The following is a 243,793-nucleotide window of genomic DNA, read 5'->3' on the forward strand; positions in this document are numbered from 1 at the left end:
ACAGCACGAATGTGACATTTGTTAAGCACTTAGGGACCTGATCCACAAAGGTACTGGGGGAAACCTGCCCAGAATACCTGTGTGGATCTGCCTGTGAGCCTTACAGGAACAGTCTGTGGCGATGTTTGTCTTATGAAACCAGAGAGGAGAGGTTTAGCTCTTTCCTCGTAATGCAGAGTGCCATGCAATTTTAATGTGTGTAGGGTTGTACTGAAGACCGTGTATTATTGCTGATAAGAGGGCACACTGTACAATTGTACAGTGAGATATGTAGCAGTAAATAGAGAGAGAGAGATGTACAGGCTCTATATGGACTATAGTAGCTGTGTATCCAGTAAGAGGAGTTTTGTGGCGGAGGAGAACAGATAAAATATGCTGGAAGCTTCTAATAAAGATCTATCTCATTTAATACTTTTGTGTAAATTCCTGTGTCTACCTTCTTTGTGTGTGAAACTGTTGAATGAGTACTGAGTTTTAAAGAATGAGAAATCAATCCATTATGTGTCTGTTGATACAAAAAGGTAGGCGTTGATGTGCTGGTTGAGGAGCCCTGGAGGACAGAGTATGCAGGGAGGTGGGCTGCTTCTCCTCTTCTTTGGCTCAGTCCCCATGCTTACCCCTCTGAGACACATCCTGGCTGTCGCATGTCGTTACAGCCTGACCCAGAGAACCCTGTCCTCGCTCCTGTCTCAGAAGCACTCGGGACTCGAGCAGACCCCGCTCTTGCCAGCCCTCCAGCCAGCTCCTCCCGGGGTCCCTGAACAGATCAGTGAGCACAAGCCAATACACAGCAGCAGCTCCCGGGTTCGGTCCATCGATCCTCATCACCTCTGCTCTCCCCAGTCCTGCTCAACGCAGCCAGGCTCTCCAGTCTGAGCTGCATCCAGGAACGCCTGGCACTGCAGGCCCTGGAAGATTTGCCCAGCAGACCTCGCTCCCTCCAACGAGCAGGAGCACGGCAGGCACAGGGGAGGCTGAAGTGTTCGCATATGCTCAGTTTTACTGTTTATCCAGCCATAATCCATTAAGCTTTCTCCGCGTTCTCGGTGGCGGGTGGAAATACAGCAGCCTTGGCATGGCAGGCGGGTAATGGGGGAACAGCTGGAGGAACCAGGCAATTTCATTATGCGGGGCTTTCCTGGGAGACTGTCACACGGAGCTGAGCAGAAGAAGGTCAGAGGAGGGCAGCAGACAGGTTTGCTGAAAGGAAGGGGTCTCTGGGACTGCCAGCTCCTGTCTCAGGGGGCTCTGGCTCTTCCTGCCTAATTCCTCATGCAGACTGAAGTCCCCAGGGTAAGGGACGTGGTTAAATCCCGAATGGTCACTGCTGACTTCTGGCTTGGTTTGAATTTTTCAGATTTTGTGTTTTCTAGCCTTGTCACACAAATCTGGAGGAAATAATGTTTTCCCCTCCCTTTGCAGGTGCAGGAACAGTTCATTTCCCTCCCAGCCATGTACAGTACTCCCAGGTGCAGTGCTGGCCCTTAATGAATGATTGTGCCAAAAGTCACTGAATTTAATATTGGGCAAAATGGTTGGGAAAGCTGTTCTGGTTTGCCTCAATGTCTCAGGGATTGCAAAGTTGGCCTGAAGATCTCACTGGAACTGGGAGGGTTTCTGGCCAGAAAACATAACGTTGAAGACACCTTTGATGACATTAACCCCTCCAGGGAGGTTCGGATGGGGCAAGGCTCTGTGCTGGGATGTGGGGAGTCTGCATGTACCCATGTCAGCCAGATCTTTTCTAAGCAATGCCCTTGCTTTGGGGACCTCGTCTTCCCTGGGGAAGTGGTTTTGTTCTCAGCCGCTCCCCCCAAGCCAGAGCTGCAAACGTTTGCTGCAATGAGGGTGCTGCTCACTGCTTGGGTGCCTTGAGAGGAATGAGGAAGCTCAGTCAGTTGAGGCTGGGCTGGAGAACTTCACCGTGAACTTATAGCTGCTAAATCGCTGCTGGGAAGAGACTTGTGTGTCCTCTTCTGCTACTGTTGCTTGAAGGCTCTGTGCATGGTTTTTGCAGGAAGCCGACTTGTTCTGCTGCTTGTGGACTGTTAGGCTACAGTCGGGGACTACCGTCAGTTTTCCTGAACTGCAGAAGGGCAGGCATGGCACTGATGGGAGGCTGCAGGAAAGGTGCTGGGCAGACAACTAGGTTAGGAGTGTTTTGGGTGCAAGCAGTAATACCAGATATGATCCAGAAAGGAATCAGACCTAGATGTTGCAAGAAGCGGGAATGGTAGGTAATGCTCTGCACTCCCAGTGTCCCAGTCCGTAAGTCAGCCATGTGCAGCTAAAACCCTGGTGGGACAAGTAGCCTCCTGGCTGTCCCTGACCCGCTTGAGCTGGGAAAGGCACGGTGGCACCGAGCGCCTGTTTTCCCACTCCGAGGGACGCAGGGTATATCTCAATGCCTCTATCCTAGTGTTCAAAAAGTCGTGCCTTCCCAGGAGAGTTAGGCACTCATGCTGTAGGTAACACGAGGTGCCTGTCTCCGCTACCAGCGAGTGCCCTTTGCCTATTATCTGTGACAATTGGTGTCTGATCCTTTAGAGCTTGGGCTTGGAGATGGAAATGGGATTTGGCACCTCCCCCTGCTAAAAGTCACCGAAGGTGCCAGATGAGCACCAGGTTATAGGTGCATTTCACACTCCTTTTGATCTCTACTGGAAGAAGTGGGTGAGAGAAATATTTCAGAAGATAGATAGCCCACTGCAGAAGCGAAGGGAAATATTGAAAGATTTTGTTGGTATCAGGAGATCAGCTCTGGGAGTGTCTTCTGTGCTCAGTCAAGCAGCAGTGTCTCTAGTGTCCTTCAAGAAACCAGCCTGGACTTGCCTGCAATTTTAATGCTTGGTTTATTCTCCGACCTTTTAAGCTCCCTCCTCTCCCTCCATGGCGAGGTCATCTTGCCTGTATCTCAGGCCGGAGGGAGGAGCCAGGGGCTCACCATCTTTTGCAATAGCAGCAGCCACCACAATAGAAACGACCTTTTCAGTGCATCCTCGCTGCCGTGAGACTGTTTTCCCTTCACCAAAGAGAACGTCAGTGCTGGAGGTGGGAGCTCTGCCATCCCACCCCACTTCCTTGCCTTGCACGTAGCTCCCATATCTGACACCTTGTCTTGCCAAGCAGATGAAAAAGTCAGGCAGGTGCACCCTCAAGAACTGCCTCCCTGTTTCATCTGGCCTCGACACGCCATGTGCCACCCGGCTGCCGGAGTCCCCGCCTGGAAGAGGGCTGCGTCTCTCCCCCCTCTTCTGCAGCAATCAGTTTTGCCAGAGCAGCTCCTTCGCTCTTATTTTCGCTTAAAACCAGAGCGAAGCTTCCCGTCGACATTTCTGCTAGGACATTTCTGAGTCGTGACTGTCTTCTCCCTGCACTTCAGAGGGGTTGCTGAGGGCTGGTGGTGCTGTGCCAGACCCGGGAGCGCCAGCACGGGGAGGCAGCGGGCAGAGCAGAGGGAGCAGTGACCTCCCGCTTATCTAGGACTGACAAACGCCAGTTGCTTCGGTCGGCGGTGAAAGCATGCCATATTTTGGTGGATTCCCCCACCCACAGGGCAGTGCGGGAGTTGCTCATCACAGATTAGAGCGAATCCTGCACATCCTCAACTCTTCAGGGGACTGAGGGCTCTGCAAGGGAGGTGCTGGGTTTTCCCAGCAGGAACAGGGAGCAGGTTTGCCCAGCAGGTCCTTCCCTGACCTCAGCCGTGGTTTCGGGCAGCCGCTGACAGGCAGCCGACAGGAAAAGACACGTTCATACAAAGTGCTCACCAAGGAATTCCCAAACCTCAAGTGTCTTTGTAAATACAATAAAAAGATCGGCAAGTCCACGCACAGCGAAGGAGCGGGGAGCGGGCCAGGTGGGCTGCTCGGCTGCAGCTACACCGTGCCTTCAGTTACGGGGGCTTTTTCTGCAGACTCCTGAAGCCAAACGAGCAGGTCACAGGCTCCACGTTCTTTTTTAAAAACGTATCTCTGCTGTTTATTCTTTGAGCAAAAGAAGTTCGGAATTGTGGCTTGGAAATCAGAAAGCAGAGAGAAATACAGCAGCCCATGGTGTTTTAATAACTGCTCTGGTTTTAAAGCTATGGTTTCAGAAGGGGGGGACCCGATTCAGGACTTTTAGCACTTGGAGGGAGCGTGGGGGGTGGAGAGATCATTTGTCAGAGAGTGAATTGTTGGCAGCTAGTATCATCTCATGCCTTTCATCTGCCTCTGTGAATAAAGACGCAGCTATCCTGTGACCAAGCTGAGCGGCGGGATGTGTGCAGGCATGCTGGCAGCTCCTGAGCACCGGACCTGCAGTTTGTGGGTGACCTGGTTCAGACCTATTTCTGCTGCAGCCAGGCTGTGAAGGAGGAATATATTTTTCAGGAAATGAGAGGTATTTTGTGTGTTTACAGGTACTACAGTTTCCATTTTAATGCAACCCGCACTGAGACGTCTAGTGCCACTTTAAGTAAACCCTCTATTTTTAAATCCTGAATCTGCTGAGAATGTGTTAGAGGAAAAGCAAGAGAGTGTGGGTTTTCACGGTCACAAGGCAGGTGTCCGTGAACAGAGCTCACAAACACAGCCCTGTTCCCACCTGCTACGGAGCCGCCCGGGTCAGCATCTGGATAGGAAACCATCAGGGGAAAACCAGTGCCCAGCAAAACCGATGACCCAGCAGGGAAACCAGGCTGTGCTGAGGAGCTTGGGTGCGGGTCTTGACCAATCTGATGCTTACGGGGGCTGGTTTGGAGACATTTTAGGGCTTGTACACACACATAAATTGCTCTGCATTAATTATACCAGCCTAGCAAAGCTGTACAACCTTCTAAAGTAGGGACAGATAGAGGGAGAGCGGGAAGAAGTGCTTCTTCAAGGGGAGCTAAACCCAGCTGGGAAAGGGTATAAGTAAAACTCCTTTAGCTGCTTGTATGGCAGGGGCTGTGCAACCATTTCAGTGGCGGTTTGTTATCACAATCCTTAATTGCTGCAGGGTAGCAGTGAAGAAACAGCAGGGTCAACCGGACAGCAGCATTCAGGGATGGGATACTCAGGTCCTGTGTACAGCCACAACCCCGCTCGTTCTCGGTGCAAGCCCTGACGGTGCCCGTTTGCTAAGGGCACGCTCACATTTCATCCCGAAACACTATGTTCTGCGCCAGGCAGCAGCTGGAAGTAGCTACACTCTGCCCCAGAAGTACGGCAGGAACAAGGCAATAACTCAGGCACAGACGCACGAACACAGAGATAGAGTTCAGGACCAGAAATAAGAGCCAAACAGACCGCGGCAGCTGCGCACAAAGGCGTGCTGGAAGTGTGAGAAATGAGCAGCCTGCATGTTGAAAGGGCAGCGTTTGAAAGAGTGACAAATTTAGCCTAGATGTAGCCGGGGAGGAAAGTTGCCACTCTGGGAGCAAAAATTGCTTTAGAAGCTATGTCATGTCTCCGCAGCGTTTTGAAACCAGCATCTCGCACCTTGCTACTGGTGGCCCCGTGCACGTTGTGGGTCACTGTCACCGATCAACGTGATCACACATCGCAGCTTGGGAGAGCTGCTCACCGGGGGACAGATATTCTGGGCTTCTGCGGCCAACACACCTACCTCTTGCCTGGTTATTCAGCTTCTCGAGCACCTCTGGCTGCAGCACAAACACATCCTTCCAGGTGTTAGCACCTTCCAGCAGCCACCGCTGTGGGTTGCTGGCTTGCAGTCTTGCACAGAGCAGTGTGCTTAGGAGGGCAAGCCCTCTGCCTGCCCTGCTGCTCCCAGCCCTGAGAGATTACTGAGCTGAGGGCCATATCCAGTTCCTCAGTGGTCTTCTCTGCAGAACAGAGGCAGCCAGGACACCTGGTTTTCTGCCCAGAGCAGATGCAGGGACAGAAGTGGCCTACAGGCATCTGGATGCAGTCCTCAGGACGATATTTCCTTGCCAAGCAAGCCCCGGCTGTGGCCAGCTCCCCTTCCCAACTGGTTTTTTAGAAAGCGGCTGCCACGAAGTGAGGTCAGACTGACAAAGGCAGAGCCAGACCCTGCACCTTCTGGCAGCCTGCGGAGGGCTCAGCTCCATATCTGACCCTAGTGCCGGGGCTGGCCAGCGCGTCCCACTCAGTTCACCCGGGTTTTTCCCCAGGCTAGAAAGCAGACAGCGCAGACCATCCCGAGTCACAGCATGGCACCGGCATTCCCCGCTGCACGAGTGCAAGGAGCCGTTCGGAGCCACCGACCGCTTTTCACAGAGCACCTTTCCAAGACCCCCAGAACACAGGGCTGAAGCGACGTCTGATTAGCTTTGGCATCAAACCTCTAGGCAGGTCTCGCTGCCTGACAAACGCAGGGGGGACTTTGCTCTAGGATTAGGTGTTTGCAAGTGCCTGGCCTGAACAAGAGACAGTCAGCACTCTGGAAACCCTCCTGGACCCAGCGACCCAAAGTCCTTAAGGGAGGAAGGGCATTGGAAAGGACAGCAGCAACGGACAAAAATTCACCTCCATTAAACCAGATGATGGCAAAGAAAGAGTGAAGAGAAGTATTCCAGAAGGACGTGTATTGCAATTGTCCAGTCTCACAGAAATCCACCAGGGAACTTTTACAGCAACAGGGAGGGGCTTTTCCTTTTTGATACATTGAAGATATCGCTGTTGAAACCCAATTAAAAAGATCATGGTGACCATCTTCAAAGTCAACATGTTCATAGGAGCTCATGTGCACGGCTGCCTCCCAGCATACTATGTGCTTCTGATGTTCCCTAGTGCAATTTTGTTCTGAATAAATAGATCCTTTTGGGGTTAAGTTATTAGATACAAATCTTCCCAAAATGAAAGTAAACCTGAAACAAAACAATAACAGCTAGAAGACCCAAACCAACACACACACGAATGTGCAGACAGCTGCCCATTCTACAGTACTGCACGTCATCCACAGCTAGAAAATTAAATAGATCTTCAACTCTGCCACATTTACACGTTAAATACATATAACCCACTCAAACCTTGCATGTAAACTTTGTTGGATACCTTCGGGAAAAAAAAAAAGTACAATGTAATACGTAGATATTCAAGTACAAAGAGCTCCTGGATTGTTTTGTGAAAGAACGAAAATAGAGATTTTGTTAATATGTTTGGTTTGCAGCCTCTTTAGGGAACAAAGGTTAAGAATTTAGAGCCTCAGGTAAAAACATTTGGATTTGCTGCTGACCTTTTATGTGCTAAAGGATCTGGCCTAAGAGGCTGGAAAACGATAGCATTGAGACTCTGTCCCCTGTTGTTTGTGTCCTGGTCTTGCTGCTGCTCTGCAGGGGGGAAGAGAGAGGTTGCAGCCCACACTGGCATTGCTCTGATCACTGGAGTGTTATGGCTGTACTGGAGTTTGGCTTGTTGTAAATTTTCTTACTTCCCTCCCTGCCGAGATATTCATAGGCAGCATTTAGTGCAAGTCCAGTAATGTGCAGAGGGGTGGGAGCAAAGGACGCAGTCCCGTAAGAGGAATTTAGGGCATCCTTTCCAGGGAAGACCTTGGTAAACACAAGCCACTTGGCATATGTGCTGGCAGCACATTTCTTGATTCCATCCGTCACAGTGTCAGGCTCATAATATTGCAGGTCACCACCACGGTTTGGAGCCAGCACTGGCAGGAAAGAATTTTTTGCATAAAGTGGAAAGAACATCCCATTCTGCCCAGATCTGAATTTTTTTTCTCCACCTCTGTCAGATAACTCTGATCTTGCAGGAAGACAATCCTATGAGCACAGCTATTGCTACCAACCTTATATACCACGATGGGGCATCCCTCATGCATCTTTGCAGACCTCAGAGCTCAATGGGGGAAGGTTTGGCTTAACAGCTATTCTCAGGGATCAGCGGATCCTCAAAGTGACCAGCCTGAGGGCTCTGGGAAAAAGGAAAATGATCAAACTAACCCAGCCAACAGCCAGCCCTCTTCTTTGGCCTTTGAGTGACTGCCCCATCTGAACACCCAGTCCCTTTTATCTGAGGGAGCCTTTTGTTCTTCCTTTTATTTTCAGGGGGGCAATGCTGTTCCCTAGCCGGGGCTCCCTGAGCCGGGGCAGCCGCAGAGCGCGCTCCTCCAGCTCCGCAGAGGCTGTGGCTTTTGTGCTTTACCCCCATCCTCAGATTTAGGGGAGAAGTTTGAACTCTGGACCTGCCAGGACACGGGAACCAGCTTTTCGCAGAGCAGGGCCTTTCCCTTTGCTTTGTACGCCCCAGGCTCCTCACCCTGGAGGGAAGCCCAGTGAGAAAAGAGCCCGGGGGCTTTTCTGTGCCTGGCTGTGGAGGTCTTCCCTCAAGCCTGGTAAAACTGCTGGCCGGGAGCTGGGGAGGCGTGCGGGGTGCCCGGCTCCTTCGCCTCGGCTTCCCACAGGTTGTCGTAGCTGAAGTCGCTCTGGAAGCTCTGGAGCTCGGCATAGTCATGGTAGGCTGCGGAGTCGCGGTGCGGGCAGCTGGCCTCTGGCAGGTCGTAAGTGCCGAAATTCCCATCTGCAGAAAACCAGACCAAAGCTCTGAGAGCTCAGGAGCAACCCGATGGCTGCCTCCTCCTTCGCCAGCAAGAGAGAACACCCGAGGGTCAGCAAAATCGCAGCCCAGAGGCAACTAGACCTGGGCAAAGCGGTGGAAGCTGCAAGTGTGCCATAGAACAAACCACAAGCCCCCACGTCTGGCCTCCACCAGACAGACGCAGGCAAGGGGCAGGGTGACAGACTGGGTCCCACCACGGGGAAGCAGGAGGAAGGAAGGGCACGCATGAGTCCCCAGGCTCCCTCTCAGCCCTGCTTTGAAAGGCGCTTATGGAGACAGACACCGGCGAGGCGGGTGGGCTGCAGCACCCACGCAGCCTCCCAAGAGTCTCACCTGGTGGCTGCAATGAAGAGCCCAGACGTTCCTCTCGCAGAGAAGAGACCTGAACAGAAAAAAACGCACTGATGACGATGACTTAGCACTGCGGTCCCGGGATACCACACACCAAGGTGGTTCCCCCATCCCTGCTCCCCAAGATGCACCCCGTCACAGAGCAAAGGGCTCAGAGCCCTGCCATGACTGACCACTCTTCCAGCCCGGAGAAAGGCAAGTTGGGACCCCTGCACCCCCGTGTATTCCCCTGCAGCCCGCACAGTGTGGGGCACTAGCACTGCCCTTACAAACTCACATCTTCAAGATAAGAAGCATTATCAGGAGGCCGCAGCTGGAGACGGAATGAGGTGCCAGGGGTGCTGTAACTCAGAGCCGCAGGCACCTCTCTGCAGTTCCTCTTCTGCAGAGAGAGATGCTGGGGTACCGGGAGGGCTGGGCACCCGTTCGCCTGGGCTGAACCCGTCTGTCCGTGACACTGCAGGAACTTAACCAAAACAAACTCTAGATTTGATACCTGCAGTGGAGCGTTGGGGAACACTGACTGGCTGCTTCCCACCTGTAAGCCAGCCCTGCTATGAACAGACTTAGGCAAACCAAGGTTTTCTGCCTGCCTTGCAAATTCTACTCCATTCCAATCCTGAAGGCCTTGGATGGGAAAGGAAGAATGGCTGCGAGTGCCTCGCAATGACCCACAGAGGCAGTGGAAGTTGGCCAGATGTGAAGGTAGGAGGATGAAACCTACTGGCAGCTCAGGGGACGAGGAAGGACAGAGCAGTCGGGAAGAACCTCCGAGGGAAGGGAGGACTTCAGCAGTATGGGGGATGCCAGCCACAGACTCAGAAATAGTCTTTTCCCAAGAGATGCGCAAAACTAGAAATGTAGCCTTTAACAGGCACTCAGTTATCGCAGCTGGAATTTTTGGGGATGGATAAAGTGGTCTCTGTGTCTGACTCATCTCTAGTTTCTGTAGACTGGATCACATCTCAGTCTCTGCCTTTGTTTTGCGGTTTTTGGCTCTTCCTGGGATTGTTGTGACGCTGGCACCCAGTGATAAGACAGGGGAAACCTGTTCCCCTCTGACTCTGTCCTGGCTTGAAAAAACAGAGAACTATGCTGTGCCCTGCCCCACCCCGAAATGCCGGCCTCGCGTTTCCACATCCCGCTCAGGCTGGGGCAGACAGCAGGAAAAGAAATAGCCCGAGGCACGATTTCTGGAGCCAAAAGCCTGTGTGCTGAGTCAGGGCCGTAACCAGCAGCAAACGCGCAGGGTACCTCTTCCAGGAAGCTGGAGCCTGCCACGCTGCGAGCGCTGGGGGAGCTGGGCGTATAGGGGTCCGCGTACAAGGGGGAGCGGGGCATGGCTGGCTTCTCCAGGGAGCTGGAAGCTGTCGAGGGCTGACTTCCCACCAAGCTCCGTCTGTTCAGCTAAAAGGCAGAATTGAAACAGGAACGTGATTCCTGTTCCCTACTTGCAATTCATCTCCAGGAGGGACGGGAGTGGGGAATCTCCCTGCAATTCAAGTCCCAAATGCTGAGGGATGGTGGGGCTGACTCCCGGCTGTGCTAACGAGGGGACTTCCCTGGGTGTAAGGCAGATGCACACTCATTGAGGCTGAGGGGAGGGAAACGTGGCATCACACACTAGACCAGTGATGGACACGTGCTGGAAAGCCCTCAGAAGAAGAGGCTGTGTCCTATGAAGCAGTAACACTCCTACTTGCAGAGCACTGGTGCTCGTGTTGCCTCAGGAATTAATGCCCAGCATCTCAGGGGCTCCAAGAGACGTTGCTCCGTTTGCTGTGTTTAACCTCACCTCCCACGGACCATTTTCAAATGGAAATGGGTTTCACGCCTGCCCTAGAGCACCCGCCAGGACAGCTATTCCTGCAAGTAGCACCGTAAGGAAAATGTGAACCGTGCACCAGTTCCTCTGCTGCTCGACCCTTCCCAGGCAGAGGGGCAGCCCCACCGCGTCCCAGCCCCCTTACGTTGCTCAGGTCCAGGTGTGGCGGAGGAGCCGCAGGGTGATGCTGCGATCTGTGTGCGGAGTACGGCTCGTTGTACACCGAGGACAGGAGCTCGCTGTTGGGGTTTTCGGGAATGAGGCTGCAGATAGTCCTCTCCGTCTCCTGGCCACAAGGCCCACATTTGCCCTTGGACTTTCTGGCGCTGCCCCCCCTCCGCAGGTCCTGCGCGGGCAGCCCCGTGCTTGGCCAGTTGGCCTGTGCCAGGCACTGAAACAAGACGACAGACCCCGGAGCTGGCTCTCCTCAGGCCAGCCCCAGGCACACAGACCCACCCGCAGCCAACGCAAGGCACTCCCCTGCTAGGGCTGCTGCAGCGGGCATCACGCTGCGCTCGTGCATTGGCACGGTCCTGCCGCCGGGCACGTGCCCCACGCGCTCCCCCCACACACACGCACACCCCCCTGGATGTACGAGTGCTGCACAGGGTCAGAGCAAAGCCCACCACCTCCACCCACCCGCGGGCTTTTATTTTGGGATTTCCTGACCTTTGAACAGTCCCATTTGCCCTTTTGCGACCTGTACAAACAACCCTTATGCAGAGCAGAGTATTGGGATGGGACCCTTCAGCAGACTTTTCCTTTATCAGCAATGACAAAGCTGAGCCAGGACAAATCCAGGCTCCAGGCACGGATTTGCTGTGCCGCAGAGCAAACACCGACCACCCGACCTCAGCCCATCCGAGCACCTGGGTAGACCGCTCTGCTCAAAGGCAGTGTCTGTCCCCACATGCGTCCCCGGCTTTTGGGGGGTTCACTTACATGGAGAGGCTGGGAATAGCCAGGGGAGAGGGGGTCTTCGAGCACCCTGCTCTCAGGCATCAGCACGAAGGACTGTCCGTCAGGGAGAGAGCCGCTGTTCTGGGAGAGGTGTGTTAAGGTGGCCACTCTCCCTCCCGACGCCCAGGAGTTTGTACGGCCATCAGAAGTGAGCGACCCTCTCCCGCTGCCAGCAAACTAGATGGGGGAGAAGAACAGCACATAGGAACAGCCCTTTGCACGGCTGCAGGCACATCCCTCCCCAGCCCCATCTCCCACCCGAGCGTCGCTGGGCCAGCCCAGCCCAGCCCTCCGTGCCCACACGCTGGGGCCGGGGCTGTGCCCGCGTGGCGAGCAGCCACCCGGGGCACCGTGCCCGGTGCGGCGGGGTGTGCTGCCCTCTAGGGCTGAGAGGCCGGCTGAGCCCGGCTTGCAGGGGCGACAGGGGCGAAGGACAAGGGCTCGCAGCGGGGTGAAGGGTGCTCAGGCACCCTGAGCCCGTGCCCACTGCAGGGCTAGCAGGGTGAGTCTCCCCTTCCTTGCAAAACCCTGTGAATGTCCTCGTGCTAATGCCTCACCGCACAACACTGTCACAGTCTATGGCCAGGGGTCTGCTTTTGAAGGAATTTAACATAATATATGCCTATATAATGTAACATAGGGCTTCAAAATAATTTTCAGGGATCAGCAACTTCATGAGAGCCTTCGAGCAGGGGACTTGAAGCAAAGTCTGTTGTGTCACAAGAGTACTCGTACGTGGCCAGAGATAGGACAGACAGGAGTCCTGGGAGACATCTACTGATGACCATGCAAACCCACATCATCTGTTACCTGGCCAGGGTGGGGCAGCTTTGATCCCGAGAAACTCTCTGATCCAGAGAGGGAGGAGTCGGCGTTTCGAAACTGGGCTGTTTTGAGACAGTAGAGCCACTCCTGGTAATCATCATAGCTGCGGCAGATCACCCGGATCGAATTGATTAGGCGGCCTGTAAAAACATCACTCACTGCTGTTACCAGGTTTGATCCACAGTCCGTGTTGCTTCCTTCAGAAACCCGTGGGAATCGCCTTGCTCCGTCCCTCCCCACGTTCTCCTGGGCTCTGGAGACCCTGACACCGCTGCAGGGACAACGGGAATGCTCTGCCTTCGGTGCTGCCCATTTGCACCTGGCTGAAGGTAGGACAGGGGCAAACACAGCCCAGATCTAAATGAGGGGGAACCTGTGCAGCCATGCTGTGACAAGCGCATCCCCGGTGCAAGCGCTGCCGCTGGTTCACAGCCTCTCCCTGCCAGCAAAGCCAGGCCCTGCAGCGCAGCCAGGGCACAGACGGTCCGAGATTTCCAAGCAGTTCAGTTCACAGAGCTTGGGTGCCGACATGAGCGAGCACAGCCAGGAAGATGGCCACAGCAGCTTAGCGAAACCAGCCCGACCCCAGAGACCTCCGTGGCTGCTGCCAGCACGCCCCTCGGCATGCCGGACACGCACCTTCTATTAAAAAGGAGGTTTTCTCGTTCTCTTCAAAAAGCACTTGGATGGCGTTGAGTGGCAGCTCGCCCTGTCGGAGAGAGAAGCAGGCTTAGGACCGCACAGCTGAGCGCAGCTCGCGGTCCCTGCGCAGGGCAGACAGGCGGAGCGGGGAGGACAACCTGGCTGCTCCTGCCCGCTTGAGGGCTGGAGCCTCTGCAGGGACCTGGCTGGCAAAACTCTGCTTCTACAAGGGCTTTCCCATCAGGGAAGTGAAGAGGCTTTAGGAGCCTACTGCAAAGTTTTGCCAGCTGAGCTGGGAGCACGAGGAGGGGAGCCCCGAGCGCAGGGCCGGCGGTGAGGACGGGGCGAGGCTGGCAGGAGCCTGGCTGCTCTTCCCGCGGTGTGGGGAGAAGGTGCAGCTCGGCCCCGCTGGCAATCCCCTCGGGGTCCTCTGCGGGGAAGGGGGGGAGGAAGGGGAAGCTCAGTGCCTAAATCCCCTAGGCTAGGTCTGCAGGAGAGGAGAGGCACCTCTATACTCTCATAGTACTCTCATGTTGGAGAACTCCGTCCCCAGCAGATTGACTCAGCCTCGTCCCAGTAAACCCACCCTCCCCGCTCACAGCTCTCCCTCCCACCACCAGCCTTATTGCAGGAACAAAGCCTCTGAAGCCAGCGTGACTGCACGAGCCACTTCTGTAAGCGTTTTTCTTACAAAGTCCCTCCTGAGACCTGAGCTCGGAAAAACACTCCTTCCCTTCTAGCTCTGTTTTCAACAGTTTCCCATAGTTTAATGGCTAACTTCTCCAGAAAATTCTGCAAACGTGATCCTGAACAAGGTTTTAGTTACTGGATTGGCACTTCCAGCCTTGCAAACGGCAATCCCCACAATCCCTACCCTGCAAAGTCTTACAAAGACAGGGTTGAGCCCTGTAAATGCCAGCTGGTGAAACGTGAGCCCTTGTGCTGTACAGCACAGTTGTGAACGCCACTCCTGCGATCGGAGTGGGCTTTGCCCCTGGCAGGCACTGCGTGTATGTTCCTATTAGCAGGGAGCTGAGGCAGAGAAGCTAAAGCAGCCTGTCCCCAGCCCCTGGAAAAACTGCAGTTAGAAGACACCACGTGCCACTGTCCCTCAGTGCAATACTGCCTGTGCATGCACATCCACCGCCGTCCTCTCTGCCGCAACCCGGTGTCCCTTGGCCATCCCCGCATCTGCCACAGGCGTTGGTCTGTGCCAGGCCCAGCTCTCCCAGGAGCTCTGTGGGACGGGCAGGAACAGGCAGGATCCAGACCTCTTCTGCTCCTGCAGCTGCGCCCCATCCTCAGCCCAGCATCAGAGCCCCGCTCTGCTGCCTGCTGCCAGATGTCCTTTGTCATCGCTGCCAGTTTAATTCTCTGTGATGGGCAACCTGGCAGAAGGGCCAAGGGTTTGTCAACACTGAATTAGGATCTAGGTCTCCTCTTTCTTTCCCCAAGCTGAATCTTCCTTACATAAATGGCACAAGAACAGTGCTGGGAGAGCAGCTGAAGCAGATTTTGCATTAGAACCATCTCACAAATGAGCTCATTGCTTTATTTCTCATCTCTTTCACTGGGCAGGGAGAAACTAAGTGACACATAGCTTCTTTGTTCCTTAAGCCCCTGTTCCCCTCACCTGGATGTCACCCTAGCCCTGTCTGTGGGCACGGAGCACTAGGCAAGGGCAATGGCCCTGGGAGCAGCTCCTAGCTGGGATAGCAAACGCAGGGTCTGGGGAGCGCTCAGGAATCGAAATTCCCACCTCCTGCCGCTCCCCCGGCATGTGGAGGAAGCACAGAATGCAGGAGCAAAGCCCTGTCATTTAGCCGAAGGTCCTCTCAAAAGGTGCAATCGGTTAGGATTCATTTGCCTAGGTTTATGGGCTGCAAAATAAGGTGTCTAGCAGAAACCCCTCATCACGTCCTCGCTGCAAAGCTGTCCCAGCTGCATAGGCTCTGGGGAATGTGGCCGACGTGACAGCTTTGCCACAAGGGAAACGTGGAGCTCAGCCGGGCGTCTGTGGTTTGTGCTGGCCAGCTGCCTCTCTGCAATAGCCTGTGGGCACACGCAGGCTTCTGTGGTATTTCTCCTGCGCCAAAAGTGATTTATGGGCTGAGCAGTACAGGAAGGCTGACCTTGGGAGGGAAAGCTCATGGGATGCTCCGTGACTCGTTTTCTCCTGCTGCTGTAAGAAATGGACTTGGACGCTTCAGCTGGCGCAGGTGCTGCAAGGCTGCGTGCGGAAGGGGCCGGTGCCGCCTGCTCCTGCTGCTCCTCAGCTCTCCGGCACATTCGAGCAAGCCCTCCTGCCACCGAGGATGGCTCAGAGGGCTTCCCCCCGGCGCCCGCGCTCCGTCCTCCCTAAGGCAACAGCCCCCTGTCCATGGGACGGGGCTGAAACACCCGGAGGCTCGAGTCCCACCTAGGGAAGCGCAGCAGCATCCCGCAAATAACATGCACAGAGCCCCTCCGTCCTCCCCCAGACACGGCGTGAACCTGCCCCCCATGCCAGCAGCTCCCCCCTCGCCGATTTACGCCTCGCCCAGGGCCTTTTCCCACCAGTGGTGAGCCAGAGCCTGCTGCTTTGGGTGAGCCCCGTCCCGGCAGGCTCAGCCCCTGCCTTCCTCTTCCCTGTCCCACACGCAAATTTGGCAGCGGCAGCTCCTGTGGTTTATATGAAACTAAAGAACAAAAGGGCCAGGCTATTCCTTCACACACAAATTGTAGGGCTCAGCATCTGCTCGCAGGGAAGGGAAGTTAATTTGCAGAAGCCCTGGGAGAAGGCTCCTGTGCCCTGACATGCCCGTGGAAAATCAGGTTCCCACTGCAGTGTCACAGGCTGGTGAATCACCCCCTGCCTGCCCTTGGCTGCACAGAGCCCTGCCATCACCCCAGCGAGCGAGACGCCCGGGGACCAACGCTCATGCACCGTGGGAAGGGAACATTGCACGGACAGGGCAGACAAATCTGGTTTAAGGTTTCAAAAGAGATGAGTTAATCTGAGAGCCCAGCCCAAGGCCCCCTTACGTGGTGCCCTATTCCCAGGAGCTGCAAACAACATGTTCCCGAAAACAAGCTCTGTCTGAGGTGTGTCACACAAGCCACCAGCTGCTGGAAAACACCCTCCGCTGTTGCACTGGGGATGGAGGAGAGCTCCCGCTGGCCTATGTCCCTCCTCCCACCCCTTCCCGGTGCAGGCACAGCCATCGCCTCTGGCCAGGGAGATGTTCTACGTGGTTTTTCCCAGGGGTAGCCCTTGAATTAAAAGCAGCCTGCATGGCTCGGGGCCTGAGGCGGACACGGTGAAATCACGTGAAGAAGGACCCCAGTGAGTTCACGCTGAATTTCACAAGCCCTCAACCTCTGCAGGGTTTCCTTGTCCCTGGCTCCTCTCTCAGTGACTAAGGAGGATGCGGCTTCTCCGGAGCAGCTCCGCTCCGCCGTGTGCCGCTGGTGCTGCACCTGCAGGTGCAGAGACAGCTCAGCGCTCTTTTTGGCACGTTTGTTCTTGCATGGGAAAACAGGGCCAGAAAGCACAGGGCTGTTCAATAGCTGTTGCAATGATGTCTAAGATGGATGTTGGCAATCAAGTTTAAGGGCCATTCAGCCCGCGAGCAATGCGAATGCAGCTCCCAGGGCCCACACTGCCACTGCCCGGCTGTGCTGAGGCTCCCAGCACTGCTCCTACAAGCAAAGACACACCAGTGGCCTAGAGAAACTCTTCTCACATCCCTTGGGGCATTCAGGCCTTCTTGGCCCTTCTGCTGGCATGGCCAGACATTGCTCAGGGCTCTTGCTCCACAGAGGGAAAGAGCAGCAAACGCAGCGCACCTCTCCTCTCGCCAACCAACTGCCTTTGCCCTTCCCCACGAGCGTCAGAGGTGCTGCCTGGATGCTACCTGCTTTCAAGTGGTCCCACAGAGCGGGGCCTGGGAAGCCAAGCCCCCGCGGGGGGCACCCTCTGGGGCTGTTCCAGCTCCTGTCTCAAGCAAGCGAGCCAGGCTCTCCGCCAGCATAACCACACAGAAACATGCCAGCCTCCCTCCTCCCAGAGACTCGGATTCCTTGGCAGCCAGCTCCTTTCCGCCCCGGGGGCTTTTGTAGGAGGGCAAGGTGTTTCTCATGGGAAGATAGCTTGCAACATCCTTCTGCCGGCTCACCTGCCAGCTGGCAAGGGAGCAGCACGGAGGGAAAGCCCTTGCCAACATGAGGAGAACAAGGGAACGCAGGTGGAGGGGAGCAACAAGCCAAAGAAGTGCTGAAATAGCCGCTGTGGATGGGTGAGAAAGCTGCTGCAAAATGAACTTACCTTAAAGCAGAGGCTGTTGCGCTCTTCAGATACTATCACCAGTGTGGACGGGTAAAGCACCAACAGCCGGTCGTGCTGCTCCTTGGAAAGTAAAGAGGAAGAGGGTTCCCTGTGAACAGCCGGACAGGGCTCAGATCTGGAGAGCCCTTTCCTTTGTCTCTCTGACAGCAGCCTGGGGCGAGGGCTCTGGGAACAGCTGAGCGGCTTCCCTGCAGCCGGGCTCCCCAGGCGATTCCTGCCAGCTCCAGCTGCCGGCCCTGTCCTGCAAACCCTTCTGCACGTGCTGTCCCCAAGCACCGCTGCTGGGCCGCAGGAGCGGTAACAAACCTTCTTCCATTTCCCGGGATGGGGGTAAAAGGAGCCCTCAGGGCCCCGTTGGATTAGTGGCAGCAGGTAGGCAGGAGTCTGCGCTAATCACTCCATCCATTGCCTTTTCTGCGCCCTGCTGACAGGAGGTTGCTCCCCAGAGATGTGTCCTACCTGGAAAGGCAGATGCTGAAGCTTCACTTTGGAAACACAGAGGACATCGCCTAGGGATTCCCGCTGGGTCCCTCTCCACTCCTGGACAGGCATGTTCTGCACGGACCACCGCAGCTCCTCCTTCCCCACGGAGCTCTGCTTCCAGTCGTTCTAGGGACAGGAGCAGAACTGAGAAGCAGGGTAGCCGTGTCCTCCCCTAAGTGCATGGCCCATCTCAGGACACTTTTCAAGTGTGGCAGAAGCAGGAAAGAGTAAATAAATCTGTGCAGGAGCCAGTTTTCCATCTGGGACTGAATAATCGTACTTGGCACCTAGCATCATCTGTACATTGCCATTGCCTTTCAAAGGGGAATACCTCTGTTTTACAAGTGGGGAGATGGAGACAGGGAGGGAAGGAAAACACCCCGCAGAGATCGGAAGAGAAGACAGGTCTCTTGAATCTGGTCCTGTTTTCTAGGCCCCGGTCCCAGTCTCCTCCTTCAAATGTTTTGTAAACTCTGGATAATTGCACAAGCAGCCAACTGTGTGGGAATTTCTCTGAAGCAGACCCAAACGTCTGACTCTTCTGCTGGCCCCTCTGGGTAGCTGGTCCCCCTTCCAGCACACATGCCCTGCCAGGCCCTCTTGCAAAGCCTTTATTTTTGCACCCTTCCTTCACAGGAGATTGCACAAAAGGCAAGCTCCAAAATTAGAAGCTGTATGCGCACACACACGCAGCAGAAATGCAGCAAGCTGTTGTCAGGTCTCCGCAGCCCAGAGCGCCCTTGGGGCTGCCATTCAGACTGAAATCCCCCCGTGCTGGTTGCACAGAAGCCCCTAAGGACATCTGGGCACAACTATACGGTTCCTCCATGGGCGGAGGAGTTCCCAAGCAAGAGTATGTCTGTCAACTGTGGGTAATTAGCATGTCTATCCACGGTTATTTCAGGGGTGGTGGAATAACTAAAGGAAGGGAGAGCTGTGAGGCTTATTGCCCAGGGCCAGCTCGAGGCACTGGCAAACAGACAAGTGCCTCGGGCAGCCGGGGCCACACACGGGCCAGGGGCAAGGCTGCTAGGTGCTGCTGGCGGAGAGGGGTCAACTGCCACGCGTCAGAAGGGCTGAGTTACAGCCCGTGCACAGCCCCGGCAGCTGCTGGCAGTGGTACGAGTGGCACCAACACCCCTGTGCACCATCCCTGGCTGATGTAGCGAAGCACTCAAGCAGCTGGCCTGGAAAAGGGGGATTAGGCCAGGAGTTAACCCCACACCTCCTTCCAACACATCCAAGCACAGCAAGGAGCATTTGGAAGTGGACCCAGAGCCCCTCTCCCTTTCCATCCCCAGCCCTCTGCTCAAGCTCTCCAGCTCGGAGGAGGCACCCAGAGCCCCATGGGGCACTCGGGATTCTGGAAGAGGAAGGTGTTAGGTTAGCACCTAGAAGTGGGGCGAAAATGGCTGCGAGAGGCTGGCTGCAGAGATTATCCGTCCCACTGAACGCAGCAGGAGCGGTGCAGCATCCCCCCGGCTGGCGCAGCTTCCCCGGTCATTCAGCTCTGAGCCCTCAGCATGGGAAACGGCTGCGCACCTCATCGTCCCAAGACACAAACCTGAGAGAGGAAGGGCAAGCCAAGGCTTCCTCCGTTTAGCTGGATCTGTTTCTCCAGGTGATAAAGCCACTGCTTCAGCTCTGACTCAGTAGGGCAGAAGACGATAAGGGGATTCAGCAGAGGACCTAGGTATGCGAGACGCAAGATGAGCTGAGCAGATAAGGGCACCAATTGCAGCATCAACAAGGAATCAGCTGGCCAGAGCTGTTATGCTCGGCACATCACACCATGGGTAGTCTGCGAGTTCATTGCTCTGTTGACATCGTGCTCCAGTCCCTCCCGCCACCACCTTGAGCACGTTGCCTCACACCAGGCTGCTGGGGAGCTCCCCGGCAGGGATTGCTCCAGCACCTCCTCACCGCCTGCTCATGCAGCCACATCTAGCTCTGACCAGCAGTCGCTTTTCAGTCCAAAACCAGGCCAAGAACAGAAATCAAAGACAAAAGTCAAGCTTGAAATCAACAGACAGGTTTCAGCTTTAAAAGTCCCCAACGGTTTGTGAAAAGCATCTCTGTGGCAGAGACTATCACAACGTGCTGCTGCAGACAGCCTAACTCAAGGCAAAAAAGTTTCATGCTATTTCTTAGTTTCACTTTGGCACTCAATATTTCTTGCTTCACCAAATATAATCTGTGCCAGACAAACCGAAGCTGCTCCCAGACGTACTCCCGAAGGGAGGAACAGCCCTATATCTTGTTGGTTTTAATGTTTCCAGCTATCATTTGCTTAGTAGCACGAGCAAAAAAATCTCACACACCCTCTGCTACTCACTACAGACATAACCTAATGACGTTAATAATCATTTCTGGCAGGCTGCAGAATGTATGTTATGATTAATAATTTACCAGTGATCTCATATTAAACCATACTTGGTGCATGCTCAGTAAGATCTGGCTTTGCGGGACTTGGAAATACTCAGATAAGCGAGTGCACTGGATAAGAATGATACTTTGCCCTTCTGTGAAGTCTTTCATCCCATAATTCCTGCATTATTTATGAGCAACAGTTAATTAAGACTTTGAAACACATCTGTCTATCAGGAAATGCACTGATACAGACAAAGCAGAAGTAGGGAAACTGAGGCAGAGAATCCCTGAGTGACTTCCCATAAGTCACTCCATTCAGACCCATTACAATAATTAGGTGTCAAGCACTGCTGGGCGTCCAACGCCTATGCACCATTGTGGCTCTGGAGCTCTCTTGTCTCCTCTTGCCTCAGTTTCCCTGTCTTTGCAATGGAGATAAAGTGATTCCCTACTTTATAGAGTTGCTAGGAGGGTATAAAGATGCTAACGCTCTCTAGATATCCTGGCAGCTCTGAATACTTCTCTGGGCTTCCAGGCCCTTATACAAACAGCAGGAATCTTTCCGGTAGGGCATGACCCTTAACATGGCACTGCTTGCTCTGCCACCTTCTCCAAGGCCACCTTTCAGACGTATCCTGAGGGCTGTTCACGTTGCCACGTCTAAACAGGGCCCCAAAGGAAGAGAAAATGAGAAGAGAAACTCCTGCCTAAGCCTGAAGCCTGAGAGATGCCTGAAGCTCGTGCAAGGAGCTGCTGGGGAGGCTGTGAAGAGAGCCTGAAAGGCTGCTGCTAATTCAGTTGCTGCCATTTCCCTCAGCCCCAAGGGCACGTTTGCCGCAGGGCCATGACACAGCCATGCTGAGCAACCTGTGCCGGCCCTCGTGCTCTTTTCTTCTGCCCTGTCCTTCCTCTTTCCTTGCAAACGCTTCCAGAGGAACATCGGAAGCAAGAAAGCCCCTTCCCGGAGCAGCAGCAGTTTATTCCCACTCAAATCTCTCTGTCTGGAGACACTAAAAAGCTGCGACGTTTGCAGGTGAGGCAGAGGTCACTCAAAGTGCTCAACAGCATCAGAGGCTGTGCAGGAGATGGACCACAAAGCCAAGGTTATGGACCACAAAGCCAAGGTTATGGACCACAAAGCCAAGGGGATGGCCACTGCCGTCCCCTTCTCCGTGCCAGTGCACCGAGGGACGGCTCTGCACGCGGCCGGGCTTCGTTCTCGTGCTCCACCTCCACACTTCCAATGATTGTGCCAGCATCTTCTGATGTACTGAACCACCCTAGAAAGTGCAGCTCATCGGGAACTACTGATGCCACAGGATTTCACAAGAGAATGGATGCCTGTCTGTTGTGTCTCACAGTCATGAGATGAAAGACTTCCACCCCGACCCTGTGTGTGGCCACAGACAGGGCTCTTATTTCCTCCATGCCTTGATTTCTCCCCCTCTAGCAGAAAAATAAAACTGCTCCACTGATCTCCCGGCAATCCTAAATATTGCTACCTCCCTGGTCTCTTCGTGTCACTGCTTCCTGATATTTACAGGACTCTCTGCCAGAAAGGCTTTGGTTGGTTCTTTCCCTAAGCAGGACACAAACCCAACAAAGCTTGAGGCAATTTTCCACCCAGCCACACTCCTGCGTGTTTTCATACAAGCAGAACAAGTCCACCCACCCCAGTGCAGACGCTCCTGACAGGTTACGCCTGGGAGAAGCTTTCCTTCATTTTACAGACTCCCAAAAAGGGTTGGAGAGCCCTGCCTAGCACAGCGCAACAAGACCACAACTCGGCAGTCCTTAAAATGAATGGGTTGTTTGTACCAGCTCCTCTTTGTAATTTATGTAATTTTTTTGTTGGAGTGGCCATTGCATAACTTTCTCTCTAACAGAGGACACCAGAGTACATAGACAGTGGGCCTAGGACACAAATGAGCTTTCTTGGCTTTGTATTGTTACCTGGTTATTTACCTATTTCTGCATACTTCATGCTTTAACTACTACTCTTGGGGACTTGCGACTGCTGTAATTCAGCAATGACTAAGCCCAGAGAAGCCTCCAGCCAAGCTGCAGACAGGATGTTATCCCAGGAAAACTTTTATAAAGCAAAATCACTCAGAGAAAAGTTTAAAAAGCTTGTGGAGGCAGGAGTGCTGGGGAGGAAAGAGTTGGTGAAGTGACACGGGGTGCTGATAGCACCAGCCTGGCATTATTGGTAGAGGCAACTCACCTCTCGGCACCGTTGCCCATCCTCTGTACTTGAGCAGTGCCACACATCAGCCCGCACCGCGCGGTACGCGTGCCTGCTCGGAGTCACTCCCCGGCCTCGGGGTTTGTATGGCGATGAGAGGTGGGAGAAGGAGTTTTATTCCATTCCTTCGTTCAAATGTGGTGCGCAAAGAGCAGATGACTGAGCAAAGGTGGGAACTGTCCCCATGTGTCCTGAGTGCTAACCAGGCAGAGCACAGGACCATCCTTCCTCTGCGCTCCCTACCCAGTCCCCTCCCTGCCTGCAGCCCTGGGCATCACAGTCCAGGTGGTTAGGAGCAGGGAAGCCTTGGAGGGAAAGATGCAAATGCTGGGAGGAAGAGCTTCAGCTCCCTGCAACCTCTTTCCATAATGTGGTTCTTCTCTGGGACTAGGTCAGAGCGGGACAAAGAGCAGAGACAGTCGTGATTCATACAGCCTCTGTTCTCTGTTCAAAGCAAACGAAGAGGCACCAACCTGCAATGCGGAAAGCATGATCCTCCTGCCCAGTGCTCTTCCCGTTCTCAATTTCACACACGTTCAGCTCTTTCAAAGGCAGCAGTCCCTGCGTAAGAAGAACACACCATTATTTTGGGGAGCAGCTCGCAGGCAGGCTCTGCAATTAATGCTCCTTTGCCGTAGGAGACTGGAAGTCCAGACTCGGCACCAGCAGGTTGCTGTGGCTCACAATATTAGACGGCAAAACATTGCTCTGAGGGGAAACATTTGGGACTTCGATCCAGCACACTCCCCCCAGGAAGCAGGTTCAGCAGCTCCCTGGGCTTCGTGGGGCCAGTACTGCAGTAATCAGCTGCCATGCTGGCAAGAACACTTTCTTTATACTCCGAGTCTTTCAGTTTTAAGAGAAACCTCAAAAAAACGTTGCTGGTTTAACACAAGAAAGCCAGAAGATGGAAATGACCATAAAGCAAAATTGAGCTGTTGGTTTCTATACTCCAGTTCTTCGGAGTCCCACTATAACAAAGCACAGGAACAGATGACAAGTTTGTGCTCCCTGTCTCGGGCTTTCTAAACAAGGACTGTAAAAGATGCTAATTGCTGTAATGTCTAGGGGCCAGTACTGGCACATTAATGCCTTTTTAATTCCTCTAGAATTAATAATCTAAGAAACTGTTTGTAAAGTAGATGGGAGATTTTGTAATATTGTTTGCATTCTGACATGTGTCTTTCCAGTCGAAGGCTGGCTTGCTGGATGACTCGAGATTGTATTGGCATATTGCATTAATCTCAAGTCACCTAGAAGAAAATAAATCATTTTTAAAAGGAACAAGTTTTATGAACACTTACAAAACAGCCATGCTGAGTTTTAGTTACGCAGTCATGTAGAGGGAGAGCACATTCAGGGCTTCCTACTTGTTCGGCTGTGATTTTTTGGCTGCATGTGCAAAACAGCCTATAGTTTGTAATTCACAGCACCATCAGGTTACGAGATTGATGAATGGTTTGCCAGGATAGCTCCCCAAGGCTACCCTCAGGTTTTTCCTTCCACCCTCTCCCACATGCCTCTTTCCCTGCCCTGCAGATGAAGAACTCCCCCTTGGTTCAGAAGCCCGGGCCAAGCCCACCACGGGCACCGAGGCCAGTGGCATTTTGAGCTATGGGAGCTCCGAGCCTTACCAAGGCACAGCTCTGTGTGCTCCGTGCTCTACACAAAGATAAGTCCAGGTTGCCTAAACACCTCTCATCCCTGGTCCTGCCTGCCAGCCCTGCACAAGCCCCTATCCCACCTCTGTGGGGGCCTTTGGCTCTCCTCACAGACGAGGCCAAGGACCCAGGTGAAACTGAGGTTGTCTGGGTCCTTAGGAAGAAATGCTCTCTTCCCCCAGGAGCTTGGCATCCATGGGAAGGGACTTGCTGAGATCACCCAGGGGGGACCAGTGGCAGCCCCAGGGGCAGAGCCCCCTGCCCTGTCCCGTCCCGTCCCGTCCGCCCAGTGCCCCCAGCCTGGCCGCACTGCCCGACTCCCCAGTGCTTGCCCCAGCGTGTCCAGGAGATGCCCTACCTGGTAGGTGAGTCCATTGGAGCCCATAGACTGGAAGTAGAGGTAAGACTGGAACAGCTCCAAGAAGCAGTCATTCACCTCCTGCGGAAAAGACACGTTTTGGGGTTTATCTCAGGACACCTTCGTTCTCCCGGCTTCCCTCTGCACCTCAGACTGATCTGTGCACAGAAAAGCCAGCGGTTGCTTATCCAAGGCCACCACTGCATCTCTGCTGGTGGATCTGCTGCCAGCCCGGCAGCTGAGAACGGTCCCCGATGGGATGGGAGCCGGTGGGTGCCAGCCGGTACCCATGCACCGCGCGGCAGCAGAACTCCCTGCGCCACGCAGCAGCCCGAGGAAGTCTCCGAGAGTCACATTTCCCAGAATTACACTTTACTTCCCAGTCCTGCAGGGTCATTCCGCGTCTGGGAAGAGAAATCCCCACAAAGAGGTGCTGCAGCTTACCTGGCAGTGCTGAAACTTAAACTTGACCTTGGAGTAATAGATCATTTTCCCCAGATTCCTGACAACAGTTTTCCTTCGTCCCTTCTTGAACAAGCTGGGGAACCTCTGGTCCAAGTTTTCTTTCTGGTTTTCCTGGTTCTGAATATTCTGTACCAAGGATTCAGGAAAAACAAATCAGAGGCAGTGGGAGGTGGAGGTCTGATGTCTGGAAGAGATGTTCCCAGAACATCTTCCCAGAAGGGCTTCCTCGGAAAGGCTCCCTGGGCAGGCGCCCGGGCCGGGCTGTTTGTTGTTGGGTCTCCATGCCAGCGTGGAGCTGGGGTTCGGTTACTGCTGGGAGGCTGTCCTCCCCAGGCAGGGGGAGATACTGACCTAAAGGGAGGTTTTCTGGGTTGGGAAAGAGGGGCTGCAGAAGCACATCCAACATTCAGGGTCTTCCAACTCCACGGACAACCTCCTGCCATCCTAATCATATTCATTGGAACAAGAACCGATCAAGGCTAAACAAACACAGCTTGCCTTCCACTGGGGCTAATGGAAAGGTTTTCTTTGCTCTAGTTCCACCTGGATTCCTCAGCTCTCCCATCTGCTCACATCCCTCGGTTTCTCTAGGTGGAGTCTGTTGTTTCAGGTGCCCAGACACTCTTGAGGCAGAGTCCCACAGCCATAAAAGCAGATGCAAGGCACCGAGTCGTGAAGCTGCTCATTGTCGGCGCAATAAGCTAAGGGAAGCCAGCAAGCACTGGGGGAGAGCAGGGGCTGACGTGAGAGGGAGACAGCACTCGGGGCTGGGGGTTCCCTTATTTCCTGCATTCTGGTTATATGGAAATTCCTCCTTCTGTGTAATGGCACAAACCCCCACGCCTGCGGCACTCCACTGCGTAAATCCCAGGGGTGAAAAGCTCTCCCTGCAGTTTCTCTGGGAAGAACGTTTTTATTTCTGGGGCTTGGTTGACTTCCTTGAGGAGCAGGGAAAGGGCTGTATCCCAGCGAGGCCACGGGCACCACTGATTCCCCCCAGGTCTACACCCCACTTGCACATCTGAGTCTTAAATGTCAGCTTTGTTAGGCACGTCAGAGACTCTGGGATATTCATTCCCAAGCAAAAGAGAAAGGCAGGTGGGAGACGCGAGGTTTGCCCTGCTGCTCGGTCACCAGGCTGTGAGGCCACCTTGGTGGGACCCCACTCCGAGCACGGGCGGCCGCGTTCCCTGGGGATTCTTCCAGCGAGGGCATGGCCGTGCTGGAGCCGGGAGGCAGGGTGTAGTGGTGGCACGCGGCTCCGCGGGGCTCATACGCTTCTGCCCAAACAGCATTTCCAGGAATGAGCAGGGAGAGGGCTGCTGGGGCTCAGCAGGGATCGAGTGGCAGCCCGTCACCCCGCAGAGCCGGGGGCTTCCAGCAGCCAGTGCTTCCCCGCCGCCCAACCTGTCTGGCCGGCGTGTGCCCGCTCCCAGAGCGCCGTGCCAAGGAGACAGCTGCGTAAGCCCGTGATGAATGAAGAGCCAGCAGAGCTAACCAGATCTGTCTTGCTGGGGCCTCCATGACTCACCCCCCCGGCATGAGATTAACCCCTCTCCTAACGATGCCAGGGACGTCGGCAGCGCTCAGGCCGGAGGGGAGCTGGTGAACCGGTAACAGGAACCTAACGCTGTCGGGACCCTTTCGCCTGCAAAGCTTGGGGTTCCTTCCCGGGCCTCACTGAATTTAGATAACTCTTTTTAGGACACGAGTTAACCCCTTCTCTGCTCAAAGTCTCCCTCCAGCTTTTCCAGCCGGCTCCACGCAGTACCCATGAACGCGTACCCAGGTCCTCCCCTGGAGGTGGGAACTTGCTGGCTGCCAATTAATGGTCTCGCTGAGAGGCAATTAAGCATAGGAAAAGATTACATTTGTGCTACAAGCCGCTGTCAGAACAAAGAGCAACCGATCACCTGACAGCTGTGGCAGCAAAACCAAAACACTGCTTGGATAAGAGCAGCAACCAGCAACAGGGAGGGGGGAGAGGAGAAAGTAATGAAATTACGGAGACAGCTACCAGCTGCCTGGGCGATGCTGCTGCTGGAACGCGGCAGCCAAATTCCCCAGTACTAAGTAAGGCCCCAAGAAGCAAAAGCAACCTGAGAGCTGGGAATCCAGCAGCAGTTTTGGCAAAGAGCTCAGCCAAGCCGCCAGCTTCCACAGGGATCCTCCTGGGGTCAGGAGGGAAAGGGAGAGCTTCCCCTGCCACCGTTCGTGCGGCAAGAAACAAATTAAAGGGAATACCTCCCGCTCCCAAACGAGCATCTAGCAACGCCAGCTTGCAAGGGTTTGCAGCAAGACTGAGAAGACAGCTGGATTTAGTGGCTAAGCATGGGGCCATCTCCAAGACCATGGACAAAACGGGATCAGGTCCCTGAAATCTCCTGCCGCCCTTTCAGCTGCAGGCTCCCACGCAGCTCCCTGTCCGCCCGCGCCGCACCGCTCCTTCAAGCCCCAGCAGTCTTATCACTCACGATCGGGTATTGTGGTTTCGCAGGAAGAAATGGGACTGTTCAGGTCCTTTTTTTTTTTTACTAGGCAGGTCTCTCCTGTCTTTTTCTAGCAATTTTATGTCCTTCACTGGGGTGCCATTGTTAAACCCCAAATGAATACATTTGCGTATGTGCAAGAGCTGCTCTCACAGCTTTCCACAGGTTCCTGCCCGCATCTCAGGAGAGTGGCAGCAGGGAGCTGGACATCATTAAATCCAACAGCTAGCACAAATCCTCGGTAAAAGCAAGCACAGCCTGTTTGTGCTGCACCAGGGGCAGCAATGACGCCCACCTCCTACCTGCTGCTTTTCATTCTAACGCTGTCCAAGACGGTCACAACCACAATCCCCGTTTTTCCTGCTGCAGAGCTGAAGCCCAGGGAAGAGCTGTGACTTGGCCTGTCCCCAGGCCACGGTCAGACCTCGGACCCCAGGCAGGGCGCAGGCGATGGCACGGCCGAGGCAGGTGGCATGGGCAGACAAAGCGGCCACAGCTGCCACCTCCAATTCCATGGTTTTCTCTGCGAGGCCACTTACACTGGGTGGCACAGAGGTGGCATCAGACACCATCCTGCCCCGGCCACAGAGGGAGCCTGGGGGACTGGGCATGAGCTCATCTGTTTTGTCCATCTCCAATTTCTATGGTTTCTTTGTCCCCCACTCGGAGAAGTAGTGCTGGCTCAGACTTTCTCACTCGGAACAAAAACCCTCTGTAAGGTTGACGGTGCTTCCCATAAACTCCTGATCATCTGCTTAGGTACAACAGCAATTTCCCAGGATGCAGAGGACATCCCTAAACCCAAGCTCTGGAGAAAACAGCTCCTGCTGAATCTCAGACGTCTCTGGGCTCAGACCCACAAGTGCATCCCTGTCCTCTCTGAGACAGGTTTATAGCCACCGGCATGGCCTGCATCTGGCCATCTCCCGAAAAGCAGCACTGGGAACCCCACGGTGTCCTGTGAGGGTTGGGGACCGGAGCTGTCACAGCTCCTCCACGAGCATCACTTACCTCCCTGGCCCATGCACCCCCCGAAACCGTGGGGATGGCTCAAATGAAAGGGAGCTGGCATTTATCATTCCTCTGCAACCCTCCCCAGCCAGCTCTTTGCCCCCCTGGCTGGGTTGTGCTGGTGGCAAGCACCCCCCTCCCCCAGCCCCATCCTGATTAGCACCGTTTCCGTTAGCTCAGCTATCCCGCTGGGTTTGAGGCAGTGCAGATCATCGGAAATCTGGTTTTTCTCAGGGTTTGGCGAAGCAGCGGGTCTCTGGCAGTGCAAGTGCCCTGACATGTTCTCTCGCTCTCTCCCTCTGTCTCGGATGCCTCATCCTACAGGTAGAGCAAGTTAATAATTAACCTGCCTCAGCCCCTGCAGACCCCAGTGACTCCCAGCTGAATCACTAACCCTGGCAGCAGGAAGAGCTCAGCCTTGCGAGGCTGGTGCCCTGGGGCTCCGAAAGCTGCTTGTTTAATGATAAAAGAAGCAAATGAGAAGCACCGCTCTTCTGGCACATCCTCCCCCCTCACTTTTGCTTAGGCTTCGCAGAAGCCGTAACTGGGAAGGGTGGGAAACAGGGCAGAAGGCTGGTGGGAGCAAAAGGCGCTGGCTTTGTGTGCCAGCTGCCCGTGGCAGGGTCCAGAGGGGGTCTGGTTTTCAGGGCTGTCACTTGCCCCAGTCCCAAACTGCCTGCCACGGCCAGAGGTTTGGCAACCCCATCTCCTCTGAGATTGCATCGGAAGAGTCCCGTGCTGATGGCTCGTCTCTAACCTGGCCCGCAGCAGCTTGTCACCTCCCGCTCTCGGAGTGTTTCTCCTGAAAAGACGGGAGTGGGAAAGGGACTAAGCCAAGGCTTCCTCCAGGCCACACAAGAAGCTTGTGGCTGAGCAGGGAGTTCACATCCCATCTGCCCCAGGCGAGGGTAACATCTAAACAACTGCTCCACCCTCCTTCCTTCCCTGAAGAGATCCCACACTCTCTTGTGCTCCCAAATGAATAATCTCTCGGTGACCTTTGTCCTGTCAGCTTACAGGATTCGTTTTCCAGGATCCGCTAACATGACAGCTCTCCCTGCTTCCCCAGGGGAAGTATCCAGGATCCGTCTGTGACCTGGTCCTGTCAAGTGCTGCCCTTTGGATGCCAGCTCAGTGCCGCAGGGAACCATGCCCGCGCCACATGCCCATTACTCTCATTCACAAATAACGGGCAGGACTGTGAAACAGCCCCGGTTCTGCTGTGCTTCCCACCTGCACAGTTCAGGACACGTGCCCCAAGAGAGGACGGCACTCACCCATGGCCACCTCACAAGCCAGGAGTAAGATCCCAGTCCTGCTCCTTTCTCAGGCTTACATGAGGAAAAGCAAAGGTCCCTTGGGTTGGAAAGGGCCAGCCTGGGAGCAGCTGAACAGAAAGGGACTGCAGGGTCCCTGCTTGTGGGGAGCAGACGTTTGAATCTCTGCAGCAACCCAAAGTACATGAGCAGGGCTGCTCACAACTGGGTCCTGCAATACACCAAGCCCTTGACAAGCACCTCATCACCAGTGAAACACACCTAGCCAGCAGCTTGAAACCCAAGACATAATGTCCTGCTGCTGACCTCCTCTGAAATTACCTCTGTCTAGCTGTGAGTCTCTGCCTCAGTTTCCCCTTCCCCCATATCCACATAGCCGATTTGCCATGCAGGGGGGGAGACGCATGCACAGTACAACCCAGCAGGCCCCAAAGCTCAGTCCACATCCCTGGCCCACCCAAAGGCACCGAGCAAACGTACTGGGGTTCATCATTTCACCTCTGCTTTCCCTGAGCAGTGCTGGGAAATGGGCCATATGGCCACAAGGCTGGTACGTGCCTGGGACAGACCTGCCCTTTCTGATTACCTTCCCAAGGCTTATTGCTAATACACTGCCTGCTCCGTCTCATTCCAGCGTGGGAATGAATCATCCTACCTTTGAATGCTCGCTCTAATTTTCCCTTCCTTCACAGGCTACCCAGAAACAAAAGAACCAAGAGCAAAGGGGTGTGTGAGATATTCCCACCGTGCCGCCTGCTTTGCTCTCAGCACGACCCTCCCACCCCGTCACACGTTTTGGCTGATGGCATGGGGACCCTGGAGCAGCAAGTTCTGCTGCTGTGAAGGGCTCATCCCTTCCTGGGCTGCAGATGCGACCTCCATCTCCTTGAGATAGACCTGCTGCCACCCCCAGATCCAGACCCATTATGCACAGCGCTGTCCTTGCGGTGGGTGGGAATAATCTCTGGGAGCAGTGGGGAGGGGGTTGGATGTGTTTGTACTTGCCTTTCCTGGAATATACTGCAGGATTTTGTCTGTGGTCGTATCTCTCTCCTGCCCTCCTTCTATACCAAAAAAGCTGGGCAGTTTTTTCTTGCCATTTTGTCTACAGAGGGGAGAAAAAAACCAAAACACACATGCAAACACAGATCTAGGCTGATGCATAGTGAGTTCTGCCCAGAAATAAGGAAGCCAGAAAGCTAAGCAAGCAATTTGTCACGGGCTTTCTAATCATCCCAACCCAGCAAAGGGCTAATAAACAGCCTGGGAGAATTGTAATGGGGTTTGTGCTGCACTTGTTGGTGTTTCTTTGCTTTTTTACATGTCTTTGCATAACCAAACGATCAGCTAGGCTCATCTGTGTCTCCAAATCAGCAGAGGGACCAGATGTTCCATTGCAAAATACAAAGCCCAAATCCAGTCCTGACAACTATTCCAAAGCCCCTGGAGTGCATATGTACGCATCACCAACATATATTCACAAACAGGTTTTATTTCTATCTTTGTGGTTTTCCTCTCTCTTTCCTTCCACTCCCAGCAAGACCCCCAGCTTCTCCTTGCATGCAGACCATTAACGAGCAGTTACCGATGCCATTTAAGAAGCACTGGGACTGCTTTGTCGGGGCTTCTCAGCAGTTGCTCTCTCTTTCAACGAGATTGCAGCGTTTAGTTCAGCAGAAACCAGGCTGATCTCCACGGAGAGCCATGAGCGTGGGAAGCCGGGAGTCAGTGGGAACAGGAGGTGCGCTGGCACTTGGCTGCTCCACTGCAGCTACCTGATGTCAGCCTTCCAGGGTCCAAATTCCCCAACTTTTCCCCTCTCTTTTCCCCCACAGTAGCTCCACACACTCCTACAGGTTTGTTCCCAATTTATGGTAGCACAGGACACCAAGGGGACAGTTTCAGCGTCTCCTTTTGATTAGAAACCCCTCAGCCTAGCAGAGTTTATAGGTTTTGTCTCAAAGCCCAGCACGCATGCTGAACCCAACGTAGACGGGGCCGGCAGGTTTATTGGGAATCCGACAGAGTTCCTTTCCAGCCCAGAGCGCCCAGGATGGGGAGGGCTCTGCTTCGTATGTGCTTAGGTACCGGCAGCAGCGCTGGCTCTGCGCTGATGGGAGCACGGGCAGTGGGAAAGGCAGCGCGCAGGGAAGCTTGCTCTGTGCTCCCTGCTAGGCTCTATTTTGGGAGAGCCGTCCATCGCTGTGGTACCTGAACGCTGCCCTGGCCAGCCCAGCACCAAAGTCCCCAGAGGATTTCGCAGACATTTTCTGTCGTGTTTTCCTTCAGGGTTACAAACGCAGATCAAATCCTATGGGCAGAATGTTGGGATTTGGGGCTTTCTCTCTAAAGTAAGAGGAGTGTGAGTGTTGTTGGTTTTTCACAACAGAGCACCGCAACTCTGGGTGTCGTGAATAAAAAAAAAAGGGCAAGTGAAAACAAGGAGTGTCAGGCATTCTGCACCTTGCCCTGCCTGTCCCATAGAGGGGAGTTTTAATTTTCAAAGTGAAATGGAATAAATCGCGTCTCTCCTGGGGGCAGTGTCGCTGGGATACTCCGCCGGCAGAGCCCTAGAATTCCTTCCCAGGCACTTGTGGCGAGCTGATCGCGTTTGGCACTGCCCAGCACCCTGCGAAACCATGCAAAAGCCCGATTCCGCTGAGCACGTAAATAACTCCTGGGTTTCCCGAGCGGGACTCAGCTGCTAGCCCTGTTCTGCGTGGTGCATCGCGTGGGAGAAAGTCAGCAGGGAAGCCAGCACCACTCGAAAAGCAGTCCAAAGGAAAAGCAAGATGTACTTACTCTTTCTTCAGCGAAGGCTTCCTTCGGAAAGAGCCTCTGAGCCTCCCAGGTGCCTGAGGAACACAAGTTATGTTCCCCATGCCGGCAGCGACTGGAAGCGCCCAGGAGCAGCGGGGAGCCAGGGAGGTTTGTCTGTGCGTCTGTCTGTGTGTCACGCAGACGCTCCCCTTCCGCCCGCGGTGACTCGTGTGGGTGTGGGCTCTGCCGGGCTTTCGGCCGAGGTTCCCCGCTCCTGCCCCGCTCCCCCGCCCCGCTCGGGGCTGGCAGCGCCGGCGCTGGGAGGGGCGAGCCAGGTGAGCCCCCGGCGGGCCGCCGAGGGGGGCAGGCAGCGAGGCGGGCAGGCAGGGCAGGCAGGGAAGGGAGGCAGGCAGGCAGGGAGGGAGGCAGCGCAGGCAGGGAGGCAGCCTTGCCCGCGGGGCGCGGTGGCATCCCCCCCCTCCCCGACAGGCGGGAGGGCTCCCCGGCTGCGGGGTCCCTGCCACCCCCCCGAGAGCCTCTGCCTGTACCCGGACCCCTCTCTTCTTCTTAGAAGTGTTTCAAAAAGTTTCCAGAACATTCAAGAAAGGTTTTGGGGATTTCTCGATTAACAAAACGGTGCCTTCAAGGTGGGCGAATCCCATCTTAGACCTCATTTTCCCAACAAAGAGGAATTAACCACAGAATTAAAAACCCAGCGGTGCTTAGATGCAGCGAGCGACCGCAGCACGCTAACGTTTCTTACCAGCCAACAGGACAGAGCTGGAGCCCCTAATCGATGCATCTGGAGCGTTTTTCCCAAAAGGAAATCGATCACTGTTCAGTTCAGCTGGAAGAAAAAAGGATGCAGAAAGATAATATTGGTGATTATTGTTTAAGCATTCTCCGAGGTGTTCAAAAGGCTGCACTCAGAACAGTGGTATTAGTTAAAAAGAACCAGCCTGGATTAGAGGTGAAGTGAAACAAACAATATAAAAATATAACAAATAAACAGGGGAAAGCTAGTATATATTGAAATCTAGGAATTATGGAAAATTGATAAAGGAAGCAAAGAACAAAAGGAGATGTGTATGACCAGCAAAACTGAAGGGATATTTATAGAAGAAATGCTTTAAAAGCAGGCAAACCAAAGATTCCTGTGCATGGTATGAGTCCCTTACTGTGTGGAAATAGAAATAGTAATTGTGAGTAGTTAATGACAATACAAAAGGTAGATGCAGAATAAATATTTCTGTTCTATGGATTGAAAAAACCAGGCAGTATAGTCATAGGAAATGACAAAACCCTTCTTATTCCATGGTACTACAGGTGGCTGTTAAAAAGCAAACACAAAACTTAGATGCTCTGGATTGGAAGGTCCAGAAAATTCATATCCAAGAGTTTTACAAGACCTGAACAACAAAGGTCTTGGATCGCTGCTGTTCATTTGCAGTAAGTCTTGCAGGACCATAGAATTTGCAAAGAAATTGCATAAGTTAGTAGGGATACCAATATTTCAATGGGTAAAGAAGACTATCCTGGTAATTACGGGATTGTCAGCTGACACTGATTCCTAGGAAAATGACATAACAGCTGTTAGGGAGTTTGATTAACTTTAAGAATTAAAGGAGGAGAATATAATTGATACAAATCAACTCAGGGTTATAGCAATTAGATCTTGTCAAACTAATTTAATTGCTACCACATTTGAAAAAAAAAAATCAGATTTAGTTAATATAAATAATAGTGCTGATCTAAGAAATTACTATAAAGCACGTGATGTGACAGATGTATGCAACTTTCTACTAAGACTCTGAAACACTACAAAGACTGTAAGACCCACACATCTATTATAGACCGGCCAGCCAGGGAGAGTCAATAGCAACTGTGAACAGGGACTGTCCTCTGGGAAGAGCTTTTCTGCCGGCTGCTCCAGGGAGCAGGTTTTATCTCCAGACTCTTTCGAGTGACAGTCCAGCAGCTCCATCTTGCTACGGTAGCAGAGAGGCCGCAGGGATGCAGTGAGGCTGGAAGCGCCTGCGTGGGGAACAGACCTGCGACAACCAGCTGGCAAAGAGATAACAAGAAGAGGTGGAGAGAAAGTGAAGCTGGACAAGTTGAACCTAGGGACAAGGCAGGCATTTTTAACAGGAAAGGTTATTTCTTACCAGAACAACTCCCAGAGGACTGTGGTGGCTTCTTCAACAAGGGATTTTTAAAACCAGGAGAGGAGGTATTCCTAGAAAATCTGTTTGAATCAAACTGGGATTTGCTATGTGAGGTCTTACGGACATGCTGGATGTGTTAGACTCTCTCTGTTTGCATCCGCCTTGTCTTGGAGCTGAAGTCACCCTGCAGTAACAAAATCAACATATTCCCAAAGAGGTAGTTGTACAGTCAGGCCACACTTGCCCAGAGAGAGCTGCTGATAATGGACATGCCATAAAATTTCTCAAAGGCCTCCACATCTTTGACCTTTAAAAAAAGCCTCTTTATCCCCCTCCCCTTTCTGTCATATAATCCGTTAACCCTTCCCGGCCGAGCAAAGCAACAGGACACCCCTCCAGAGGGCCCCTATCAGAAACGCCATAATTTTTATGGCAGGGTGCTTCTGCAAGCTCTGTTCCCTCTGCACAGCTGTGAAACAACTATCCAACAGCAAAGCCACGTCCCAGCACCTCCTGGTAGAGTCCAAAAATTACAGCGAACAGCAACAACTATGTTTTATTCAGGAAAAGTATGATTCCTCTTAAGATCCATGGCTAACGCGGTCAGCGCTGTGACCAGAAATGTGCTGTTCCTCCAACACGTTTGTTCTAAATAAAACCTTCCAGCTCAAAATAGTGATATAACTGCCTCTCTCCTGCTGTTATTGCACATCCTGCAAATATGCATCATCTCGCTCGCTGGGACACCAGTGACACCACCACGCTGGCAGGGCTGGGTGTGACCGGTGGCTGAGGACAGCTCCCTCTCTTTGCACGCCGGGCACATGGGCTTGCAGGACAAACCGCTCCCCCGGACCCCCGTTGTTCTGCTTCCAGGGGGGGCTGAACTGGGTGGGGAAGCAGTCAGGCTCCAGACTTTGGAAAGACTTTTACAGCATGGTAGTTATTTATGGAAGCCTGAAACAGAAGCAAGAGCCTAGAGAGCAGAAAGAAAGAGGACACGGCAGGGCTACAGCCAGGTCTGGCATGCCTGCTGTACAGCATCGTGGCTTAACTGCAGGGCTTGCAGCACACACGCATGGGAAAGTTCCCTTTCAGGCCCCATGCGATGTTGCCACGCAGCTTCTCATTGCTCTTTTCACCCCCTGCACCCCACCACCGTGAAATGGGCTTAGTATTTCCCCGACAGGCAGCGGTGACTGGCAGCAGCTAGTGAAGGCGGATCTGACCCGCTGCAGAGCCTCCCCGCTGCTGAATGGGGCAACACCTGCCCCCAGGCAAGACGCATGTGGCAGCTGGAGGTAAAGGAGAATGTTTCTCATCTGGTTTTCATTTCCACTGCAGGGGAAAGCTGTCAACAGCACTGGAGATTGGGAGTCCTAGGGAGACCAAACTAGAATTTAACGGCAGGGAAAGGTGTAAATCAGTCCGGTTCTAAAGCCCCTACGCCTTGGGCTGGGCTTTTCCCAGCCGTCTCCAACGCCATCAGCATCTTTGCCCTGCTCTTTCTCTGGGATAGGGTGAAGGTGCATGGAGCAGCGGACCCAGCACAGCACCCTTTCTGGGAATACGAAGCACCTTGTCCGCAGGACAGCAACCTCCCCGGCCAGGCACCCAGCACCAGCCAGCTGAGCGCGGGGCCGGGACCTGGGCCAGGAGCCACCCCTTTTAGCTCACCTGTGGTACAGCGCTTCCTCCAAAGCTGGCTTTGGCTCCGCTGGCCTCCTCTACTGACGTCCGCAATGGCAGGGCTGGTCCGAAGTGGCCTCCAGTGCCTGTCCCTGCTCTGGGCAAACACCTCGAAGGTGGAGGGGCCGCACCCAGGCAGACGAGGTCTCACCGGTGGCTGCTCGGGCACAGATGCACAGCAGCCTGCGCACCCTCTGCCTGGGTGCAATACAGAGAGCAGCTCCCTGCCTCCACAGGAGTGGGGCCAGAGAAATGAAAACGAAGGATGCAAGAGGCAGGATCCAGTATTCAAGAAAACGTTTTTATTGTACATGTTGGCTTCTATTGCTTGTATCCCCTCCCCAACCCCATGTAGTGCAAAAAATTCAGAGAAACAGAGTTCCACATAAATAAGTCAGATAACTTACAGAGAAATCAAAGTACGACGGTTTGACATGGAGTAGACCGGGTCTGCCTACCAGTAAGGCCAAGCAAACCTCTGCCCTCACATCAGGGCGAGGGCTCCTGCCTAGCCTTGCCGTCTCACTGCAGGCTGACACCGGGGTCCCTGGGCAAAACACATCAACACACACAGTCCGGAGCCACCCACTCAGGGATGCTCCTCCGCTGGGAAAAGCTCACATGGGAAATCACACGAATAACATTTTGGGTGAGACACCACTAACTAAAACTGGCAGAAAAGCCACACGGAGTTGACAGTTCTCCTCCCCTCAGATAGGGTACTACGCACAGACAGACAGACAGAGACGCACATCCCCCCCGAGGCCTCCAGCTCAGCAAGGGATGCGCAGCACCAGAAGCAATTCCACCCCGGGGCATCTCCCAGGGCAGATGCTGACACCTCGTGTCCACACAGTGCGGGTCGGGGTGCTCCGGACCCCCGCAAGCTGCTGGGGAACTATTTTGCCCTTTCCTTCCTTCTTTCTCCTTTCCAGGAAAGCAGTGAGCACCTGCATAGTTAGTACATCAGAGACACAAACGGCTCCCTCCTCCCCAGGATTCTGCAGAACAGGCTCAGTGGTGATATTGCTCAGGACCCAACCGGCGGGTGACAGGAGTCACGCTGCCCGTTTCCCTGATCCTCAAGAGGCAGGACAGCAGCGCACGCCATTTGTGGTGTAAATTGTTAAAGATTACAACTGGGACCAAGGGCAGATGGCACAAAAATTCTCCTCAGCCTGCTACGCTGCTCACTTCCCCGCTGGTTTTGCCTGCCTGCCGCCCCCCAAAGCAGCAGCCCCCCTTCGTGCTACAGCAGCCACAGCCGGACCAGAAGCCGAGCCACTGCTGTAACGACTCATTCCTCGTTTGAAATCAGCCGTTCCTCCCTTCAGCAGTTCCTCTCCGGCCCTGCGCTGCCCTTCCTCGTGGTACAGGATTCCCTTCAGCAGGCTGGCTGGGCTCACTGTCCTTACGCCATTCCTCACACCGAGGCCTCGGCACGGCGGGCCAAGGCCCGGCACCACCACCTTTCACTTCTGACATGGCCGCGGGGCTTTTAGGCTGATCCTCCTTCAAAGAGGACCCTAGAGCCAGGGGCACCTTGAATGTGCTGGTCGATAGGAGTCCAGCAGAAGACTAAAATCCTGAAGTTGCTTATAGGAATGGGAAGGAAAGGATTGAGACCTCGCTCACGCGTAGGCACACGCGCGCACACAACAGAGCAGACTTCACCGATTTCATCGTTATTTCGAACAAAGCAGATTCACGTGACCTACTTAGGGCAGCCCTACTGCCACGTTGACCAGGAGGCAACCTGCACGAGCAGAGCCTGGACAGTTGCAGGGTCCTCTGCAATACAGAGGAATGGGAGAGCTGCCGAGCTGTGACAGGCTGGGGCAGAGGCTTGGCAAGCGAGAGGGGAATGAAAAGCAAATTTAGAGTCTGTACTAAAAGCCAAAAAGGCCTCCTCGGCCTGAGAAGCCCAGACTGTCCTTGGGGAGAAGCTGGGGGGAGAAGCAGTCCAGATTTTCAGAAGCTACTGGTAATTTCAGGCGTCCAACGTTAGGCACTGTAAGTGGGCTTGTAAAACATGCAGGCACCTCTCCAGGAGAAACCAGATCACTAAAAATTGTCTTAAGTTGGGGAGTCCCTGTCTCATCTCAAACTCTCCTTTCACCCCAAAGAAAAGAGAAAAGAAGAAATCCCTAGCCACTTGAAAATTTAGGCCAACAAATACCATCACAAGTGAAATCTGAACTCTGTAAATGAGAAATGAGAAGGAGCGGGGGGAAAAGGATAAGGGAATTAGTTCAAAACAAACAGTTAGACCATATTTCCAATGCTACATTTGAACACTATTGAGGTACCAGTGGTTGAGTCATTCCTCTCTAATGTGGAGAACACCTGATAATACGTCTCAGTTCAAGGCGCATACACACACCCTACAGCATACGCATTGAAAACACCACCCAAGAGGTTCCATGGCACAAGTGGGTCTAGGACAGGCCTGTGACTTACAGTACTAATTTATTCAACCTTTAGTTAATTAAAGTGGTTGCTTAATTGCCAGGGAGTCACTAATTGCAAATGGTCCCTTCCATGCTGTTTTCACTGTACATATGGTATCTCACACATGCACACACACCCACACATCTATAGAGAACGTCTTCCAGGACACAGTCATCATCTCATCAACAAACGAGAAAAGTAATTGCATCCCTTCTGCTGCCTTAAAAGCAGATGGGATGGGGAATACCAGGATAGTGTAAAAAATAAAGGGATATGAAGTCATTAAAAAATAAAATATTAGCATTCAAATAAAAAAAGGCAAAAAATTAACACCCAAAAAAGTAACGCCAGGCAATCCTCCTCACTTAGAAGGCTGGACTGTTCTTGTTTAAGAACCGATACCTTTCCATAAAACCATGGAATCTGTTTTGCAGAGAGGGAAACAGCAAACAGGCCGATCCGTTCCCAGCCAAACTGTGAACCAGGACCAGGTGCAGAGAGCAGGCAGCCGCACAGTCACTTGAACCTGGGACAGCAACGGCATGGATGCAAACAAGGTCATCCAACCCACCTGCCTGGCTGGGGACTCCCCAGAGCAACGGTCAGCTGGGATCTTAGTGAATGAGGGGGGGCCAGCTGAGTATGGAAACACTGGAGGGTTCAGGATGCTGCATCCAGTTTTGTCTCCAACCTCACCTCCTCCAGGCCCTGTCCCTTAGCTGGGCTTCTTTTGTTTGTGTATTTTAAGGCATCAGTTAGACACCATTGAGAACCATACAGTGGCCTCAGAGTCTTTAACAGTGCACAATAGGCTTGGTAAAGAGTTTGGCTACAGTGACATTCAGAAGAATGGTTGCACATTCAGCCGGGTCCTTGGGAGGAGTGCTGTCCACCTCTGCCACCCCACAGGACTCCTGGAGGCCTCCAAGGCTGGCTCTGCTCGTATGCGTGGCACCGGCTGGATCACGTGAATCCAAGAAGCAGCAATGGTTTAAAGTTTCCCCTCCCCAAAGAAAATATAGACCCTTCGGGGGAGTGGTGAGATGAGTCTGAACGGAGCAGAGAGCACCCCCTCTCCTCGCCCTCTAGAAGGAGGGTGCTCATCCAAGAAAGCACATTTCTAACTGCTGTGGTCGTGCTGATCCGATGTGTGCACCAAGAGTGGGGATGGCTCCGGGGGTTCACAGGAGTGCTGGGGCTGGAGGCAGCAGCCGGTACCTTCCTTCTCCTCCTACAGCGACCGGCTGCCCCGCGGGGCGGGCCACGCTGGCCTAGCGTTCCGCCAGGCACCCCTGTCCCCTTGAGGTAAGGTAGGTCCTGATTCTTTGTCAAAGGCTCGTCGAAGACACCGACAGGGTGGGCGAGGAGGGGGGTGGGAAGTTGAGGAGTTCCAGCACGGCCACCCCCACGCTGCTTCGGCGTGTGAACATGCACGAGGCTGCTACCCACTTGTTGGTACGGGGGTTGTACTTCTCGATGGAGTTTAGGCTGGAGCTCCCATCGTTGCCACCCACTGCGTACAGCCACCCATCCATGGCCACCAGGTCGTGGGTGCTCCTGGAACGACCATGCAAAGACCACAGGGGTGTGAGGCTCGAACACGGCGTATGTGGGGTGTAGGGGAACTCAGCACCTCAGATGAACTGGCCAGAGCTCTGTCACCCCACAAAAAGGAGTGCCCAGCCTCACAAATACCCAGTGAAAATGAACTACTGGGGCTCAAAGTCAGTCAGTGGCAGAGTGCAGTACAGAGCCTCACATCTTCCCCTTCACTCTGATACCCTCTTCCCACTGGAGAAGTGCCACCTCTAAATAACAGGCCCTAGGAGCCTGAAATCCTTGGACTTCCAAGCCTTAAATCCTCCTGCAGCCCAGCAACACCTCCTAGGTGGCCTCAGCCAGCTATACCACCTGGTTCTTTACGGCCACACAGACTGCTGAGAATAAATCCCTCCGCAGAAACGCCTGCTGCAGAACATCCCTGCTCTGCCCTCCTGGCACACGGTGCAGCGGGGAGCGTGGGGTGCCTTTACGCAAGCAGCACAGAGCCAGCCAACTGCAGCGTAAGCCATGCCCTGGGGCATGGTCTGCATTTTACGGTTTGCAGTGCCAAGCAAGGCAAGGCTCTCTGTGAGATGGGATCCCCGTTCCTGACTGCAGCAGCTGAGGCTCCTCTGCAGCTCGGGAGCGTGGCAGGGGCAGAGCTCCTTACCTACGGATGTTCATGGGCGCCACGCTCTCCCATGTGTTGGTTTTGGGGTTGTAGCGCTCAACAGAGTTAAGGCAGCTGGTCCCATCGTTGCCGCCAGCCACATAGAGCATCCCCTCCAGCACGGCCACTCCTGCGCTGCTCCGGCGGCTTAGCATATTGGCAATGGGCGTCCAGGTGTTGATCTGGGAAGAGGCAATGTTTGTTTGTGAGCCAGATGTGCAAGTCGTCTTCAATGTACCCCTGCCAGCCCAGTCCTGTGACATTAGTCCTGCTCTGAGCACACAGCTCCTGACATAAGGGTCCTCCCCAAAAAAGACTTGGGGGGGACCCCAGTTCTTTCCTTCGACTCTCCCGCAGGAAGAGCTGCAGGCCCCAGGACAGACCTCTGCCGACTGGCTCAGGAAAGCCCAGCCACAGCTGGCAGGAGTCCTGCCACCCCAGGGGCCTGAGCACAGAGATCTCTGTGCCAGGCCACCAGTCACGTCACAGCTGAATCCCAGCCCAGTCATGGGGGTTGAGCTGTATCTATTTTAAATCTGTACAAGTCACAACTGTGGCTTTACAGCTCATGAAAAACCTCCAGGACCTTCTCTTTGATCTTTTTGCAGTGATCTAGCTCTAACAGAGCGATGAGACCCCAAGCCCAACACACGTCCCCAGCTTGCCGCAATCCCCGCTAACCACTCTGGATGTGCATGCAGCAAGGACCTCAGCTGGAAGCTGGAAATAGCTCAGGGCATGAACAAGAACTGTTCTTCCTAGAGAACTTGAGCTGGCCTACAGGTAATGGGGATAGAGAGTGTTCTGGTGGTTGAAAATCTCCTTGGAGCCTGCATGGATGAGCTTTGGCTCATTTTGCTCTGGATTGCACCCCGGATACCCTGCCCCTGCAGAAGAGCTGGGGAAGGGGCTGATACCCACTCCATCTCATAGTCACGCACGGTGGCTTAAGTCTCCCAGGAGGCAGGCAGGTCTGTGCTGCACAGGCTCACGTGGGTACGCCTTCTGCTCCACTGCTGCTGCAACGCTTTGCTAGGAAGTGGTCACATCTTAAGCTATGGCAGCGGTTTGCTAAGAGACCACGCATAGCTGATCTCTGTCTGCTAAGTTCTCCAGCAACTTGTGTGGCCCTCAGCTTTCTGCAGGGGCCCTTTCAGGAGGGGAGAAGGAAAAGGGTTACCAGCCATGCTCTCTCTTGTATATTTACCTGGGGCTCATACTTTTCTACTGTGGCTAAGTGGGATGAGCTGTCATATCCCCCAACGGCATAGAGGTTGCCTTCTGCAAAGACAGTCAGACACAGACAGGAGTTAGCTAAAGAGCACGGCCCCAGTCCCAGCACAGCCTCCCACAGCTCCTGCACAGGGGGCCCATAAAGGTATCAGCTGAGCCGCAGTGCCTCCCGCTCCCCAGGCAGCCAAGCTCCTCTCAGCAGGGCTCTCCCAGCTCCCCCTCCCCTTGCAGCATGGAGCATTGTGAAATATTCATCAGGCAATTTCTCTGCCACACTGCAAGCTTCCCAAAGACCTCGTTCGCCTGCCGCTTCTTGACCTCCTCATTATGGGAGCTGCAAGTGCTCCCCGCCAGAGCAATGGGTTATTTTTAGCAGCGGAGGCTGGAGCAGGGGAACACCAATAAAGGCCGTGGCAGGCAGACAGCATGAGCTGGTGATGGAGGGGATGGAACCTCTGAGTCAGCACTGAGAGCTGAAACCAGAGAACAGGGCAGGGGAGAGGCACCACAGGGACACCGCACGGCAGTTCCTGGGACGACGGGGAGCAGCATGCTACCCTGGCATCCTCGGGGAGGTCCAGCACCTGCTAGGGTGGGGAGTGGTACTTGCATTAACCCCATAGCTGCACTAAACAACAAAGTGGCCGGTTCTCACACTGCATCCTCCTTAACGACAGAACTCATTCAATACAGTCAGGAGACATCACAGCATTGCACCTAATGTTGTGACACCCCTGGGAGAGACAGTTTTGACCCCACGCTACTACTTGGATCATCAGTAAAAGGACAGTCCTGCTTTCATAATGAAGAAGTAATAAGGTTGTCTCTTCCTTTCCAGGGATAGGTGATCACCCGCAGCCAGCCCTCTTGCTCCAAAGTAGAAGGGGCACAAAGGAGCTGAGGAACAAGTTGAGAGTTCTCTCAGGAGTTGCCTCCAGAATGTGATGAAACCCAACTACTAAGGAGACTGAGGAGGAGGGCAGAGGCAGGGAGCATGTCAGGACATGGCAGAGGAATGGCTGGGCTACCTGGACTCATAGCTAGGGAATCTAGGAAGAAGGGGCAGGAACTAGAACAGAAGAACATCAAAAGGAACCACCAGAAATGCAAGAGGCAGTCTGCACAGAAGTCAGTCAGATCCCATGCCATCACCCACCTAGCGTTGCCACCCGGACGTAGCGTCTCCTGGTGCTCATGGCAGCGATGGATGTCCAGGTGCCTGTCAGAGGGTCGTACCGCTCTGCGCTGCAGCAGGCAGGGACACAGGAACATAAGGTGTGACACTGGCAAAGCCCAGGTCAAAGCTCTTTGACACAGGCCCTCAGGGGCAGCTCCCAATGAAGCTTGGGAATAGACAGGGAAAATGAAGGGAAGAACTGACAAAGGCTATGTTCTGTTGTGGCACGGGCTACAAAATGGTTTTTCCCCTGAAGAAACTTTGCCTGTGCCAAAGACACTGGAAGACAGAGCTGGATTGCAAGACATCTACTCTGGGGCCAGTCCATCTGTCAGGAGCAGGCCTTGTGGGCTCCCCAGGCACCCAACGCCAAGGACAGTGCATGCAGGAGCAGTGGAGGAGCCTGTAGCAAGGCAATCCCCTACCTGTTCAGGCATGAGGCCCCATCGTACCCCCCAGCAGCATACAGAAGCCCGTGAAGTGCTGCTACACCCAGGCAGCTCCTCCTGGTGCCCATGGACACCTCAGGTTGCCAGGAATTGGTGACAGGATCATAAGACTCCACTGTGGCCAAATCAGAGGTCCCATCGTAGCTGTAGGGAGAAAAAGGGAGAACATGTAAGAGCTGGGAAGCCTGGATTGCAGGTGAGGCTGTGGGCTGCTCCTACATTCCAGAGTTGACCAAGAGCCTTGGGTCCCTGTCACCACCCCTCCCCTCTCCCCCCTGCCCAGCTTCCTCAAGGCAGAGTGCACTAAAGCCCCTGCCGAAAGTGCAGAGCCCTTAGCTGAGCTCTCCTGGCGGTCTGCAAAGAAGGCAGGTCTCGGAGGGCCCCCACACACTGAGCCAGAGGTGGGCTAGGGCGTTAGCAGGCTCTTAACAGCCTGCAGCGTAGGGCAAATGGGAGGAAACAGCGCAAGTCCAGGACGTAGCCACCACCAAACAGAGAGCTAGCAAACTCGCTGCTTGGAACGGCAGTTTTCAGCTGCTACTCCTGCAGTTAGTAACCCAGAGTACCGGATTGCTTCATCCGGAGGCTGGCCCTGGGAGGCTCAGCTGGCCATCTCCGCTCCCCGAGCGGCTCTGTGCCGCTCTCACCATCGGCTCTGTTCCGAGGCTGCTGAAGACATCCCTGCCAGCTCCCTGCGCACGGCTCCCGAGCCCTCCTTACCCGCCCACAGCATACAGCTTGTTCCCAATGGCAGCAACGCCCACTCTGGCCCTGCGAGTCGACATGGAGGCCACCATGTGCCACCGATCCGTCCGCGTGTCATAGGCCTCGCAGTCCCCATGGATGGCGAACAGGCTCCCCCCACCTGCGCACGGGATGGCAAACAGAGCAAACAACAGTCCGAGGCCTGGGAGGGGGTTCGCGTGTACGTGAGCGCGTGGCAGGGCCTTACCCACAGCAAAGAGCACAGTGCTGGCCCCCTCGCAGCGCCGCGGCCTCGTCCTGCTGTTGCTAAGGACCCCTCTCTGCTCCGGCATGAGGTGGTACTTGAGGGCTTCGATCAGCAGGTCCTTGCATTCCGAGTGATGCCGCACCAGCAGCTCCGTGTCCACGTTGCTCATGAGGAAGTCCCGGCTCAGCAGGGGCAGCCGCACGCACTTCATAAGCTGAGGGGAGAGGAGTCGCACCCCATCGGCAGGGCGGGAAGGGTTCGTCCCAGTGCTGCCCCCACATCTCCCCTACAAACCCTGGGGACCCTGGCAAGGCTGACTTCAGCTGGAGATGTCATCCTGCTCGCTTGGCAGGACAGGCACCCGGTGACAAAGGGCACCAAGCACGTGCAGCAATTCAGCCTTAGTGTCTCTGCAGAGCCAGGAGCCCTCAGCCGGGCCGTGACATGTCCCACAGCCACCCCAGGTCCCCACCCTGCCCTCTGCCCATACCCACATCCTCTTCCAGCGCTCACCCTACAAGTAACAATCCTCACTGCGGGGCTGCCGAGCCCAGACACCACCTCCCTCTGCCCAGCATGTCCCACGTTGCCTGCGTTGCCCACAGGAGGGATGTTTGAGTGCACACAACCAGCAAAGGTGGAGACAGAACAAGCCCTGGGGTAGGTGGAAACCCAAGGGAAACCCCCAGAGTATTCCTCATCCTGCCCCATCTCAGTCCCAGCCTTCGGGAGAACACCTAGGGATGCTTCCTCCCACTGCCTGCCTAGAAGCATGACAGCAGCAAGATGAGAGGAAGCCAGGGCTGCTGGAGGCACCGACAGCCACCACTGCAGTGCGAGGCTGCACCCGTGAGAGGGTGCCCACGCTGTGCCACGCACTGGCAGCCCCGCAGGAAAGGGCTTAACCATGTCTTCTCCAGTTGCACCTTTGGCAGGCAGGAGGCTAGCAGATCCATGCTCCAAGATGCAGAGAGACAAAAGCATGAGTTAAAAGAAGTCCCTGCTCAAATTCGCTGGAGCTTTTTGTCTGAGGATGCACGTGAAAGGCTGCAGGCAGGGCTGACCTCTCCTGCTGCTCACACCCTCCCCAGAGTTCCGCGTGCCCAAGCTGCCAGGGGTCAGACAGGGCATCCCCCTTGGATTTGTCTATAGTTTGGACTTCACTCTGGAAGACTGAACTTTCTCAGCAACACCCTCATCTATGGCTGGACCTATGCCTCTGGCCACCCTGCAGCTTCCTTCCTTCCATGTATCCACCCAGACCAGGCACTCAGAGCTGCTGGGTAGAACCAGGCCGCCTTCCCCAGCAAACTCACCCTGGGGACATGCTGTCTTCTGCTGTCCACGTCATGTTTGACCCAGCTGAGCACAGCCCGATACACCTCCTCCTCTGATGGCACATTGAGGCTGTCACTAGAAATGAGGTCCAGCACCTGCAGCGCGGGGTGGAAAGGGCAAGTGTCGGTTGGTATGGTTTGGGAAGAAAGGACACACTCACACACCCAGGTAACTGGTCCAGAGGTAGAGCCGCTGCCTCCTGTAGATGCCGGTGGTTGAGGGTGTACAGCTACTCTCTCTCACTGGACGTAGAAGGATCCAAAGAGCAAGCGGGTCCCCACTGGTGTGGAGACAGTTCTGCCCTCGATCATCCTCCTTGGCTCATTATCCCCCTTCTGTGTCTGAGGCTGCTGCAATGCCTGACACTTCCAATCAACATTAGTGAGAGCAGGCAGACGACTCTGCTTGCATGCATCCCTTCAACATTTCATGGGATAGAGCCAGGTGCCCTGGCTGTTCCCAGCACACTCGCTTCACCTGCCAAGGACGACGGAGCTGGAGCAAGTGGAGACACGTACCCTCCTCTTGCTGCCACGCACCCCACTGCTCTGAGAATGGGTGAAGGGAAGCATCTATATCCTGCTGAGGGACCATATAGGGTCGGGTGATGCAGAGCAAGGACTGGGAACGCCTCTGGCCAGCGCACAGCACAGCACCCTGCAGGCAGTGATGAGCCAGGGGCCATACTGGCACCACATGAAAAGCAGCAGGGAACATTAGCTGAGCTCTGAATTAAACATCACAGCTCTGTGACCAGGGCAGCCAGGACTTATTCCTTGGCCTGTGCTCCCAGAGAGAAGGCGGCGTTCTCAGAGCTCAAGCACCAGCAACAGCAATTACCCTCCGTGCTACCCTCCCATCCCTATTTCACATGGGATTAAGCTCGCTCTCTGACAGCACTCTTCTCATCTATTCTCTCTCCATTGAACAGAGAGGACCAAAGCACAGAATCTGGGTACATCCCCTCCAAACCCTGTCCCCCCAGGGCAGGTTCCTTGGGCTCTTGTGTGCACACTGTGCCTTCCAGGCCAGAGCACGAAAAGCCTTACCAAACCCACACCTTCACACTCCCATCAGGACCTCACCTGTTTAAGAGGCAGCAACATGAACTCCTCTGTCTTGGACACCTCCACGAAGTGTTGGAGGACATACTTGTGCGCAGACTTGAGGAGGTCGCTGCAGGAGTGCGTGTCAGCAAAACCCCGGATCCCTAGGCAGTTGGATGGGTCGAGCTGGCTGAGTAGGAACTTGCAGCAAGCGTCCCGCACACCATTGAGCTGAAGCAGGCTGGCAGCAGGAAGAAGTGTCTGGCCGTGGAAAAGAGTGGGGGAAAAGAGAGTTTCCAGGGCAAGGAAACCATTTTCACCCTTGTCTCACTGCAAGTCAGTAACAGAGCAGGCTGGCTGAGCACCTTCAGGCACACAAGCACAGAGAGGACAAAGCATTCTTTGCTTCCAACAGGACTACGCTAAAGAAGAGCTGAGAAGGACACCCATAACTCCCCACAGGGCCAGGAAATGGCAGGAGAATGGCAGATGCTCAGGACTAGACCTGGCTACTGCATACTACTTTTAGGAGCCACTCCCAGCCACAGCAGTCGCAGGAGCCACACCTCTGGGCGCAGGGGAGCAGATGCACTCCCTGACCACTGCTAGATGCGGGTGCCATCACAGAACAACAGCTGAAACTGCTGAGCAGAGGCAGAGAGGAGCCCCCAGGAGGTCAGTCTCATACAGAACAGTTCTGAGGAGAAGAGAGATTTGGGGGGAAGCTCCTACCTGCACATTCCCCTCGCCCACCACAATCTCAGCCGTGTAAGCATATTGCACCAGCTGCTCCAGGGCCTGTGGGTCAATGTCGTGCAGCGTCACGTGGGTCTGGCGGCTCTCACTCATCTCATCTGGGGCAACACAGATACTAGACATGAATAAAGTCCCACAGCAGGATTGTTTCCCCTCAGGAAGACTTGACCATACATGGAACAAGCTGCATCCACCTCCACAGCCCAGCATCACAGCCCAGAAAGGTCTCCTGCCCACCTCTTAGCAAGAAGAAGCAGCAGTATACCCTAGGTAATGGGGTCCATGTCTGCAGGATGGTCATCAAGATACCTGTGCAGGGGGTTATGGGCAAAGGGCTTCACGGAAGGAAGCCAAATCATAGAATAGTTTGGACTGGAAGGGACCTTTAAAGATCATCTGGTCCAACCCCCCTGCCGTGGGCAGAGACATCTTCAACTAGATCAGGTTGCCCAAAGCCCCGTCCAACCTGACTTTGAATCCCCTTTTCTAGGGATGGGACATCTACCACCTCTCTGGGCAACCTGTGCCAGTATTTCACCATCCTCATTGTAAAAAATTTGGAAAATGAGGAACATTATGCACTTGCTCACAGAGATGATATACAGGCATCGTATTTCCATAGGGTAGGGCAGTGAGAATAGGGAGCAGGACAGAAAGGGGAGGGGGTTGCAGGGAAGAGATGGTCTGAAGAGCAGGGAGACCCTGGCCATGGGGAAGAGAGGACACTACTTGCTTGTGAACATGGCGTGGAAGTACGGGCTGCAGGACGCCAGCACCACCTTGTGGGCCTTGATCTCCTTGGTGCCCACATGGAGCACAATGTCGCAGAGCAGCCCACGCTGACGCATGCGGTTCATGCACACGAAGGCATCGTGATAGTGCCGCTTGGAGTTGTGGGAGATGCTGTGGCCATCGCGGTTGAGGAGCTGCACACCCCCTTCCATGGCTGCAGGTGGTAGATGGCGGGCTTTCTCTTCTCAGCAGCACTGGCATGGGGGAAAACCAAACCATTACTCAGGCAAGAATAGCTCTAGCCCCAGACAATTCCCGTAGCCCCCAAGTATGCCCACCACTGCTCAAAGACCCTGCACAAGAACAGCTCCTGTCCAACCAGCCCCTGCCAGGGAAACATCATCCTGCTCATAAACCAGCGATGGGAAGAAGACAGTCCCTGGAAGAACACAAGAAATGCAAAGCAATGCCAAGACTCTGTTCTGTGACACTGCTTCCCAGCTGTGTTCATCTCTGGATCTATATCCTCCTCATCTGCCTTCAGAAGGATACCGCTCTACAACATACCTGCTCACATTGGTTTTCCTTGAGGTTGCACCATCTCCAAATCCGCCTAACAAGGTGCATTTCCATGCAATATCAGCAGAAGCATTGATCTTAGAAGTCTCACCATGGCATGCCAGCCCTGCATTGATCAAACGCAGCTAAATAGACCACTAGAGACAGCGAACATGACAACCCTGATTAGCCTAAACAGAAAATAACCGGTGAATCCCATATCCTAAAAGGCAAGAGTGATGTTATGGACCACAGCTCTTCGAGTGGTGGCTGTTCCCTTCCAGCCTCCAGAAGACGCTAGGAGATTTGTAATGCACGCACCTGCCTTCAGAAGTTAAGCTCAGAGAGCTGCTGCCTTTCCCGTGCCCACACAATTCAGGAGGATAAGGCAGAGGGCAAAGGCAATTGCAGCACAGAGCTCTACAGCCCCAGTACAGAATCCTGCAGACCTGGGATTCGACTCTTCCTGCCCTTTTATATTTCAGGCCTCTTTTCGGACGGACGCTGGGGATTCCCAGGTGGTCAGTTAGGGAACAGGATCCTGATCTTCACTTTCCTCCAGCATCCTTTACCCAGGCATGTCCGACCTCACCACAGCCTCAAGGCTGCACCAAGCGGTCCTGCTCCAGCACCGCAGACTCCTGTTCTTCGCTAGCCTAGCAGGCAGTTTGGGCAAAGCAGAGCTGCTAGATCTCCCTTGAAGCAGCCCCGGCTGAGACCCTGGCTGTCCTTCCAAGAGGTAACTTTGAACTTTTTGTTTGACAAGGCTGACAGGAGGGACAGACAGCAAAGAACAGAGATGCTGATCGGGCGGCTGGGACCCGATGCAGAACTCGGTCTGCACGTACACGTACACGCCACTGAGCCCTTCCACACACTCTGGGACAGCCCAGGCAGGGAGCAGGAGTATAAACTTGATCAGTTTGCAGAAAACAAAAATTGCCTAATCAAGGAACAAGGGCATTTATTTGTGCAAAGATGTTTTCTCTTTCCATGCTGCCTGCACCTAGGCTGCTCATGGTGTTTCGAAAGGCGTTTGACTGTCTCCCTGCTGGCAGGACCTGAAGGAAAGGTGGGGGAGTGAAAAGAGAATGACTGAGCAGCAGGAGGAAGAAGGAGGAGGGAGCAGGGAAAAAGGCATTTTGAAGAAAAAAAGCCTGTGTGCTGCACTCGTGCGCCTGCCCCCGCATCCCTGCGGCGAGAGAATCCCCTCAGCCTCTCTGCTCCTCACGACACCTACACGTCGCCAGCCGTGCTGAGCCTAAAAATAGAAACCCACCATGCTGTGCCTGCTCAGCCACGAATGCAGCCATCTATTCGTTTTTAAATAGCAATTGTATCGTGTACTAGAGTCTGGGGGAGGAAAAAAGATGAATAAACATCTTTCCTGAGCAGGAGAGAAGCCTGCAATGCCCTCTTCTATTTGCATCATCCTGTGTGATATGAGATTCCTCATCTCTCTGTCAGCGGGGAAGACTCACGAGCACACAACAAAGGCAACGCCTGTTGATGCTTTCCAGCAATGAGAGTAGGATGCCATTGTGCCCTTGACAGGAAAGAAGAGCCCATGAGTTAACTGGCCTTCTCCTCCCACACCCTTCAGCTGAGCTTTTCAGAAAGCTGCAACATCCCTAGAACACCCTCAGTGCGTTAATTCACATGCGTGGACACTGCTGGATGAGAGGCGCCCGAACGAAGGCGGTTTATAATTATTAGCATCTCTACCGGGGCTCAAGAGCTCCTTTCCCAGACCTGGTGTAGTGGCAGACAGCAGACGGTGCTTTCTCGGCTTTATTCCCCTTCCCAGCTGCAAGCCTGAGGGTTTTCCTGATATGCTCGAGCTGGTTTATCTTTTTAATACACTGCTGAGCATACCTCTCCCCATCAGTATTTAAGTCATGCCCCAGATCTAATTGAGAGCACTTGCCTCACCCCTCCTGGGTGCTGGTAGCAAAGGATGGGAGCTCCCAGCTCCACCACAGTGGGAGGACCGGGGGGACAACGCAGGACAGGAGAGAGGAGCAGGGAGAAGATGGGACTGCTTCTCATTGTGCTCTTGGAGACCGCGAGGAAAGGTTTGCTGCCCCGGCCTGGCGGGGGGTAGCACACAACTCAGCTCCAGCGGTCAGGGGAGACAGAGGGGGCACAACAGACCGAAGGTTGCTGTAGCCGATGCATTGGCATCAAAGTAATCAAACGCATTTCCAAAGAGGGTCAGAAGTGCTGGGCTCTCTTCCCAGCCCTGCCACTGAGTCATTGCACAATTCTGGGCAAGTATAAATGCAGAGAGTGACAAGGGTGACATTACCTTTCCTTGCAATGATTCCCATGGCCAAGAGGTAGAGACCAGCTATCGCCCACTGCCCTCTCCACCCACACCCCCTTCTGTCACCGGCGAGGGCTGGCATGCACCTCCCGGAGCTCTGAAGAGCTCGACTGAAACACCAGCGGTGCCTCCCTCGCCCAGGCCGCTGTGCAGCACCCTGAGCTACACCACCACAGTGTCACTCGGTCTCTGACGTGACGGAGCAGGGCCAGAGGGAGACGCCACCCCAGCCACCACACTGCCACTGGGCTCCCAGAGCATCCCCGCACCAGGGGACAGTCCCCAGCTGACCTGACCCCCAGGCAGCCTGAACCAATTCTGCTTGATGTTTTTTTGCTACAGCCTCAGCATTCCCCCCCTGGAGAGCAGCTCACCCACCCACCGGCCACCCTGGGAAAAGGCCACCATCCTGAAGCGCAGGGCACGGTGGCATGGGTCTGGCCTAAGGCTTGCAGTGGGTACAGCCCCTTCAGTCCCACTTCCCAGTGTCCCCTCTGCTCTGCAATAACTTGTTCCCATCCGAGCTCTTTAACGGGTCAGAACATTATCAGTGGGGAAAAAGGACCCCCCACTGCTGCTTGTGCTGCTCCCTGTGCCTGAACTCTCAGCCTCACTGGCAGCGCTAAATATTCCTTATTTCCTTGTAAAACTTCATTCCCAGGAAATGAAGGTCTATGAGCACCGCTAAGATATAATTAATGGGGAACAGTGCCTGGACCACAAGAGACAGTAAAGCAGTGTCCAGAGCTCCAGCGGGGGGAAGTAAATACAAGCCCAGTTTTGTGGAGCATGCAGCAGCATGAATGCACGTGTTATGCATCAGCTATAATGGATGCGGTGGCTGACTTGTAATAACTCTTGGGTTATGACAAAAAAAAGAAGGCGTTTGTTTGGCTCCTATGCGACAGAGCATGGCCATGCATAACAGCTCTGTTAATTAATGCAAATGATCCCTGCCCAAAGGGAGGTCTGTTCTCTTTGCACAAAAAACCATATTTTGCCGAGAGTGAAAAGAAGCGTGCTGAGCAATAAACAGGGAACAGAGTATCCTCCAGGGAAAAGTTCAGAGCCTGCCCTTTCCCCAGGAAGGCCCTGGAGAATGGTTTTTTGTTGACAGCCTGGATGGAGATTTTGTGTCCGCCAGGCTAGCTAGGAGACTGCAAAAAACACATCCTGTACAGCTGGTCAGATACCGGGGACGGGTCTTTGCTGTGGATAAGATGACATCCCCTACTCTAAGGCATGACATGCCCTAAGGCCTGACATACAACCATGCTTAAATCCATCACTTCCACGTGTGCCCTATCCCTATGTATCCCAGTACCCCTTTGCTGGTAAATCAGCTACAAAGCCCCGTTTCGTGCGCAAGCGCTGCATCTCCCACAGAAGTGCTGCCATTAGACCTTCAGGATAAGGCATTAAGTCCTCGCTGGCACTCACCTCTACCGCAGCGCGTCACAGCACGAACAGAGCAGAGGGCAGCACAAACCAGGTCAATAAGGTGGCACCACGTTGCCAGTTTCCCCTTCAGAGGAGTGGTTTCCCCCCTTCCTTGGCGTTGGGGTCCATCTCCCAGGCACAAAGTCCTGTTTTTTGCCTACACACCTCCTCTGGCTCTGTCCCCAGGCAGGAGGGGGCTGCTGGCAGCGCTACTCTGATGTGCCCAGCAGCTTCAGATCTCCATTCCGGGCAATGGAGCCAAACAGTGCCCTCCACAACAGCACAGCAAAACTCATCCTGGGGCAGAGCAATAGCATGGACCCCTGGGGAAGAAGGAGCTTGACACTGGAGTCACAGGCTGGAATTGCTGCTTCCAAGTGCATCTCCATCTCCCCTACACCAGAAATCAGAATTCTTATTTTTAAGCCCTCTGAGAGCAGTCACAGCCCATTTGCCAATAAGCAGCCTCCTGCAATTCAGCATTCCCCCGAAGAACCAAAATGTGCAATGCACATTAAAGCTCAGGGCAGGACTGGACCGGGGCAGCCTACGGGGGCACAGGCAAGCCCCTGCCCAGCTGTCTGGGTGTGCACACAAACGCAAGTAGCTTCTTTCCTCCTGGGAGCAGGGTTGGGAAGAAGATGTGCTCCTGTGTTCTCTTCCTTCCCTTCAACAGTCAAGGGACACAAACAGCTGAGCCGGCAGTAACAATAGCTGCTGTTGTGCTGTTGCAAAGTAAGACCGCTAATACAGCTCGTACCAGCATCCAGAGATGCAGCTGAGTACGCTGCAGGCCTGCAAATTTTCACCTTCCTTATTGCTTTGTGGAGGCCCCGTTAATTTGGCTGAGCTATCTCTTTTATTGAACCCTGTCCACAGCTCTGAAGCCTGCGTCTAAAGAGAAGCTTTAAACTACCAGATGACTAGCAGTATTTTTGCATCACTAATCCTCTTGCAGTAGGCACGTCTAAGACACCAGGGCTGTTTGCACAAGCTACAGCAGATATATACCACCTGCCCTTACACCTCAAACTTGGATATCCCAAATTTTTGCTTCTTTCAGAGGGCCTGGCACTGCCCGTTACAAAATATATTGCATTCCTACCTTTCCTGCTCCCTTCCCCACGGTAAACACAATCAAAGAGGGTTGGAAATCATGCAGCTGTATATGCCCAGGACTCAGATGCAAAGCAGGCACTAAATCTAGGCAATTGTCCCCACCAGGACCTGTCACATTAGCGTCACTGATACAGACAGAAAACTCTATCCCCCTCAATGCAACACTTTGATGTTCAATCCCTTCTCAGCCCCTGTAACACTTTCCGTGCATCCAGGGAATTCAGACACCGACAGTGTGCAGCAGCTCACATTCAGTCTTTTTAATATAAGGTTAATTGTGTGTTCAGCCTAGAAGAGCCAGCGATTGTGAGGAAGCAGAGGAACCTAATAGTCCAGGACCAGCAAGTGAACTAGATGCTCTGAACTGCAGGTCCCGTCATCGCTGCTGTGATGGCTGATTTACAGCTGCACCTATACAGGAGTCAGGACGGCAAATATTGATGGAAATGTGACTTCACGTGGCAAGGGGAGCTGTCACTCCTGGCACCAGCTCTGCCTTCAGAGGTGGCAGGAGGGACTGTAGAATTAGGAAGCCGACAGTTTCAGACAGCCAGATTGCGGACTCGGACACCTCGCACCCCTCTGCCAGCTCCCGACGGACACGGCGGAAGACATGAGCACGCCAAGAACACACAACTGGGGTGAGCTGCAAGGAGAGGTTAGGAGCATGCACCTCAGCCCCAAACACTTCTCTCCACCTCCTCTTCTCTCTCTTCTGCTCCGGCTGCCAGCGCTGCCCCTGACGACACGTCTGCCTTCTATTCCCCAAGCCCCCCTGCTACAGATGGGAGGGCGAGGCGCGCGCTGCTCCTGTCGATCGGTGGAATTAATCTGCTCTGAGCTAGCCTCAAGGCAGCACAGGGCACCGCAAACAGCGCTGAGTCTGCAGGACTGAGAATCCCCAGCTCTCAGTAGGGTTTGGGCTTTTTTAATGAATTAGGCATAACTGACACGCACTGAATCCTCCTGTCTAGACATCTGCAGAGAAGTGACAAGCTGCCAGAGAGGATGTAGAGCCTCGGCAAGGGGGTGGGGAGGACGGGGGAAAACTGCACACAGTTGCCAGCTCTACAGCACAGAGACAGTGCTGGCTTCAGGCAAGAAGGGCATTCAGCACATTGACCTAGCCAGTGCCTTTCAGCAACTCAGTGGGTTGTAATCAATCGGCTCTGGTGCACACAGAAGGCTGGAGGTCTTTTCTAATTAAAGCCTCTCCCCCCATTACTCCTGGGGAGTTTTGTTTGGAAACTCAGCTCAAAGTTGCTCTCGGTTACCCCAGCTCACGCTCAGAAGTGCTTTAGCTGGGAGAGGAGGGAGCGCAAGGCAGAGCCTGAATGCCTGCTCTGGGACATTCCCACACCTGAAAGAGATAAAGGGTATCCAGCCTGCTTAGTGCCTACCTGGGTACACAATCTTCTCCCTCTCTCATGCACACTTCATGCGGGTGGCAACTCTTCCTGCAGACATCTTCAAATTCAGCTTTCGCTTTTAGTATTTTGCACACAGGGGATCACAGCAGCTCCAAGCAGGACTCCATGGTTGAGGGATTTAGAGGCATCTGTGCTAACACTTGGGTCACTTTGAGTAATTGGTTGTAAGGGTCAGGACCCAAATAGGTTTGGGACTGCTGAATTCCCAGGTTAGGAAGAAACAAGAAATGGAAACTAATTCATGCCTTGAGATGCTCAGCAAAATGTGCAGGTCTCCAGCTGCACTGGGATTAGACAGCAGTTCCTACAGTCCAGCACAAAGCACACCAAAATCTAAGTCAAAAGGAGCCCTTTGCCTCTGCCAAGGACTAGAAATGTGGGTCATGTCCTAATTCCCCCCTCCCACTGTCCCCCAGCAGACACAGGAGAGAAGCTACTGTCACATCTAGTGCTATTTTATGGTATAAGCAGTGCCAAACCTCTACACATAGGCATCAAGCAAGTCTCCTCTCCAGGCAGCAGAGCGATAGTTAACAGCTTCAGCTGCACTATCCATCACTGTGGTATTCCTGATCCCCCTCCAGCCTCCCCCGTGGCAGACATCTCTGTCCCCAACTCATTTTTCAGGCAAGCAAACAGACAAGACGAGAGCGCTCAGGTCACCGGAGGCAGCCCGTATCAAAGGATCTCAATATTCCTGGCTCCTAGACTTGCCCAGGAGCTCCCTGCCTGCAACATCCTTGGCCAGCAGCTATTCAAAGAGGGATTGTGCCCTTTACCTGTCCGCGGTGCAAGGTGATGGTGTATCGAGTAGGTGGCAGTGGGCCAGTTCAGAACGGGTCGTTACCGCTCAGCAATGCCCTGACGTCAGACGAGAGCGATGAATCTGGTGAGACTCAGCACGAGTTACCACTTGACTTCTAAAGGGAAAGTTGACTCCATGACGCGAGGCAGCGTGATCTAGTGGCTCCAGCAGTAGACTAGGAGAGAAGGAAAAAGCACTCGGGTCTGCTGGCTGCGAACGGGAGAGCAGATCTTTTACAGACAGATAAGCCAGGGAACAATGCCGCTGCCGATGTGAAGCGCTGCTCATGAGTGACTCTCCGAACCAGGAGGTCATCAGCTGCACCCTGGCCTCATCCCTTTCACAGAGACTGCATGGCCCACGCCACAGTTACGGGCAGCTTAACAAAGCCTCCTACCAGCCTCAGTCGTAGTGTGGGTTGGCAATGTAGATGTACCGGACCACGTAAGCAGCTCTGCATTTCCTCTTCTGAACAAGCTCAGTGCTTCACACTGTGGAGCAGCGGGAGCCTGTTTTCAAGCCAGAAAACAATTAAGAGAATTCCCTCACATCTTCTTGCAGGCAGCAGCACAGGCCACATACATGAAAACTGAGCTATGAGGAGCATGTGACATAACGGCCTTGAGTTTGCTGGTACACTGGGCGCCTGCCAAGGCCAGCGGGTCCCAGACCCTGGGAATTTCAGCTGAAGGAGCTTGAATTCCTGTCCTTGCGGAGTCACATCCTTTAGAGAAGGCAGAGTAGTTTGCAGCCAGTCCAAGCAGGCCAGGCAGAAAGGGTGAAGCCTCTCTTGCTACCAAGTCCAGCTTGCCTAAGGCTCCAGCACCTGAGAAAATACAGAAGCCAGCACTGAGACTTCAGCACGGCTGTTTGATTTTTGAGCTGCTGAGCCTGAAATGCAGCAAAGCAAGACCAGAACTCAGAACAGTCTCCCCAGCAGATCGCCAGTCTTCAGAACATGCCTGCCTTGATTTTTACGTCCCACTCCATCCAGACTGATGCTGAGGAGAGCAAGGGCAGATGGCCACCAGACGGGCTGGCAGAGCAAACAGGTTCCATTGCCACCCTCACCAAGCTGACCTTAGCTGACAGAAAGCATAAGGGACCATCCTAGCTACCCAAGATACTAAGGAGCAACTCCATTTGGATCCTAGACTGTCAAGCCAAGAGAGCAGGTGACTACTATGCCTGCCAGCTCCTGGTCCGCTCCGAATTAGATGCTATTTGCTGGGATTCATAAATCAGTCAGTTCTCAGGAAGGAAACTCGGATCTTTATGCCCAAGATCCCCAAGAGTCTTATTCACTGCTGTGCTGAATAAAGTATTTCCAGCAGATGCTCATGGGTCAGGAGAGAAACTTGGGGTGCAGAGGGGAGAGATTCCACAGAGGTGATTGCTTGGCTGTAGCGATCATAACCAAAAGGCTATTGCACACTGAAGTATTAGCGAGCTACGTAACAGTGGACTTGTAACAAACCAGCACCTCCTGGTGCAAAACGCTAGCACAGAGATATCTCAAATCTGTTGCGGAGGCCCCATCTCTCCTCCCATCCTTAAATGCAGCTCATGCCTTTGGACCATCCATCCTGAAAAGGGGCAGCAGCTCTCTGAGGCTCACTTCAGCTGTGCCCTGTCCTAGGGACAACAAGTTACCTGCATCAGCCTAGTGCACCCGGAGACTGTCAGGATCAAAAGCACCTGAATATCCACGTGTTGCTGAATCACTCCAGAACTAACCTCCCTCCTTGTGGTCTCCACCAACGGAGAGTGCCCCAAGATAGCGCTCATCGGACAGCGGCCATTGAAGTCAAAGGAGAGCAGGCTTCCTTTGCAGAGAGACCCCATAAAAGCAAGGCCACTGTTTCTGCAGTTTTCTAGTTTGGCACAAAAGTCCGGTCAGTCGGTGGCTGTGAACTGACGCACAGAGAGCAGGGGCAGCCACCCGACCGCTGCATTTCTTCCTTGCTGTAGAGAAGCCGAGGTCCCAGGGCCGGCACTCCTCAGAGAGGGAGGTATTTGCTCAGCCAGCAGAACCAAACCAGCTGCCTGCCCTGGCCTGCTGCTCCCTAGGACCACCTCCACAAACGGAGATGCTGTAGCTCGAGGAGGGCCCTCTGCCCTAATGGTCACTGCAGAGGCCAGAAAAAAGCTGCCTTCTGCTTCCCTCCCGCCAACTTACCAGAAAACCTGAGGCAACGTTTCTCCCTGTGCCCTTCAGCTCCCCCACAGCCAACGCTACCAAACAGCCCCTGTGCTTCCACCGAGGGTAAGCAAAAACGCAACCGTCAGAACCTCTCTGCAGCTCTTCCCTGGGCCCCAGCATCTCGCCAGGCTCTAAAACTGCAGCTTTTTCCTTTACCAAAGGGATCGCTCCACGACTTGGCAGAGGACAGGGAAGGAGACCACGCTTAGCGCAGAAATGCCGCCGGCCTCAGCTCCAGAGAGATGCCGAGCTGCAGAGCGCAAGCAGCGCGGGCAGCCGGTCAGAAACGGCACCGGTTGTTCCTCCAGACGCGTTGTACCCCGACGGGCAAACTTGCTCTCCGAGGAGGGACGCGCCACCGGCAGCGCAAGAGCAGCGGCGGGGAGCGATGGAGAGCTCCTCCGGGGGGTCCTCCTGCCGCCGCCCCCCCTCCCCAAGTAACCCCCCCCGCTCGCCCTCCTCCCGCCGCCGCGCCCGGGGCGCTCCCGCGGGCTCCGAGTACCCGGCCCGGCAAGGGGAGCGGGAGCGGCGGCGGCAGGGCCGTGCCCCGGCGGTACTCACGGCTCCGGCGCAGCGACGGCCCAGACCAGCCCGACCCGGCCCGCGGGATGCTGCGGAGCACCGCTACACCCGCACCGCTGCCGCCGGCCCCGCGGCGGGGAGACGGGGCGGGCCGGGGGCGGGCAGGTGCGCGGCTCCTCCTCGGGCCGCGGCGGGACGGGGACGGGGCCAGGGCGGCCCCGCGGCTGCGGCTTCCTCCCTCACCCGGAATAACCCCGCCGCGGAGCCGTGCGAGAGCTGGGCACGGCACGGCACGGCACGGCACGGCACGGCACGGCACGGCACGGCACGGCTCGCTGCTGCGCTGCCCTCCCCCCCGCAGTTAAATCCCGCCGCGCACGTGTCACCGGGCTGCGGGGGAAGGGGACCTCGCCCCGCCCCGCCCCGCGCGGCGCCGCTCACTTACCGGGCGCGGGGGCCCGTCCTGCGGGGGGTGGGGACACGCGTGGCACCGGCCCCGCTGAGGCAGCCCGCGGCCCGGCCGCCGGAGCCGGGGGGGCCGGGCGGGGGCGGGGCCGGGGCTGGGTAGGGGCGGGGCCGCCCCGCCCCGCGGGGCCGCGCGGCACGCTGGGAGCGGAAGCGGCGGCCGCGTTGGAGCGAGGCGGGCAGCATGGCGGCTGCCGGCAAGAGGTGAGCGGCGGCGGCAGCGCTCTGCTGGGCGGCGGAGGGTGGATGGGTCGGACCGACCGCGGGCTGGGGCACCGCCGGGCCGGGCCGGGCCGGGCCGGGCCGGGGCACCGCCGGGCGGTGGCGGGGAGGGTCGTCAGCCCTAAGGCCGCCGTGAGGGACAGGCCCGGCGCTTGCCGGCCCGGCTCCCCGCTGAGCTCCCCCCCTGTCCTCACCAGGAGCCTGGCGGAGCTGAGTCTGGACGAGTTCCTCGCCGCCGGCTCCGAGTCGGAGCCTGACGGCGGCTCGGAGGAGGAGGAGGCCGCCGGGCCCGCCAAGGGGGCTGCGGCGCAGCGGCGGCAGAGCGGGAAGGCGAGGCAGCCGCTCCAGGCCCGACCGGCTGGGAGGTAAGGGCGCGCCGCTGGTCGTGCTCGGCCGGGCGGCCCCTCCGGGCAGCCTGCCGTGGGTGCTCCCCGCCCGCCCCTCGCCCGCTTTGGGCGAGGCTGAGCACATCCCAGCCTTCCCTGGTTGCTTGGTTGGTAGTTTTTTTTTACTTTGGCCTGCTTTTGTAAGTAACCGCGGGACTTCGTTGTAGCATCTGTCATAGTTCTGGGACAAGCTGGGCCAGAGGTGCCTGAAAGGGCTGCGTTCAAGACTGCGGTGTGGTTACGGGGTACAGGACAGCCAGGTTTTTGGTCGTACCTATGTCAATTCAGTAATTGCTGTGGAGAAAAGCTTTGTGTATGCTTTTAATCTTTTACAGGGTATATTAGCAAACTTTGTTTTTCCTCATGTTTTGTGTATTTGCTTTTACTGAAAGACATTGGAATATCTGCGAATAGGAAATGATGAAGTAGTTCTTAGGCACTGCTAATCATTATTAGAAGCCAAAACAATTCTTTAGTACCAGATAAGATTTTACTGAGCTTTCATTGTCAGATTTGTCTGGCAGTATAGCTTTCAGTATTCTTTATAAAAAGCTTGTGAGAGTAATACTGAGAAACAGATTTTTTTGGTTTTGCAAGATGGTTTCATGACCTCTGGTCAGTATCCCAATACAAGCTGATAGTTTGCTATCAAGATTTCTTAGTGCTGAATGAAAATAACCTTTTGTAAGTCCTCTAGAGCAGGTGTTAAATGGGTTACAGAACTGTGGCCACAGCCCTGATAAATCTATCACCATTCAAATTAGCCCCAGCTGTGCTTTAGTGCCCAGAAGTTGCTTGCTTTTCTTACAGCATCAGCAGAAGCTTGAGCAATGAATAAACACATGTTAATTCTTATCTACCAGGAAGAAGGGAAAGGCATCTGAACATAAAGATCAGCTCTCCCGGTTGAAGGACAAAGATCCTGAATTTTATAAGTTTTTGGAGGAAAATGATCGCACATTGCTGAATTTTGATGCTTCAGACAGTTCTGACGAGGAGGAGGGGTTGCACATACCCCCTGATACGCTGGAGGTACTAGGCCCTGTTTTGGAGTGCTGAAATCAATTATTTCAATTACTTACATGTTAAGTATTTGAGTTTCAGTGCAAGGCCTAAATATATTTGGGCTTATAGTGGCACAGATGGCTGGGGAGGAGCTTACCCAAAGATCATCTGCAGGTGTACAGGCTTGTAATCCAGAAGTCAGCTGTGGATTTGAACTGAGCATGGGGAGTTTGTTAAAGATTGTGAAAGCAGAGCCTTAGAGTGTATTTTCTCTGTGGCTTTGGTTTTGTGTCTCCTTTCCCGATGAGAGTTTGTTTTGCCTCAAGTGATATCCTTTCTCCTTGATATCTTATGTTATCGCACGTTATATTTATGTAGCAAAGCTGCAGGGCTTAAGTAGCTTTTTTGGTATTTGTGATACCCATGATTTCATTACTGCTTTACACCAAGTGCTGATAACAGCATTAATAAAATTCACTGCTGCCTGCCTGCCTTCCTCTTCAGTAGTTACTCAGCAAAAGAAATGGGGCCAGAAAAGAAGTGTGTAAGTTTTTTCTCAGTCTTGGTACTGACTTCTCTAGGAAGCAAGTGATGAAGATGAAGAAGAACATGAAACAGTCAAACGGAAGAGAGTTTGTTTCATCCCCGTGAGCTTGAAAATGGTTGAAGAATGGAAAAAAGCTGCAGAGGTGAGCAGGGAGTTGGAATACAACTTGAGTGTTCTCCTTTAAACATTCTTCCACATGTGTTGCTGCCTCTAAAAGACCAACTTTTGATTTGTTCATCTTTCACAAAAATCTACAGAGATGATATATGTCCTACATACAAGGTCATACTCCTAAAGCTCTTGTTACTTCAGAGTGATTTGTCTTTGCAGTTTTTCTTGGGATGCAATATTAGAGTACTTGCACTCCATCTGAGGGAGAAGCTAGAGAAACTTGTGTGGCTCAGAAGAGGTCAGAACGGTTAACTTCTGATTTTTCATCCTCTTGCTAAGCATTGTGCCTTTGGCAGCTCCAAGAACTTTTTTAGTCACATTTTGAGTAGTGATGAAATGGCTTGCTGCTTCTGACTAAGAGGGGGAGGGAAAGGTCAAATTGGATAGTTGCTTGCAGCTGATTCATTGCTTTTCAACCCCCAACCAATTAAAAGCCCTAGAACCCGTTTTAGAGCAAGTGAAGGCCACTAGCATTTGTTAACACTCTCTTGACATTTTTCCTTTGTGTTATAGGATGGAGCTATTTTTGCAATCAAACTTACAATAAATTCCAATACTCCTGTCCCAGTAAAGTGCTTCAGAGTTTCAGAATATTGCTTGCTTTTTCTCCTCAACAATCCTTTTTCTTCTTTCCCCAGAGAAGACTAACACCAAAACTTTTCCATGAAATCACTCAAGCCTTTAAAGCATCTGTAGCAACCACCAAAGGAGATAATGGTGGGGCTGATCCCAGCAAGTTTCAAGTCACTGATGCTGCAGGTGAGTTGGTCACAATACTTCTTCTGTGAGAGAAGGGAAGTTATTGGTAGGGAAGGTTTAGCTATTGGAAGAGAGTGGGGATAAGTACTGGCAGGAGTTAACTTACCCTTTCATAGGCTTCATTTCACTTAAGTAGCTTATCTTCTTCCTGATGGTGAGTCTGTGCAGTGGTATCTCTTCTGGTGTCTAAGCGTACCTCTCAGTGTGCATGTCTGGAGCAGCTGGGCTTGCGGTCTGCTGTGGAAAGTACCACGCTTCATTCACCAGACTTCTTAGAGTGAAGTTGAAGCTAGGTACTGTTTATATGCTTATAGTGCAGGTTTTTTGGACAACTTTTGCTGCAGCTTCTTGCTGATCCCTCTTAGAACTAATCTTAAGTCTTCTTACCAAATAGCGTTCTATAACCTCACAACAGGTCAGAGTTCAGTTGCACTATCAAGTTGACTGGCACTAGCCAGGACCTCTCAAAATACTGCCTGTCTAGATCTTCTTTATAGGATTATCATGCCTGTAGAACAAATGAGATGCAACCTCTCTCTCCAGCCTAGCCCCCCTTTGCATATGCTCCAGGTTTTGCAGACAGTCCTGTTTTAGACTTGCAACAGCATGGCTGAGCAGGAAACATCTTTGTTAGTGTCTCAGCGGATGTGACCTGCAGCCCGCCTACTTGTACTTTCTCACTGTGTTTTATCAGCTTGTTATTGTGTGCCATCTGGAACTGGCACTGTGGGGTGGGACTACTTAAACCCACATGTTCTCCTTAATCCTTTCTTGCCCGGCATAGGGCTTTTTTATCTCTCTTTCATTGCTTTTGGTAAAATCTCATTCTTTAATGTAAGATGTTACATAGAATTCGCATGTCCATTTCTGTGACCCTTTTTTTATTAAAAAGTGCCTTTAATTCTCATTATGGTTTGAGGGAGGTTGATGGTAGTATAGACTCCTAGTCATGGGTCAGGCTGCTTTTTGTGCTTGCTCAGAGAGCAAAGAAATGGCCCCTGTGCCAGAAAGCTGTCAGTTATAATCTTGCTGTTTAGAGAGAAAGTTCTAGGGTAAGACAAACTGATGTTCTTCTGGAAGCTTGTGGAAACGCAATAGTTCTGCCATGGGAGTTACTGGCTTCAATTCCTTGGGGAGCTCTTTTCAGATTAGCTGAGAGAAACCAGGAATATGTGGAAAATCATTTACAAATGCTTTACTGACTTTTTTTAACCAGTGTTCAATGCCCTTGTGTCCTTCTGTGTCCGGGACCTCTTCCGCTGCCTGCAGAAGCTGCTTCTTCTGAAACCCCCAAAGAACAAATTAAAGTAAGTCTGAGTAGATTTGAGAACTGCAGGTCAGAGAAAGCTGGTTGGGGTTTTCCAGAACTGCAGCCTGGCTGTGAAGCTGGAAAAAGGTGGCAGGTCTTGCCAAACACTAGCAAAGTTGCCTGATTGTATTCACAGTCATCTTAGCCAGGTTATTCCTTTCTTCCCCAGAAGCGTGTCCTCCGTAATGTTAGACTCCAGCCATTTGCAGAGGACATGCGACTTCAACAGAAGGAGATCTGGAATTGCATGTGCTTGCACTCAGGAGCACCATTAAGGCATTGTGAGCTGGTTTTCAGAGAAAGGGACCAAGCCTTCTGCCTATATGTAGGGAGAATGTCGCAAGTATGCGACTTTAGTTAATCCAGGGCTTTAGCAGCTGTATTATGCCCTAGAGTCTGGTGATCTGAGTGCTGGATCATCTGAGTTTGAGCTGTTCACTGTTAAAGCATAGATGGAATGGAAACAAGCATGCAACTGGGCAAAGAATGGTGCAGTTCGTTTTTTTCCAGAATGGCAGCATTGGTCCAGTACCTCTGTGTTGCATTCGCTGATGCAATTTGATTTGACTAGAGAGGAGGAATGACAATTTTGAAATCTCAGCTGCTGCCTGGGAGCTGGGAATTCTCTGGCTATTGCATGGGTTGGTGCTCAAAGAGTTTCAGAGTAGGCTGGGCCCATAATTGAATAGGTATCAGCATGGCTTACCCAGCAGCAACTGGAAAAGGTGCTGGAAACTCAGTAACTCTCGTTGGATGAACCAATACCATAGCTGGGGACTATGAGCCCAGTTCCATAAAACAAGCTGTGAAGTTCCCAGTATGTTTTGAAGCTGGAGCAGCCTTATTTAGCCCCTGTGCCTGTTTCCTACTAGATGTTTACAAGAAGCTTTTTACCTCAGTGCTCTCTGGAGTTTCACCTGGACACAGTTTTATTACTTGCCTCACAGTCTGAGCTCTTCTATTTTTCCCATTGTTGGGTAAAGTGAGAACTGAATGCCTTTCAGAAGTAATTTTTGTGGCAGTTATTTTTAATTTCCGTGTCACAGATGAAGGGAGGGGCGAGCTAAACTGTAGATTCCTTGTTGACAGTGGTGCCTAGTCTGAGAAGTAAATTCCAGTTCTTTGTGTAAATACCAGCCTCTTTTCTCCCCAGGCCTGACTTGTACAGACCGTGTCTGAATTTTGGGATGGCCTGGGGGTACTACTGCGAGTGCAGTGTCAAAAGTTTAGAAGAGACTGAGCAAATGTCTCACAACTAGTTTGATCCCCAAAAGACTTTCTTGCTACAATCCAGCCTGCTCTCAGGCAGTGGTTGCAGAATGCCGGACTAGAAGATAACATCAGTGTGAGAGATTCAGGTCTCCACCAGGCTTTTTGGCTGTCACAGCTTCCTGTATCACACTTCCAGAGATCTGGGTACTCTGCTGGGAAGCTCTTTGAATTGAATTTTCTAATACTGTTCTTCAGGCAGTTTTTACAGAGTAGAGGTACTTCTTTTCACCCATGACAAAATTGTTACTTCTTTTACTTCTTGCTTTGCTAACAGTTGTCTTTACTCACTGGCAATATCAAGGAAGTGAACTCACTGTTCTTTGTGCTGCTGAAATCTAATTTATTTGGTGGGGTTTTTTTAAAGCTAAACCCAACTCTTGCTCATTTCCAGAATCGTCCTCCCTTCCACCAGCCCACTTTGGAGCAAGCTGCGACTGGACGTAAAAGTGTACCTCAGCTGTACTATACAAGTAAGAAATTTCAGCGTGTTTGTGTTACTGGGGTCAGTCTGCGCATTACTGCGCTTTTGTTCAGGGTATTTTGGAATGGGCTTTTGCATCTGTAAACAGCACTGCTAAAAGGTGAGCAAACAATCAAGATGATAATTAATAAAGCAGGTAACTGTAGCCTCAGGTGCTTTTCCTTTTGAAAAGACAGTTATTCCAGTTTGAGGGTGACTTTCTAGCCATCGTAATACTGGGAACCTTGGGTATTGGTTTCTATGCCTTCTTCTGTAGTGGAGAATAAATAAGACTTACTGGCTGAGGTTGCTTCATCATGCATCCCCAAATTTGAAATATTAAAAACAAAAGAACAACACTGAAATATTCGTTCTTCAGAAGCTGAGGGAAGGGGATATAAGGAAAGAAAAAGAAAGTGCTGATGTCTCTTAGCTTAAGCTGGCAGAATGACTTAGCAGAAAGAGCATTTTGATCAGTAGAGCTTTTTTTCTTAATCGTGGTGCCTCTCGCCGGCAGCAGAACTAAAGACTGCAGTAGAAAAGGAAAAGCTGGCAATGCAGTCCCATTGAAGTAATCCCTCGTCCTGTACTGAGTGCCCTCAGTCCCAGGCTTCACTACAGTGTTTTTCTGAACAATATCTTCCCCTTTCCTTTTGGGGTATGAGGGATTTTGCAAAGGAGATCTGCTCCATCCAGTATCTTTGCAGTGCAAGGAGGAGAATGAGGAGGAAAGTTAAAAGTAGAAAAAAATGCCTCTGCTTCCAGCAACTGGGATCGCAGGCAAGAGGGGGTGCTGCATCAGGCAGAACCTCTCTCAAATTGAAGTGACTTTGAGCTTACCGTTGTCTTCAAATTAGAAACTGCAAACGTCTCTAGGTTTGGCTCCAGGTGAACTGAGCTGAACAACCTGGAAATACCAAGTTGTTTCTTAAATAGTTTGTCTAATCTTTTCCTTGAGCTAGAGTTAACCTCTTGATACCCAATACTATTCCAGCTTCCCATTAAAGAAGTCCCAGTGAAATCCAGTAAGTCATCAGATAGCTCAGATGGTCTGTTTCCAAGCCTTGTGTAGACTGAGGGTGCCTTCATTGCGCTTTGACCATTTGTAGCGAGACGACAGAGGCATTGGTGTCATGCCGTCTGTAAGATGTCTTAAACTGTATATAGACATAGCCTTTGCAGTATACACAAATGAGGTTTTATGTGATGAGCTCAGGTGCCATTAGCCATCCAAGTCCAGTAGCCTGGGCTCACATTTGCCAGGATGGTGTACTTTCAGGGGAGTTATTTAACCCGCCGTGTGTCTGCTCCTTTCCTGATACAGCTTTTGGGGCTTTGTTTGAGCTTCTTCCTAGGGAATGCTGCTCTTGCGGTCCTTTGGTAACACAGAAATACTTGGAAACAGCAAAATACAGATGCTTAATGGTAAAGGAAGAGGTGATGAGGACTACACACTAAATGGGATCGTGTTTTGTTTTTCCCCCCATAGCTCCTGTCTTGTTTAACAGAAGCCTCAGTCGGTGTAGCAGTCCTTCAGCATGTCAGTTCCATAGTGCCTTATTATTTGTCCTTTCCAAAGCAGTGCCGTGCACTTCTCAAGGTAAGGTGATGTGCTATGATATGTCATTTGGATCTGAAGTACTTTCTTTACCCCTTCAGATGAGGTATTTGGGCTGGATCCCACGACAGTTCAGTCTCTTGTACTCCTCTTCCCTTTTCTTTCGGTCCTGGAAAGGACTCCTGCTTCTCTTACAGGCCCTCTAGGTGCCATGAAGCGTGCTCATGCTGAGGTGAGTGGGCATGTGGCTCTGCGTGTAGCTACTGCTAATCCCCATGCAAAGTGACACGGAGGTGTTCCGGGGAAGCTGTCTGCTTCCTCATCGCAGATGGAGTAATTGCTGCCTGTGTGCTGAGTCTGTGTGTGGCTGTGATAGTATTTCACTCTCAAGAACTGGGGGTGGAATATTTTTGCAGAAACTTAGTCACAACTGCTGAGCACTAAAGAACAACAAAGGAGGCGTGGAAGAGCGGAAGAGGGCAACAGGGTGACATTTAAATGAAAAGCTGCAACACAACATTTAAATGAGGCTGAGAACCCTTTGATGGTAAAGATGACTGGTATGCAGTGATGGGAGGCTGTTACACCTCATATCTGAAGGTGTAGCAGTCTGCTCGCTGCTACAGTAGGGATTTTTGAGTAGGGTTTTTCAGCCCTGCAGCTGGAATCTTTCTGATTTCCTCTAGAGTTCATTACTGGAGATAAGTAACTAGTTTTTGGAGACATCAGCCATGATTGTGGTCCTGCTGTAGCAGATGCTTCCTGACAGGGCCAGCCATGTAAATCTATACTCTGAACAGGCAGGCAGGCCTGGGAAGAACAAAATCTATTCATTTGCTTCTCAAGAAGTTGAGGGGAGAGACCAGTATATGATTGCTTTATGCAATGCAGAGATGGGTAAAATTCAGATAAATGAGTTTACCTGTCAATGATGGGCTGTCTGCACAGACTAACCTGCCCCTCTCCAGCTGGTGTAGGTATTTTTATGATGCACTGTGTGCTCATCATCATGTCTGTACCAGAGTGACTAAGGATATGTCTCAGCAGAAGTGCTGCCTTACACGGGTCCTGTCTCTGGCTCCAAAGCTTGCTGCTGCTCTATCGTTTGAATTAATACAGTGAATGTCCAGAGAACTGGAATTAAGTCAGAACTACCACGAGGAGATGTACCTCGGGAGTTGCAACCTATTTGCCAAGAGAGGGAAAAACATTGATAAATTCAGAAGTCAAACCCTGGTGTCCCCTCTCCAGAGACAAATGCATCTTTAATAGCATTCTTTGAGAAACTAGAATTTGGTGTTTGTGGCGAGAACTGGAGTGTAATTGCAGTGGAGTTGTATTCTGCAGAATTCAGTGTAAGTCATAAAAATTACTTTTTTTATTGGGCTGGAAGATGTATCGGCCAAATGTGTAATCTAGTGTGGTGTTGCTGTCTAGGGGATGGTGAGGAAGCTGTGCAAAGCCTAGGAGATTGAGTCACATGCACAAGCTGGTGCCTATGCTCAGAAGCTCAAATGTGTATTTAGGTACATAAATAAAAGTGCATATATTTTTCAGAGATGCTAGTTTTGGACAGTTTCCTTTATTGATCGTGGAAACATCAACCTTGCCTTTTGTGTGGTCTCGCAGCTAGAGTATGAGGACAGAATGGCTGCCAGTGCTGTTGTGACTGATCTTGTGACAATACAGCCTGCCATCTTTCTGTCATCTTCCTCCTCGCTTGCTTTTTTGGTGTGAAACAGGGAAGCTCAGGCCTTTTGTAACCAGGACGGGGCTCTTTGTCCCTTCACTTATCTGTATCTTTTTACTTTCCATTCCAGCAAGCAATTAATTTGTGGAGCACAGGTGAGGAAACAGTGAGAGTACTGGCCTTCCTTGTGCTGAACAAAATCTGCCGCTACAAGAAAGAGGTGTACCTAAGTCCCTTGCTCAAGGTAAGGCTGGTACTTGCTGTACTCTGCAGCTTTTCTTTCTCACGTTATATGCGAAGACCTAGGAGTGTGAGCTGCAGCCTATTAGGTAGGGCAGGTGCTGGAGGTGATGCTGGCTATCTCCAGAAAATTAAACAGGGAAGAAATTCTATGTTAGGTCAGAGTCATATCCTGCTTCCTACTACTGCCCTTCCTGCTGGAGGCACACAGGGTCTTAACAGGGAAGGCCTCAGGTACTCATCTGTCTACTGGATGAATACTCATCTTCCAAATTCTTGAGGGCTTTCCTGAAGTGCTGACACACTATTCGGTGCTACTGAGCTGCTCTGATCTTTCAGCTTAATAGCTGAGGTTCCCAAGTGTAGTTTGCTTAGGTACCACCATTACAGAAAGAGAGCTGTGACCAACCATAAGCATGTATGGCTCAAAGCCATCCCACAGTTCTCTCTTCTTGCAGAGGAGCAATGGCAGGGGCATCTCCAAGCTCTGTGCTAAACACTTTTTCCCATCTCCCATGAAGAAGGAGCAGGCTGGATTATTATTTTTGCATATTCCTTTGAAGTGACTTGTCTTATAAAAGGAACACTTCACCCCTGGTTTGGACATACCTGGGTGGGGAAGGTTAGTTAAAAAATGTTTTTATTCTGTTTTATGTGGTTGTGTCTTGTCCTCTTTCCTGCACAGCAAATGTACATTGCATTTGTGAAGAATTCCAGGTTCACCTCTCCCAATGTCCTGCCCATGATCAACTTCATGCAGCGCACACTGACAGAGATGTATGCGCTGGACACACATACCTCTTACCAGCATGCCTTCATCTATATCCGTCAGCTTGCCATTCACTTGCGCAGTGCGATGACGATAAAGAAGAAGGTAGGTACCCGTCAGTGTGGAAGGAGTGTACCCTCCTATGGGCCATGTGTGGAGAGGGGAAAATTACAGTAGCCACTTCAGGCTTTTGGTAGCGTCTGTGTAACAGACTGTAAAGTGTCAGTACTTGTGTCTGAACATTTCATAACGTGCCAGGGAATTTTTTGCCAGGGGCTGGGAGCTTCAGAGATCACCTCTTAGTTGCCTGTATTTAGAATTTCAGCAAAGAAGGAGAGGAAAGACAACTGCAGGGTTGAAGTCACTTTTCTCTCCCCAGCTTGCAAGAGTTTGTGATGCACTTTCCATCTTCTGCCTTGGCCACCCTTTTTCCATTCTGTGAAGCTGCTGTTTGCAGCCTTTGTTGCAAAACCTCAAGGTAAAGAAGATTAGGAACCACCCGGGTGTGTGCATCTCTCCAGTGAAGTCCATACTATTTAAAGGACTTAATTGAACAAAGCAGCTCAGACCTTTTGGGAGCAGCCCTGATTTCAGCCACCTCCAGTCTGACCTGGAAATCTGAGTCAGATTGCTAATCCTGGCTTTATTCGTGTTTAGCAAAACAGACCCCGATAGATTAATTGCTCCCAAACATTGCAGGATTGGTGACCAGTTAAATCTCCTGGCTGTTCAGACATGGAGATAAATGAGCAGAGATAAATGAAGTCTGGGCTGCATATGCCATAATTGGATTGCATTGGCTTCTTACACCCTCAGTCCTGGCCCAGACAAGACCTAAATCTACTTGATTTCACAGCTGGGGAGGGTTGTAGGAACTTTAAATGACAACAGCACAACCAAAATATACAAATCCAAGTAATAAGCCAATTAATTTCAATTGAGCAGAGGGTGGTTGTGAAAGGTGATTACAAGAGCAGATTGCTTGTCTGTTCTGTGTAAGAGAAGCTGAGAACAGAGCTGCTTGGTACATCTCAGTGACCTGGTGAGAGCTGGGAGAGCTCTACCATTTCCAGCGGCAGCTTAAGTCCCTACTGCAAGGTTTGGTCCAGTGGCTGCAATTAAGGGCTTCTGCTGTTGTTTTAGGACTTAATGCATCTTGCTTCATCCATGCAAAGGAGGATGTGACCTGGGCCTTGAAAGTCTGAAGCTTGGAGCTGAGGCACCTTGTTAAGTGCAATCTCATAAGTTCTTGGCGCAATCTGGGGAATACATGGGCCTGCAGAACCCTTTGGAAAGGGTGTCCTTAAGGAGGACTCCTGCACTCTTCCAGGCTTTTATTTAATCTGGCACTATGGGCTGCTTAAGCACAGGGCAGGGAGAGAGTGGGGGCTTGCCCAAACTTTCTCGAAAACAATGTCTCTTGGATTGGTGCAAGACTTGACCCTCACCTACTCATACTGCTGAGCCAGCCTGAAATGCTGCTTCAGTGTGTCATTGCATGTCAGGCACACTGCTGGCCTGTTGCATTGTTTTTGCTGGTAACCATAAAGACTGGCTGAGGAACAGAGCTGAAAGGTTGTTCTCCCCTCTTCTGTCTGTCATTTTTACTCTGCAATTGAAAAAAATGAAACTGTCCTGGGTAGTGTCTTTTCCAAAAGCAGGGAGGAGTGCTGGGTTGATCATTTGGTCCTTGCTTTGACAGTGAATGTTTGTAGGAACATCTCTAAAATGAACACTGATATTGCCTTTCAGAGTTAGTGGGGTGGTGGTTAGGGGGTTTTGATTAATACAGCTGAAGGAAGGGAAGCCTCGGGGGGGAAGGACAAGCTGCTACATAACAACCAAAGGAGTTTGAGTGCAGAGAGGGGAAATCCAGATCAATTCAGATGAATTTCTTGCTAGCTTGAATCTGTAGTGTAGGTTTACACACCCTTTTTCCCCTGCTCTGGTCTGCAGAGGCCAGAAGGCAATTTATAAGGGTGTCTGAGAAGGGGTACTACTTTCCAGCCTTCCTGCCTGTGGGAGACCAGGGACTGTCCCAGGGACTGTGGATAAATGTGACAGTTAAAGGTTTCCTAATGCTTGGGCACATCCCACCATCTGCTGTGAGCTGGATCATTAAATCATCCTTCTCAAATGAGCCATACTTGTGAAGAAAAGCAGTCTGTGTTGTTCATTATTTCCTTCAAGGCACTAACTAGTACCAAATCATAATGTTGCCAATGCAGCATCTGAACTTGCTGGATGGTGGGTCAGCCACCAGCATCAAAGCGACAGCTAGAATGTTACTCATTCCTCTCTAAACAGTACACAATGTCCTCTTAGAATGCTGGATAAAGTGAGTGCTGTAGAGAAACTAGAGTGAACTCCTCTCAAATGCCACATTTTCAAGTTTGTGCCTGTGGTTTTTCCCCTTTTCTGCAGGAGAACTTCCAGTCTGTTTATAACTGGCAGTATATCCACTGCCTGTATTTCTGGTGTCGAGTTCTCAGCACAATCTACCCCAGTGAGGTCATGGAGCCGTTGATCTATCCTTTGACGCAGGTCATCATTGGCTGTATAAAGTAAGTAGGATTTTTTTTTCTTTTGGCTTAATGTGGCAGAGCATATACTAAGGGGTGTTACTGTTACGTAATTTGAATTTAACCTTGCATTGTAAGGAATTGTCTGAGAGCTGCTTTTAACTGAAGTATTCTAGCCGAAGATGTATTGTGAGCACCCATATGTTTAGGTGGTGAGAAAACTGTCGTGCAGGTTATTCTCTCCTAGGCTAACTTCTCTGTGTAAGAGAAGTAGCAATCTGAATAGCCTGGACAGATTATCCTCCCAATTGTACAAAGCGGCAAGGAAAAATGTACTGACTTGCCTCAGGACCTAACAGTGCCAAAGTACAGAATCAAGTCTTCATCTCTAGCTTGGTAAATACAGGCAGAAGATGCATTTTCTGTGCATATTTGTTAGAATTTGAAGAGCTAGGACACATTTATTGTTTTTAGTATGTCTCTGCTGAGAATTTTTTTCTCTTTTCCCATCTGTTTATATATGAAATTTTTGTGTTTTGAAATGGCTGTTAATAACGAGCATTGAGGGAATTTCTGAATCTCTGGTGATCTCTGAAATCCTGTTAGCTCTGTTAACCAGATTCTCAGCTTTAAAACACCACCCGCCTGGTCTTGAAAAACTCCCAAGTGGTGATGAAGATAAGCAGATTTAAACGATCGTTAGAGTATGCATACATCCCTCTTCCCATCCCCCTTGTGCACAGGCTGCTTCCCACTGCTGTTGTAGAGCTTTAGTTGTCCTGTGGACTAATCTAGGCACTTCTCTGCCTGTCCAGGCAGATAAATCAGCTATCTGGGGCCAAGGAAAGGTGAATCGGGTAAGTCTCAGCAAGAGAAGCAAATAGAATTTGTTAGTGTCTGTGATGGACAGGGCTGGGAACCTGATAGATGGATTTTAGGGTGGGGAAAATAGAAATAAATCACACCCTGGCTTCCTTACTGAGCCAAGCCAGCATCCAGGATATAAAAAGGTGGTAGGTAGGTTAGCAGATGTGGGAATGATGTGGCTCCACGGGCTTCAATCTATACCCAGGGTCCCTAGTGGCTCCTTCCTGAGCGTAGACAGCCTCTTCTCAGTGTTGGTGGCTGTGTTGTCCAAACTCTCCAAAAGAGAGTCAAGTCTCTGTGCCACGTCCCCTGGTGTAGATACGTCTGTAGCAACTGAGCGTAACAGGTTGTTTCTATTTGAGGTGAGAGGACAAAATGATGTAGCCTGCTGGTCAAGGGGATTTTTTGCTTCATGTTCCACTTAATGCATTTCTGGAAGGCCCATTTAGGGGTATGCATCTGCTTGGGTGCTGCTTAGTATCTGACTGCTGCGAACAGACTTTCTTGTGGAGGTGGTGTGGATGAGCTGGACCTCTCTCTCTGTTTCTCTGGGCTGCTCAGCTTTGAGAGGTGTGTGTGTGCGACCGGGTGATGGGGAAGGATGCTAGGTAACATCTGGAATACCTTCTTTCATTTCTGCTCCTGATGTGGTGCATCCGAAGGGTGATAGTGCTGAAAGGAGACTCCCCTTCCCCACTGCCTTTTGTACCGGGAGGTGGCGCCGGGCTCCAGCAGAAGGGCAGCGAGCGGGGTGTCTGTCCGTCTGATCGGCTCCCCATGCCACCCTGGCCTCTTACGCGAGGGGAATGGGGAGAAACCACCATCCATCACAGGCTTTTTGCTCTAGGCAGGGACCAGGGCAGAACTTGAAAAGTGATTAAATAAGATAACTAGTAGAAGAGGGCTGCCTGCTAAAATCAAAATTAGCTCCCTCATTTTCTTGCTCCCTCTTCTTGCTTTCCAGAATATAAAATGCATTGAAACTATTTTTAATAATACATATTTCAGAAATGCACCCCATGCGTGTCTGGTAGTTACCTGTGCTCAGGATGTGGTCCAGGGAAGTTAGACTACTGAATAGGGGAGTGCTGGAATTGATAGTTTCTGATTTTTGTGATGCTGGGAAGAGCCTCATTGCTGAGTTTGCTCATGGAATTGCCACGTAATAATAAGTGATGCAGTTCTGACAAACAGCTGAAAGGGTGCAGTTAGTTTGACCAATGGGGCAGTGTGGTAGGTATTGCAGAGATAGTAGAACACGGAGGAGATGATTTCCCCCTTCCTTTCTGTGCTCTGTGCTTTTCTCTGCCTCCACAGTCCGTAAGTTCCTCCTTTTGATCTGTGTGCTTGCATTTGTCTGAGTTCATGGGTTTTGGTTTGTTTTTTGTTTTCTGTTTGGGGTTGGTTTTTTTTTTTGCAGAAGCTCCTGTTCTGTTATCCCTTTTCCCCTCATCCCATAAAGTGTTTTTCTGACCACGTCTGCTTGGATTTCTACCTTGCTCCCTGTCTAAGCTATAAAAATGAAGTTCCTCCTTGGCTTATAGTTAAATGAGGATTTTTGGTGCCCATTAAGTTTTGGTTTCTGGCCTCCCAGTATGCGTAGGGGAGAAAGCAGGTACAGCCTCCTCCACGGAGAAGCAAGCGCAGCCTTGGTGCCCCTGAGCAACTTCCCTTGGTGACCTGTCCTGGTGGGGTTGGAGGCTGGTGTTGAAAGAAGCTTTCCCTGTCCTCTCTAGCCAGAGGAAGATTGTGGTCACCCAGGAGTATAGCAGAAGGAGCTGTAGTGAGTAAAAATAAGCCTTGAGAAGCCTTTAGGCTGTTCTCTACACCACAGCCTGTGCCCTGGCTGCATGGGAGAAGTACAGCAGGCATTCCAAGAGAGAGTGGTGGTAAGACATTAGAGAGCACTCTCTGCTGAGATGAAATGTGAGTCAGTTTGAACCCCCCAGCTGTGCCCTGGAGTGAGTAGGCAGTTGGACCTTCCTCAGCAGAGCTGGGACCCAGCTGTGTTTTGTATTCCCTGTGCATCCAGCCATAGGGAAGTTGAGCAGATTGTTGCATCGCTGCGCACTCTAAAATTAATGGTCTTGGTTTACAGTAAATCTATACACTTAACAGGTTTATTCCTCGATCAATTAATTCCTGAGAATGGCTTTCGTCATCTCCAGTGGTGCCAGATCAGGGGTGCAAAGTAGATTTATTTCTATAATGGATCCAATGATAATTATTTCACTATTTGGAAGGGGGGAGATGCAGGTGATTTATGGTGCCTGGTCAAGCATTATTTTTTTTTTTGCTCTCCTGGATTGCTCAGCAAGCTCTTTGGGGAGGGGAGGGGTTCATTTATCAGACTTGAGCCTGTTGTCTGGGAACTGCGTGGTTTTTTTTTTTTTTTTAAAAATCCTTGTTAATGCTGGAGACATCCATGTCTTCACATACAGGTCATTCAGAGTGAGAGGTTTCTAGAGTGGTACAGTAACGAGGCCTGGTGTCTTTTAGGGATAGCTCTGCATTCTCCTCTCTGATGCTGGGAGACCTGATCCTTCTCAGTTCCAACCTTACAAAGGGAGTTGGCTCTAATTCTTTCTTAATACCTGAGTGCATAATGGCTTGAAGTGTGGGTCGAAGAAAGTCTGGCCTCTTCCCCTCCATGCTGATTACTGGCTGTTCAAATGTACATGTTGCCTCTCTGAAGGAGATAGGAGTAGCTCAGGTGCTCCTCTGGATTGGAGAGAGCTGAACAGATTTGGCTGAGAGAGCTCATTCTCATTCCCACTCTGTCCTTTCTGATATGCTGGCCACTTGTAGTCCAGGTCCTTCTGCCTCAGTGATATTCCTGCACTAAGAGGGTCACTGTTCAGGTGACAGCATGAACTCTGTGGGTACACAGAGAGTATGTAGCCTGAAATGAGAAACATCTTCCTCCTTGTGGTCCTTCTGGTATGCTGGAGGAGCCCTTTTTTTGGTCAAACTTGCTGCTTTAGATGGGCATTTTACTGCTGGTTCCTGCCACTTTTTCTTGCATACCTACCTGTGCTGGGAGCATGAGAGCCAAAAGTGTTGAACATGACTAAACAGCATCAGTGATAAACTTCATCTGCAAAGCTCTTGTCTTGTAGCACTTTCTCCCAGCAGAAGCTGGAAACCTAGTGCTTTGGTAGCAGGAATTTGTTTTAGTGTTTTAGCTTTAACGTGTGAATTTTATTTCCAACTATGGGATAGCTTCAGCAGTTCAGTTTGCTGTGCCATACTAAAGCTGTCTTCCTTTTGTAGAGTAGGAAAGGCTCTCAAGTGTCACTGAAGGCTGCAGGTGCAGTTCCTGTATAAACTTGACCTAATATCCTTCCTTCTTTTTTCTTCTCTAGGCTGGTACCAACGGCTCGTTTCTACCCTCTGCGCATGCACTGCATCCGTGCACTTACACTGTTGTCTGAGAACACCAGGACCTTCATCCCAGTGTTGCCATTTATTCTGGAGGTTAGTTGGTTCCTGCTGACCTAGCAACGGCTGATGCCTGCTACTTAATAGGCACACTCACTTACTGTACCCACCAACAGCTCCCAAGATTGCCCAGTTTGCTTACTCCCTAAAATCCCTGGCAAACAGCATCAGACAGAATGTATTGTTTGATTGGCAAATTGGATTAAGCTTTTATTGGCCTGTGAGCGGAGGGTATCTGAAATCAGCTGGGTGCAAAAATACATTCCTAGGTGGTTTAACTAATGCAGTGGAGTAGGCAAAGGGTTTGCCAAAGAAGAGATTCAGAGGCTCAACTGGTCGCAGTAACTCCTCAAGCTGTTGTTACTTGATCCTGCTGAGGTGTTCATATCTTAGCAAAAGGAAGAGTTTCTCCTAACTGCAGACAAAGGGAAATGGAAGGAAAAAGCCTTTCAAGAATTCAGAATTTATTTAGGAAAAGGATCTCCATGAATGCAGCCTGGCAAAATGCAGTATGTTTGGTGAAATACTGGTGCTAAGAGACCATCCAGCTTTCCTATGTATCAGATGCCTGACATCTCTCCACATAGGTCTTCCTAGCTTTGCTGCTGTGAGAAGGTAGTACAGGAATAGTGCAGCCAAATTTCACTGAAGAAGCGTGAGCGAGGCAGGGTGAGGAATGCAGAAGCCCCAGTAGGTCAGCATGAGGCTGGACACTGAAGAGGAGGAGGGAGGGAGACTTCTATAGTAAATGACCTGAGTCAGCCGGGCTCATTCCTAATCAAGTTCTGTTGAAGCAAAGGCTTTTGTGGTTTTGTGTTGTTGTAAACGTCCTTTGCAAACCACATCCTCTGAGCCTGTGGAAGGCAGCGATGTTTATAAATCTCCTCCTGCTCTCCCACCTCCTCCACCGCTCCTTGGCCCTGGCCTGTGTGGCTTTGCCATCCCCCTGCTTCCTTCCTCTTGTTCATGCATATTTGAAATTCTGCCAACCAGATTTAGTGATAGAGGCATCTCCACTCTGGGGTAGTAGAGCTTGGGGCGAGGATGGTTTCTTTGCTTTTTACTTTTTAGTGCTTTGAGACATAAAGCCTTTTTCCCCTCGGGACCTTCCCCCCCTCTTTGCATTCTGGCCCCAACACCTCGGCTGTAATCTTTGTGTCGGGCCCCAGCCAGACGTTACCACACTGCACGCTGAGCTTCCTCCCAGCTTCCACAAGCCCCCGACCACATCCGATCCTGCTGTGTTTGTTTGTGAGGCACTGCTCGGCTTAGCTTGTCCAGGTGTTGGTGACAAGGGAGAGATGGGGGCAGGGTCAATGTGTGCATGTGTGTTGCTTGCATACTCTTTCACATTAACAATTATTTTGCTTTAACTTCTGTAACCCAAGGTGACCCATGATGTTAAACTCCCATATCTCCCTGCAGCTGGCAGCCTTTCCCTTCTTCTTGCCTGTCTCCTGCAAGGGATCGCTCAAATATTCTGTGGAGTTCCCAAGAGCATTCAGGGCTATTCCCATTATACTTCCATCTCATCCCAACTCCCTCCTCCTCTCTGTTAGAGGTATTTGAACACTCTTACAACCTTTAGTGTGTCTCCACAAGCTATCTTCAGGCAGGAGATGTATTCCAGCTGTGCGGATGAGATGGTAGGAAACTTCAGCACACAGAGGGGAAGTGACCTGCCCAAAGTCCCAAAGTGGCTGTGGTGATGCTGGGAGGAGAATTCTGATGCCCAGCCTAGTGCTTTAACTATGAGCCTGTTTCTACCAGCTCACAAATTCAGCAGTGACTTCGTCAATAGACATTAGTCCCATGCCACACCATGTCATGAAACAAAATCCATTTTAAGCCCGTTATCCAAACCGTCTCGGGATTGAGGGATCTGATCAGTGTGTTGGTAGTAAGCAGGAGTAGACTTGAGGGGTCTGACTGGGGTGGAGGGAGCGGAATGAAGCCTTCCTAGCATAAGGTATGCTCCGTTTGATAGGAAGGAGGAAAGACTGTCACTGTTGCAACTGAATCCAAGCGCAGTAAAAGAATGGCTGTGGAGTTTGTGACCCTATGTTTTGTGCACTGTGGAGAGGGCTTTGCATAGCCTTAGAGTGTAGATTCTGTGAAGTTTTTTGTGTACGAAGTGACTGTGTAACTGTTTCCCTTCCCCTTTTCCATCAAGGAAACCCAAACCTTGCTACCTCTTGTCTCAGCACAGCCCTGTTGCTGCTGTGCTTTCCAGAGATGGCAAATTGAATGTTTGTGCAATTCCTGTAGGCACAGAATTCCCCAAGCTCCTGCCAATAGAAATGAGAGCTGGCTGCTTGATGCATCTTGACAAGGGCTGGTGCTCCCCAGCGTGGGCATCCAGTGCTGTCTCCTCTCTGACTCTGCTTTCCAGGATGGAGCAAAAGCAGCAGCTTGCTAAATTACATCTTAGATAAGAGGAGGTGGCTTGGGAGAGAGTGTAAAGCAGGCAGGCTTTTATTTTTGTATTGTAACTCCCCTTGATGGGCCTGTGAGATCACAGGCTTTTTTTTTTTTATCACTTCAATTACTGTGTGACAGGCACTAGTTTCTGCAGCAGGAAAATTGGTGGCTCATCTGCTGGAAGGCAGGCTCATCTGCTGGAAGGCAGGTGTGGATAAACAAGGTGGAAATCTCCCCACAGGCAGACTTCGCATGCCAATTTAAAATTGGCTTCCCCTGTGGAGGGATGGGAGAGGAGGTTAACCCTGACATGCTTAGGAAGGCACAAGTTTTTCACTTTGACACTTAAATGTCTTGAGTCTTGTTTTGGATGTGCAGCTTGCTTCAGAGAAAGTCCCCGGGGGCTTGGAGTGCAACATATATGGAAGTGGGCAGCAGATTGTGTCGGAGGAAATCTGCTGATGCGAAGGTTGTAGTTGGAGAATTGATAATGCTGGACATTGTCATACATTTAAGCACAGATCTGAAATTAGTTTTCTACAAGACTTGGGCTCTTTGCCTCCTTTACACAGAGAGGAAAAACTGGAACTTTAGACAGACTAAGCTGAACCACTGCACAAACCGAAGACGTATCTTTCCTTTTGCTCATTCTCCTCCCTCCACCACTACATTGCAGTTCTTAAGTTCTTGATCACAGCCCTGCAGCTACCAGGAGTTGTTTGAGTGAAATCATGCCTGACCAATCTAATAGGCTTCTACGATGAGATGGTTGTCTCAGTGGATGAGAGGAAGGCAGTGGATGTTGCTTGTCTTCTCTTTATCAAGGTTTTGGATACCATCTCCCGTAACTTCCTCACAGACAAGCTGATGAATTGCAGACTAGATAAGCAGACTGTGAGGTGCATTGACAGCTGGCTGAACTTCCAGGCTCATGCTGTGATCAGTGGCATGAAATCTAGCTAGAGGCCAGCTCCTAGTGATGTACCCCGGGGATCAATACTGGGGCTGAATCTGGTTATCATACTCATTAATGGTTTGAATGGTGGGGCAGAGTGGCACCATCAGCAATCTTGCAGATAATATGAAGTTGGGAGGAGTTGTTGATACACCAGTCTTGCAATTCAGAGGGATCTTGACAGGTTGGAGAAATGGGCAGGCAGGAACCTCATGTAGCTCAACAGAGAAATGCAATGTCTGGCACCTGGGGAAGAGTAACCCCATAATAACAACATCCTGGGGGCTGACTGTCTGGAAAGCAGCTTTGCAGAAAAGGACATGGACAACAAGTTGACCAAGAGCCAGCGATGCACCCTTGCAGTGAAGAAGGCCAATGGCATGCTGGCCTGCATTAGGCAGAGCTTTGCCAGTAGTTTGGCTGTGGTCTTTCCCCTCTGCTGAGCATTAGTGAGACCACAGCTGGAGTGCTGTGTCTAGTTCAGGGCTCTCCAGGGCAAGAGAGACATGGACATACTGAAATTAGTCTAGTGGAGAGCCACAGAGATGAAGGGATTGGAACATCTATCATGTGAGGAGAGGCTGCGAGAGCTGGGACTGCTTAGTCTCAAGAAGAGAAGGCTCAGGGAAGATCTTATTAATGTGTATAAAATACCTGAAGAGAGGGTGCATAGAAGATGGAGCCAGGCTCTCTTAAGTGGTGTTCGGTGACAGGACAGGATGCAATGGGCACAAACTGAAACACAGAAGGGTCTGTCTGAACATCAGCAAACACTTTTTTTTTTTTTACTGTAAGGGTCACTGAGCACTGGCATGCGTTGCCCAGGAGGGTTGTGGAGTCTCCATCCTTGGATATACTCAAAAGCAATCTGGACGTGGTCCTGGGCAGCTGGCTCTAGGTGGCCCTGCTTGAGCAGGGCGGGTTGGACAAGATGACCTCCAGAGTCCTCAACCATTCTGTGAATAAAGAGATTGAAGCTGGATTTTTCTCAGTGGCACTTAGTGACAAGATGAGAGGCAATATGCAGAAAATGAAACACAGGAGGTCCCACTTAAGGATTGGAGGGAAAAAAAACAAAACTAAACAAAACAACAGTTTTATATGGTGAGGCTAGAACAGGTTGCCTGGATAAATAGTGGAGTGTCTGTCCTTGGAGATACTCAAAATCTGACTGGAGGTGGCCCTGAGATGACCCTGCTAGATGACTTCCAGAGATCCCTTGCAGCCTTAACTGTTTTGTTAAGCTTCAAGCCAGCTTCTGCAGAAAGTTGGGCAGCTTGTCTGAGCTCGACAATAATCGGACTCTGCCGAAGCGGCTTAACTGGGCTCTCTCGGCCCTTCCCTCAGTGAAGTGGGAGAGTGACTGACAGACCTGAGGAAAAGCCGCAGGCAGGCCCAGCAAAGCACTGTATCCCTGCTGTGAGCTGGCCTGGGGCAGCCGGCTTTGGGGTGGTCAAAGTAGATGCCAGGAGGCTTTTGCTAGGGCCTGAGAGAAAGAAACTTGGGGGGGTGGATGGGACAATACAGCGGGAGTGCTGTGGGTGCAGGGTTGGTTCTCTGGTTTACACTCTGGCAGTGTAAACTGTATATCTGAGCACCCCTCCGACTGGCCACGTGGAAATCGACTGTGAGCTTGAGATTGCCAAAAACTCTTCTCCTTCCTGCCTGCGTTGCCCTGTCCTTTCCTCTGTCTGCTAGTGGTTATCACTTAAGCCAAATTGTTGGCTTTTGACATTTTCTGGCCCTCTAGTCCCTCATTATCGCCTTTCCACCCTGCCACAGGATTCCTAGACATCAGTCATCCTGTCCTTCAGTCTGGCTGTTAGCTGATCCATTCTACACAGTCTTGAGATGGGAACCACATTTTCCCCCCTTCCCACACATCCTGACCGGCTCCCTAGCACCTCCTGGGAGAGTTTCAAAACTTCTGGTTGCATTTCCCCGCTTGCCTTGCGGCATGTTAGGATCCCGCAGAGCCTGACGCCTTTTGCTTTAATGCATCTGACCTCAGGGATCAATACTACTGTTTTGGCCAAAGAAATAACGGTGCATAACGAGGTTTATAGCATCGATTCCCTAGGCTAGGGCTCTTTGTTTTCACAAGCCACCAAGCTTGTCCCTCCCTTCCAAATAACCTGGATTGACAAATAAAATGTAAAAAATCAATAGTCGTCTCCATGCTTTTCTGGCCTGGGGGCATCCATGTGACCTGAACACCCTCCCTTTCCTCCTCACCCTCTAGCAATCAGTGTGCTGCATCCCCACGTTGCTGGGCTGGTTGGGGTCTGATGACGAATGTGTTGCTGCTGCATAGAGGGAATAGAAATTATTTCCTGCTCAGGAGTGCGATTTAAAAGCATTGGGGACAGGGAGGGGAACTGTAGGTTGCTTCTGAGGTGCTCAAAAGTACGGATGGGCAGGATATTCTCCTCATCAGCCCTCCTCAATGGTTGTCATCAGATATGCAAATGATGACTAATTGTTGGCTGATTTTATTTTTTAAATGAGATCCCATTGCTAGTGAACACCTCCCTTGATTGCCACTTGTTATCCCCCGATGGGCATCTCTGGGAATCTGCCCCGGATCAAGTGGTTTTTGCAGTTCTTACCATCCTTCTCCTGAGGTCTGCCCCTATAGGGCTGGGAAAGGGCATATTTGTATTGCTGCTCATCTTAGAAACTTTTTGCTCCTTTCTGTATCACAGCTTCAGAGGAAGAGCAGCACAGCACAGGCTTATTGGGATAGTGTACCCCGTTGCCTGATGTCTGCCCAGGGCAGTAGGGACCAAGGCAAATTCTGGCTCTAGCCGATTTCAGCTGAAGATAGCTTTCCTCTCTGCCAAATGTAACCTTTCGGGGAGGCGAAGAAAGAAAAGTCTCATTGATTCGTGTTACCCTTCCCCCAGTGACGCTGGGAAACTCCTCCCAAAAAGGCTTTCATAGTTCTTGGTCTTGATTACAATTTGTTAAGTTTTAAGGCAATAACAGCTCTTCTTAATTAAAACCAAACTTGAGATGCCACCCTGGAGAGCCAGTCACACACACGCGTAAACTTCCTCTCCGTTTTCTTCTTTCTACTATGTAAGCTTCATACCTTCTGTTTCAGAAATACTCCTCTCCCCAACCATTATCATTAAACAAGATCTGTAAAAACACAAAAGCAAAGGTGCAAGTCTGCCTTTTGATGTTACATACTAGTCTACTGGGCATCTAGCTGTACCCTAGAGCTTGTGTGTGCTCATCATTTTGACAAGCAGGGTGCATAGTCTCCTCTCAAACTCTGGGAAGGGGCCAGTTTTTCTCCATGTCCCTTCCTATAAAATGAAATGTGTCCAAGGACAATAAAATGCACTTATTCAAAGGCTGTTAGTTATAATTGGTACAAGGCACACCAATGGGAAATGTGTTGGAATAAAAACTTTGCCTGGCAAGGGGTGTTTCTAAAAAGGACTTACGGGTCTCTCTGCTTCCTGGGACAATTATTTCAGTGACAATAAAAGGTTAATGGATTTGGTGTAAGCAACGTTTAGTCTTACTGTTGAAAAGCCTCTCACCTTAAGGGACAGCTCCAAAATACACTCAAGCTTTGTAGTATGATCTTTCTGTAGTATTAGAAGCTTGGGTCTGAGGAACAAACCTCTAATTTCTTGTGCTGTTGCTTGTATTTCATTTTACCTCATACTTCTGTGGCATCTTTCACACTCAGGTCTCTAAAGCTTCAAGTGTGGTTAGTATTTTCTCCCTAACTGTCCCTTGCTAGGGTATTTAAGAAAGCTATGGTACAGTGATCAGAACAGGCAAGCAGGAATCAGGATTTCTGGATTGTCTTCTCAGCTCTGCCACCAACTGCATGATCTTAGTTGAGTCATTTGGTATCCGTTTTGTTTTGCGGTGTGATCATCCTTACACTCAGTTTTTTCTCTTGTAGGTTTTCCAACAAGTGGATTTCAACAAGAAGCCAGGACGTATAAGTGCTAAGCCTATAAACTTCGCAGTGATCTTGAAGCTTTCCAATGCCAACCTGCAGGAGAAGGCCTTCCGAGTAAGTGGAACCCCAGCAGCCAACAGTGCACAACTTCTCTGTAAACAACAGAGTTGCCCTAGCAATATGCTTTGTGTTCTTGTCCTGTAAGGCTGGAGACTCGTTTCCCAATCTGGGCACTGTAGGATTTAGTTCCTATCTGGTATCTCTATTTCTGCTTCCCCTACCCAGGATGGACTCATTGAACAGCTCTATGACCTGATGCTTGAGTATCTCCATTGCCAAGCCTACAGCATTGGATTCCCAGAGTTGGTTCTCCCCACTGTCATTCAGGTAAGGTGAAAGATGCTTCTCGGTCATGCTATGAATGTGCCGCTCTTTTGGGATCCAAAGTGGAACAGAGGGCTGCATAATTGCTGTAGAGATGTGTTTTTGACTAGTGAACACAGATGAGTTCTTGGCAATTCAGAGTTGTCCGAATTGCTGTATTGTCTCAGAGCAGTACCTGTGCTTTTCCTTGCCTTACGGCCTCCCTCACGTGCTCTCCACAAGATGGCAATCTTCCCTCCTTTCACAGTGTCTCCATCAACTGGGGCACTTTCTCCCCAAGTCCCTCCATATAAAACAGTACAATTCCTGTCTCCATCCCTCCTCCTTGCTGTACCTAACAGCAGTAGTCTCCTTTGCCTCTCCCCTGGCATTGCACGGCGCAGGGTGTTCTTCCTAGCTACTTCATGTTCACATACTTCATAGTCTGCAATAAAACTGCCTAATAGTGCTGTGCATCTGGGTGCATAATCCTTCCCTAATACCTTGCTAGCTGGGTGGCTTCAGTTTTGAATCAGCAGTGACCTCTCTGTTTTGAACAGTAAGATTGCTCAGTGCAAATGTGTTGGAACTTGTTCCTTCCCTTCCTCTCTATTTTTAACTCACGAGTGGCAGGTGTCATACAAGTTTGGCAGAGGGCTGCTGTCATATCCTCCATGGGGACATGAACCTCTGCTTTGCTTTGGTGTCCGCCGTGAGACCCTGTGTCTGCATACCTTGTTGCTATGACGCCTCTGGTTAACATGGGAGCAATGACTCGGTTGGGACCCACAGGCTGCTTGGGAGGCAAATCTCCGTGTTTCTGCTGTATGTAATAGGCTGGCATCTGTTAGGCGCATGACTCTTGGCTGGGTCCCTGCAGCCTGGCACAGGCCATTGCCTGGCTGGCACTAGGCAGCTTTGGCTAACGTGAGCTGACAGGCACTCTCTGTGCTAGGAGAGCTGCTCCTGTGCTTGCTCTTGCTTTGCGTGCTTCTCACTTATCGGCAGTGAACAAAGCCCTTTCCTCTCAGCCAGCAGCTGTTGAGAGCATCGAAGCTGTCGGAGCCGATGTTCTAGCTGGAATGAAAAACGGCTGACGGCCCTCTGGCACCAAGCGCCCTGTGGCTTCCAAACACACCCTGGGACCAGCCTGTATTTCTGCAGAGAATTAATGCTATCGGATTCCTATTTGGCTGCCACTAACCACAGCCTCGTGGCGTCTGCTGGGCTGGGGTGCTGAGGTTAGCTTCCCAAAATCTCAGAGTCTTCGGGAAAGTGTGTGGGGGGAGGCTTTTCTCCTGGAACAGTACCAGTTAACTGTAAAAATCCATCTGTCCTGATTCTTCCTCCCCGATGAGCTCACGCTTCTCTCGGTGCCGTGTCGTAGGGGCTGTGTTCCAGCTGGCAAGGGTTGCCTTCCTCGTCTTCTGGTCAGCGGCTTTGGGAGAAGCTAGGCTGAACTGCCTTCAAATTGAACTTTAAAACCTCCTTGCCTGGAAGGCAGGAAGCACCCGGGCAGATCAAAGGAAAGGAGAGCCAGTAGGGGCGGGAGACAGTTCAAAGGCTTCTGTTTTGCCCAGCCGCTGGGACGACCCCATGGCGGTCACTACCTCCACAGGCTGGTAAGGAGCTCAGAGTGCAGAGCTTGTGTGTCTGGATGCTTGGAAGAGACGGCCTCTTCCCTCCTCTAGAGCCCTGACAGGCATCAAGAGCAGAGGCGGGAGGTTAAAGGGAAAAACTGGGTAGGTGTCGATACAGGGCAGGTACTGCTGGGTGGAGGCAGGAGATGGCATGATCTAGGCATGACTTCCAGCCAGGCAGAAGAGCAGGAGGTGCCGGTTTGCCTTGCCAGCAGCCACTCCTGCTGCTCGCTTTCTGTCCCGAGTTGAATATTCCCTCTGCTTTTTGTGAGTGGGGGATTGGGCTTGATTTGGGTTCCCTGGAACACACACGCCCAGCTGCTGCAGATCATTTATAGTTCCCTGCGTCGTTTACAGTAAGAAGAGCTGGGTTTTTGCCGTGGTCTTTGTTGGTATAAACCATTGGTGTTTAAGGCTGGCAGTTCAACAGAGTCAATCCCACTAATCACAGAGCTGCTTAGCTAGGAACCGATGTGAGATGTTAATGACATGTATGCACACACACATACATGCGTATGTTCTGATTGCTTTTATTCTGGAAAGATATGGTTGTATTTGACAGAGTGGAAAAAGGCATACACAGCATCCCTTTGTCTCTCTCTCCTCTATCTTCTTTTACCTTCTTGGTTGTGTTCCCTGCCTCTTAACGCAGGACTGAGATCTCATTACGTTTCGTTAATATCTGTGGCAGATAGTGGTGGGACTGTGAGGGATTGCAGGGGTAGGAGGGAGGAGGGGGAAGGAAGAAATGAATGAAGCATACGGCTGTGAGAACGAACACAACACCAAACTGCAGAGATAGAGCCTGAGATTTTGCAGGATTTCTGGTGACACTTCTGCAACGGAAGAAAAATAATAATGTATGTGGCAGCGGATGAAATGGATCTGGGGCTGCAGCTGTGGGGATCAAGTGAGATAAATCAAATGACAAATGCATCTCTCAGTGGAGATAAATATGCAGCACCTATAAAAAATAAATATTTTAGAAAGCGAGGGTGAGGGTAGGACAGGCTTCACCAGCAGAAGAATAGTTTTGCTGATGGTTTCTTTGTACTTGTTTGATGGGCTGTTTGCTTTGTGGAAAGGGGGAAATGTGTTCATTTTAACTCACATTTTTCTGAGTTCGATGTATGATGGCAGGTGGGCATATGCTAGGGATAAAGGGACAAGAGAAGTGCGTGCTGCTAGGTAATGGGGGATGTTCTCCATGTGTGTAGCAGACAGCAGATCCTGCAACAATATACCCATCAGGAGAGCAGTGTCATGACAGAGAGGGGCTAGGTGTGACTGTCACCTCTTGATTAACATTTAATACCTACCCACTTGGCATGTAAGATCAAGCCAACATGTAGGCTTGACAGGAGGGAGACATCTTCCTCCTTCCCCCAGCTCTGTCTTTTGAGGCAGAACATTTGAAGCCGTAAGTAGAGAAGGCAGTACGGTATTTGCTGACTAGAAACCCTTTATCTCTATCATGATAGCATCTGCAGATCCCAGCCGAGATGAAGGTTCCATTGTGGTTAACCATTTTCTTTTGCGTTGTTGGTTCTCTTTCTCTAAATCAAGTGTCTGTAGCGTGTGTGTGTGTGTGCATATATATATATGGCTCTAGCAAAGAGCTTGGCCTGCAGAATTTGGACAGCACTCCAGAGGTTTGTCTTGGGGTTGGTCAAAACCATTTTGGAGAGAGTGTAGTAAACTGGAATTCAAGCCATGAGTCAATCTGGACACCCGCATCTCTCTTTCTGTCAGCAACAGCATCCACTGCTGCCTCAGCTTTTAGTTGGGAGGTGTCAGAACAGTGCAGTGTTGGAGGGTGGTTTATATTGGGAGGGGAGAAAAGAGGTTTGCTTGCGGACAAGGCTACTGAGATAAAAAAAGAAAACAACACAAAAACGTGCTCTGTTTGCAATGAAGTCTCATCGTCTGAGAGTAGTGAAGTTGTGCTTTGAGCACAGAGAGAGGGCAGGAGCAGATTCTCTGTGAGTAGCATGGTCCTTGCCCTTTCAGGCAGCAGTAGGGTTTGTGGTTTCCTGGCAGACTGGCTCTTGTCCTGAGGGTTACACATAAGGCCTTGAGTCTAAAAGAAAGAATTATCTAGGCATATGCTGCACAACTTGTCCACAGAGAGGGTTATTTTGTAAATTCTTGTGTGGTGCGTGTGTGGGTTTGCGCCCTTGAAAAATCCGTGGTGCTAGTTGGAGCTGGGTTGGTTCAGTCAGACGTTAAGCAAACTTCACCCTGTGTGACTCTGCAGATCTGTCCTGACCCACAGCTCTGCTGCTGTAGCAGCACCAAGTTTTCCCACCAAGCTGTGCCAAAGACCCTTACTCCCAGTCCACAGGCACTTCCACCCCGATTTTAAGTCTCTTCTCAAGCTCTGCCTTCAATCCCAGCCATCAGTCTCATCTACAGCCTCTTTTATTTGGTATTCCCATTCCAATATCCACTGTCTTAACCCACAGACACCTTTCCTTATTCTAATCCTGGCTTCCCCGTGCTTTTGGAGATCTAGCATCCACAGGTATCCATTGTTATTCCTGATCTCCGTGCATCTGATCCACAGTCCCTCTTACTATTTGGCTGAGCAGGAGACAGTGATATTGTAACTACAATGGCAGCTAGGAGCTGAGGCCCCAGAGAGCGTAGACTTTTTTCCTGCTGGCTGTTTGAACTCCACTGAAACATTTTTTTCAGAAAGAAGTAGTGCTAAAGGGTGCAAAGAGCTGTTTTTGAGCAAGGCCTGCGCTGGATTGCATACAAACAGCTGGCCTGTCGCTGCAATTCTTTGCATCCTCCCAGCCCGGAGTGGCAAGACCCCCAGGGTGGAATATGGGTGCTACATTGGAGTATGGTATGACTTGAAGGGAAAAGGCGCCCCATGCTGTCACTGGGGGTGGGAAATGGTTTTTTGCTGATGGGATCTGTTTATGGAAACTATTACATTGCTTTCATTCTTCCTCTCCTTTTCCTCCTCCCAGCTAAAATCTTTCCTGAAGGAATGCAAGATTGCCAACTACTGCAAGCCTATCCGGCAGCTCCTGGAGAAACTGCAGGAAAATTCTGCCTACATCGCCAGCAAGCGTCAGAAAGCAACCTTCGGCGTGGCCAGCAGGGAGTCTGTGGTGAGTCTGCTACTTCGATTTGGGCTTCCTGGAAAGACAGTCAGACTCCGGCTGCTGGAGTTGAGCGGGTGGCAGAGGGAGGAGGGACGACGAGATCATGGAAACGGGAGTGTGTGGGGTGGGGCAGATGTTCACAAACAACTGAACTCGGCAGGGCTCTGATGCTATGGCTGGCAAGACTCTGCAGCCAAGAGCCTCATGGAAAACACAGTCCATAAATTACACCCTTCTATTATTTATAACACACACACATGCATGGAAGCGCCTTGCTTTGCTGGGGCATCTCTTTTGCTGAGAAGTTCTTGGGTTTCTTCATCCCATTCTTGATACATAGGTGCCAGTTCATGCCTAAAGTGATAGAGGGGATTCTGCCGCCTCTGTAAGCGTGTTGTTTCCTCCTAGTCTGCAGAGGCCAGTCTCCAGCAGTGTAGAACCAAGCCATTGGCAGACTGATATGTGGCAGTTCAGGATCCTGAGGCAAACCTTTCCCCATTTTCCTGGGCCCTTGTGGAGACAGAGCTTATAGAATCAGGAAAGTTATGAGCCGTAAGAACAGTCATCAGGCATCCTGGGCACTGCAGTTGCTTCTCAAGAGAGATGCTGGTATATTCTTCTGTCTGCAGCCTAAGCATCCAGCCTGCTGAGAAAATGCTGAGCACATTCGACACCTAGAAAAGTTGCAGTGGCTCTGGGTGGCTCATAGGGCCTGTGGAGCAGTTGAGTTAAATGTCAGGATTCTACCTTAGGGATGAGATGAAGAGGACTGACTAAGGTGATGATGGAGACACCCCTCTTACCTTAAGAAAGGAACTGTAGCACAGCTAGAAAACAGTGTATTAGAGAGTGTGTTAGCTAATAGTTGGCCATCTGGCTAACAGGCTGAGAGATGCTGCCTTTCTCCTTGTTTCCCCTGCTCCAGAAGTCTGCCTGCTGTGAGCCAGGTCCTCCTAGGGATGGTGTAGCATATTGTCAGGACGTTCCTTTCAGTGTCCTTGCTTGAATTTTTTTTTTCTTTTGCTTTGCTCCATCCTTCTTTGGGGACCTGTTGACCTGACCTAAACTCTGAGGTATTTGAAATCCAGGCCATATGTAAATGAAGCCAAAGGGAAGGAAGCCTTGTTAATGAAGCTTTGTTTGTGTGTCCTTTGGGTTGGACATTTTATCTTTGCTTTTTATCCAGCACAGCAGCCTTTGCAAGCCTGATAGCAGGTGAACTGTGTGTGTGCATGCCTCTCTGTGCGAGAGGGAGTAGTAGGTCTGACTCTTCCTTGCCTGGCAGGAGAGAGGTGAAAATATCTCTGTCTGCAAGGTAATTGATGGGTCAGAGTGGTCTCTCTGGCCACATGGTGTCATTGGAAAGTCTGGAGTTCTGCATCATTGAAAGCTCTACCTGTTGGCATGGAGCTGAGCACGGAGCAGAAGTTGCAGTGCAGACTAATTCATCTTCAGACACTAAGGGGCAGGGACTGCAGGAAAATTAGCCTTTGAAATACTGACATATCAATGCCAGGACACAGCAGCGCTATTCTGGGATTAAGGGGTTGATGGAACTGGGTTTGAAGTGACTAAGTAGTTTTTGGTTCTGTAAATGCCATCCTGGGTTGGACTGTTTTGCTAAAGGAATTATGCTTCCCGTCTGGAGTGAAGTGGTTAGGGTTTTGTTGCTTTGTATTTTTTGCGGGCGATGCTGTGACCACCCACCCACTGCAGAGGTAGAGATTTCAGCCTCTAGGGCTCTCCATGAAACAGATGAGCTGGGGAAGGTCGTTGGCTAAATAAAACAGGGTTTCCAACAACTCTGCCACTGCTTTTCCCGGCAACTCTGGCTGCGGTCCCTTGTGTAAGAACTAAATGAATATTTTAACATCTTGCTGCCTGTATGTCTCCTAGTTGACATTGGTGCACCTGCTCTCCCAGGGACGACTGGGTGGCTGAGTACCACGAACCAGGCAGGGTTGGCTCTGGAGGGGCAGCGACAGGCAGCCTGCCTTGAGTAAGGCACCAGCGTGCCAAGCCTGTTTGGAGACGGCTGTTCTGCCGTTTAAGGGAACAGAGCAACAGTGTAAAGTGCTGCTCATCCAGGAGGATGCCTGGATTGCTTGTGCAATCTGTATTTTTGCACTGTGGTGGTGTCCTATGGGAGAAAGGAGCCTTTCTCTTCCTTTGGCTAATGAGGTATCAGTGCTTCTGGGAGAAGAGGAAACAGCCCACTCTGTACTTCTGTGGGGTGGAAGAGCCGTAGTGGCTTATCTTTTGTGCCCAGTGGGCAGGTTTTATGCCCAAGCGGCCCTGTGTTTTTCCCCCTACTCCTTTGCAAGCAGATGGTGTAGATTCCCAAGAAGGGCCAAAGCTCCAACAGAGACTGGGCTTCCCAGAAGGATTTGGAGTGTCCCTCAAAATCTGGATTTGGTTTGCCAGGCTGTCTGCAAGATATTGGGGCACTGGCACTTCTCATGAGCAAACGCTTCCAGAAAAGGGAAGGGAAGGAGAGGGGTTAAGGGAGGTATTTGCATGTCCCCCTTGCCAGCAAGAGCAATTGAAAGCAAATGCTCTCTGGTATTCACATCCATGCATTTGTGCCTGCTCCACTGTAGGGAGCAGAGCCCAAATTCTGAGCTAATTCTTCCATGCAGCATGCTGAAATGCGGCTTTCATGGGGGGAATTACAGAGAAATAGGTTTAAATGAGGGGAATAAAGGTTGTGAATGTGATTGGATCTGCACTCCTGAGTACTGGGCGTGCTTTAGAAAGCTGGATTTTACTTAAGGGTCTATATTCTATAATTTTAAAGAAGAAACAGCGTGGGGATTGAACTTAGTGCTGTGGCGGGAGCATGGTGGTGCAATGTTTAACTTAACTGGAGGGATTCCTCCTTGCATCCCAGGAACTGTGGTATGGAGGGATAGGCACACCAGATGTGTTCAGCCTGACTTCTTCCATGTTATTTTAAGATTGAGAACTTTAATTTTTTTTTTTTTAAGAAGCAGGTTAATGTTTGAGAGCCAAGGCTTTTTTGGGAGTACAATGCTAATAGGTTACTATACTAATTACGGTCTTTGTGAGGGGAGCCAAAAAAAGTGGAGCCTCTAGCTGAAGTTGAATCCAGATGCATAATGTGCAGCTCTGATTTTAGGTTCGTCTGCGCTAGTGTGGGCCCTGGAATGCCAGGGGAAAATGCAGGGAAGGAAAAGAGTGCACCAGGACCCACAGTGTGTGCCGGGCTGCATTACAGCTCTGTGGCTCCCCGGCAGACCTTTGCACTGAGCTGGGGAACCTTCGTTTAAGAACAGTGCAGCCCAGCAGGCTGTTATGCTTAATGAAATGTGAAGTGAGGGAATGAGCTGATGGAAAGCATTGCCTCATTTCTATGGGATTTCCAGATCTTCTGCATTCATCCCCATCTCACATTTCAGAGGGGAGGTTTTTCTGGAGGGTGGGTGATGATCTTTGTTACATTTGTACAGGTGCTAGCGCTGTGGGCTTGATCCATGTTGGGTGCTGCCCGACAGCACAGTGATGCAAAAGCAGTAATGGAAGGAGAACTGCAAATGGTTAAAGGGGGTGTGATGGCATCTACTCTCTCAAAATTCCCATTGAGGTGTTCTGACTAGAAAGACAGGAGCGTTTTAATGGTGTTTCTTATCTCTGTATTCCAGCATACTTTGAATCCAAAAAAGCTGTATCAGACGGAACAAACAGACTTTTGCCCTCCGTAGGAAGAGCCTTTCTCAGAAGCTGTCTGTACCAAGCAGCATCAAGAAATTGCCTGATTACAGCTGGCAGCCTTCTATGAGCCTGATCTATAAATGGGGTGACTTTGTACTTCTCGGGAATTACTCCTCTTGCCATAGTGGTGGGTCAGATCGACAGTAAAGCTGTGCTGTCTGCTGGCTGGCGTCTCCGCTAGCGAGTGCTGCTGGAGTCGGCAGTACATCAGCTGTGCTTTCAGTCAGCCTGCCGGGGAGGAACCGGAGAGCAGACGCAGGCTCCAGCCGTGCAGACCTGGAGCCGTGTTACAAACAGTCCCGTGGGGGTTGTGAGTCTGGGACTTGTGATTACCAGAAAGGGCCTGTTTGGCTTGATGCAGTATTGATAGCGCCTGTTGTAGGATGCATAAATAGATTCTGCGCCATTAGAGTGCAGGTGACACAAGCTGGTCGCCATTTAATTGCCAAAGTTCAGCTCCTGGTGCCAGCTGCAGAGACCAGAGATCATCTCCGCTTCCCTCCCAGCGATGGGCCAAATCAGGGGCTGGCGTAGACTGATGTATTTCACTTCGCAATACACGCTGAGTACTTGCTTATTTGTGTAAGCTGGGAGCTCTGCGCTGCTATCCATTGCGGAGATCTGCTCCTTCTGTCTTGTTCATACGCTGCTCTTTAAACAAACTTTTTCCCTCACCGTGGCTCACAGGCTGCAGCCAGCACACCATAGCTCCCTAGTTTTGGGGCTCAGCTCCCCAGAAGCAGTTGTTTTGAGATCTGCTGAAGAATATTTGAGCTGCTGCTGTGTTTTCTGCTGTGAAGATGGTCTGGCCTTTTGTTCCCATCCTCAAACAGGAGCATTGTGTACACACAGCTGCCCATACAGAGCTCTGGGTTTGTTCTTAGCCCTGGATTCAGGACACACTTTTTGGATCTGTGTTGACCTTTGAGTGTATCTATGCTAACCTTTGTTCCTGTTGCTCGTTCCCTTCCTCCTTTGCCTGTTTCAATTCCTACTTGTATGTCATGTCTTTCTGCTTACATTAGATTGACTTTTTACTGTGGGGTAATGCAAAGCCTCTGGGCACTGTGGTAATCCAGTTAACAGGTACAGTTCTATGTGGGTTTTAAGTTAAAGGGATGTTGGCAGGTTAAGAAGAATGTATTTTAATATGACATACCACCACCCCCCTTTCAGCACTAACATGCCAAATGATTGAAGCGTAAAAGAATTTTTAACCATCTAATTTGCTTCCCACCATTTACGGTGTTTGCACCTCCTTATTCTCCCTGCTTGGACAGCGGAAACAGGCTCGGCACTTCATGCTCTGCTCTCTCAAGGTTGGGATGAGTCCAAGACTCTGCAGGGGAATGTTTGTTTCAAAAATAAACACTTGGCTGTAGAACAGGGGAAAAAGGCAATCAGACATCTTTGGTACTTAGGTCTTGTAAAAGCTTGCATGAGGTTTTTCTGAATTAAAAAGCAAGAACTGAGCAGGTGATCAAATGCCTCCATTGAAGGAGCAGGGGTCAAATTTTGTCCTGATAAATCCTCTGACCTGTCCCTTTGATTCCTACCTTCAGGTTTCAGCTGAAGTAACTCCTTTTTCATTATGGTAGGCTGCATCATCTAACTTGACTTCTGTGTCAGCGTCTTCTCACTGGAGCCAGAGTAGAAGTGAACGTTCAAGGCCAAGATAGTAATAGTGGATCCCAGAAGGCATTGAGCTGATTTTAGGAGAGCCTATTGTGAGTTCTTAGCAATTCTGAGAATCAGGCCTCTTCTAGGAGGGAAAAATAGGAATCTGGGAACCCAGATTTGATGCCACCATGCTGAGAAAATTTCGTGATCTTCTGTAAGCTAAAGCATCTTTTAGTCTGGAGAAGAGGAGGCTGAGGGGAGACCTTATCACGCTCTACAGCTTCCTAAAAGGAGGTTGTAGCAAGGTGGGTGTTGGTCTCTTCTCCCAAGTAACTAGCAATAGGATGAGAGGAAATAGCCTCAAGTTGTGCTAAGGGAGGTTTAGATTGGACATTAGGGAAAAATTCTTTACTGAAAGAGCGATCAAACATTGGAACAGGCTGCCCAGGGAAGTGGTTGAGTCACCCTCCCTGGAAGTATTTAAAAGACGTGTAGATGAGGCGCTTAGAGACATGGTTTAGTGGGCATGGTGGTGTTGGGTTGATGGTTGGATGTGATGATCTTAGAGGTCTTTTCCAACCTTAATGATTCTATGATCACTGTATAGATGTTCCTTTATGAGACCTTACGCTGTCCTTCAGTGTCATTGGTATCCTGTGCTTTGGTGTTGCGTAAGTAAGCTGTTGCATTGGCCAACCTGTCCATTTCATCTTTTGGCTTTCTTTGATCTCCTTGCAGTGCCCAGGCATTGCTTTACCTAAGGAGAGTTGTCAGTCACACCACTCCTGACTCAATAGTTGCTTAAACAATTGTGCTTGAATTCACACTTAGTCCCGCTTGCATTCTTAGTCATGGTTGCCAATTTCCTACCCAGAAGCTGGGAAAAGGTGGTTTGGGAAAGGTTCTTAACCTCTGCTCTTGACTCCCTGTGTTTGCCAAAGTTGTATTGGAAAACTGCTTTGAAAACCTTTCTTAAATTTGCACCCCCTCTCTCCACAGGAACAATGGGAGAAGCAGGTCAAAGAGGAGGGGACACCTCTGACCAAGTATTATATTCAGTGGAAGAAGCTAAGAGAGAAGGAGATACAACTGGAAATCAGCGGCAAAGAAAGAGTAAGAATGAAATGCCTAACTTACTGGACACCATCTGTGCCATGGGAAGACAAGAAAGCCATGTCCTGGCAGCAGGATGGTGGCTGGTCAAAACCACCTCCGCTGGTGTGAGCTGAAATTGGCTTGAGCTGTGTGAGTGCGTAGGCTGGGCATTTTTGGAAAGAGCATGAGTGTGGCTGGAGGGCAGCCTAGGAGGTATCTTCAGCTCCCTGCGGATTTGTCTTACTGGGATCTCTGGGAGCACCATCTCTGTTCTCTGCCTGTAGCCTGTTCATTTGCCCAAGTGAATAGAGGATAGGTGAGATAGGGTGAAGTAGCCCTAGGGTAAATTCCCCTCTGTCTGTGTTAAGGCTCACGCTGTTCAAGACCCATTGGTACAGCAGCCTTTGTAATTCAAGGCTAGGAAGCTGAAGACGGTAGTGATAGAGTAATTGTGTGTGGGTAGGTTGGGTAGCAGATCCAACTATGTCTGAGCAACTAGGGCAACAGCCTTCTTTGGATGTTACTTTTGGAACAAGCATGTGTGTAGTTTTGAAGTTTAGACTGTACACACAGTTTCGGTTCTGTGTGTTCATCCCCACATTCATGGGCCTTCTCACATTGCTTTAGGCAATTTGCATCATTTCTTGCAAATTGTGTTGCTTTCTTGATAGCAAAACAGAATGGGTTGAGCTCGTGTAGGCCTTTAGCTCTTTTTCCAGCTCTGCAGAACGTGACTGGATTGCCATGCTAAAACCTAACTTTGCAAGAAAGTAGGGAGGGGAAGATGCCTCTCTTCTTAGCAAAGGGAATATCGGAGATGAGTTCAGTTTTGCATTTTCTTATTTCACCCATGTGGGGGTGGTGGCTGGCTGTGAGGTGGGACTTGCTGTCTGGACAGAAGTGCTCAGACTGCCATTTCCCACATCTCCTGCCCAAGAGAAGGCTCCTTGGCCACTCCTCATGGCACTGCACTCCAGGATGCAGAAGGTGGGGGGGGGAGCTTGCTTACATTAGAGTCTAAAGAAAAGCTGTCTCGATGCTAATGCAATGAAAGTGGCTGAGCTAGGCTCTTGGCCAGGGAGCAGGAAATAGATATAATTGGTGTCTCCAGCGTATGGTGGGGAACAATTAAAATAATCAATGGGACATGAGGATGATTGGCTCTGAGCCAAGTCCCAGAACGTGGTAGAAGACCTGGGAGATCCTAGAAATGCTCAGTATCGTATACCAGCCTGAGATAAGGACAGGAGGCTGAGATTCCCTGGGGCAGCCATGCAGAGGGAACAAAAAGCACGCTTGTTTTCTGTGCAAACCCAGCAGGAGAATGTGGCCTTTGCAGAAAGGAAATTAGCCGGGGGCAGCTAAGAAACAGCAAGAAATGATGGCTGTGAGTGGGGCTAATCTCTTGCCCAAAACTGGCCCTGCTGGTGTGAGCTGAAATGTTCCTGGTACTGAAGCGCCTATCGCAAGGGGAGAGGTGATCAGGCCTCAGTGTCGATAAGTCTTAAGTTAAAGGGAGGAGTGGAGCTGGAGCTCCTTGGGGTGGCCAGGACCAGCTGAGGTGCAGAGCTCCCCTTGAGGGGGATTGCTTTCCTATAGCAAGGCTCAGGAGGGTGACTTCTGAAACCAGGGGAAGTCTGAAGGGCAGTGGCAGAGGCTTGTTTTCTCTTGGAGAAAGTGGGCTGAACAGATAAACTGTAGAGAGAGACAGACTTTGGAGTTAGCTTTCCAAAAGGCCTGTGGCTGCCTGACATCTTTGCTTGGTGAATGGGGCTGTTGTCTCTCTCGGTGGGGACTGCTAGCTTAATGATGCAGCATTGTGAGCCTCAGCAGGAGAGTGAACACCATGAGGCCCATTAGGGCTGGGAAAATCCATGTCCCATTAGCAGCCATTGGGGGGAAAAAATAATAACAGAAAAAAATCAGCCTGGCTCTCAGCTGCTATGAGCTGCAGCTTGCCTTATATAACAACGCTGACCCCGTCTGCCCATTCCATTTGCTTTTCCCAATGGTTTTTAATGGGATGTAGACTAATCGGCTTCATGAGATTCAGTAGATAGTAACCCTCTAGCCGGGGATTAAAAGACTGGCCCCCAAATTACCTAATTACTGCTGCTGTGTGATGAACACAGGCTGTATCTGTGAGCTGTGGCTCAGTACAAGTCTCATTCGTTTGCTTTGTGATTGCTCCGCAGCTAGTAGGGTTTTCTGGTGCCTTTATTTTGAGGTGCCCATCTTGAGGGCACTCCTGTGGAGTCTCAGAAAGTTGGAGGTAGCACAACTCAGCATGATTCAACACCAGGTCCTTTTTAATACGCTCGGGTTGAGTTCAACCAGTACTGATGTCACCCAAAACTGTAGGCTGCCTCTGGAAAAGGGGACTTTTCCTAGGCAGTATGAAAATACAAAGAACTAACAGCTCCCTGCTATACATGCCCTGCACAGGATACTGGAGAAATTTTTCACAATGTTTAGGTAAGTCTCTCTCTTTTGCTCCCTTGAATTGGAGAAGTTTGGAGAATTGGAGAAGACCGTTTCACATCATGTACATGACACATTTTACTCATACACAGCTCCATTTCCACTTTAAACCTACTAAGTGATGTGTTCCATGGAAACATCCCATGCTCAGGATGTGTGAAGAGGGAGAATAAGACCTTGGATGATTTTTGCATTTCATTTCCCGCTGCTGAGCAGTAACAGTGACCGGGGTCATGGAGAACAGGACTAGCCAAAAGGGACTTGGCCAGTTGATGCAGCAGTTGTTTGTTGTCAAAACTGGGTTTCTGCTTCTGTTTGTGACACTTTCAACCTCAGCTATCTCCTGGTTAGGCAGTGCTGGACTCCTGTTTAACTGCTGCTGTTGCTGAAGAGCGATAGCTACCGATGCTGCCAGACAGGGACTCTGCAGGTAGCATGCCTCTTGGCACAGAAGAGGGCCCAAGGGTGCTGCCTGTGACTGGGAGACTTCCAGAGTCAGCTCAGCCGTACTGATGACATGCCACAGGGTACAGTTCCCGGTACCTGTTGGAGCGACCATCTCTGGGACATGAAAGGCCTTAACCCAAATGGAGTTACTGAGGGAGGACATGGTGGTCCAGGTCTCGGGCTGCAGGAAGCAGCAGTGCTTCTCCCCAAGGCTGGGATGGTGGCAGCATGGCCTGGCTGAGGCACTTGCAGAGGCAAGGAATGTGTAAATGAAAGGGATCAGATACAGGGACTGTCTGTGATCACAGCCTAATGCTGGGTTAGAAGCATAGCTGATGATACATTTTAGCTTCTGAGACCTTTGTGGTTTATTTCTGGAGCATCTCCCTCTGCCCTCCCACCCTCCGTAAAGTTATACGCCAGAACAGATGAGAGGAGTGAAGCATGAGCCTGTCTTGTCCTCCAGAACTGTGGGGGCTAAGGAAAATGTTTTTCACCGTAGCAGCTCCCCTGCCCCACGATGGACCTTGCTGGAGCATGACCATCCTGGGAAGGAGGATGGTTACAGTATGTCATTAGGTCAACTGAGGGCAGCCGATTGGCAGTGACGCTGGATTGCTGCTCTTGATGCGTTTTGCTTCCCAAGTCTGTTCTCTGGCATGCAACGACTGCTGTTTGAAAAGCTGGTCATGTGCTGCTTTCTTCACGCGTCTTCCCAGCGCAGAGACAGCCCAGCAGGTCTCTGCAGGGCTGGTGGAAGGAGAGGCATCTTATAGTGGAAAAGAGCAGGTGGGAAGATGACTTAAAATTAGGACCTTGCAAATGGTGGTTGGTGATTTGCTCCCCTCTCCTCTTCTCTGGCCAGCTTCTGACTTTCTATCCTGGTGCTGGAGGTTATTGCTTGTAAGTGCTCAGCTCCCAGAATCAATATTGCCCAGCTGGGGACCATAACCATGAAACAGGCTGGGAGAAATTTCTGGAATTGGCTGCAGGAGCAAATGCTCATCTCCGTGTCTCTTCTTGTCTCTCCCCCGCATCCCCGTACTCTCACTCTTTTTCTCTCTCTGCTGAGAGCTGCCTTTCTATATAGACTGTGCTTTGCTGCTGTTCCCGCTGGGGGAAGCTCACGGCAGGGTTGAAGTGGATGTGGTCAGGGAGGAGTGTGCTGAGGGGTGGTCTGACGGGTGGGAGAGAGCAAATGAGTTATTACTCGCAGGGCGAATGTTTCCAGGCAAGCTAATGTGTACTAATGCATGAGTGCTTCCCAGGAGGTGTGCAGCCAGGCACGGGCAGCGGGCAGCTGATGTTCAGAGAGCACTTGGGATTTAATTTGCATTCTGATTATCTTTGCCCTGCTGGCCTGAGCCCTTGCAAGTAAATCCTCCCCCTAATCCCCCTCCGGAGAGGTGTAAAGTGCAGTGAGGTGGTGTCAATTGCAAGTACTTAATGGCATTGATATTGGCTGTCTGCAGCAGAAAGGCTCTTGGCCCATTGATCTCCTTAAGGGCTAGCAACCGGGGAAGCCATGGTGTAGACAGACCTTAAGCATCTTCAGCACCTTGCCATTTAACTGTGCTGAAATCTGCAGCCAAAAAGACAGTGCCTTTGCTAAAGCTGTCACAGCTTTTGGCGTTGGTGGAAAACTGCTACTTCAGAGGTGACCAGCACAGTCTGGCTTGATTATGCTTGGCTGCCCAAGCTCACAGGGCCTGCATGGCTTTCAGTCCAGAGATCTAGGACCGCCAGCTTGTCGTGGATGTCTTGCATTTTTATCCATGCTAAGGTACCAGCAGTAGACGGCCCATTAGTAAAAGTCGTTTATTAGGTAAAGATCAATAGAGCAGTGGTGCTTTGCATGTATCATTCACCTTTGTAACTGACTCGCAAATCTATCTGTTGCTCCCCTAGTTGGCAGCAGGCAGACCCAACTGTTCTTGGCAGTGTGGCTTACACATACTGGGCAAAGCCAAGTTCCTGTGTTTATGCTCAGCATTTTATGTTTAAAAGTACAAATTAAGGTTGTTCTTACTGTTGGTTTTGGTTTTTTCCAGCTTGAAGACTTGAACTTCCCAGAAATTAAGCGTAAGAAGCACAATGAAAGCAAGGAGGAAGATAAGAAGGAATTCAAGGACCTCTTTGAGCTGGACAGTGACTCTGATGAGGAGAACGTTGGATTCCCTATAAAAGGTATGGGGCTGGGGCTCGGCATACCTTCTCCTTGTCCAGAATTCTGTATGATGTGGGTCAGTACGGCCCTGCTCTGAGGGGGGGTGCATGCTGGCCATGTTTGGTTCTCATGTTAGAGAGAGCGAGCACAGGACAATGATGCCTTTTGGAGGTGTTTTAAAGTGACAGACAGAAGGTAGTTGGGAGGCTTTTATCTTTCTCTCCCTCTCCTACTTTGTCACTCCAGCTCATTTTAAAGCCTTAGTCCTGCATTAGTCGTCTTCTGTACGTGACCCATACTCTCTTGTCCCCTTAGCACCCTTCTTTTGTCACAGACACTGACCTCAACATGATAGCCCAAGAACCAGGGGATGTTTGGCTGAACACAGACCCTGCTTTCAAAGGCTTCAGCGTAGCAGCCATGGTTCATATGGTAATTCCCAAAGAGGAATTCCCTTCTTGTGTTTATAACCTATGCAGGTTCTGGGCTGAAGTCTCACCTTGGACAACATAAAAGAGTTTGCTTTCTTTTTGCACCGTGAGTGGAGGTGCAGAAATCCATGTTTTGTTTCCGCACCTATAAAAGAAGAATAAGATGTTGTTCTACCTGACAGCATGCTGGGTCTTTGCTGTATATGTCAACAGTAGCTATCACAGGGGCTGGCTACCAGAACAAGGATCTTCGATGGAAGAATGGTTATCCTCTCTTCACATGCACTTCTTATTTATTTATTTTATAGTGATTGATGTTGCAAGTATTCTTGACAAGCCAAGAAAGTCTAGAGCCCCTAGAGAAAATGGAGTGATGTCACTCTCTGGCTGTGACCACGAGGGGGCCGCAGTAAATTGTGGAACCTGCCTGAGAAGTTCACCAAATAGTTTGAGGAAAAACTTAGATGTTCTTTTTGTAATTTGGAATGTTTGGGATATCACAGGTTTTCTAAATGCATTGTCATTCATATAGTAGGGCGACTTGAAGGAATACAGATTTTTCTTGTTTGGAGATTTAATCTATGGATAAAGTCCTAGTCTGTTGTGCACATTGTAAGGCCTGAGGATAAATCCTGAGACTTACCACAGAACCAATGAGCATCGTCTCCCTCACAGGCGTCTGTGACACAGGAGGAAGAAAAGGTTGGAAAACTCTTGTTTGATAGCTTGAGGTTGAACTCAGTGGATTTTTGTAGGTGACCCGGCAAAGAATGGGAGGAGAGCAAAAGTGAGCGCATGACCCACCAAGGTACTGAGAGATCAGTGTGACATCAAAATGATTTGCTGAGATACATCCTTGAGATCTGGGGTTGTCCTGCCTGCCATGTGAGTCAATGCCTTAGAAGAATCCCAGCGGCTTCTAAAAAGGCAGTGATAACTGCAGTTCAGAAGGCAGGTTGCTGGGAGCCAGGGAAACCCAGGGTCTCCTCCTGTGCCTCCCAGGAACTGACTTTATGTACGCCTGGGAGGTTTCTTGGGCTGGTGGACTTCTGGATGTACATTTGGATCCTAACGAGGCATGTCAGTGATGAACTGGTGACGTTACTGATGATACAATACAAGGTCTGTGGCAGCTGTCTGTCTGGCACCTAATGTAGGCAGCTTCTACCTTGTTTCTGGTGCTTGCCTGCTCACTGTAGAAATCTGCTGAATATAAAGGTTTGCAATCTACTTGTTAGGCGTGGCTTTTACCCCCCTGCCTGTGCATGTGCTTGTGACATCTGTCCATGAGGTTCTTTGGCAGCTTTAAGGGGCTGACATATATTGTGAAGAGAGTGCAAATGAGGACTACGTGTCCTCCTGATACCAAAGGGCTCTCCCTGCTCTGTTTGTATGAGTCCCACAGCTGCGGTATCTAGTCTGCGGTATCCAGTCGCTGAGCGTGCCTCCGCGCTGCAGTGTCAGTAATGGGTCTTGCCTTCCAACATTCCTGGGTCAGCTGCCTCTCCACAGCCTTTGTTCTTAGTAGGGTGTTTTCTGGAGGGAGGGAGCAGGTCCTGAAGGCAGCTTCCATCTCAAGGAGCAACTGTGCTCGGCCCCACCATGGATCCTGAGGCGCTGGGTGGAGACAGCGGAGCACTGGGTCTGTTCTGTAGCATAGGGTGAAGTCCCCTCCAGGCAATGGTGTGACTCCGCAGTGGGAAAGGGACAGGGAACAGGGAGGCTGGGAAAAGCGCCTGTGTCTTGGGAGATGCACACAATGAGCTCTTGTTCTTACTCTGTGTGGGGCGTGAGATGTTCCCAGCCGCGCTCTGCATTCAGTAACTGTCAGGGCTGGCTGCAGATGGAAGTCAGAGAAGCCAGTGCTTCAATTTGCTGCAGTTCCCTGTCTTTGTGGCCATTGTTCTACCGGGTGGCCAGATGCAAGGGAATTTGGGAGGCCCTGCAGCTGCTGTGGCCTGTGTATTCGCTTCTTCACCTGTGAGGTTTGAAGGCATAACAATCTTCTCTCCTCAAATACGGCAAAAGGACAATGGAAGGACTTTGGGTCGTCTTAAACCAGCCTCAAACTGCTTCCAAGAGAGACACGTTGAGCAGCTGATGGCAGAACTCTAGGCAGGAGGACTGCCCTGGATGGACCTTCTGCGAGAGGAAAACAAGAAATATAGCTGGAAAACAAGAAATATAGCTGAGAATGCCCAGTGATGCTGACCTCCTTGAAAAGTGGTAGGGAGAGACCTGATCCAAGACAGGTTGGTGCTATGAAAGTAACGGTGACACTGATGTGTTGTGGGGATCTGGGAAGCTCATCAGAGCAGATCAGCCCTTCTGACACAACACTACTTCCAGGCGTGGGCAGGAAGAGATGGGGCTGGTGGGCTATGCCCTCCCTGCTCTGGGAATGGAAGCAGGGGCATGGTTTGGGAATGCCAAGGCTGATGCAGGAAAAGAATAAGAGGCTCACTGGAAGGGTCAACCGTACCCAGAGACATCCATGCTTTCCTCATTAGCAAGGCTTAGCAGCAGCACCCAAAACTCTTTTCAGAGTTCTTACCCCAGAGTCCTGGGGGTATGTAGGTCTCTGCAAAGAAGGGGAAGGGAGGGAGGGACTTCTGGAAAGAAAGGAATTCCCTGCCAGAAAAGTCCTAGCTAGATAGTTGCAGTGGTCTGTTGCTCACCCTCTTAGGCAACCCCACGGGTTCAATCTGTGAGGATGGTTGCCCTGGTCTGGAAAACTCTCTTCCCCCGATGATTACTACATAAAAGTCTGGATTTCAGAACCTGCTGCTGGTGCAGCATCATTGTGGCTTTCTGGTGGGGTGTTGGGTACGGAGGCGTAGTGAAAATGGCTCCCATCTCTCACCAACCACAGCATTTGGCTTGGCAGAATCTTTCCTGTGTTGACAGAATGTTCTTCTTCCAATTAATAGTTGTTTCGGCCTGTCAGGTCCCAGACCAAATTTACAAGAGTGGAAAATTGCCTGCTAAAAGCCAGGAAATCATCAGTTTTCTGTTATTTAGCTGCTTTCAAAGCCCCCCTCACCTTTTCTTTAGATTTAAATTAAGTATTGTATCAGTGAAATGTTGATTTCAGTTTACACTGTCCCTAATCTCTCTTGGACTGGAAGAGGATAGGCCTGGAGAGCGGCTAGTGTTCTTGGGTTAACCATTGCTAGCCAAAACATCTTGCTCATTAACTAACTTCTCCCTCGAAGACCTTTGTAATTCTCAGAGCCGAGCAGGCTTCTGAAAGAGGTCTTTCCAATCCCAGGCAGGGTGTGAATGGCACGTTTTCCCCAAACTGACGGGGATGGGGAGCTCCCTATTCTTACAGTTTGCCATTACTCATTCCTGGTGGTCCAAGGGTAGATGATGAAAACTGTCCCTGCACGTGGAAGGGGGGTAACGCGCAGATCCTGTTGTCCTCCAGCAGCACTGGTGCAGTTGTGCATTAGCTTCCCTTCTGTTCTCAACATCCCCCTCTTGTTCACCCCCACCTCCACCATTTTCAGCTGTGCTGTAGCAGAGAAAAGAGATTTGCTGCATCCAGCCCCAGGCACCGCTGCAGGAAATGGCCACCAGCAGCTTGGTGCTTGCAGCTCGCACACCCCTTGGCCCCAGTCTGTGCTGCTCCCAGATGCGAGCCACTGGCCCCTGCTCTCCTCCCACTGGGAAGCAGGAGCAGCAGCATCTGGCAGAGGCACCTCCTCCAGAATCCTCCCGGAACAGCATCCCTTGAGCAGGCAAGGAGGGGCCACTGGGGACTGCCCTGGAGTTGAATAGGAAGCATCCTAGATTTCCCAGAAAGTAGGAGAAACTGCAGCATGGGCCGGGGAGCAGATTCAGATGGTTCCTGTGGGGAGAATCAGTGTGGGCGTAACATTGTGGTAGTGGATTCTCACAGGGCAGGTGCCCCTGGAGGTATCCGTGGAGTGATTCAGAGGTGAAAGTCAGCTCCGGCCGGGTGTTACAGCCTTGAATCTTTCTGCCCTTCAGCTCCAGGGCTGCACTATAATTGCATGTGTTGAGGAGAGGGATACAGGTAGGTGCATAAAGATGCAGGTGCATAACGATGCAGGTGCAAGCTAAAGACCTCCAGTGCTCTTGCAGTATATGGAGATACCAGGGAGGAGGAAAGGGCAGGGGAGGTTACAGGGTGGTTAGCAGCTTAGGGATTCTGAACTGAGGATTGCGGAGAGACCATTTTGTTTAATATCTACTGATGAATCTGTTGGTTCCCTGATTGTGCCTGATCCTTGTTGTTAACGTGGCTTCCACAGCATCCTCTGGTAACACGGTAAGACACGCCACAACTTTAATGTAGGCATTATTTGAAAAAAGCATTTTTTTTCTTTAAGCTACTGCCCACTGAACTCGCTGATCAGCCTCTTGTGCTAGCTACAGCCATCAGCCTGCTTTGACGGACCATGTAGGATCCAGGCTTAAACCTATCTCTTAGACCTGTCTTCTGCTGAATCCTAACACCAGTTTTGCATTAGGCTGATAGCAGGCCATGCGCTCCCCTTGGCCCAGGCCCCCTCCCTAGCCCTTCGGGTCCTGCAGGACCCAGCAGTAGCTAAGCTCTCTGATCCTTCCTTACCTTAACCTTAGGCCTTAGCAGCCTCACAGCAGCCAAAACCGTGATAAGCCATTTATCTTTGACAGCAGCAGCCTTTTCCCTAGCTCCGTAAGCTTTGCAGGTCTTCGGTCTCTTCTTTCCTGAGTCCCAACCCAGCCTTTGCCGTAGGCTACAGGTCCCTGGTAGAAAAAGCTTCCCACCCATCTGAATCTTCATTCTTGCTTCTTGGGCCTTGCTGAATCCAACAATGAACGAATGAATTAATCTTTTCTGAATCCTAGCAATAGGATTTCTGAAGACTAGCAATAACAAATGTTTCTGTGTGTGTTGTCACGTTTATAGAAGTCTCATTGGGTTTCTTTGTGGTTTGAGCCCCCTGCTCTGTCAGTGCCAGCACTTCTGTTTATTTTAGGGGTTCCTGAAAGAACGGAGAGGGTGGTGGACAGTTCTTCGGAATTCGGTCAGTAAGTTCATCAACACAAATCCATATCCGCTGCTTTCAGAATCTGGAAGCTGGGAGCGCTGCTTAGCTCCCTGTCAGTGCATCTTGCGTTGCGCTGGGAGACCTCAACTGAGATCAAGTTTGGTGGGAGGTGCTGCTGCGTAGGCTGCTGGGGAGGGGTAGTCCCTGCTCAGTGAGTCGATATGAAAAATTCAGGCTTAATAATTGAGGCAGGAGAGGGAGGGATATCTCGACACAGTTGGAGTGGGGTTTGAGATGGGACTTTGAGTTCACGTGTCCGGGATCCCAGCATAGTGGTCCTTCCAACAAGGCGACGCTGGCTGTTGGCCGTCTATTTCTGGTTGCTTTGTTTCGGTCTACACCTGGCTGTGGTGCAGCCACACCAGGGAATAAATTGCAAGCAGCGTATTGCAAGCAGTACTGTATTGCAGTGTGTTGCAGATATGGCTGCACAGGAAAAGGAAGGAGAGTGATGAATTTGCAATTGTTTTTTAATCTTGTGGATCTGAGGGGAGATTCCCCCTACCTTGTGCAGGTGGAGCTGAAAGCTGCCTGCTCATTTCAGCAGGATCGCACACCCCCGGCATCCTCCCCAAGGGGGCAGGAAAGGTGGCGAACGCAAACCGTTCCATCACGTCAAGACAAACTGCTCTCCGTAATGGAGAAAGCATTTGGCAGGCAGGAGAGACTCCCTCGCTTGGGTCTCTGCAAGGTCTGAAGAAGGGAGGGAAACAAGTTTGCACATTTCGGGAACCCTCGTGCAGGAAAGAGCCAGGAGGTGGGGAGGAAAGAGCATGGATTTGATCAATCTGTGTGTCGCTGGTGGGGGTGGGGAAGTTCGTGCGTTCCTCTCATTTACCAGCTGACAGATCTCTGGGAGGAAAGGCGGCCGCTCCTGGAAATTATTAATGACTTAGAAAGAGGTGCTGGACTGCCTCGTCATGAGGCAATTAAAGGCGAGAAGGGAGTGTGGCTGCAGCGTCTCTCTGGGCCGGGCTGTAATGAGTGATCTGTCCACATTAGGTGTTGGTGTGCCTCTAATGAACTTGAACAGGTTTCTTCATTTATCCCTCACATAATCATATTACATCAATTTAATGCCAGACCGGTGGGGGCCAGGGGTGTGGAAGGAGAGGTCAGACATTTTCATTTCCTAGCAGAATAATCATGGCCTTTCTCAGTGGCAAAATTCCTGCTGTGGGCTGTCAGCTTGAGGATCTAGAGGCAGAGTGAGGAGGAAGAGGGGAGAAGCGCTGGTTAACCGGAGCACCCTCAGCATTGTCTTCTGGAGTCTTGCTGATACACTTCTGCCTCAGGAGATGGAAGCTTGGGTGCTGCGTGACGGCTGTGTTGGGGCCTCTGTGCGTGTACATCGGAGGAAGGGGAGGCAGGGGCTGAGCTTAGGGGAGGGGAGCAGGAGGCTGGAGAAGTTCTGTAAATTCCTCTCAGTGGGCTGCTGCCTGTGTTCTAGCACATAGAAATGACCCGAGGGCCCGATACCCAATTCCTGCCCACAGCTGATTTCTCTGCATACTCTCAGATGAGCTGGTAGCTGGATCTGTCGCTGCTTTTGCTAGTGCTGCTTGATGGATGAGAGCGTGCCCCTCTCGGTTGTTGCCTGAGCTGCTCAGGTGCCCATCAACATGATGTGGTGTGGTGAATAGCACTGCAATCCATCTCCTGTGCAACGGGTGCTCTCCGCATGGCTGCGGGCGCCTGAGATCGCTCCGTCCATGAGATGTAGCTTCCGATCCCTCGGGGGGCAATTGCACAGAGGCTGCATGCTGGCAGAGCTGACAGATGGGTGAAAGCAGAGTGAGCAGGGTGATGACGGGGAGCTGGGAACGCTAGCAGCCAGCTTATTAATGGCTCTGTATCCAGTTCAGTGAGTAACACAGGTCAGCTGCGGAGGAGGGAGGATGGGGCAAAAAATAGGTGCCATGGTGGGGCCCAAGAATCACAATGGGAGAAAGATGTGCAGCCAGTTTCCAAGCAGAGCGCCTGAAGCGTGAATAAATAGCTGCTTCAGCGGTTTTGTAAGCAAGGGCAGGCAACCTGCAGCACTGAGCTGGGCTTAGCTCAGGGGTGGTGGCTGGAAGGAGGCAAGAAGCAGCTGGTTCTTCTGCTCCCTCTGTACAGAATTTGTATTCTGTCATTTAAATGCCTGGTGACTCACACTGTCCGGAGGAGGGAGAGAGGGGAGAAGCACTCCTCCGCTAAAGTGAACTCAGCATGAGTAAAAGAAGTCCAGTTCCAGAGCCTCAGAGGCAGATGATTTGCCCACAGGCCAAGCACCCAGAGGCTCTTAATACTTCCTCCGAGGCTCCCTTGGACCTGGCTAGCCATCTGCAGAGGGAATTTGCTGCAATGTCTGTTCCTAGACCTTTTTGTGGTGACTAACAAAGGGAGTAAAGCTAAGAGAGGTTTACAGGGATGCCCTGAACCAGAGTGTCTGCTGCTGTTTTCAGTTACATGCAGCCATGGGAGGGGTGGAGGTGGGTATACGCAGGCACTATTTCCCAGTGGAACCAGCCCTTCTCTGGTCTCAGCTTCGTGACTTATTCCTTCTCCTTTCTCATGTCTGTTCAGTAGGCCCATTTCTTCTTATTGTGCTCTTCTGTCTGTCTTCCTCTCCTAGCTTTCATGTCTCTCTGAGCAGGGCGGACAGTTAGGTATCTTCATGACGGACGCTTGGGTGCTGCGCCGGTGGTGCTCCATAAATACCAGGTAGCAGCAAATCCTGGGCTTTAGCAGTAAAGCCCTGCTAGGGGCTTCTGAGCTGATCTCTCCGACTGTCTGTGTCCTGGCCTTGCTGGCCTCTAGCAGAAATGAAATGCATCCTTCTCTGGGCCTCTAATGCAAGGGGACATGGCTTTTGGAGAAATATGGTGTGTGTACGACTGTACTCCTGAGGATGAATGTTGGGGTGCAGCACTTTGCCCTTTGCATGTGCTGCCTGCATGTACGCTTGGGTGCTGCCCTTTATGTTTCCATTTACATAATACTTGCAGGTAAAGCCAAAGGCAAGCAGGCATCAGACGACAGTTCAGAAGCAAGCAGCAAGGACTATGGCGAGGATGATGATGAAGAAGAAGGAAAGTATGAAGTCGAGGAGGACGAGGAAGAATTGGAAGAAGACAGTGACTCAGATGGTAAGTAGTGCAGTTGGCAAAGGGGAAGGGAATTATTGACGGCACTGGTAACTGAAGGCTCCTTTGCATTCTGGGAGCTCCCCTACAAAGGAACCGTCTCCTCTTTTCTCGCTGTGCTGCTGTTCTGAGCTGCAGGGTGTCAGGAGGGACTTTTACACACAGACACACACACCCACCCCCTGGACAGGGAGACCTGGCAGTTTATACTGAGAAGAGAGCGAAAGGGTTAAGGTCTTTGCAGGCCTTGCTCTAGCAACCCACGAGTCCCTTTCATCTCTTTTCAGGGGCCTCCTGCAGAGAGGCTCAAACAAACTCTTGAAGTACAGCCCACCCCAACAGGGTACAGAAACCTTGCTTCAAGACTCTCCACAGGTTACACATGCGTGGGGGTGCGGAGGGTGCACTTCACTTTTCATCTGAGCAGTGCCTGGGGTATGCAGTGCTGCACAGGGGTAACCCTTTCGTCGCTGCTTTTCAACAGCTCCTCCCAGAATAGGACTGGTAGGAGATCTTCGTCTGGGGTTTCTGCACTGAAACGGTGGTATTTGCCAGTGTGGGTACAGACCCTGCTAGAACCACTGGCTTCGCTCTGTGCTTGGCCCCCATCGCTTCTGCCAGTTAGTAGCTGCTGCCCAGAGACACAATCGGTAGGAGTGGTGGGTGTCAGCGTGAGAGGCTACCAGTTCAGCGTGCTCCCAGCCGGCCAGAAGAACAGCTGCCTAAATGGCTACTGAGAAAGCTGCCAGCGGTGTCACCAGGGCTGTGCTAGACGCCAAGCCAGGCTTTGTTGCAGCTGAGGAGAGAGTATCTTCCCCTTCTGTCCCTTGCACAGAGCCACAGCCAGCTAGAGAGCCTGCTCAGCACCCCAGCAGAGTGCAGCGACCCACGTTCTTGCCTGTGTCTGCCAAGTCGCTCTGCTAACTTAGCAGACGGAAGCAGGGCCTGCCAGGGCCTCTGGCTGCTGCGGTGTTCCTTTGCTGGTTTTTGTGTGCCACTTGCTTAGGCCTTTGTATTAGAGTGCCAAGCCTCTGCTCCTCAGCATGCCTCTGGGTGTGATGTGTGGTTGTGGGGAACAGCCACAAAAGCTCCTGTGTGCAGGCTTTCTTTACTAGTTTGGGGAGCAGGGAGAGCAGGAAGGGGGAAAGAGTCCAAGTGAGAGCAAAATCTGACTGATTTAGCATGGCAGATGGCTGTGGCTTGGCATGCACATCCAAACCTCGGCGCCGAGAGTAGATGGGTATTTGATGCGTGTTCTGACAATGCTGTAAGGGATAAAGAGTTTTCCCTCTCTGCTACTGGAGCACTCAGACAAGCTGAATTGGTGTCTGGGGGAGCAGGAACTCTGATCCTCCCTTCCTTCACCCCTAACGGCAGCTTCCTTCGTTTTGGGCTGTAGGAGCACGGCGCAGAGCCAGCAGTCTCGTAGTGCCTGGATACGCTGGTGCAGTGGCAGTGACCTGGCACTTTTGGCCTGTGGCACTTTTTCAGACATCAGGCAGGCAGGGCAGACAGGCAGATCCGCCCCTCCCAAGTCTTAAGCTCTGTGTGCTGAGCGTTCCTGTTGTGCTTTTTACCAAAACACGCATGCATGCGGCCTGGTCGGGCAACGGAACAGCGAGGAGCTTGTGTCCGAGACAGCTTCCACTCTCCAGCAGGCCAGAGCCTTAGGGGAGAACTCTGCACATGCTCTCAGTGCCCTGGAGTCTGTGGTCCTGATGCTCTGGTGTCACCAGTGCGGTTTTGAAGGATGTGAACTGCGGTGAGCATCCAGCCCCCAATCTGGGCGGCCAGAGGTAGCTTTTTGTCCTTTTTGGCGAGTGGGCTGAAGTGGCAGAGCCTGGCAGCTGATCCAGGGAGTGCTGAGAGGCAGCCACGTCCCACAGCTGCTGCTGCTGCCGCCCTCCGCAACCTGGGAGAGGCTGTGGGCATAAGACCGGAGGTAGGAATTGGTGCTGAGCAGATGCTTTGCTGGTAGAAAGATGGTCTGCAGGGCCCCCTTTGGAAGCGAGGTGTAGGAAGCTCAAGCCACACTTCTGGATTGAGAGAGAAGGGCACTGGGAATGAGGACGTGTACTGTCCTGCACAGCCCCTAGAAACCAGTTCTCACTTGTGCTCCCCACTATTAGAGTATTATTTCAAAAAGGAGGGAGCTTGGGGCTGGTTTTGCACTTGGGAGTCTTGCAGTTACCTTTGACAGTGCCTTTCTGTCAGCTCTTAATGCCCAGCCTGACATCTCTAGCGAGGAAGACTCCCCGAGCTGTGAGGGCTGAAGGTTTGGAGGCACTGCCCGTCTCATGCCCCCAGTTCTTACTGTGCGTTCCTGCCTCAGGGGCGGCAGTTCGTTAGGCCTCCTCTCTTCGCCCCAAGTACTTCAGAGCCAGCGCTGTACCGAGCACCCTGCAGCACTCTCCTCCACTACCTGGGAGCTGCGGTGGCGCCAATAAATTAATGAGTGTCTGGGATTAATTAGCAATGAGTTGCCTCGACTCGCCTCAGTCTTACTCCCAGTAAAGCCGGATTTACACCTCTCCCTCTTTCCACCCACAGAGGAAAGCAAGGAAGGCGCTCGGGTTTCCCAAGGGTCACAGAAGCAGAGGAGCTGCACTCGTGGGATGTCACGATCTGACCTCGAACAGCTAGCCCAAGGAGAAGAGGACATTGTGGAGGACTTAGCATTCTCCGATGATGACTGAGCCCCCTCCCAGCCACCCCCTCCAAGCTTACCCCTTACAGAGCTGCTGCGTACTGGATCTCCCAGCCTTCAGCACCTGTAGCTGGTTCTCAAAGAGGTGGTAAGAGCTGGGGAGCATGGAGGGTGGGAGGCCAGCCGACGTGCCACCAAGGACTTTCTCAGTGACGCAGCAGAGACGCTACTTGGACTTTCAAAGCTTTTTCTACCAGTTATGTTTTTGGTAACAGTAAAATCGTGGTCGCGTCAAGGCCAGTAAAACTGCGCAGCATAGGTAATAAAAAGCCCTTGTTAAAATCTGCTGCTTTAAATAGCATGGGGTTCGGTTTCAGCTCCTGCTGGAGTGTGAGCGAGCTGACCAAGGGAAGGACAAGTTCTTTTGTCTACGGGTCCTCCTGTCTGTTCAGCCACCCACCCGTGTCGACCCGCGTTTTGCTCTGGGGCCCTCACCAAACCCTCCCGTTTGCCAAGAAGTTCTTAAGGATTGCACAGAGTGTTTCAGAGCTTTGTATCTTCACTGCAGATGGAAGCCTTTATCAGTAACATTAGACACAGCTCAGTCAGTTCAATCAAGCTGGCTGTAAGTACGCTAAAGAAGTTAACTTTAAGTGCGTGCCTTAGGATATAGGGAGGGGGCGGAGACAGGAGGTTGCGCAGGCAGGAAGGAGTAAGAAGAGGCAAAACTAATAACGTAGGAAACATACTTTCATTTTGTGAGGGCTGTTGATTTGCGCGGGATACATTTGCTTAGCGAAAACAAGGGACAAGTCTGAGCCCGTGCTTTGTAACCAACCTATTGTTACCCATAGTGACATAAAATCACCTCTTTCTAGGGCCTGTCCTAGCCGCTGATGGTGGTGAACACCGTTTTGTTCAGTGAGTCCTGAAAACAGTAGTGAGGACTGCAGGCTGTCCTGGGCACTCCGCCTTTCTTTATTACCTCAAAACCACCCACTGCATCACCTGGGCCGCTTCTCGATGCAGCTCGTTATGTGTCTTCCTGTAGGAGTGGTGCTTGTGAGAGGACGTTGTGTAGCTCAAGGTGGGTAAGGGCAATCTGTGATCTGCTGGGAAAACATAAACAGCTTATCTCTTGTGACCACTGTTAGTTTGCAGGACTGGCAGCTAGGAAACATGTTTCTTTGGAAAATAAACTGGAAGTAGAGGGTATTTGCTGAGAGAGGTAGGAAAAATTAAGTATTCTTAGGGCATATCTGACAGAATCACTCCTGAAAATTAACTGTGCCTTTCAAGAGCATTGTTATTTGTTAAAGCAGATTTTTGGAAAAATAGAGGGCCGGGACTAAATACGATCTTTATTCTTCTCTGCCCCCATTCAGTGAGGTCAGTAGCTATCTGTCAGTGCGAGGGGTGGCCAAGCTGCCCGCACAGACGTGTTCATCTCTGCCTTCTGCACTGCCTACGTGTTCCCCTACAGGCATCCTTACTCCTGCACATCACAAGACGACAAGATGCTGTTTTAAAAAACTTTTTTAAAACAACAACCTTTCTCCTTTTATTTTTTTGAAGTTCTATTTTCATGGAGTCAGAAGAACCACAGCTCAGAAACATTGCCTTATTGCAGATAAAAACTCAAATGTACTGTAGCCTGGCTAGCGGTCTCCCTCTCACCCACGTGTCGGTGTACGTAAAGAGGTAATTATGCTCTTCCTGTCCTACACCGAGTGCTGCCCCTTTCCTGCTTCCAGACATCATTACCGCACAGGTAATTACTGCTGTAATACAGTGTTGTGGGGTGCTTGCTGCATTCAGAGTTTGTTATGTCTTTTTGGAGCTTAGAGCAGGAATAGGGATAGAGAGGGTGTCTTTCTCCCAACTGCAGTTACAATAATTACTAGACCTGCCCTTCCTAGCCATGCATCCAAATACTCTTTGTCCCATAAGGGGGAGGACGTAACCTTAGAAATTAGTAATTAAGTTTTATTATTAACATCATCATTATTGTCATGATTATTATCATTTATAGCCCACTCTGAGGGGGCCAAAGCACCTGCTGCTTCATTCGGGGTTTCAGGAGTTCCCTACAGCTGGCAAAGCCTGTGTCTTCAGGCAGGTACATATGGGAGCCTGGGATGTGACTGCAAAGATGAGGACTATAAGAAAAAGGGTTTAACTTACCTTTTCCTCCAAAAGAGAAAGGAGCTTATCAGCCTTTTAGCAGTGTGAACTAACCCTCAGATTGGCTTTTAGGCCAGACCTGTAGCAGCCCCAGTGCACCAAGAGTTACCAACACCAGCGGTAAGGCGTATGGCCCCAGGGTACACACAACGAAAGAAAGGAGACTTCTTGGGTAAAGCAACCACTTGCAAGGAGCTCAGGAAGTTAGGTACCATTTGTAAATTAAGTGTTTTTCTTTTTTATTTAAATTGATTGCTGGAAAGCATTTTATCGTGATGTGATGGATAATGACTTTTTTTTTTTTTTACAATATAAAGAAGCTAATGTACCACCAAGCTATTTTGTAAGAAAAACGGTAGCACGTGCAACGTTTAAACAAAAAAAAAAAGGGGGGAGGGGAGAGAGAGAGAAAAAAGTACCACATGTGATTGTTGTTCACAACTGTACAAGTCACAGGAGGTCGCCCCCAGGAGTTACCATCTCATTCACAGTAGTAAAAACTCTACCCATTGTTTTTAGCCTGAATCCCCCAGCATCCCTCCCCCTCCTCTGGGAACGCACAGGTATCCGTCTCATGGTCCACAGCAGGCCAGAATGTGCAACTACATCCACCTCTGTAACAAGGCTTTAAAAAGAACAAAACCAACCCTACGGACAAAAAAACCCACCCCAAATGTATAAATGAGTCTGTTGTACACGTGAAGGAGGGAGGGGGCCACATTGGAGTGAGGCCTGTGACCCTCCATCCCACCAAAGCACATACTCTTCTTCTTCTTCTCTTTAAAACAAAACATCTAATGGAAAAACAAAACAAAACAAAACCAAACCAAAAACCTCTGCAGGGCTGGAGCACAGGCAGAGTCCATTCTCTGTGTGTGCTGAAAGGGACAACGTGCCAGGGAAGAGCGCAGCCCCTGGGACAGCACCGAGCCGCCTGTGCCGTACCATCCACACTGAAGTAAACATGGACCGGAACTTGCCTTTTTTTTTCTTTTTTTTTTTTTTCTTTTTGTCTGTCTTTGGTATTGTTTTAGAAGTTGCTAGAGATGCATAGACACCTGAATGAGGAACTGAGTACAGTTTCCAGGGAGGAGGAGATATTTGGGAAGGTGGTTGTTTCATTTTTGATGGGTTTTTTTGCTCAGGGGTGTTGAGTACCATTGGGAGGAGCAGGGCCCGTTTCCTTTCCCTGCGTGGAGTCACACTCGAAGTTCCTGAAAGCCATGTTTCTTTGATGGCAAAGAACCGCGTTCGTTCCCTGTCCACGGCTCTCCATCTCAGACTGGTGAGCGAGAAGGGGTGTGAAAGGGAATGGGAATGCTGCTGACATCCTCCAGAATCATTTTCTTTCTCTTCACTTGCGTTGTCTCAGTACATCTTTGGATGGTTTTCTTTCCTTCCCTTTTTACAGTTTTTAAAACTTCTGTGGGTTTGTTTTTTTTCTTTAAAACAAAAAGCAAATGCATCCAAAAAAATTAAAAACCTCCCTTCCTCACTCCTGCTGAGGGAGGCTCTCCTCGTCTCTCAAAATGCATTACCTTCAGTTTCTTCAACTGAGTCTCAGTTCCAGAAGCAATCAAGAGCTGTCCTGCAGTTAAGATGGAGGTTTCGTGGTGTCATTGATCCCAGCAATGATGGAGGGGTTCCCGTTTTCCTGCTTTGGTGAGACGCGGCTGGCGGAGGGCAGGCCACTGCTGAAAGGGGAGGCCACGCTGCCCGTGGAGGACGGCCGGAGATCGGCCGGGGGCAGGTCCCGCTCTGGTGGCCGTAAACCAGGAGGTTGCAGTGGGAAAGCCATGGGGAAGCCTGCCATGTACAGAACTCTGCCCACTCTCTTGGCGACCTATTTAGGGGGGGAAAAAAAAAAAAGGAGGAAATAAATGCAAGGGGGGCAAAAAGGGATGAGAATGTGCACAAACTGTCTTCAGAAATCCATAGAAGCTGCATTTTCATGCAGCAAGCCCAGGTTCTGTACCCCAAAGTGAACTGCAGATAGAAAAGCTACCATTCCCAATCCACAAAAAAACCCCAAGCACGCCCTTGGTGACCTACCAGAGCAGACTAGGGAGGGTTTCCTCCTCTCTCCTTTTTTCTAAAGAACTCTCTGTCCTGCAGCAGTGCTCCCTACCTCTGTTACACTGGGCACTTTGGTGCATGGCACCAAGGTACAGCTGGAGCTGCCAGGTCTACCCTAGCTCATGTCTCAGGCTAAAGATGTGCTGGGACTTGTAGTGCAGGCCCTTTTTCCTGGGATGCGTCTGTCGTCTTTGGCCAGAACGAGACCGAAGGCCTTGCTGAGGTGCGGGCTGAAAGGAAGCGTGCAACCCAAAGCTCAACCAATCCAGCCTCTGAACTAATCCGGTCTCACTGTCTCATCAGGGGACGATGCAAACTTGCAGCCCGTTTACCTGGCTAGATAAGGCTGCGTGGACAACTATGAGAGTGCTCGTCATCTTCTACAGCCCCCAGCTCATCCCCTTCATGAGTGGGACAGGGTGGCGGTGAGCAGCGGTGCCTGGGTCACCTCTGCTACACGAGGCCTGGGGAAGATGGCTGGCTGCGGCTGCCTTCAGGTGAAGGTGCATCGGGTGACGGGGGCTGACCGATTCCTGCCACTTCGGTTATTTCATTAACTACTGGATGGCCAATTTGGTAGAACTCTTCTGCTCTCCTTGTGCTAAGCCAGCCCAGGGTGCTGTACAGGACAGTGCATGATGTCCACTTCTGAGGAGCAAGAATTGCTCTTGGGGGGGCCGAGGGGGGCTGGGACAACAGCACGAGGGAGGAAAAAATCTGGCTACAGGGTGGCTGCTGTTAACTGCACAGGAAACTATAAGCCTGCAGCCTCTCCCTTCTTCTGCAGTACCGAAGAAAACTCTCCTGAAGCAGTTCTCGCCTCCCAGCAAGGGCCAAAGGCCCCACAACTTTCCAGCACCTACACAGCTGTTTCACATTTACGCTTAAACAAAAACACAGGCTTGTGTTCAAACCAGACAACTGCGGCATTATTCAGTTAGCAACATCAGGACTTTGCTCCCCACTTACTCCCCCCCCCCCAAACCATGCCTTATTATAGAACTTTAAACACTATTGATTAAATCGAAGCAGGGTTTTTCTAGTTTCAGCCCATATCTCATATTCCCCCCAGCAAATCCGATCTAAGAATGTCTGTGAGCTATTTGGCGTTCCCTGTTTTTAAGAAACATAAGAGTTTTATTTCCTACTGAATTGACCCACAGGGAACAATTGCCCACAGAACCTTTTTATTAGACCCCTCATAAACAGTGAGGGCTGTAGGGAAAGTAGTAAAGTTGCTCTTATTGTTTTAACATAATGTAACAAATGTATAGCTTGTGGGTTAGGGAAACCATGCCAGAATAGTTACTATCTGTGCAACCCATGTATGTGCACATGCACATTACTGTCATGTAACTATTCGCATGACATAATCCCCTGGGGAACACACTGGAACAGCCTGTTCTTGACATGTGTCAGAAGCCATTTTCCGATCATTAAATGGAAAAAAAAAAGAAGCTAGCGGAGATGTTCTAGATTTGAGTCCAACCAGGGGGAAGTGGAGGCAACTGAAATGGAAGTCCCCATGACCATGACCGCCAGCTAGGGAAGGCAGGGAACAGCAACACAATTTTAGGAATGCAGACCTCGATAGGCAGCAACTTGGGAGCCAAGTCACAGAGGGGGAAAAAAAAGGGTCTTTTGAGAAGGAGAAACATCTCTATAAGGGCACAACAGCAAACTAGTCTGTCGAGGAGGAAATACAGTCCCCTAAAAGAGAGAACTTGACTAAGAAGTTATCAACAGAGGCAAATACAATTTCTACTTCCAGTGTATCAAAACACAAATGAATAGCACAAGCAGGGGGTGGGGGGTGGCACGGCCCATCAGCAAGACCAGTAAGCTATGACTAGCAAGAGATAAAAATGTTACAGAAGTCTATTACTAGCACAGCAGAGAAGGGAAAGAGCTGGTCCATTACTCACTGGGGAGGGAAAATAATCAACAGATGATGCTAAGATGTGTTAAATGCATTTGTGCTTCAAGCCTCACTAAAAAGGAGAACTGGCAAGAGCCGTCTAGTTACAAGGAAAATGAGCAGCAAAAGGACTTGCATCCAGTCTAGAAAAAAGACACAACGGGTTCCTGAGGTAGCTCTACCCAGTTCTTTAGGTACTTTGGGATGACTGTTTTAAGGCTCAACTGATTTGAATCCATCTACCTTGCCTCGCCTGTTTACAGCTTTTCTTTCCTGGCCGGTATTGGTGCGAACAGCCTAACGGTCTTTTCTAGCAGGAGCTGGTCCACTTTAGGAGTTTCCCACTGCATCCCTGTTACTCCCTCCCACCACTTGTCCTGAACTATGTGCTTCTGCCCCTGGACACTGAATACTGTCCGTGTTTTCTTCCTGAAAGAGTTATGTGACTGGCTCCAGATGAGGATGTGGAACATTTTGGAGGACTGATCAAGCGTTCTTGAAACCAGAATTACAAATAAATAAATAAACAATTACTGCTTGATGATAAATTGTATTCGATAAACCAGGTCTCCTGACAGCCCTATTCCAGCTAGGGACAACTTTGAAGCGCGCCACTTGCTACTACATAGGAAATTTTCCTACCTGTGACCTTATCTTCAGTGCAGGTCCGAGTTTCAGCCCCATATTGTTCAGTAAGTGCTCTTCCGTCAGGAGGGGCAGGGTCTCACCATCAATAGCCTGCTCTCGGAATACCTGGAAGAAACCAGAGCACTGGTTAGAAATGCCAGTGACGTATCACCTGATGCGCTCGTCTTGCCATTGTAGAAAAGGTAGACTAAGAGCCTCAGCGATGAAGCAGGCCCATATTAATACACGAGAGGTATATACAGTCCTGTATCCAGAGCTAGGAGCCAACACGTAAAAGGAGACACATGGGGGAATGTGAATTAGGGCTGGTTGGGCCAGTTTAGATAAAGCAGTAATTTTTTTTTTTTTTTTTTTTTTAAAATGTTGGGATGGGGCATGAAGTTCTTCCCCCTGGGGAATGTCCCCAGGTTTAGCAACCAAAACAGCTGACCTAAGAGCAACATTATGAGTAAGCCCAGCTATGGCGTATGATAGTGGATTTGAGAAAGAAGAGTGACATGCCCAGGGGCCCTATCCCAACTCCAAAAAAGGGCAGAAGACATAGGAGAAAAGATAGAAGAATCTCAATTTTGGCAAGTCCTAGGTCACTCACACTTGTGTCGATATTTGGAAAAAGTTGACCCAGTAGACTTCAAAAGTATTTGCAGTCTTCAGTGAGGCATATGCAATTGAGAAGGAGGAACTTGCTTGTTCATGCATTTCCTTCTCGAAGCTGCTAATTTCCAAAACAGTCTCCAGGCAAAATACATAAACAGATCTGCAGGTGAGATGGATTCATGTGCAACACTCCGTTTTGCACTCTTTTGGGTTTTTTTTTCAGTCTCTCTTCCTCCTTTGCCTCTCGTGTATTACAACCATTCCTAGAACGTGCGAGCAGCCTGCAGAATGCAGTCCGTCACGGTGTTTGGTAGTGACTCCCGATAACCCAGAACACCAACGGGGCTCGGGGAGGATGAGCCCTCCCGCCCGGTCTGTTTTAGCACAAGGCCCTTTCTTTTTCCCCAACACTTCTAGCAACACGGACTAATAAATATCGCAGTGCCGTTGTATTGACTGAGGTAGCCAAGCGGTACCACTAATCGTGGCATGGTCCTACTGCGTCAACTGCGCTGGCCTTTCCGGCAGTTCCCATTAACAATACAGCAAGTCTCTTACCCCCCTCCCTGTCAGCTGAGTGACGCAGAGCCGGGTGATGTGCGTACACGTAATCACAGAAATGACAGCAGGGCTAGTACGGTCTTATAAAAATGGCAGTTTCGTATGAACACATTCTAATACACCCAGCCATGCAAAACTATTCCATTTTAACACGTTCTTAAGGACAGAAAAAAACACTTTGTTTTGCCTCTATCTATTTCAAATGACAGGGTCATGCAAGAGTTTTCCACCTGCTATGTACTGTGTTATAAAGGTTAAGGTCTGGATACCTGGTCTTATTGCTCCATTCTTCATATATAGAGCAGGGCTACGCTTACACCAGTCTCCCCTGGGTGTTCATTCTGGACGTACAGGCTCAATACTTCAAGAGTAAACTGCCATCATCTGGTAATTTAGCCAGCAGGTTCCCCTTGGTTCTGCGAGATATGTCGGTCAGGCGCCTGGTTTCTCTTACTAAGCTGCACCTCCACTCCATAGCATTTTTTTCACACCCCAGCTCATACGCTCGGCCAAATGAACTGTCTACGGGGCCTAATCCTGCTGTCTCTCCATGCAGTGGCTTAGGCATAGCGTTATTATTACTAAACACTATAGCAAGGGAGGGGGTTCAATCTACTCTAATTGCTTCTTATTCAGCAGCAGACCGTAGCCCAGAGCCATCCCTTTGGAGAGTGGCAGGGGCTGTTAGAGCCAAGGCAGCTGAGCTGTTGCAAGTGGTTTTTTATTGCTGGACTCCACCAGCAAAGCTGCTCATGACTGCGCCATGTGTTTCTGCTCTTTGACCTAGCAAAACTTACTATACCGATTTCTTTCCCTTCCTCTGAAGCCACTGTGGCTGGGAGCCAAAAGCCTCCCTTCGCTCGGCACTAAACCCCCCCACAAAAAGCCTTCACTTGAGAAAAGCATCGCCCTCGGGTGTCCCACAGGTCTCGATCCACTGCAGGGACAAAGCTGAATATTGTCAAGGGCTGAAATCGGGCACGGCAACTTTTGTTTTTGCTGAAGTTTTCTTGTTTGTCTGAAACATGTTTCTAAATGCGCAGCATACCACCAAACTCTTGCTGGGTTTTCCTGGCAGGAGGAGCCTGCAGACCAGTGCCAGACCTCCCCGGCAGCTGTGGTTTTGGAGAAGAGAACACAGACAGCTCTGCAGTTTAGAGCCACGGAGCTGGGTCGCCCTTGAACACTGGCATTTTCACATAGTAAAAAACCTGTTAAGCATATAACCATAGTGCATAAAAACACATCATCCCTTAAGCCGTGCACCCCCTACATAATGCAACATAGCAAGGCCACGACAGGAGGCTGTTTACAGCAGCTCCCATTATCGTAAAACATTTTGTTCGCAATGCACTGAGAAGATTGCTGAACTTTTGTCTCAGCAAGCTATTGATTTCTTCCCCGCTGGTATACCAGGAGCTGGCATGGAAGGTGTAAATGGATGATCCTTCTGCAAGGTGGTTGCGTTAAAGATTTCTGCACATTTCCTACTGGCCTAATTCAGAAGCTTCCAGGCAACTCTGATCTTCATTCCCCAACGCAGGAATGCGGGCAAACTGCAACACCACCAGTGCAAGAGCACACTGTTTGGGGTGGGGGGTAACAGCGAACGCGAGTAGCTGTATTTTGGTTTTAGAGCCTTTTGCTTGAGCTCTCTTCAACACATACTGCAGCCCACGGCTGTACGCTCCTGAACCCATCACCCGTTCCCCTTATCAGCCCCACTAAACCCATCCTGAACTCCCCTCTACACGCGCAGACCTGCTGCTTCTCACTCCCGTAAACACCCATCCATCCACCATCTTTTTTTAGCCAGCGTCCTTTCCCTCCCTCCCTCCCTCCCTAATCGGAATGGAGGGAGGCCCAGCCACCCCGATCCACTCCCAAGCACAACCCAAATCTCTGTCGTTCCTCTTAGGGATGTTACACGTACCCCCATCTCCGTAACAAGCATTCACTTTCCTAAATACTGCCTCTCGCATGCACGCACAGCTGTTTGCTCCACAGCAGCACTGGTTTTACAGGTGGTTTTAACAAAGCGTGTTGTGATGGGATTAACGTCACGGTTCGGGGGCAAGGAAGGACAGACTTGAGATTGAAAGGACATTATCCCGTCACCTGAGCGAGAAGGGGGAGGTGTGGGGCAATTCCAGGTTTCTGCTTCCCCGTCCCCTCTGGAGGGATGCAAAAGCATGGACCTTGCCCCATGCACGCTACCAAATCGGCATAACCTAAAGGGAATCGCTTCCCTAGAGCCAGATACGCACTCTGCTCTCCTAGCCCATGGCCCCAGCAGAAGCGGGGTGCTGAGCTTTACCTTTCTCAAAATGGCTGGGGGCGGGCATAAGTTCTGGGAGAGGACACTGGCCTAACGCAACTAACGGAGGGAGAGACAGCAAGGGCCAAAGAGGCTGGCGGATTTTTAGAAATCAGATTTCGGCCAGCCTGGATGTCGAAGCACAGCTTTGCGCTCCTGAGCTGTCAGCCAGGGAAGCTCCTCCCTTGAAGTGGCATGTCCAGAAAGCTCGACTCCTGCTCTCCTTCCTTCCTCTCAAGACCTGTTCTCAGCCTAGGACGTCTCTCTGCTGAAAGGCTGGATTGTCCTGAACTTTGGCCCTTTGCCCCTCTATCTCTGCTACTTTCAGTCCCTCCCTTCTAAGCACACTACATCCTCTTTACAAGGCTGTCCCAGGCAGCTCAGTTGGTGCCTTCTCTCAATGGGGCATTTATAATGGACTCTAGCAGATGCGGAAGCCAAAAACACAGGGTTGTTTTTTGTATTGCACCTCACGACCTCACACTGAGCAGCCTTTATGAAGCCCCTAGTACTGATGGATATTTCAACTCTGCTATAACGAGCTTAAAAATCACGGTCACCATCACTCTACAGCGTAAGCGTGGAGGTTACTCTGACACTTGCAGCCCTGCTCTGCCCCGACAATGCTCGGGGTGCAGCAAGAGAACACAGCACCTTCTGCCAGGCCGGCTGGTGCCGCGAGCTGCCCACCCCGATCCAGGGACCGCCTGGCAGCCCGTCCCACAGCACAGCTGCTCCGCACAAAGCCACCGCTGCGTTCAGCTCCGCGACAGAGCACAGGGCAGCTTCTAAAAGCATGCGCCGGACAGCGAGAGATAAGTGACACTAAAAGCCACTAACCATGATCAACCCTGCAACTCAGAGGCTCCCTCCTAACCTTGCCCCTCTCCCGCTGGACTCTTAACTTACTACTATCCACCTGCAAGGCCCATCACACATCTTCTCGGGGTCTTCACTGGCTATTTAGCAATCCACTAGGAAAAAAACCAAAAAGCTTCGGGCCCTGCAGGGCTCTGAGATACACCTCCTCCTACGACAGACAGCACAAGTAAAATAGGCACAGATGGGAGGGAGAGGACAGGGGCTTGCAGGGAGGACGCTCCTCCCGTGATGGTCTTGAGGCTGTTAAAGGAGATTTACCTGAGTGTACTCGGTGCAGCCAGACAAGTTGGACACAAAGCTGCATACGTCCTCCACCGTCCATTTGCTGATGTCTTCCAGCGCAGGGCTTTCCTCACCATCCAGAAACAGACCTCCCATGGTGCCTGGATTGTTTGGAGTTGGGGGGTAGGAAGGAGGGGAGGAGAAAGAAACATAAATCATTAAAATCCCACACGGACAACAACTAGCCTGCAATCTGAATATTTTTCTCTAGCCACACATTCATCTTTAATGACCTGTCAATTAAAGCACTGGGCAGGGTCAATTCATAGGCCTCTTCCTCCTGGAGGTCCCCAGCTTAGAAAGGGGGGTAGGGGAAAGGAAAAATCCTAGCTAATGCATTTCATGTGTTTAATGTTCTTCAGCTGCGGGGAAGAAATGGGGGGAGGGGAGAGAAAAGAAAAAACCCTGAAGGAGTGTTTCTCCACATGCACCGCAAAGCGGAAAACTCTGACTGCCCTGTGGGTTTCTTTCCCCCAACCCTTCTCCTGGCTACGTGCTCCGAATGACAACAGGCTCCAGCACCTCTCCCTGGTGGCCCGCTGCCTTGCTGGAGCGTGAATCGCCGGAGAACGTCTCGCTCTTTCAAAGTGTTCGTTTTCAATCCACCCCAGCCTGAAATACCCATCGGATCGGTCTGCCCCAACACAGCCGCTGCCTCAGGATGCGCTGCCCTCCGCTCCACCGCAGGAGCTGGGCACCTCTCCCGGCCCAGCGTCTGACGGGTGACGGGATGACCCTGCCAGCCCCCGCGACACTCTGAAGATCGCACAGCTCAGTTCAAGCCGATATGTCAATTCTCCGAAACGCAACAGCGGTTCAGGTCCCAGCCCTGTCAGCAGAGACGAAGGTGATGGGTTCCAAAAGGGTGGAAGGAGCCCCCCCGCCGCCCTGCGTCGCCAGCGCCTGACAGCACAGGACGTGCACGCGGGGAGAAGACCGGACTGGAGCCGAGAGAGGAGCTGGAGGAGAGGCACAGAGAATAAGAAATGGCGAGAGAAACGCCAGCCAGGTAACTCGTATCTACTGTGGCATGTAAAAGAAAAAACGCAGAAACAAGTCACGAAGAAACCTAGTTCCAGAAAACGCCACTTCGGGGGGGAAGGAAAAAAAGAAAGAAAAAGGCATTATTAATCTGTGGAACTCACCGCTGCATGATATCATTTAGAGCAAGAGACCAAGAGGACATTTACAGGGATGTGAACATCCATGATTATAGCGGGTAGAGAAAGAGTTTATGAGGGGTATAAACTGTTATGCTTCAGGGCACAAAGCAACAAATTACTAGAAAAAATATTTCTCCCAGGGGTCTATCATGACAAAATTATCTGTTCTGTAGGCTTAAGGTTTTTCCCTGAGGCATTTGATCAGCACTATGGACGCAACCCCTTGCTGTGACTCCTCTGCTCCTGTCCACAGCAGGTCGGATAGCACTTCTGCAAGTAACGACAAGATAAAGTGGGATGCAACAAAATCACGGTGGGGAGCACAAGCCCAGAGGACGAGGAGTGGCCGGTTCCCTGGGGGAACGCACCAGGTCGGAGGCAAGAGGCGCAGAAAGAGCAAACAGCAAAGCCACAGGCCGAGTCTCCACTAGCGAGTTGGCAAAGCCACCAGCACAGCCCAAGGTAACAGGAAAAAGGACAGGATTTAGAGGAAGTTATCGTACCAATAAGATGCTTTTAAACCAACAGCAGTCGGCACAAGCAGCAGTCAGACGCTATGTAATCATTTCCACTACATTTCCGCTCCCAACTTCCTGCTTCCCTTCCCAGCCTCACCCTCCGCACCGTTCCTGTGGCTGCACCGCCACGTCCCGCCGCGCCGCCTGCTCTCGGGGAAGGAGACAGCGGTGCCCTGTCTGCAGCCCCCACCCCCTGCACAGCCATGGGTACGCAAGGGCCATCAGCCTCCTGCGGGGAGAGGGCTGCTCACAAACGCCCCTGGCCGACGGGGACCAGCCCGCGGCTCTGCTGACACGCACGGGCCAGTGCGAACAGACGAGTGCCAACTCCAGTGCCAGGACGTCTTGGCTGGAGCTGTGGGGAGAGACGGGAGCCCTCCAAGGCCTGCTGCCTCTGCCAGCTCTACCTGTCCCTCTCTCCCCCCACGCCTCGGGGACTCGGGCACATCTTTGCAGGCCTCCTTGCCAGTGCTTCTTACCAGCCCAGGACCCTCAGGGCGCGTGCTGTGGACAACAACCAGACCTCTCACCCCCTCTTCACGTCCTTAGCCTCTGCCCCCATCTTTCCTTCTTGCAGGGCCCCCTCCCCTCCGTAAGCACCAGGCTTGCAAGATGCTCTGCTCGCTGCTCCCCGGGACAGCTCCGCTCGGCCGCGACGCACCGAGGGGGGAGAGCTCGCTGCCCCCCGCCTCGCCACCCTGCGCCCCGCTGGAGGCCAGGCAGCTCCTCGCTCTCTTCACACCCCTTCTTCTTCCAGAAAAAGCTTCAAATACTTTTGTGTGTCTGATAACAGCTGCAGAGAAAACGAGCGGCTTTCCTGTGAGCTAAGGCGCCTGTCAGCGCGGGAGGTGGAGGCAGAGGCCGTTGCCAAAGAGCCAGCGAGCACTTTCCTTTCCCTCGCCACCCCCAGCTACCAGACAGACAGACGGACACGAGCCCTCATTCTCATTCCTATTGCATTCCATTTTCCAGAAGACAAACTCACAGCTGCTTATGTTAAAATTCACAAAACACCCAAATGGCTGAGGGCTTTTTTCCCTTTTTTTGCCGTTTCGGGGGAGAGTTTTTCTTCCTCGGGGTGGGGGGTTAATTCGCTTTCTCCTTTTTGGAAGAGCGGCTGCAGCTTGGTAAATAGAGGAAGTGAAATTGTGCTCAATTATTCCAGGCACAGTCAATGCTCAGGCGAGACACCTCCATCTGCAGCCAGAGCAAGCGTCTCTGAGGGGATCTGACTGTAACAGCCAACTGCTTTAAAATTAGGTACTTCCTTATTCCAAAAGCAAGCCAAGGATTGAATTGCAGCAACACAGTGCTTGGGAATGAATTCTCCAGTCACCAGCCAGCCAGACCCATCCTCAGGGTTTAACCTCAGCCTGCACGGAGAGAGGCTGCTCAGTCCCCGCCAGCGACGCGTGCTCCCCAGGTCCCCACCAGCGCGGGCAGAATTTAGCTCAGAAGCTGCATTCACAACTGGCAGGGATGAGGGGGAAGGTGTAAGGCTTCCCTGCGGTCCCTCTCCTGCACGCATGCTTGCAATCCTGGAAGCGCACCGAATGCGGGATCATTTGCGGGGTTACTGACATCGCCAGCAGAGCTGGGCTAGCAACTGCTTCTCCTGCAGAAGCCTCTCTCCTCTGTGGTTTGCTTTCCTTTGTCTCCTCGTGCCCCCAGAAGAACGGAAGGGAGAGGTCAAGATGCACACAGATGCGCACACAGTAAGCCTGCTGTGTCCAAGAGTGAGGGCAAGACAGGCCTGCTGGATGGGAACAAGAAATATTTTCCACGTACCCACACACAGAGAAATACAATATGGCCAAAATAGTTATCTCGGAGAGTTTGTTTTCCCTTCCCATTTATACCAGGGAAACAGGGACTGACTGGTGGAAATATTCTAGGGAGGGGGAAGGTAAATACCAATACTTAGGGTTCTGGCCTATTAGCAATTTCTGTGACACAGAACTTAAAAGCTAGAGGGTGGAAACCTGTTTCCACTGCAGTTAGTGGCAAAACACCCCTGTTCCCTGCAGAAAAACGCAAAATCTCACGGTGACTGCAGAAGAGCTCAGCCCTAGTAGCTCCAAAGAGTGAGTCACCATTCTGTGTACTCAGCACCCTTGAATTCAGGGTTGCGGAGCCTGGTGTTCAGGCGTCCCCCGCTGCCCTCCTGCTCCCACCTCAGCTCTGTCCCCGATCTGAAGTCACCAGATGCAGGAATAACCCCAGGAAGGACTTCTGCAGGAGGACACAACAGCTGCTTACTGGTCCCTCTGGCCTCAGTGTGTATCTAATTTGCAACTAGTACAGGACCAGCCCTCAGCACACTGCATCCAGTCACTGGCCCTTTCTAATTTTGAAGTCCCTGGAGCAGAAGGGCTCCTTCCTCGGGAAGGTACCGCACCGTCTGCTCCATCTCTGTGCACGGCTGCACCCGCTCACCACTGCTCTGGCAGTTTGGAGAATGATAACAAATAGGTGCCAAGTGGCTAGAAGGGACGCACCTTCTATTATAATAATGACATGTCACTGGATCCTGCTGGACTGCGAGGATGCATAAAGGGCAGCATCTATTCCCTGCCAGGCCTCCTCTGTCTTGCTCTATGATAAATGATGGTCCGAGAGACTGGTAATGGATTACAGAGCATTTCACCAGATGGGGCCCAGCGTGTAGGGACTGAAAAGAATCCATCGTCCCAGGCCAGCGTCTTGTAGACAGGTGTCCACGTAAAAGCCCTCACCACCCATGCCGCAATCCATTTATAATTTCCCTCCCTCCTCCTGATATCCAGCTGCTTCAGAAGAGAAGCCAAAGGCTGAACGGGTCAGGGAGAGCAACCTTTCTGGCCATCCCGCTAAGGGAAACCTGCTGCAAATCCAGCAGCCAGGCTGCAACGGGGCTGCCTCTGCCGCACGGAGACACGCGAGTTTTTGCTCCTGGCATCACAGGAGACAATTCAGGTGCCAACCGGGAAGCAGTACGCAAAGCAAACCCACTTGGAAGTCAGCCCACCTACGGGTTTAATCAGTTTTGCTACCACTCTCTAACCCCTCTCCCATCCCGCCCTGTGCACGCACCCCTCCTTCCCGCACACTGGAGAGGGCTCGGGTCACGGAGCGGCACTGGAAGGCTTGCGTTAATTGCTCTCCAGACTACAGATCGATAGAAGGATTTTAGCCTCCTGCACACTCCATCCTTCACCTTTTCCAAAGGACGGGGCTGGAGGAGGGCGGCGGGAGGAGGAGGAGGGGAGCAAGGCTGCTGAAACCTTGACGAGATGAGGTCATCGAGCAGCCGCCAGATCCCCAGAAGGCAGCTCAGGGAATCGACCCAGCTCTGGCTGCCTCATCGATATTCTTCCCAGTAGGGACAGAAAACAGCTCTCTGCCTCCAAAAGAGGAGCCTCCCCTTGCTGAGGACCAGAGGAACTACCTGAAACTCAGTGGTCATTCTCAGCCAGCTGCTTCTCTCTTCTCCCTCCGGCTCTTCCTTTCAGCCTGCCATGTTACCTGCCTCGTTTAGGTCGTGACTTTAAAATACCTGCCTCCAGTGTACAGCATAGCATTGTGCCCACCCAGGCCAAAAGAGCAGTCCTTGTGCAAAAAAAGGATTACGGAAATTATCTGGCACCGGGGGAGAGGCGGGTGCAGTTCTGTCTGTCTGTCTTCAGGTGGACTGTGTTCCCCAAGGGCCAAAGTAACCCATTTTTCACTGACACACGTTACCCCAGCACACCCCACAACCCCCGCAGCATTTGGATCAATATAGCCCTCAATATTTCAGTTGCTGAACACCCAGCTCCCCCATCTACCTCCTGCGCTGCATCGCACAAGATGCGCTGTCTTCCCAAGGCTGTTTCAGGTGAGAGCTTTTGCTATGGAGTTGTACAGTGCCGACGACAACAGGGCCTAAACTCAGCGCTGCTGTCCCGCAAACAGGCAATATGAACAGCCACGACAAAATGTGAAGCGAGCCAAAAGCAAAAGAGCCCTCAGGAAAAGACCTACAGCTCTGAACAGGCTCCACAAAGCAGAAGTGCCTGGAAACTGGGCAGTGAAACACAGCCCTGATCTTCGCCGAGGCCTCAAGACACGATCGTGATAAAAATTCGAAGTGATAATAATAAATGGCCTATTACAGTAACTCGCGCATTGCTGGGGGAGGGAGGAAACCCATCTACAATCCAGCCTCCCTGCAGAGCCTCACACAAGCGATGAGCACCACAGAGCCGTGCGTTTCCCTTTTTAATGGCCGGGAGAAAAAGGCTCCTGCGAGGAAGCCTCAGCAGCCCAAGGCAGCAGGAATATTTATCATGTTGGCCACCTGCCTGTCATAGAAAAATCGCTTCCTCCTTCCTGGTTGGAAGGCAGCTCTAATGAGCGATGGGCAGCCGCGTTCACAACCACGGCAGCTCTTTGCATAGAAAACAGGCAGCCTCAGCAACCCACATGCTATGCCCCCCTTTCTCCCTCCCCTGCGTGGCAGGAGGTCCTACCTCCTGCTAATTGCTCAGCCAAGTAATTAGCTGAGGCAGATTTTGGCTCTTAGCTAGGCTGGTGGGGCTGCCACCCTGCTCTGCCCACCGGAGACCCCTGGGCAGACCAGCTACCAGTGGTTTGAAACCCCACTTTGTCCCACCGGTACTCACTGCTCCCTTCTGCCTCCAGCTGTGCCTGCCTTTGCTGCCCACCGCCATAGCCCAAGGGACTGCGCCGCTGGCGACCAGAGAGCTGGCAACGGCTTCCCTGCCTGCCTGTCCCATCCAACAGGCACCAATCCAGCCACACCAGTGCCTGTGAGACTGAGAACCACACCACAGGCAGGGGAAAGAGCCCATCTACCTCTGCCCTGGCAAAGGGGCACAGCAGTGGTAACTCGGACACGTCCAAGGGCATGGGGCAGCCAAGCTGTGTAAGTCACTGCTGGGGAACTCTCTGACACCCCAAGCCAAAGGTGCTGTCTCACACGCTACCCTGGAAACGTCCCAGATATGACACTCAGCAGGGAGGAAAATGCTGCAGCCTTAATCCTTCACTTCCCTCTCCTCGAACCATGGCAATGCGGAGGGAGAGCATGGGGGAACCAGCCAGCCCCCCTCCAGCCCTGCCCATCCCCAGTGCCACCTGCACCTCTCCCTGCAGAACAGCCCCAGCCCCGCTACCAGCCTGCGGCCTCTGCCCACGCAGGGCAGATCCACGTCACCCTGGGAAGCTCTCCTTCCCTTCCGTTGTCCTGCTCTATCTGGGTGTTTCTCTCCAACCCTCCAATCCCCACTGCTTGGAAAGCACATGAGCACAGCCCAACAGCCTTTACAGCCTTTCGGGCCACCCTTCCAGGTACAATACTTCTGGCCCTTCACTTTGTAGGGCAGCACCTTGCAGCCATTAATAATTCTTGTTGCCTCTCCCTGAAGCCCCCTATATTTTACTGGCATCTGTCCTGAAACACGGCTTCCAAAGAAGGCCCAAGCAATCGCAAGATCCCTCAGTCCATCATATTGTGATCTCCCTTCTCATGTGCTTGGGGCTCACTTTGTCCCTGCTGGCCCTCTTCATGACTCTTGATTTGCTTCATTGCAAATGGAGTCCTTCACACTAAATAAAAGGCAGCGCTTGGTTCCCTGCAGAGAAAAAAGGACTACAACCACACTGCAGAACAGGAAGGGGGAAGAGTCCCGCTTTTAGCACGCTGCAAAACATGTCACTGCCCCAGCCAGTAACTCAGTGACAGGCCCCCGTGCACCCACCTGCATGGAAGTACGGGCTCATCGTGTAAGGGAATCCGAAGGGCAGCGGCTGAGGTGGTGGGATGGAGGCTGGCGGGAGATATTTCACCTCGTTTTTGTTGATGCCTGGGCCAAGCAAATGGCTGGGGGACTCGGCGCTCGAGGAGCTGCAGGGAGCATTTTGGCCAGCAGCCGCTTCACCCAGCTCCTTGGCCCCTTCACAGACTTTGCCCGTCTCTTTGCACTCCTTAAGCTCAGCGGCCGAGCTGCTGCTCTCAGCCTTCAGGCTCTCCGGCTTCTCGTCGCTCACATCTGCGTCGCTCTCAGAGTCCTTCATCTCCTCATCGTTACAGTCTGGCACCCCATCCCGCGCCCGGGGCTCCGCCAGCTCCTTGGCCTCGCTCAGCCCCTGCGGCTCAGCGCGGTGGTGTGCCGATTTCCGGCTGCCCCGCCGGGGCTGCTCCTTGGGCGGCGTGGCGCTGCTGGGGACGCTGGGGTTGAGGGAGAGCAGGGGAGTGTTGTTGTGCCGCAGCACCAGCATGGCGTTCCTCCGGGAGAGCTCCTCCCGCAGCGGGTGGCCCTCGGGGATGTCGTGCACGTTGCGCAGGGCCGGGTGGTCGGGGGGCAAGCCGGGGTGCAGGCTCAGCGGGTCACCAGCCAGTAGCCTTTGCCTGTGGAGATTCTCCAGCTCCTTCTGGCGGATGATCTCGGCCGACATCTCCAACCTAAATTGGGAGAGGCAGAGCGGGAACGTCGGGGGCGGGCTCTGCAAGTAACTTGCTAACCCCCGTGCTGAACCAGAGCTTGCAGGATCAAGATGTCGCCTCCGCACCCGCGCATTGTTTCCTTTGGTCTCACTTGGACACCGCTCTGTCGCCTCTGCGCAGCTCATCCAACACAGCACCCCTCGTTACTCTGCCTGCTGCTAGGACAGGGAAAGACAAATCCAACCCAAGCCCAGGCAGGCTAGCCCCCTACTCTTTACCTTGCCAGGTTTTGCTTTCGTAGCATCTCTTGCTGCCGTGCAAACATCTCTGCTTGTGCCGGCTGCAGGAACCCGTAACCTGGGGACAGGGAGAACAATAATATGGGGTTATTACTCTCAGCATTGACTCTTTGCTAACTCAGGGCCAGCTCCCCAGAGGGCTAACTGAGCAGGAAAGGGCAGCCGAGAGCTGCCTTTCTGTTCTAGAGCCCATCTTCTCCCTCGCTCCCAGGGCAGTGCAGCCTGCTGCTGAAACATGGGACCGGCGAGGCTGGTGGGGATTAAAAGAGAGAGCAGCCAAGGCAACCTGCTCCCACCGCTGCAAAACAAGGGTGAAGGCAGCACAACAGTAACGGGGAAACACAGAAAACGTGTCTGGGCTGTTTGGCCGAAGGACAGTTTGTCACAGGCTGCAAGTCTGCTCTACCCCCTTCCCCTGGCTGACTGCAAGCATTTCCCATGCACTCACCTGGTGTCTGGCACAGAGCCGAAGGCACCCCAAGGAAAGGAGGTCTCAAGTGGGGCCCCAGGGCAATATGGGGTGCATTCTGGGGTGAAAGCAGAGGCGGCGGGTGGGATATCTCCCTGCAGAAATCAGAAAATAAATTCATGTTGAAAACCTGGAGGCTCCCTCCACAGCGCCCAGAGGGCCCTGGCTGAGGAAGAACATCCCTTCTGCAGACGACCTGCATTCTGTACCAGAGGCTGTTCTGAGATAGAAAGATGCCTACTCACCCATATGCAAAACTTTCAAAAGGGAGAGAAAAAAGAAAAGAAGCAGAACCAGAAGGGGAAGAAAGCAGCCAGGACTCCATAGATCCCACATGCTTCCCACCTTGATATGTTTGCTCCTGTGGCCTTTCAGCTGGGCTGTTCAAAGGGGTTTTGGCTGCCCAAGGCTAGCAAAGGCAAGGCTGAAGATGCTGCATCTGCCTGTCCCCTTAGCAAGCTTGGGTTTCTATCTCAACTACCTTACAACTGAAAAGGCATTCCATATTTTGGGAGCTGGAGAGTGGGTTTGGGAAGATTTGAAGGTATCACTGGCATGCCTTGGAAAAAAAAAAAAAAATCACTGTCCTAGCTGGGACGACAGGGGATCTTTAGTTCTGGAGAGAAAAGCTGTAAGCGAGGCAGAGAAAGACACAGACAGGAGAGATGGGGAGAGGGATGTGAGCAGGACGTGCCACGGGGTCAGTGGAAGGGAGTACTGCTGGAGAAGATGCTGGCCAGGATGGGTAGGGCAGATATAAAGGTGGCAAGTAAGCTGGAAGAGGCAGGTTTGAGGGGTGGGGAAGAGGACAATGCCTGGAAGCAAGGCAGGTAGCGCTTGTTTGGGATAGGGCGAGGGGGGGAAGGCAAAAAAAAAAAAAAAAAAGGCAGGAAGGGAATAAGAGCCAAGGTCTCTTCCATTAGTCAAATCTGCCCTGGGAGCCTGCAAGCAAATCTCTGCTTTCCGGCTGCACGTCTCTTAATTCCTTTTGATGGCCACTTACAACATTATTACCTTCACCAGGGCATCTAGAGGCAAAGCCAAGTGCTGTGCCGTTTATTTTCATTTTACAATATCTCCCTATAAAATCTGCTTCAGGAGAGACGGGAGGGCAAGAGAAAGGGAGCAAGAAGGTGCATGTGACTTTGCAACAGCCGGACCATATGAACAACCATGCTCCCCCTTTCAGTGGGGGGATGACGTGCAAGTGGGGGATAAGGTGAGAATCCCAGCCATCCATGCCCCCGTCCCACACAGCTGGGGACGGATTACCACCACGGCTCATGAAAAGCCAGACAAGGACTCTTTGGGGATGAGGTGGGCAAGGAAAGGGTTCTTGTCCTCTCCCTAGATCTTCCCAGTGTAGTTTTATCCTCATTCTATGCAACAGCCACTCCAAAACACTGCCACACATTGATCCACAGCGCAGAACGGGCTGAGATTCTCCTCCAAAATTCCTCCTTCTCCCTACCCCTTGCCCATCTGCCTGTCTCTGCCTCCCCCCTTCCCGTCTGCCTCTACTCCCCTTCTCCCCATCCCCTGGCTGTCTCCGTCTCTCCTTTCCTCCTCCTTCCTCCCCTAGCTCTCCTCTAAACTAATTGCACAGCTCGCTGTGTCTGGAGGAGAGCCACAGATCGATCCGTCGCTGTTGAAATGTTAATGCTAATCGTATAACCGCTCCGCCAGCACCTCGCACTTCAGTGGCAGCTCCAATTAATCTCAGGTAACGCAGCGCGTGACCTTCGGCTCAGAGCCGGGGCAGCAGCCAAGCGATGCTTATGTAATTACACCATGAAGTGTGTAATCACCTGCCCTAATCCCCGAGGCCTCACAATTAGCCGAGGCCTCGGTCGCTGGGCTGCCAAGTGCTTTGCCACCCCGGACAGCCTGCAGATGAATAACGGACAATTAAAGCGGCATGACGGGGGCTAGGAGGTGTCCGTTCGATCGTAATTAGCTGTAATCATGGGGAGACGAGCCTGGCAGACGTGCTGTTCGTTTTATAAGAAGCAATTTAGGAAATCAAGTCGTTTTTAACCATTCCATGGCCAGGCAAGCGGTGGCCATGCCCTCCCTGCCTTTTATAAATGCAGAAAAGGGGATCCTGTACGAGGGATAACAATGCACAGACGCCCCAGGTGCAGGCTGCACACAGAGAGCTCAGAAGGAAATGCTAAAGACAAAGAGAGCTTCTTGATTTTGGCCAAGAAGAGACAATCTGTGCCCAGGAAGCATGCTGTTTGATGGGGATCAGGACTGGGCACTGGGAAATAAAAGGTTCTCGCTTTGGTGGCAGCCCAATGTTTATCAGAGGCTATTTTTATGCTTTAATGTTGCACTACAGGGCCTAACTTTGATCCCTAAGGAATTCACATCTGCTCGAGACCCTGCAGTTCATTCCCTCTGTCCTCTCATCAGAGCTGTGCAGCTTCCCTGCCCTGCGGGGCCAGGGATCAGCTCAGACTTTGGCCTGGCCGGCGAGCGGTGCCCCGGCTGGGGAAGGGGGGTGGCAGGACGAAGCAATTGCTGCGGGACCTGATCGCGCTGCCACGCACCCGGCTGAGCAGAGCAGCCTGCGGTGGCTCGGAAGGGGCTGGAGGTAGTTGTAAGGGGGGTTGTAAGAAACGCATCGGGAGCGACTTCGAACGTGAGAGGTCAGTCGCTGCTTATGTTACACACAGAACGCATGCTGGGGATGAGTCCAAAGGTTTAGAAAATTCAGGGAGACACATTTACATGTGCTGTCATCGTGCCTGCCTGACAGAGCAGACCACACGGAGACTCCAGAGTCGTTCTCTCTGCAACACTGGAGCTCTGCAGCAAACACGTGCATAGGGCAAAGCTGCTGGGTGAGGCCAGACAAACAGGACCAAGCAAAGGTCCCGCCGCTGGACTGTTACACCCTGGAGTCTGGGACCTGAAGTCAGAGAAGGGAGGCTGCATATGGCCAAACAAGAAGGAGTCATTGCACCTCTCCTGCCATCCCCCTAATGCTCAGCATCAGTCCCCAGCAGTAGGTAACTTAGAAAGAAAGCAGGTATGCTCATAAATATTTGGGGGCAAGGGACTCCTCTCCCTGCAGGTAGACGGATACTCCCTAGCTCATGCTGCAGAGCCCCCGAGGAGCAGTGATTCACACCGCCTGCGTTACCACGCAGGACAGACGCTTTCTGCCGTCCCACAAACCCAGCCTCCTGGCAGGGAACCTGTTGGAGCCTGCCACTGCTCCCTTCCAGCCCATCTGCCTGATCCTTGGCATGGAAACCTGGCACAGGAGGGAGGGAGTACGACCAGGTCGTGTCCTGGCACAGAGCTGGGAAGCCCTCCCAGGCTGCCTGGTACAGATACAGCCAACTGCTTCCAAGCAAGCTTGGAAATTAACTGGCAACCCCGGAGTAAAAAGCCCCAGAGACCTTAACAAAGGCTACTGTGCTTTTAGACAGACGTGCACCAAAACGCAAATCCTTGCATCCTTTCTCAAGTACATATCAGCCTTCAACCCCCCCATTAATTTCCTTCTTCCTCTTCTTCCACCTCTCAGAGTAAGGGCTGAATTACAGTTCCATACTCTGAGAATGTGAATTTAGCCCTTGGCAATTACATCTGATAAGCCTTGTCCTTACCTTGCAGAGAGCGATTCTGGGTTACTGCATATTCCTTCCTCCACCCCCCCTTTTTTTTTTCCCCCTAATATGCCAGCTGGAGGCTTGTGAGCAGGGTATTAGGGGATTTGCACTGCATGCTGCTAAATTTGATATGTCCTTTAACAGGAGACAAATGGTTCACAAGGCTTAAAAAGTATCGACTTTTCTTTAACAATAAGCACTAATGGCCTTCAAATAATCAATATTTAAAGTCATTATGGGGTTACACATTATACTGTTAAAACCAAGCCTTTCACTTTAACCCCATCGTATCCTCCCAAGGATAGAGCAGTGCTCCCCCCGACTCACTCCAAGCTCAAAAGGAAGGCTCGGAGCACAGGCTGTGACTGGAGATGTGAGAGGGTCAGGAAATGCAGATTGAAACCGGCAAGGCATGGAAATAAATTTAGAACGGATGGAAGAGGGGGGAAAAAAAGAAGGCATGAAAGCTCTGCTTTCTTCTGCTTTGCATTTGATAGGAAGAGACACTTTAAACCTGAGGTAATAGGCAAGCAGCACACAGCTCCTTGCTGGTTCGCCATCCGCAGACGCTGTCTGTGCCAGGAAGGGAAAATAAATAAAATGAAAGGGCTTTCTAAAAATGGTGTTTGGGATTTCCAGGCAGAAAGAGACATGTACTGGCACTGCCCTTCTAGGGCAGCAACGAGGCCTGGACACAGAGAGGGTCTGGCTTATGCTGCCAGGGGAAATCGCTCCCTCAAAATCCAAACTGGTGCTAAAACCAAATTAGTTAAATCAGGTCAAGCTCTTTGGCCTTTGCTCTGCATAACATTCGGCCAGCTGGGATCTGGTGAGGAATCCCCTCAGTGCAAAAATCAGAGAAAGAGGGATATAGCATTCAGAGCAGAGAGGAGGATGTGAGGCTGGGATAGGTAAAAGACGGAGAATGTGTCCAGAGAGGACAGAACGTGCCCAAGGAGCACAGGAGTGAAAAGGAAAGCCTCCGCAATGGAGGAGAGAGGAATTAAGTGGTGAAAGAAAAAGTGGTAGCAACAGCAGATGGAAAGAACCCAATCCAAAAATCCTTGCTGGGGTATTTCAGGCACATCTTTGCTCAGAGAAAGGCCTCTGGCTGATGCACAATGTTTGTCAGCTTACTGCAACGGAAGGGCAACGAGTGCATCTTTGAGACTGTGCGGCTCCCACTCCCAGAACACTCTAGCCAAAGGGCTCAGCTTCCCAGGACCACAGCAGATCAGGATGCTGATGGCATCTCACGCAGGCAGTATTTCTTGCTCCTCACCCCGTAATTGTCTATGGTCCTGGAAGATGAATTGTGTCCCTAATGCTTCTTACAGACAGTACCAGAGACAGCTGAATGCTATTACCAAAGTCTCTGCCTCAACACTTGCCCTTCCTCTGACTATAATCTGCCTTCTCCCCCTCCTGTGAGAGGCAGGTTCTCCCACAGCGACCCCATCCCATATACCGTATGCACGTGAACGAGCTCCTAGCAACTCACAACACAGAACTGATGCATCATATTCAGCCAACAAGCTTCACCACACTGATCACGCTGTTAAGCAGCTCATCCAGCCTACTCTAAGCACCTGTGCAACGCCGTCCATTTGCAGGGCATAAAAGTTTTTCCCTAAAGGGGGGTGAATGCAAGTCTTCCCTAGGCTTTACACTAGCCTGCTCTGTGAGCAGCAGTCTGCTCAGTTCAAGAGCACAATCAGGAGCGAGTTCTGCAGCATGTACCAGGAGATGAGCACCCTGGGTGAGAACATGCCAGGCTAAACGACCCCAGCAAAACCAAGTACCCTGCCAACAAATTTTGGAGGCAGGATCCAAGCAACTCCGCATCTCTGCAGGGCACAGCCACCTGCCATTTTTGCAGGAGACAGAGCAGTTTGGAGATGGGAAGTACTCCAGGCTGGACTAGTTACAATGACAGCTTTTAGTTGTACCCTTTCCTCTTCCAAGTCTTTTTATAACACTGAACTCAACAATCTTTTCAAACAAACCACCAGGTCCTGGCACTCTATAATCCAAGTCTGAATCCATCTAGAGAAGGATCTAGGAAACCAAAACCATGAAACCAAATGGATTCTCAAGCCTGCAGCTTGTGTCTACTTCTGGTGAGACATATCAATTTTACTAACTCTTTTCGACAGATGAGGAAGCTGGAGCAAAGAGGTGAAGGGACTTTTACTCCGCTATAAGGACCTTGGAACCTGGTCCAAGAAAATCCATATTCAGTGTATCTGCGTGCACACATGTGTGCATCATCCCCTTCAGAGCCAGTGCCCACCTGCCTCCCTTGTGCTTCGTATCATTAAACCTACCAGCCTGTTTCTGACCAGCAAAGATGGATACTAACTGGTTGACAAACGTCTGAACATACCTATCTTCCCAAGTGTTCCCTAGCTCAGACTCATCACCTACCTCTTCACACCTGGAAACTGGAAAACTGTATATATAGTTCCCACTAGCAGGTCTCTGCATTCCTGTCTTTGCAAAAACAGCAGCAGTGCCCTGATAAATAAAACTGGGTCACCAGTATGGGTTTTCCCCCCTTGCTTTACCAGACATAATGGCTGAAGTCTGGAGTGGCTAATTATTCTTGCCCACAAAGCTGCTGCACTTGAGAGCTGACCTGATCCCCACAGATCTCCCGACAGGAAGCCGAAATGGAATTTTAACACCATGCCAAACAGTTCACATCCCCCTGCATCATGCATTATTACTTCTGCTCCTGGGAAAGGAGATGCCATAAATCTACCTACAGTTTGCCGACGTACGTGAGCCAGCTTCCTCCACCGCCTTCTCCTCTGTCAGTGCCTACCTGAACCTTTTAAAATTTCTATACCTTCATAATAAAGGTGCACAGAGGCTGCTTTGATTTACCCCGTTGACAAAGACCATGGCAGCCAAGTACAAAACCCAAGGCTAACAGCAACAGGAAGAACGGAAGGGAGAAATTAACCCATACGGTGCTTTACAATACACGGCCGCGGCTTCTCCTGGCATACCTAAAAACGCCTGTGATGCTTTGGCAAAACAGCAAGAAACAGTTTGCATGTGACAGCTCCAACCAGGCCATTTTTGAGTGGGAGCAGAGTGATACATGCTGACCCTTAGCGACACTCAGGTGGCTGCAGACCTCTGGGGAGAAATAATGATCACGTGAACTAACGTCAAGCAGACTTACCAAGTCATGACTATGGGGCATAGTTGTAGCTTCCCGTTTCCCAGCAGGATTCCCCAGTTCTGCTAACCGAGGATTATCACACCTGAGAGCCTGGCCAAGGAGGCAGGCCACACAGGGCCTTCTCACACCCTCCTTGTGGGAGCAGGTGGCTGCAGAAAAAACAGGCAGTCTGGTCTGCCATGCCTTGGCGCGGCGGTAGAAGGAAGCACGGGACGTGCCCATCCAGGCCCACCGTGGGTTCCACATGGTTTGTCTCCAAGCTCCTTGGAGAACTGCTCTGCCCAGGCACTTAGAGCAGGTCCTGTACGTATGGTCCGAGGCGGGAGCAGTGTCGGAAAACAAAACCAGGGCTGATAACATGCTATGAGCCTTGTTTCAGTCTGCAAACCCTCAGACAGAAACGGGACTACAGAGTATGTATCACAGAGAAAAAGACAGCTTCTTTGTTTCATTCCCATCAACACAGCCACAGGCTGGTTTTGCTTATAGGCAAATAACTAGACCTTTACAGGTGGGGGCAAATATCCTTGCTCCACACAACAGGCCACATTATACCGCTCTTTCAACTGAGGTGCTCAAAGGCCTTCCCAAACATTGAGTACAACCTGCTTTCAAAATGACAACCACTGTCACCGTGCAGCAAGGGAAACTGAGACACAGAGTGACTCCTGAATCCAAGGTCCCACAGATAGTTCTCTCAACATCCAGGGCAGGTTGTGCCCCTATGTGTTCCTTTCCCCCACCTCACCTCGCCAGGATTTCCTTCTCACTCATGCCAACACAACGATTCACAGGGCTACTTAGAGAACTGAATCAAGATGAAAAGTAGTGGTCTTTTCCAGCCGTAACTCCTGGCCTTCAGTCTCTGTCCCCTGAGCTAGCGAGTAACTTCTCTCTCCCTCCCATAACTGGGCAGGAACACTAACTCCAGTCCTCTGCTTAAACTGCTAGATAAAACCCTCTCCCCAAACGATTTAACCCTTTCTGGCCTAGCCAGCTCCATCAGCTACACCTGTCTGGCAGTGGCAAGTACCTCTGGATTTGATACATACCTAATTCATTTTCAGTGTGCCCCTCCTATGTGCAGCACCTCCCCATAAGCAACCTCCACCCTTCCGTACGTGCCTTTTCAGCCAGGCCTCCGGCTGGCCTGGCACTTCTCCAGGCCACACATAGCTGGAGGAATTTTCCCGATGACTGGCTGCACTGAAACTCGTCTATCTCTGCATTCCTCACAGGTCTGCTGACAATCCACATGGAAAGGGTTGGATTTTATTAGGTGGGTTAGCCAAAGTACACCCTGTAGGAGAAAGGTTTACCAGGTCTGCCCAGCTTCTACGCATTGCAAACCCATTGGTCAGAAAGAAGGAAAACCAGACAGGATCTCCAAGGCTATAAATGGGGGGGGGGGAGGACTCTGAACTCAACACATACATATGCACGCTATAGAACCAATATTGCAGCCTGCTGCCTGCCCCCACCCCAAGATGAAAGCCAAAAAAGTCTAGAAACTAGAGCCTTTCACGGCTTGTCCCGTGATACCCAGAGCCTTTGCGTCCCCATGGCTGCCCGGCCCTCTCCCGCCTCTGCTATCCTTGTCAGAAACGCACGCAGCTTTAATTTAATATCCTTCTGAAGTTCTTGATTGCGGAGGGAATGGCTTATGGCACAGAGCAAGATAAATGAGCTAGAATTTCCTGGGGAGGGAAATCAGCTTTCCAGCACTCCTAACAGTGGTAAAGGGAAGCTGTGCCTCCTTCTTCCTCAAAAAAGAGAATTTCTTCTTTTTCTATTCCATCCTAGAGCATTCATTCTCTCTCGTCATCTGGGGATGCTATAAAATGCAAATGTAAACATCTTAACTTGCCCTGTGCCAAAGAACAGGTTAGAGTCTAGCATCTGCTCTGGAGAGCCAAGGCAGGATTGGGATCGTTCCCACCAGCCAGCCAGTCGCCAACCTGCATGTGAATGCACGTGTGCACGAGCAGAGACCACCTCCCTTTGCATACAGACACCCAGCATGTGGCAGGCACACATGCAAAACTACGCTTTTGCACCTGCATAACGCCCAAGGGTGCAAACGCCCGGGGGAGACGCTAACACATTACCAGGGCAAATCAAATCTGCCCACCCCCACGGGCACTGCCACCCTCCCCCAGGCGCACCCTCCCCTCCTGGACCCTTACGGCACCCGTGCACACGCCTTTCCAGACTGGCTCCGAGGGTGCACCCCGGGCCGAGAGCCCCCGCTGGGCGGGCTCGCATGCACCGCCCCCGCCCCGCCGCGCTGGCAGGGCTGCCCGGAGCCCCCCCGCCCCGCACCCCCGTGCGATGCCGTCGCGGCTGGAGCAAACCCCGCCCCGGGGCGTGGGTGAGACGCGGCCGGCCCTTCCCCGTCCCCCGGCGGAGCCGCCCCCGCGGTACCTCTCGGGGAAGTGGGTGTCCCTGTGCTGGGGGAGGCCCTGCTTCCTCCGCTGGCTGGAAGAGTTGCTGGCCGAGGGGATGTGCGCTTCCATCGCGCCGGGGTTGCGCGCCGCCGCCGCTGCCGCCACCTCTTGCCGCGCCCGGAGGAGATCTGGGGAGAGGGAAGGGATGAGCTGCTGCCCGGCACGGGCCCCCCACGGAGGCACCCACCGCCCGCCCGCCCTCCGCCGCAGCCGCGGGGCTGCTCCCGGCGCCCCGCGGGCGACAGGGCTGCTGCTGCCGAGGCTGCTCCCGTCCCGTCCCGTCCCTCCCCGCAGCCCCTCGGGCGACAGCCCGCTCCTTTGCTCCCCCCCCCCCGCTCCGTCTCCGCGGTGCGGGCAAGCTGTCAAGCGCCGGGGAGGCGGGGGAGCGCGGCCGGCCCTGCGGCTCCCCTGCCCCGGGCTGCCCCGGGTACTCACCCGGCAGAGCGGGCTCTTAGCGGGATCCGCCTCCGCCGCCAAGGGAGTTTGGCAGCGGAGGAAATTGTGCAACTACGGGAGGGGGTGGATTGCTGTTTAATTGCCTTCCTGTTGGAGGGAGGGAAGGAGGGAGGGAGGGAAGAAGGGAGGGAAGGATGGATGGGGGGAGACAAAAAGGAGAGGGAGGCTTTCCCGAGCCGCCCGCCTGCCCCCCTCTCCGTGGGCGCGTAACCCCGGGCCGCGGCTCGCAGCGCACCGGGGCCGGCACCTCCCGGTCCCCGAGCAGAGCCGCGGCGGCACCTGCCCCGGCCCCGCCGTGCTCGGAGGGGAAGGGACCTGACCCGACCTGCTACCGAGAAGCCAGCCGCGTCCTCCCGCCCGCCCCGAGCAGCCGGCCCCGGCCCGCGGAGCCCCGCGCCGAGGCGCACGGACGGCGGCGCGCAGCGGCCCCGCGATCCGCAGGCCCGTCGCTGCTGGGCACCGCCGATTTCAGCTGGCCCGCCCCCGGCGACCCCCAGACCCCGCAGGGTCTGCCGCAGGCAGCGCTCTGCTCCCGGGACCCGCGGTGGGGCAGCGTGTCCCCCCCACGGCCCAGCATCTCTCGCTGCTGCCGAAAGCAGGGGATGGGAGGCCGTTTCCCTGGGTGGCCCCTATCCCCTCGGCCGGGGAGCACCCATCCCACCAGACACGGCCCAGCAGTGGGGCTGCAGCGCTGCAGAGCACACGGGCTCCTTTCCTAAGCTCAGCGAATCCCCCCAGCCAGCCGCCCAGGGCCTGGGGGATGCTGCGGCCCTCCCCTGGGCAAGGGGTGACAGCTACCCCCGGCAGGTCTGTACCTGCCTAGCGCAGCTCTGCTGTAGGAAAGTCAAGGGCTGGGCCACAAAGCAGATAAGGATGGGGTACAGAAAGGGGGGCCCTTCCAGCCTCAGGCACCACACTTTCATCAGACCATCAGCTGCAGGTCAATAAGAAATGCACCCCTCGTTAAACCTGCACTGCCGTGTTACCATTGCAGAACCCTCTACCTGTTACACAGGCGGACTGTGCAATGACAGGTTATACGCGTGTATAGTCTTTCCAGGGTGGGTGTCAGCGTAGACAAGCTGCCCACGCAAGGGCCGTGTGATGGACAAGGCAGGCCTGGCCAGATACACCACAAGCACACGTTAATGGGGGTCCCAGCGTACTCCAAGAAGAGCAGGCAATGCAAGAACAGCTGGCTTGCTATTGCACTTGCCTTCTCAGGGAACAATGCAGCTGGACAGACCTATGAGAAGGTCTAGTGACATGAACACCTGTACCAGTTGCACTGACAGAGACTTTTTCCAGAGTGCTACTCTCTCACAGTTAAGCATCAGGAGTCCCTTAGTTCCTATACCTGTTTGAAAATACCCTATACACAACTTGCTTATATCCCACAACAAAACCTCTGCTGCCGTTCACATGATACACAGGAAACACATACACACAGATGCAACTTAGAGGAAACCTCCTTCACACACTCACTGTGTACCACTGCAAAAGGAAACCAAAACACAGCTGGGGAGAGGAGGAGAGGAAGATTTATCTTAATGAACACACCCTGGTCAGCATCAACTCACAGACTGAGATTTCAAAGCACTCCACGTCCAGCAGCATATTAGTCCTCTCCCCACAACTGATTCATAAAGATAGGTTAATATAAGAGTGTTGCATGACCCTGGTAACGATACACTTTCCATCTCCTTGCCTTCCTTTATAGCACCGTGCTGTTTCCTTCGGTTCTGGAAATCCCAGCCATCCATATTCCTATTAGGCCCAAGATGTGCCCAGCCCAGCTTGAGCTTCATCAATCACTTCATCAAATATTTTCGTCATGGTCAGGGCTGAAACCCCGTGGTGGGACTGCAAGTTGGGGTGGAAACGCTTACACAGCTGCTATTTTTGCTGGCAGCGAGAAGGACATTGGTACCTGAATGTTTCTAGCCACATTCATGCGCACACAATCCCCATCCCCACGCCCCACACTGAGGGGACAAACATTAAAATGACGTACAATTTTGAACTGCAAAAGTATGTAAGAAATAGTGAAACAACAAACCCCAGCAGATCACATAAAAAGCCTAGAGAATTCTCCGAGCCAGGGACCATGCACCTTCAATGTTTATAAATTAATTATCTGAAAAACCCAGGTCACTCCTTATTGCCACAGCGCCTGTAATTTAGAAGTCTGGCATGCAGCCAATTCCAGAAGCCGCATTGATCCTGAATGACCGCAACAACCCCCCACACGCACACCCTCTCCTCTCCTCTTTCTCTCCCCTCCTTCCCTCCCCTGCGCCCCTACCCCCTCGCACAGCCCCCCCGAGGATCTGTTATTTACAATCCTGCACTCTGACAGTTGGGAAATCAGATTGATTGACAGTGGGACGCTGGCGGATGGAGGTTCCAGGCACGGAGACAGACTGAATTCAGAATGTGGGATGAATGCCACTGGGAGAATGGGGGCGGAGGAGGGGGGTTGAAAAGCAATTAAAAAAAAAAGATTTCTAAATTATTAACATTTTTTAAATTATTAATGTTATTGGTGCCTCCATGTGAGCCCGCAGATAAACTGTGCTTTGTACTGGCACTAATAATTTATAGCCCAACCAGAGCCCTGTGGTGTGGAGACAATCCAAAAATACACAAAGTTTCATCTTGTCAATGTTACACGAGAGAGTCTGTCTGTGCAGACTCCTTTTCTCCCCCTGCCCACCCCAAAACCTCAGCGTGACCCCTCACCTAACAAATGCTGATGAGACAATTTAATCATAATCATAAAAAATATGTCAGGCTTTTAATGTAATGAGCTACTTTACTCATTGCATGGGGGGAGAAGGGGGTGATACCAGCTGTTCTGCAGCACACACTCTGCCTGGACGTGCATGTTCCGCATGTCCAGCAGCCATCCGGTGCCCAGGTTAAGCGGTCTATCCTGACTGTCCGTAACAATACCAGTACGCGTAACACGCTTTGTGCCGAGTACGTGCCCTGTTGTATTCAACATGGTCTACACAGACCGCTGCATGTCATGGTTGAATATTCAGCATTTGCATGTCTGCATGTGTTATCCTTTTGTGCATGATGCATGTTATACACGGTCCGCTCATGTACCGTGCTTGTGTTCATTGCATGTATGTGTGCAAACTCCAACCCTAAGGTGCGTGGCTTTGCCCCGGACCCATGGATCACGCTTGCAGGAGCTCTGCATCTCTGCAGATGTCTGGGACAGCTGAACACCACACACAGAAGCATGTGCCGTGTTCGCTTCGGTGTGCCTCAGCACAGGTTTGTGCCATGCCTTTGCTGATAAGCAAATCCTTACTCCACAGCAAAAGGAATTGCCTTCTTGCCCCCAGAGAAGCCAATCAAATCAAACAGAGTGGAAAAGAAGACAGCTTCTTCATTAACCTAACAACGAGCCCTGGGGATTTACACTCCAGACCGGAGATTCTCCTCCAGCTCTTGCTGGATGCTTTGCCGACGTTGCTGCGCTCCTTCCACGGATCACCCAGGCAGGTACGTGTCTCCCTGGCTTTGCCTGATCCAGACTGCTGAGTTACTTCCCTCACCCCTCACTCCTGCATCAGAGGACTCGGGTACAATGCACGGCTTTATTCGGGACCAAGCCGAGCCAGCGCCAGCAGGCTTTGCTGGCCCAAGGGAAGGTGAAGTGTCCCTGTGGGCTGAGGAGCCTTTAGCCTGTGGAAGGATGCTTGCGGCTCCTGCGCTCTGCCAAGCGGTTCCCAGGGTAGAACCTGTAACTGCCTGGTGCCCCCTTTAGGCACAGCGCAGGATGCTGCAGCCGAGCTGGATTTAGCCAGCTTCCTCCACAACCCAGGCAAAACCTACCAGCAATCCTGCGAGACCCATTAGATCCCATTAGTTACTGCAGGACCCTTACCCCCTCAGGACATCACCGCAGCCCCAGGACAAGGCAGCAGCATTGGACAATGGTATCTGTTAATAAGGAGGCTGCTTCGGGACCAGGTTTTGGATTTTCCCCTCCTTGCATTAATGTAACTGCACAAGCACCAGCCTCCTTTTAAAGAACAGAATGGCAGCATCTTCCCTTGAACATAAATATTGGTGCAGAAATACTCCTGTGCTGCTAAAGCCTAGAAACAGCAGACAGGCAGGTACAGAGGCACAATCTGCAGTGCACACAACAGGCCTTAAATAAAGAAGGACCTGGGGGGTCCCTCAGCTATTCCTAGTGCCTAGCTCAACCTCCGAGGACCATACCATCCGGGGAAGGTCTGGGGACAATTTCTTAGTGCTGGAAGCTGTGACCTACAGGGTCCTTACGGCAGTGCTCTGAGGAAGTCCTCACCAAGTGAGCATACACTGGGTGTGGGAGAAGTTCTCTCCCTTTCAGCAACCCTTGCCCTCACTTCTCCGCAGCAGATCTGGTTTCGGCTAGTGAAGGACCAGATCAATCCTTGGTGATGTAAACATAACTGCTTTCAATAGATGATACCATGGATGAACCTGTCCCACAAACTTCCGCATTTGCCGGCTAACCTGTCTTCACTGCAACTTAGTTTCACCTGCATATTTTAATCATCCATAAAATCACAAGCCATCTAATTCTCATTAAGGTGAAAGGTCTTTAACACCAATTTACGCTATCTCTGTGTGTAGCAACTATTGCACAAACTTTCTAAACCTAGCACTATCAACGCTCAACTAAATCCTGCAACATCATCTTGCTGTTTCAGATCCCATCACTAAATGGCAGGACTATCTGGCACTTCCTACATCTCACACACCCCCCCCGCATTATGCCAACACTCATTCCCCTTGCTCCACACTATGACCCAAATAAGATTTCACCACAGATTCCGAATATTCAGATTGACACAAACTCTTGAAACAAAGGAAGAAAAGGACCCCCCTCACAAAATACACAATAGTGATGTTGCGGCTAATCTATTCCAGTCAACAAATGCATAGCCCCCCCAGATAGCTACAGAAGGTATTAGCATTTATAGATGGCTGAGGGTAGATGCCCCCACGGAGACGGTGGGAGAAACAGTCTGTAGGATACTCTTTAGCACCACCTGTATTCATCGCATGATAAACATGCAACATTGCAGCCCATAAATCCTCCTCACATGCACACGGGTTAGGGACATCTTACAAGACTTATACCAAACGGCAAAGCGAGCCCCTTCTTCTCCCATTTGCAAGAGCTTGTACCTCCATGGCTGGGCACTGCCATGCTGTTGGCCAGCTGGTAGAGACGTTGTTGCTGCTGCTCTTCAAACGTGCCGTGTTCATTCAGTGCTGACATCATGCGTCTGTAGTGCTCCTCTGGGGTCATCTGAGTCACCGAGTCCTCAAGCAGAGGCGTGTGGGAGTTTTCTGAAGAGCAGAAAGATTTGGTCTTTTTTTCAGAGAGAAATACAGTGGAAAATCACATAAGTATAAGCACTGTGCAAAAGAAAGAGAAAGGGGGGTAGAGGGTTATTAGCACAATTTCCCACAACTCTGTAGTGCACCCACTGAACTTGATGTGCCAAGCTGCCAAATGCATCTTGTGCTCCAAGATGTACCATTATATGCAGTCAAGACACACCTACGACTTGCCAAACCTCCAAACATGGGCACACTTGTATACAGAAAAGTCTACAGCTTCAGTTGCCACAGCACCCAAAAAACTCATTAACAACTTCCCCCCCGCCCAAAGCAACAAGCATTGCACTATAATAACACAAAATTACCAGCAAGCTCTCTACCCCCAAGGTGGCAAAGAGGACAGGCAGGATGAAAGAGTTCACTGAGTTCTCATCCTTTCATCTTAGGGGACATGAGTTCTTTTTTTCAACTAGTACCTGATCCGACATGCACCTCTTTCCCCCACCTTTCTGAACACCGCAAGGACACAACAACGCAAGAGATGTTCAAGCACCCAGCGTAGGTGATGCTGACAACCGCACAACAGACAGCGATGACAGTCCACCTGCCCAGCTCTTGGAGGGAAGTCACAAAAGCAGGTTGTTTCAGATCTGTACATACGGCTAAGCACCCTGAGGCCATTAAAATTACACCCAACGTGCCCACCTCTCCATCTTCCCGGAACGACTGCACAGCCCAGGGGGAGGCGCTTTGAGGAAGGCCCTGCCTGCTCCCTGGGCAGTAGCGATCCCAGTTTAACATCAGGGAGATAAAACCACAGAGGCTTTCTGTTTACTGTAAGCAGAACTCAGAGTAATTACCGTTCTCCGCCTTGGCGGTGGTTGCTCTAACACTGTTTTATCTTGGATCTTCCCCACAGGCAAAACCTTTTCATTACTCGGAGAGGAACTCCCAGTAACAATCTAAAGAGGCAGAAGGGAAGGGAGGGAGCGGGAAGGGCTCCCCCCATACTGCAGTCACAAGACCACCGCTGCGTTCAGTGAATGACAAGACCACCCTACCGTGTGCCCCAGATTCGTGCTCCTTCATCCACCTCATTTCGCAGAGTCCCTCAGGGATCACGGCAGGTGACTCTGCCGCTAGACTGGCTCCAAATTCAAGGTGGTGGCTCTCAGCGCAGGCCACTTCACCAGCATCAGCACTGTGACAAATACGCAGGCACTGGACTTCTTGCTGGGAAAAAGAGCTGTGGACCTTTCCCAGGTGAGAGAAAGGCCGCTAAGCTAGCTGTCAGAAAAGATAGCTTGTGGCAAACAAATACAGTCCAAGAGACAGAGTAGCTGTAAAACGTGGCCCTGCCACAGCAGCTTAGGGACTGGTTCACTTCGGCCTTGGCCAGAATGAGAGGCCGTTAGCGGCAAGTGCCGTCTGCCACCAAACTCATTACACAACCAAGCACTCGGGGGCTCAGGTTTTGGGGATGCAACCTTCACATGTCGTAATGAAGCCACCTCCTCCCCAAAACATAGGAGGGGCTAATAATAATGAGTCTGAGCTGCACAAAGTTTCAATAAAAAAGGGGTGCATCACCAGCTCCCAAGGCACTCTTCCTCTGCAAAAGGGAAATTACTTGTCCCCTCCAACGCAGGTCAGCCGTTCAGTTCAGCAAGGATTCTCAATCAGTATAGCAATTTGTGGCCATATCTGCAGCCACTGATCTCTACCCCAGTGACATGTATCTGCATCTCGGGGACCACAGGCTTCCTGTGTAAGTCACGGGTTCATGGCCTGCTTCAAGCTAGCTAGCATCAGGAGCTGGGTCCCCACCCTGCGCTGTCTGCACCACGCTTCGAAACCAGACCTGAAAGAGGGAGGCTGCACAAGACGACAGCCATGCCATGCCCGCTCCCTCCCACTCCCTGCCTCCGGTACCCAAGCCTGCAAGACACCAGTGGAAGGAGCAGGGGGTGGGGGGCAGAATTCCCTTCCAGGTCCCCTTCCTGCCAAATCACTCTGCGGGCCAGATTCCCACATCCTCCTCCGCTCTCTTGCCGCTCCTGCCGCCTCCCCCAGGAACGCAGAAGTGCACCAACTGTTTCAGTTCCCTTCTGATGCTCTTAACCAAAGGTCTACGGAGCAAAGCCGCATGCCACAGACCTGATTTAGAAAAACATGGATTTTCTTTTTTTTTCCTCCACAGCTGTGTCATTAGAGAAAAAAGGGAGGGGGGAGGGGATTTAATAACACTTAATTACCATAAACTCTATCCGATCAGCCGCAGAGCAGATTTCAGGTGCAAGGAGGGGAGGGAGAATGGGGGTGGCAAGGAGAGGCTAAGAGGAAGGAGGAGTCCAGGGAAAGGCTGGATTTCCACACTTAAAACTTGGAAGATTTCACATGACTCAGCCAGCGATAATTCCAGCTTTGCTGAAGCTTTGCTGTCTGCTTTTGTCATTACCAGGGGGTAATGCGGGAGACTGATCTCGTCAAATCTCTTCCAGCCGCCAGGTGTGAAATGGACTCTGGCACGGTCACTGGGAAGGCACAGCCGAGGCAGGCATCTGTTGAGCCTTCACGCTCTCCAGCATGCCTCCCTGTTCGCCCGAGCAGAGGGGAGCCCACCTCTCCCACCCTCCACCAACACTGCAGGTCCCGACGGTAGCAGCCACAGGGAATTCAGGAGGTCGCAGGTTTTCTGCTCAGCCTGAAGGACCTGTCATTGCTGCACAACCTTTCCACCAAGCTTTTGTAAGACTCGTCCTCCCGCAGCAATCCCAGACAATTCGGGAGCACCCAGCCTGTCCTTCTCCTCGTCTTTGCTACAACAAACCCGTGACAGGCCCAGGCTCCCTTTACTGAACCACAGTAAAAGCTTAAGGTGCCTGCTGCAAAAGCATCTCACCCCAGGTTCAAAGCCAGGTCTCAGTCAGCAGCTTTAGAGTCTCTGCCTGTCACTTGCCAGGGCAGAGAGGGCCCATGCCCACCCCTACCATATTCAGGAGTGTGGGTTTGGGGGGCAGTGAAGCTGTTAGCAAGAATGGGGCCAAACATTGTTTCTTCATTTGGCCTAATTGGACAGCTGCCAAACCAATCAACACAGGGATATCCCCCCCTCAAAAGAAGAGAAACAAATTGACAGAGGCTGGATCTGAATTGCTCAGCTGTAGTCCAGCTCCGGTTCTGGTCTACTTCATTAACCGAAGATGCAATAAGATTTTGTTTTGTTTTAAATGATCTACAATAGCAAAGAAAAGAGGATGGCAGAAGGAGCAGCATATGAGCTCATCAGCCCACCCCAGGGGGCGAGTGCAATATTGTTCCCTACGTGTGTTTTCCAGCACTTAGTCCAGTCTAGTTTCAAATCTTTCCAAATGATGCGGCTGCCACCAGATTTATTTTTCAGCAGTTCAAATAGGAACCAAAATACTCTTACTGATTTTCTCTTTTTGCCATCGTTCAGTTTTATTTCATGTCTCAAGGTATCGGAGAAGCAGATCTCCAGACATGCTGTTGCCGCAGGAGTGAGGGTTTTACTTGGGGAATTGTCTCCCGGGGAGAAAGCTTCCTCCGTGACCTGCCAGCACAGCCCTCGCTCCGAGCCTCTGATATGCTCGCATTTCCATATTAGACGCGAGAACGTTCTGCTCTGTTTGACAGCAGTGCTGGCGCGGCCCTGCTTCCACTGAGATAGGGCTCTCTTTTGATCTCTGGCGCGCACACTGCGAGCGTTGGGGAGGGGGGAAGGGAAGGTTACTGCTTCCCCGCTGGAAGGGTTTCCAGCCCTACAGGTGTTTTTTCACTCAGTCAGAGAGAAGGAGTGATTTACTTGGCTGCCTCTGTTCTCCTTGCCTCGTCAGGCGCAGCCACAGCAGCACGAGATGTGCCGCGGGCACGGGGTCACTTCTCCTCTTCAAAAGGCTGTTTCAGAGACAATGCAGCTGTGCCCTCAGCAAGAGCTGCAGCCAGGGCAATGGAGAGGGGCAGGGTCCCCACCTTGAGCTGCACACCACCACAGGAGAGTGCAAAAGGCGGAGGACCAGCACCCAGAGAAGGCACTCCAGCGGGCCGGAGAACAAGGAAGGGTGCGTGCCAGGGAGACACTGCAGAGCTGGGTCCTACCGGGGGACTGCGTGGGGCCGCACCGGCTGCAAAACTCCAGTCGGTCCTTGTTTCCCTTCCCACTCCTAAATCGCAAACTGCACTCACAGCAGCTGGGTCCCAGCCAAGCTCGGGGCTCTAGCACAATCTCACACTTTACAGCACTCCTCTACAGCAGTAGTTCCCAAATTCCCGGTAACTAGCCACTAGGGTCCATCGTGTTTGAAAATGGCTTGTCGCTTAATGCGGATCCTTCTGTTTCAAACCAGCTCCTTAGTATAGAGCTGGGAACACAGGGATCGTTTCCCCCCTGGCCCTCCACGGTACCCGTGCCACCGGCACACTGCCTGACTGCCAGCAGGATGGGAAGACTTCTGGGAGTTCTCAGCTGCAAGGTGCCCTCACTGTTTGGGGCATAAGAGACAGAAACACTGGCTATAGCCCCTCCTTTGATGCCCTTTTCAGAGCAGGGGGTGGGTAGATACGGGCCCCGAAAGCACCGAAAGTCTCTGCCCCTATTCAGCCCCTCACTATTCCGATGGTATTCTAGCATCAGCACAGCCCAGGCTTAAAATGCCTGCCACAGCGTTGGAGAGAACAGGGGTTCCCCACTGATCTAATATAATAAAAAACAGGTAACATGGGGGATTAGTAAAAGGCCCAGCTCAGAATTTCCATTCCGTCTCACATGTTTTTAAAGGGCAGGGAAGGCTTTCTTGAGAAAAAAGTGGGAGTAGAAAATGAAAGTTTGCTTTTATTCAGGGCTTCCTAGGAACCCCTCTCTTAATGAGTTGGGGGAATCCCTGAGTCATTCAGAGTTAAGGAGCAAGATTTACATCCTGAGTGCGTACTGCAAAGCCAAGGGCTCCTTACCTGCCTCACACTGCACTCAACCCATTCAAGTAAACAAAAGTGGTGGGAAGGCCAGAGGAAAGAAATGGAATGGGATCATTTGACCCTGCTGCTCCCATGGCAAAAACATCAATTTGTGCAAGTTCAGTCACTTTATTAAGGAGAATCCAAATGCAATAGTTTTGTTTCAGATGGCTTGATTACAGTTTAGCCCATTGTCAGCCAGGCCACACAGGTTGCTGTTACCTGGATTCGGTTCCTAAGCACGCACTGTCTTGGAACTACAAAGGATACAGACTCAGCAGAAACAGCAAAGATGACAGCAGGTGTATCAAGTGTGTTACAGGAGTCTCACGCCCCTATGTAACAAATGCGTTTCAGAATCTATAGAAGCATCCTGCTGGAACTTACCTGCACATCTACGAGAAACATTTCAAGGATAACAGGAATAGGGCAGATGAAAAAAATCAAGGAAAACAGGTAAGGAGTAGCAGTATATAGGGTTCCTCTTTACGCCTTGCAGAAAAGCCCAGTAAAAAGCTAAGGCGCTCTTACTTGTATTAAAGAGTTAATAGGCAGGACAGGGTTACGTGAAGGAAAAGATTTAGTATGTTCTTAGGTAGCGTTAGCAATATTATATTAAGTGACACTAGCATTCAACATTCTCTCAGAGTATGGTGCCTTTCAGATCATAATTTGGGGACAAGGAGTCAAGAAGAGACAACATACAGGAACATTACGTGAAATTAGGATGCAGTACAGGTCCCCACAATGTATCTTTATATAGCATAATATAAGGTATGTAGTTTAAGAAGGCTTCAGGACAAACTGCTGCAAAAAGTGCCCTTTGAGATTCCCTGGATTGGTTATTGAGAATATACACCTTGAAGACTCTCAGCTGCTGGACTCCAAACCCATGAAACAGGATCTAGCTTCAGACAGCTAGTCTGCTTTTATTTTTTTATTTTTTTGTGCAGGTTAAGCATAGTGATCGAGATGGGTATTACTGACAGCTAATTAGTTTGAACTTAACAACAAAGCCTTTAAGTGAACGGCCTGCAAAACCTCATTTACACAACCTGGAGACAAACTCATTAACTGCAGGCTCCATTACCCACTCCACTTCGCCAGTCGTAAAGAAAGTTTAAAAATCATGTTTATAGGAAAGAACCGTAAGACAAATCAGGAGATTAAAGAAAAAAAAAAATCCCTAAAAAGAGAAACCTTCTGCAGATTCCATCTCTATAGGAACAGTGCCATAAATGCATAAGAAAGAACTAGGCAGCCCTATTCTCCCTGCTAGGCTTCTTTTTTTCCCTTTAAAGGAACAGATGCCAGCATGATAAGCCTGTGTATATCTTTTATATTAAACATGTAATCAAGACATTCTGCCTGAAAAGTAGAAACACCCCTAAAATCCACCTCAAAAGCTGCAGCTTGCTTTTTTAATCATAAAACAATTATTCTAATTAAGCGGCAATCCCTTTCTCGCACTGCAAGCTTCCCTCCGATTAGATAAAGAAAGCACAGCGCACTGGTAGCCTCCTGCATGCACCCTCGGTGCCGGATACTTACAGCTCCCACACCACAGCCTCTTGCAGTCCTCCCTTCCCTCCCTCTTTAATTTCAATTAAGTTCCACTCTTAAGAAAGGAGAAGAAAGGGGAAGGGGATGGGGGAGGGAGAAGCAGCACTTACCCTTTGGGGACTCACTTCTGGCTTTCTTGCTTTCTAAAGGACACTCACTGCTGCTGTTGGGAGAACATACTCTTCTCTTGCCTAAAATTTCATCTAGGAGAGAGATGAGAAATCTGAGTATCAGATAAGGTTGTACTTTCCTCTTTGCAGAAGCAACCAGAGAGACTTTGGTATTTTGCTTCTCTCTCTCTCACACACACAGACACACACACACACGCACACATATATTATAAGCAGAGGAAAAAAAATGAAAGTAAGAAAAATCATCATCCTGAGAGCCTTGATCTGCTTTCCTAATCACGCAGTCCAAAAGCACATAATGACTATTCACACACTGATCAATGCAACGTTTTAAAGCTATAAATTCTGAATCCAGTTGATTTCCTTACTGAGTTTCATCATTTGTTCTGTTGCCTTTTGTCCCCCTGGTGTTTCCACTCCTTTCATGCCCTGATGCAAAGCAACTGGGGGAGAGAAAGGGGAGGAAAAAAACAACACAAAAAAAAAGCACAACAGATCTCTGAATCTTCCTACCACAGTATCTCTCTCTCTCTCTCTCTCTCTCTCTCTCTCTCAATCTCTCCCCCCCTTCTTCCCCCCCCTCCTCCTTCAAAACCTCAAGGTCCTTAGCAATCTTCCCCCTCTAGATGATACGGAAACACTCAAGCCTTTTGCATTACTGCAGCCCTACAAACCAACACAAAATATCTAATATACAATTACAGTGTCCCCGAACAGATTTAAAATCAATATCCTCCCATAATAATGCTGGGGAAACTGAAAGCATGATGTTGCATATGGGCAGGAAGGAAGAGACTGTTTGTCACTGCAAGCATCAAATTCTCATCTATCAAGGGCTTGTTAAAGATGCAGCATCTTAAAATAAAAAAAAAAAAAAAAACCTCACAAACAAGCACCATATTTGAGCGAGTATACGTTGCGTTTGCCTGTGAGTCAACATGCATGCAAAGCTTCTGCAGTTTGCCCAAAGTGTGTTGGTTAAGAAAGGTTACAAACCCCCTTGGTGCTATTTATAAGAACAACAAAATTATTTATGTTCCAGGGGACATTTTAAACCAAGCAACTGTCCCTCATACTCAGAATCACTCCACATTACTTTGAATTCAGCTAAGCAAGCCCAGGTTCCTGCCTTGGCATCGTATTTATCAAGAGATCCAGAGCACAGATCTGTGGCTGCCACAGGCTGAGCAGTGCCGAGAGCAGGCAGTTAACGTGCCGAGGGCAGAGCCTGCCAGGCAATGCCTTTATCCAAAGAGCAATTCTGGAACTCCGCAAAGTTACAAGTGGCATTTCAAGGTTTTAAAGAGCGCAAGCTGCCTCCGATCTTATCTTGCCATGACCCTGTCACCCAGCCTGTTAACAAAACTGGCACTCGGAGACAACTGCAGAGGCTTGCGACCAGCCATAACCAAAAGCAAAGTAAATACAACAGAACCGTGGCAATTGGAAAGCAGATGGGAAAGGACAGAGTCGGCCAGTGACAGCACTTAAGTTTTCTCTGCACTTTACATCCCAGGTGTTGAGTTAGCCTTTCAATACAACTTGAATTTCATCAATCCTCCTGCCTCAGTTTACCCTTTAAATAACTTCTCCAAAGCCACAGACAGTATCAGCTTGCCAAGCCAGCATCAAAGCTAGGAAGTACCTGGCCACACAGCACAAACAGAGTCACAAGCTCCCTCCCCACGGAACGCTTCATTCTTCATGTTGATTTTCCTGGAAGTTAGTCTGATGCTGCAAACCCTCAGCGCTGGAGGCCAAGATCATATATCCTCCACAGAAGTGTTCTCATCCGGGATTTGTGGCTTTGAAACAACAAAGTCCCGTTGCTCTGCTCGCCTCTCCCAGCCTGGGCAGGAGGCAGCAAAATCCAACAGGGTTTGTTCTTATGTACTTCAGGCAGAAGAGACTCCATGGAAGAGCTGGTGACAGAAGCACCAGTTACATGTGACAGCAGTTATAATATGAGCAGTAAAGATTCCCTGATTTCACAATTCTGCCAAGGCACCTCATTACCCTCCTATCACTCTTTCTCTCCTGCTATTCCACTCCCACCCCCGCGCGCCCATCTGCCAGCAGACGTTCGCTCTGACTAGCACCATGCCCTGCTATTCCCAGACACGTCAGCAGGACAGGTTGCAAGTCCCATCTCACTCCCAGCCGGCTGCACTGGTGCAGGGGAAGACCGAGATCGCGCAGCAACCCTGAAGCGGCACCAGCTCCATCAGACCCATGTCTCACCAGCCTCCAAAACACCCACTTCTCGGCACATGCGCAAGCGAGCTGGCAGCTGCATGAACAGTCAGGTGTGACAGCCTGCCACCACCGGCATGCCACAGGGAGAGGTCCCAGACGTCCTGCAGTCGAGATTTGAACTTGGCCCCCCAGAGAGATTCCACATGAGCGTATTAATCTCTAGGATGATCTGCAACATTTTCCTTCTAGCATCTCAGGTTCACATCGTACCAAAGCACCAAATCCCACACACTGAGTTCGTATTTGGGTTGCCCCCCAGCAGTTGTTATGGCAGTCAGTTAGATCACAGAATGAAAATTTTACTTCTCCTCTTCTTTTTTCTTTTCTTCTTTGTTTAATGCAAAGTCCTGGGATGTGTCAGAGACTGCCTCTGTCCCCAGAAGTGTGGGGACTAAATCAACAAGATATACAGTAAGCAAGAAAAAGGGAATAATTATCGTCAGTAGCCAGTATGGAGACACAAAGATCTAACAATCCGCCCCAAATTTACTGAGTCAGTAGGAGAGCATAAGATTGAATAGCAATCTTTTGAATTCCAGCCCAGTCATACCCCCCTCTCCGCGTTCTTAGCTGCAAAGCAGGGAAGAGGCAGGTCACATTTTCATTAGTTAGTTACTACACATAGATTCTGGGGTACAACCTAAACGGCAATGTATTTGTATTACAGCACCAATCCTTTCCTCTTTACAATTTAAACCATATGCACAGCTTTGGCATACCACTTAGACCTGCTAAACACAAGCCCTTTTACAGGACCCTATACTCGAAATTCATCCCTTTATGTCCACACGCCATTCATCCAACCATTCTTTGCACTCACACGCAAAGCACCAGGACAGTGGTTGAAGGCACTGGGATGGGAGCATCCACAGCCCATCTCCCCGTGACTTTGCAGCAGCAGCAGCAAAACCAAATATGTTTTGCAAATGAGTTGGCAGCGTAGCTTCTGGATGTCTTACCACCCTCACAAAGACAGGTTGTGCATTTAGAGTACATCGCTACTCATTGACCAGAAAGCCAAAAGATAGCCGTTTGCTCAGCCCACGCACCTGCAGAAGGTGAGTGTTGCCACCTTAGACAGAGGATGGGGAGGGATGGTTGTGGAGGGCTGCTTTTTTTTTTTTTTTGTGTTCCCCAAATCCCTGCTTTTGCCTCCTCTCTCCTGCCTTCTACAAAGCATTTCAGTTGAAAGGAAGCCAAATCAGGGCAGTTCTTTAATATTAAAGCTGAAAATGAAAGACATTATCAGTAGAACTGTAATGTTATGAAGCTAAGCCAGGCAATAATACAAGTAAGGAGTGCTAGATGAAGCCCCAAGCACTCTGATCGCTCACTGCCACCAGTGCAACACAGCCCTGACCACGCACACCCCCCGCAGGTCTCCCATGCAGGTCCCCAGATCCTGTACTACATTCAAGACTCCGGCTAGCCTGACGAGGCACTACAGAAAGTGATCCAGAGAGGTTTTTGAAAACAAAGTCAAATATTTTCCCCAAAGAAATCTGATTTCTAGAAATCAAAGTGGATTTTCCCCCTCTCTTTCGTGGGAAGAGGAAGTCCAGCACTAACCTGCTGCACTTCTACAGTGAAACATGAATAGAGACAGGCCAGGAAAGTAGGTCAGCTGGAGGAAGACAGCACTTCTGTCCCCATACATAAGTATCACCCAATGGCTTTGCAACCATAAAGAGAACGGATGTGGGTATGGCACCATAAAACGAGCTCGTGTAGAAGCCAGGGCAGTGTGGGTTTTATCTAATCACAACCCTCTTTGGATTTGAGACACACTGATTAGAGGCCATGGGTGGAAACGTCACCTGGAAGTAACAGTGCTTTGTACTCCTGCAGGAGTAGAGTTATGTTCACCAACACATCTAAGAATCCCAAGCCTTGTTATCAGCTTTGGAGAGAGGACTTGGGAGCCTAAGTCAGCTGGGAAGATTACAAAACCTATCTCTAGGTTTTCCCAGAGACAGAGGGATTTTATCTCCACTCTTTACAAGGGAATCTGCCAGCAGAGAAGATGCACCAAGGACACACGTTGCATCAATGGCAGGGTGAGAACCGAGCCCGTGTCCCCGTGACTGAGCACAGGGTTTCACCTGGAGAAGGGAAGTGAACAAATATGAGGTGGTCACAAAATTTTTGCCCTCCCAATGTTGTTAAGTGGGTGGACTACAGAGCGAGTCCCAGTTACGGCCGAGGGATTGCACCAAGTTTTTCTGCACTGTATTATGCTACAGACACAACGGGAAGAGATCAAGACCTATCTCACGCTCCCTATCCATATCATTGGTTTTGCTCTGAAAGCTTCTTGGACCCAGAAGTCCTGAGTAAACAGAGAACTGAGCCAACTTACATGGGAAATCACCCAGGCTCAGATAGCCAACATCTAACGAGAAGAGAGTCCTTTTTTCACCTCCTTTCACATTATTTTAAGAAGAGGAAAACATCCTCCCTTGCTCTTAATTCCCCCATCAAACTTAAACCCTGGAGATGACAATTCCCACTGACCAGTCTGAAATGTCTTGGCAGCATCTCGGTTTATTCAGCGCTCTCCTTTCCTTTGGCACAAACAGGCTACCTCCAGAGGAGCTGCTCTGCTCAAACTCGGGTGCTCCAGCCCTGCTGCTCAGTCTGTTCCTGTGCCGAACGTGACAGGTTTGCAGGGACCCTGGGGACTGACTTCCCCAGCGAAGGGCTCGTGCCTTTGTAAGAAGCTGCACCAGCTTGCCGCGTCCCAGCAGGCCCAGAGCTGCTCTCAACAAAGGCTGGCGTACGAGGGGCCACGCAGTAGGCTGCACACAGCAGCGTGGAATCTGGCTGCGCATCGGCCCCATCCCTTGCCAGCAGGAATCAATGGAACAAAGGGAGAGTGAAGCACAAGGTCATGGGAATAACGGGCCATAATTTAACTGAGGGCAACGAGAATGGAGAAAAAATTATTGGGGAAGCTGGGGGAAGGGAAGCAGTGGGCTTTTGGGACCTGGGATCCTAGAACAATACAAGTGCATGCCAGCTCGTGGGGCAGGGTTAGTTCTAGCAAGGAAGGGGGAAATACCGCTGGATCTCTGCAAAGGGGATGTCGAACCAGCTGCAAAATACAGGTAGATCCTCCTCCCAGGAGGTCAGCTTAATGGCTTTAGGGACATGGCAGGCAGCAGACTTCAAACCTTAGCTATTGCACTGGGTTATCTCATTGTTCCTTTATGCCTCCACATCTATATCTATTTGTTGGTTGTCATTTAGATTTAGATTGCAAGCTCTCCAGGGCAGGAAGCATCCTTTTGCTAGCTGCTGTACCAGTCTTAATAGTACAAATAGTACAAATAGTACAAATAGCAGAGCAAGCTGGGCACTCCTGGCTCAGGACTGTCCCTAGCCTAGACCAAGGTATCTGCAAACATTCCCTAAGCATCACGCTTCAAGTTCCCTGCGACAAGAGGCTCTTGGAAACAGGAAGAAAAACAGGAAACAAAGGGGAGGGAGGAATGGGACACACTAATGGTCTCTTACTACAAAGCGAGGAGGATGCAATATCGAGTAATCAAAGGTTTTTCTCTTTCGTGCTCTCTTAACTTTGGCAGACTGGTTGTGCAGTTACTCCTCTCAGAGCAGAGAAGGACTCCAATAGGCAAGAGTCAGTGACCATCACTCACTGATCTCAATGCATTACATAGAAAGTAGCACCCCAAAGGTAGGCCGAGTGTCACTAACCCCTTCCTAAATGTGAGCATACATGAAAGCTGCGGGAGCACACAAGAAGACAGTAGCTGAGTAGAAGGATTCCCAATGTATGACATATCAACCACCCTTTCCTAGGCTTGAGAAGGAGCCTGCATCTCCTTTCTCAGCTCTAACCACTTGGCCATCTGCCTTTCCTCCTACCATGCAAACAGTATCCTGCTACTTCCCACCTCCTTGTGCTCACTCGATTTGCCTAGCTGGAGCTAAGCTCCTAAAAGGTCCAATATTTCAGTTGCCAAGGAGTGAAACAGAGGCAGGTGCAGGTCACGCTGGAGCCGTCCTCCTGTCTGTCTGTAATGAGGCTGTTCATTAGAGAAGGTGCACCAACACCCCCTTGTCTCCCAGATTCTTGCAAAATTCATTTTTACAGCATGCACCAAGCCATAGAAAGGTAGTAAATATTCATAGTATGAAAAACATTCATGGAGAGGATATACTGCACTTAAGAGAGAGATCTGAATTAATTTTATGTGCTGCAGAGAGGCTTTTTAGCAATTGCAAACTTGTGAATCCCCACTCTCTTCCAGGAAAGATTTAAAGAATGAAGCTTGGAAGGTGGGCTGGAAGTCCAGGCCTTCTGCAGACTCACTTTCTAGCTCTAGAAAGGAGCATGTTCCCGTGGGTAAAGCAGGAGAAGGGGGAAGCTTGTTAAATCAGAAGACTTAAGCACGGTTCCAATAAGGATCAGGTTTTCCTTGAGGGACCACAGACCTCTCAGGCAAAGGTCGTTTGGCCTCAATTTATATATCTGTGATAAAAAGCTATGAAAACTGGCATCATTCCTCTGACACAGATACCTCCCTCCGTCCTGGGGAATGCCACACAACACCCAACCGTGCCAAAAAGCGGGCAGGGACAGCACTTGCTTTTCCCTGTGGGCTCCTAGGTGCTGCATCTTCTGCATGTGGTCTGTGCCAGCAACCTGGTATTCCCTCCAACACCCAGGACAGCTACTCCACCTCCTCTGGCTGCTCCGTCTACAAGCCTCCCAGCATTTCCTTAGAAAAGCGAACGCGGAAGATAGTGATTTCCAACAGAGCTGCTGGTGGTGCTGTACCCTTAGCACCATTTAAATGTCCGATTGCACTCATTCAGCCCCTGAAAAAAACAGCGCTCCTCCAGCCCGTGACAGCTTTGACAGCCAGACTCCTTAATTCCTTTTTCTTATTCCCTTAATCTGTCATCTTTATCAGGCTGGGGAAGTGCCAGGCAGCATGCAGGAGCCCCGGCCCCGATCAATCTCCACATTACAGCTGACAGAATGGTGCTAATAACTTATTGATCTAATGTTTGCCAAGCCCCACTGGGGCTGAAAGGCTGCCATTGATTGGCTTGAGGGAAGGAGCTCTCAGCTGAGAGCAGAGCGGAAAGCCTTCAAATTGTCTTCTTCCCGAGGAGCTTGGAGATGGAGGGAGGGTGGGGAAGGGAGAACAGGGAGGAGGACAAGGGAACTAAAGAGAGGAAGAGAAATGGAAAGGAAGAAGGGTGCATATGTGAGATGAGGATTAAGGATGGAAAAGGAAGGCGGGGGGGAAAAGGGTTTGAGAACCGAAGAAATACAAGGAGAAGGGAAAAGAGCAGGAAAGGGGACAAGAGTGAAGAGAAGAAAAGGAATTGAGAACAAAAAGATAGTGCAGAGCTGAAAAATTAATGAAATAGGCAGTTGACCCTCTTCTTGCTCACAGCAAATCGTTAATAAAAATCTTTCCAACCCCCAGCCCTCCATCCTAGGACAGCTCCTCCCCAGTCTGTTCATGTCTGACCTAAAGCATGCAGCACTGCTGACTCCCCTGACCAGGTCTGAAACCACAAGTTTGCATCTGGAGAGAGGGCATCATTAGGACAGATTCCAGTTTAATTTATGAGTCTGTTCCCCACAGTGATATATACGCAACTTAATCCTTGAGAATCCCCACCCATCTCCTTGATTTGCACCGAAGAGGCTAATAACCGTAGGAAGTCATCAGACATGCTTAGCAGAGGAAAAGGAGTTGAGGGTCTTTACTGTGCCCCTGTGGGGAAACCTGTATATGCAGAGACAGCAGGAGGGGAAAAAAAACCACAACACATAACCTTTCACAAATTATAGAAACGGTTATCGTCATCTTTTCCATTTACCTGAGATCAGCCCAGGGCAGGCCCGTTTTGCCAAAGGGTACACATGTTGGAGCAGTGCTGTAAGGCAGGGACTGAGCTGGCAGGGCTTCAAGAAAAGGCAGCCACGGCCACACACTACCCTGGCAGGTTTGCCTGCCCTGGGGCTCTAACTGCACAGTGCTCACTGTGGTCAGGTCTGTTCTCCTGGTGGGCTTCTCTCAAGTCCGTCAATCCAAAAGGCTGGGTCAACATTTTCAGGTGTTGTCTCCAACACATCTCTCACACACACACACACTCCTGCACCCCTTCCTCTTCAGCAGGACTTCTCCCTCACTTTCACCAGAGACCTGACGAAGCTGTGAGCCCCAGAGCACCTTGCTGATAGCTGGAAAGGAACAAGGAGCAGAGCCGCAGTTCAATGCCTGCTACCTGGGCATCTAATCACAACGCAAGCTTTCCAGACACAGAGCTATGGGGAGCTTGTGGGAGGACAGTGTTACCCCTGCTGTGCAGCGGGAGCAGAAGGCTAGGCTTTGCAGCACTAAATCCACAGCATCCAAACCTGACGACACAGAGATAGACACACGCACTGGAGCAGGAACAGTGTCAAAACCCTGGCTCTGAAGTATCAACTTGACTTGTGGCAGGGTCAGGAGTAGCGACTCACTGTCTCCTCTCCCTGCGCTTGCACCCAGCAGCAAGCAAGAGTGGACAAGTCAGGTGCCACATTACAATCTGTACTGGATTTCTATATATAACATCAGTGAGATGTCACCGCACCAATGATTTGTTTTCAGCTCTTTACTAGCTGCCTGTAAGGCACCTGGGAAAGGAGGTGGAAGCAGGGGGTGGGGAAGAGGTTATTTTTGGAAGCAGGATAATCTTGCTCTTCCTTGAGCTGCAAGGAAAGGAAGAAAGAGTCGGTGTTTATTTCAGTTTCAGAGCCGCAACACGTACTGGCCACGAGTCTGGTGGCTGATCCAACTGCCAGGGAGTGACGGACTCATTGTCCTGTCTATGGCCAGTCTGCCCTGTTCAGGCCAGGCACGGAGGAGGCCAAGCTACTTAAGCTGCCATGGTGAGCCCTGTCCAGCTGTGGCACTCCTGTCCTACAAGTGAGGGAGATACACCTTGAAACACATCACTGACCTTCCCAAAGGTGTTTGCAGAGCCATCCTGCAAGAACCCTCCTGCCAGGAGCAGGCTTCAAATTCCTGCCAAGAGCAAGGTTTATTGAACTCCAAAAACAGGGCACTAAACTGCCTTGGCTCCTTCTCCTCCTGCAGTGACAAAGCCAAGAATAAAACCTTAACACTCACACCAGCAAAATCCCATGCACTAACCTATGCTGCAAGTGCAGTTGCAGGGCACAGCAAAAGGAGTGCTTCCATGTTGGGCTTTCCCATTTTTCCTTCACCTCCCAAGACCACCGTTTGTATTACAAAATGATGCTGGTTACCTCCCACTCCCTCAAGGCTTCAGAAGAAATAAAAATGAACTTAAATAGAGCATGAAGAAAGTCCTCCAGATCCAAGCCAAGAGGATGAACGGCACTGACAGAGCCTAAACCCTCATGTTGCCTAGGTAAACAACCGTCCTTCATGGTAAAATACGTAAACAAAGGTGGCTGGGCTTACAACTCCTATGATGCCCATTTGGTGCTGATTTTCTGCTCAATTTAAGGCAGGATCTCAATAAAGGTTTCTGCTTTTTGTTGTTGTTGTTTGGCTTTGTTAAATGAAAACACGTCTGCATCCTAGCTCATTATCACACTCTCAGAAAACAGCCGTTCACTGTGATTCTGTCTCTAACCATTAGCTGTAATATCCCTGATCCCAATTCTTTTTCACCTCCAATATTAACTCCTCCTTAGCAGATGAAAGCTCTAGGTCTCGGTGCAAAGCCAAATGAAGTTATTGGGAAGCCCTCCATGGCAGGCACACAGAGTTCAGGGATAGGCCCAAAGAAAGTGAGACAACTAGTTTGATCAGCTACGGATCCACGTGTGTGAGCTACAAGCACTGCCTTGTCAATAAAAATTCCAAGACCAATTTTTAAATGCGATCTGTTCACCGTTCACTCCTGAAATTTCTCCTTCTCCCTTGCTTAGTCCACAGAGCATCAAGTGGAAAGATGAGACAGGAGCGTTAATGCAGAAGAACAAATAACCTCGCAGAGAGAAAAGAGAGATCTCTTCCATGATGTTCTTGGGACATGTAGATGAACACTGCTTTTCCAGGACTGCAAAAGCACCAAGAACACATGGCCTCCCATGGAGCAGGACTACAGTGGGACTCAGGGACACAGATGTCACGTTCTCCCCATCACGTGGGATTTCCACAGGAATCATTGCAGGTTAACATGCAACTGTACTGGTCACTGAGGACACCACCGCTCCGAGGCCAAGGCTCTCAGGGTTTGTCATCTCCACCACATTGACCAACAAGGCCTAGAAAAAGTCCAAGCTCTCTGGGAGCTCTGCAACGTCAGAAAGCTGGCCTTCTGCTGCTCCCCACACCGCAGCCAAAAAAACCTCTAATCACTGGGGAAGGGGTTTTTAATCCATGTGCAGTCCCAAATATTATATGCAGAACCACAGCAAATTGCTTGCTGTTTGGAGCGAGACCTGATATTCTGCTATGTCTCCGTTAAGTGCCCTCTCTCAGACAATATTCAGACATCAAGCCAACTCCCTCGAATCACGAGGGGCAGAAGGAAGAGAGGGAAGATGTACCCACCTTCCTCTAGCATCAGTGAGCCTGATCCCTCCACTTCTATCCATGCAAATAGTCCTACTGCAACTGGGAAGTCATGAAATCTGGCGCTGCAGAACAGAGGGTATTTGAGGAGAGAAAGAGGAGAAATTAACAGGATTTTTGCAGGGAAGAAATTATTTAGGGCCATGGGACCAGGACTTTATTGCAAAATGCTTGTTCAAATCCTAAAGCAGCGTGCAAAACACACCACACAAAGGAGACGGCACCCGTACTTTCTCCATGAGCCACGGAGCCCTGCAGGCCTCCTCCGTCCTCCCCCACCCCACGCGTGCCCCGGCAGACTGCATTAGCCAAACTGGATAGAGGGGATTGGACTTGTTTACAGACACACCGCTAGCTGCTTAAAGGGGCTCTAAATCCGTGTTTGATGTGCAAACCGTCAGCTTTGCTACTGTGCCTTTGTCAAGCAGCCCTGGCTCTGCTCATCCTTGTGTGTGTGTCTCTCTCTCTCAATTAAGATTAAAAGCGCCTTGTGCCATCATCCGCTCTCAAGGTAAGCCCCTCTGTAGTGCCAGTGCTGTACCCTGTCTGCTGCCTCGCCTTTATCTGATCCATTTGGAAACAACTTTTATATTCTCATTAGGCTCATCGCCTGCCCTCCCCTCCCACATGCAAGCTCCCCGAGGCATTTGAGCGTACTTGCTCTACCTTTGCAGATGTTGTTAAGCCTCTTACTGAATCTTACCCATGCAGGCTGCCTCTGTGTGCTCCTAAGGAAGTACAGACCGCATTATACATACTTTTCCTTTCTTCCTCCATTTGGTGTATTATATCCCCATCGTGACTGCAATTTAATTAGCACCAAGGAAAGCATTCTCCAGCATTTTCCACTGCAGAACACCACCAGAAGGGAAGGACGCAGCAGAAAATCAAGTCCGCAGGGTCAAGAGAGGAGAGACCATTCACATCTCCTAGGTAAACTGGCCTGGGAGCTCTGGGTATCACCAAAGCCTTTTTTTCCAGGTAGGCTCTACAAATGTTCCCCCAACTGCAGTCCTGCAGACTGTCAGCACTTAGGTGAAGCTCAGCTCTCTTCCCTGCAAAGGGAGTATCTCTCTGCCCGAGAGCCAGCCTTACTTCTCAACAGCTGGATTAGCTAGCGCCACGTTTAAAAAAAAAATTAAAAAAAAAACAATTAAAAAAAGGTCCAACACTGGCCAAAGAAGTAGGAGGAGATTAAACCTAGCAGCTGGATATAAACCCAGTGTAGACATAACCTAGACTTCAAAAGAGCTGGATATCATTTTGATCAATGAAGAGCGACAGAGCCGGCAGAGAGGCAGGTGCCCTTCCTTTACACCACGTTCTCTGATCCTCCACAAGAATCTACTGCTCCTTCAATCTGCGTTGGAAGCAACGAACACTCGCACGCTTGAAATTTGCACAACCATTTGGTGAATGGACATTTATCCAGGGATTGCAGAAACCAGTGCTTTCTATTTTGCAAGCACAAGCACCTCCACTCCCAGTCACAAAGAGAGGCAGAGAAAGCAGAAGTAGCAGAAGTTTACTATTCTTAAAAGTCTGAGGACACGATACTGTCAACAGTCAACCCAGATGAGAAGGAAGGAAGAAAGAATAGTGTGAGAGGGCGCAGATGGGTAAAATCCTAAACCAGTGAGATGGATCTCCTCAGCCAGTTAAGAATTCAGACTTAGAAACAGGGCAGCTCTTCCCGAAACCCAGGACCCCCTGGGACCTAAGGAAATCCAAGTGCATCAGTGGTAATTGTAATAAATCTGTAGTGCCGCAGAGCAGGCCCAACACACGCAAGTTTGCTCCATGATTAAGAGATCTCTGTAATACCTTAAGGTCCCCAGTGGGCCCAGAGCAGTGAGATACAGCTAACATGCATCAAACACATAAGAATATCTCAATCATTACCACAGCTGACGGTGGCTCCTAAGCCAATCAATAGGGCAATTAGATTTTATCAGTACACGCCTCTCGGCCACCTACTTCTGCTTCGCTGCAAAAGCCTCAGTTACCCCTGCCGGTTCCAGGTCTCCAGGTATCTTACTGAGAAGCACTGGCTGCAGCAGATTTTTGCTTTTTTTGTAGATTTTTGCTGTTGGTATTCTTTATTTCCTTTAAAGGCCCTGTATCAAGGGACACTTCAAACATGAGTTAAGCTGTCAGCTATTCTTATCTAGACGTCTTGCTTCAGCACACACACTAGCAGGGGGGGACACCACCCCTACCCCACCCCCAAATCTCTCATATGCTGAATCTCTAAAAGTAGGCTATGATCCACACCTATTCCATATTCTCACAGTGGAAGAACAACGTACAGGTCTAGCAGAGAAGTTAGGGAGGACAAGACAGGAAACTGAGCTCTGTTGTTCAGTCATCATTTGCTTTAGGATCTTGGGCAAATTTGCCCTTCTATGCCTTGGTCGACTCATGCGCCTCTACAAGGTACTGAGAAACTGGTGGAAGGCGTTATGCAACTTGTCCAACATTTCTGATGAAACTTTACTTGCTAGCAACATAACTACCTCCCTTTCCCATTTATCACTGTAGACTAGCAATAACATTCCTTCCATTTTTTATGATAAGTGTATTTTCAAAGCACTGTAGCTCTCAGATTTGCTAGCCCAGATTTCTGTAGATGCTAAACTTACCAACATGTCACAATCGCTACGGTGGTCTTAATCACACCTAAGTGATGCAACAGATATCATAGCCATTTCTTTTTGATGACTCCGGACTCTTCCTAGCTCTTTGGGCCTCACAAGATCCAAAATACAGTGACTTCTTTTGTCCCAGCTATCCCAAGCCCTAAGACTGCACCTCCTCTAGGCTTACTGTTCCAAACGGCTAGCGCCCACAACTGCGGGCACATTTCTTTTTCTTCTATTGTTGTAACTAAGTGGTTTAAACAACAGCCAGTCTTTTAGACTAACCCGAGACTAACTCTCTCAAAATTATATGTAGCAATTAGTTATATCATTCTCCCCTTCTACCCCTGCCAGTGAAAACAAACAGAACCAAGACAAAAACCCAGTAATCGGCACCAGCTACAAATGCCAGCACATTTTGTTTCTGTTCCTTTGACTTCCATGTCCGGGAGGTGGTGACATAGGTACCAGTTCAGCACACGCTCTGAAGTCAGAGCTGGCAGGTTCTGCGTAGACTTTGGCAAATGAGTCTTCCCTTAATCAAACAAGCATGTGGAGTGAGCTGGCTCGACAGTGGGGAAAAATCGGAGTTAAACTGTACCTGTGGAGATGTGACAATGCGCTCCCTCCCTTTAGATACCTAATCTCCCCACCATCCCCCCACCTACTCTTCTGCTGGTCAATTCTTGTTAGACACACCAAATCTATCATGTCCTGAAAAGTTCTGCCACTTGCTTGGTGGCCTCTTGTGTGAACGAGCCCCCTTCTTTTTCATTGCTCAGACTTTCACTGAGGTCAGAGCCAAGCACTGCTGTCCTCACTGCTACGACACGTGTGCAGTGCCTATGTTTTGTATTTTGTACTGTTTCTTATGGTTAAGCTAACCAGAGAACCTCAAACATAAATGCTAACAAATAAGAATTAGGACTTCTACATCTAATCTTTTCTACTGCTTAACACTAATGGGAATGAAAAGTACCCTTTGCATTTCTGGAATGCTATGGATCTCAAAGAATTTCAGCAACGCTGATCAAGCCCAGCAGTTTCTCTGTAAAGCAAACAATATTAAAAACCATTTTAACATACGGGGTCAGCTGAGACATATAGACTCAAGCAAGGTCATAGAGAAAAACATATCTCTCTGTCCAGTTTGGCTCTTAGAGCTGTGTAGGAAAAGGGGCTGTGGAGATTGGTTAATAAGGGAATATAGAGATTCAGCTGTGAAAGCAAGGACTGGGAGCACAAATCCCCCAGTTCAGCACAATGCATATATAGTACAGAACACTTTACTGCAAAAGTAGTCACACCAGTACAAATTTCACTGCAGGCAGGAGGAAGCTTTCTGGAAAGGGGTCAAGCTTCATGCAAAAGGCGAACCAGGTACCTATCACGTTACTGAATATCCTCCAAAGACATTCCCAAAGTGTATTAGATGTGGTGTTCCCTTCAGATCCAGCGTTAAGTTACACAGTCAATAGAATGACTTACAAGAAAATACGAACAAAACCACAAACATACAGATTTTCAGGAAAGGCCTACATTAACACACACAGAGAGATCCAATTCTGATTTGGAAGGACAGGGATCACTCAATATAAAAACTAGTATAACTCCCAGTTTTTCCTCAACTTTTATTTATAATCAAAAGCAAATCGTAGATTCTGCATATCTACCACCAAAGCATCCTTGCCCATAGCTCCCTTACTGACATCTGGAGAGGCACGGTGCAGGATCCAAGAGGAGCATTTCTGGTTTCACCATGTTAAGTCGAAACCAGGTGAACTTCCCAAAAAAGCCAGGTAGCACTACAAAACCAAACAATCATGCTCACAAAGGAGTTGGCAGACACAGAGGCAGCAGGGGGAACCTCTGATTAATGAAATTACAAATCATATCATGCTCTCTGCAAGGCCTTTCTGCTTCACTTGACACTAACCCTGGGGACGTTTCACTTCTTTGCTGGCGCAAGCTCCTTTGCCAGTAGTTTAACACAGACCACTAGATTTGAGAATAACACAGGGCTGAGATCTCAAAAGGACTTTAACATCACCACGAAATCCTTTCCATGTTAATCTTTAGCCAGAATATTAAAAGCTTTCATACAGCTCACTCCAAAGTGTAACACAAACAGCCACAGAAAAAACAGCTGCTGAAAAAAATGAACAAATGAGGGAGTGAAAGAGAGAGGAGCGAAGTCAACACACCCAAACCAGCAGGACCTGCTCCAGCTGCTTACCTGCTGCTCCTAAGCCAACGTCGATGCTGTTTCTCTTGAATTCACAGCGGCTCTGGGTCTCTGGCATAACGAGTTGACGGCTCTGATGCAGGTTGGAGATGATAGTGGAAAGGTCGTTATCACGGCTGCAACAGAGCAGAAAAGCACCAAGTTAAGGAAATCCTATTTGCCACCACATAATTGATTTTTGTGTGTATGAGCGTATGTGTGTGCGCACGCAAGGTTCTTTTGTTTGCCCCTGACATAGCTGTATTTCAAGAAAGGTTCTCCCCCTCCTACCCATCAGGTTCCTAGGTAACCTCCTCTAGTTTCGGGGAGCGGAGACTAAGTGCAAAGCACTTCCCAAACAGAACTCTCATTTCCCATAAAGGACTCCGCAGCTGCCAGAGCTCCTGATTTCAGTTTTGCCAGATATAACTTGCGTGGGCCAGAACTTACATCTCAGATGGAAAAACTGAAAGTGTAGGAATTGGCAGATCTATTCCAGAATTAATAGGAAACTTGAACTGAAATAACTGATAGTTTTCTATCAGTCGCCACCCTTCTATTCTTAAAAAAAGTAAGTTTTTCCATTCCATCACTGCTGGAACAAGACTACTTTATTTACTTGAATAACAGTTTTTCTTTTTAGAGAGAAACCCACCATGAACCCGGAGATCAGCATTACTCAGAGCTGAGGGTACAGATTTATTTACAAAATTCATTTTCAATTCTTCACTCTAACAGATCCTGAAACAATGCTCTCTTCCTTCTGGGACAAGAGAATGCATTAGAGCAGTTCAGCATTATTTTGCCTGTTATTCTTCCATCAGATTGCTGCTAAGTAGGCTAGTTTAGTCTTTTTTCTGTTTGTTTGGGTTTTCTTTTTCCCCCTTCTGTGGAGAGGGAGAACACAAACACAAAAAGACATTCACTGTGGCAGATACTGCAGTTCAGCTGGCAAATGCTTCTGCTTGCAAACCGCTATCCAGTTGCAAAATATTTCTGAATAAATGATATACAAACACTGAAGAGGAAGAACAAGCTAAAACGTATACGATACTACATGGAAACGCTGGAATGTCTCTCTTTTGTTTGTTTGCAGTATATGTTAAATCATCCATCCTTCTAGCACGAGGTGCTTGCCCCAAGCTAAATGTGGCTATTTTTCTTCCTCTCCTCTTTCTAAATGGAAGATGACAGCCAGGAGAACCAGAGACACTTACAAAAAATTATACATATTAGAAACATTGCCCTCCCTCCCACATCCACAGCTCCCTCCCAACCTCTACTCACATGACAAGAGCACCCACTCTGTGCTGCTGTGACACACAGCACATGACCACCAACTCACTGGTGCGGAGGAGAGTGTCCTCACCTGGGACCAGCAGGACAACACGGAGGGTGCATTATCTGCAGAATTACCTAGCAATGATCTTCCTTTAAATATCCCCCTCTTATCCCCCCTTACCTCCTCCCCACCTGCTGCACCCCCACCTACAGGCTATCAGCACCAGCAACAGGAGCAGATCTGCTCAAATGCTCCAGAGAGCCCATCCCTAGTGCAGAAGCAGGGGCTAATCTGTCGTCTAGCTCTCTGCTAATCAGATAAGTTTATGACAGAAAGTCTTTAGACAGAGGTACTTTCAGCGGGCGTCTGGCTCCAGATTTTCACAAGATGTAGCAGACAAAAACAGACTCTCATTTCAGCAGCCGCTGTCATGTTCCCCCCCGCACATTCCCCCCACCCCCAATCCCAGCAATGAGATAGGATGCTCGGATCTCAAAGCCTTTGAGCACCCATTGCGTCTTCCTCCGCTAAACCAGTTCAGATTCCTCCTTATGCAAGCAGAAGGCTAATTACTTAAGCAAGCCCACAGGTGAGTGGGAAGCCCATTTCTCCTGTGCCAAGCAGTTTTGGGTCTTATCCTCTTTTAGCTGCCACCTTTAAGATGCATTATGCAAATATTTTGGTGTCTTAAGTCATTTATGGGATTAATGTGAAGTGATTATCAGTTCTTTTTAATCATGCCAATCAATAACTGGATGTCAGGGACAGAGGACAAATGCAGATAAACGCTGCCATCAGCACAATGCTCAGGAAAGGGCGGAGGAGATGAGCCAGAAGTGCAGAGGGAGAAAGGCAGGGAGTAGGAAGAGAAAAATGGGATAATTACATCTTTGCATTTGCAGAGTGTCTTGCATCCCAATCAAGCCCAAAGCACCTCTGATACGTAAACACGTTAAGAGAGCCACGGGAAGGAATTGTTTTATCCACCACTAAAATGCAACTACCTCTCTTTCTGGAAAAGACCATAGCAACGCCTTAATATGACTTGATTCTCCAAAATGCAAAGAGTGCAGAACACTGTGATAAATCCACTGTAAACTAAAACCAGGAGATCTACATGGAAGGAAACATTACCACACCAGAAGTGGTATTTTTCTTCCCCAACAATCTTGTGTTTTTAGGAGATCTTCCACGGCCTTAAAATTAAAATCATCATGCTATGCAAAGGTGCGTTAGCAAGTCTTAACTCCACACACAAGCAGATACCATAGGTACACTCTACAGGCTTTGAATTTAACTCAGTCTACCCACACAATTAGGCAGGATCCCAGGAAAACATGACTTTGCTGGAATACCTTTGCAGAAGGCAAACCGAACACCAAGGTGACATTGAGAGGAAAGGGAAGAAAGACTAGAGATAAGGCAAACAGGCTGAGACAGCTTTTAACACATCAAACTGTCCCCAGGAGTTGTTCCTTTTGCGTTAGTGCATGGGAGGTTTGAAGCAGAGACTGCCTTTTTGTTCTGGGCTTGTTCTACACCTGGCACAATGGGAGGTAGCTTATAGCAGGGGCTCAGTCTTAGTATGAGAAAAGAGAATGAATGGTAACCAGAGCTTCTTAGGAAAAACTGAGATACCTTTCTGTGTAGGTGAAGACTAAGCATTTTTTTAAATACTGTAGGCCAAGCTGGCCCCAGCAAATACAGCTCCACACAGCTGCAATCAGACTCCAGTGATTGCGTGGGCTCTCTAATAAGGGACATACCTGCATAAGGCTCTGCTTAGACCACAAAGAACTTTGTACCACCATGTTGGATCAACAGAATGAAACACCAGCGTTGGTTCTGCAGCTGACAACTCTGCCACCTCCACCCTACCCGTGACTGCATGAGATAGTAAACAAACACCATTTTTACAGGAAAACCTCCTGAGCCTCCACAGAGCAAAGTCCAACTAATTGCTTTCACCCCAATGCCATTTAATAAAGCTACTGAAAGTTTAACTTTCATTTGAGTCTCAGTTCTTCAGGTACTCCACCAGTTACTCAATGCCTTAGCCAGGAAGAAGGGCTCTGCCCAGCTACCAACAATTTTCAGAAATTACCCTGCTTTTGCACACTTGCTACCTCTGCGCTGCAACTACCCCCTGGACTGCAGCACTGCAACTGCACTTCCAACCCTGAAATCACGTTGTCTGCTGCTGGTCAGCCCAGGAGGAGGACACAGACACCGCACTACCACAGGCTTTGGGGGATCTGCTTGGTCCATATACTAAAAGTTGCAAAACATGAGTTATAACTCCAGCCTGGCCAAACTCCTTCACAACTCAGGCCTGCCCAGGCCCCGCGCCCCAGCCCTGAGGGGAACACCTCAGCCAAACCACAACCCCCGACACCAGCCCCACAACACAAGGCAAGCAAACATCTGCCTCATCCGTTTGCCATAAAAATCCTAGAAACAGCCCAGCATGTTTCTCTACAGAAACTCAACTTACCTTCTTCCGAAGGCAAACTGCACAACATGCTCCCCTCGGCAGAGCAGCCCCGTGGCCCAGCGAGCATCTGCGGAACGGGGAGCACCTGTGCTGCGTTAGTGCCCGCACCTGCGCAGGGCAGTCCCGGGGCTGCCAGGCAGCCCACGCTGGCCCTCCGCCCCGTTTCAATTCCCTTTGACTAGCTGGTCCCCGATTCCTCAGTCCCATTCCTCATTCTTCGCTCCTGTCGGCTCCGGACTGTTGTGCCCCCATCCTGCAAAGCACCCACCTAAGCCCACCCGGCGAGAGGCTGGCTCTCGCTGCACGGAGCTGAGCAGTGCCAAGCGCTACCTGAACAAGTGGCACAGCACAGAAACGAGACCCTCTGCCTCAGCCCAGCTTCCAGGGTATTCTCTATGTGTTCAACTCGCTCACAATACAGGACAGTGCTTTCAAAAGACAGCATGTCTCTTGCGGAAAAGGCTATTTGTTCCTCTGGGTTTACACACGGCCTTGCTCACAGTAATCCTGTCATATACAGAACAGGCAACAAACTCATGGGCTCAGGGCGCCAGCAGGCAGAGCCAATGCGGGATTAAAGATCCTTCCCTCAGAGGGAATACAACAGGCAAAAGAATATCCAGCTTGCAGGACCTCAGGTCAAGATCCAGAACACGCGCTGTGGGGATACCAACATACATGTAGTTACGCCGAAAACTTGGCTGCTTGGTCTGGCACCATGATTAATGCAACCGAAGGCAGGGACTCACCGGAAGGGAAACTGGAATGGGTGTGACAGCATCCCCTCTGAGGTCCTCATCAGCAAGAGCAAACTCCTGCATGACCTCAGTGGGAAGGAGCCTTCATTAAGGGGATTGGAGAGAGCTGGTCCTTCCCATGTGGAGGATTCCCCCATCTGTGCGCTGAAGCCAATAATTCCACCCAGGTGCTCACTTGCAGCCCCAGCAGGGCAGAGTCACACTCTGCTTTTCCTTTGTCTTGTCTCTGAGCCGCTGCTGTTAATGCAGGCACTCCCCCATACATGTGCTGACACATGCACACACAATCAGATTAAAGGTCTGATCCCTTCCAGTAGCATACTATTATATTTTAAAAACCGGATTAGAGAAGGGGGCTTGAGCAAGATACAGATCTCCTGAAAGGTCAAGGAGGAGACAAATAGCCTTCTGTAGGGCTGCAGGTTGCCATGGCAACATTCAGTTTGCATGGGTTTTGGTAATTAATGGGTTGGGGACCTGCAGTAATACAGGTATGTTTCCAAGCAGCAGAGCAACATGTTCTGAGGCATGACTCTCTGGGCACTGCCATCTCATAGCAGCAAGTTTTGCTCTTGCAGGAAAATGAAGGGTGGAAAACTGAGTACTTATTGTCAGGGATTCCGGAAGGCACGTGGCTCAGTGTTACTGACGGTCTCATAAGACCTTTCTTCTGATATCAGGCTCAGGATGATCAAAGCGCCGATCACAAGACATGTTTTTCAGGTATTTCTGCTATTTTGGTGAGCAAAGTTTTACAGAAGAATTTGCAGCACTACAAGATTTTTGATTCTGAACTTCAAATCCAATACACATTTAACCTCCATCCAGAATGCTAAAACTCACCCTGTCCTGTATCTGAACAGTGAATCTAAACATGTCTAGTAAAGGTAAACTCCAGTTGTTGCTTTCAATTACCGCTGATGTGCTGTTGCTCATTCTCTATTTGAATCCATCGCCCTGTTTTTGCGACATCATGCTTAGCAGCTGTGGAGGGGGGTAAAATGTTAAAAAAAGATGAGGATGTCGTGTGGCAAAGAAGTGTGTGATGATGGCCGATGAAGGAGGGAGATCCCATCTTCACAAAGACTTATTTCCTACTAAGAAATAAGGGAAAGCTGGCAGCTACCTAACAGCAGTGTAGACTTCCCTCAAGGCCAACTCCGTAGCTTTGAGAACAGCTCCAAGTGGCACAGTCCTTGTAATGAACCTGGCCTCATAAGGAAGACACTTCAACAAGGAGTAAAGCTGGCAGTGGTGATGTGTAAGTGCTTGTTTATCATTGCGCTCCATGTAGCACCAGAGAAGTAACCATCCCACCAAACATGCCATATATCTATCCTGCCTTTGCTTTGCCCATTTATCCACTGAAAACAATGTCCTAGGCTTTTGCAAGCTGCTTTCCATCCAACAGGATTCCCATTCTGCCACTAGGCTCTGTCTTGCTGCAAAAGCAACAGCCGGAGAAGTGGCTGGTTATTATTATGGCTTGGGCAATTTTCAAATCCTAATGAAGAGCGGGCACAGGAGCAACAGATCCATTTACCAGGAATGCAGGAAAGCTGTGATAAGGGTTTTGTCTAAGCCACAGGCAACTGAGCAGCTCACCAGTGCACCACAACTCAGGCCATGCACGCTGCAAGCAGCAACCACAAAGCTTTAAAGGCCAAGTCCAAATGGCTCCTTTACCTGGATGTAGTATGAAATGAAAGCTGCTCTCTAACCAAATGGCCACCTGACCTTGGAGGGTATTTCTGAAAACACTGTACCTTGACCTGTTACACTGGCAACAAAAAAAAACTGCAGGGGAGCACAGCATAGGAGGCATATGCCACAGGTTCCATGGTAGGTCTGGGAAACAACAAAAAAAGTCCTCCTCATCCTAAAACCTCAAGCCAAACCCAGTGAACATCGGTGCAGGACTCTGGGAGCATAGTCAGGACAACACGGATAACTGTGCAGCTCAGACACAGATCAGAGCTGATAGTCTAAAATTCCCTGTCACATCCCAATGCTCTGATACAAGAAGCCCGTTCTGCAAAGCAGCAATGAGATGTACTAATAACTAATGGCTGCAAAAATTACCACTGGAGGAAAAAAAAAACATTGCTAATGTTCTCTACGAATGCTTTGATTGCTGCACTGTCTATGTTTAATGGAACTAGCTGGTCCTCTGTCTCCCCCAAAGCTGGTTGTTCTGATGAGACTTTCTGTAATGGCAGTATAATGGTCCACCAGCGGTCATTTGATAGCTGCATTGCTTACAGGAAAAGGCACTCAAGGGGAGAGACAGCTAACGTCAACAACTGGTGGAAACGTCACCCAGACAGAAGGTGTCTGTTTGGGACAAGATGCCACCGTAACCCATTGACTCATCTGTGGAGTCCGCAGAGAAGCCCCTGCAGGACAACAGCTAAACCAGCAGTACTATCATTTCTGGCACACGTTGCACGAGCAACGTCATCTAGTCTAGCTAATGAGCCACAACCTGTGCTCAAGGAAGGAGAAGTCTATCATAGGGACTGCCACTGAACTGTCAGATTTGCTAAGAGTGGCCGTCCCTTGGGATGTATAAATGAATTAGGAGCAAGCCCTTTCAGGGAGGCTGTGGTAACCAGACATGCAGCAATCCTGTGTGACTGACTTCTGGGAACAATAATCTTTTTTTGAGCAACATCTGCACCATAAGCCTCCGACTGGCAGCTATTGCTCTAAGACCCCTTCTGGTCCTGTCTCATCCCCTGGTCCTCATGCTGACCAGCATTTGGACCCTCACTCCAGTTCCCTCTCCTCAATCTCAAATATCCCCAGCAAACTAGTCCCTGAAAGCTATCTTCCCAGCCTGGTTCTGGAGCCAACCCTGCCAGCACATTCAGCATGGAGTGACTTAGAGAGGGGACTAGAAAAATGGGGCAGACACCTCAGGGCAGGCCCCTTTGGCTCTCGGCCCCTTGAGTGAGGGCAAGCAGAGAGGTGCTGACAAATGCCTGGGCTGCCCGTCCCCTGTAGGACACCCGAGAGGAGGCATACCACCCTTGAGATCCTTGGGAGGTGGCAGCTTCCAGTGATCGTTAACCCAAGGCGAATTCAGACTGGGAGCAATGCCTTTTAAATGCGTTTCATTTACAGACATTAGCAGCAACTGCATCTTTAACAAGGAGAAGGATGAGGAGACTAATGGATGGAGACAATTAACCAAAATATAAATCAGTGTCAGAGTCTCTGCATCTAGCAGAGGCAGCCAGGCGCCCGCAGGGTCTGGTGATTCTCGCAACACGCTGCTCAAAGTGACTGCAAAGAGTGATTGCAAAGAGGGGGAGGGAGAGGGGAAGGAGAAAATTTGGTCAAAATTTAAATAATTTTCAGTAATGGCTGCCTCCCTGTTCGCTGCAGTCCTCTCCAAAATAAGGAGGCAATAGTAAAGTAACCTCACTACAAATGCCATGCCCCATCCTCCCCACAGGGTGAGCCAGAATGAGCCCTGAGTGCCTCTTACAGATTGTCCACCCTGCTGGCAGACAGGGTTTGCTCTGCCCATGCTCTGAGCTGCAAGATCACGTACAGTAACCTTTCAGTGCTTGGTATCAGGCACAAAAAGTGCAGGTCTCTCTGTAGAGGAGGTATTTCACCTGCGGTGCTGCACCACTCAGCAGTGCCCAAAAAAGGCTGCTCCAGTGGTTAGGATATTCAGCACAAGTTTGAAACTCAAGCTCTCATTTTTCTGCTCCAATTTCCTGCCCAGACTTTGCTGGCATGTCACTTAACCACTTTGTGCTGCTGTTCTCCATACCCATGGCGATGCACAGGGGCACTGCGTGAGTGGGAGGCATTAGACACCAACAGGCAACCTGGTACTTCAGCAATAGGAGTTCCAGATATATCTGAGATAAAAAAGAGGGAGTGATATTCTCAGTAGACACAAAATTGCATAGATCCAGAAACTGCAAGACAGTAGCTGAGGAAATGGTGAATGAATCTAGCACCGGACCAGACTGGATAAGTCTTTTCCTAATACTTAATCAAATCAAAGGCAAACTGTGAAAACCCAGTCAAAAATGTATGGCTGTCTTTGAAGAGATGCGAAGTAGGAGATTGATGGCAGGTTTGGAAGAGAAGAGAGACTCAGAAAAGTAGCATGAGAGGAAATAAAACTGAAAAATATTTCTTTTTAAATATGTTTCACCGGCTCTCCATCCCCTTAACGATCACACAGTAAGTGCAGGGATTATATTAAATTTTACTGATCAATACAGTTGCCATAAAACTGTCCCGACCCTCTGCCCCTCCCTACAATAAAGAAAAAAAAATCCAATATGCAAAAGGAGGAATGTCAGGGCTGGCAGGGGGAAAGACGCAAGGCCATTGATTAAGCCAGGGAAAGCGGAGATCAGCGCAGGTGTGTGCCCACGCACCCTCCACACAAACCCTCCTGTGTCACTCTGAGGAACACACACGGGGTTTCTTTTCCTTCCTCATTCTCAGCCTGACCGGACGCAAGTCCGGCTCAAGAGTAGATTTCAATGGCACCCCTGGCTCAGGTGACAGATTCACAGACTCTGTTTGCTCTGCAGGACTTCCTTCTGCATGCCATATGCACCCATTCTAGCCAGCCAGGTCCCTTGCCTGGCCAGGTCGATACGCCAGGAATGACAGACAGCTTGCAGCTCCAAGGAGATGACAATATTGCCAGAACCTGCAGAAACACAAGTGATTTTTTCTTCTCTGTCGACCTCCTCTCCCCTCTCCTCACCATCTCCCCAAAAGACAAGTTTCTGGTGTAAGGATCAGACCAGCGTCACAGCCAGACTATTGTCAGAGTCATTTAGCAACAAGCAGACAGTGTGAGTGTGCCGCTCAGGGCTACCCAAACTGGAGCGTACGCCCAGGGACAGAACAAGCATGTAAATCAGTCAGTGACTGTGTGAAGGGAATAATGAGCTTTTTATGGAAGCCATTAAAAGGAAAACCCAGATTGGTCTATAAATACTGTTGCATCATTATAGCTGAGAAACAACCTTATGTAACAGCACAACTATGTAATGTCAGGACTGGTGTAAAACAACCACTCAAAGGCTCTCGTATTTTTTAGTTAGCATTTTTTTAAACTCAAAACAAAACTAATAACCACTTTCCAAAGAAACATATGCACTCCAGCCCAGCCCTCGGAAAAAATCCACCTTGTGGATTTACCTACTGTGCGCAGGTAAATCTGGGGCTCGTTAAAGGGACCTGGAGAGAGAGACACAACCTGGGGATTGCTGGCCATTGTGCTGCCGAAGCAGAAATACCTGACCGCAGCTCCCACACAAAATGCCACCAGTATCACTCCTTTTCCCCTAACCTGCAATGTCCAGCCTCTGTGGGCCATTTAATCACAGATTCATTGATTTTAAGCCCCAGAAGGGACCGTTACATCTACCTCGTCTGACCTCCTGCATAGAACCTGTCAGAAAATCACCCTATCGTACTCCCAGTTAATAGTGGCAGCTCAGAGTGAAAAAAACGTGTGACCTGTGTCTCTGCCCACCAGGAAGCAAACAGAGACCCTCCACCCCAGAACCCCGACCACACTGAATCGAGTGCTCTGGGAGCAAAATAATCTGTTTATTCCCAAGAGCTAATGAACCCTCTCAGCTCCTTCCTTACCAGTATGTAAAACTTCCTACCCAGACGAAAAAAAGCACATTTCACAAGATGACCGCTCTGACTCCCTGCCACATGCGCAGCACCAAATCAGCGCAGGATTAACCATCTTCCAGTCCGGCAGAGCTGAGAGTCATCTTGGGATAAGAAATTCTGCAAACTAACTTTCTCCTCAGCATGTCTTGGTTTGCCCTGGCATGGCCTTTGAGTGCCAGAGGTCCTTGAGCAGACAGGCAAGGTCACTGTCTCCGACAATCCCAGGCAGTAAAACTAGGGTCACTGAGTCAGCAGAAACAGAGAGGGGATGTGGATCAGGGAAAGCTCGCAGCTCAGACCGATCAAGGGCTCTTCCCCTCCTCCCTCACTCCTGCTTATCACCTTGCACACAGCTCAAAACATCCAGCAGCATCTCCCTAATCACCAGCGCACAGCCAATACCTTTCCTCCCAGGTCGATGGTGGACAGAACAGCCAGAGCAGGATAAGACCTAAAGCTGGGCACAGGAGGATTTGGGTCAAGGATTTGAAGGCTCTGATCAGGTGACTAATAAAGAAGTGGATGGGGCTGGGGGGTGCAAGGGGGAGAAGCAGAGTTTGTTTCACTGTTAAACAATAGGCAGCATGACCCGCTGACTGGCTGTGTCTCTTTTCCATCAGAGATAGGCAGATAAGCCCCAGGCAAAGCAGCTGGATGCAAGCGAGCATATGTACGTGCAGCTCCGAGGAGCAGAGGGGCTGCCTCCTTCCTCCAGACCTCTCTGTGCCTTATCTGCCTCTCCCCATCCCACTTCTCACCCTCCAGGACCTCTCTGGCATGAGCTGGGCAGCCTCAGCTCCTCTGACCTGCCACTGCATGAATTGCAATGTGGCAAACTGCTGGGAGGCAAGCCACCTTGTGATGCACTTTCTGGCTCCCTCTCCTTATTTCCCGAGCTCATCTCGAACTTCTCTATTTGCTGCAAAAACTTAGACCGCGCATCTACCCGGCGACTGACATTTGTAGCCAGCAATGTGTTCAACAGCATTTTGACGTGCTCAATGAAGTGCAAACTGGCCCTGCTATTCAAGAATCCAGCTCGGGGCCTGCTGAAGCTAATGGGAAGACTCCCACCTACCTCCGCTGCCAAGGAGTAAGCTGCACCCCGTGAGAATCTTGTGCTCTAGACAGAAGACAGGAGCGTGATTTCCAGCAGGCAAAGCTCAGGGCACAGCTGCCTCTCATTCCTTGGCCTTCTTGGTTATATTTTTATTGCTCAGTGTTTCAGTTGCCTTTTAAAACTTCATCATTGATTAAAAAATACTCTCAGTCACTCTCTGTACTTCTTAGACATCAGTCTTGATAGACCTTGACAGACAAGAATTTACCAGCACCCCACTTCTGCTTCTTGGGTATCTCCACCTTCTGATGAGATGTCACCCATCAGACACAGGCAAAAAGGGAAGGAAAGGGGAAAGGCGAGGGAAGGGAAAAGGGGAAAGAGGGAGGGGTAAACGAGTTTTACCAACTGGAGGGAGCTGAGAGGCCTGAAAATCCCAACCCCAGCCATGGGCAATACAGCCCTAACTCTCCCTGCAGACTTATCTTGAAAAAAAAAATCATCCTGCAATGTCCCAAGCAAAATGCTCATAAAATTTCATTAATGCTTATGACAGTTCATAAAAATGATCCGTAGAGCTGGCAACTCCAAAATTAAGTGAAAATAAGTATAAAGATGTTTTTATTGTAATCCTGCTTTGTCATTCGGCTCTCTGCAACCCCATAAATAAAAGTAAGATGGAACTACACCACATCGATGCTGGACTAGAGATGGGGAAGAAATAAAGCACTGAGATGAAGCGCAAACCCAGTCTATCATTACTGACACCTTATTCTGATAGTCGGTTCTGACATGTGCCCATCTGCTAAGGTGCCACAAAAGCATTTGGCAAGGGGGATGCCCATGCTAAACATTTTAGCCTCAGATTTCCCCTCCTGTCTGCAGTAATGCAGATAGGGCTTCTGAGTTTGAAAAACTATCAGACAGGCCTAATGCATCTTGAATCCTGCATTTCCACCACAGTTGTAATCGTGGAGCCAAAAAGCTTACTGTGCAGCAGGATGAAGGAGCACGGTGAGTTCTGAGAAAAGCAGAAGGGCACAAAGCATTAGAAAAAATGACAGCATGAATCCAAACAAGGTAGGGAAAACCTTAAACACGGTCAGTCACTTTACTACTCCTCCATCGCCAGCAGGATACACCAGCCCTCCGGATGAAACACCTCACCCAGACTTGTAAAAAGTACACCAAAAGCATGGTGTAAGCACTGTGCAAGATTACCATTGGCAAGGTGCAGCTCCTGGGAAGCACCATCCCCGTATGATGCTTGCACTGCTGTTCATAGCAGTCTCCTGCTCTTTCTGCCAGCTTTACTGCCCCCAGCTCTCTTCTGAGGCAGGAAACCTGAAGGTCTTCTGCTATTTTCCTCTCATGAGGACATGGAACCCAGCACCCCAAGCTGGCAAAAAGCCTGAAGGTTAGTTACAGGCTCTTTTCTCCTTCCTGCCATTTTTTCTTAGTGCAGATGTGCATCCAAGAACACACATGACTAGTCCCTTGAAAACATCTTTGACTTCTACCTTGTATGCACACACTTGTCGGGCAGCAACCCAACTCAAATTCACCAGAGTTCAGAAGGATTTTCCGTAATGGTCCATCTTCATCGGCTCATCTGCCACAACCACTACAAGTGTCCGTACATTTTTCCTCTGAACATCCATCAAGCCCATACTATTGATCACCCTCGCCCTCCCCGAGCACAGGCTACAGCTCACCTTGGCCACTAATAAAAAAGGTTTCACTAAGAGAATAATGAAGGCAACCATGGCAAGCAGAAATGCAGTTGGAGGGTGGGGTGTTACATACTTGTGACAACCCCTTATTGTGAGTCAAGTGCATTTCATGAATACCTAAAACTGTCTCCATTCTGCTCTTCCTCTGCCTCCTCACTACACAGACCTTGTGAGTCAACCTCCAATACTCCCTGCTTCATGGACTCCTGCAGCTCACGTTGGATCCCTCCCTCATCCTAGAGCTTCAGTGTCTCTTCGTCTTCCTTTCCATCATTTCCCAGGGGCTTAGTGTGTTCCCATGCAAATTTATAAGCCCATCTTTCAGTTCCCCAGTTTGTCATCAACTCCAACCTCATCATCCCTGCTTACTCCAGATTTCCCCAACTCCCTAGGTCTTGCATGCTGGATCTCCAGACTCGTCCCTTAAAAAACACTCCTGAAACTCAGTTACTTGTCAGAATCCAAGTCACACCCAGCCTCACCCTCTAAGCCAAGCAGCTGCTCCTGCTGCAAGCATGCAAGTGCATGGAAGGGCCAAACAATTCCTCTGCCTGCAGCACCAGGCAGCCTGGAGGTCCTGATTTTTCTCCCGACAGTTTTTTTGGCATGTCTGATTTGCACCAAAATCAATGGGCTTGTCCTGCTGACATGTAGAGCGTTCCCTGAAGTTTTGGACTTGTCTAGATGCTGCGTTCCAATGTTCCTCAGTAACAGAAAAATAGAAATGTTTTGCTCAGCCAATAAAAAGAATGTGTCGCTGACACGCAGCTGGTGTGCCTAATGGATATAAGGTCTCTTTAAATATCCCAAATTCTCCTCATTTTCTCAATTCATTAAGCTGCCTGCTTTGAACTGATGAAATATTAAAATACTCAGACGAGCGATTTTAAATGGGTGACAGGGTATAAGTTTAGACAATGAACAGTGGGAACCGATGATCTACAGGAATCACTCACATATCCAATGCATTAAGGACAAGACAGACTTACATTTGAATCCTTTCAATTTCACAGTAGGGTGTGAAGAGGGAGGTCAGAAAACCTCCTATCCCAGAAACATGCCCTTGAAGTTCTGATCCAACATACAATCTAAAAGCAGAAGGATATGATTCTCTTTTCAGCTGTATGCAGCTGAAATATATCAGGAATGCTCCCCAAAAGCTGCAACTAAGCTTATGTATATCTTAAAAATATACCAAGGTCTTAAGATGCCTTCACATGCTCGGTTTACCCAGAATCCTTTCAGTTGCCCTACAAAAGGTCCAGTATACCCCCCTCCCATGACAGATAGATACACTAAAGAGATGACAACATACTGGGGATGAATATGAAGAACATTACTCTTGATTAAACATTCCCTCTTGCCTTGTAGGTATCTAACAGCTTTTCTCACCTACCTTATTTGAAATATAATTGTATTCTTCTAGGTTTAAAATGAAAGCTAAAACTAGTTTATCAGCTACCTATTCACCTTTAGCATTTCTCTGAATCTCTGCTAGTACATAAATGGTCTCCTTTCCCTAACCCATCCCTATAGCCAAATGAAGCTTCCTGAGAATAAATACAAGAGCAAAAAGTACTGCTGATGAAATAGTGATGAAGTAATTATTTCAGATGAAATACTACTTTTCAGCAAACCAATAGGGACTAATTTTCTCCTCCTTGTTCATCCCTTCTTCCCTACAAGTATGTTCGCTCCAGAATCTGCCATAGATAAGGCCTTGTTTGGCCTCATCCCTACAGGAAAGGGAGAAGCAAAAGCTACTCAGGTATCTCTGCTCTCCATGACTCCTTGAAAATCCCAGGCCTAATTCACCCACTCCCATGGGCCTTGGGGAGCGTCCTGCCAGCAGCCTCTGTGTCGTCCAGGAATACAAGCAACTTCTAGAACTGAAGTTCATCAGTGCCTTCCAGCAAGATGGTGTCAAGAACGACTGACTTTGTTTCCTGCCAGTACCAGTCTTTGGGGGGTTTAGATTCACAAATAAAAGGAAACCATATACTCTATAGCATAGAGCCAGTCCTGTTGCCATCTGAAGTCCCCAAAAAGCAGCTGATGGTACATCAGGCCCATACGTAGCAGTTCCTCCCGTTTTATCTCAATGTCTACACTTTCAAACTTCACGTGGATGCTTTGTGGGTGGTCAAACACAAGCAAAGCAAAGGTTGCTCATATTTTTTTCTGAAGAACTGGAGGCTTAGCTCTGTGGCTGAACCTTCCCAAATGCTCTTCATTCTGACACAGAACCTTCTTGTTAATGTCCATCAACTGTGTGGATTTGGTGTGGATTTACTTTACTTCTCTTCTTCCAGTAAAACAAAAGAACACATCCATTTACTTGTTGGGCAACTATTGTCTAAAATCAAACAGGTATGTCACTGTTTGATGAACAAACTGAGTTCACCCATCTGGAAAGTCTTTTCCTTCCAACATATTGTCTCCACATAGCCATGCCTTGACTGCCAACAACGGTGGCATTAGCCAAGAACTTCCTTGTATTTATTGGCTTTGCCTTCAGGAACCACGTCCTGGTTCACAGCTTTAACTTTAACAGTTTCAAAGGGGAGAGCTCTTTGTATGTTCCGCCAAGATGAGGATTAAAACATTTCCTTAAGCAGTCTACGTCCCAAAGCCACTGCGGAAATAATCTGGAAGGGCCAAATTCAGCCTCATGTTAAATAAGTGTCCTCCCCATACCAATCCAGAAGTCGTGCTTAATACATTCTGCGGTCTTTCACTGGGATCTTTTTAAGCTTTCTAGAGCGTACAGTTAAGAGACAGCTTCACCCTTGTCCTCCAAAGTCATCACGAGTTATGGAAACAGCTCTGTAGGCCTACATACAGTTGGTATCTCACCAGTCTTCTCTGTCCTGACTTAAATTAGATGGGCAAAATCTGACTCATTCCGTTTAGTTCAGCTCACTATCAGCTTTTTCAACTTCGGCTACTGCTTCAGCCCTGCTGTCCATTCGTGTCGAGGCAGAAATCAGTGACCGACATGGAAGGGTGAAGGCAGGACCCCATTTGAAGGCACTCTTGTCCCTCTGCCACTGTCTGATTTTTCTGCTGTAACTGAAAGGTGCTTATCTGACAAATACCACCTCTTTTAGCAGCAGATGCTAAAGATTGCAGGGCGTAAAGGGGTCACATCTAGCTTCCAGGTGCTAAAAACTTCTTGTGACCTTTTAGTACCTACTTCAGGTCTCCCAGATTAGGAGGCAAAACCTTACTGGGAAAAATAAATAAATAAATAAATAGACAGCCCAGAAGCCAACCTGTATCAATCCTTAAAGGGCAGAGCAGCGGGATGCTCTGGCACTTGATAACGTTACCTGCATCACACAGCAATACTTTCTGCTGAGTCAGGATCAGCCTTGACATGTTCAGAACCATCCATTTTTCAATTCTCCTCTCCTGCTTTTTCTCTCCCGGTGTATCTTCCAACGGAATGAGCTAAATCAGTGAATTTCCCTTTAGTTTTCTTCTCCTGTCCCATTTCCCATGTATTTTTCATCTGCTTCTTCCACTTGGCCTGGTTTATTTAATGTCCTCTTCCTTCTTGACTAACCTGTTTCATTCCTCCTTAAATACAGTTTTCTAAAAAGTGTGCAGCTGTACCACATAGACCAAATATGTACATGTAACAATCCAGTGTAAGTCCTGCTGCCTAAACCCAGTTCTGGCTGAGTAAGGGTTTATGCTAGAGTTAAATCAAGGTGGAAAGGCCCACTAAGTATGTTGTAGTCAGATTTAAACATACGCATGCACACGGATAGACAGGCTCTTGGCCAAATGTCCGTCTGTCTAAAACACATTCTAATACGGTGCCCGTCCAGAAAGGCTGCTTACACACCGCTGTAATCTTTGTTTAAACTGCGGTTGCTAAATGCATTTTATTTGCTTTGGGCAAATGATGCCTTTGTTTCCCTTCCATCTCCTTACGCAGCCTTCATGTGGCATGTACCTGGATAAAATTATCCCCTGGCAGGCCCAGTAAGCTTGGAGTGTCCCCTCAAGTGGCTTTTTGTTCATACAGCAGCGAAGAGACTCTTTTGCATGCTCCTGCCTCTCTCCTTTGTCACTGTTTTATGCCTGCACCAGCGCAGGACTTTGAGGACAGAAATGCTGCCTCGGATATTCTTTCAGAGTTTGCTTACCATGCAGCCAAAAGCTAAAGCATGTGGCTGAACATCAAGACGCCTAGCTCAATTCTCTGCTATGCTCCTTGTCTTTTTATGCAGCTTTAAGCAAATTACATACCATCTTCTTTCCTACCAGTCAGGCCATCTTTAACAAGGGCAACACTAAACAACTCTTGATTTCCTTGGAAACAGGGATGGCTTAATTGCACTGACAGTGTCTTGAAATTCTCAGGTGGGCAAAGTGTTTATTCCATCCTGAGCTGCATCACCGCATCGTATTAACATGCATGGCCTCTTATCTATTTCTCACTTACCTCCCTGCGGTTCCCTCAAGACATCAAGTGGCAACAAATAGAAGGAAAATCCTTTTCCTGCCTGGAACTCCTTTTTATTCCACAATTTATTTTCATGAGATGCCTCAACCTCAGAAAGGTAATCCTGCCTGTGGTGCTGAGCAACTGTGACTCACACTGAAATCAATGGGAGCAGAGACTAGGCATCCTGTGGCGGAGACCGGCTTTAACCTTGTGTTTACTATTTCAAAATTTGACAGGCTTGTCTTGAAATAAAAGGAGAAGTGCATCATTTACTGAACAACTTTAACACATTTCAGCAAATTATTCCAGGAACAGTATGTCCATTCAAGGGAATTCTACCTTAAAAAGGCAATTTTAAAGGAAGTCTAGCTGTAAACAAAAACTTAAACCTGCATTAACTTCAAAGCTTAAAAGGGAAGGGAGCAAAGTACCTGGCAAGACAAGGAGAGATTCTAATCTCCCCTTTCAGGATAATTCCCCTATCTCGAGCTTTTGGTTCTTTGCATATAGAATGACTTGTACCCAATTAAACGTCTTTTTATCCAGGGCAACGCAGACAGCAATTCTAAGGTGGCTAAAGCCAACGAATCCAGGTATCCTCTGACAACTTGGAAAGGAAGATCAAAGACAAACTTATGACAAAGAGGCCAATAAATTAAGATGGCAGTTCTCAGACCTGCTTGATTTAAAATAGTATGGTGACTGTGTGTGTTCATGCAGGTGTGGTGCATCGTGAAGACTTCCCGGCATGGGTTTGGGATGACCTCTGTAACTCCCATGTGCTGAATTACGCAGGTCACTGAGAACAAAGGTCAGCTAAACCTTTTTGCCATCCCATGATGTATTTTAGGTACGCCAGATGTTTTACAGAACTGTGTGGCAATTTAGGTCACTTAAATACATAAAACCTTTTTCTGTACTGACACATAAACACACAACTAACTCTCTTTGCCACATAGTATAACACGTGTTGTTTTCTTTTGAACTAGCTGGATAGGCACAATTTTTGATAGTTGGACTAACCATTTAATCGGCAAAAGCAAAACTTCTGCTCCCCGGAGGAATTACTGATGTTTCTGCCAGGAGAGAGCTAAACTGAAGGGAACAAACAGTTAAGCTGAGGAAGCCCAAAAAGTGTACCTTTTGACATAAAAATCAGATCATTATTTTATTCTATGCATTGAAGGTTCAGAAATTTTTTTTAAGAAAGGGATTCTAATTTCCAAAGGTGTTTGCACCCTTAGTTGCCATTGTGCAGAATCGTTGTTCACACGGCTCTTAATTAAGGCTTGTGTCAGCACTTCCATTACAAACCTCTGCCTTTTAGGATTTTATAACTCAGCCATAAAACTTTGCTCTAGGCTGAAATTTATCATGAAAGGGTCTGCCTGGAAGGAATCCATTCTTTTGTATTTTAGAGTCCCAAAAGCTTATAGCAACAAACCAGGGATTTTACTCTAAAGGCTGACATGCAAAACTTCAGCTGTTTTTTGTAGGAGTGCTGGGTGAGATGTGCCTTCTGGACTGGCTTCTAGATGCTTACTGATCAGGGTGGGGTTCTATATTCTTAACATTGTAAATTTTAGGAATTATGGGGGTTTATGCTTCAGGGTCAAAGTCTGTGCTTACTTAAATACCAGTGAATACCTCTGCCCTCACTCATTCCCTGATGGAGTATGAATCAGTACAGATTTCCCACCCTTCACTCCCCACTGCCTCCAGTGAGCCTCATGGGGATGCCAAGACTTAATTCATACTCCAGTGCTCAATTAAATATAGATGGACTTTTCTCTCCAGGTGCACAGTTTAGGCTATGACCTTCAAACACCAATGTTGCCAACAGAACAGTCCAAATCGTCCTCAGTTTGGGAGAGGGAGGGAGTGGGTATGTGTGAATGGGTTAAAATGACAGAGACTATTTGTCCTTCATTTCTCTGCTGTCCACTTCCACTTTTGTGCCGCAGTTTTTCTGGGGAGCACGCAGAACAGGGACAGACCTTGTTAGCACTGCATTTGAAGGAAGCATGGAGGTGGAAGTAATTTCTAATACTCTCTGCTCCTGTAACTGACGCTTACATTTGCAAAACATTCTGAGGCTTGCAGATAGAACAGAAAAATGCCCACATCATCCGCAATACTGATAGGAATGTCTCTCTAAAGCTCTTAAACAATGTTCTCTTGAGTAAACGCTACATTTGCTGCACTGAGCCTTATACAGATTAAGTCTTGTCACAAAAGTCATCAGATGAAATTATTTGCACTCCCTTGTCCAGACAATCTAATCTGTACAGAGTATGAATCGTTTCTTAAATGTTTGTTAAGTGTCTAGCATGCAGTGGGCACTTCCACAAGTAGTAGTAGTAGTAGTATTTTCCTACTGTTTTTAAATCTCTAACTGAACACGAAGTTTACACAAAGCATCAGAAACTACTTTTAGCAAAACAAAAAAGTTATGAGCGGACTGCTGTTTGCAAGCAGATGCAATAGACCAGGATCCTGATTTCTACAGTATCCCGTATGTATGAAGCACGTACAGAACCCAATTCTGGACTGCTCTGCACCCTATCTACCTCCTGTGAAACCAAGAAGTTTCACAGCTGCACAGATTAATTTTTCTTGTTGTAGAAAACAAGCAGCACCTGCCAGGCTCAACTATTTCACTCAGATGTGGCAACCGAGTATAAAAGAGAAATTTCAAAATTCCAGTTTTCTTTTTCTAGTGCCGAGGCAAATTTCTGCAGCTATATTTTTAAAGGGTTAGAAAAGTTTATGACTACTAGCAACACATAAAGAAAATGCACTATGCTCAGGGTGTCAACTGACCCAGAGGTCACAAAGGAATATTCATGTTTGTAACTGGATAACTTCAATTTATGAATTTCCACCTTCTTAGAGTATCTGTTACTGCAGGAAACCAGACTTTAAAACCGATATAGCAGACTGGTTTGGCAATCCTTCTCTTCTCACAATTCAGACTTCTATGTCATTTCTTTTATTTATGCTTTGTAAAACACTTGTCATTTTTTGGATGTCAACTTTTCCCCAAGGTAAATACCCTTGCACTGCACTTTTGCAGCTCTAGTTCAACCCATTCATACTTCACGTTGCAAAATGCAGAGTCCTATTGGCTCCAATACTTCATACTTCAACACTGCAGCCGGACGCCTACATGCGTAAGTTTTTGCAGGACCAGGGTGTTCCCAGTGATATCACGTTATCTAAAGCATCTGTCATCCAGTGACGCTTGTCATCTGCAGTCACAGGCCCACCTTTTAAGGCAGCGCTGCTTTAAGTTTGCTAAGCACAACACTGCAACTCCTGAGCAATTGAGGAGCATCAGTCAGTTTGCCCTTCAATGAGCCTTTTGTGCAAAGAATCACTTTTGCAAATGAGATGTAGACTCCCATGTCTCTCATGTCAGGAAATAGATCTGGGCCACCCCAACCTTGCATTCTTCCAAAAAAGGACCAGAGTAAACATATCAAAACCAATAATGGGCTTTCTTTACAAGTCTAATCAATTCTCTCTTCCAACATAAAAGAGTCTGTTCCCCCCACAGACAACTTTCCCCAAAATAAAAACAAAAGAAAGGATGTGTAGTAAGGGGAGAAAGAGGAACAAAGGAGGAAGAAAAAAACCCACAGCACTGACAGTTAGAAATGTTCATTTACATCTAACAGCATCCATATGCCAGTAACATATCATAAACTCTTAGCCTACCATACAAAGAGGGTGCCCCAAAATGGTACCTGCAAGAGGTCTCTCGGAAGGAGATGTTTAAATCCCAGTGGGTGTGTATCCTGTCAACAAACAAACAGAGAGGTCAATGGCACACGCTGAACACTGCATCTCTTGCCACTTAAAAGATCTGCTCCATCACGACAACCCACCCATGGTCCTCTCAAACTCCCTTTCCCTAACTCTCAACCACAACTACTGCCTTCTTCTGAGCTGTGGGGTGCTGTGACGGGCCACACTGCACGCACATGGCAGTCCTGAGGGCCCCCAGCAGGACTCACGGTGCTGTAAATGAGAGACCTGCAGGTGAGCTGTACAGCGGTGAGAGAGCTCCTCTTTGCTGCATGCAGTCTCCCTAATAGGTGTAGGGACTGTAGGATGTTGTCTCAACTAAAAGGACATGTACGGAGGAAGCAGAAAGAGCGAAGCACTGACATTTTATGAAGAAAACCCAAATATGTCTGTACTGTATTCCCTCCTCCACACCCGCCCCAGCTGTAAATAAATTATTAGCAATTTCCCACCTCGGAAATTAATTTCACATATTCTGTCACTCCGCCTGCTGACAAGCAGGAATAGCAGATTCTAAATGAGCAATATCCTAAATTAAGACAGAGCAGCCAAGGGGGTTGGTTTTTCGTTGGGTTTTTCCACCCCCCCTTGCTACTAGACAGCATCTACACCAACCCAGAGGGCTAAGGCAGATGCTTGACCTTCTGTGGTCTGGTGTCTCCACTCAATATCAGGGAGCACTGATCTCCCCCACCACGCAGAGGAGGTCTGTGACCACCACTGTTTCTCCATGTCAACGTGATTGATGAGAACCCCAGCCATTTGAGACCAAACTGGCAAGCAAGCCTGTATCCTTGCACAAGGGATTGTATCCTTGCAAACCTACTCCCACATCTCTCGGCATCTGCCAGTGAACATGCTGATTCCTAGCTGTGCGTATAAATCAGCTCCTGCAGATGTAGGTTCCCAAAAGCATTAAACAGAAGTGGCTGCAAATATCAGAAGTAGCAGAGGCCAAACGCACTTTTGCGTATTTTGTGTATCCCTATAGCACTCCTGCCTCTGTCCTCAACTAGAAAAAGCAACAGTGTGTAGCTGAAGACCATCTGACTGCAGAAAAAGCCTAATCTAAAACCTGCTGAAGTAAAAGAGAGCCTTTGTTCCAATTTGAATGTGCTTTGAATTGGGCCAGAAAACACTTAAGCATGACCAGTGAAGTCAATGGGACTTAACTCAGGTTTGAGTGTCTGTTTAAGTGCTTTCCTGAATGGGTGCCCCTGCTTCAGCCTAGTTCAGAAATCAATCGAAAACAACTCTTAGCACAGAAATAATTTCACATCCAAGACATGATGCTGCTGCAAGTTTTACTAACGTGATCGCATTCCTTTTGTGCTCTTCCTGCAAGGCTGGCTCAGAAAGGGAGTCTGGTTGCTCTCTGAGTAGTTCTTTTAGGGGCGAGTAGTTCTTTTAGGGGATTGTTAGATTTTAGTAGATACTAAATTCCACTGATAAAGCTGTGCTCAGAACTATACTTAGTAGCTCCACATGTAGCTGGTTTTTCCTATTCTTTTTCTTCCTCATAGGTAACAGTTTAGAAAACCTATCCCAGCTTTCCATCTTCCCAACATTTTATTTGCAAATAGAAATGGAATAGGTACTTCCCAGCTACTGAGCTTATAGCAATAACAGTTGTTCTTCGAAGTTAAAATTCAGACAACATTTGAAAACTTTCTGGAAAGCACAGGCCAAACTGGGGCACTGAGTAAAATTTCCATGAATCAAGGTTTGGTCGAACTCTGGGACACATTTGGACTTTCCAGGTAAGCTGATCTGAACCCAAAATTCAAAGCAAATTCAAGCCAGCCCTAACAGCCCCGGAAGGCTCTGGCCTGCTCACAAGAGAGTGGAACCGGTGGAGGGTGGTAAGCCTGATTTCGCACTGCTCCCTAGAATACAAGATTTCCTACATACACAAAACCTTCATAAACCCCCTTTAATTCCAGCTCAGCACCTTGCACTGTGCAAATCAGATCCTGGCAGCTGCACGGTGGAAATGGGGAGAGCTCCAAATACTGCACAGCAACGAACTCTGTGGGACCAGCTGGAAATCGGACTGCAAGTCTGAAAAGGAACCTTGTGCTTCTCCTGTTTCTCTGTCCATAAAACATTCTTCAGTGCCCTCAAAAAAACTAAAAGGGTTTGGCCCTGAGCTATATGTAGATTAAATGCCATGTTTGTCTGATTAAAACTCCATGGTCCCTTTCCTGATGAAAAAAAATTACAATTCAGAAAACCTGTGGTTAAGGTAACCTGCCCCATGGGCCTCTCTCTGAAGGCAACACGCATCTCCTCCAAGCAGTGTTCAGAGCCTAACAGTGGGCCATAGTCCACTTTGGTCCACATATGTGCTCCCATTACACCCCGTGTGTGCTCTATAGGGCCCTCTCGGAGCCTGGGTAGCTGGCGCACAACGATGCCAGCACCACTAACCATTCTGTCTCACCCTAAAACTCCGCTAACGACGTGCCTCTCCTTTCCACAGGTGCTCAGCTCTGGAGCTCACAACATGTAGTAGACATCCATCTATTTTACCTGGCAGGTAAAAAGTGTTCTTCATACGGGACTCTCAAAACAGGGCTGCAACGTTCCTTTTATCCGAGCAGCTAATACACCTCATTCAAAAGCTCCCATCCACACTGGGAACTGTCATTGCTCCCAGCTCTCTGATCGAGAGCCTGTACCTTAACGTGAGGGTCCACATCCCACCCAAGTGACACGGAAGCAGGTAGACAGGACCTCCCAGCCATGGCACTGCAACGGGGGCACAAGGCTGGAGGGTGAAACGATCTGCTCAGGCAGCAAAGGGAACTGGCACCAGAGCAGGAGCTTGCCTGGGCTCCTGGCTCTCCCCTTGGGGTTCAGTCTCCAAGTTAAACTCTCAGCCTTCCAGGAAATGTAACTTCTCGCGGTCTGGTGCAGCTCCTGACACAGGTAGACTGCGGATAGTGATCCTCAGCGTCGGGCAAAGGCATGGCTCATAATGAGACTTAGCACAGCTAAAGTTCAAGGTATAAGAACACTGCCATCACAGAGTTCTAAGTAGGGGGGAGGGAAAACCTCATACCACAGGAATAGCTCAGAACCACAGAGAGGCAGAAACATCTATCTGCCGAGATGGATAATTAAACACCCATATTTAGACAAATGAATAGGTGAGAATGAAATTAAATCCTAATTATCTTTTTTTGGGGGGGAGGGGAGAGGGATAGGGAGCAGAACCAAGCAGTCATTCCACATCTCTATGCCGTTATCACCAATTAGATTTCTGAGGCTAATGTATGTCTTGCTTTAACGGATTATTCATCCAGTTGAAATCAAATTACTAATAATTTGCAAACTATCAGCTACACAAGCCCGTCCTGGGGTTGTATAAAGAGTGGTGAGCAGGAGCCAGTCCCTTACAAATTAATAAGAGAAAAGGAGGGGGAAAAAATAAAAAAAATAAAAACCATAGCCAGGCAAGCAGAGGTGCCACAAGCTGCTACTGTCCCTCCCACCTCCTCACCCGCCCAAGGTCTCAGACACAGTGTGATCAGTTAGAAAGTGTTCAATAAAAATGACCAGATGGGCCCCGCAGCAAGAGGAAGAGACAGGTCCCCTGCACAGCTTTGTACGCGGGGAGGGCACTCGGAGGGGTACGCAACCTGCGGGGATTAACAAACTGCTGCATCAGGCACCTCAGCAAGGAGGGACTAGAACGTCAGGGTTTGGTTTGTGCAAAGAATGAATTTGCTTATATATGTACGTGAACCAAAAAAAAATTAACAGGAAGGGCTGAGGTGATTCAAGGCATCTCTGGAGCCTGTACTGGAATGAGAATCCAGCCCAGAAAAGAAAGCGACAGAGCTGGCAAAATAATGGAGAGCAGCTGGGATAGTTTTTAATTTTAAAGTTGTTTTTCTCCTTCCCTGTCATTTCTTTTTTACCCTAGCGGTCCCTGCAAGCTTTCAACACCAGAGTGGCAACCATGGAAGAGGCCAAGAGAGTGAGTCAGGCATCCCCCTAACGTCTTGTCACTCCAGGGGCAGTAACAACCTCATTCTGCAGCTGAGCTTCTGCACGGCGGCCAACTTGCTTTCTGCTGCTCCCTTTGGCTCGCTCCGCTGTCCCAGGTGCATGCTGCAGTAACCAATACACGTGCCATATAAGTGTGGAGAATACTGGGCAGCATTCAGCTACAGGAACAGGTTATTACTCCCAGAAGGAGGACCCATCACAGCCCCATCTCTTACCCACAACTGTCCCTTTCTACTCATCGTAAGACCAACACTTCTTTGGATGGAGTTTGTACCTTTCAATTTTCTAGCACAGGCAAGGCCACAGAGAAGAGAAAAATATTGACAAGTTAAGAAGACTGCTCTGAAGGGACCGTGTTGGCGAAAGGGTGAACTAAGGACTCCTGTTCAACTGGCACAGCCCAACACCACCGCGGTCACTGGGAATTCAATGTGCCCTGGGTCAGGCCCTACGTACCACCATCCTGCCTGGAAATACAGAGCACTTAGGCACACAGGGAGGCCTATGCAATGCAAATCACAATGCTGCAGGTCAGCAGTTTGGGAAGATATATTTGCAGGTGCCATTATGCAGGCTGCTCGGTTGGATGGTCAGAGCTAGCTCCTCTCTCCTCCCTACTCTTCGCATGCATCACCGTCTCAGCTCCCACAGTCTCCCGATGTCCATGTCATGCTATTTTCAGCCAGCCAACATTGAGAAGCTTGTGCAGGCAACAAACAGGGGTAGGCTCCTCCAGGAAACCTCATACATGATGGTTGGAAGAATGGCCTAACGATTACAGCAGGACTGAGACTTGGACTTGGTACATCTGGGTTATTCTCCACCATGGAACTGATGTTGCATGGGTCAGATACAAGGAGATACAGAGAGCAGCCAAGAGCACTTGCTGGTCAAGATTTCATTTGCTTTTATTCTCACACTTCACCCTTCTTTCCGGTCTCTTATCTCCTTCCTGGGCAAGAAGGGATTTCTTGCTGTTTACTATATTTTATCCTGCAGCATGCCTGAGAAGTAAGTAGCCATCTTCTCTCTCTCTCTCTCCCCCCCTCCTCAAATATATGTCCTCATTAGGTCAATGACATGCTTCCTGGCACTCTGGACCAAGTCCAGCCTTTGCTTCCCAGAGGGATCTTTAATATATTTATTGAATATGGTGACTGTTATTAAATCGTGCATGGTTCAGAGAAAAAGGGAGAAGGAGGGAGGAAAGAGAAAGGAGGAGAGAAAATAAAGGGTTGCAGAGGAAGGAAGACAGGACTGACAGAAAATAACCAGTGGAAGCTGTGAAAGAGAAGTGTCATAAAGCAGCAAAATATGTCTCCAGCCACAAGAGGGGCCCTGCCTCCCTCCTTCTCTTGAGTCACAGCAATTAGAAGGGCTGTCGAATCTAATCTACGAGCCTTATTCACGGCTGGAGCCCAGAGCCCTGCCCTGTCATGTGTCTAGTCCTTCTTCAGTTGCACGCTGCCTGGAAGAGCCGTGTCAGCTCAGCCCAGAGCCCAGACATGCTCTTTGGCAGCAGGTACAAAGCAGCGTCGTGTGGCGTATCCTGCCACGAAACTGAGCTCCAGCAGGAGGGGGGATGTCACACAGCTCTCGTCCCAGGGCAGCACCAGGGTGGACTGTTTGGGAGCACTGCAGGAAGAGGCCAAGCAAGAGAAGGAAGGTAAAGGCAGTGTTGTGTACGTTGCACATCAGCTGAGAAGGCAGTGGGACCTCATGGCTCTGAATGACAAGCAGGTGCATGTGACAAATATAATGGGGGGGTGCTTGGGTTTGATCTTCAATCAATTAGGGAGTCAAAGAGCAGCAGCCTTATGGGATATAAGAAATAGCTTTTCACTTAGAAAGGCAGGCAGTGGAAAGGCTGACAGCCGCTAGCCATTAAGGCTTAGTGGAGGTCAGTAATTTCGCTATTAGAAAATGGACGGTGAGTGAGGAGAATGCTGTAAAGCTGGTCTGCGAGGTGAGGGATGCTGGGGGACAGGGGAGAGCAACTTGACCCTGTCTGGACTCCATCCATGTTCATGTGTGAACAGGGACAAGGAGACAGTGTTCCACCATTCCTTGAGTAAGCACCTTCATTTCAAATGCTCTCCTCTGGTTTGAAATAACACTAAGCCCGCGCCAGGTGCTAGACACCGGGGTCATCCTGCTCACACAGCCAGGGAAGGTTCGGGGGTGGGGGGAGGAGTGACATAAAAAAAGGAGGAAGGACTTAAGGGCAATATGAGGTTCTCCAGAAATCTGCTTCTCAGTGCACAGACACCCTGTTACAGGGCAACTTTTGTTATTTCTCCTCAAAATGGCTTTTATTTCAGAGCAATGTTTGGCAAGGAACCCAGCCCGTTGTGTGCTCTCATTGTACAATCTGCTCTTACTTTTGCTCCCAAACCCTTTTTTCTAATAAAATAATTTCAAAGGCATTTTGGCCATACATGTCCATTTGTAGCTATCCTGTCCATTATTCAGTCCAGTGTGCATGTTTACTGATATCCCATAAGGGTTCCTTCAGAGACAGGTCAGGTCAAAAACTTTCACCATTTTAAACAGATGCTTAAATATTACTGCCTCTTATTATTAGCCATGCCATCACATTTTGCTGGGGACTTAGACAAAGCTGTGCATGAGCAGGTCCTAACCTACCCTGTTAAATCTCAGATGCTATCATTACATTTCTCCTCTTCCCTTTCCCTCCCCTCCCATACTAATGAAAAAGGCCAGTCTTTAAAATAGAAATTAAATTCATGCACCCACAAGACAATGCTGGGCTTAAATCCAACAGCATGTGAGGATCGTACTGTTAAAGCTGAATCTTACTCTCTGGCTACACTGGCTTTCCTCTGTTTGGAGATTCCTGGGATAACATAATGAAGATCCTTAAAGCAGTTTGAACCCCAGTGTGAAAAAGCTCACAGGCTGTTCCTGAGGTAATGCGTTTATCAATGTCAGCTGGAATCTCCCAATGAGTGTAAGGAAGTTGATGCTCCCCAAACTATTGCAGAGCAATGGAATTTGTAGTCTCAAACTTCCTCTGCATTGCTTATTTGTGTCTAGGATAAACCAGAGAGCGGTAACAAAAAAGAAGAGTGGCGTAACTTTTAGTTTAGCTTGCTGGGGAGAGGCAGCTTAGTTAATAGTCTGCGAGAAAGCAAAAAGGCTTCATGAAGCCAAAGTTTCTAACTGAAGTCTGCTCTACACAGTTCTTGTACCAGTTCAGCTATGCCAGTATTATTATGAGTAAAATAACTGTACAGGTGACATAGGTGCATCAGTATAGAAATGCCCTATACTGATATCATTCTTTTCCCCAAATAGGAAAAACTGTTTTCATAGCCAGACACACATTCTCACCAGGAGTCAGTAGAACTTAAGCAAACTATAGTAATTAAGGCAATGCAACTATTGCATGTAGGCAATGTTGTAAAAGAGGAAGATTTTCAGGAACCCGAAATCTGATGGAAAGAAAAAGGATTTTCCTCTGCAATGCTGTCCCAATAATCTTCAGAGCTGAGTGCTTACAGTCTGGGTATCAAGCTACGGTATCAAGCTCAGCAGATGCCTCTGGTTATATGAGACAAGATTTTAAGCCCTCTGTCTTCCAGACAGGAGGCATAACACAAAGGCTACTTAGCACACCCTGCAAAGCAGGCTAAAGAGGGCTCAGTGGGTCTCACTACAAGATGAAAACATTCACCTTTAAGCTTGGGTCACCTGGATTTCAAAGCAGATGAGCCAAGCTCACTTCAGTGCGAGGCTTGGTTTCCTTAACTTAATTACCTATGTGCAAGACAGCAAAGTGACACAGTTTTGCAAGGACTTGGTTGTGAAATAAGTTGGCACGCACTGAAATGCACTAGCTTCAGTGGTAGTTACAGGTCTCTGCTCCTTTCTAGGACTGCAGGAACATCATGAGGCAGGTTTTCTCTGCCTCAGACCTCCTCTGAAGGCCATCACCATGGGCAATTGCCTAAAACCACAGAGGAAATCACTGTCAAAGGCTAGGGTGAGGGACTAGCCAAGAAAGTAAGCTTCCGACTCCTGTTCTAATCCCCAGTCTCTTTTCTTCACCAATGCCCAGACCTCAAAGTAGCAGTAAGCATTCCCTTGTGCCAACAACGGAAGGAAACAGTCAATATAAAGGAAATTGGGAGTAGGAGAAAAAAGAAAAGGCAACAATGTTCGAAGCAATAATGCAAGCGTTTATAATGTAAGTGCATGCAGGTGTGCACGAGGGCCATCCACGGGTACAAGAGGAAAACACAGTTTTGCTCAGGCCCTGACCTTGTTTTCCTACTATCACAGTTTAACCTATTTCTTCCTCTCAGTGGGAGACAATAAAACCTCAGCCCAATCCATCACCCATCGGGGCGGATACAACAGGTGAATTAAAACCAGAAAGCAGATGGGGCACTGTCTCTGCCGGGCCCCAGCTGTCATGTCTGCGAGCTGTCTAGCCTTTATGATGCTGCTGCCGTCTCTGGAGCCAGCTCCATCACACCTTCCACCCCAGTCCCTGGGCTGCTAACGACACTGGGAGCAGAGCCAGAGGCTGCTCCTCCAGCACGGCTGTGCATGAGTGGGGTCCGATCGCTTTCCATTCATTGCTCTTGAGCAGGTGGAAATGGCCAGCCCTCCCCTTCTTTGGGACAGGAGGGCTGGGGCACCCTTTGCAAGGGACAAAATGCTTGGAAATGCTGAGGGATTTGAGCAGTAGATGTTCCCTGCCTGGGCACCAAGCACTGAGTTACGTGCTCTTGTTTTCTGTTATTACTGCGCTCATCAAGAGTGCTGCCTGGCCTCTGTTTGCCCCAGCTATTCTAGCTTTTCCCCCACACACTGTACCACAGCTCCCAGGAACTCGAAGAGGAGAACAAGTGTACAAAAGCAGTGAGAGTCTAGCCCACCCGCTAAGAACCATGCACTCCTCTAAGGAATCAAGACAAATCTTAAACAAGAGACCTTCAGACAAACCGATTGAAAAGTACTGAAGAGCACAGAAATGGTAAGCTGGGGGACCTCTGGCTAATAACTATTAAGTATTTTTTCTTCATTTCCTAATAAACAAGGCAAAGCAATTACAGTAATTAAAGATTTAAGATAAGAACACTTTATATTTGGGGGGCCCAGCATATCAATTATACAGTTATCAAGTTGTTCTCCCCCCTAATGTGACAATCTAGCACTATAATTTTGCAGAATTAAAGGCATAATTAAGGGGGCAGGAGAAGAAGGGCAGTTTACCAAAACTGATTAGGAGGGTTCCCTCTCCTCTGTGGCTCCTGTGCGCATGCACAGTGCAGATGCATTCCCCAAACACCTTTTCATTTCCAAGCGATAGCCCTTGAACATGGCTGTTGGACAGCTGCAATGATAAACCCAGACTTTAATTACAGGTGGGTTTTATGAAAAGAGCTGGTTACTGTTTTGGCTCCCTACTTTCAAGCTCTCAGTTGCTGAATGTACCAGCATCTGCTCGAAGGCAAGGGGGGAAACAGCTTATCTACTCAGGAGCAAGAAACACATAAAACATAAGAAAAGCAATTACATGCCTTCAGTTTCCACTCCTCTGTTTTTATAGGGCTTGTCTTAGAACCTGAGTGATTTTATGCATCAGAGGAAGATGACAATCGAGATGAGTTGCAATGATATGCATGGGAGGCTGAGATACGGTGCCTTTAGGTATTTATTCTCCTGTAGTTACAGGTCTTCTAAACATCATATTTTTTCAAAAGGATGAGAGAACCCAAAATTTTGCAGCTGAATATTATGGGCACTGAGACTATACATGAGAGCCCAAGAGACAGTTACCAGAATGTAACTCAAGACAATCCCTTCTCCTCTTCCTTTAACGCTGCATGATTCCAGGATGAATGTATACGGTACTGAGAAAGACATGATCAAAATATGTAAGTATTGAGGTAAGCCCTAGTCTCTGAGTGACCCTTTGCCTACTGCAACTCCATTACTTCTACTTTTAGACTACAGAGGCACTCAGGATTAGTGAGGCACGGCTATGCTCTTTGACACTTGTAATCCAGAACATATAACAACAACCATTGCTGCTACCTCCTTCCCAAACTTTAGAATCATAGAATCATTAAGGTTGGAAAAGACCTCTAAGATCATCGAGTCCAGCCATCAGCACACCACCACCATGCCCACTTTGTTCCCCAACATTAAATTAACCAGTTTATATAACATCAGAATTCGGGGACAACTGAAAGCAAAAGGCAGAACTTTAGACCCATACACCTCTCTGTATTTTCAGACAGCTATGTAAAAGCCCCACAGATGACTTCTTGGTCATGCAATCTGTTGGCCTCACCAGGCACAAAGACAGAGAATGCCGAACAGAGGGTGAAATACAATTTACAGTCTGCAAATACAGACGCCTTTAGTGCAAACACAAGGCCCATGGTGCAAGGCCCCATAGAGCCCTACTCGCCCCAAACAGGAGTAAGTAAGTAGAAAAGAGGACCCAACGACTCTTCCTGAGCTATAATGTGACATTCAGGCCCTGGAGGTGACTCCATTGGGCAGCCTGGGCAGTATTGGCCCACAAAGGCTGGTCACCTGCTGTCCCGTTTTCTCTGTCTTTGCTCTTGCAGTGCAGCACTCCCTGGCAGGAAAGTACCTTCTTTTCATGATACTGATATGGAGATCCTCCTCCTGCTTTACTTCAGGGTGTTGACCATTGCTCTTATCACTCTCTTCGCTGTCGTCACTATGCGAGAAAATTGAGGTCAGCTCTTTCTTCGGGATCCTGGTTGGAGGTAAGGGGATCGTCCTCTTCTCTGCCAGGCGACCCCGGTTCTGGCACAGGATGGCATTAGTTGGAATGGAAAAGGGCAGGAGGAAAAGAGAAGAAAACAAGAATTTGGTTAGGCAACCCAGAACCAAGCAGCTCCTCTCAAATGGCTGCCCTGCAAAGGCAATGCTCTTAGTCACCGCAGGTTTCAGACTGGTATGTTGGGTGGGCAAAGGCTATGTTCACTTCGCAAAAGACTTTTCAGCAGAGGCGTATCTATACCTAGTTCTTCCAGTTCTAATATTCAAATCATGCACTTCAAGCCTCTCCCCACCTCTTCATTCCTAGCTTGTGTCTCACCCATGCCAATAGGAAAGGAAGATGGCAGTAGAATTAGAATCATAGAATCATAGAATAGTTTGGGTTGGAAGGGAGCTTTACAGATCATGTAGTCCAACTCCCCTGCAATGAGCTGGGACATCTTCAGCTAGATCAGGTTGCCCAAAGCCCCGACCAACCTGACCTTGAATGTTTCCAGGGATGGGGCATCTACCACCTCTCTGGGCCACCTGTGCCAGTGCTTCACAACCCTCACCATCATAAAAAAATTCTTCCTTATATCTAGTCTGAATCTACCCTCTTTTAGTTTAAAACCATTCCCCCTTGTCCTGTCGCAACAGGCCCTGCTAAAAAGTCTGTCCCGATCTTTCTTATAAGCCCCCTTTAAGTATTGAAAGGCCACAATAAGGTGTCCCCAACGCCTTCTCTTCTCCAGGCTGAACAACCCCAACTCTCTCAGCCTTTCCTTTTTAGGCACCAATCTCTCTCTCCAGAGTATTTCCTACCAAATGTTGCACATTAACATAGCAGAATAGGTTAAATTAAATCTTTGCCAGTAGCCCAGGGAAGACGTGATCCAGATAAGCCAGAACACTTTTGACTGCGAAGGGAAAACTGCCTATGCCAGCCAGCAGCAGCTTTGACTCTCACACCAGTGAACAGTCCACTTCAATTTCAACTTGAATTACTGAGGCTACTTTGCACTGTTCATCTGCATGTTCAGATGAATCTAGCCGGCCTTGCCTTGTGCAGACTTTCCCCTAGGTGGTCCTGGCAGTGTACTTCCCTCAACAATTCACTTCTGACAAGACCCAAATAAACAAAAGGAAAATTCCCAGGAGGCAAAAGCTGCTTTTTCACTGCATGTGTATTTGTGTACAGAACCTAGCACAACATGACCCTGATCCCAACCTCCTATCTTCTGCAAGTAGTGAGAATGTATTATAGATTACTCTGTCCCTGCACCCTTTGTGCCTGATCCACAAGAAGATACGAGCCTAGCGCAGCCTAAACTAGAGTGTGTTGGGTTTCTAGCTCTCACTGTGACGAACGTGTTTCTAGCACTTGGGGTGTTTAGCTCAATCCGTGATTGACCAAGACAGAGAGCCATAATACAAGTACTTACAGTGGAAGATGTACATTGGAAACCCAGGGAGACCGTAATGTCATTGCCCCACAGAATTAAAAATTTTAGCAAACAAAATAAGGAAACTGGGAAGGGAACCACAGCGAGGGGAAGTGAAGCACAGCTTCATGCACATTCTTCCTACAGTTATGTAGGTGTACTTGCTTCAATAGGACGAGTCATGGAAAAGAAACATGTTTTTAGCAAGGACTGGAACAAGAGGAAGAAAGGTGTGTGAAACAGGTCGAACAAGTGCAGAGTAACATTCAACTAATAACAGTTTCTCTGAAACATCGACTCCAACTTTCCAAATAAACCTGGCAAAATGAAAACGTCCTGGGAAAGCCAGTCAGGCTCTCTGCAGGGGAGAACAGAGCAAGACTAAGTGACAGAAGAGCCCATGTTTTTTTAATTAAACAAATCAAGAACTTTCCACAAATACAAAACAAAAACTTCTTGTTTACCTCTGTCAATAAATTCCAGTTGTGGTCATTAAGGGGAGCCCTAATCGTTGTGGTAATTAGCTAAATCCATCTGGAAGGCATCACCCCAAGGAGGCACATTAGCTTTCCCATTCTGATGCACTTCCAAGCCAAGAACACAGCTGTCGGTGAACAGCAGACACCCAAGGGACAGAAGAGCAGTGGGCCAACTGGCTTAAAAATGGGAAAACGCATGTATACAAGCAAAAAGACACGCACTTTCTTCTTGAGAGAGATGTGAAGAAAAACGCACCCTTGGACAGCAACAAGGTGAACGTCCTACATCTCCGAGTATCCCAGGTACAAAACTTGGATGAAGTTGCAACAGGCTTTGTGGCGAGTCCAAATGCCCAGCCTCAGACACAGGAGAATATCCTTCCTGTGAATATTGCTGGGGACTCTCAGAGATCCACAAGGTGAATTGCTATGGTGTGAGGGGCCAACTGCATCTATGTGACAAACAGTAAATGCTTTCCCTCATCCCTGTGGGCTCCCCTATACAATAGTAGAGATCCACTCACGCGGCCCTTTGCAAAGAGGTTTCTCGCTGTCTGTTCCCTGGAGGAACACGCGATATAAATTGCGCATCTCCTACCCTTAAATACTTTTCACATACGAGGTGCATTTCCGCCCCTGCGCCCTTTCCTGCTCAGTGCATACAGAGGATGGGCGCAGAGCTTACCTTCTGTCTAAAGCCATCTTGGGAACTCTAGCTTGCACGGTGTCGAAAGGGCAGTAGGGAGAAGAGGAGGGAAAGGGAAAAGTGAGGGGAAGGAAAGGGAACGCGAGGAGGGCAGTATTTGCACCAGACTTCTATCGTGCTGAAAAGCTAGGACTTGCTATCAGCATGAGCTGTATCATGCCAAAGCTTTATATATTTTTCTGAAGTTGCAATTTCTCGTAACAATTAAAGGGGGAGGGGAGGGAGGGTGTGCAAATTTCCGCTTCAAAATAATTGCAATTCACTCTCTGCTGTGACTTCGCAGGCTAAAGAGAACGGCACTGATCAGATACTAAAAATCGTTTTATGGCCATTATGGTACCTTCGAGCAGTTACCAGGTCTCAGTGACTGCCCAGGGACTCATCAGCCCTAACAAGAGTGAGAGTGCAGCAAAAAGGGAGGCACTAAACCTAGCGAAACAGCCCACCAGACCAGGAACACAGGTTCCCCCTTTCCCCTGCTCCTCAGAATGCTTATTCTTTGCCTTTTGGTAAATTGTATCCTTACACCTAAAGCTGCTGCATATATATACACTTAAAATATACACACATATAAATATGCCTATATATGTAATATACAAATATGTATATACGTACCTATATAGATGTCACCTAACACACAGAGAGCTTCTTCCCTTAAAAGACAAATGAAAGAACACGAATGGAAAAGAGAATCTGCACCTGCAGCAATCTCTGGTCCCAGATGACCTGTACTACTTCTGTTCTGACCAGGCGCCAGACATGGACAACATCGGAACCAGGGCCACCGTGGTTCCAGTGCCCTTGTGAACACCTGCATTCCAGCACTAGCAATGCATTTTTTAAAGTTGTGTTTGCTTTGTGCTTTGTATTTTTGCCATTAGGTTTGGGGCATTTTATTTTTTTTATTTATTTATTATGTTTTTCCATCCCCAGAAAATTAAAATAGACTGAGCCAATCAATTTTGCCTTTTATGTTCATCTATAGTCAGTTTTGAATCAATTGCACTTCCTTAATCTGTTTAGAGGCATTCACCAGTAGATACATATTACTTTTAAATTAAGCACAAAGGTAGCCAGAAGCCTTGTCCAGAACCTGCTACAATCAATTGTCTTTCCATTGACTTGAAAGGGCACTGGTCCAAGCTGCAAATAAAAAACACTCATTTGTGAGATGCATTCCATCCAAGGAATCATTCCTATGACTCTGGCTTTTGCTAAAGTCCTTTGCCAGTAGTACAGACAGCTCACAGGACAGGAATGTACCTATAGAGCTGAGCAGTATATTGACATACCTACAGTTACTCAGATTCAGGGTTATCAACTATCACTTGGCACGCAGTGGCAGGTAATAAAGCATGCACTTAGCAGAGCAGTGTTATGTGCAAGAATACACCTTGCACATACAGAGACTGCAGTGGCATCGCTATATATGGGGAGATACATTAGGATTTACAGATACTTGATGTAAGCCTCATAAACTCACATTAAAAAGGCCTGTATTTGTGTGACAGTGTCATTACAGAGTGATCTCATATATTAATGGGATGCTGATGTTGAACCATGAACCCTGTAAGAAGGTTTGAATATTTTAAAAAGAAAACTGCCTCTCAATTTGTTGATATTCATTGGGATGTCTGATGCTTTGGAAAACAACCCAATCGATCGTCACCTACCGCCAGAGACCCAGGCATCTTGGGACTCTAGCTCCCCCCCGTTAAGTAACTCCATTTTTACACACATGAAGAAAAAGGGGAAGCTGTGCTTTGCAAGCTGGCTTGCTTAAACTAGTAGGACTGTTTTGGCCAATGGGTTAGAAGGAGCATTTTCTGTAGCTGCAGAGCCAACAGCTGTTAGTACAGGTGCAGTACCCCCAGCAAAAAGATGAAGCATACATAGTGGTAAATACGTCTTATAGCTCAGTCCAGCAAAGCCAGGTTGCCTGCCTGCCAGCTCCCTGCCCCGGGGAGCACAGACAGAAGGTGGTGTAAGGAACAGATTATACCCCTGAGAGCAGGGGGAACGTAGGATCCCCACTGAGGACCTGTCCTCAACACGTACATCTGTGGGTGAAATACAGCCAGCCAGCCAGCCAAAATGCTGCCGCAGAGGTACTCTCCCCTACCCTGCAACGAACCCTCCAACCACCTCTTCAGTGCCTGAGCGGAGTCAAAGATGTTTGCTTTCAGGACAAACACTGACTCAGCTTAGAGGAAACCTCTTCAGAGCTTGCACTTTCCTTTCGTAACACAAGGATTTCCCCCACCCCTTGGATAGAGGGTGGCAGGGTGGAGAACAGAGTATCACTTATCCTCTCTTTAATTAGTGTAACTAGAAAGTAAAACATTTCTGCAGTTCTCCGAAGCTTCTGCAAGGGTAAGTGTTGAGGGCACTGCAGAACTGCCTCATGTATTCGGACTCCCTTCCCTTTAAACATTGTTAAAGATTAATTTTGTGGGTTATGATACCAGCTAACGAAACACAGCTGGAGTTTGAGTCAATAACGCTCTATTCCCAAGGCACATTCAGCTACCCACCCAGCCGTTCCTGCGTCAGTCCAGCCCTCAGTCACTCACCACTTCACCCTCCTAGGGTCTTTTGACACCATTAGTTGCTTTCATTGCCTCTCAAAGTATTGTCTGGGTGGGGGGTTGCTTTGTTTTTAAAAATCACAGACAGGCATATTTCCTTTCCCCAGGAAAAATCAGATGGGTACCAACACACAATTTAAAGTTACCCATTACCCAAGTCTAGAGATGCAACTAACGAGTAAAAAAACCCAACAATTTGGGAACAGTGGTAGGTTACCTGAGTGGAGAAGCCTGGAAGCCCGATCGTTCTGTCATGAAAGCACGGGACCATCAGAAAGATGGAAAAGAAAACAGTGGTGATATTTCTTCCCTTCCAGAGAGCGGGGGAAAATTCCGCTCTGTGTGGCTAAGCAAGGTCAGTGGAGTTACAAAATTAAATCTTTCTCCCCCCACCCATCCAACCCCCTCATAGCTCTCCCCTGGAGCCGTGTTCTCCCAGCCAAGAATACCAAAAACCGAACCGTTGCATAAGAGCCCTGGGAGAGCTTGCAGATGGAACGACGGGCGGAGAGCAGAGGACTTGGGGGAGAGACAGGAAGGGAGGGTTAGGAAAGGTTTCCTGCCCTGGGAGCTACTGCAACAAGGTCAAAACAGCTGAACGCCCTGGTGTGACATTCAAAGTCAGCCAGAAAAGGAAAGATTCCTCGCAGAGAGAGTCCCTGGTGAGCATTTAATTGATCCCAGCAATGGAAAGGCCTCTGCTATGAGAGCTGCAAGGCAAAAAGCTCCATGGAAAAAAAAATGCACATGAAAGCAAAGGTTTTGCCAGCCCACATTAACTGCCAGCCAAACTCTGGACATCTGATCCCATTGGGAATTGACCCAAGAAGATGAGCAGGTGCAGTCCCTACGGACACCGCTTCTTCAGCATCCAAATCAGTACCAGAAAAAAAGCACAGAAATGCAAATGCACAAAGAGTTTGCACGCCGGTAAAAATATGAAAGCTGTTTGCAAGATGATTCACGTGCCTGTGATTCAACTCACAAAAATAATTTCTATTGGATTAAAAAAAAAAACCTACAGAAGCAACAGCACATGCATTCTTTCTGTATACGTAGATCTGGGAAATACAGGGAGCAGACAGGGAATGCTGGGGGGGAGGTAAGAGGGGAGGTCTGTGCGCTGCCAGTGCTAGGAGCTGAAGAATGCTAAATCTTTTCCATATGTGAAGGAAATCCTCAAGTCCAGACAGCATTTTCTCTCTCTTTTTATTGATAATAAAGATAGGGAAAAGGAAAGGGGGAGGTTCTGAGAGCCTGGAATATTTTTCTTTTACTTTTAAACCTAGTCAAATGTCTTTAATTAGGGAAATTACACAGCAACGGAGCCCACACATCCCCCTGTAGGATAACTGACAGAGTTTGCATTTACCTTCAGCTGTGATTAATATAAACACCTCAGAAAGGGTCAGTTGCCTTCCAAGATAATCCTCCACTCTCCCCTGGGCCTTCATTAGGCGTTCTAGGCCAGCGTGCTACCAGGCCGACGGTTTCGGCAGCAAAGCCGGTATGGGCGCAGGTCTGCTGCCCTGCGCTTACCAGCTCCTCCGTCAAAACCGAGGTCACAGACCGAAGAAGCTGTCCAGCCTCTCATCTTACCTCCTGCTCCGGTGTTCAGTAATGAACAAATGAATAAAACAACAGCCGGCAGCCTTCCGCTGCATCTATTTTTCTGCCTCCCTGTCAGCTGCGGTCCAGCCCTTTAACCTGACCACTAATAGGTTTATTATTTATCATCTCTTTCCAGTGACACCAATGTTACACTGGAAGTTGTTCCAGCACAGGAAGGATGGCCCAAAGTACAGAGGGAGCAGAAGGGAACAGACAGCAACGGTCAGGCAAAAAATTAAGGCAGTACAGACCACGAAGACTCTTCCAGGTTCTGGGGACTCTTCATCAGAGTCTCAAGAGAGGAGTTTACAGTTTCTGGCAATGACTAGAGGCAAGCTGCGGAGGCAATGCGGCATAGCCAGACAGGTCTAAGAGCTGTAGCCAGAGGGACAACAGATTCTGGAAATAACTGTACCCCAGCAGGCTCTCTAGGTCTACACTTGACGATTCCTCATTAACAGTTTTGAGTTGTCATCAACTGGTTTATACAGAAGCTATCAATTCCAGTACAGACAGTCCAGGCCCATTTTTAGGGTATTTTATCTTTCGAGAGAGAGAAAGTATATCAAAGAAGAAAATTACTCTTAACCACAATTTCCCTGTGTGATCTTAGGCAACCCACGTGACCCCGCTGTGCTCAGTCTCCCTGCTATAAAAAGCCACCAGTAACACCTTCTCTCCCTTGTACCTGTTTCTCTATGCTGTTTACGTGGTAAGCTCTTCGGAGCAGAGGAGGACGTGTCGATTCTGAGGCTGTGCATAGAAACAGGGCTGTACGTACTATTATAATTGGAGAAAATATATATGTTTTAAACCAAAAGAAAGTTACACAGAAGGGAAGCTGCAGCTCTTCCCATCAATATTAACATCATTATTTTCTGAAGCCCTAAAGAAACAGATGAACAAATCTGTGAACAGAAGGGAACATTTCCCATTTATTTTCTCTGAGTGAGTTATAAAGCCTAAAGGATAATTTGTTAATAGAGTGAGAGCTATGCTTTTCTGGAAAAGCCAACTGGAATTTCCAGTCTTTGAAGGGAGGTAAGATAGAAAATCTATCAGTCCTTTGGAGCTACCTGTTTTCCAAAACTCTTTGGAAGAAGGCTGAAAAGTGGCTTAGTCTTTGTTTTCTATGTCTGTTCCACATCAAATAACTTTGTCCATTTCAGTCTGAGGTTGCAAAGAAGGAAGCAGAGTTGTGAAGCCACATCCTCAGGCAGTCAGTATTAATGGAGTAAAAGTCAACTTACACCAGCTGAGGATGTGGTACACTGATGCTAGCTCCTAAATAAAAGCACAACTTACATATTTTTCTCTTTTTTCTTTCCTTTCCTGCTCCTCCTCTCTGGTGAAGAGACAAGGAGCAAGAGGGCACGGATGCTTTCAGACATTTTCCCTTCTTTTCGCGCACCTCACTGCTGTACCTTTCAAGTAGCAGAAAGACAAGAGAACAAAATAACTGTCCGTCATTTCCCCAGGTATTAATGTTTCACTCCAAAGTTTCATTACATCAGGTCCAAGAGAACACAGCCTTTCCAGCGAGTCTGAAATATTTCATCAAGAGGAATTTGACTGGGGTTTATACTTTTATTCTGCTCTGAAGACACACACTTAAAGCATTTCTTTGAGATCCTTGAGATTCCCAAGTGTGGCTTACAGCCTGCTCAGCCAAAAGGAGACAGACCCAGGCTTTGTTCAAGTCCTACAAGAATGAGGACCAGCCATTGTAGCTTTTCATTGGGTAGAGTTTAATTTCTGCCTCAAATTCTGTTTTGAGCTTTTTTTTTCTTTCTTTGATAAATCTTCTCTGTCATAAAGAGCAACGTTCACAGAGATCAAACAGAAACGTTAAATAGTTCCTCCCAAAAAGCATGTTGTTGCTGTAATAGAAACCAAAACAGGCTTTATCTAAACAGTTCAGTGTGTTTTACTAAGTTCAATAATTATTATCTTCACTTAATGGGATAGACAGAGCTGGATTTGTTGAGAGTCAGTTCCTCCTTTTCTTTAGTTGTCCATATGGAAGAAGATTTTGCTGCTGCTGCTGTAGTTATTGAGAACTACAGCTGGTTCTTTTGGAAAAATCAGGTCCAACACCATCCTAAAAGCTGGTCTTCCAGAATATTGATGTGCCCCGTGATCACTGATGACTTTGAAGACATAAGCTAGGGGCACCAGTGGAACTTGCTGACTGTCAGTCCCTGACCCCAGCCATACTCACCTCCAACACCCTGGTGTTAGACTGACCCAAGAAACGCCTCCTGCCCATCCCCACAGCTGGACCGCTCTCACCATGGGCAGAACGAGACAGAAACTAAGCAGAGGGCAATTTTTCTCAGCTTTAAAAAAATTGATTTCCCAGCAATTTCCCTCAAAACTGAAGCAACCAAACTGACGAGAGCAGAGAAACAGCAGCTGCTCCACACAGCGGAGACAGAGTAACCAGAGCTTCGCATTACATCCTCGTATTCCCCAGGGGGGCTGGTGCCAAAAATCAGCCACGTCTGCCTCCATGACAGGACCACCCAGCAGCACAGCACCATCCTCCCTGATGGCAGACGTGCCTCTTCAAGAACCCTGAGCTCAAGCCTTCAGTTAACACCTGCACGGAGATCATTCAGACTGGTAAAGATTTAAAAAGATCCACGTACTGCAGTGTTTCAAGTCTGATCCCAGCACTGAAGAGCAGATCAGAAAAATCTGAGGCCAGAGCTGCCACTTACTGAGGGAGCAACAGCCAGGTCTGCCCACAAAGTTTCCTCGGAATGACCCAACCCTCCCGACAGCCAAGCAAACTTTGAAAATCCAAAGCAAACAAGAAAACTACAAATATTAATTAAGGCATTGTTTCCACTTTTGCAAAAAAATGTCTGGTGTTTAAGTAGACATCATACTCTTAAACTATCAGTACCAAAACAAAACAGAGAAAGGTGCAGTTGGTTCACAGATGTGGCAGGACCGGCAGAGTTTGTCTAAGCAGCATTCTGCAGCACCACCAGGGCTTTGAAAGGACCCTTTTTCACAAATGAAAAGCTCTGACACCTGCTGCATGCACAAGAGCGAGGCCAGAGCCTCCCTGGAGCCCCTTCCCTATCACAGAGAGCCAAAAGCAAGTGAGATCTGAGCCAATAGGTCGTCTGCTGCAGTAATACTGCCATTATGCAATACTTTTCATCTGGGAAGCACAACGTGGTTTGTAAGTTTTTGTTATTTAAGGGCTTTTAACGCGTCGAGGAGGCTGGTGAGGAGCAGTAGATCCATTTCACAGTGGTGCAAGGTGTGATGAAGATAAGCAAGCCGATGAACGAAGTCGTACAGAGAGGCCGCTGCAGAGCCGGGAGTGGTCTGTTGCGCTTCCAAAGCCGAAGGGACCAATATATTCACATCCAGTGTGGAAAAGAAGCTCTGTGGACCCTTTTCAACTATCACAGGAACTGGACTACACTACCTTATCAATGCCTTCTAGTGCTATGGTCATAAACACATCCTTTCAAGTAAAAAACAGCTGAAGACGACGTCCCTCTCTCCCTCCCTATCTCATTGCCTTCACACGTGCACAGACACGCAGCCTCCACTTAAGGAAGCACAAAGGATCTGGTTCAGATAATTGGAAGAGACTGGCTGACAAATTGATCCTTAGCTTTTTTCACTTGACCAGTGTCAGCACGCACCTGCGACAAGAGCCGTCCAGGCACAGAGTACCCATCACTAGGCTTGGGTGTCATCGTTCAGAAACAGTCAGTTCTGCTCTAGGGCTGCAAATGGTATCCACCCCTGACATGAGACTCCACTTAAAGTCATTTTGGGGTGATTATCTGATTTTGCTCCACACACATAGCCTGCACAACGGAAATGACTCGCCCAAGGTTTGCGGGGTAGATGACAAAATGAGGGAGAACCCAGAAGAGTTGTGTGTCTTGTCACTCCCCTGCTCCTACTGCTAGGTCAGATCTGCTTCCAGCCACACCACAGGGCTCCACTTCTCCCTTTGTCAACCCCTTCAAGAGAGCACCTTCCTTGCTATCACACATTGTGTGGTTACCTCTTTCCACCACCCCCTGCGATATAAAAACATGAAAAAGGCCATTTCCCCTTCTCCTCCTTTCACTGGCACCTTTCCTTCAACTGGCTGCACAGCTAAAGGTACCCTTTTCTGTAGTTTTATTCATTTTGTTAAGTTTTTTCTCCCTTCCCCACATCCTTCCCACCCGAAACCACCACAGACTACCTATGAAAACCGCTGCTTCCATTTCCACTTCATGATTTGCCTGCCACACCTGGGGGATTTCCCAGCAAATTGTATTACTTTATTTGGTCAATTGGCCTACAAATTGATTTTCCTGTACAAATAATGAACATTTATGGTTATTTTCCCCATAGACTGCTTTATTTTCCATGTAACAAAGACTGATTTCCTGCAGTTTTTGAGACCCGAGCATATGATCTGCAGTTACTGTGACCCCTGGTTGATGGATGGCAAGGACTCGAAGCACAACAGGAGGGTTTGGGGTTTTTTTCCCCTTACGCTCTAACAGTACTACAGACAGAGGTGACAGCTGGAAGTAAGCACTGATACCAGACCCAGCAATTCTACAGCATGTTTACTATGGGAATAAATTGTATTGTTTTAAAAGAGATTCCGTTCTGGGACCAGCCAGCCACAAGGCCAAGCAGAAGCAGATGAAGCAATCAGGGGGACAGCGGGCAGCACAGACCGTCCCGGGCAGGGACGCAGGAGGCTGTGAGCCGCCGCAGGTGCCCTCTCTGTCCACCAGCACGCCCAGGTGCCCAAAACATTTGAAATGGCAGCCCCTGCTCATTGCAACCTTTGGGGACACACTGCGAGGACTTTCTTTAATCTTAATTACGTTATTGTGGAGGGAGAGGGAGCAGGAGTCAGGGAAGGGTTTCTAGAAAACCAACTGGGAGTGAGGCGGCCTGGCGTGATTTGTGGGCAGGGACAAGAAGTGTTGTTCCACACTTGTCTCCCCAGAGATGCAGAGACAGAGCAATGGCTCCACAATACATTTCATTTCCACTAATGAGAAAACGACTTTTGAGGCAGAGCCTCGAGCAAGTTTTGAAGGTCACTCCCGCAGGTGTGGAAACGAATTGGACTAGATCAGGGTCCAAACATAAGTTATTCTATTTAGACCACAACGGATTATTTGTGTGCATGGGGGGTTAATAGCCCCAGGGCTGTGACGTGTGTGTATGTTTAATTTAATACGTCTTGATGGCTGAGGCTGCTAGGGACAACGGCCTCTCATCCTTAGCACTGCAGAGAAGCCAAGATAGGGAGGTTTCTTAGGTGAATCTGAGAGTGAGGGTGGATACAGAAGAGAAAGTCAATTATCCAGAATAAGTCCCGACTGCCTGCAATTCCCCATCCCCAGTCCTCTAGGGGTGGGTTTGGCCCATGAAGTCTGACTTCAAATCCAATAAAAAATTAACTGATTTTGAACAACTACTAGACATGCCTCCTTAGAGTTTTAATACGTGCTCTTCGGCTGCAGCACAGAGTGGAATTAATGAAAGGAAAGAGAGTCTGAGAGTATCAGGCATGAGGCTAAAAGCATGCCAAATTCCTGCTTAGCTTCTTTGGCTCAGGGGAATCTCTCCCTTCTTCTTGGCACTGCTAAGGACTGACATGCCCTCAGTCCATCAAAATGCTGCATGCTGAGAGCACCAGAAAGAGGTATGTCATGACTGAGGATGACACTCATCCTTAACACAAGCTAGTCAGGGCAAAGATACATCTCCCACAACCTACTGGTATAGTGTGCAGGTGTTTTACTCCACGGTGCACTTTTATGGGCTTCACAATAACTGCTATACGGCAGTCACCAGAACACATCTGAAAGTCCATCTACAAGATCAAGTTGCTCTCATACCCCACTCCTACTCAGAAACCAGATTACATGTGCTGATTAACTGTGCCAGGAGAGAGGGAACCTAATCCAGAGACAGTACAGTGAACTTCGTAGCTCTGGTGCTTTGTATAAAAAAATGGGGTGTCAGACTTGCTGTGGGCGTCGCAACAGCTCTGACAAGGACAACAAAAAAGGAACCGATTATCAGCTTCACAAGGTGCAGTCCCTAGAATCACAATGTGAAACCCATTCTTCTTACTCAACAGACACGATGCGCAAACATTAAAGACCAATTCTAGCATATCAGTAACAGCGCTTTGCAATTGTCCATAGCCTTTCACATCACGGTCTGCAGCTTTTGCAAAAAGGGCAACAGTTTTTGCTATGAAATACTTTTATATCATCTTCTAGGCAAGTGAGACCAAGGGAAAGTATGGTGGGACAACTTGCTCATCATCACACGGTAAAATGGTAGAGGATCCAAGACTGGAACAGAACGGTCCTGTCTCCAAATCTGGTGCTCCCACCACTCAGTAACCAGTGCACCTCTGAAAAAGAAACCTAGCTGAGATCTACTTGTGAGTAACTGAAGGAAGATCTGATACTGCTGCTTGCAGTCTGTAAAGAACTGTGTGTGACGTGCTATGCCTGTACCTTTATCCCGAACTCAAGCAGTCTACCCGCTTGCCTCAGGTATGTGTTCTGCAAGCACTGGGGGTAGCGCTCATCATTCACTGTGACTGTGCAGCACCTAGAACCACGGGTTCCACTTAGACTGTGTGTACTAACAAAACCAAAGGATAAACCAAAACTACTCACAGAAACATGCAACTAGTTGGCTCAGCACATTAGCAGCAACACAAGATGATACTGCATGATTTACAATACATCTGATATATAAATATAACACTGGGAAATAAATGACCACCAAATACAGCGGCTTTCCGATGAGTACTGAATGGAAGGAGGGAGTGCTGGGAGTTGTATGTTTTGAAGATAAACACAAAGAGAATATAAAAAAAAAACAAAGCCCAAGAGAGGTAAATAATTCATCAAAAGAATAAAAAACACAAAGCTGGAAGGAAAAAAAAGAAATACGAAAGGGAAGTGTTTTCTGAGCAGGTGAAAAAAACTTCATCTCCCATGGGAGTGAAAACCAGAACCAAAATTAATTGGAACAAAACTGGGGCGGGGCATGTTTTTAAAGGTGAAACATTTTGTCTGGAAACTGGTATCTCCCCTTTTAGGCATTTAAGCATTTCCCTGAGGTGGGAAACAAAGTCTGCCGCTAACCTGCTGAGAGAGACAGCGTGGTCTTACGTGGCTTCCAGCAACACTTCAACCATGGACAGAGACTTCAAGGCAGTCGCATGAAGAAACAAACCTGCTCACACATCCAACACTTATTTTGAAGCAAGTCTAGTAGTTTTTTTCACCCAAAGCCACCAAATCATCAGTCTAATGTACATAAAGCCATATTAACATAATTTGCCCATAACTATTTGTAAGTCTTGTAGGTTTTCTTCAGTTTTTTAAACAAAGAACTTGCTCCAGAAAAGGGTCTATATTTGGAAGCTTGCTGATGGCAACTTTTGCAACTGACATTCACTCTTTTAAAACACAGCACATCTGTAAAAATCTAAAGTAAAAACCACACAGTTTTTAGTGCATACACTTTTGCTTTCTCTTGCATGAGTGTACCACCCCAGGCTGTGGCTCCTTCCCATCACGTGAATGATGCCGAGCTGTGCTTGGAAAGTACCTGGATGGGATACTATTGTACCTATACTCAGCCTTCTGAAGGAGGGGAAATTCGTGACTCAATAGGTGGCACTCTTCCTTCTTGAATAAATGTACTTGGGTATACTTTGCCGTCAGAGGTGCTGGAGAGCAAATTTAAGGTCCCGACTTACTATTTACTTGGCGATTTTCTGGGCCTGTTAAAATGAAAATCCCAGCCAAATACAAGCTTTAACAATTACACTCTGCCAATCCTAATTCCCCCCCTGCAGTTCCAAGAAGACACAGACTTCTCTGCGGTCGCATGATCCTCTTGTGCACTGTTAAGCAGCTCTGTTTTACCCGGCAAGCATCTGCATTTGAGAAGTCCGTGAAAGTGAAATCCCACCCTAGGCATGTTTCCATCACATCTTCCTCCTGCAGAAATCACCACTTCCAATTAGCAGCTTTGGTCTTTCCTGCAGACACCGGCATACACTTTCCGAGTGTTGCAAGAAATGGTGCATACGCCTCCTCACAAGGGCGCCAGGCTGCTGGGGAGAAAACCTGCTTGAGGACTCCCCGTCTGCAGTGCAAGGGCAAGTCTATCTACAGGAGTTTCTCCTCTCATTAGCCAAATTCAGAAAAAAGACATTATGTTTTGCGCCCCAGAGCGACAGAGGACTTGTTTTCTAAACCTCTTTAGGGGCCCTCCATAGGGAATTAGTCATGGAGGTGAGTAATATCTAGGATTTGACAAAGCCTAGGAGAGTGAGTAGTCATTTGACAGGTTAACAGGAGCATGGAGCAGCTGCTATATTTAGATGCCATTAGCACACACATGTCTTCACACATTCCTACAGGCACACCTGTGTTCCTGGATGTCCGGAAGGCATGGGAAAGGAGCAGTTAAAAGCCAGCACCTTTCCGACATTTCCCAGGGAGGGGGTAAGAAATGAGGGGATTCTCTCCTCCCTGTCTTATCCCCACCCAAGCCATTTAAATCCTGAAAGCAGACCTGACTTTTCCTCTCCGTGATCACCACCTCCCGAGGCAGACAGGGTCAATTCCATTCTAGTCTGAAGAACAAGACAACAATACAGATCATACCTTGCTCCAGGTCTTCTGCCTGTGTGGACCTTGCCCCAGAGAGTAGGTAATGCAAAAAACCTGGAAAGTTTAGCCACTGGTTTTCAATTGCTTCCAATCTGCTGAATCTTAAATATTTTCAGTGAAGGACTGGACCCTTGCAGACTGAACTTAAATTTCCTGATAACAGGTTGGCTTTCCCTGATTATTTCCCAGAGACTCTTGGATTCCATGCACCAGCTAGAATCAACAGACCAAAGGATGGAAAACAGTGGTCTAGGTGACTCTAGTGACAGTGACTCTTTGAAGCTGAGCTCAGAAGAGAGTCCTAAGCAACAGCCGGGGCAGTGGCTATCCTCCAGACCTGAAACACACCCCTGCTGCTGCTACTGCTCCTGTGTTCTCACCACCTTAACAGATCAGGAAGGACATAGCGAGGTCAGGGACCTTGGATGTCATTACGTGCCAGCTCCATATGATACCTGCAGTGCTACTGAAGATGTCCCGCAATGGCATGACGCAGTGCACAATGACATTAGCTGGCCCTGCTATACTTACTACAGAAGGCAGAGATGCGTCAAGCACTAATTCATGCTCCCCTCCTCCTTCCTCTCAGTGCCCCTCTCCCACCAATTCCTAAAGCCAACTGAAAACCATCTCCCCTGCACCCTTCAAGGTCCCTGTGCTTTCAGCTGTGTAAGAAGAGAAGCAAACCAAGCGGCAGCCACCACCCCCAGCTGCCTGGCTGCCTTGCCTGGGGGCCTTTCACTTCCCCGCAAGCAGCCCCAGGATTCAGCCAGCGTTAGATGAGTCACCTTGCCCGTCTGGGTCTCTCCCAGGGTAGTGTGTGGGAGTGGAAGGGTTGGGGCTCATTGCAGGGATTTCCACACATCCCTTTCCTAACCGCACCCCGCTACAAGCAGCCACTGAAGAAGAAGACAGCAAACAGCAACACTCACCAAGGAAAGAGAGAGAAACAAGGGGGATGGAGATGAAGGGAAGAGAAAACGAGCAGGGATACAGGGCCCAGTTGCAGTCTATCTACTGTGCTGGGACGGTACTGGTACGGGGATCCCTAATGCAAACACAGCTCAACAACAGTCTTGGCAGGGAAAGCCCCTACGTAAGGAGGGGAACGCAGTCTCCTTCAGATGGATTTAAATTATTTCTCTGGATTTCCCTCACTCCAGCTCAAAACAAAAGCAGAATACAAATGTCAAAAGTATAGCACAACATCACTTGAACTCCACAATGTAGTCTCCGCACAGGCAAAACCAACACAAAACCAAAACCCAGCACAAACACAAATTCTGACCGACACACGGAGAAACAGCCAAAATAAGAGTTAATCAAGTCAGGAGGGCCAAAATCTTACACCCATTGGTTCTGGAGACACAAGATCAGGTCTGAGAGACAGCTCTTGAGAACTAAATGCCCTATTAAAATAAATAAGGGTCAGATGGACAAATCCCTCCAGACATTTCAAAAGGCTCAGCTGAATCTCCCTCTGCACTGTCCTCAGGCAGGTGAGCCATTCCCAAACAGAAAAAGCTAAGAGTAAAGCAATACCAGACACTCGAACAGGCAGAGGTCTGGGTTTGTTTAGATACTGGGTGCCAGCTGGAACTCTAGAAAAATCCCCTCTGAAATCACATTTAAAGTTGGGAGGGTAAAAGAAAGGCAAGGAATAGTATTTAAAAATACAAGTTAAATGAACAGTAATTGTGGATTCTTTAGCAAAGACTGCAAAGGTGGAATTTAGATGGAAAGAAATTCTGACCCCTTGGGAGGCCACTCATTGTTCACCGATTCCTGCAGCCTCCTGAGATGTTATTTACTGAGCCCAGGAGGTCAGCTGGAAGAGGGATAAGGGGAAGGAGATTAGCAGAGCTCCACCTCCCCTGGAGGAGGGATACCACACAAGAGCACCTTATTTTCAGGCAGATCTGTTATGCTGGCACCAATGTTGCTGCCTTTCTTACCTTGGAACAACTAGGCAAGCAGTGAATATGCTTTTTAAATCAGGAACATCTAGCATGAGCTCCTGAGCTGTTGCCTCTCAGCCGTTATCTCCTCCTCAGAGTCACCATCTAGTTTTTATTCCCATCTTCCCTCACCTGCTCATCTGCAGTTGGAGCACAGCTTACTTTTTCTCGAAAATAAAGTTATGTGCTGTCTTCTCTGCAAGGAAGCAAAGCACAACAAGACCAAAAAGTTTGCTAACTGCTCCGTCCTGTCCAATGGGCTGCTGTCCTTGCACTTGCAGGGAAAATAGTGTACAGGTGGCAGGGAAACATGCCGAGGAGGTAGAAGATAGCTCCTCTTATTTCTTACACATCCTTGGATTCTCCAGGACCTGCACTGAACTCTGTGTCTTCTGGCTCATCTCCAGCTGATCTTGTCCAGTCAAACACAGAATGCTCTCTCTCTAATTCTGGCTGAAACTCAAACGCCTCATTAGTTTTCAGAAGATGTCTCCCAGCCTTCCATAAATTGTATCCCACCTCTCTTGCCCACTAGCTCATCTACTATTTTCCTTCTTCAGTGTTGCCAGACATGGGCTTTTTTCAGCCCCTTTTACACATGTACACATCATCCTTATCACTGTAGTTACCAATATACAGAGAGAGAGAGCGTGCGCACTGAGGTATCTTTATCGCTGCAGCACATACTCCTGTCTAGATCATTATTTTGTACTCTTCCGCTGCGACAACAGCTAGGAGCCCCCAAACATAACTCCATGGTGCCAGGTGCTGTATAACAAAACAAAGGGACAAACCTGACCCCAAGATCTCTGCTGTTTAAATAAAGACAACACTTGTAAAAATGTTTGACAGCTTCTTAATCTCGTATTTCTCTGGCATTTTCCCTTCTTGCTAATTTTATTGCAAATGCAACAGTGGATATTTCACACAGTGAAACAATTTCTTCTGAAGCATGTTTGTAACTGCTTTGTTATTTCCTGCTGGATTTTAGTCAGCATTTCTGGTACTACAAAGAGATACATATGTATTTTTTTAAATTACTCAGAACAGCCATGTCACCTCATGCAACAGAAAGGGGCTACACTTGACCTTTAGTCAACAGGAAGGGAGCTCACACCGCACTCGGCGGCAGCAGCTCTCTGCAGCCTATTAAGAGGTAATTCAGCAGTAACAAGGGGAAGAGAATTATCTGAAATACATTTCAGGCTGCTTTGGTCAAGAGTGCTTCATCCAAGTTGGGTAAATGCTCTCACTGTGCCTTTTGGCTTCCACCTATAAGAACTTGACTTTTTGCATATGCAAAACTTTGAAAAGCGCTGCAAATTCCTATCGGGTATGTGGGCCAGATGTGCCAAAAAGTAATAACCAATATAATGTTGTTTCTATAATTCTACTGATAACCACGGTCTGAGGGGCAGGGAGGGGCGGGCTGGGCAGAGACGGCAGGAGAAGCCAGGAGCCAACACATACTCTGTATCAAGCTATCCCTGCCTTGAAAGCCCCCAGCAGATCCTCAGACTGTTTCTTAACAGCTCTTTGCTGACAGCAAGGCTGAAACTGGGGAAAGCCGAGACACGCTAATGCACATTCCCTTCCAAATCTTGTGGGTATCCCGGTGGGAGTTAACGCAGCATTAACTCCCGCACCCTTCCCTTTATGGCTTTTAGTACACGGCAAGAAGAAGGAAAGGTCCCTTTAGGGCTGCCTGTAAGGAGTGCCACTGCAGCAGCTCACAAAGAGGGGGAACTCTCTAAGCAAAGCTTTTGGGCCATATGAGTTGCTGAACCTCCACCCCATTTCCTCCAGGTCTAGATGTTTTGCCTAGGCTGCCTGAGCCCTCACCTTTTCCCCTCATTCTTCTCCCCAGACAAACTTCGGTACAATTGTCTGCACTCTGTTAACCCAGGAAGGCTTCACTTAGAGGCATCGTATGGTTTCAGCTGAGGCTCTTGAAGTTTTTTTCTCCTCACTCAATTTTCCATCTGGAATGACTAGCACACAGGGTGGATAAGCCATTTATTTGCCCAAGGTCACAGAGCCAGTTAGGACTGGGTCCCCTCCTCCATGCAACTGAGGTCCTTTGCTCTTGCTGCTAGGTCAAAGAGCTTCACTAGCCACAACTCCCTCCTCAATCCACCAGTGACTTTTTTAGTGGCAACTTGTGACACTCACAAATCACCACTCCACAAAGGGTCTCATCCTGCGGCCCTGGCAACCACATCAGCATGTAAAGCCAAATCCTACTGAAATCTCTAGAATCGGTGCCAAAAAATGGCTGAGAGTGAGAACGAGCTGCCCAGAGTACCTCATCCCTCAGATGGTCTGCACTGCACTCCCTTTTGTGTCTGGGCATAAACCTGGTTTGCCAAATCTCCCAGATAGCGGTTGTGTAATTCAGCGATGCTGTTTGTATAGCACCTATGACAGCAAGACTGCGATCCACGTTAAGGATTCTCAAAGCTCTCCTCCTATAACGTGAACTTGCAGTTCATGTACCTGCAAGCACATTATCCTAAGGATCAGCTCCCTGTCCTCCCCATGTTTTATCCCGGAATTAGACTGAACAGGTTTACGGTGCTGGAAGAGACCTGGTTAGGAAAAGGAGGGAGTGATGAGTTCAAGAGAGAAGGATAATCTACATAGGCCAGAAAGGCAGTTTTGAATTTCTGACTGTATTTTTAATTAATTGCATGGCACTTACGAGCCAATGACAGGTGTTCTATAAATCTAAAATAATTAAATAAAATAAGCATAAGCTAAATAACAGTTTTGTATGTGCCATGCATATTTAAATATTCAAATCATGAGTGTGATGTTAATAAAATATATCAAAGTTCACATTGATATAAACCAGATTTATTGTGCTATATATAGTACAGCTGGGCCTTATAGCATCAGAGAGGTGGCAAAAGCAATAAAAAACTAATCTGTTTGTAGGCAAGCAGCCATATTCATGTTTGATGGGGTCACATAGACAGCCACAAAAAACTGAAAACCTAGCTTTATTTCCTCATTTTCAAAGATCTGTAATGAGCAACTATTGCTGGCTTTCCGCATATGACATCTACAGATCCTTCTCTCACACCTGACATGACTGGTACGGAACACACTGCACGTGTGTGCTTTGCATTTTGATGACTAACTCTTGCGGGGCAGCCTTCACTCCAGCCCAGCACACTCCAGCCCACTTCCCACACATTCACTTATAAAGCATTTAAGCCTTCAGCCAGCCCTAAGCTGCTCTAATTTATGCCTCAGAACAAAAATGCTCTCAACTACCATGAAAGAGCTACGTAAAAGAAAGTACCTTCCTTCGCCACCTTCTCCTTCCCACTGAGCTTTGCACCGAGTGCCGCTCAGCTAACTCCCATGGATGCGATTTCATTCCAAATAAACAATTATGCAAATTCCAAACTCCAGGAGAGATGAGGGCATCAGTGAAAGAAGAAAAGGGGAAGCCACTTACATCTACCTCAGTATCCACAGCCAAACCCAGTCTGGTGACGCTGTCAGGGTAACTGCCAAGTAGGTGTCTACTAGCCTGGATGTCATGGTGGGTTGATCTTGACTCAGGTCCTTTTGACCAGCCTGTCAACTCACACCGAGTGCTGCCACAGCAGGACCTCTCTTTTTGGTCAATCTTAGCTTGAGTGAGCCATGGAGACTGAGCATCCCTTCTGCTGCCCGGGAATCATGCCTTCTGGTCAGGGAAGCAGAGGAGGTACTTTTGGGGCTGACACAGGAGAGGATAAACAGGGCATCTACTAAAAGGGAATGGAGCCTCAGGGACTGTGACACAGGGGCTGAATTCCACTTCCAGCTCTCTTCCTGGATGATTACAAGGGGTCATTTCCTCTCCTCATGCTCCACTTCTCCCTCATCTCTTCCATTTTTAAAACAGGGGTTTTCAGAATGAGGGAAAGTAATGCAGCACCTAATATTGGTCACTTTCTGGCAATAATAATGCAGCCCTCCTTCAGAAGCACAGCCTAGCTGACATTATATTACAAGAGCAGCCAAAAAAGCCCCAAGAAAGACACGCATAAATGCCAGCATGTTTCTGAGTACTCTGACTGAGTGATGTCCCACATCTATTTCAACTCTAATTACCAGGATTCTCTGATCAAGGTAGAATTATTTGCTGATCAAGGATAGTATTGATTCTAACGCGTTGGCCTACTGGGATCCGTCTGGATGACACAGCAGACCCCGACAGATTAAATACTGTCAGAACATTCCAGGGAAGCTTTGAGGAAAGATTCTCTTCTTGTTACTGCTTTAGCATATGTCAAGTTTCACAGCTCCTAGGATAGCAAGATGTTTCATGCCAGCCAAGGCTAACAGCACAGCATCTTAGTGCAAGCCAATGTTGGGGATGTTTCTCTGTACAGATGAATACAAGTCTTGTGAAGAGGGAGGTGGACGACAGGGTTATTTCCTAATGGTTATTCTAGTAAGCAGTGAAGTTGAGAGTTCCAGATGTATCACATCTCCACCTCTTCTCTTGCACGTATAACCCTGTACTGACACCTTTCCAAGATCGTTTAAAGCAAACATCGAAGGAAGGTAGATTTGATTGTTTAAGGAGCTGCAAGCTTTGACAGAACACACCATGATCACTTCTTTAGATAATTCAAATACCACCTTGCTTCGTAACCTGGCAGCCAAACAGGAAGACTTGACTGAAGGATCAGGAGAAAACAAAAGCAGCCAGACAAGGAGTGTAAGCTAGAATAGCATCTAGGTGGGGGAAAAAGGCTTGGCTTTCATGAGAAAGCCACAGAGGTCGTTTTTTTGAAGCCCAACGCATCTATTCATTACCCAAACCCGCAAGCTGTAAACAGTCTGGCAAGCAGCAAATACCACATTGAGAAGATGAAGAGAAAGCATCATTCTCTTCACAGAGGCCCAATGCTCCACCAGCTGATCCATACGCCAGGTTTCCGATCAAACCAACACTGAACAGCAGGAGGAAAAAAGGCAGAAATCTGACTGGAGACATAAAGCAAATACTGAGGAGTTACAGACTTTAAGACAGCTGGACATTTCATCAGCATAACATGCGGTAAAGGGCCTTTGTAGTGGTGAAGGTCTGTCCTTCCCCACCCATTATAAAGATCTTAATCTTAAATAATTGCACGTGTAATTTTAATAATTCCTTCATTCATTGGAGAACTCTAAACTGGTTTGTAAGCACTGGCTTATTAAGGACAGGAGGTAATACTGGTTTCAGTCCATTACTAGATGGGAATGGTAGAACTGTCAGAAATGCTGAAGAAATAAGAATGTTCAGTAAATATTTTGTTTCTGCACTGGGAGAAAAAGCTAGCTCTAACATGGTATGAAAATGAAATACTTTTCATTCCAGCAGTGAATTAAAAGGTTTCCAAACAGAAACTTCTAAAGTTGTATAGTTTTAAATCAGCAGATTTAGGTAACTTGCTCTCAAAGAGTTTCAGAATAGTTAGCCAGAGAAGTTCTTTAGACACTTTACTCAGATTTTTAATGAGCCTCAGAACAATACAAGGAAATACAAGGTAAATAGGAAAACATAGCACAAAGCATACGCATAACCAGAATAATCCAAGTAATTTTATAACCCCCAGGAGAAATAATGAAATAGAGGAAACCAGACAAGTAATAATAAATTAAAGGAGGGTGATATAATTTATGCAAATTAAAGCTTGTTAATGGAAAAGATGTTAAACTAATATATCTTTTTTTGCTGAGACAATAGTGCCAGTGTAATGGGCTTAGATTTCTGCAAGTTATTTGATCTCACACCACAACTTTTTGAATGAGAAATTACAAGTCAACCTGGCACAAATTAAATGGATTAAAAGGTGATTAAAAGACCTCAGAATATAAGCATGTAACCAATTCTCCCTAATATTTTTATCGATGACCTGGAAGAAAACAAAGAGTCATTGCTGACAGTTAACACAGAGAATGTGCGAGTTAATGACAAGTAGCGAAATCCCAGGGTCATACACACAAAATAGCGTGGGCCAGTGGGTGAAGTTGGCATTTTAAAAGCAGGGAATATTATCCCAGGAAAAAGTGACTCTGAAAAGGGTGCAAGGGTCAGAGTGGGAATCAGGTGAGGAGGTTTATCATGGGCAATGCCCTAGCCATATCAATAATGTGGACATAAATGCCAGAGTAGTAATCAGAGCAGGAAGATTATAGTGTGTGTGTGTATATATATATATATATGCTTGACATTACTCAAATACAGTACCAACAGTTCAAGATGGATGCTGATATATAGTGTCGGGGTTTTGCAGAGAGTCATGCAGATGATTAAAGATTTGGGATTGCCTCTTTATATGGAGAGACTGAAGGACCTCACTCTATTTAACTCATTAAGGAGAAGGCTAAAAGGTTTCGTGACGATGGTCTATGGCTACTAAAAGGGAGTTCCAAAGAGTGACATACAAAGCTGGAAGGAGACCAAGTGGCAGGATTGTGACACTGAACAAATTCAAATTAGCAATATCATCATCATTTCCTAAAAAGTGAGAGTAGTTACTCACTGAAACAATTTACTAGGATCAATGCAGGACAGGTCCAGGACATTTATTCAAGATTGGACGCTTTCCTTAAAAAGAAAAGTACAAAGACAAGCCGCCATAAACAGGAACTAGTTTGGGGAAGTCCTATTGCTTATTATAGTGCAAGAACTCAGTCTTGAGGGTAACAGTGGTCTCTTGCCCTTTTAACCCATAAATCTAAATATTTCCATTTCCATATGCAGCACCAGAGGTGCTCTCCCCAGCCTGTATATGGGGAAGCTGAATCATGGAAAGGCTAGTGCCTACGTTTTCAAAGGCCATGCAAGGGTACCAAACACTGCACAGACTCCTGATGTGAAAGGGAATAAAAGGCACGTGGGCCCTGAGAAAGTATGTTTCTGGGTAAACCCAGTAAAACATCCCAAATAAGAAGCTGCATTTGAAAACAAAGGTTGGAGAAAGCAATGTGGGTTATCCTCAGCAGGGAAAAGGGCAGAAGCCCAGGCCCCTGACTGCCAGCCCACCGCATTCACTACTCTACTCCACAAGAGAACAGAGCCAGTATGTGCAGGACGATTATCCTGAAGTGCAGGCTACGGTTTTGATCCTGAAGTTACAGATCAGGTTTTCTTAATGAAACACTGAGTTCGCACAGTTACGTTTTGGCTTTAGATGCCTCTCTGCCCACAGGAACATGGAGCAGGACTGCTGCCAACGGACATTTCAAAATCTGATGTCTATTATATTGGGTGATATATTCAGGAGTAATAAATATCAACCAGCCAAAGCAAAATCTTTCCCTCCAAATGCCCTGTGCTTTGCCACTGAAGCAGCCATCTAATATGATCCCCAATGCCAATTCACAAAGAGCCCCAAGTACCCAAGTTCATTATGCCCTTCAGAGTCAGCCAGCTCCATCCAGAGAACAAGCCTTTAGAAAAAGAATCATGCACTGAGATGACATTAAAGAGTTCCAACAAATTAAGGGCAACTTCTCTGGAGTACAATTTAAAACATTCAAGCAACTTAAAGCCAGAGTGCAATCCTCAGCAGAAAGAAAGCTGCATTGTGTACGTTTCCAATTGATTTTCCTTGTCCGCGCTGAGAGACCTCCCCAGGTGGAGGCTGGTCTCCAAACATGGGAAATCACTGAAGCAACTGATACCTAGACTTTATTATGTATTGAACTCATGTGTGGTCTTTACTATACCGCTACTAAAGTTACGCAGCCAGATTATTCCCTGGCTTACATCTTGGATCCCCCCAAAGCTGGACAGGGGTCATGTGCGGCAGATCTCTGGGCAACTGAGCATGATTATCCCAGTCGAAGCTGCCACCTGCAACAAACACGAACACCTGGGTCACTTCCTTTCATACAGTATTTCCTGCTTTTCCAGTAGCTACACTGGATGTGATACAGCAACAGCTCCTCTGCTTTACCCACTCTAGGTACACTTGGCGCCTCATTTCCCAAAGCGGCAGCGGCCAGTGAACAGCGGGACAGGTGAGAAACCTGATCACAAGTTGGAACCGTCTTCCTTCTGTTGTGGAGTAAAGATCTGAATCCCAGCTTTTTCTGTATTTTGGAGTAGTCCTGGCTTCGCTTCCTAGTGGGATTTGACACTTCATCCCTCAACTCCTTTCTTCAGTGCACTTGAGTCCCGGATAAAGACGGGGGCGAGAATTCAGACTGCCTGTATCGTTATGTACCAAGGAAAAATATTCTACCATTAATGTGTCCTGTTACCCTCTTAGTGAGGGTGGAATTATACATGGTACAGATCAAGATAGAGTTTGGTCTTAAGATACAGTACTCACACACAAACGTTTTTCAGACTCCTCTGTCCTTCCCTCTCTCTTACTTTGCTGCATGTATTTCCCTGCAATATGGGGGAAAGAAATCGTTTTCGCTCTTGTTTCTAGAGCTTGGTGTCATAAGCAGTCCAGGGTATTAGCACTCCCACCACAACGACAAAATGACTCTCAAGATGTAAGTTGTTCAGCATCACACTGCTAAAGGAAAAGCACAGTAACTTATAGAGCATATAATTTCAAATATCCTTTAACCATACTTTTTTTTTAGATTCTGTAGTGGTTTGAAGGCAATAGCAGAGACATCAATGGAAGAACTAAATCCTCCCAAAGCAAGGATGATTTTTGCCCTCTGCACACACCAGGGGAGAAAAATGCTTACCAGCCTCATAGAATTACTTCTACTGAACTTATTTCTGAGAAATCCATCACAGCAAGGTGAGACTTCAAAAAAACAGATCCACATTGCTGATGCAAACAAGTGCAGATCCATAGACCTCCAGCCCTGAATTACCAGCTCATGAATTTCAACCTAAAAACGTTTTAAGGAATCACATTGTTTATTTTGGGATTAAAAAAACCCAGACCAAATGTATTACATTTTTACAGAATTAAAAGCATCCTTATAAGGAGTATGCAGGCTGCCCTTCTCATTCCGGATGGGCTGCTTCTTGACTACTTTGAGACCACATACTGTCCACTATGACTGCAAAAACCTCAGCAATGGTGTTTGAAGCTGCACCTGAAGGACAGCACCCACCACCAAAAAAATAAATAAATCAGCCCTCTGCTCTGAAAGAGCCCATTTCAATTCAATATCAATTTAGTTTGATAAGAAACAAAACTGCTTGAGGGCCAGAACACATCAAATTTTCCAGGCTCTGCTAGGTGTCCTCTGATGCACACTAAATTTCGATGCCAGTCTAAAGATGAAAAGGAAGTCAACAAAGTTAAGCTGATGTAAATCTAAACTGACTGTGATCAAAGTCCAATCCTGCATTCACACTGCCATGCTCATTTTAACCCACATTTACTTTCGATCAAAATATGATGTTATCAATTCTATTGCAGCTAAGCAGGAACATGCCAGGCATGGATGAGGTCCCAACAGTTTTAGGTACTGAACACATAAGGAACAAAATACTATCCAGCCATATACAATTTCTTATATTTTTTTAACTGACCCTAAAACCCTGTAATACTTAAGACTAATGGTGTACAATTTTTAAGTAACGCTACTTATTGTAAACTCAAGTTCAATGAACCGTCACTGAAGAATCTTGTAGTGCCTTTCTTTGTAAGTGTACTTTACGGTTAAGTGGGTGAATCACAAGGGGGAAATAAAACAGGAATTGATATCATCGTCCCCTCTGGGGAAAAAAAAAAAAAAGAAGTAAAAAAAGATATGTTTGTGTAGTTCACCCCATGTCACAGAAAAAGAGATCTCAAGAATCACAGCTGTGACGAACGGTGGGAAAAGTTATTGATCTAAAAGAATTCATTTTTACTATAAGGGCTGGTACTTTTACTTATTTCATAAAGGTCTGGCATCAAATCACTGTGAATTTCAGGATTATCTAATTCTATCTAATCTCATTCAATCACTGATGCTCCAGACTGTGGCAGAAAGGAATGCTTGCCCTTTCCTGTCTTCAGGGGCTATCGCCGGTTACCCTAGCAACACAGCAAAAGCAGCTTCAACAGAGCTGAGTACCACCTATCACATTCATCTCCAGATAAAAAGAAAGGATGGGGTTACAAGGGAGTTTTTGCAATTTGATGGGTAGAGATAGGCAGAACAGCAGCTACCATTGGAGTGGAATCTACTCATAACTCTGAATTAGCAAGGCCCCAGAGACTCAGTGATAAATACAAGCTCCTAGGGGTAAGACACTCATAGACAGCAAACCAGTCTGGTAAAGTCGTCTGCTTGCTTTCAAAAGAGAAAGAGAAAAGTTTTATACTAAGAAGCTGTGATGATTAAGAGGCCCAAGTGAACTGAAGCCGTTTAAAATCCCAGAGCTGCTTTTTAAATTATCTGAAACAATCATACCTCCCAGCACTAAACTGGGAATCAAATACAAGCAAACACACAACTTTCTTGCATCGTCATCATAAGAAATATTTTAGAAGATGTATTTTCTAGACCAAAAGGCTGTCAAGTGTCTCTTCCACCACCAAAAGCTCTCAAGTTTTTCTGCTTCTTAATTCTCTGGAAACCGTTTAAAAAAGTTCTACCTTCCTAATTGATTAGCACAATGCAAGAAATAACGGGTACCGCCCATCATCTTACATCTTAAGACAGAAGATGCTGTTCCTCTTAGAAATATTGATTAAACCTTACTATGAAGTAATTTTTTTTTCTATTTTACAATGTGATAAACAAAAGGCCATATCAAGGCTCAGGTTTTTTTAAATGAGCGGGCACCAATGCAGAACTCACTCAGACAACTGCCTCCGACTTGCACTGAGGCACAAGGCCTCTTGCTCCACGGCACTGCCCCTACAGCACTTTCAAAGAGCTGAGCTCTGGATGTGTGCTGGTAAACACAGCACCTTTAGCCAAATACACAGGATACCTCTACTAGCAAAAGCTGCTGCAGCAGCATCCATGCAGATGAACAACACCTTTTTCTGGCAAGCACCCCACTGAAAAAAGCAAGGCTGTTTGTATGAGCCCCCAGTCTAATGTCACAGTGCAGCAGCCATGGGGACAACGGCCTTCGCTGATGTCTGAACGCGTTGCACCAAGGTGAGACTGCCTCCAGTGACCTGGCTTGTTGGCGAACGCTGGCGCAAGTTTCTTTCAGCTGAAGATGTAAAAGATTGAAAAAGCCTACTTTGCAAACCGACTGAAGCTATCTTGACATCTTAAAATGAGGGATTTGACGTGCAGGAATATTTTCGCGCAGGTAATCAAAAAACAGGGCAAATTTGGGCTTGATGGTACTCCAGATTCTGTGGCTTTGTATGCATGTGCAAAATAAAGTGAAATCAGTAAAAGCTAAAGTTCCACATTGACTAGAGGTAAAAAAAATGAGCAAGAATCTTTCTTTCCATGCTTGGGAATTCCCTCCATCCATCCCTCCTCATCCTCAGACATGTTATAAGAAAATCCCATATCAGATTATATTTATGCCCCAGGGGAATGTGTAATTTCCTCTCTGTTCTCACCGGTTTTCTTAAAATAACAGAGCCAAAAATAAAAGAAAGGAAATGCATTGCTCCAACAGTGGAGGTGATACATACAGAAGATTTACCTTCACACAAGAGTAGTATGAGAGTAAAGCAGAGGTGCTAAAGATGTTCTCAGTTTTATTTACAAAACTGCACATGATTCCTGCAACAATAAATAACTCTTCAGGGAGATGTCTTTCATTGCCCTCAATTGGAAAACACAACTTCGGGACACAGAGCCCTGTAATGAGTTTTTCACGGACATCTACCAGAAGTGAGGAAGGTGAGCATCTCCTAACAGAAAAAAGCCCTGAAATGGTAAGAATGGTGATTCTTCAGCTGTTGGATTAGTGAAGATGATGCATTTCAATATGGAGAAGGAAGAAGGGGGAGAAGAGGGCATAGATGCCAAACAAGAATCTGCTGTGTACCAAGACGTTTTCCAGATAAAGGAAATAGACTGTCCATAAGAGAAACAGAATAAGACAATGCAGAAGAAAACAAACAAACACACACAAAAACAAACAAAAGACAGAAAAAAGGAAAAAAAATATAGACAAAACAAAGTGATTTTGCAAGCATAAAATTCTGACCAAGCATTACTTCACTAAACACAGAGTGGATCTCTTTTCCAAAGTCTAGGGCCAATAAGAAACCGCTTCTCTGTTCTCCCTGTCCCATAACTGAACCAGAACAAGCAATCTGAAAAGTTCACCATCTCTGCAAACTTGAACTAGTTGATAGTTTTAAACCTCAGGAAAAGAAAAGTGAACAAAGTTTAGGAGGGAGTTAATTCTGATCCTTTAGTCACCTCTGCCATTTAGATCCCATGTTCACTAAAGGCATTTGCCATCAGGCTCCAAATTAGCACTGATCCCTTTGAATAAGGCCAGCAAGTTTGGACATAGACCACTGCAAATTAAAACCAGGTGTCTGTGCCCTGAAGCAGTAGAGACAGCCCTAAGCAGTTTAATGACATCTCTAAATAATTTTGACAGCAAAATTACTTATCCTATGTCACCTTTACACTTCCCTTGACACACCGCTAACAAGATGATGTTGCTTTCCCTGCTTCTATATATTTATTTATCCATCTTTCCTCCCATGCTTAACTTTCTTTTCCTCAGACCAGTACATTTTCTAGACCTGATGGAGTACAGTACAGTTCACCAGGCAAGCAGTGCTAGCTGCAAAGCCCGTCCTGCATCTGCTGACTTAGCGTGTAAAACTTACTCCCACAGGGGCTGAGGGCTCGGAAGCTGCCTCTTCCTACAACTGAGCCCACCAGAGAACATAACGCCACAGTGCCAGCGACGCCACTCTGTCTTGGCTCTACCGGGGAATCACCACCACGCAAGTCTGTGGGACAAGGAAACCCCCTCTGCAGTCTTTGTGGAATCCCAGCAGGAGGAGATTTGCCCACTCCAAGCAGAACCCCTCATACACGCCAACCTCGGCATAAATATTCTTTCAACCTCTTTCAGGGAGGGTTAGCTTGGCCCGTTATTCACCAACACCTCACAAACACTAAACTGAACTCACAGATGGATCCTCCTCTGTCCTTCCATCATGCAAGACCTTTTGCATTCAGTTTCTCATCATTGCTCACTGGAACAGCAGAAATCTTCACTACAGCTCTTGCACTATAGCAAACCTCCCCCACTTGGAACTCCTTAAAATCCACTGTAAGACAAAATTATTTTCCTAAGCCATAGCTGCTTATACATCTCTGCTGTTCGCTCACAAGACTGCAATCCAATTAATATTTTCCTTTCCAGAGGGTATTTAATAATCCACAAAATTAAATCCTTCAGTATTGTGCTGGCACTCTTGGTGCCATTGATCTGGGTTTGTTCTGCCTCTGTATAAAATAATAACTAGTCATTTTATTGGTGCAACACCCATCTTCCAAATCTCTGACAGTGGACAACATCATGCAATTGCAGGGTGGCCTGTTCACGAGCTGAGCTTGAGGACCGTTAGGAATAACGCAGAGTACATTTAGGAGCACCTCTCACATCCACACCGATTCCCACTCCAAGCTGTCAGTTTTCCCCTGTGAAGTGCTGTATGACCCAAGAGCAGCTGATTTTAGGGACCCTTCTGTGACAGAAGCAGACATACATGTTCCCACCGCCCTCGGATTAGAAAGCCTCGCAAGCTGAGGCTGCGGACTCAAACTCAGCACCTCTCCCCAGCACCGGATGAGATGTGTGAGTCTCACCCCATTTAAAAGCACAACATACCTTATCTCCAGTTTCTCTATAAAGGTGATGTCTGACAGATTTTGAATAAACTTTCATTCAGCATTCAAGTTTAACTTACAAGCTTGCAGCGCAACACACACTCTAAAAATTACCTGAGTGAAGTCCATTAAAAAACCAAAACGGAACAAAAAAACCCACAAACAAACAAAAAACCCCAACCAACTCAAAAAACTCCAACAAATGCCAACCTAAACTAAAATGTGCTGGATTAAAACCAACACTCCAAATCAGCATGAAACCTCAAATAAAAATCAACAGACTGTGCCAAAGACCTTGGGGGGATAAAAAGGTTTATAAGTCTGCTTTACAGAGGGGCTTTTTCCACATTTGTAAGGCAGCCCCCAGAGACACGAAGGCAAAGTTATGAAAACAGTCCCCTTCACATAAACCCCAAGATTCTCCAGCTCCAATCCTTAGGTCCACAGCAGCTCAGAAAGGAACCTAAATCTAATCTATTCAGTTGAAAGTACAATTTCAGACTTAATCCTGCCTCTACAGGCAGCCAACTAAATTTTCCAGCAGTCAAAGCCCTTTTCTCATAGGAAAGTTCTCTTGAAAGACTCATGTCCAGTGTGGGAGATTCCCCTTTCTGGGCCAGCCTCTGAATTCGGATCCCACAACACAAGGATCTACTCAGTAGCCCAGGGATCTCCCTTCCTTCCCCCTGTGCAGCTCTGTTCCTGGCTTTCCAGGCAAACCGCGGAGCAGCCCTGTGGCATCACTGGGGAAGGGCAGTGAATGCAGCTGCAGCCAGAACCCAATAGCACCAGTCACACGAAGCCACGCTTTGGGGGAGATGCAGAGCTGCCTTCCACCCCTGCACCTCCGGAACAGGGAGACAGGAGAATGCTCAGAAATCTAAGGGCTAAATAACAGAGATTTTGCTGATTACTGGCATTCAGTTTTTTTAAGTAAGAAGATAGTTACTTCTTCCATCCTTGACAAAGTCTTGGACTAATGCCTTAACCTCAGGAGCGCCAAAAGAAAACAACAACAACGATGACGACGAAAAGCAAAAAGCAGCAAATAAAAAGAATTGCATATAAATCAAATCAAGAACAAAACACAGCCCCAGTAAGCAAATGAATTACCATTGTCATTGACCAAGTTATGCACAATTACCATGTGTCTTGAGATGCAACGAAGGAGATGGGGTAAAAAAAAAAACAAAACTCAAACTCCAACATGGGCTACCTTTCAAACAGACACCCTGTCCAAGAAAAGATGGGAAAAGGGGATGAGGAGCAGCCAATGTCCAGTCCTAACACACTTTCAGAGGCAGCATGGCTAGTATGAAAAACACAATAAGGGCCATGCTCTGTCTGATAAGGGAGACAATCAAAGTATATCTATCATAAGGAATGCCTCTCCTCTGTTTTCCTGGATATGCAATGCGGGACTTTGCAAATCTGAGATATTTTGTCTGAGCAATAAAGATTTTAGTGCTGTTCTCAAGATCATGAGGTTTCCCCCTCCCGCTGGCTAAAAAGACCACTGCCAGTGAGCACGCTTCCAAGACCAGCCCCGGCTGTGGGTCTGAAAGTGGAGATGGAGCAAATGCGTGAGTGGTATTTGGAGCACAGAGGGAATTTTGATGGGGACAGAGGGAACCCTGTAGTGAATGGGTTTCACCAGAATAGACTGGAATCCATCCAGGGCTCCAGTCGAGATGAACTGTGTCTGCCCAGAATTGACAAGTATAAATATGGGGGAAGACCCCTGTTCACATCTGACAACTTACTTTGCAAACGCTTGGCATCCTGTGCCTCCAAAAAAATTGAAGGGACTGAGACCTGTGCCACTTCTCCCCTCCAGATCTAAAAAGTCTCGGGCGCAAAGGCTAGGATACAAAGAAAAGGGGACAGGAAAATCGGAGGCACAGTCCCTCTGCAGAAGCATATGGGGTGGGGAGAGCGTACAGTGCCCCATTCCCCAGCTCTGCAGAGCTGGGGAGGGAAGCAGACAGCGCTGTGCCGTGCAGGCACCCCTTCCCCGCCAAAGCCTCTGCTATGCTGACTGCACACCCGGCCCGGGAAGGATGACTCTGCCCTTCCAGCCCCCACAGCGGCACAGGGGATGCCTGCCCCAGCCCCGGAGGGAGCCTCCTGCACTCCCCCGTTCCCGGGGGGACCGCCCTGCATCCCCCCCCGGCTCGCACCGACCCTGCGGCCCAGAGGGGCCGTCCTGCACCCCCCTGCCTTCCCCCCGGCCGGCGGCGGCTCTCCCCCCCCCGCCCCGCTCCCCGGCGGCCCCGCCGCTGATTGATGGATGCCGGCGCGGGGGCGGCCGCGGCCGCGGCCCGGGGGAGGAGGCGCCAGGGCGGCCGGCGCGACGCGGCTGCTCCCCCTCCGCCTCGCAGGAAACCGGCGGTCGGTGGCGGAGCTGGCCCCGGCGCCGGCCGCTGTCTGCAGCTGCAGCAAACGAGCTGCGACGGGGCGGCGGGGGGCGGCGGAGCCGAGCTCGGCGGGGGCCGGGCGCCGCTTTCCCCGGCCGCCGCGGGGGCACCGCCGGCACCGCGGCCGGGGGGAGCGGGCGGGGCGGCGCCAGCCCCGGCGGGCCGGGGGGGGCCGGGGGCCGCTGCCCGGCTGTGTCGGTGCTCGCCGAGGCGGGACGGGGGCTGGGAACCGGGGGCGTCCCGCCCGCCGAGCTCGGTTTTATTGCGGGGAGCGGACCAGCTGGTAACGAGTCAGCTCGGGGGGGTCGCGCAAGGCTCGGCTCTGGTTCCTCAGACGTGTTTTCCAACCCGGCTCTGTGGCACGATGCAATTTCCTTTCCACATCAACCCCTCCTCTCCCCCACCCCAAAAGAGACCCAGACTGGGCCTCAGAACAATCGCTGCTGTTGATTAAAGCCCCTGACATTACCAGCCTGATTGGACAGGGGTGGCAGGGCTCGATAAATTGGATGTAACCTTTCCCGAAGGAAGAGCCGGGCCGGGTGCTTGGCGCTTCCTTTTCTGTCTGCAGTGAGCAGATGGGGGAAGATGCAGATGCCTACAAGCAGCTGGCTTTCCCCGTTACAAAGGCAATGCTTGAGTTTTTCTGGCCTATTCCCGCTGTCCAAGGACTGATTTCGGATCAGTAGAACCAGCTGCTGACAGAACCAGCTCCCCGTCTCCATACCCCCATGTGATAACATAAGTAGCACAAGGACCCAAGCATTGCAAGTCTCTACTTACTATAAAACACAAAGCATTTCTACATTTGAGGAGAAACAGTCCTTTGATCTCAGTGGTGCTTAAATCGGTGATCCCTAAATGGGGAAAGGTAAACTGTGCCTGATTTTTAATCCTCCTTCTTGTGTAACTGTTTTGAATGCGTAGTGCATGTAGCTATGACAAGGCACTACCAAAAGACTTCAGGTTCAAAATGTGAAACTGTCGTTTGGTCAGGTATATGTTCTAATTACAGCACAGAAAATGCAGTAAGCACTGAGAAAGAGAGTTCTGATAAAAGCTCTCATTGGGGTTTGTCCTTGCTGTGCAAATTCTGACACCAGAACCCCCTCTAACTAATTTATACAGCTGGGGAAGAGGGAGGAGGCAAGTCCAGAAGGGTTTCTTTCTCCTTTCCCAAAACTATACCAACCTCTCTTTTCCTCTAGCTGAACTTCTCAAATTCAGTTCTATTTTAAAAGACACTTGTTTCATGCAGAGTTGCCTTCCCATCTGTAAATGCATAGTTTCCCTGTGCAACTATTAAAAATGCAGTGTGTCGTTTTGGCTACCACCTAATGCAACTTGGTACCCAGAAAGTGACCAGTAGACAGTGTCATCTGGCCAGACACTTCTCAACACCACCAGCAACTGTGGCATATCACTGTGGTCTGCAGATCTCTGCCTGTTGGCCTCTGATCCGCACGATTGGTAACTACAGCACACGCAAAACTCAAAACTGGAGAAAGCTTATTACACCGCATCGCACTTTGCCCCGTAAACGCAGAGAAACGACGTGAGTCCATTGGAAAAGCCAGGTCTCAATCTATCTGGTTTGCTGGGTTTGAAATACCACGGCAATGCTGCAACATAACTAGTACTCGTAAGCTCGATGGGCAGTTATTGCTTTGGTACGGACTGCTGCTACTCAAAACAGACGCAAGAGACTCGCATCACAGAGGTGGTATCTTCACATTAACTTATGTAACTGTTGATTATTGCTCTAAGCCCCTTCCCATGTGAATGTGTGTATTTGTATACATAAGCACGCATGCATATATATACTACGCAGAAATAATTTAAATTTGCAATTCTGTCGTGCAGAATCATAAAGATACTGCATTTGAAAAGAGATTGGACATTTGATCTCAAGGAAACAGTAAAAGAAAAAAGGGTTGATTTCAGTGGATAAAAGTACATAAATTTCCAGCCGCATCTGTTTCCGCGATGCTACTGACAATGTTTTAAGTCATGGTGGTTTTTTCAGACCAAGACCTGCTTTAGTTCCGCAACAGCTTTGCTGTCCCGTTCAGATGTTATTGTATTTTATGGTTATTTTTACACATGATGAACTGTTTTTAATGCCTTACTTTACTATGATTTCAGCAGCTTTTTATTTATAGCATCAACATCTTTTTTATGAAAATGTTGATATCATATAGAGATTTTGAAAGTCTCAGGATAAAGGCAGACAGCAGAAAACACAAGGAACTCAAAAGCTGGGAAGAAAACATCTATAAAAGCAATAACTGTGATCTATGACGTGAATGTTGTAAAAGTTGTAACTGTTTAAGATGAGCTTGTTCCTCCTTCAGCTTACCTAAAAAAAATCCCTAATGGTTTGTAAACTGTGGCTGTTCTAACACGTGGGTGCAATTATAATTCCCTTTTGCTTTATTTAGCCATTTTACACCGCTGCACAATACACAAAAATGAAGGGATGAGAACAGGGAAGAGGCTGCTGAATGATTTGCCGTTTGCGTATAGAGAGCTCCCCCTGAAAACCTTACAATCACACTGTGTGTTGCATCCTTCAGGTCAAACACTGCTTTTCCCATCTGCTGTTTGCAAACTCCTCTTCTGCTAGCCTTTAACTAGACCGCAGGTACACTCGCAGTGCAAGCAGTGCTCTGGCAAAGACTCAATGACTGACAGTTCCTAGCCCTCAGAGATCACGGTTGCATGATCACAGAAGCAAGGGGATTTTTTTAAGGGAAGGAGGCGGAGGAGAGGGGAGATGTCTTAACTAAAGCACATAGTTTAACAATAATCTTACCACTGGAGACGAAATTCGACACCCAGGGCAATCACAGATTGGAGGATGTACCTGTAAGATTCCTTTGGACATAAGAGTCTTCAAACTTTTCCCTGGATGCAGAGGAGAAGAAAAAGAAGAAGAAGAAGAAAAAGGATCAGCGCCTTTATAAAAGGAAAGTATTAGGGAAAGGTTGGGGGGGGAAGCACGCGTCTCCTTCCATACAAACACCCCTCCCCTTGCCTGCCTGCCTGCCTACCAGCAGCCACCCCCCCCCGCCTGCCCCTTCATCGAACTTTCTCCCCTGCAGATAACCGTGGAAAGGAGCACCGCCGCAGCCCTCATCAGCCCCTGCCTAACCTTGGTGCCAACGCTCCCGCAGCCTGGAGAGAGCCGGGGCAGAAGGCGCACCCGGAGCCCCGCAGCCCGGGCGCGGCGGCCAGCCCACGCAACTTGCGCGCACCCCCGCGGGGCTCCGCGCTGCCCACGCCGCCCGCGCAGCCAGCCCCACGCCGGGGGACGGCCATGCGAGCGGGGCAGCCCACTCGGCGCCTCCCCCCTGCTCCTCCGTCCATTTCACCTCAGTCCTCCTGACTCACCCCAGAGGAATTGAGATTTCCTGAAGGCAGCCCGGAGCCCAGTAATAAAAGAAACAGAAGAGATGAGTGGAGTAATGACAATTAGCGCGGCCCCCGAAGTTATTCCCCTTTTCTCTGGCGATCAATAAACAAGGCGAGGTGTCAGTCACCTCCTAATAGCTCCTCAGACCCCCGGGCTGACACCTCCAGCTCTCAGCTAATTACGTGTCGCATCGGCTCTCCTCTCCCGCGGCCCCCACCCCCGCTCTCCCCGGCCCCCGCTCCTCCGGCCCGCAGGGCCAGCCGGCTCCCCGCTCTCCACCTGCCGCCTGCACCCGCAGCTCCGCCGCGCCAGCCCCGCTGCCGGGACTGCGGCGCTGGCTCGGGCTGCACCGCGGGCGGGAGGGGAGGGGAGGGAGGCAGGGCAGGCTCCCGTCAGCAGCCGCCAGCGCCGCGGAGGTCCCGCGCCACCCAGCTGCGAGGGGAACACCCCCCTCCGCCCCGCCCGCCACCCCGCCGGTGCCTGTCCTCACCCGGCGCGACGGGGCTGCCCGCTGCCGCTCCCCGCGGCGCCGCCGCTCTGCCCGCCGCCGCCGGCACGCTCGGGCGGGCGGCTCCGCGCCTCCGCCGGCCGCCCCCCGCGGAGGAGAGCCGCGGGGCGCGGAGTGGCGCCCGCCCCCACGCGCGGCGTGCCCGCGGGGCGCTCGCTAACCCCGCACCCCGCAATTTGCCTGGTGTTCAAACCTCTGCCCGCGCGAAACGAAACTTCTCTCCAAAGAGAGGAGCCCCCCCACACGCACACACACCCCCCCACCCCAAAGCAACTGTTCCCAAACCGCTCGGAAAACTTCGCCGCTCTCCGCAGAGCCCGGTACCGGGGCGCTTGGCGAGGGGATCCGGTAGAGAGAGGCACCGGGGGTCCGCGGGGGAGGGGGGCACGGCCACGGGAGATCAGGTCCTGAGCTCTCCCCCGCGCGAACGCTAACAGGCGGTAAGCCTCCCCCTTGGATCCTGCTCCCGAAGCACGGGGGCGAGAGGGAGGATGCTAAGGACGAGCAGAGCAGCGTGGGGACCCCGGCACAAGCCGAGTGGCGAGCGGTGCCTTTACCTTTGTGCCTGATGCTGCGCTTCCAGTCCTTGGCCGTCTCCCTGCCGCTGACAAACTGGAACTCGTTGGGGGTGAGCCACTCTCCCCGGTACCGGATAGAGGGTCCTTTGCTCCCCTGGCACAACTTATTGATGTAGAGCAGCGCCTTGTTCTCCCCGCACTCCACCTCGATGCAAGGCTCTCCGTTGTCAAAGAAGGGCTGGAAATCCGGGATGGAGGAAAACCTCTCCAGCATCAGGTCCTCGGGGAGGTGGTGGGGGTGGTGGGGGTGGTGGGGGTGGGGGTGGTGGGTCTCGTGGAAGCCCAGGTACGCGCGGTGGGCAAAGATCTGGTCGTAAGCCGGCGGGTGCGGGGTTACCACCGGAATGGCAGCGGCGGCCAGAGGGGCGAGATAGTCAGGTAAGGTTTCCATGGGCTGGTTAAAGGCTGCCAGGGCCATCTCTTCCCTGTCAAGTCGCTCCTTCTTGATAGCAGGCATGGTGCTGCTGCGCTCCCCGTGCGCCCTCGTCTCTCCAAAGCACAGTGGCTCTAATGTCTCCGGTTCAACTTGCCCCCGCTCTGGCTGGAGTTTGGATGAAATGCGCCAGCAGCAGCAGCAGCAGCAACACAAGCACCTTTGGCGCTCGGGTGCCGGAGGTGGCTGGTATCCCCCGGAGCAGCCCGCTAACAAATCTCCTGGGCTGGCTCCCCAGCAGAGCTGTCTGGGATCCCTCTCCCACGGAGAGGCTAATGTACCGTAGACCCGGGAGCTGCTGTGTGGCTCGCAGATCTGCCCCTCCGGACTAATACCTGACATCTCGGAGAGGTCTCTGCTGCCGTAGACATTATTTTGGTTTAAAAAAAAAAAAAAAAAAAAAAAAGCTTATTGATTCCCCTAGATCGACCCACCTTCTCACCAGGCTGGAGGGTTCCCCGCCGCCCACCCAGCCCCTTTTCACCCTTCCCCCCCCTCCTTCCTTTAAACTGACACCTGGTTTATTTATTTATATGCAATAATTAAAATTAAACGCTGCGCCCCCGCCGCCGCTCCGCGATTCCCTCCCCTCCCCTCCCCCGCCGGCGCCCGCCGGGCGCGGGGAGGACGAAGCCCCCGGACGGTGCCGGCTCTCCCGGCTCTGCCCGCGGGGCTCCAGACACCCGGGCGGAGAAGTTTCCCGGGGGCCGCCCACCTTCACCTGCAAAGTGCAGACTCGCCCCGCTCCCACCGAAGGCTTTATGATCACTGCGAGTTGATATTTAATTTCCACTCCTGCACAAAATTTTAAAAAACACGGTATTACGTTACATATATCTATGTATATATATACACGCACAGAGACACACAGACATAGACATTTATAGCCCCGCGAGCTCGTGCCACGGCACGGCACGCGCTCCCTAGCCGCTGCCCCCAGACCCTAAATGCCTCGCTATGTTGGGCTACAGGGCCGGGCTCCCCTCCGAGCCGGGACAGACAGATATTGATCTGTGCTCAGAAGTCACAGTGTAGTTCAGAGACTCTGACCAAACAAGATTTCCCTCCGCCGCCGCCGCCGCTTCTCTAACTTGGCCCATTTAAACAGCAGAGGCGCTTGCAAGCGCCGCGCCGGCGGCGGGAGAGGGGGTGAGCGACGGACGGCGGGGCCAGCGCCGCGCCTGGAGCCGCCAGCGCGGCGGGGCGGCCCGGGGGCTCCCCCCGGCCCCGGCGGGCTGCAGCGGGGGACGCGGGCACCCTGCCGGCTGGGTGCGCGTCCCGCCGGATTCCTGGGCGCGCTCCCACGCAGGAATACCTGCCGCGTCGCGGCAGACTCCTGTTGCACCAGCTATTCCTTGAGGAAGCAGGCTAGAGCCTTCTCCTGTCCCGTCTCCGGACTTAGGAGACACGGTGTAAATTTGTTTTCCATTACGAGCTGTGGCAGACGTGGCGCAAGGTCCGTGTGAAACTGCCCCGAGAGGACAACACGGCCCAAAATTAAGTTGCGTGGTTGTTACAGGGATTTGTCACATCAACAAGATGGAGTTCCCTACCTTTGGATGCTAAGTAGGATCGACTGTGCAGGAAGAATCCTACCTAGAAGGGAAATAAAAATATCCTCTTAAACACAGTACAAGAAATATGCCCCACAAGTCTTACAAGGTGGCAGAACAGAGAGAGGTCTGTATGAGTTCTGTCTGAGAGTTCCCAGAAATACAACACAAAGTTCTTAGCTTTGTCCCAAGGTGTGCCTCTTACTACTTGCTTTCTTACAAGGGGAGGTGGTGGCAAGCTGAACTTGCCTTCCAGACAGTGAGAAATGGATTTGCTGTTGTGACAATCGACCATTGACAGAGCTAGCAGGGTAGTTTCTGAGCCAGAATAGCCCCTGCCACTTCAGCACCATCTCTCAGATGATCTCAGAGCACCCACAGAGAAGGAGAAAGAACACCACCTCCTAGCACCTTTTTGAGGAAGCTGCTTTTAGCTTCGTTTTACTGGTGGAGAAACTGAAGCATAAATAGGCGGAGATCCAGAACATGAGCACTGTACTCATGCTGGGGTTATGCAGCTACTCAGTCCCACTACGAGTGAATACAGGTTAATACAAGTGACGAGTTCACATTTGTGCACCAAGTCATTTGCCCAAGATCTTACAGGTGTTGTTTTCTGCCCCCCTTAGCTTTCAGCTGATAGGTACCCTTCTCTACAAAAAGTCCACTAATGGACCACTTGTGGGACGAGCTATTGCTTCATACCAGTAAAGGCAGAGGAAACTGCCTCTCTGGGGATCAGCAGATCTGGGAATGGAATCTAAGATCTAAACCTCAGTTTTCTCTTGACACTACTTGACCATGATCCTTGTTTCTTGCCTGTTTATTCTCAAGAATTGCAAGCTCTGGGAGCCATCCTTGCTTCTTGCTCTAATGAAGGAGGCAGATATACATAGCCATCAAACCCTCTCATTTAGGCTTTCAGGCTTAGGCTCTTATTCTTAATGCTTCTGATTGCTCAAGATGACAGGGGAAAAATCACTTTCTATTATCACCTAATGAACCAAGGAAAATGCTTGGAAGAGGCTCTGGGAGACACAGGCATTCTCTGTGAAAGCGTATATGAGGATTCTGGATGGAGGTCAGGTGAGAAGGCCATACAGCGAGAAGAACTGCTCGCTTTTACGCCCCCAGAAAACCTTCATGCCTGGCGTACCTAGAACTGCACTGAGCTCTCTGCAAAGGCTTGAGAACTACTTCAGACTTCCTTTGACTCCATCTCCTTTGTAACTTGGCTTCATGAGGCTGATTTCTTTTCACTTTTTACAGGGGAGTGGATATTTTTTCTCAAAGCCTTCTTTCTTTTTTACAGCCATAAGGGTTACTATTTTTCTTCCACCTCCGTTCCTAATGGCAACTTCATCCCCAAGTGTAGAGAGAGCTTGGCGGCAGCCTTCTCCAAAGACAAGTCTCCATGCTTCCTCCAGGAGGGGTCACAGGAGAGCAGAACAAGAATGGCCTTCATCCTCCAGGAGCAAATCCTTCTGTAGTACTTCTAGACTTCTCAGATCTCTGTGGTTTGGATGCACACACAAATCTCCTAACATCACCTTGCGTTACCATCCAGTCTGCCCCTATTAAACAGCTGTAATGAAACCTTTCCTAACCCAGGGAATTTTTATTTACCTTTTATTTTAAAGGAAAGGGTGAGTTGCCATGGGGTTTTCCCACTGCAGG

General features: G+C 49.7%; 5 protein-coding genes across 22 annotated transcripts in view; 2 read left to right on the forward strand and 3 right to left on the reverse strand.

The window, feature by feature from the left end:
* The window catches only part of PERM1 (PPARGC1 and ESRR induced regulator, muscle 1), a 7,688-nt gene extending 7,269 nt beyond the window's left edge, over positions 1-419 (forward strand). The window contains exon 3 of the mRNA XM_075172067.1: positions 1-419. This exon is cut by the window's left edge and continues 1,332 nt beyond it. The gene's annotated coding sequence lies outside the window, so the exon portion shown is untranslated.
* Positions 420-6,534: 6,115 nt separating this feature from the next.
* On the reverse strand, positions 6,535-32,693 carry PLEKHN1 (pleckstrin homology domain containing N1). The gene is made up of 15 exons (XM_075171905.1): positions 32,614-32,693; positions 30,817-30,916; positions 25,014-25,160; positions 24,570-24,650; positions 23,024-23,111; positions 19,500-19,624; positions 17,912-18,061; positions 17,432-17,512; positions 13,123-13,192; positions 12,469-12,623; positions 11,641-11,835; positions 10,844-11,089; positions 9,151-9,339; positions 8,856-8,904; positions 6,535-8,483 (listed from the first exon to the last, which is right to left on the reverse strand). Exons 1-15 carry the CDS (start codon positions 32,691-32,693, stop codon positions 8,290-8,292), a joined length of 1,950 nt encoding a protein of 649 aa, XP_075028006.1. The 3' UTR covers positions 6,535-8,289.
* Positions 32,694-36,705: 4,012 nt separating this feature from the next.
* Positions 36,706-59,708, reverse strand: KLHL17 (kelch like family member 17). Of its 6 annotated transcripts, XM_075172407.1 has the most exons (14): positions 57,933-58,908; positions 56,847-56,958; positions 56,424-56,624; positions 48,773-49,025; positions 48,016-48,137; positions 47,323-47,544; positions 46,216-46,332; positions 44,900-45,113; positions 44,668-44,812; positions 43,924-44,091; positions 43,478-43,566; positions 42,296-42,369; positions 41,089-41,270; positions 36,706-40,433 (listed from the first exon to the last, which is right to left on the reverse strand). In XM_075172407.1, exons 4-14 carry the CDS (start codon positions 48,981-48,983, stop codon positions 40,205-40,207), a joined length of 1,773 nt encoding a protein of 590 aa, XP_075028508.1. In that variant the 5' UTR covers positions 48,984-49,025; positions 56,424-56,624; positions 56,847-56,958; positions 57,933-58,908; the 3' UTR covers positions 36,706-40,204. The 6 variants fall into 6 exon arrangements, with proteins under 6 accessions (XP_075028508.1, XP_075028509.1, XP_075028510.1 ...); XM_075172408.1 differs by lacking the exons at positions 56,847-56,958; positions 57,933-58,908 and adding an exon at positions 59,620-59,708; XM_075172409.1 differs by lacking the exon at positions 56,847-56,958 and having other exon boundaries at positions 56,999-58,908.
* Positions 59,709-59,772: 64 nt separating this feature from the next.
* NOC2L (NOC2 like nucleolar associated transcriptional repressor) lies at positions 59,773-118,814 on the forward strand. Of its 13 annotated transcripts, none has more exons than XR_012677056.1 (20): positions 59,773-59,843; positions 60,059-60,226; positions 61,111-61,279; positions 61,834-61,941; positions 62,609-62,729; positions 63,946-64,036; positions 65,702-65,780; positions 67,260-67,370; positions 69,149-69,262; positions 69,944-70,132; positions 72,452-72,591; positions 76,782-76,893; positions 84,162-84,275; positions 84,447-84,548; positions 89,146-89,289; positions 95,635-95,748; positions 100,710-100,845; positions 109,310-109,450; positions 111,998-118,466; positions 118,587-118,814. XR_012677056.1 is itself a non-coding variant. In XM_075172403.1 (19 exons), the coding sequence occupies exons 1-19, from the start codon at positions 59,824-59,826 to the stop codon at positions 112,141-112,143; spliced, it is 2,319 nt and encodes a 772-aa protein (XP_075028504.1). In that variant the 5' UTR covers positions 59,773-59,823; the 3' UTR covers positions 112,144-118,814. The 13 variants fall into 13 exon arrangements, 3 of the variants coding, with proteins under 3 accessions (XP_075028504.1, XP_075028505.1, XP_075028506.1); XR_012677057.1 differs by having other exon boundaries at positions 118,590-118,814; XR_012677054.1 differs by having other exon boundaries at positions 111,998-115,563; positions 115,736-118,814.
* On the reverse strand, positions 114,527-241,486 carry SAMD11 (sterile alpha motif domain containing 11). The gene is made up of 15 exons (XM_075172401.1): positions 241,285-241,486; positions 240,110-240,918; positions 238,445-238,536; positions 201,835-202,013; positions 191,120-191,170; positions 169,921-170,045; positions 154,166-154,258; positions 147,360-147,524; positions 141,679-141,829; positions 132,415-132,530; positions 131,946-132,024; positions 130,982-131,685; positions 123,536-123,660; positions 118,915-119,025; positions 114,527-116,121 (listed from the first exon to the last, which is right to left on the reverse strand). Exons 2-15 carry the CDS (start codon positions 240,903-240,905, stop codon positions 115,873-115,875), a joined length of 3,036 nt encoding a protein of 1,011 aa, XP_075028502.1. The 5' UTR covers positions 240,906-240,918; positions 241,285-241,486; the 3' UTR covers positions 114,527-115,872.
* Positions 241,487-243,793: the final 2,307 nt, after the last annotated feature.

The sequence above is a fragment of the Calonectris borealis genome, chromosome 23, assembly GCF_964195595.1.
Source record: "Calonectris borealis chromosome 23, bCalBor7.hap1.2, whole genome shotgun sequence".
Lineage (NCBI taxonomy): Eukaryota > Metazoa > Chordata > Aves > Procellariiformes > Procellariidae > Calonectris > Calonectris borealis.

Bases quoted from the DNA above. Each gene is read 5' to 3' on its own strand.
- NOC2L (XM_075172403.1), top strand. From the start codon at position 59,824: ATGGCGGCTGCCGGCAAGAG. The intron at 61,280-61,833 runs GTACTAGGCCCT...TGACTTCTCTAG, and splicing joins TACCCCCTGATACGCTGGAG to GAAGCAAGTGATGAAGATGA. The intron at 100,846-109,309 runs GTATGGGGCTGG...TAATACTTGCAG, and splicing joins CGTTGGATTCCCTATAAAAG to GTAAAGCCAAAGGCAAGCAG.
- KLHL17 (XM_075172408.1), bottom strand. From the start codon at position 48,983: ATGGAAGGGGGTGTGCAGCTCCTCAACCGCGATGGCCACAGCATCTCC. The intron at 44,813-44,899 runs GTAAGGCCCTGC...TCCCGTGCGCAG, and splicing joins CACTGTGCTCTTTGCTGTGG to GTGGGGGGAGCCTGTTCGCC. The intron at 44,092-44,667 runs GTAAGGAGGGCT...TTCTCCCTACAG, and splicing joins AAGCTGTATGCTGTGGGCGG to CTACGATGGGACCTCTGATT.
- SAMD11 (XM_075172401.1), bottom strand. From the start codon at position 240,905: ATGTCAGGTATTAGTCCGGAGGGGCAGATCTGCGAGCCACACAGCAGC. The intron at 132,531-141,678 runs GTACCGCGGGGG...TGATTTCTGCAG, and splicing joins GACACCCACTTCCCCGAGAG to GGAGATATCCCACCCGCCGC. The intron at 123,661-130,981 runs GTGGGTGCACGG...CAAACAATCCAG, and splicing joins GAGCCCGTACTTCCATGCAG to GCACCATGGGAGGTCTGTTT.
- PLEKHN1 (XM_075171905.1), bottom strand. From the start codon at position 32,693: ATGGGGAACATAACTTGTGTTCCTCAGGCACCTGGGAGGCTCAGAGGC. The intron at 24,651-25,013 runs GTAAGCTGCAGC...TCTTTTCCGCAG, and splicing joins TTAAGTTTCAGCACTGCCAG to GAGGTGAATGACTGCTTCTT. The intron at 23,112-24,569 runs GTAGGGCATCTC...CTTCTTACGCAG, and splicing joins CCAATGGACTCACCTACCAG to GGACTGCTGCCTTTGAAAGA.